The 273,507-nt window shown below is 43.0% G+C and overlaps 42 protein-coding genes, 1 long non-coding RNA gene and 2 pseudogenes across 61 annotated transcripts in view; 16 read left to right on the top strand and 29 right to left on the bottom strand.

Annotated features, from left to right (window-relative positions):
* Window positions 1-5,771: 5,771 nt before the first annotated feature.
* On the bottom strand, window positions 5,772-6,609 carry LOC4334518 (non-specific lipid-transfer protein 1). The gene is made up of 2 exons (XM_015774513.3): window positions 6,104-6,609; window positions 5,772-6,009 (listed from the first exon to the last, which is right to left on the bottom strand). Exons 1-2 carry the CDS (start codon window positions 6,466-6,468, stop codon window positions 6,000-6,002), a joined length of 375 nt encoding a protein of 124 aa, XP_015629999.1. The 5' UTR covers window positions 6,469-6,609; the 3' UTR covers window positions 5,772-5,999.
* Window positions 6,610-7,475: 866 nt separating this feature from the next.
* Window positions 7,476-8,890, top strand: LOC107276907 (uncharacterized). The gene is made up of 3 exons (XM_015774615.3): window positions 7,476-7,849; window positions 7,934-8,414; window positions 8,506-8,890. Exons 1-3 carry the CDS (start codon window positions 7,608-7,610, stop codon window positions 8,683-8,685), a joined length of 903 nt encoding a protein of 300 aa, XP_015630101.1. The 5' UTR covers window positions 7,476-7,607; the 3' UTR covers window positions 8,686-8,890.
* A 3,848-nt stretch (window positions 8,891-12,738) lies between these two features.
* On the top strand, window positions 12,739-14,496 carry LOC4334517 (remorin 4.1-like). Its single transcript, XM_015776778.2, has 2 exons — window positions 12,739-13,505; window positions 13,998-14,496. Exons 1-2 carry the CDS (start codon window positions 12,843-12,845, stop codon window positions 14,187-14,189), a joined length of 855 nt encoding a protein of 284 aa, XP_015632264.1. The 5' UTR covers window positions 12,739-12,842; the 3' UTR covers window positions 14,190-14,496.
* A 1,414-nt stretch (window positions 14,497-15,910) lies between these two features.
* LOC4334516 (probable UDP-glucosyl transferase 73B6) lies at window positions 15,911-17,992 on the bottom strand. The gene has a single exon (XM_015775061.3). It carries the CDS (start codon window positions 17,564-17,566, stop codon window positions 16,085-16,087), a length of 1,482 nt encoding a protein of 493 aa, XP_015630547.1. The 5' UTR covers window positions 17,567-17,992; the 3' UTR covers window positions 15,911-16,084.
* Window positions 17,993-19,007: 1,015 nt separating this feature from the next.
* On the top strand, window positions 19,008-25,460 carry LOC4334515 (probable cellulose synthase A catalytic subunit 2 [UDP-forming]). The gene is given in 14 exon segments (NM_001418850.1): window positions 19,008-19,499; window positions 19,633-19,819; window positions 20,152-20,402; window positions 20,505-20,604; window positions 20,683-20,869; window positions 21,165-21,431; window positions 21,525-21,870; window positions 21,959-22,096; window positions 22,179-22,304; window positions 22,390-22,602; window positions 22,762-23,017; window positions 23,213-23,415; window positions 23,659-24,009; window positions 24,092-25,460. Coding segments are annotated over 14 exon segments (3,222 nt in total). The 5' UTR covers window positions 19,008-19,487; the 3' UTR covers window positions 24,677-25,460.
* Window positions 24,928-28,172, bottom strand: LOC4334514 (polygalacturonase ADPG2). The gene is made up of 7 exons (XM_015775062.3): window positions 27,576-28,172; window positions 27,249-27,419; window positions 26,916-26,936; window positions 26,594-26,801; window positions 25,715-25,905; window positions 25,477-25,596; window positions 24,928-25,358 (listed from the first exon to the last, which is right to left on the bottom strand). Exons 1-7 carry the CDS (start codon window positions 28,002-28,004, stop codon window positions 25,125-25,127), a joined length of 1,374 nt encoding a protein of 457 aa, XP_015630548.1. The 5' UTR covers window positions 28,005-28,172; the 3' UTR covers window positions 24,928-25,124.
* A 3,707-nt stretch (window positions 28,173-31,879) lies between these two features.
* LOC4334513 (chaperonin-like RbcX protein 2, chloroplastic) lies at window positions 31,880-34,002 on the bottom strand. The gene is made up of 5 exons (XM_015775065.3): window positions 33,221-34,002; window positions 32,799-32,890; window positions 32,655-32,712; window positions 32,481-32,546; window positions 31,880-32,395 (listed from the first exon to the last, which is right to left on the bottom strand). Exons 1-5 carry the CDS (start codon window positions 33,467-33,469, stop codon window positions 32,273-32,275), a joined length of 588 nt encoding a protein of 195 aa, XP_015630551.1. The 5' UTR covers window positions 33,470-34,002; the 3' UTR covers window positions 31,880-32,272.
* Window positions 34,003-34,573: 571 nt separating this feature from the next.
* On the bottom strand, window positions 34,574-36,457 carry LOC4334512 (small ribosomal subunit protein uS5x). Its single transcript, XM_015775064.3, has 2 exons — window positions 35,717-36,457; window positions 34,574-34,923 (listed from the first exon to the last, which is right to left on the bottom strand). The coding sequence occupies exons 1-2, from the start codon at window positions 36,377-36,379 to the stop codon at window positions 34,762-34,764; spliced, it is 825 nt and encodes a 274-aa protein (XP_015630550.1). The 5' UTR covers window positions 36,380-36,457; the 3' UTR covers window positions 34,574-34,761.
* A 1,304-nt stretch (window positions 36,458-37,761) lies between these two features.
* On the bottom strand, window positions 37,762-39,734 carry LOC4334511 (protein TEEBE). Its single transcript, XM_015775063.3, has 3 exons — window positions 39,523-39,734; window positions 38,502-39,002; window positions 37,762-38,428 (listed from the first exon to the last, which is right to left on the bottom strand). Exons 1-3 carry the CDS (start codon window positions 39,677-39,679, stop codon window positions 37,905-37,907), a joined length of 1,182 nt encoding a protein of 393 aa, XP_015630549.1. The 5' UTR covers window positions 39,680-39,734; the 3' UTR covers window positions 37,762-37,904.
* Window positions 39,735-45,400: 5,666 nt separating this feature from the next.
* On the top strand, window positions 45,401-49,439 carry LOC9269350 (cycloartenol-C-24-methyltransferase 1-like). Of its 2 annotated transcripts, none has more exons than XM_015773531.3 (13): window positions 45,401-45,484; window positions 45,979-46,099; window positions 46,547-46,613; window positions 46,747-46,820; window positions 46,926-47,010; window positions 47,128-47,183; window positions 47,267-47,321; window positions 47,483-47,530; window positions 47,603-47,686; window positions 48,018-48,218; window positions 48,622-48,747; window positions 48,919-49,016; window positions 49,168-49,439. In XM_015773531.3, exons 2-13 carry the CDS (start codon window positions 46,017-46,019, stop codon window positions 49,235-49,237), a joined length of 1,047 nt encoding a protein of 348 aa, XP_015629017.1. In that variant the 5' UTR covers window positions 45,401-45,484; window positions 45,979-46,016; the 3' UTR covers window positions 49,238-49,439. The 2 variants fall into 2 exon arrangements, with proteins under 2 accessions (XP_015629017.1, XP_015629020.1); XM_015773534.3 differs by having other exon boundaries at window positions 45,440-45,484; window positions 46,001-46,099.
* A 54-nt stretch (window positions 49,440-49,493) lies between these two features.
* LOC9266866 (blue copper protein) lies at window positions 49,494-52,827 on the bottom strand. Its single transcript, XM_015773536.2, has 2 exons — window positions 52,523-52,827; window positions 49,494-50,291 (listed from the first exon to the last, which is right to left on the bottom strand). The coding sequence occupies exons 1-2, from the start codon at window positions 52,692-52,694 to the stop codon at window positions 49,834-49,836; spliced, it is 630 nt and encodes a 209-aa protein (XP_015629022.1). The 5' UTR covers window positions 52,695-52,827; the 3' UTR covers window positions 49,494-49,833.
* Window positions 52,828-55,131: 2,304 nt separating this feature from the next.
* Window positions 55,132-61,703, top strand: LOC4334509 (calreticulin-2). Of its 8 annotated transcripts, none has more exons than XM_015776868.2 (8): window positions 56,284-57,835; window positions 57,936-58,119; window positions 59,243-59,792; window positions 60,045-60,152; window positions 60,241-60,433; window positions 60,522-60,624; window positions 60,832-61,032; window positions 61,226-61,703. In XM_015776868.2, the coding sequence occupies exons 3-8, from the start codon at window positions 59,597-59,599 to the stop codon at window positions 61,247-61,249; spliced, it is 825 nt and encodes a 274-aa protein (XP_015632354.1). In that variant the 5' UTR covers window positions 56,284-57,835; window positions 57,936-58,119; window positions 59,243-59,596; the 3' UTR covers window positions 61,250-61,703. The 8 variants fall into 8 exon arrangements, 4 of the variants coding, with proteins under 4 accessions (XP_015632354.1, XP_066165021.1, XP_066165019.1 ...); XM_066308924.1 differs by having other exon boundaries at window positions 56,698-57,835; window positions 57,936-58,114; XM_066308922.1 differs by having other exon boundaries at window positions 57,169-57,835; window positions 61,134-61,703.
* A 4,405-nt stretch (window positions 61,704-66,108) lies between these two features.
* On the top strand, window positions 66,109-68,152 carry LOC4334508 (uncharacterized). Of its 2 annotated transcripts, none has more exons than XM_015772646.3 (5): window positions 66,109-66,256; window positions 66,561-66,807; window positions 66,899-67,172; window positions 67,282-67,359; window positions 67,449-68,152. In XM_015772646.3, exons 2-5 carry the CDS (start codon window positions 66,575-66,577, stop codon window positions 67,494-67,496), a joined length of 633 nt encoding a protein of 210 aa, XP_015628132.1. In that variant the 5' UTR covers window positions 66,109-66,256; window positions 66,561-66,574; the 3' UTR covers window positions 67,497-68,152. The 2 variants fall into 2 exon arrangements, with proteins under 2 accessions (XP_015628132.1, XP_066165018.1); XM_066308921.1 differs by having other exon boundaries at window positions 66,546-66,807.
* Window positions 68,153-70,630: 2,478 nt separating this feature from the next.
* Window positions 70,631-74,206, bottom strand: LOC4334507 (protein neprosin). Its single transcript, XM_015772832.3, has 7 exons — window positions 73,728-74,206; window positions 73,128-73,214; window positions 72,792-73,037; window positions 72,469-72,633; window positions 72,219-72,272; window positions 71,967-72,113; window positions 70,631-71,276 (listed from the first exon to the last, which is right to left on the bottom strand). The coding sequence occupies exons 1-7, from the start codon at window positions 73,881-73,883 to the stop codon at window positions 70,899-70,901; spliced, it is 1,233 nt and encodes a 410-aa protein (XP_015628318.1). The 5' UTR covers window positions 73,884-74,206; the 3' UTR covers window positions 70,631-70,898.
* Window positions 74,207-80,753: 6,547 nt separating this feature from the next.
* Window positions 80,754-83,599, bottom strand: LOC9270425 (uncharacterized). Its single transcript, XM_015773091.3, has 2 exons — window positions 83,025-83,599; window positions 80,754-81,035 (listed from the first exon to the last, which is right to left on the bottom strand). The coding sequence occupies exon 1, from the start codon at window positions 83,395-83,397 to the stop codon at window positions 83,026-83,028; it is 372 nt and encodes a 123-aa protein (XP_015628577.1). The 5' UTR covers window positions 83,398-83,599; the 3' UTR covers window positions 80,754-81,035; window position 83,025.
* Window positions 83,600-85,011: 1,412 nt separating this feature from the next.
* On the bottom strand, window positions 85,012-87,001 carry LOC4334506 (cytochrome b-c1 complex subunit 7). The gene is made up of 4 exons (XM_015772568.2): window positions 86,845-87,001; window positions 86,561-86,718; window positions 86,018-86,065; window positions 85,012-85,341 (listed from the first exon to the last, which is right to left on the bottom strand). The coding sequence occupies exons 1-4, from the start codon at window positions 86,948-86,950 to the stop codon at window positions 85,273-85,275; spliced, it is 381 nt and encodes a 126-aa protein (XP_015628054.1). The 5' UTR covers window positions 86,951-87,001; the 3' UTR covers window positions 85,012-85,272.
* Window positions 87,002-87,879: 878 nt separating this feature from the next.
* LOC4334505 (uncharacterized) lies at window positions 87,880-88,694 on the bottom strand. Its single transcript, XM_026024027.2, has 2 exons — window positions 88,488-88,694; window positions 87,880-88,317 (listed from the first exon to the last, which is right to left on the bottom strand). Exons 1-2 carry the CDS (start codon window positions 88,558-88,560, stop codon window positions 88,196-88,198), a joined length of 195 nt encoding a protein of 64 aa, XP_025879812.1. The 5' UTR covers window positions 88,561-88,694; the 3' UTR covers window positions 87,880-88,195.
* A 3,506-nt stretch (window positions 88,695-92,200) lies between these two features.
* Window positions 92,201-93,983, bottom strand: LOC4334504 (uncharacterized). Its single transcript, XM_015777824.3, has one exon. It carries the CDS (start codon window positions 93,243-93,245, stop codon window positions 92,370-92,372), a length of 876 nt encoding a protein of 291 aa, XP_015633310.1. The 5' UTR covers window positions 93,246-93,983; the 3' UTR covers window positions 92,201-92,369.
* Window positions 93,984-101,308: 7,325 nt separating this feature from the next.
* Window positions 101,309-103,505, bottom strand: LOC112938273 (uncharacterized). Its single transcript, XM_026024026.2, has 2 exons — window positions 101,958-103,505; window positions 101,309-101,637 (listed from the first exon to the last, which is right to left on the bottom strand). The coding sequence occupies exons 1-2, from the start codon at window positions 103,117-103,119 to the stop codon at window positions 101,594-101,596; spliced, it is 1,206 nt and encodes a 401-aa protein (XP_025879811.1). The 5' UTR covers window positions 103,120-103,505; the 3' UTR covers window positions 101,309-101,593.
* A 3,613-nt stretch (window positions 103,506-107,118) lies between these two features.
* LOC4334503 (uncharacterized) lies at window positions 107,119-108,665 on the bottom strand. 2 transcript variants are annotated; one of them, XM_015777188.3, is made up of 4 exons: window positions 108,528-108,665; window positions 108,297-108,406; window positions 107,743-108,197; window positions 107,153-107,461 (listed from the first exon to the last, which is right to left on the bottom strand). In XM_015777188.3, the coding sequence occupies exons 2-4, from the start codon at window positions 108,391-108,393 to the stop codon at window positions 107,345-107,347; spliced, it is 669 nt and encodes a 222-aa protein (XP_015632674.1). In that variant the 5' UTR covers window positions 108,394-108,406; window positions 108,528-108,665; the 3' UTR covers window positions 107,153-107,344. The 2 variants fall into 2 exon arrangements, with proteins under 2 accessions (NP_001405778.1, XP_015632674.1); NM_001418849.1 differs by having other exon boundaries at window positions 107,119-107,461; window positions 108,297-108,535.
* A 702-nt stretch (window positions 108,666-109,367) lies between these two features.
* LOC4334502 (5'-adenylylsulfate reductase-like 5) lies at window positions 109,368-112,487 on the bottom strand. The gene is made up of 4 exons (NM_001418848.1): window positions 112,226-112,487; window positions 110,948-111,129; window positions 110,715-110,839; window positions 109,368-110,326 (listed from the first exon to the last, which is right to left on the bottom strand). Exons 1-4 carry the CDS (start codon window positions 112,406-112,408, stop codon window positions 109,911-109,913), a joined length of 906 nt encoding a protein of 301 aa, NP_001405777.1. The 5' UTR covers window positions 112,409-112,487; the 3' UTR covers window positions 109,368-109,910.
* Window positions 112,488-113,296: 809 nt separating this feature from the next.
* On the top strand, window positions 113,297-117,586 carry LOC4334501 (uncharacterized). 2 transcript variants are annotated; one of them, XM_015773275.3, is made up of 11 exons: window positions 113,297-113,553; window positions 114,128-114,158; window positions 114,248-114,261; window positions 114,381-114,431; window positions 114,654-114,723; window positions 115,029-115,095; window positions 115,211-115,278; window positions 115,763-115,886; window positions 116,676-116,715; window positions 117,084-117,151; window positions 117,318-117,586. In XM_015773275.3, the coding sequence occupies exons 1-11, from the start codon at window positions 113,350-113,352 to the stop codon at window positions 117,322-117,324; spliced, it is 744 nt and encodes a 247-aa protein (XP_015628761.1). In that variant the 5' UTR covers window positions 113,297-113,349; the 3' UTR covers window positions 117,325-117,586. The 2 variants fall into 2 exon arrangements, with proteins under 2 accessions (XP_015628761.1, XP_015628762.1); XM_015773276.3 differs by lacking the exon at window positions 117,318-117,586 and having other exon boundaries at window positions 117,084-117,155.
* A 55-nt stretch (window positions 117,587-117,641) lies between these two features.
* LOC107275693 (protochlorophyllide-dependent translocon component 52, chloroplastic) lies at window positions 117,642-124,720 on the bottom strand. Its single transcript, XM_066308920.1, is given in 9 exon segments — window positions 117,642-118,220; window positions 118,223-118,371; window positions 118,478-118,674; window positions 118,819-119,022; window positions 119,668-119,824; window positions 121,005-121,103; window positions 122,971-123,164; window positions 123,267-123,523; window positions 124,486-124,720. Coding segments are annotated over 9 exon segments (1,572 nt in total). The 3' UTR covers window positions 117,642-118,140.
* Window positions 123,398-128,067, top strand: LOC136355813 (uncharacterized). The gene is made up of 2 exons (XR_010740272.1): window positions 123,398-124,217; window positions 127,802-128,067. It is a non-coding gene; the product is annotated as an uncharacterized lncRNA (long non-coding RNA).
* Window positions 128,068-143,539: 15,472 nt separating this feature from the next.
* LOC4334500 (protochlorophyllide-dependent translocon component 52, chloroplastic) lies at window positions 143,540-146,069 on the bottom strand. 3 transcript variants are annotated; one of them, XM_026023812.2, is made up of 7 exons: window positions 145,519-146,066; window positions 145,253-145,440; window positions 144,958-145,056; window positions 144,683-144,839; window positions 144,379-144,597; window positions 144,071-144,258; window positions 143,540-143,902 (listed from the first exon to the last, which is right to left on the bottom strand). In XM_026023812.2, exons 1-7 carry the CDS (start codon window positions 146,029-146,031, stop codon window positions 143,644-143,646), a joined length of 1,623 nt encoding a protein of 540 aa, XP_025879597.1. In that variant the 5' UTR covers window positions 146,032-146,066; the 3' UTR covers window positions 143,540-143,643. The 3 variants fall into 3 exon arrangements, with proteins under 3 accessions (XP_025879597.1, XP_025879598.1, XP_025879599.1); XM_026023813.2 differs by having other exon boundaries at window positions 144,379-144,591; window positions 145,519-146,065; XM_026023814.2 differs by having other exon boundaries at window positions 143,705-143,880; window positions 145,519-146,069.
* A 5,665-nt stretch (window positions 146,070-151,734) lies between these two features.
* On the bottom strand, window positions 151,735-156,287 carry LOC9272323 (protochlorophyllide-dependent translocon component 52, chloroplastic-like). Of its 2 annotated transcripts, XM_026023761.2 has the most exons (7): window positions 155,712-156,287; window positions 155,443-155,630; window positions 154,943-155,038; window positions 154,639-154,798; window positions 152,998-153,207; window positions 152,225-152,412; window positions 151,735-152,101 (listed from the first exon to the last, which is right to left on the bottom strand). In XM_026023761.2, the coding sequence occupies exons 1-7, from the start codon at window positions 156,246-156,248 to the stop codon at window positions 151,843-151,845; spliced, it is 1,638 nt and encodes a 545-aa protein (XP_025879546.1). In that variant the 5' UTR covers window positions 156,249-156,287; the 3' UTR covers window positions 151,735-151,842. The 2 variants fall into 2 exon arrangements, with proteins under 2 accessions (XP_025879546.1, XP_025879547.1); XM_026023762.2 differs by lacking the exon at window positions 152,998-153,207.
* Window positions 153,220-154,325, bottom strand: LOC107280259 (uncharacterized; annotated as a pseudogene).
* Window positions 156,288-157,768: 1,481 nt separating the features above from the next.
* Window positions 157,769-160,570, bottom strand: LOC4334498 (protochlorophyllide-dependent translocon component 52, chloroplastic). The gene is made up of 7 exons (XM_015774647.3): window positions 159,967-160,570; window positions 159,476-159,663; window positions 159,289-159,387; window positions 159,005-159,161; window positions 158,729-158,920; window positions 158,452-158,639; window positions 157,769-158,340 (listed from the first exon to the last, which is right to left on the bottom strand). The coding sequence occupies exons 1-7, from the start codon at window positions 160,486-160,488 to the stop codon at window positions 158,079-158,081; spliced, it is 1,608 nt and encodes a 535-aa protein (XP_015630133.1). The 5' UTR covers window positions 160,489-160,570; the 3' UTR covers window positions 157,769-158,078.
* Window positions 160,571-164,468: 3,898 nt separating this feature from the next.
* Window positions 164,469-167,035, bottom strand: LOC4334497 (protochlorophyllide-dependent translocon component 52, chloroplastic). Its single transcript, XM_015772979.3, has 7 exons — window positions 166,406-167,035; window positions 166,133-166,320; window positions 165,937-166,032; window positions 165,648-165,798; window positions 165,362-165,568; window positions 165,089-165,276; window positions 164,469-164,950 (listed from the first exon to the last, which is right to left on the bottom strand). The coding sequence occupies exons 1-7, from the start codon at window positions 166,931-166,933 to the stop codon at window positions 164,692-164,694; spliced, it is 1,617 nt and encodes a 538-aa protein (XP_015628465.1). The 5' UTR covers window positions 166,934-167,035; the 3' UTR covers window positions 164,469-164,691.
* A 1,756-nt stretch (window positions 167,036-168,791) lies between these two features.
* LOC4334496 (probable CoA ligase CCL12) lies at window positions 168,792-173,668 on the top strand. 3 transcript variants are annotated; one of them, XM_015772354.3, is made up of 14 exons: window positions 168,792-169,147; window positions 169,386-169,515; window positions 169,680-169,939; window positions 170,050-170,251; window positions 170,330-170,370; window positions 170,700-170,822; window positions 170,962-171,035; window positions 171,124-171,344; window positions 171,912-172,006; window positions 172,088-172,304; window positions 172,379-172,504; window positions 172,654-172,752; window positions 172,843-173,052; window positions 173,153-173,668. In XM_015772354.3, exons 1-14 carry the CDS (start codon window positions 168,867-168,869, stop codon window positions 173,264-173,266), a joined length of 2,193 nt encoding a protein of 730 aa, XP_015627840.1. In that variant the 5' UTR covers window positions 168,792-168,866; the 3' UTR covers window positions 173,267-173,668. The 3 variants fall into 3 exon arrangements, with proteins under 3 accessions (XP_015627840.1, XP_015627839.1, XP_015627841.1); XM_015772353.3 differs by having other exon boundaries at window positions 172,654-173,052; XM_015772355.2 differs by lacking the exon at window positions 168,792-169,147 and having other exon boundaries at window positions 169,665-169,939.
* A 1,579-nt stretch (window positions 173,669-175,247) lies between these two features.
* Window positions 175,248-178,180, top strand: LOC4334495 (lipid phosphate phosphatase delta). The gene is made up of 8 exons (XM_015776031.3): window positions 175,248-175,780; window positions 176,035-176,130; window positions 176,330-176,404; window positions 176,492-176,622; window positions 176,740-176,840; window positions 176,949-177,077; window positions 177,161-177,276; window positions 177,503-178,180. The coding sequence occupies exons 1-8, from the start codon at window positions 175,592-175,594 to the stop codon at window positions 177,911-177,913; spliced, it is 1,248 nt and encodes a 415-aa protein (XP_015631517.1). The 5' UTR covers window positions 175,248-175,591; the 3' UTR covers window positions 177,914-178,180.
* An 863-nt stretch (window positions 178,181-179,043) lies between these two features.
* On the bottom strand, window positions 179,044-183,688 carry LOC4334494 (serine/threonine-protein phosphatase PP2A-2 catalytic subunit-like). 2 transcript variants are annotated; one of them, NM_001402307.1, is made up of 12 exons: window positions 183,439-183,688; window positions 182,786-182,842; window positions 181,703-181,786; window positions 181,538-181,609; window positions 181,345-181,416; window positions 181,133-181,173; window positions 180,601-180,667; window positions 180,320-180,511; window positions 180,148-180,237; window positions 179,966-180,073; window positions 179,561-179,671; window positions 179,044-179,430 (listed from the first exon to the last, which is right to left on the bottom strand). In NM_001402307.1, exons 1-11 carry the CDS (start codon window positions 183,511-183,513, stop codon window positions 179,606-179,608), a joined length of 924 nt encoding a protein of 307 aa, NP_001389236.1. In that variant the 5' UTR covers window positions 183,514-183,688; the 3' UTR covers window positions 179,044-179,430; window positions 179,561-179,605. The 2 variants fall into 2 exon arrangements, with proteins under 2 accessions (NP_001389236.1, NP_001389235.1); NM_001402306.1 differs by having other exon boundaries at window positions 179,044-179,671.
* Window positions 183,689-187,816: 4,128 nt separating this feature from the next.
* Window positions 187,817-193,132, top strand: LOC4334493 (DEAD-box ATP-dependent RNA helicase 37-like). Its single transcript, NM_001418846.1, has 7 exons — window positions 187,817-187,987; window positions 189,012-189,861; window positions 189,953-190,036; window positions 190,637-190,879; window positions 191,255-191,422; window positions 191,601-191,714; window positions 192,259-193,132. Exons 2-7 carry the CDS (start codon window positions 189,061-189,063, stop codon window positions 192,760-192,762), a joined length of 1,914 nt encoding a protein of 637 aa, NP_001405775.1. The 5' UTR covers window positions 187,817-187,987; window positions 189,012-189,060; the 3' UTR covers window positions 192,763-193,132.
* A 41-nt stretch (window positions 193,133-193,173) lies between these two features.
* On the bottom strand, window positions 193,174-200,296 carry LOC4334492 (squalene synthase). Its single transcript, NM_001418847.1, is given in 14 exon segments — window positions 193,174-193,498; window positions 193,603-193,709; window positions 193,794-193,833; window positions 193,915-194,006; window positions 194,370-194,458; window positions 195,115-195,190; window positions 196,542-196,688; window positions 197,126-197,230; window positions 197,317-197,460; window positions 198,444-198,513; window positions 199,190-199,265; window positions 199,370-199,459; window positions 199,654-199,696; window positions 199,821-200,296. Coding segments are annotated over 13 exon segments (1,212 nt in total). The 5' UTR covers window positions 200,004-200,296; the 3' UTR covers window positions 193,174-193,498; window positions 193,603-193,652.
* A 4,357-nt stretch (window positions 200,297-204,653) lies between these two features.
* LOC4334491 (putative UDP-rhamnose:rhamnosyltransferase 1) lies at window positions 204,654-206,730 on the top strand. Its single transcript, XM_015775057.3, has 3 exons — window positions 204,654-205,226; window positions 205,315-205,818; window positions 206,038-206,730. The coding sequence occupies exons 1-3, from the start codon at window positions 204,669-204,671 to the stop codon at window positions 206,596-206,598; spliced, it is 1,623 nt and encodes a 540-aa protein (XP_015630543.2). The 5' UTR covers window positions 204,654-204,668; the 3' UTR covers window positions 206,599-206,730.
* Window positions 206,731-207,651: 921 nt separating this feature from the next.
* Window positions 207,652-212,903, bottom strand: LOC4334490 (T-complex protein 1 subunit theta). The gene is made up of 13 exons (XM_015775056.3): window positions 212,615-212,903; window positions 211,816-212,078; window positions 211,569-211,715; window positions 211,325-211,486; window positions 210,481-210,558; window positions 209,777-209,910; window positions 209,465-209,537; window positions 209,310-209,387; window positions 209,115-209,237; window positions 208,922-209,016; window positions 208,307-208,516; window positions 208,067-208,124; window positions 207,652-207,971 (listed from the first exon to the last, which is right to left on the bottom strand). Exons 1-13 carry the CDS (start codon window positions 212,766-212,768, stop codon window positions 207,906-207,908), a joined length of 1,641 nt encoding a protein of 546 aa, XP_015630542.1. The 5' UTR covers window positions 212,769-212,903; the 3' UTR covers window positions 207,652-207,905.
* Window positions 212,904-213,575: 672 nt separating this feature from the next.
* On the bottom strand, window positions 213,576-214,518 carry LOC4334489 (germin-like protein 3-8). The gene has a single exon (XM_015774654.3). It carries the CDS (start codon window positions 214,474-214,476, stop codon window positions 213,781-213,783), a length of 696 nt encoding a protein of 231 aa, XP_015630140.1. The 5' UTR covers window positions 214,477-214,518; the 3' UTR covers window positions 213,576-213,780.
* A 319-nt stretch (window positions 214,519-214,837) lies between these two features.
* LOC107278169 (germin-like protein 3-8) lies at window positions 214,838-216,936 on the top strand (annotated as a pseudogene).
* A 1,395-nt stretch (window positions 216,937-218,331) lies between these two features.
* Window positions 218,332-219,188, bottom strand: LOC4334487 (germin-like protein 3-7). Its single transcript, NM_001418845.1, has one exon. The coding sequence runs from the start codon at window positions 219,177-219,179 to the stop codon at window positions 218,478-218,480; it is 702 nt and encodes a 233-aa protein (NP_001405774.1). The 5' UTR covers window positions 219,180-219,188; the 3' UTR covers window positions 218,332-218,477.
* A 1,276-nt stretch (window positions 219,189-220,464) lies between these two features.
* LOC4334486 (exocyst complex component EXO84B) lies at window positions 220,465-226,160 on the bottom strand. Of its 2 annotated transcripts, none has more exons than NM_001418844.1 (7): window positions 225,792-226,160; window positions 224,771-224,868; window positions 223,294-224,329; window positions 222,685-223,197; window positions 221,595-221,783; window positions 221,391-221,524; window positions 220,465-221,043 (listed from the first exon to the last, which is right to left on the bottom strand). In NM_001418844.1, exons 1-7 carry the CDS (start codon window positions 225,972-225,974, stop codon window positions 220,881-220,883), a joined length of 2,316 nt encoding a protein of 771 aa, NP_001405773.1. In that variant the 5' UTR covers window positions 225,975-226,160; the 3' UTR covers window positions 220,465-220,880. The 2 variants fall into 2 exon arrangements, 1 of the variants encoding a protein (NP_001405773.1); XR_003241391.2 differs by having other exon boundaries at window positions 220,467-221,043; window positions 221,595-221,740; window positions 225,792-226,069.
* Window positions 226,161-229,539: 3,379 nt separating this feature from the next.
* Window positions 229,540-235,041, top strand: LOC4334485 (probable protein S-acyltransferase 14). The gene is made up of 7 exons (XM_015776960.3): window positions 229,540-229,935; window positions 230,994-231,237; window positions 231,341-231,432; window positions 232,660-232,783; window positions 232,869-232,954; window positions 233,068-233,133; window positions 234,562-235,041. The coding sequence occupies exons 1-7, from the start codon at window positions 229,723-229,725 to the stop codon at window positions 234,685-234,687; spliced, it is 951 nt and encodes a 316-aa protein (XP_015632446.1). The 5' UTR covers window positions 229,540-229,722; the 3' UTR covers window positions 234,688-235,041.
* A 3,956-nt stretch (window positions 235,042-238,997) lies between these two features.
* Window positions 238,998-241,953, bottom strand: LOC4334484 (non-specific lipid transfer protein GPI-anchored 14). Its single transcript, XM_015776961.3, has 3 exons — window positions 241,536-241,953; window positions 240,444-240,560; window positions 238,998-239,580 (listed from the first exon to the last, which is right to left on the bottom strand). Exons 1-3 carry the CDS (start codon window positions 241,876-241,878, stop codon window positions 239,453-239,455), a joined length of 588 nt encoding a protein of 195 aa, XP_015632447.1. The 5' UTR covers window positions 241,879-241,953; the 3' UTR covers window positions 238,998-239,452.
* Window positions 241,954-249,358: 7,405 nt separating this feature from the next.
* On the bottom strand, window positions 249,359-252,098 carry LOC4334483 (uncharacterized). Its single transcript, XM_015777460.3, has 5 exons — window positions 251,929-252,098; window positions 251,702-251,843; window positions 251,472-251,594; window positions 251,292-251,376; window positions 249,359-249,673 (listed from the first exon to the last, which is right to left on the bottom strand). Exons 1-5 carry the CDS (start codon window positions 252,030-252,032, stop codon window positions 249,504-249,506), a joined length of 624 nt encoding a protein of 207 aa, XP_015632946.1. The 5' UTR covers window positions 252,033-252,098; the 3' UTR covers window positions 249,359-249,503.
* A 2,499-nt stretch (window positions 252,099-254,597) lies between these two features.
* Window positions 254,598-259,094, top strand: LOC4334481 (hydroxyproline O-galactosyltransferase GALT6). Its single transcript, XM_015777459.3, has 7 exons — window positions 254,598-255,643; window positions 255,761-255,993; window positions 256,105-256,392; window positions 256,485-256,613; window positions 256,693-256,866; window positions 258,037-258,144; window positions 258,410-259,094. The coding sequence occupies exons 1-7, from the start codon at window positions 254,815-254,817 to the stop codon at window positions 258,614-258,616; spliced, it is 1,968 nt and encodes a 655-aa protein (XP_015632945.1). The 5' UTR covers window positions 254,598-254,814; the 3' UTR covers window positions 258,617-259,094.
* A 1,888-nt stretch (window positions 259,095-260,982) lies between these two features.
* The window catches only part of LOC4334479 (protein NO VEIN), a 14,611-nt gene continuing 2,086 nt past the window's right edge, over window positions 260,983-273,507 (top strand). The window contains exons 1-12 of the mRNA XM_015775364.3: window positions 260,983-261,856; window positions 262,772-263,106; window positions 263,265-263,901; window positions 264,197-264,301; window positions 266,442-266,640; window positions 266,839-268,544; window positions 268,655-268,867; window positions 269,063-271,330; window positions 271,466-271,578; window positions 271,766-272,159; window positions 272,358-272,675; window positions 273,438-273,507. The exon at window positions 273,438-273,507 is cut by the window's right edge and continues 188 nt beyond it. Of these exons, the coding sequence (XP_015630850.1) occupies window positions 261,137-261,856; window positions 262,772-263,106; window positions 263,265-263,901; window positions 264,197-264,301; window positions 266,442-266,640; window positions 266,839-268,544; window positions 268,655-268,867; window positions 269,063-271,330; window positions 271,466-271,578; window positions 271,766-272,159; window positions 272,358-272,675; window positions 273,438-273,507 (7,078 nt within the window). The 5' untranslated portion in view covers window positions 260,983-261,136. The remainder of the gene's footprint in view (window positions 261,857-262,771; window positions 263,107-263,264; window positions 263,902-264,196; window positions 264,302-266,441; window positions 266,641-266,838; window positions 268,545-268,654; window positions 268,868-269,062; window positions 271,331-271,465; window positions 271,579-271,765; window positions 272,160-272,357; window positions 272,676-273,437) is intronic.

The raw sequence follows: 273,507 nt of genomic DNA, 5'->3' as shown, positions 1-273,507 counted from the left end.
GGGCTGAACAGGGTTTTAGAAGTAAAGAATTAAAGGTTTTCTTTCCCCGAAAAAGATAAAGGGGTTTTAAAATTCGGTTCTTGATTGAGTTTAGATTTCTTGGAATATAAAAGATATATGCAGGACAATGTGAAGAGGACTTTGACGTTTGAAACCTCGCACGGACGACTTGTGGAGCTCAAATGCGACGGCGACAAGCGGCAAAGAAAAAAAAAACACACCAGCTTGGAAAGTTGGTTTGGTAAGCAGGACAATGACACCCCAGTAAATTACAAATGGAGAGAAAAAAATTACAGTTTAGGCCGAGTTTAGTTCCAAATTTTTTCTTCAAACTTTCAACTTTTTCATTACATCAAAACTTTCCTACACATAAACTTCTAATCTTTTCATCACATCGTTCCAATTTCAACCAAACTTCCAATTTTAACGTCAACTAAACACACCCTAAGCGTCCTGTATTGAGAATTTGGAATTCAGTAGAGAATTGATTGGTACAGTACTGGAACCTAGTCATCGATTATTCTAATCCCTGGCCATTGATTGACTAGCTCGTGGCGTTGCTTGACAGGATCAGCAACCTGGGGAAGAAGAGGATGATAGAAACTGAAGCTTCGGTTCAGACTTGACCTGTCAGGATCAACTAACTAGAAGGAAATTGCATGTTCAGTTCAGACTTCAGGGTTTACTCTTTCAATGAGAAGACTTGAGAACTGAAGAGTTTATTACTGTATTTTCTTTTTTTTTCGTTTCTGTGGGGTTTAAGCCTTCATAGTTCAGACCAGTCCAGAACTTCAAATTTCATCAGGTTCAGTAGCAAATCCGCAGAGAAAAAAAGAGGAGAGAATGTATTCATCTTATGTTTGTACGAGTAGTAGTATAGATCAAGGATGAGTTTATTCATAATATTTTTTGTGTTTTGGAATCTACCATAAATCGTAAGCACGTGCATGGAATCCATGGAATGTTTCTTTTTTATTTTCTATCAGCAGCACTGGAACCTCTTTTCTTTTCTTTTTTGTTGGCGCTATTGCTATTCTATTTTTCTGACAGGAAACTGAAACCAATTGCGTATCCCTCTTCCAGAAGAGAGGTGCAGGCTCAGGCCTATCAACACATGCTGCTTTCAATCCTCTACACCACAACCACAAGACGTCAAGATTGAAGAACGAAGGCGATCAAATAGTTCAGGGTTTACTCTTACAATGAGAAGACTTGAAAACTCTAAGAGTTCACTGTGGGGTTTAAGGCTTTAAGCCTTCAGAATTCAGACCAAAACTTCAATTTTCAGATTCAGTAGCAAGTCCTCATCAAGAAAAAAGAAAGAATTTATCCAGCTTTAAAATGTTTATAGGGTAAAATTAGTATCTACTAGTAGGATTTGGATCAGCTGCAGTAGTAGTACTGACTGCAACTTATGCAGTCATAGCAGCTACCGTTTGATCTGAATCAGATGGCACTGATTAGGTAGAGCACTGTAGCAAAAGTACTGTAGAATAAAATATTACTATGATTATGTAGTTTGATAACTGTAGCGGCAAAACTGGACCGTTGATCATCAAAATGAACGGCTGAAGATACGTGCAGTCCTAAGTTGCAGTCGTAGTTACCACTGCAGCAGGTTATCCAGTAGGATGATTCTCGATGCAAGAGATTGCACTATTTAGGTACTTCACTAGCAGGAACTATTCTTTTGCAAAGAGCTTATTGAACTCCAAACATGATCTCAATCCCTACTAGTAGTAGTGTACTTCCTACTCTCCCAAAAAAACTCAATTTAGGATTGGGATAGGACATAATACGATGAATCTGGACATGCTTCTGACTAGATTCGTTATATTAGACTATGGTTGCGATTCTCTCGGTTGGGAACTCATTCCCTTAGCACAAAAAAGGTCCATTAGCGCGTGATTAATTAAGTATTAGCTTTTTTTCTAAAAATAGATCAATATAATTTTTAAGCAACTTTCGTATAAAAACTTTTTTAAAAAACGTACCATTTAGCAATTTGAAAAGCGTGCACGCAGAAAAAGAGGGAAGTGAGTTGGGAACCATGAGTACCGAACTCAGCCTATGTATCATCCTAATCCTAGGTTAGGTTTTTTTAGACGAAGAGAGTACTACTCAAGGATCAATTTATTCATCTAATTCTGTGTTTTTGGGTTCTACCATAAATCAAAAGCACGTGCATAAAATCCATGGAATGTTTCTTTTTCTTTTCTATCACCACTGAAATTTCCACTTTTCTTTTCTTTGTCTTGGCGCTATTGCTACTTCCTCCATTTCACAATGTAAGTTATTCTAGTATTTCCCACATTCATATTGATGTTAATGAATCTAATGTGAGAAATGCTAGAATGACTTACATTGTGAAACGGAGAGAGTATTATATTTTATGACTGGAAACTGAAACCAATTGCGTATCCCTCTTCCAGAAGAAAAGAGTAGGCGCAGGTATAAAGCATGCGACTTTCAGTTATTCTAGACCACAAAGACGTCAAGATTGAAGAACAAATTAAGGCGATCAAATAATATATGTTCTTTTTCAAGCTGCTGAAGATGCATGTACCCAATGGGTTCATGGAATTGTTTGCCTTCTTGGCTCTTGCCCTGTTCTTTCCATCTTGCGGATTATGTTGTAAGCTTCTAAACGTTTGCAAAACCCTTTCTATGTGTATATAAGATTCTTAGAACACTTTCTAAAAACAACTAATAAAATTTGTAACAATGAACTCGTTCTTTTGCACCGTCCGATATTATCACAACAACAACAACAACAACAACAACAACAACAACAACAACAACAACAATAATAATAATTCATAAATATGTTCTGATATTCAGTTGAAAAGAAGGGGACTTCGTTTTCCTTTAATTAATTAGTATTTGCTTGACAACAACTAAAGAAGTAAAGAGGGTCAAGAACAATTAAATGTGGCCGGCCGGCGAGCGGGCATGAGCATGTAGACGATCTCAACCTTACGAGGCGGATCTAGAGGTGGTATTGGGACCACCCAAAAAAGCATTAGCCCAATACAGATATACATATGTGAAAAGATTTTTTTTGGAAAAAATAACTCCCTTATTAGTATATTAAGATGTAAATTTGAACAATTTATACTTATATTTAGAATATTTAAAAAAACATATAAGTTGGATCACCCATTTTGAAAATTCTAGATATGCCACTTACGTTTTTTTTTTCGAACGGTCAGGCCGTTGCCGATGTTTTATATTAAGAAGAAGATATCCTATTTTAAAGAGAAAACGAGATCAAACCTCACAGTGCTCAGTTAATTAGGGACAACTGAGCGAAAACCACAACTACAACATCACACCAACAACTAACCTATCCTAAGCTACCACGACGGAGCCCGACACAAGGCATCGGCCAAGCTTGCCATTTGAGACAACACAACAGCCTACATATGTTATCGTTATCAAGCTTGCCACCCAAGTGACACAGCAGCTTCGACGCCACTTACGTCCTAAACCTTGTGGAGAATAAGATAACCATGCAGATTGAGCAGAAAGCGAGCAAAAACGAAATCAAAGGGGTTAATTTCCGACCCCTTCTGCATCTGACAACGGCTCGGCTGCTCTCTGTCTTCGCCTTCAGAAAAACGATGTTTGCCTCGCAAGCATTGCATGTTTTTTTACGCTTCGTCGGCAGAAAAATGTTGACATTTCAGGGAATCAAGGACTGCATTTTTCTTCTTAAGGTCCTGAAGCTCAACTGTTGATCGATCGAGTAGTTCACCGTGTGTGCATCAAAGCATGCACGACAAAGGAGAAGAGACAGAGAGAGGTGTGTGGGTGTGGCTGAGCGAGAGACATGCACCGAAATTTAACTCTCCGAACCCCTCTCTGAAGTTTACTTTTTCTTTTTTGTATGCTGGGTTCTACTGCCATAAAGGAATAAATAAATCATAAGAATGTTATATAAAATTCATACAAATGTTCCTTTTATCCTTTCTACTAGCACTTAAAAGTCTGAAACTATTGTTTTTCCTTTTGTTGGCGGTGTCATTGTTATGTTTTCTGTCGGCAAACTGAAAACTGATTCATATATTCCTCTTTCAGAAGAAAAGCAGTAAAGCACAGGCGCAGGCATTACCAACATGCTGCATTTTAAGCTTCTAGATCACAGGAGCGTGAGAAAGAAAGAGGTCGAAGGGGATCGGAGTTCAAAACTCCGACCCCCTTTGGATATGACCAGAGCTCTGCTCTCCGGCTTCGGCTTCAGAAATGAATGTTTGCACGCATGCATGGTAATCCTAATTATGCTTGATTGGAAAGAAAATGTTGAGATCTCCGAGAATGAACAAGGAAAAAGGACTGAACTTTTGTTTCTAAGGTGGTTATCGATCAAATTATCCCCCCAAAAGAAGAGGTGCCGATCGGAAAGAGAAGTACCTAGCAGCTAAAACTGGAACTTCCATTTTATATTTTTCTTGGAGGTGTCACCGTTCTATCTTTTGACGGCAAAACTGAAACCGGCATACCAGCATGCTGCATTTCAATCTTCTAAACCGAAAAATGGTGGTGCTGCATGTACCAAATGGCTCATAAACTGTTTGCACTTCGTTAGCAGAAACATGTTGAGATTTCAGAGAATGAACATGGAAAATGAAAAGGACTGTTCTGAACAATCAATCGATTAGTTCAGCATGTGTGCCCATGTTAGGTTCGTTGTGAATGCATGAGAATGAGAAGAGAGATGTGTGGATGTGGCTGAGAGAGAAACATGCACTGAAGTAGTGAAGGAAAAAAACAGGTGAAGGGGGTCGGAATTTTAATCTCCTAATCCCTCCTTTTATTTTTTTTTAAAAAAAATTGGGTTCTACCATAAATCATAAGACACATCGCATAAAATTCATAAGAATCTTTTTTTCCCTCTTTTCTACTACGAGCAAGTTTAATAGTACAGCCCACTACTAGCTCCAATTCATCTATAGCCGATCTAATAGCCAATTCATACAATAGTTGCTTACTATACTATTAATATATGGTCCCACCTGTTATACACACATTGCGTCTTAGAGTCCGTGTTGCAGCCCGCTGCTCTTCTCTCTCATCTTTTATCTCATTAAAATATATTTATAGTTGGCTAATAGTCTGCTATTGTACCAGCTCTACTAGCACTGAAACCAGTTTTTCTTTCTTTTCTTTTTTTTTGTTGTTGGCGGTGTCACCATTATATTCTCTGACGGCAAACTGAAACCGGCGTGCAGGTTGCATATTCTTCTCCCAGGAGAAAATTGAAGGGCGCAGGAATACAAACATGTTAGCTGCATTTTCAATCTTCTAGACCACAGGATGGTGAAACTATACAAATTAAGATGCTGATGCATGCATGCATCCATTGGTTCATGAACTGTTCACTCTAGAAGAAGACGATATACTAGCTCAGAGCCACAGGAGTCTCAGGTGAGGTCAGATCTCTGACCTCTGAAGAGAACAAACCAAGAAATTTCCACTGCTGATGCGCCTCCTTGGCTTTGGCTTTGTCTTGTCCTGAATTCCTGATGATGACCTATATATATGGTGGTTGCTATCGATTCTCATTCGCTGTTCTAGATGAAATATCTGAACCAGTTTATCTCCAAGATGTGCAAAATGATCAGATAAATTGCTATCTGGGCCGCGCATTGATGATCCAACCGTGAAATGTTCGAGCGGCCCATGAAGGCCCAAGTTTGCGATCCAAACTTGCATCAGCTCTGCTCAGTGGATGTTATGTATGTAGGAGTAACTCTGTAACAGTTAAACAGTGGCTAAGAAAATCTCAAATCTGAGATCTCATCTGAGTGATATTTAGCTCATGAGTTATTACAAGCATGTCTAGTACTTATTCATGCACGGATTAGATCAGATCAGATTACACCATGCGCAAAAGCCAAATCACTCTTCTCCCGCGTCAACACCATGCATGTTCGATCATGCACCGATCGCGACGAACTCACGCCATGTAGCGGCGTCGTCGTCGCCGCCGCTGCCACTTAGGATATCCTGCAATGGATCGAACCGAGATGAACAAACAATTCAGTAAATGCAAACTAATGCGCCATGAGACCAATCTAATCAACTTTTTTTTAATTATTACTTGCTGCAGTCGGTGGCGGCGCCGACGGGGATGGCGAGTCCGAGCTTGCAGAGCGCCGGGAGGCGCCGCGCGCGGTCGGGGAGCACGCCGAACGACGGCCCGGACTGCTCCAGGCACCTGCACAGCGCGCGCCGCGCCTCCGCCGTGCCCGCCATCCCGCGCAGCGCCCTCGCGCCGCCGCAGCACCGATCGCCCGGCCGCGCCGCGCCGCCCAGCAGGAACGGCCCGCACGGCGCCAGCGCGCTCACCGCGTCGCCGCACGACACCGCCGCCGCGCCCCCGGCGCCCGCCGCCACCACCACGACAGCCACAAACACCGCGATCCCCACCGCCGCCACGCCGCGGCTGCGACGAGCGCTCGCCATCGTGCGCTCGCGGTGACGGCCGATCGATTGAACAAACGCGTTGCGTGTGAGTGTGTGTGTGAGTGCTGAGCTCGAGGTTGGCAATGGCGGCCATTTTTGTAGGTGGGGGAGGTCAAGGAGGTTGGTGATGCGCCTGAATGCTTTCCCGCGACTTTACCATGCTCGTCGCCATTTCCGGCAAGCTGAACAACTCTGCAGGCGCGTATTGAATCGACCGGATGGCGAGCGGCTAAACGCCATGCGTCGCCTGCGAGGTCCATGTGATTGTGCATTCAGTTCACTTGATCTTTATGTTGCATTCAATCCGTATATCCAAAAGGGAATATCAAACCATAATGCCCCTTGCCACAATTTTTTGTCATCTGCATTTTTTTTCCAACAACTATACTAGTCCGCATGCCCTTTTTGAATGATCTCCAACTATTTTAAACATTATAAATTCCTGCCCATAGTTTGTGAATCTATAGTTGTACAACCTAGAGAATAATTTGAGAGTCAAAAGCTCAAAAACACAACTTTATCATATGAGAAAATCCAGAAAATACCACCGATAAACATCCAAATTCAAGAAATGCCATCGATGAACATATATTCCTAAAAATGTCATTGTACAATCGTCTTTGTTCCATAAATATCATCGTCATTAGATTTTCATTAACAGCACTCCGTTCAGTGCTATAAAAAGATCATTTTAACCCTACGAATTGTTGAAAGCTGATTAAAACTTTTGTTCTTTTCCATTGGGTTGCACAGGCCATCCCTGGGCCAGGCCAGGTTCTGACATTGCCCACAAGCAGCCCATTAGCTGTCTCGGCCCAGATCTTCCAACGCCTGAACTGCATGGACAGTTGGGTACACAGGTCAGCGCTCCGAAGAAGAAAATACTTTCCTTCACGTTGGCGCCCAAAGGTCGTCATCATCATCGATCCAAACCGCTTTATTCCCTCTCGTAGCCATCGTGCATGCATGCCATTGCCATGCCAGCCAATCCCTTCTTCTTCGCGCTAGATCTCCATTATTTTTCTCATCTCAACCTAACAACTTCTTCCTCTTCCTCGCTATCTTTTCTCGCACGGGAATCCGGATGAGACCTGTCGCCTGAGCTGAGGGTGAGCTCGGTGTGTACGTTGTCGGGGACGATGAGGATCATGGTGCGCACGCTGCGCGGGGACCGGGTGGCGCTCGACGTGGACGGCGCCACGACGACGGTGGCGCAGGTCAAGGGCATGGTCATGGCCCGGGAGCGCATCGCGGTGGCCATGCAGCGGCTGTTCTTCGCCGGCCGGTGCCTCGACGACGACCACCGCACGCTCGCGGACTACGGCGTGCGTCACGACTCCGTCGTCTTCCTCAGCCTCCGCCTCGCCACCGACGCCTATCAGTACGTGCAAATTTCACAACGACGACGGCGAGCATTCTTACGATTTTGTTTTGACGAACCGATCGATCGATCGATCTATGGCAGGACGGAGATGCATAATGTGCGGTTGATGCAGCCGGAGACGGCGACGGCGAAGCAAGAAATGCATCAGCAGCAGCAGCAGCAGTTGCATGTCCATGTCGCCGCCGACGACGAGGAGAAGGCGATCAAGAGGAAGCCGGTGTCGCGGCGCGCGCTCCGCAAGATCCTGTCGCGGCTGCAGGTGGACGCGTGGACGAGCCAGCACGACGCCAAGTTCCTCGACCTGCTGCTGCGCCACACGGGCGGCGGCGGCGGCGCGAGGAACGTGGGCGAGCTCACCGGCGAGGACTGGTCATCCATCCGCGCCGAGCTGAACGCCGCCACCGGGTCCGGCTTCCCCGTGGAGGAGCTCCAGCGGCGGCTGGGCGAGTTCCGGCGGGAGTTCGAGGCGGCGAGCCGGATCAAGAACCACCCCCGGTTCAGCTACGACCCTCGCCGCCGCGTGGTCGTCGCCAAGCAGGCCGACTGGAAGAACTACATACTGGTGCGCCGCCATTGCTGCATCCTTCCGAATCGCGAATGTCTTCTTCTCGGTGAGCTGTTCTTACCTCGATCGTTTGTTTTGGCGGTTTCAGGAGAATCCGGAGGCGGCGGCGTACGAGGGGAGGAGCCCGCGGCATCTGGGCCGGCTCCGAGCAATCTTCTCCGGCGACGGCGGCGGCGGCGGCGGAGGAGGAGCCAAGTGCCGCGAGACGAAGGCGAGGAGTTGCCTGAGGAAGCTGCTGCGGAATTTTAGGCTGCGATTCAAGCTGTAGATAGTTTAAATTTCTGCAATATTTGTCTCAATTTGATCGAGGCGCACGAAATTGTTGGTTAGTTTTAGAGCATTCAATTGAGATCTTACAGTAGTTGGAGACACGACTCTCTGAGCTGAAGCAACGCATCTTCAGTCGCTTGTAAAGGGTGCTCTGCTGTTTTTGAATTGGCTAAATGCTACTAATCGGACTGACATTAGTAGAAGCTTGTGTGTGATTGAAGGCCCGAATAAATTCCAAATCCATATGGCATCAGCCCTAGTTCTCCTGGGCCATCTTTGCATTTGCCCATTCTGGCTATGCGAAAATCTGCAGCCTTGAAAAATTTCCAAATCCTCTCTATCGATCTATTGACACGAATCTCTGCAGCCCTGAAAATTTCAGAATCCTTGATTTTTTTTTTCGTTAAAACTTTACAAGTTTGTGGAATGATTTAATTTATCACATAGGAGTATTAATCTATCTTGTTAAAAAAAATTACTACCTCCGTTTTTTAATAGATGACGCCGTTGATTTTTTCTCACATGTTTGACCATTCGTCTTATTAAAAAATTTTATGTAAATGTATAAGATATAAATCACACTTAAAGTAATATGAGTGATAAAACAACTCATAACAAAATAAATTATAATTACGTAAATTTTTTGAATAAGACGAATGGTCAAACATGTGAGAAAAAGTCAATAGCGTTATCTATTAAAAAAGGAGGTAGTATAAATCATTTAGTTGATATGTAAATAACTAGTGAATGTTCATGAAAGTTAGAATAGTTTCCCTGAATATCGAAGCAAAACAATCAAACTAATAAGCCTAATGCTGAGCTGCCTCCGATCTCAGATAACCTACACTGAATTATTTGAGAACGGAGGAATTAACAGAGGAATTTTGCCTATAAAGGGGCTCACCGGTTGGCTCGTTTGCTTCAACGTACGGCGATTTGTCCGACCGACGGAGGCAGCGATCCGCAATCGGAGGGGACACGGACACCTCATGTATATGGTTAAAACTGGTACTATATCATCTTGGGAGAAATGGAAAAGATAACACTACTGTACACATGAGAGTTCTGGTGCTAGTTAATTAATTATATTAGCTCCAGTTGTTCCAATCACGCGTGTCTCTGTAGGACCAAATTAACAAAACAATTTTGTCAAGTTCGGTATGACATGGACGAAAATGAGTAAAATAACAATACTTGGTCCAGCCAGAGAGATGGAGACATAAAGCTAAAGAAAGTGTATTATGACAAAGAAGAAAAGAAAAAAAAGAAAAGAGAAAGCGAAGCACATCGTGATAGCGAGGATTCTGCAAATCCACTCATACCATCCCAGCGATTAATTGAGTTGAGCAAGCACACACACAGTGCTTAACTAACCTTCTTTATTTTTCTAGTAGGTGGCCAGAGTTGATTATCTTGCTAAAATCCGGGAAAGCTACAAAGTGAAGTGATATAGTAGCTGCCTAGCACTAACCGGCTGTCTGATTTGCCATGCATGGTTGCACTTCCAATGGCCATGCATCTTCATCCCCATCAATCTTGTTTATTTTTTAATTTAGTTTTCTTTCTCCTAATTAGTGGCGCTCCCTAGTCAGCCACTATATATATAGATCACAAACCACACACAAAAAAAAGAGTATTGATAAAGTTAATTGATGGGTACTAGTACTAATGACCCCAAGTTTCTAGAATGAATTAATTAGCTAATTGAGTAGTACAATAGTTGGGAGTCGGGTTAGTTGTAAACATGCTACCTCATCAGTAGCTCCAAGACGACGTGCATGATTAGGACCTACAAGTGAGCTGGTATGACTTGCTAGAGAGGAAAATGAAGGTGGCTGTGTATGTAACATCGGTTTCTCAGACCCATGCTGGTTAGCTGACTGTGAGGTATAAACTTATATAACGTGGACTCTGATCCTCTGCACTAGCCACTCATACATATTACTAACATGCATGTACGAGAAGGGATAAGATTTTATTTCCTCCACACAACATAAATAGGATTTGAGTTTGATTTTGACAAACCCATCAAGCGTGATTACAAAGCCTACCAAAAGATATACTACTATATAATCTCTTGCTTCCAAGTTACAAGGAGTAGTAAATTTCTTTGGAACAGGCTGGTTGAAACCAACCTTTAACGTAAACAATTCTATCGATCGATCGATGGCGAAAGGAGGGGTCACTTTCTTGGAGCGCAACACATCGGACGGACGGAGAGCGTATACGTACGAGGGTGGTGTCTAGGAACCGGTAAAAATAAAACTTTAGCTATAGCCTTTTATTTTCACTACGTGTGTTAGTGTGTATCTCTCCGTATAAATTTAAACACTTACATAAAATTTAAACTCGATCCAAAATATAATAAATTAAGTAAATAGAACCCTTCTATTTCATTCTAAAGTAGCTAATTCTTCTGTTTCATATTGTAAGACTTATCTAGATTTGGAAGTTGTATTGTAATAACATAGATTGAATCACGTTCCGCTGGCGATACTCTTCACCTCAACGCGCTACGCATAACGCATTCCACGGCCCATCTCCTCGCGTGCCTTTTAGTATTCTTGTTCACCATCCAGTCATCCACCCGTGCCGCAAATTTGCCCCGCTGCGCCCCCGTCGCCGCCTGCGCCTGCGGGTAGGAAAAAGAAAAAAGATCGTACTCCAGAAGCCGTGAATCCGACGCCGCGCACACGTGCCGCGCAGATAACGGTGCGCAAAGCCACGCAACGAAAGGCACGTCACGTCGCCGCGCGACTCGGCCTCGCGCCCTGTATTGTGTCTGTGTATGCGCCGCGCTGCCCGTCCGCGCGCGCGAGGGGAATGAGACGATATGAAATATGGAGGGGGGGAAGAGAAGACGTGGGCGAAAGCGGCAGGCGGGGACAGGTGCGCGGCGCGGGTTGGGTTTGGGCGCGGATTGCATGTACTCCTCTTTTCTTTTGCTGATGTGTGCTAGCTTGATCAGCTTGAGGCGGAGGAAGCGGACAGGCTCTTATCCGGGTGAAAGCGACGCGTCGCCACCACCACCCACTCTTAGCTGTCCATCCCCAACCCGGGACTTCCACGTCCTGCACGATGAACACGTCGACGATGAGCAGAGCATACTTGCTCGCGAATTAAACCGATGACCAGCCAATAGTAACATCGCCAGTTCAGATGACGAACTACTGTACAGGTAGTAATTCGTCGTGTCGACTTCTGGCAATTGTCCTGTACTGCACTGGATGACCCGTTCGACCGTAAAGAGACCGGTAGAGGTTAAGACGTGAGGATATTGGATTTGAGATTATTGAGGGCGCAATCGATCGCAACCTGTGGTCATTGGTAGTTTGGTTCACAAACCCTTGCCTTCGTACGTGTTTGGAGTCTTCGGATTGGACGTATACTGGGATTTTGTGTTGTCCAGTAGTAGTAGTATCTTTTGCGTATGGAAGCACTCATCTGAACATGTACTAAACTGCCTTTGCAAAGCTTGCTAGCTCTCCGCGTAACGTGATAAGATGATTTGCACTGGCGTAATGCATGTGAAATGCTACGAAAAAACTTTTTATAAGGGATAACAACTAGACCTTCAGGCTCGAGCTGATCAAGCACAGATCAAAACCATCTTTTTGCTGAGCTACACGAGTAGTACTACATAAGTTACTAACTGCTGCTTTTTTTTCTGAAGACTACACACACTAATAAAACACTAATACAACGTACTCCATTTACGAGGCCACGCTGTGCCATTTGCCAATCAATTAATCAACCAAAAGAAACATTCCCCAACCCATCCTGTTGGATTAAACAAGCGCCCCAACTTGCAAATTCGCCGATCTCCAGGTGCACCAAAACACTCGCTCTCGCCTTGACCAAAGCCCACATCGCGCAGGCGCAGTGCATGCACCAGCTTTAACCTGGCGCCAATGGCGAACGCACCGCACCGCGAGACAAGTACGTGTCACCCCCTTGGCGCCAATGGACAAAACCACACCCGGCCCCATCGCTTCCCCCCCTCCATGCCCATCTCCCGCCATATAATACGCGCGCACATACTCCATGACACGACGCACCACCTCAGCTCGCCAGCAGCAACCACGGCGGCGCTTCGGATGCACGGCGGCGGAGCCTCCACGACGACCACCGCCATCGCCGCCGCGCGGGTAGCACATGTTGCATGAGCAGCACGCGCCGCCGCCGCAGCCGGAGCCGGAGGTTTCGCTACAGCTGTCGGCGCCCGCCACCGCCGCCGACGATGTCGCTGCAGGCGACGACGAGGAGGTCACCGTCGTCACCACGTACCGCGACATCCACCCTCTGACGCCGCCGTCGCCGACGACGACGACGACGCCACCCACGCGGCTCGGGTCCGCCGCGTACTCGTGGGACACGGCCAGCAGCCACCGGTCCGTGTCGTCCGAGGAGCAGTTCATGACGATGAGCCGGGAGTTCACGGCCATGGTCGCCGCCGGGACGACCATGCAGACTGGCCCCAACGACGGCAACAACGGCGGTGACCAGCTCACCAGCATCGGCGAGGACGAGCTGGAGGAGACCAACCCGCTGGCAATTGTGCCGGACAGCCACCCGATCGCCACGCCGGCCAGGAGCAGGGCGTCCCAGCTGGAGGTTGTCCCCGCGGCAGGGCCATCGCCGGCGCCGCCGGTGGAGGCGAGGCAGGTGAAGAAGGAGGAGGTGGAGACGAAGGTGTCGGCGTGGCAGACGGCGGAGGTGGCCAAGATCAACAACCGGTTCAAGAGGGAGGAGGTTGTCATCAACGGGTGGGAGACCGAGCAGGTCGAGAAAGCATCCGCATGGCTCAAGAAGATCGAGGTAACTCAATAACTGATTATGAATTTATTTATGACTCTCAAGTTTGCAGATTTTTCATCTAATTCTTGTTGTCCGTTTAGGCTTTGCAAAAATCTGAAATTATAGCTGATAGATTTTGATTCCGAGCAAAGGGAATCCAACTTTGTTCTTGGTGATTAACTCAAAGCAGAGTAGCAGGGTATCTGTTCTTGCAAGAAAATGTTCAGAGTAGCACTAGTACTATCTATCCTTTTTGGATGTAGGCATGCGACATCAGATGAGTTAACCACTACTCAATCATGCAACGTTAGGAGAGCGGTCTTTGTCAGAATCCAGCTTTTAAAAGCCTTTTTTTCTCTCTCCATTACATGCTCTGCAAATCATGCTTTTGCATAGTGCAGTTTTATCTTTTAGAAAGCATATCTGATTACTGAATAGTGCTTAGCAGCAACTGCTATGTACTCCAAAATGTTACTCACGTAGGTGTTCTTGATGACTGAACAACTAACGCAGAGAAAGCTGGACGAGCAGCGCGCCAAGGCGCTGGAGAGGACGCAGAACGACATCGCGAAGGCGCGGCGCAAGGCGGAGGAGAAGAGGGCGTCGGCGGAGGCGAAGAGAGGCCTCAAGCTCGCCAAGGTGCTCGAGCTCGCCAACTTCATGAAGGCTGTTGGGAGGGTGCCTACCAAGCGATCCTTCTTCTAGCTTCCTGCAGCCAGCCTCTGCAAACCTTCGATCTTGATCGATCTGCTGCTGCTCTGTTTCTTTCAGTGCCTTTTGTGTGCTGGATTAATCTAGCTGCCGTTCTTCGTGTGATGTTTGCTTAGCTGTGCGCATCCGAGAACCTAATTGTAAAAAAGATTTTAAAACAAGTTGTATATTTGCTGTTGCTGCTGTTGCCCTCTGCTGCTTGTGATCACAGAGTGGCCCTTGTTTTTCCCCTGGCTTGTATTATCCATACGGCATAAATGGTTTGTTTGCTCAAATCTTGCAAACATTCAGTTCGACACTAGTACTAGCACTTCATTTTTCTTCAGCTCTCCATGGATCAATCTAGCTCAATTTCTCAAAGCAATGGTACCAAATCAATTCGATTACTGTGAGTACTACGTGTGGACATTGGATGTCAATCTCAATCATCACGATGACTGATGGACGTTGGACGGCAACCTCGAGAGAGAGACGGAGAAAGGGAGCACTCGCCCTGAGCTACACGTCAGTAGGTTTCGCCCTTTTCCTCATGATAACGCCATTGAATTTTTTTTAAAGATGAATTCGATACAGGGAATGAGGAGGAGGCATGAAAGAGATTGGTGGGATTTGACCGGGGATAATTAACGGAACCGGGGGAGATTAGCGTCGGCAAGAGTAGACGAGGGAATATGGCATCTTCTTCTTCTTCCTCGCGAGCCGCGGCCGTCAGCATCAACAATGGCGGGGGTGCCACGCGGCGGGGTCGGTCTCGCTGGCATATCCGCCGGAGTCCAGACCGATTTGATGGCGACGGCCACTTTTAGGGGCTAGTTTGACACGGCTTCAGCTTTAGCTCCATTTATTTTGATTTCTGAAGCTACTAATCAAACAGTTTTAGCTTCACTTAAAATAGAACGGAAACTGGCTGAAGCGCTCTCACAAAATTAAATAGAGAAGTTGAGTTGAGTTTAGACTGTTTTATAATTTACTTCATATCCAACTCCTATAGTTAAATTTAGGGTCTGTTTATATTACTACCAAAATCAGATTTTTAGGGTCTGTTTATATTACTACCAAAATCAGATTTTCTAAAATTTGGCATTGCCAAATTTTTGGTAAGTTGGCAGTATCGCCAAAATTTTGGTAGAACGGAATAAATATGTTGTGCCAAAATTTTCTATGTATTACCAATATTTGATAACAAACTAAATACAGTGATAAATTTATCAATTTTAACAAGCAATTGTATAGTTTAAAATGACACCAATCTAAACTGACCATTCGAAGTTGAAATTTTACCAAACGGGCCATTTCTTGATGTCCTTATCCAGATTCTTGAGGAACGGGCCGTGGGCTAGGCCTCGTTGTCCGACAGAGAATTTCTTGGCCCGATAAAAATGAGAATATTTTCATGGGCCGGTGAGGTGGCCCAAAATAGATTAGCCAACCGGACCCGGCAAAAGTTGTCACACTTGTGTTACTTGGTTTGAAATGTCTAATCTCGAATGTCCCCGATATGTATTTCTAATCTCGCATTTAGATGACCACACTTGTTCACATTTCTTCACATTCATTTTATCGTGTTATTTTTTAATAATCATGACGTGTAAGAAATAAGGGAATATCTTTTGAGGAATTAAAAGAGTTTCTTATATATACACACACTAATCCTTTGTTCTAAAATAGAAATTTTCTAGGTAATTTAGCATATATTAGAACTAAATGAGAAAATATTTTGATGTAACGATAAGTTTAAGATAGTTGAGTGATGGGACAAACAAATGTTGATGATACAGAACGGAAGAAGCATACAAAGGTCATCATAGCTTTTCACTCGATTTTTTTCTACAAAATTTTTCAAAAAGTGATTGCGACGATAATGAAATGAGCCGGAATGGAAGTCATGGTCAAGGCTGAGATGCAGTCGCGTCCGTCAGATCCTGGATCAGGCGGCGGATATCTCTCCACGACGACCCGTTCTCGCCGACCGCCACGCGCGCGCTCTCCGCCAGCGCCGTCGCCATGGCCGCCGCCCTCTCCCTCCGCCCGCCGCCGCCCGCCATGAATCCGGCCACCGCCCGCGCGATCACGCCGGCGGGCACGGTCTCCGCCTCGCGCGCCCTCACGCCGCGCTTCCCGCCGCCGTCCTCCCAGACGCGCGCGCCGAACGCGGCCACCTCGGTGACCAGCCGCTCGTTGATGAATTGCTCGAACACCAGCGGCCATGTCAGCGCCGGCACGCCGGCCGCCGCCGCCTCCAGCACCGAGTTCCACCCGCAGTGGGTCACGAACGCGCCCACCGACGGGTGGGCCAGCACCGCCAGCTGCGGGGCCCACCCGCGGACCACCATGCCGCGCCCCTCCATGCGCCGCTCCCATCCCTCCGGCTCCCACCGCTCGCCGCCGCCGTCGCCGGAGTCGGAGCGGATCACCCACAGGAATGGCTGGTTCGAGGCCTCGAGCCCCAGCGCGAGTTCGCGAGTTTGTGTCACTGAGAAATGGGCCCAGCTCCCGAAGCAGACGTACACCACGGACTGGCTCGGCTTGGTGGACAGCCACCTAAGGCAGTCCACGTCGCCGTCGCCGCCGCGGCGCACGGCGGCGGCGGCGGCGCGCGATGGCTGGCTGACGGGGCCGACGAAGTAGGCGCGGCGCGCGTCGACGCGGCTGAACTCGTCGCAGTAGGGCGCCTCGAGCGCGGCGAAGGTGTTGACCACGACGCCGAAGCCGGCGAGCTGGGACGCCTTGATGCGGTCCCACGACATGGAGAGGTGGTCGTCCTGGACCAGGAAGTCCGGGAGCTCGGACACCGGGATGGTGATCTCCCTGCCACCGGGCATCCCCGGCACGGTCACCGGCGGGCCGTCGGCGCCTCCCCGGACGATGTCGGGGCGGACGGCGACGAGGTTGTTCATGGCGAGCTGCGGGAACACGCCGACGGGGTTGAACGTGAGGCGCGGGACGCCGAGCTCGGCGGCGACGCCGGTGGCCCACCAGAACGGCACGTCGGCGACGATGGCGTCGGGGCGGTGGTGCCGGAGCAGCGACTCATGGGCGGGCCGCGACAGGTCGACGGCGCGGTACACCCTCCAGGTGTCGTGCGCGGCGGCGGCGCCGAGGCACTCGACCCCGCGGGCCAGGCCGACGTCGGGGAACGGGTAGCAGACGACGCGCACGGCGGCGTTCCCGGCGACCGTGGCGGCGATGGCGGCGGCGTTGGCCGGCGTCACCGCCATCGTCGCCTCCACCTCCACGGCATCAGTGCTCGCCGCCGCCATGAGGCACGCGAGGTCGGTCATGGGGATGAGGTGGCCACGCGCGAAGAATGGGAGGAAGAACACCCTCAGCCGCCGCCTCCCGCCATGTCCGTCCGCCGTGGCGGCGGCCATGGATACAATTGGCAAGAGCTAGTGAATCCTCGGGGGCTCAGGACACCAGATCGATCAGGGCGTTTTTCCGCTCGACGTCCAGTGCATCAACCGCGCGCGCCCCCCGTGCATGCGTGGTCGCGTGGATGGCGGGAACGTTGCGTCGAGGACTCGTGGACGCATGCGTGGGACACTATCCTAAACTGTCGAGGAGACAACTATCGTTGTTTGCGTACCATATGTATGTGGTGTATGATCATGAGATTGTCATTTCAGCACTACTTTGTTGATGCTCCTGTTACAGATTTGCAGTCTATCGCTGAGTGTAAACTGATTAGGATTACCGTGGTGGAATCAGTTTATCTGATTTAAACTTATAGATTTGACACATGCATTTACATTTATGGCTAATTATTCTTTAAGAGGTAGATAATATATTTATCGATTTTAAAATATGCGGGGCCCCATCTTTTAAATGTGTTCATATGGATAGGGTGTGCGCGGATCCGTTTATAAGTACGAGTGTTTATATGTGTTCATATGGATGTGATTACGAGATACTTTCTTGGTTGAGTTCATATCACTAGCGTAACGATTGCTCGCACCTAGGCTTCTCAGATTGCCACAGTATTTTTTTCCTTCCATCATAAATATCTTATGTTTTGGATAAAATTAGTCAAGCTTTTGATATTTTGATCACAAATACTCCATCCGTTTCAGGTTACAAGACGTTTTGACTTTGATCAAAGTCAAACTGTTTTAAGTTTGACCAAGTTTGTAGAAAAAAATAGTAACATTTTCAACCCAAAACAAATTTATTATGATAATATATTCAATTATTGATTTGATAGAACTAATTTAGTATTATAAATATTACTATATTTGTCATGAACTTAGTCAAACTTAAAACAGTTTGACTTTGACCAAAGTCAAAAATATCTTATAACCTAAAACGGAGGGAGTAGTTTCATATAAAATACTTATAGTTTAAAGGAAAGAAAAATGGTGTGCCGTAAATTTTATTTCAAAAATACGATCATAGCATTATAAACTCCTTATATTTTACAAACCATTTGTTTTAATGCAAAACTAACGGTCAAAGTTTTAAACATTTAACACAATTTTGCTTTTAAAACACAAATACATATACTTCACCCGTCAAAAAACCCAATTCTATATTGTATTCAGGTTCAAACGTTTTTTTAGAAGGGATTACTATGCGCGAGGAGTGCTCTGTTTTTTCCTTTTTAAGAACAGAGTACTGCGATACAGGCTGCGTGCAGTTGGCATTTGTGTCTATCACAACCTCACAAGCTGTCCACCCTTTCTCACTGACAGTAGGCCCCACGGTCCCCACACGCCCATCCCGGTCACACTTTCTGTCTGCATGCGACCACGGTCCAGCCGACGCGCACTCCGCCCGTCACTGCCAGGTGGGCCCCACCCCCAGCTCACCTCATCCGTCACTTCACTTCACTCCTCTCCCCGAACCCCGTGGAGTAATCAAAACCCCAGCAACAACCCAACCATCTCATCTCAAATGCACGCCAAAAATCTCGAAATTTTACGGGGGTTTTAATTACCAATCAACCGCTAAACCCCGGAGTAGAGTAGAGTGATACGCGAGCGGATTCGATTCACTTCACGCTCACGCTTGCGGTTTCCTCATCCTCGCTGGTGCCACGTCCTTTTCTTGTCCCGTTTGATTCTTGCAAGCCTCCTCATCCAGCTTGTGCTGCTAGCTACGAGGTCGGCTTTGGCGGTGGCGGGGGGCGCCTTGAATCCGAGGCGATTTGGTGTCTGACTGATTGATTTGCCTCACTTGGGGTGGGGGGGAGTTGGGGTTTCTTGGTTTCATCGGGGCGGCCGCGGAATGCGGTGAATTGGCGGGAGTCCGTTCGTGGAGACACTTTCTTGGCCGTGAGTTCTTGGTTCGTGCGCCATGGACGGTGCGGTGAGTCGCATTTTCGGGGGGAAAGATTCAAAGATTGGTTAATTTGTTGCGTGGATGTTTGGGTTGGTCTGAGCTCTGAAGCTTTTGCCTTTGTTTGTTTGTTTCGTTTGGTGTTGTTGTATGCGCGGCGAAGAAATCGGGGAAGCAATGCCATGTCTGCCAGATCTGCGGCGACGGCGTGGGCACGGCGGCGGACGGCGAGCTCTTCACCGCCTGCGACGTCTGCGGGTTCCCGGTGTGCCGGCCATGCTACGAGTACGAGCGCAAGGACGGCAGCCAGGCGTGCCCGCAGTGCAAGACCAAGTACAAGCGCCACAAGGGTATAAGTTGCACATTATCCATTCATCCTTCTCTTGGATTTCACCTAAATACTTCATCTTTGGTTAAGAACAGCTACATTGGACTGAACATCTCGTGAACCCAATCAGGTTGTTGCATATTGCATTTAGACAATAATAGTAGAGAAGATATATATATGCTTAGTGAATATGCTGAGTTAATAGCACAGAGTCCTGTTCTTTAGTGAGCTGTATTCGAAGTTGGTAGTGACCAGTGACAACATAATTTCTTTCCTGTATGGGTTATTTCCATTGAGAGAAGCAAATGTGAGTGAATTTGTTGAGCTTAACAAGATATTTAATCTTTGCTTCAGGGAGCCCGCCGATACTTGGGGATGAAAGCGATGATGTTGATGCGGATGATGCTAGTGATGTGAACTATCCAACATCCGGCAACCAGGACCATAAGCACAAGATTGCCGAGAGGATGCTCACCTGGCGCATGAACTCTGGGAGGAATGATGATATTGTCCATTCTAAGTATGATAGTGGTGAGATTGGTCATCCCAAGTATGACAGTGGTGAAATCCCTCGCATATATATCCCATCGCTCACTCACAGCCAGGTTTGTTAGAATTTTTGTTGATAGCGTGAAGTCGTTAACCCTTCAGGGTATGTGCAAAGATTGAACTAATATTTAGTTTCTTCCTCTCGATTAATTCTATAGATCTCAGGTGAAATTCCTGGAGCGTCCCCTGATCATATGATGTCTCCCGTTGGGAACATTGGCAGACGTGGGCATCCATTTCCCTATGTGAACCATTCACGTAAGTTTATCTATCATCAAGATCTCATGTTTCGTTGCATCGACTGGGAAAATTTAATTATTCTTTGTTGCTCAACAGCAAACCCATCAAGGGAGTTTTCTGGTAGCCTTGGCAATGTTGCATGGAAAGAGAGAGTAGATGGCTGGAAAATGAAGGATAAAGGTGCAATTCCCATGGCTAATGGTACTAGCATTGCTCCTTCAGAAGGTCGTGGGGTTGGTGACATTGATGCATCTACTGACTATAACATGGAGGACGCCTTACTGTGAGTTCTGATATGCTTTTGTCCACCGTTAGTCATCTATGAATTCTACCAGTAATTAATATTCCTTGTATCTGGTGTACTAACTTGCACTAGTTTGTACTTGGAAGAACATAGGAAAAATTCTTGCATAATTCGAAATATAATTATTTTGTGTTTACAAGTATACCTTGCTATTAAGCAAGGCAATATGCACATTTAATGGATCAGATTCTAAATGGTTGTACATCTCTGAACCTTATAATGCGGACTTATCATATAGCTTGCCACTATAAATGTTGTGCTATCTGTATTACAGGAATGATGAAACACGCCAACCTCTATCGAGAAAAGTGCCAATTTCGTCATCCAGAATAAATCCGTACAGGATGGTTATTGTGCTCCGATTGATTGTCCTATGTATATTCTTGCACTACCGTATCACAAATCCTGTGCGTAATGCATACCCGCTATGGTTGCTCTCTGTCATATGTGAGATTTGGTTTGCTCTATCCTGGATTCTGGATCAGTTCCCCAAGTGGTCCCCAATCAACCGTGAAACTTACCTGGATAGGCTGGCTTTAAGGTGATGTACAATATTTACCTCTGATACACCATTCCTGCGTTAGCACTGTAGTACTGATTACTGACAATAACAAAATATCACTTGCACTCTCAGGTATGACCGGGAAGGTGAACCATCTCAATTGGCTCCTGTTGACATTTTTGTCAGTACTGTGGATCCTATGAAAGAACCTCCTCTTGTCACTGCCAATACTGTGCTCTCCATCCTTGCTGTGGATTACCCTGTTGATAAGGTATCTTGCTATGTGTCTGATGATGGAGCTGCAATGTTAACATTTGATGCGCTTGCTGAGACTTCAGAATTTGCTAGAAAATGGGTACCGTTCTGTAAAAAGTACAGCATAGAACCCAGAGCTCCAGAGTGGTACTTTGCACAGAAAATTGATTACTTGAAAGACAAAGTTCAGGCTTCTTTTGTTAAAGATCGTCGTGCCATGAAGGTAAATTTGGTTTATATGTGTGTACTTTTTTGTTGTTTTTTTTTTGGTGTAATCTCGCATTAATGTCTGTTGCAAAACCAAAATCCAGAGGGAATATGAAGAATTTAAAGTTCGTGTTAATGCTCTCGTCGCCAAGGCACAGAAAGTTCCTGAGGAAGGATGGATTATGCAAGATGGCACACCTTGGCCTGGTAACAATACCAGAGACCATCCTGGAATGATTCAGGTAAATATCACTTAGATATTGCCATTGTGGTGTGGTTATTGATCCAGCAATTTTCTTACTCTTGACGTCTGGTCATGCTCAGGTTTTCCTTGGTCATAGTGGAGGCCTTGATACCGAAGGCAATGAGCTTCCTCGTTTAGTCTATGTGTCTCGTGAGAAACGTCCTGGATTCCAACACCATAAAAAGGCTGGTGCTATGAATGCACTTGTGAGTAGCAGCTAGAGTGGTGTTGCTTAAGTGAGAAGTATCTTGTTTAATTCATTTACTTGATATGTGGAATTTGAAACTGCAGGTTCGTGTATCAGCTGTCCTTACTAATGGACAATACTTGTTGAATCTTGACTGTGATCACTACATCAACAATAGCAAAGCTCTCCGAGAGGCTATGTGCTTCCTTATGGATCCAAACCTAGGAAGGCGTGTCTGTTATGTCCAATTCCCTCAGAGGTTTGACGGTATCGATAGAAATGATCGATATGCAAACAGGAACACCGTGTTTTTCGATGTAAGCTTGGTTCCCTTTAAGATTCTTGGATGCTTCACTTCACGCTTTAGCAAACATCAATAACTGTTGATGGATCAGCAATATTTATGTTTCTATGTGATGGATTTGAACATTTCTGGAGTTTGTCAAGTAACTTATCTGCATTTCTGCTTGCTGCAGATTAATTTGAGAGGTCTCGATGGTCTCCAAGGACCAGTTTATGTGGGAACCGGTTGTGTGTTCAACAGAACAGCTCTTTATGGTTATGAACCCCCCATTAAGCAGAAGAGGCCAGGTTACTTCTCTTCGCTTTGTGGGGGACGAAAGAAGACAAAAAAGTCGAAGGAGAAGAGCACGGAAAAGAAAAAGTCACACAAACATGTGCACAGTTCTGTGCCAGTTTTTAATCTTGAAGATATAGAGGAAGGGATTGAAGGTACCATCGAGTCTGGTTTTTGTTCAATTACATGTTTTTGCTCTTAGATTTTTAGTGATATTTGGCCACCACCATTGCATTGCACCCCACAACTTTTTTCGCAGTATTTCTGTATATGCTTAGGAAGGGAGGGACACTAGGCTTAACTTTTCTCTTACACTATATATTTGACCTGGCACATCATTTTTGTGGCAGGTTCTGGATTTGATGATGAGAAATCACTACTGATGTCTCAAATGAGCTTAGAGAAAAGATTTGGTCAATCTAGTGTTTTTGTAGCCTCCACTCTGATGGAATATGGTGGTGTTCCTCAATCCGCAACTCCAGAATCTCTTCTGAAAGAGGCCATACATGTTATCAGCTGTGGCTATGAAGACAAAAGTGACTGGGGAACTGAGGTAATAAAGCTATGGCATTCATGCTCTGCATTACATGCTACTAGCCTACCAGTACAAATTATACAATGTAACAGAAAATGTCGAGATATCAAGTGGTCTTTCTTGTACAAAATTAAGGACGCAATTTGATTTCTGTTCTGATTCGCACAAGTACTTCTGAGTTCATGCGAAGAAACTTGACTAAATTGGCATCTCCTCTCAGTTGCCATTATAACTTTGTTTATGATGCTATGTGACTTGCAGATTGGATGGATCTATGGTTCTGTTACAGAAGATATTCTCACTGGATTCAAGATGCATGCACGTGGCTGGCGGTCAATCTACTGCATGCCTAAGCGACCAGCATTCAAGGGGTCTGCCCCAATTAATCTTTCGGATCGTCTGAACCAGGTGCTTCGGTGGGCTCTTGGTTCTGTGGAAATTCTTTTTAGCAGGCATTGTCCCATATGGTATGGGTACGGAGGACGGCTTAAGTTCCTGGAGAGATTTGCTTACATCAACACCACTATTTATCCACTCACATCGATTCCACTCCTCTTGTACTGCATATTGCCAGCTATCTGTCTTCTCACTGGGAAGTTCATCATACCAGAGGTAAATATGTAGAATTGTTTTTCCTCTTCTGCAGACGAAATCGCAGAACAGCATGCGCTGACTGACTTATTTTGGACTGCAGATTAGCAACTTTGCGAGTATTTGGTTTATCTCTCTCTTTCTGTCAATCTTTGCTACTGGTATCCTTGAGATGAGGTGGAGTGGTGTTGGCATCGATGAATGGTGGAGGAATGAGCAGTTTTGGGTTATTGGAGGTATTTCCGCTCATCTATTTGCGGTCTTCCAGGGTCTGCTGAAGGTGCTTGCTGGAATTGATACCAGCTTCACTGTCACCTCAAAGGCCTCTGATGAAGAAGGCGATTTCGCTGAGCTCTACATGTTCAAGTGGACAACCCTTCTGATCCCACCGACCACTATTTTGATCATCAACCTGGTCGGTGTTGTTGCTGGTATCTCCTACGCTATCAACAGTGGCTACCAGTCATGGGGTCCGCTCTTTGGGAAGCTCTTCTTTGCCTTCTGGGTGATTGTCCACCTGTACCCCTTCCTTAAGGGTCTCATGGGTCGGCAGAACCGTACACCGACCATTGTTGTTGTTTGGGCCATCCTCCTTGCATCGATCTTCTCCTTGCTGTGGGTTCGTATCGATCCATTCACCACCCGTGTCACAGGCCCTGATACCCAAAAATGTGGTATCAACTGCTAGGAGTGAGCAAGATAGTAGGCAAAGAATCGCCAGTTTGCTATCCATTCTGTTGTGTAAGTTATTAGTGGATGACTCTATATAGTCTACTGTAAGATCTTAGCTGCCGGAATGCTTGTTATGTATTAAGGAGTAGTAAGTGGTACCTTGCTGTTCATCTGTTGATAATTAAGTTAGTAGAACTACTTTGCTGAAAAATGCCTGACAACATTCTGCTGCACTTAATGGGAATATGAAATCAATGTTGCTCTGTATGAAAGAATTTACATGTATATAACTTGAATCAATTTAACAAATACACTCTGTAGCCTTGTAGGCACACTGCATTGCAGGTTCCTGGTAGAAACCCCAATGAGTGTATGCACAATGTATGCATAAATATGACTGATTCCTTCTGAATTTTTTTATACACACTTTATACAGTAATGAACTTTATCAGGCCCAGTTCCTCCTAATTTGTGCTGGTGCATGGTTGTGGAACAACTGTTCCAGATTTCCTCCATTTTGCATTCTGGCAAGTACTTCCTGTGGCACCATTGTCATCCACCATTTCCAGGTTGATGTCCTGTAAGGAAATGTCATAGCATGGGTAGTTCTTGCTGCAGTTCAGAGTGATGGCACTCTTGGAAATTGTTGTCCCTGCGATGTTCTTGAAGACCACATTGCTAATCTCCACTGCTGATCCCTGAGATCCATGTTCATGGCAAATTTGCAATAATTGTGTGATTTGGATGATTTTTGTTGAGCATTACTCACTGGTGTTAAATAAAGGATTGGTTTTTGAGAGTTGATGTTTTTGTTACCTCCTGTGTCTCGCATTTCTTAGCTGAGTCGCAGTAGTTTTGGTCAATGATTATTGGGTTCTTGACACTGTTCATGACCATGTTCTGGAATACGATATCCTTGGCGTATCCACTCCCTCCCTGCATTTGACAAAATCCACATCTATCTCTCTCAGATTCACTTGAAATACAAAAGGTTTGATGAAAATTTCGTAGTAAGTTCACACAAATCTCTGCAGGATGAGAGGAGGATATTTACCTGCCATGTCTTGATCCGAGCTCCATTGGTGGTGCCATAGAGGTGCACGGTGTCGATGAAGATGTCAGACACCTCAGCTCTGGAGTTGTCATCTCCTAAGCTCCCAATGCTAATCCCATGCCCGGGCCCACACACCAGTCTCGTGACGTGTAAACCGTGGGTCCCATCCTCGATCGACACACAGTCATCCCCTGCAGAGATCAACAACAAAAACCTAATCAGAGTCATATCCTTTTGAAGATTAAAAAAAAACATACCCTTTTGGGCTTATTCAAGCTTATGGGCAGGGAATTATTGGGCCTTCCAAACAAGGCCTGATCATGTTTCTGTGCTTAATTTGGCAATTGATTACTCGCTCAGTTTAATATTATAAATAGTTTTTACTTATTTTTTCTAGTTAATTTTTTTTAAATTTAATCAAATTTATTTTAAAAAATAGTAATATTTTCAACATAAAATAAATACTCCCTCCCTCCATAAAAGTTACACATATTCCACATTTGAGCTTTTCCAAATAAGTTGCACCTATTTGTAATCTTTATGCATTCAAGACTTAAATAAATAAATAAATAAAATGTTTGATTAGAATCCAAGGAGACTTCTAAATACTCATTGGTTGCATGCTTGCATTACTTCTTGATTTTGTAACATCCAAGACAAATTAATTTCTTATTAGTCTTAGTGATAAAAATAATAGGTATAACTTTTGTGGATGGAGGGAGTATATTACAAAATTATGTTAAATGCTATATTTAATGAAACTAATTTTGATGGTTTAGATGCTATATTTGGCAATTGAGTACTAATTTTTTTATAAACTAGTTTGACTAAAAAAATAAAACGATTTATAATATAAAATAGAGGGAGTAGTTGCATTACCTGTCTTAATGGTGCAGTCGCTGACTTGGACGTTCTTGCTGTGGGTGATGTGGATGCCATCTGTGTTGGGGCTCGTGCCGGGCGCAGAGATTGACAGGTGGGCCAGCTCCACCCCGGTGCAATCCTCCACTGACATGTGGATCTGCTGGCTGTTCACCATCTTCAGACCATTCACGCTCAGGTTGTCGCACGTGTGGAAACTCAGCGCCTGTATTAATTACAAACAAAATGAATCAAATTAAAAGGTACTACAAAAATTGAGTAAATGAAATTTGGAAAAAGAAGAGAAAAAAAATATTGCATTTCGCATGCATGCACGTACCGTTGGAGCTCCCTTGCATGGCTGAAAAGTACAGAGGAAAAATGAACTAGGTTAGAGAGATCCGTGGCCATCACAATTGACTAAATTATAAATTGAATTGAATATATATTTGAATACGAAATGCACGAGTAGAAAGTCAAGGACCATGCGACGTGCAAACGAAAATTTGAAGCAGCCGCCATGCATAAGTAAACCATCACATCAAGAAAAACGGCGCCTACTAGAACTAGTTATAATTTATTAATTAACCACCTATCTACGTGCTAGAAAAGCCAATTCATAGCGATTTGAACTTGAATTTAATTTCTTGATCAGTACTGTAAGTACACTTACGAGTGCCCTGTTGATCTTGCAGGAGTTCTCCCACCACCCCTCGCCGTTGCCGTCGATGGTGCCGCCGCCGCCGACGGCGAGCCCGTCGACGCCGCGGACGACGATCCAGTACCTCCTGTTGCTCTCGTTCCAGTTCGACATGTCCGGCGACGCCACCAGCGTCCCCTTCACCTGCATATTATCCAAAAATCACGTCAGAATTACACTAATTTCAGAAAGATTAATATTAATGGCCGTGTTAATCACTTAATCAGCTTCAGTTCCAAGCTGAATTGCAGCTGGATATGGAAGATTAATCAACTAATATTCTGTTTGAATTTTTTTTACCATGAGCTTGATGGTGGATTCGCAGGGGCCGGAGAGGGTGACTTGCCGGAGCAGGTAGCTCCTGCTCTCCGGGACGAGCACGACGGCCGGCGCCGCCGAGGCGCAGGCGGCGCTCCACGCCCTCGCCAGCGCCGCCGTGTCGTCGCGCTCGCCGTCGCCGTGCGCGCCGTAGCTGTCGAGGCTGAAAACCGCGCTCTGCGTCGTCGCCGCCGCCGCCGCCGCCGCCTGCAGCAGCGACCTGCCGCCTCTACCGATCACTGCAGCTCCCTCTCCACCACCACCGCCATAGATGCTCGGCGAGCCGCCATTTCTGACCATGGCGGCCGCCGCCGTGGCTGCGCCGCCGGACAGGAGAAAGGTCAGCGCGAGCAGGGCGCGTACGGACGCCATGAACGACGACCTCACGAGCTTTCTCGCACCGGACGCCATGAATTAATTCCACGCAAAAGCTCGAATTAATCGCTCTCGATCACTTACGCTCTGCTACTGTATATTATCGATCACGAGCTAGCTAGTTAATTAGCCAGAACTTGATCACTACAGATCGAGCTGTATGGTTTTCAGGCTTTGAATTAAGCTATTGGATTATGGTGGATCGATCGATCGATGGAGACGAAGGTGCAGCCATGGCGAGGTATTTATAGATTCGGGGTTTGCATGGGCGATTGGGCGGGAAGGATCGAGTTAGCATGCATGCAATGCAAGCACACGTAGTACGTGCATGTTGCGTTTGCTTCCCCGGAAGAAGAAAGAAGCAGCAGCTAATTAAGAGGGAGATGCATGGCTGAGTTAGTTAATTAGCTCGAGCCCTAATTAAGTTTGGTACGTAGCTAGATATGCCTTCAAGCGTGTGTGGCTGCACACGCATCGTAGGTACGTATCATCGGTCGCCATGCATGCACGCACACACAGGACCCCTGGTAGAACACAAAGATTCTTCGTGCACATGTCACAAATTTTGCCTGCAATTATGAAGTGATCGTATAGCTAGGTTTAATTTTCCGTGGTGAAACCTGTCTATCCGGTTTGTGTATCTATAGCTATTTTTATTCATACAATGGTACAAGGGGAGCAGAGGTGGATCCAGCGTGGGTGCTGGGGGGACTCGAGTCCCCCTACCCCGCTGGATCACTAATGATAGAAAGGGAGATGAAAGGAGAACAATATAGAGAAAATAAAGAGTAGGGAGACTGAAGAAGAAAGAAGGAGATGAGTCCCACCTTAAATATTGTTCTGGATTCATCCCTGAAGGGGGAGCCTCCGCCGTCCGGGTTAACTAGCAGAAACTCCATTTAATTTTAATATTTTTAATTGAATTGATAATGAAATTTCTATATTAAATAATGGTTATAAACTTATAATGAAGTTTACCCGGGCTTAATATTTTTCTAACTCCGCCATCGAAAAATACCGAATGACAGTAAGATCTGTTGTGGTGATTTCACCAATCACAAGATATATATATATATATATATATATATAATACTATGAGTGTATTAATCTGTACTCTATCCTACAAACAAAAAATGTGCCTGAAATTATAATCCACATTAGCGGCCGGTGTCGTACGTCTTGGTTGTATGCATGCAGTGTAGTACGCACTTACCTGCATGTGATCACTGATCAGGTCAACTACTCGATCCATCTCTCTTCCTGACCGCGAAAATAAAAAGAAACAAGAAACAAGAAAGCATTTCATGCGTGTGTATTACTTTCTCGGAAGAGAAAATTAATTAACGTCGACGTACGTTCATGCGTGCCTACGTACGTATCATGCATGTGCGTTCCATCCATGGATGGCGGCTCAAGCTAGCTAAGCGTACACAAACCACGTGGTTAACACCGACCTAATTAAGCTAATCTAATAATTAATGATCTAGCTAATCTCTTCCTGCTGCTTGCGTCGATTAATCACTCGCTTTTTCCAACACACGGAAAAAGTGAAATTAATTAGTAGTCGGAAGATGATTGATCGATCGATCGATATGACCTAGCTAGCGGCTGGCTGGTGAATGGTGATGACCTGAGATAGAGAGGACCGAGAGAGGCTGACATGTGGGCCCGGAATCCCTTTTTTAAGGACAAAAGGGGACATTCCCTGCTTTGGTTCGAAGCAAAAACATCATAGATTGGTCACTTTGTCCCTCAACTAATCATAGATCGCGATGTCAAAACGAAACCATCAAACTGATCGAGACACGTGGCACACGTCAACTGTCAATTGACGCAATGCACTGTTAATGATTGGTGATTATAATTTAGTTGGTTAGTTAGTTAAATTAATTAATTCGTGGACGACTTCTTTGGGTTATCTCGAGTACTATACGTACGTACGTCTCGATCGTTTTGGGTTTGTAAATTTGTCACAGGGAATTTGACGAGAAATATATTTCATAAAGGACTTTAATTAATTAATTAGTTACTGCAACCACTGAATTGATTATATATGTATATGTTTCGCCTAACTAGCAATTAATCACACACGAGAAATTCCACGTAGCAATCATTAGTTTTTGTTGCGAACGGACGAAATCATTAACTTTGTGATCGCCAAACAAGCAACTCAAGTAAACGCCCCCCGGATGCATAAATATATGTATTTCCTTCGAATTTCAAATCAAAACGTGCGCCGAAATATATACATACGAATCCATGTATCGTAATTACGTGTTCGCTCTTGATCCACAGGTACAATGATACAACAGTACAAAAGAGAGATTTAGGGGCTTTATAGCTAGATTTGTCAGGATTCATGAATGTCGTCTACTTTCTTTTTTAATTAATACAAAAAACAGCGTGCACGATAAGATTTGTTTGATTTTTGCGTAGTTAGATTAGGGTCACACACACGCAATCAATTAATTAATTAAGCACGAATCTTAGGGCGGAAACGTGTGGACAGATCGATCGATTAGGCATGATCTGCTCAGCTCAGGCGTGATCGGTGATCTGACTGCATGTGCGTACCATGCTGCCGCTGACGTCATGGCTCTCACGTTTTCACCTTTTCGCGTGCGATTTTGCTATATCTCACTCGAAAGATTTTATGTGGCAAGCGAACTGGGCCGGAACGTCAATGCGACAGACGCGCTGGGCCCACATTTTATGGGCCGGAACAGGACTGTGAGCAGCGTGTGGCCCTTATCAAGCGGAATAAGTTCACTTCATGACCCTCAACTGTGATCGAAATCTAATCCATGACCCTAAACCACAAAACCAGATATCTCGACCCCCAAACTCCTAAAGCCGGTGCAATTTGTCTCCCTGCGCGGTTTTGGGTGGCGCCACGTCAGCAAAACCGCCTCCCAAAACCGCCCAGGGAGTCAAATTGCATCGGTTTTAGGAGTTTGGGGGTCGAGATATTTTGTTTTGTGATTTAGGGTCATGGATTAGATTTCGATCACAGTTAAGGGTCACGAAGTGAACTTATTCCTTATCAAGCTGCATGCGGCCTATACTGGTTGGGCCTCTGGGCCGGATCGGTACATCGAGCTCCCTGAGATCAGTTACTAACTCTGTTTTTAAATATACGATACCGTTTGTTTTTTTATAAACATTTGAACATTTTCTTAAAAAAACATTTGAATATTTATTTTATTCAAACTTTTTATATATATAAAAATAAATTCATTTTTAAAAACAATTGAATATAAATCAAATCACAATAAAATGAGTGATAATTATAATTTTTTTTCAATAAGACTAATCATACATATCTTGCACAACGTTGTATATTAAAAAACGGAGGGAATAATATTTTACGTAGAAACGGGAATGTGAGCACCGTCATGTATGACTAAGAAACAATCAAATTTTACACGCCATGAATGTGTCATATTCCAACATATCAAGGGGATCCTTTCGAACAAACGAAAAAAGAGAGGAATTTATACAATTGAAATCCTATGCAAAATTTTTCCAGGTGTTCCTTTGAAATAATGGAATGCGCACTTGAGATTGCTACAAAATTTCTAACATGAGGTTGTACCTCATGGGAAGCTTTCGTCGGGTCTATCTCTCACCCAAAATCCTATACTTTCTCTATGAAGCATCCAAACAAAAAAATCACATAGTTCCTACATTTTAAAATTCCTAAGCATCAACTTAGATATGCCACCTCGATTAATTCCTACGTTTTTTTAATGTTTGTGTTTTTTATTCCTGCGTTTGAAAAGAGCTCTGCTTTTCTTCAGTGTAGTTTATTATGAAATTTGTGTCGCGCGATCAACAGATAAAATGAGAAAATAACAACAGACATGCCAGCAGATGACGTGCTTGTGTTGTAAACTTTACCAGATCCTCTCTAGAACCAACAGCAAGAGTTGTAACTCATGAAATAAACTGTGTCGACGAACTTGACCCAAATTACAAGTATTAGTTGCTACGTTGTACTTGTACACTGTCGATGAAATGGACCAAACAGTTTGCAGCTTCTTCACTTCACTCACCAAATGACCAAACTAAACCACACGCTATCAGCTAGATCTTAATCTATACTTAACCCTGAATGCATCTTGAATTTGTACCCATTACACTGGCTTGGTACATTAATTGTACACTTAATATACATACATATACATCGGACTCGATCGAGCAGGAATAATTTAGAATGCTCTACCTAACGAGCTAAAGTTTAATTAAGTTGAGCAACTCAAAAAGAAGTGTATGCGTCAGGCAGACAGATCAGGCATTATTTTTCAGCCAATCTTCTCAGTGTTGGTGTCGTCTGTTGGCCAGATGACCGTCTCCATGAGCCGCTCTCGCATCAACGCCAGGTTCTCGTCAGATATCCTCTCGTACATCATCGCATGGTCACATTTCTGAAAGATCAAAACCAGAATCTCATTTGGTTACAAACTTCAGAGCTTTGTGATGGATTATCTAAGAGTACCAAAAAGGAATCACCTTGATCCATTTGCTGTACAAGTGAAGCCTAGTTATCATCACTCGCTCTGCAAGCTCCTGCTTCTCCTATAAACCAAAATGAACATTCATGCGTGTGCAATTTTTCTTTAGTTTTCAGTTTACATTTGTATCGTTCGAAAGTTTAAACAACTGTGGAGTAGTTTATATATTTACCTTTCCAAGAGCACGAAGGAACACTTTGCCATCGGTAGGCTTGTTTACAGCAACGAAGCTGAAACCAATGAGAAGCAAGAACACAAATTCAGTAATCTGACAGGGATTTTGCTGATTGATTTGTGGAATAAATGGGTGGCTTACTTGTATAACCATCGGTAGCTTGGTGGGTTCATTTCGTAGAGCTGCGTGAGCACGGTCTTGACGGCTTTGTAGGTGAACACATTAATCAGTTGCTGCGCAAACAAGAATGAACAAAAAACCAAATCAATCGATCTCCTCTACTCATCCCAACCATGAAAATCTCATCAAAATCACAGCATTTTATATATCAGCAGTAGAACTTCAACTCTTTACGTTAGGATCTGCTAACATGGATTAATTAATTAGATTCGGCATGTGGGGAATGATTATAAGCCGCAACGCTTAATAGCGAAAGGAATAATTTTTCGATAAAACTTTGTTATATACACATATATTCTTTACGACTTAAAAAAAAATTCAAAATCAACTTTAAGATTAAAACTAAAATTTTAAATTTTAGCTACGTCTGATAAGTTAATTACCACGTGGATGTCCTCGAAACCTTCATCGTAGGTGCCACCGAGGTTGCAGACGACGGCGAGGCCCTGCTGCTGCTGCTGCTGCCTCCTGCCCCTGACCCTGGCCGTGCACGCCGCCCGGCGAGGCCGCCGCCTCCAGTCTCCGGCGAACAAGCTGCTCACGCCGCGGCCCCTCCTCTGCCCCGCCGCCCTGCAGCTCCCTTCCGCCGTCGCCACCGCCCCCACCGCCGGCATCACCTGCACCCCGGCCATCCTCACCCTGCCACTCTCTTCTTCTCCAACGCAGCAGCAGCAGCAGCAGCTAAGATAGTTTCGTGATCGAGCTTGGTGTATATAGCAACCAAGTGGCAGAAGAAGAAGAAGAAGCAGCAAGAAGAAGAAGAGGAAGAGGTGTTGAATTGTAGTTTGGCCTCGGCTTCTCGCCGCTTCGTCGTCGTGGCTGGCCAGTGGCCGGGATGCAACTCTGACCAACCAAATTTTGTGAGGCTCAGGAGGCAGCTACAGCCTACACAGCTCGTCGTCGTCGCGGTATTTTCAGCGGAATGCTGGACACGCGGCGGCGAGCGATTGGGCGCGGGGAAGATTCCAAAGGGCGATTCGGCACTGCCGGGCCCCACGTGTCATGGACGGAGAGAAACCGGTCGCGTTTCCGGCAGGTTCGGTGAACCTGAAGCACAAAGTTGGAACGGCGACGTTCGCCACGGCAAGCAAAAAGCAAGAGGATGAGCGTTTTCTTGCAGGAACAGGAACCGATTTCTGGCAACTTCTTGTGTGGTGCGATCGCTGCACACGACTACGAGCACGAGCACGAGCAATGAATGATCATATATACTTACAGCTATACAGGACAATTAGCACATTGTCTAAACACGTTGCGTCCTCGTCATCAACAGCATAAGCAAATGAAAACTCTGATTTTCGAATTTTGGGGGTAAGAGAAAACGATATCCCAGTATTCCGTTCATACTGGTCGCAGCAGCACGAGCCAGAGCGATGAACCGATGAAAGTGAAACCACCACAAATTCAGAAACGGCAGCAGCAAATTCAGAGACGGCAGCACAGCAAATTCAGAGACGGCAGCATGATTACCAACTTCAGGTCGGAGCAAAAGTTAAAATGATGCAACAGGAAGAAAAACATCACCGCACTGAACTTAAGTGGTGGTGGTAGTAGTATATGGCTGTATATCAAAACAGCCAGATCATGATCAGAAAATTGAAAACAAAATGGAAAATTAAGGATGCTCTAAAACAAAATGATCAAGGCTATAAAGCCATATACTGACCATGATCTATAACCGAACACAACGACCCTGCACCCAGTCATCTTCAGATACTTTCAGGACAAAATGGATCGATAACATAATAATTATGCAGCATTCATTGATAAAAGCAGTATCACAGTACCATGATCCAAAACTTGACAGGAAATAGAAACATCCAGACGCAGCACAATCCAAGGATGACAACCGGTTCTTAACTATTGTAAAACAAAGTGCATCAGACAAGTCCGAGCTAGCAAAGACTCTCTTTACTCCGCCATCCTAAGCCTCTACGTTCTCGACAGGTGCATCAATCATAAGAGCCTTAGTCGGCTTGGCCAAGAGGTCGGTGTACTCCTGGAATGGAGACTTGACGAACTTGGTGTCCCTCCAGAAGTCAGGAGTAAGGAATCCATAAGTCTTCATCAGGCAGTCAAAGGTGGCCTGCACAAAACAGATCATTTGGTTTTAATAGAGGATAAACTTACCACTAAGAATACATCAATCAAGCAAGGCAAACTAATAAGAAGGCCTCAAGCCATCACAGAGTATATATAACACAATCAAACCAAAGTAAAAACGACTGGGTGTAGAAGACATGAAAACATATTACATATTAGATATTAACACTCCCTGTTTGAGTAGGACTTGATGGCATCAATGTGCAAACAGGGCATACGAAATGTTTAAAGAAAAGTTTCTATTAGATGATACAATGTGCTGTGTGTATAGGCACGATATCAAGCAGACAGGATACACTAATAAGCACTGTGGCATAAGGTAATGACCAATGCACAAAAAGATTAAAGATCAAACAATTACAGCAGCAGCGTAAGTGTCAATAATCAAATAGACCCATGAAATGGTTCATTGACAGCAGACAATAGTAAATCCATACTGATGGGCAGTAAGCCTGTAACAAAGTAAAATATTTTGAACCCAACCAGTTTAACTGTATCGAATTAGATGAGTAGAATACTATGAATCACCTTCAAAGATGCATGTGTATGTACACTAAGAACAGTAGTCTCATTGAACAATTGATGCTAATATACAAACTGTGATATAGTGAGAAACTATAGCATAATGCAGTTATATTCCACCCAATTCACATCAGAAATCAACAATACTATGCCTACTTGCCAAGCACACATAAATCTATCATTCAGTACCAAACACTAAATACTCATAGTCAGAGAATAGTATATAAAATAACAAAAGGAGGGATGTGTTATACCTTGACGAAGTTGCCAAGGGTCTTGGTGGATCCACGGGACGAGGTGAAGACATCCTCAATGCCGGCGAACTGCAGCACCTTCTTGGGCACGCGGGCGGCGACAATACCCGAACCCCTCGGGGCGGGCACCATGCGCACGGTGACAGAGCCACACTTTCCGGTGACCTTGCACGGCACGGTGTGCGGCTGCCCGATCTTGTTACCCCAGTAACCCCTCCTGACGGGCACCACGGACAGCTTGGCCAGGATGATGGCGCCGCGGATGGCGGTGGCCACCTCCTTGGCGCACTTGACCCCCAGCCCGACGTGGCCGTTGTTGTCGCCGACGACGACGAACGCCTTGAACCGGGTGCGCTGCCCGGCGCGCGTCTGCTTCTGCACGGGTGTGATCTTCATCACCTCGTCCTTGAGCCCCGGCACGAGGGTCTCCACGATCTGGTGCTCCTTGACGGGGAGGGAGTGGAGGTAGATCTCCTCGATCTTGGAGAACCTGCCTTCCTTCACGAGGCGGCCGAGCTTGGTGACGGGCACCCACTTCTCCTCCTCCTGGCGCGGGCCGCGGCGCCCGCCACGGCGCCCTCCGCGGTCGCCGCGACCGCCGCGCCCGAAGCCGCGGCCGAACCCGCCGCGCTCGCCGCCACGCTCGCCGCCGCGCTCCGCCATGGCTGGCTTGAGAGGGTGTGGATTAGGGTTCTCTGGGGGTGGGGGAGTGGAGGCGGCTGCTGCGGCGGCGCGAAGAGTGGGAGAACGAGATTGGAGAAGGGTATTTATACGGGAGGGTTAGCGCAGCTAGGGTTTTGAGGTGAGGATGCGGCGGGCCAAGTGGGCTGGGCCTCTTCGGCCCAATATGTAGCTATTTGAGTTGTTTCAGGCCCATCAAGTGCATGGGCCATGGAATTGGGGACGAATGGCCTTTACCTAGCCTGTAAGCCCATTCCGAATTGCCTTCGCCTAGCGGCTTCCTCCACCGCGGGATCATTGGGCCTGTTCGGTAGTTTGTTTTTGCAGCTGTTATGGCTGCACTGGATAGTCCAGTTGTTCAGCTGTCTATCAAGAATGCATCTCAGCCAGCTCTTCCGAACAGGCCCATTACCATTTGCTGAGCTTGACAAGTAGCAGCAGCGTGGCTCCGCTTCCACTCGTGCGGATCCCCACTCCCTAGGGGGTCGGCAGCTCTACTTGCCTTCCCCGGCCTGGCCGAGCCATCCTCCTCCTCCTTGTTGTCGTCAATGTGCACCGCTCATCTCTCCGTCGGACACCGTCCTTCTCGCCACCAGCTCCTCTCCTATCGGCCACCGCCCTTCTCCTCGTCATCCGCTGTGCCGTCATTCCTGTCGGCCATTACCCTACAGGGGATTGGAAAGACAAGGGAGGGAGGAGAGAGAAAATGTTAGCCACTTATATGGAGGGGTAGTATGGGTCCCACGTTGATTCAGCTTGTCCTGTCAACTAAAATAGGATTTCGAATAATCCAAATTTGTAAAATGAGGAAGCCCGTTATATATAGTATTTCAATTTAGGGATGAATTTCAAACTCGACCATGCTAGTGATCCATCTTTGGTGGGCCAAATGGAGGCCCAAACCTGATCGGTTGGGCTTTACCTTAGGCTGCCGATGGAAGCCTTGCTTCTAGCGTTGGGCTTGCTAATAATACAGCGTCCGGCGTTCAATGCCAACGAGCCCTGATCCCGTTCCTCACCTCACCGGCGGCGGCGAAACGCCTCCGACTCCGAGCAATTCCACTTCGTCGGCCGGCGGCCGGCCGATTACCCACGCCCGTTTCAGCAGCGCAGCGACCAGACCATGTGCAGCATCAGCAACGACGCCAACAGCTTCGACCTCATCGATGGTTTCCTATAATAACCTTTTTTGCCGACGCTTGTGTCCGCAGAATCATGGCTTCTCTGTTCGAGCGTCGCCGAGATCTCGGAGGAGCCCATGTTCCACACGCCGGAAAACACCAGTGAAACCAACTGTAATGGTGGCCAATCCGGTTGATAACATCATCAACGATCGATAGCGACATTACAGGCAACAATAACCATGACACAATGTTTAGCTAGATCACACGAAAGTTCAATGTCCAAAACCCAAATCACCAATGCAGAGTTTTACAGACACGACGTCTAAGTAGAGCAATTAGCAAACCATGATCCGAAAGGAGAGCTCTGAATCGTAGGGGGATCATCACGCCTTCAATGGCTGGACCTTGACCTGATCCAGCACGGGGCCGCACAGCGAGACGCCGTCGCTCACCTTGGTGTGGTAGTACGAGCTGTAGAAGGTCACCCTGGTGCGCACGCCGGCGGCGACGAACCGGAAGCTCGCCGGCTTGAACCCGCCGTTTCCGACGGACTCGAACGGCACCTTCTGCGTCACGTTCCCGGCGAACGCCTCCACCAGCATCGACCCGTGGCAGCCGTTCTTGGCGTCGCCGACGACGAACGATAGGTTGTAGGCGCGGTTCGCCACCGTGCGGATCACCTGCGCGATGGCGCTCTCCCTGCCGGCGACGAGCTCCACGGCGTACTGCCCCGCCGGGACGGAGAAGTGCGCCGCGTCGATGAAGCGGACGGCCTTGAGCGACTCGATGATCCAGCCCGGGAGCGGCGACGTCGCGTCCTTCTGCTTCGGCGGAAGGAGGACGCCCACCGTCGAGTTCTTGAACACCTGCGGCCCGATCTCGAATCCCTCGTTCTTGATCAGGTTGTCTGCAGCCATTTGTTCGTCAGATTAATTACCAGCAGCAATCCATCGTTCAGACAATGATGCGGTCTCTCTTACCTTTGGTTGGGTATGGCGTTGGGAGCTCCTTGATGGCGACGGCGTCGAGCAGGGGGCCGCACGACGCGTCCTCCTGGACGCCGGGGTTGGAGAAGGTGACCTGCGCGGCGGCGGAGGAGGCGCGGAAGCCCCACGCCCAGGTGTCGGCGGTGTCGGCGCTGTAGAGCGTGCGGACGGCGACGTCGGCGGGCGGCGAGAGCGACGGCGCGACGGCGACGCGGAGCGCCTCGTCCTGGGCGCACGTGCGCGTGGCGGCGAAGGTGAGCGCGTAGAGCGCGCCGGGGCGCACGGACACGTTCTGGGACGCCGACGCGCGGCCGCCCAGGCGGAGAGCGTGCACGCCGTGCGGCACCGCGAAGAACATGCCGCCGGGCTGCGGCCCGCCGGAGACGTACTCGACGTGCCCCCGCAGCGTCCACCCCGGCAGCGAGTGGCGGCCGACGATGAGTGTCTTGTTCACCTTCCTCGGCGCCGTCTCGAAGTTGCCATTGATGAGGAGGCCTGGGTCACCATTAAAAAAATATATCAAAATTCACTTGTTTGCTTCAAATGTCTACATGATTGTTGCTTTCTTTAGGATTCAACAGCTAAATATAGCGCTGAAGACTCTTAACCAAAATCTTGCAAAATGCAAATGCATTACAGATTTACAGTACCACACCATTCTGGGGAAATGGATTGAGCAACAACAAAAAGTCACAAAACCGATGGATAAAAGTGAGATGAATATAAGTGATGCACAAGACACGAAAATGCAGTGTGCCAGACACATTCTTGGGCTCTTGCCAAGAACATTTCCACAGGTCGAGGTAGTAATGTGCTTGCATGAATGTGATACTGAACTTGAAACAAAAATGCAGAAATGAAACTGTAATAACTGAATCTTTCTTTGCTTAAAAGAAAACTGAATCTTTCTTCTTAGAACATTTACATCTGCAAGAAAATGGGATCCAAGAAAAAACCAAGAAGATGTGACAGAGAAGAGAACACAGTGAGCTGAGACCTGAGAGAAGAACCATACCTTCAGCATCTTTAGGTTGAGGAGGTGCATGGGCAGGGGCAGGAGCTGGAACTGGAACTGGAACTGGAGCTTTGACGGCGAGTGTGGCACCGGCGGAGGAGGCGGCGGCGGCGACGGCGAGCAGCACCAGCAGCAGGGCACCCCGAGGAAGCTCCATTGGTAAGCTCACTCTCCAGCCTCCACTGAGTTCAGCTCTCTTTCGCTTTCACTTTGGCTGCTTCTCGCTGACGCTGAGAGTTACAAGGAAGCAAGCAGCCTTCTATTTTTTTTCCTCCTTTATTACCAAAAGGAGTGGGAAATTGCATACAGAACCTCCCACGCTGTCGGAATTACACATCAGAGACTCATTGGATAGATATAATTAATCTCTAAATAAATCGTGAATCAATATTTAGTTGGGACTTTTTGCAGGCTTGATGACTGCACTGTGAGAAACAAAAACAAAACTAAGAAGGATTACTAATAGTGAAAACCGTTCACTCTAGGGCTAGTGTGTGAATCTCACATTTACAAGAAGGGTTAAGATTGTTGCATTATTATATCTGACTGTCCCTTCTGATGCGAATGAATGTATGGGGGGGGGGGGGGTGCCCACGGTCATGGTTCCCGCGTTTTGTGGTGTAGTTCCCGCGCAATGTTACTGACGCGCTCTGCAAACTAGTACAGACTTGCATAGGACATGTACTGATTTACTCCTATGTGAGTACTGAGTACTATATACTACTACTGCTAGAGTGTTAGATCCACCCTAATGAATGACTGAAACTGTGAAATTAACATGCTACCGCAAGCACTACTCCATCATGCATTAGCACTGTTACTACTCTACTCTACTGTGTTACATTTACAGAAGGCAACAGAGGCTACCAGCAGATGTATAGTACTAGCAGTAACAAAATATCACCTAGTACGATTTTTCATCTAGCAGATGTATTTCAGTCTCTGTTTTCTCACTGGGTCGAGGAGAAATTTGCTTGATGCAGCCCTTTGTACACTTGCACGAAGAGGAGCTTCTGGAGAAGGCACAGACATATCACATGGCCACATTTGTTAATTAGTAGTACTACACTGTACCCAGGCAAAGATACGTGCAGTATACTAGCATCATCTACGTATAGTACGTGTACACCAAGGGAAGGGAGACGAGAGCATCCAAAGCTAGAGGAGCCGGACGACACAGATGTTCTTTTCTACCAAAAAAATTGAATGGTATTAGTATATAATTAATTAAGTTTTAATCATTATAAATATAAAAGTAGATTTGTTTCATATAACTTATATACAGAAAGTTTCGCAGAAGATGGACCGTTTAACATTAAAATATGTGCTAGCACAAATCAACATATATATATATATATATATATATATATATATATATATATATATATATATATATATATATATATATATATATATATATATATATATATATATATATATATATATATATATATATATATATATATATATATATATATATATATATATATATATATATATATATATAAAACCTATATATATATAACCTATACTTTTTTCGTCACAATAAAAAAACAAACATAGTATTATCTCTTTTCCAAAATTTAGTGTTCCTTCCGATTTATGTTATAAGTGGTTTTTACCCTTTTAAAGTCAAACTTCTAAAAAGTTTGAGGGAATTTATGAAAAATATAGTAATATTTATAGCACCAAATCAGTTTCATTACATCAAACATTGAATATATTTTAGTATCTTTTTTGTTTTGTGTTAAAAATATTATTATATATTTTTATAAATTTGATCAAAACTAAAATGTTTGACTTAGAAAAAAATAAAAATAACTTATAATATGAAACGGATGAATAAATAATTTAGGATTGGATTAAACACATCACTGCCAATCTAGATAGACAGAGTATCTATCCAGAGTAATTACTATAAAACGTTAGATTGCTGTATTCCGGTGACGGAAGGAGCAGCCGGAGGGAGAGGGGCGACAGTGGCGGCCACTGCAGCACTGGGCCCGGATGATAAAAGCCGGTTCGGCGCATGTCATCGGCTGGGATGGGGAAGAAGGCCGCGGGAACAGTGGCCGCGGCCGGTGGTCTCCTCGTCGTCGTCGTCCTCGCCATTGAGCCCCGCACCCTGCACGCCCTGCTGCTGCCTGCTGCCGACGCACGCGGCCCGGCGCATGCATGGCCCCCGTCATGGCGACCACGCAGCTGTGCCATGTGGGCCCCTCCCCCTGCACATTAAGGGTCTGTTTGGTTCAATGCTTCAACTTGCCACACCACACTTTAGGCTGCCACATCTCCACACTTGTCTAACATTGTCTAAAGTGAGTTATGACAATGTTAGTTAAGAACCAAACAGCCTCTAACTTTGCTCTACCCAACTCAACGCGCCATTGCATTTTGCACCGCAGCGAATCAGCGATTGCCGTTGTCCCGGGGATGGATGGATGGACGGACGGACGGACGGCCAGGATGTGCTTTGCACTTGCAACAGAGGAGCCGCGCTGCTGCTGCATGCTGATAGTTTAAAATTTAAAATAAACTCGGTCCAAATTTATTTCCAAATCTAATCTTTTTGTTCAAGCAAGTCCAGATTAGCGGGCCTGCTGCGCGCAGAGCCGGCCCATTGCGAAATTCAGGGCTTATGTTAGCCCAAGTGCTCAACACTCTCCCAGTTGTTCAGTTTACAGCTCGCGGTACGTGTATTTATCATGGAAAGCGTATGGCCGCAGTCCAAAACGCACTGGTTCGTGTACGTGCATCCGATATGTGTTAATTGTACGTACGTATGCCTCCGTCTAGGTACGTACTGTAGATGAACAATATGCATTGATTAATACGTATGTGCTGACTAAGATATATGCATGTCAACAATGACCATACTGATCCATTTTGTAAACTGAACAACCACTTCTGTTTAATTAGACCGGATGGTTACGTGATCGTTTATGGCTAGATCAGAAGATCAAGTATTAATCCCGTGATGTTGTGTTTGAACTGAAGATTATAGGGGTTTTGGTTTACTCCCTCACTTTGACAAACGTTGCCACACTTTCTAGGATTTTTACTTGTTTCACTTTCAAAGTTGCGGCATTGACAAAGTTTTTCTATTCAAAGACCCACATGTCATACACCTATCTTTTATGTCATACAATCATCTTTTAGCCAAATCTTGTCTAAGATGTGCCATCAATTTATAAGCCACACATTTGGTTAGGTTTGGCGATATTTGGAAGTGAATCAAACAACCCATTTTTTCCACTATGGTTTGAAGGTTATATCGATGTCGTTCTAGGTGGTGTCGAGACGGGGTGTGGCAACACGTCATCACCATTGCAGGACCAGACATGCCATGCCATGAGCCGACTCATCGTGTGGGTTGTACCGGCACAGCCCGGCCCGGTCCATTTGTCCAGTTTCCTCTCCCAAACTCCCCTATTTTTTCCATTGTTTTTCTTTTTTTTTTCTTATTTTCCTTTTTTAAGCAATAGAAGGAGATAATTAAGCAATGTATTGATTATTTTCGTCACGACGACACATGGCGACAGTCATCATGCTAATCCATTTATTAATTGAACCAAATTTATTTGGACAGGAATATTTTAGATACTCTAGCCACGCATGAGTTAAGAGTGTTGAATTTTACTGAAACACGGCACCGTGCATTTAAATATGCCTTTAAAACAATATTCTTAAGTTAACGTTATGTATATACTACTCCCTCGTATATACTATTCCCTCTGTCCTAAGATATAAGAAACTTTAGTTGGATAAGACACATATCCAACCTGTCTAGATTTCTCGTATTAAAATATGTCATATCCAACTAAACTTTTTATATTTTATAGGACGGATGGAGTATTGGTTAGGAAACTCTAGATGCTGTTAAGATAACATTAAACTGAATTTTTATATTTCTATCTTATTTTATGTTTCCACGTGCTTTGCTCTCCTACTAATATACTCCAATACTCCATACTACTCAAACGAAGAGCTCAGATCGGTTGACCTTGCTGTTATTAATGATTTTTCATTTTTTGCTGTTCAATTTCATAAGCACGCGCACTTTGCGTGTCATAGGCTCATAGCTGATTACTTCATGGACTATGTCGGTGCTTAAGCTAAAGTTGATTTTGAAATTTTAAATTTTAAATTTAGATTATTTTAATTTAGGAGGTTTTCCATTATTTTATTTTCAGAAATATGTCACGAGTTATTTTATATTAAGATTTGAAGAGAGATTTACCGTGCAAGCTACAAAACGACGAAGGCATGTTCGGCTGCTGGAGCTACGGGCACGAACAATACCGCACTCATTATACGCAGTCGCAGCCGAAGCCATTGTAGCCGGCCTGCCTAATAGGCCCATAGTTTAGCAAGGGTTATATATCCATGACATGCCTTGTGGGACCAAATTCGGCCTAAGCTCAGCTGATGGCAAGAGGCTGGTCTCTCGCCATAGTGTCGCCTCCGTTAGGACGGAGCTCCTGACAGGTGGGGTTTATCTTTATAGGTCCACATGTCAGTGACCATATCCCTCTAACTTTACACGAGTGGAGCCTCTTCTCGCCTCATCCGTTGTAGAAGTAGCTATGACTACTTCCCTCTAAATCTGGGTTTGTTGATTAAACAAACGATTGTTGTGCTTCTTTTAGATTGTCAAGCAAATATCGTTTCCATTATTTTATCGACTAGCTTTGTAATGGATAAACCTTCCATTGTATATATCTTTAGAAAATACGCACTGATTGATTTGGATTGAAACGAGAGGCGTATCCTTATGATGACGGTACTTAGATATAAAAATAAATTTTTTAAGATAACGTAACTAAGGATTGCTTGGAAGTTTTCTTTTTATAAAAAATATTTGTGGCTTACAAGCCGAAGACACATGTACAAAGCAATAAAAAAAACTTTAGAATATGACTTTTTATATTTATACTGCATAAATTTCACACAAACCCTAAGTTTTAGGCCATGTGTAACACAAAATCCTAGGTATTATGATTAGCTCAAAAACCCTATATTTTGAGACAGAATATTTCAAGAAACCTTATATTTATTAAAATACTCATTTATATTATTATACATGGTATTTTTTACATTATATATACTCACATATAAGTAGGCTCAAAATGCACATTCATACCACATAGTTTTATCTTCTTCCTCATTCTCACAGAGCAAGATTGCAAAATTGTTACATATAAAAACAAGTATTGATAACTCACACATGTTGACAATGTCACTATTGTATAACTCACGTAAGTTAATCTCTCAGTACTTTCTAAAGAACTATAAAAAGCATATTATAATTTAATAGAAATCTGTCTAGATTTATTATACTAGGTTATGTCTGCTATCATTTTATGTTAGGGTTTTCTCGGACGGCCGGAGTTTATGTCAGGTAGCAACTAGTAATAAATAGTAGTACACACTATCCCGTAAGTGTATGTGTCCATCTCTAGGTATGGTCGATGAGCGGTGCATCATTCATCGGCTGCCGACACATCTATCCATGCAATGCAATGTCAACAACGACCATGAATGCTGATCCATTTTATAAACTGATCGAGTCGCTTCTGTTTTACACGGGTACGCCGTGTAAAACAAATACTCCCTCCTTCCCTAAATGTTTGACACCATTGATTTTTTTAAACATGTTTGACCGTTCGTCTTATTCAAAAACTTTTGTAATATGTGTAAAACTATATGTATACATAAAAATATATTTAACAATAAATCAAATGATAGAAAAAGAATTAACAATTACTTAAATTTTTTGAATAAGACGAACGGTCAAATATTTTTAAAAAAGTCAACGACGTCAAACATTTTGGGATGGAGGTAGTACTATTTTAGATGCTCATGGGAACCACGCATCTATATATACCCGTACATACGCTCCTGAAAATGCTCAAAGGGCAACCATATATAATACCTTCATCTTCAATTCCTCCTGTTCCAGGTATTGTTCTCACCTCTCTTAGTCTTATGTATAACATATATACTACGTGTGATGTTTAGAAACTCTATGCTTTTCTTACATACTAGCAAATTACTCATGCCATGTCATGGGAAACGAATTAAGACCGCTTTGCCGTGTTTTTTTAGGCACCGTTTTGGTTTTGTTTCCTAATTTTTTGTTTTTTTTTCTAATTGGCTAGTTTTTTGAGAAACCGTTCGTTCTTTTCTGGAGGGGACGAGGGTAGGATCTGTTTCTACCACTGAATTTTTTGCAGACATGTGGGAAGAACGGTGCGGAGAGGAGGATGACTCCTCTTTTATTGTAGTAGAGATATTAGAAAAAGGAATCAGTAAATCAGCTTTGATTAAGTTAAGACAACTTGAGTTGATATGTATGCTTAGCTTTGATTAGTGTTTAGCATGCGATATCTTGTGCAGATCAACACACCCACACACATCTCAATTTTCTCTCAGAAGGTGTATATATATTTGCAGCTGTTGTCTAATCGATCTGCAGACTGAACTGAAGTATAATGTCGAAGACGAGTGCCCTGGATCTTGCTTCAGGATTAGGAGGGAAGATCAGAAAGGAGCAAGTCAAATCGGCCGTGGATCAGTACTGCACATACTTTATTTACCCTTCTAATACGTTAATTAATTATGCTTGAATTTTATAGTGATATAGTAACAATTAATAAATTTGAGTTAAGTGCACTTACGGGGCCTACAGGAGATTAGGGGGGGAGAGAAGAAAATATGTTTTTTTTTTAATTTTATTATTTTTATATGAATGACATGTAGGCTCCATTAACACGTATGCGTCAACATGGCATGTCATATCAGTGCACGTAGCAGGTTAGACTGTTAGAACTCGTTTGAATCTGGATACACCTATGATAAATTTAGGAACCTATATAACATATCCATTTAAGTTTAGACAGACCACTGGTGTACTTCACTCTAACAGGTTTTGACCAACTCGCCAGTCGTTTCTCGCTTCGTTTATGCTGCCCCTTTGTTCAACAATCACACACTAAAATGTTCAGGTGTTCCATCGTGTCAGGTATGAGAATTATCATGAAATTTATGGAGGTGAAGTGGAATCAAGGACATCCAACTACGCTGATTTGGTACCTTTTTAGCTGGAGTAGTTGTTTTTCATAATAATTTGCATATAGCTCATGTGAAATCGATCAATTGAATTAGCAACGAGAATTTTGGAGGTTATAACCAAACTAATTAGTGCCAAATTTAATGCATCAGGCAAACAAGTATTATGATCTTGTCACCAGTTTCTACGAATACGGCTGGGGAGAATCATTCCATTTCGGCAGCAGGTCATGCCATAATTTTGCCACGCCATAATTTTGCCACTAATTAAGTTTGTTTGGATGGGCTTTAGGTTATTCTGATTTTGTTTTTCTTCGCTGATTATCTTTCAGATGGCAAGGAGAAACTTTACGCGAAAGCCTTAAGCGTCATGAGCATTTTCTGGCCTTGCAACTCGGCCTCAAGAAGGGCATGAAGGTCAATGTTATACTACTATTAATTACAGTTCAAGAAAAGAGAATAATCTATTAACTATAAATGTGATTGTTTCTAATCTTCATAGTGGAGTCATTTTTCCCTGTGCATATATTGCAGGTCCTAGACGTGGGGTGTGGCATTGGAGGACCCTTGAGAGAGATTGCCAGATTCAGGTGACAATTTCCTGTTGCCAATTTCACAAATTCAGAGATAAAAATCAAGCGAACTATAATTATTCCAATGCTACTAATTATAGCTCAGCATCGGTGACTGGACTGAACAACAATGCGTACCAGATATCAAGGGGCAAGGTAACGAGTTCTGCATTTTATTTAACCATGTGCATTTCTTTTACAGAGTTAGATGTGAATTATTTGAAATATGTTATGCATATATTATCAAGATGAAGACATGGATTTTTCACCATGAGCTAGATCAACACTTAAAAGTTAATTTGATCTTCATTGTGCAGGAACTCAACTTTTCTGTCGGTTTGAGTGAAACCTGCAACTTTGTCAAGGTAGAGACATATATACATGCCCTCCAATCACCAATTCAGTTTTAGGTGACAAAAGCAAGAATTGTCATGCAGGCTGACTTCATGAACATGCCTATCCCTGATGCCACCTTCGACGCAGCCTACGCCATCGAGGCGACATGCCATGCCCCTGATGCTGTATGCTTAGCTCATTTATTTTCCTGTATCATATCACTACTCATTTCGTTCCAAAAAAAAATAAATCTAAAAAGGGATACGATCCCTCATAGTACAAGTAACATGGACAGAATTTTGTTTAAGTTCGTTATACGGATCACATCTCCCGCCTAAGTTTAGTATTTTTTAGGATAGAGAAAGTATATAGGTAAGTACTATTACTTCCGTTCTAAAATATAACTATCTAGATAAGTCTAAAATATACGATATTAGGTTGCTATATTTTGGAACTGAGGTACTAGGTTGGTAACATGAAAACTTATTATCTTGGTGAATTAACTTGTACATGTAGGTTGGTGTCTACAGGGAGATCTGCCGAGTGCTGAAACCAGGGCAGTTGTTCGCGTTGGACGAGTGGTGCATGACCGACAAGTATGATCCAGGCAACTCGAGGCACCGGAGCATCAAGGCCGAGATCGAGCTCGGCAATGGCCTTCCAGACATCAGAACCACCAAACAGTGCATCCAGGCTCTCAAAGACGCGGGCTTTGAGGTGAGCTCTACTCCAAATACTACACATCACAACATTAAAAATAGGAGAAACTCTTTTAATTTCTTGAGGGAAGAGATATCTCCTTGTTTGTTCGAACAACATTCAAATAATCATAAAAAAAATCTAAAAAAATGGACTAACATTTGTACAACATGTAACTGTGATCGTTTAGGGCTAGATCTTAAATGAGACCTGAAAAGAGACGTCCCTCCAAACATTTATCTTAAATGAGATCTGAAGAGAGACGTCCCTCCAAACATTTATTAGTGTGAGCGTATTGAGGATTGAACACGGAACCTTAGGGTTGACACCACACATCCGTTGTCACTGCACTATCAAGTGCATCTCTTTATAGCTAGATCATCAAAGATCAAGATTTATCTTTGTGATGATGTGTTTGAAGGTTGTATCGGTGAAGGATCTGGCAGAGGATTCGCCGTTGCCATGGTACCTGCCTCTTGATTCCAGCCAGTTCTCACTCAATGGCTTCCGTCTCACCCGTGTCGGCCGCTTCATCACTCACATGCTGGTTCGTAACATTTTACTGATATACCATGTACTCCAATCTAGATTTGTAGTATTATTTGTGTCGAATTCAGTTATAAGTTACTACTACATTTTAAGACGGAGCGAGTACGGAAGTAAATGAATTGTTGGTAGAGTGCAATTGACGTCTTAATTTACCTTCAAAAATCTTCAGGTAAAGACGCTCGAGTGCCTCCATGTTGCCCCACAGGGCAGCCTGAGGGTCTCCAGCTTTCTTGAGACCGCGGCCGAAGGGCTTGTGAAGGGCGCCAAGTAAGTTGATCGGCCTCGAGCAAATCTGAAGCAAGAAAATTTTGAATTTGTGCCGAATTTATATCAATCTCCGAAACAGTAATGCTGCTGAATGAATGCTGCATCTTTTTTTAAACAACGCTGCTTAATGAAGTGTGATTTTCATTTCCAGGGAAGGGATCTTCACGCCCATTTTCTTCGTCTTGGCTCGGAAACCTCTGGACAAGCAGCCAGAGATCTGAAGAACAGAGCAAGGTGTGGTAATTATCATCTTCATAAGTGTGCAATAAAAAGAACAACTGTTTGATCAGTGTGTACTTCTCTGAACCCAGCGAGATGTGGTGTTTTATTTGGTCAATTCGTGTCATAAAAAAGTAGTAAGTTTGTTCAGTGTGTACGTAACAGTTTCGTCTGGGTATGAATTCAGTATTTGTTTTTCAGTCTTATCTTTCTTCTCTCCAGATAGTCTGCAAGTTCAACTTCAACAACAGATGGGAGTGTTTGAATCAACACTATTTTACCAAACGATCGAGTAGTAAAATGCTTCAAAGACCACTAGTCTGAGTACAAAATGTGTCCATGGTTACATCGAAGTCAAAAAAACAACAACAACAAAAAAAAAAAAACGGTTATAAACCCGCGGGAAAACAGTAGAGTGTCTGAACACAATCCACATATATCTGAAATCGATCAAGAAATCAAAAATCAACACAAACCACGGTGAAAGAATCGACAGGAGATAGATGCATCGATCATGGCGAGAGAGAGAGAATCATCAACCGGAGATAGATGCATCGATCAATGCATACGAACACTGGATCATATATCGAAATTGATTCTACTGTAGCATCGCCGTGGCGGCGACCAGCGCCAACGCCACGGCAGCGAAGGCCGCCTTAGCGCCGCCGCCGCCGGCGGCGGCGCTGGCGTTGGGCGCCGGAGCGGTGGTCGTGGAGGAGGACGAGCTGTCCGTGGTGGGGGAGGAGGACTCCGGCGGCGACGACGAGACGGCGGGGGACGGCGCGGCGGCGGCGCCGCGCTTGGAGGCGGCGGGCGCCGGGGAAGGGGCGTCAGAGGAGGAGGAGCGCTGTGGCTTGAGGACGCGGATGTTGACCTTCTGGCCGGCGGCGCAGTGGCCGGGGACGCCGCAGATGAAGAAGCGGTGGCCGGCGGCCTTGATGGCGATCTTGTCGTCGCCGGAGGTGTGCGTGGCGATCGGCGACGAGTTGGTGCAGCTGTCGTAGTCCGCCTTCTTCACCTCCACCACGTTGTGAATCCCCTGCGGGTACTTGAACTCTGCCCAAAATAATAAAATTAAATTAAACCATTTTTTAGAAAAAAAAAAGCTCCCATCGGATGGCCTAATAAGCTAAAGAAAAAGCCAAATTTTAAATTTTCAAACTTAATTTTGATATTGATTTTGAGATATTTTCAACATAGTTTCTTTTTTAGCATTGGCTTTTAAGTCACCAAAAACACATATATAAAAATTTTACCTATAAATTTATTTTATTTTCTAATAAACCGTTTTGGCTTATTAGGGGAAAAACTAAATGATGGGGCCTAAAATTTGGCACCATGATCAACTCGATGTAGATTTGCTCGAAAAGTACTTCCATAATGCCGGATCGTTAATGGTTACTCCCTCCGTTTGATATTATAAGTTGTTTGATTTTTTCTTCGTCAAAGTTCTTAAGGTTTGACTAAACTTATCGGAATATATAGTAATATATCGACCACACCAAATTAGTTTAATCCAATTTAACATTAAATATGTTTTGATAATATATTTGTTTTGTATTGAAAATGTTATTATATTTTTCTATAAATTTGGTTAAATCTAAAGAAGTTTAAATGAAAAAAAGTCAAACGAATTATAATATGAAGCGGAGGGAGTAGAATTTTATAGGTTTATAAGAATTTTGTCCTAAACTATAAGCTTTTATAACCGGAGGAAGTACTCAATTTGGTGCCAAATCGATGTAGATTTGCTCGAAATACTGTCACAATATCGAAACCTATTAGATTTTATAAACTCGTTCTAATATAAAATTAGTAGTTGAGATTTTAAAAGTTTGATTGAACCTTGTCCTTAACGTCAAATATATGTAAACCGGAGGAAGTGCTCCATTTGACGCCATGATCATCACAAGTCCACAAGGACAGACGTAGTGCAAATTTTATCTTTTTTCAAACAAGATATATCTTTTGAAATTTTCATCATCTTTTGGTACCAAATTGATCACGCGAAGGCGGCAGGAAGAGAAGTGTGAGGAACGAAACTAAAAACGTGCAACATAAGGTACTGTATCTACCTGTCAAAAGGATTCATACAAAGCACCTCTTTTTACACCAAGAGCAAGTTGTGAACAAAGCATGCATTTGGATGCTTCTATACTACTCATAGGAAAAAAGTGTCAAAAGTGATTAGCTTTACAACTAATCAGTAGTTGACAAATAGCATACTGTCAGATGAATAGTATATTGATAAGTAGATTGAGCTACTGGCCATTTGATACATAAGTATAATTTATCTCCTAGAGTTTTGGATCAAAATTTCTATGGCAACTGAAATAACTACCTCAATAAAACTAAAAAATTTCAGCCGGCATTGTTGGATCATGTACAGGACATCCAGGTACACGCAAGTTCAGGATCTGCAAGATCCTGTAGCCAATGTCCAATGAGCACAATAAATGAAACAGCCACATATGCCATGGCCTAGTAATTGTGCTCACCAACACTACCATTTCTGAGGCTTTCTGAATAGCAGTTCAGATGGTCCATGAGAAAAATTTATGGATCATGCTAGTTCTATGCAAAGGTAGCAGCACACGGCGCAATATTCGTGAAACGCCTTCAAGACTAGAAGTGTGAACTGTGAAGTGCAAGAAAGTTGAGATAAATTGGCCTTCTTTTTTTAACCCAAATTTCGCTGTCAATGGCGTGGTTAAAGTGAGACTCTTCATCTAAACGCAAGACAAAAGAGGTAAGGTGGGTTGTAAAGTACACCGGTGAGGGTGACTGTTCATTAACATTCCATCTCTTTGCAGCAGTAAGCTAGCTTGGGTGAAGGAAAGAATGGACAATTACTGCTTAACATATTAATAGTCCAATTTTATTAATTTTCTCGAACAATGCTGGCTTATTCACACATTTCACCAACGAAAAGAAAATCACTGAAATACAAATGCTAAACTAGCTAGAAACTACTTGTAGTAAGCTGTAGCGAATATATGCAATGAACAAAAGGCCGAAGTTACTAGCACTGGATCTAGCACTGAAAAATTTACACGATCAAAATTAACTAGCCTTGGCACTGAGCAAACATTCTACTTCTACATATACAAAGCAAACAAAGGTTCATTATTCAGATATTTCAATGTGTATAATCCATTAAGAACCACAGATTGCATGTATTTCAAATGTGTATTGACACGCAAGCCTTTTGCATGTTCGCGAAAAAAAAAAAGATAAAAACTGCTTGGGAAGAACTGAAAATTAGAGTGAGAAATGAGAGAGCTTGCCTATGGTGTCCCCAACATGGAAGGTCTTCTTGACAGCCCAGTCAGTGTAATTGACATTGCCGAGGATGGTCCAGCCGGAGGTGTCGCCGACCTTGTAGACCGCCGCCGACGATGTCGCCGCCATTGCGAGCCCGAGCATCAGCACCAGCACACTGTTCATGGCCATTGCCATTGCCGTGCTACCTAGACTGTGTGGATGGAGGAGATGAACAGAGGAGGAGGAAGAGATGCTAAGAGCAGAGAAGACGAAAAGAATTTAGTACTATAACCTTGCTTGATTGCTTCCAACAATGTTATGCCAATGAGGAGGATTTTATAGTGCCATTGCTCACTTTCAGAACTGACCATTTTGCCCCTGTACATTTCCTGTCTGAAACTGGTATAGCTAAAGTAGATGAGCTATGTATTATTTTTCATCTTCTTGGATGATCTATCTATTGGTCCTTGAGTAAAGCAAACTTAAAAGCTGGCCGTGTATCCAAGTCTTGATCATGAGGCTGGCTGTTCGATGAATGGTTAGGTCAGTGCAGTGCTCTTCGCCATGAGTGAGTGGACTCTGCTGGTACGAGATCTCACATAGACTCTCATAGACTCATACTTGTTTGGAGATCTCTTTCTTTTTGTCGAAGCAACCAATTGCCAAACATGTGTGTATGTATGCGTTGTTTGTTAGTCGAGATCGATCTTCCAGTTGGTACCCACTTATCTTTTTCTTTTTCAGCTTTGTTTGAGATGTGATGCACACACACATATAGTTTTCAGAGTAATGGAACTTGGGGTTCAATAAAATTTGAGTTTCTTTATCTTTCTCTTACCCTTTTCTTCTCCTTTAATTTAATCATTACGATGTGCTTGCAGAAGTCTAATCAATAGCAAGCACCTCGCCGAACATGTTCAGAATTTCTGATTGGTTGGGATGCTAATCATCAGAGCTGATCTACTCAAGCTCAGAACTTAGGATATCTAAGTATCTAACACTCATATTGAGATCCATTATCTAAAAAAAACACTCATATTGAGATAATGCTATCAGTAGTTGAACAGAAAACTATTTGTATTTGCATAAAAGGTTGTTTCTATTTCGATAAAAATCAGGCACGTTTGGTAATTAATCAAATGATCCTTGAAATTTAATACTACAAAATTTTATATTAAAAAAAAAACTTTCTTCCATGTACATGTGGATTTTTTGACTTTTTCAAATATGAATATGACAAAAAAATCGCATCGCTTAAATTGGTATGAGCATTTTTTTTCCATTAAACTTTGTTATGTTGTAAGATATCTAACATTCAACTGATTTGTTTATACATATTTAATTAAACGAAATTTAATTGGTGTTTAACACCACTTATATTTTCTTATAATCAGCTGAGATTTTCTTATATGTCTGCCAACTACCTCGGCCATCAACCTCGGCCATCCGACTGAAATCAAATGGTCATCACATTTTCAGCGTATGCGAAACGAGACAAGTCATTAGTGTATGACTAGGTGAGTATTAATTATTACTAACTTGGAAAAATGATTTATTTGATATTTTAAAATAACTTTTACGTAGAAAGTTTTCGCACGAAACACGTCGGATAGTAGTTTGAGAAAAGTGCTAGCAAAACCAAAGAAAAAAATCTACATCTCAATCAGAAAAAAAAAACAAGGCTGAGCCTTTGGATGAACCACAATCTTATCTCATCAAACTGTCCCGACAAACAACAATGTCATGTCGTGCATTTTGTCATGGCTTCCCAAGCTAAGGTGGCAGGATTATGTCACTGGTTTAGGGTGAGGGTGGTCAAGTTAGTTGGTGCAGCGGGTACGAAGGTATGTTGTAGAGGATGCATATCCTCTACATTGCTACACGCTCACTGACACACCAGTGAGTAGTACTGCATATTGTAGAGGATCTCGACGCATGTTATAGGCAATGGTGAGAGCAATCCAGTGAGGTGGAGGTAGCGCCACTGTAACCATTATTCATGAAGAAGGCCAGTGGTGGGTGGATAGTATCAATGTTAGGGTCAATCGGGACAGGTTACAAGGCGGCGAGAAACAATAGTCGATCCAATAGCGTAAGCCACAAAAAACGGAGAGGTGAGGAAGCTTATTGGCTTGAGCGCTCTTAAATAGAGAGAAAAAAAAAAGAAGAAAGTTTGTCTTAGAGCATGAAGAAGTTTTTATGCACCATCAAGTTGCAAACAAAACCGACCGACAAAAGTGAAAATGCATCCACTATGGTTCAAATCCTAGTGGTTAACAGGCCATGAATATCACGTACACGTGCACACACTTTCCATAAAGATTTAGTGGACTCGGCCAAGAATATGTCGTTAGCCCCCGTCTTTTCAAACGTGTGTTAGGGGTACACTCATATTGTTATAGTGTGATGTCCGTGCCCGACGGTGTGGGTACATGTGCGTTTCCCGTGTAATAAAAAAATAAAACCTACCAAGAAAAGCTAAAATTCCTATAACCATATGGCGATTTTTATTACAGAGCATATAGGGGAAAAAAAATCCGGATGGGCGACGCGTGGACGTGCCGTGGATCCAACCGCTCGCTGGCGTCGGCTCCAAGCGGAAGAAAAACCGAGAGGATAATGCAGAAAGCCCAACCCTCCCAAGAATCGAAGCTCCCTCTCCTCCCATGGAGCTCCTCCTCCTCCATCCTCCTCCCTTCCCCTCCCTCCTCCTCCTCCACAAACCCTACCACTTCCCCTCCAAGCTCCGCCATGGCCGCCTGCAAGAACCCCGCGTCATGGCGTCCCCGCAGGCGCCTCCCCTCCCGCTTTCGTCGCTCCAAGAATCGAGAAGCGCTCGTATCCGTATCCCCCGCGACGAGCCGAGGCCGACGCCGCCCGCGCGCAGCAGCAGCAGGGAGGAGCCCCGGTTCGTCGCGGAGACCAAACTCATCACCGTGCATTCCTGCGCGGGGCGGCTCGGGGACGCACGGGAGGTGTTCGACGGAATGGGCCGCAGGGACCTGCTCGCCTGGTCGGCCATGATCGGCGCGTACGCCATCAGGGGAATGTACAGTGACGTCCTCGCGCTCGCGGTGACCATGGTCGAGGAAGGGGTGCTCCCGGACAGGTTCCTGATCACGCGGATTTTACAGGCGTGCGCATATGCCGAGGACCTTGAGCTTGGTAGGGCGCTCCATTCCATGGCTATCAGGAGAGGGTTCATGGGGAGGGTAAAGGATGTGCCGGTTGGGAACTCGGTGCTTGTGATGTATGCCAAATGTGGAGATTTGGGGTGGGCGCGCAAGGTGTTTGACAAGATGGTGTGCAGGGACTTGGGCACATGGAATTCGATGATTTTTGGTTATTGCCGGTCTGCTGAGTGGGAGGAGGCACGGCATCTGCTCGACTCCATGAGGCAGGAAGGTACGCAGCCAGGGGTTGTTACGTGGAATACATTGATTTCGAGCTATGCCAGGTTCGGGGATCTTGATGTGGCAATGGAATTGCTTGGGCAGATGGAGGAGTCTGGAGTTGCACCGGATGTCGTCACATGGACTAGCCTTGTCTCTGGCTTTGTTCATATGGATAGGAGTGATGAGGCACTTCGATGTTTCATTCGGATGCGTCTTGCTGGAGTTGAACCTAACGGCATGTCAATTGCATGTGCTATCTCAGCTTGTGCCAGTTTGAAGTTACTAAACCAGGCAAAGGAGCTCCATAGCCATGCTATTAAGGTTGGCAGTGTTAACAACGTGCTCTCAGGGAACTCCTTGGTTGACATGTATGCAAAATGTGGAGAAATAGTTGCAGCTTGGAGAATATTTAGTGGGATACCTGACAAGGATATATTCTCCTGGAATTCAATGATTTCAGGGTATGCACAAGCAGGTTATTGTGGCAAAGCATACGAGCTCTTCTGTAAGATGGAAAACTATGGTGTTCGGCGCAATGTGATAACCTGGAATACAATGATCTCAGGGTACATACGGAATGGGGATGATGAGAGAGCTTTTGAGCTATTCCAGATGATGGAAAGTCATGGAGTAAAAAGGGATACAGCAACCTGGAACATACTCATTGCTGGATCAGTGCATAATGGTTATTATGATAGAGCCATAAGAATATTCCGGCAGATGCAGGCACTTCTGAGGAGGCCTGACTACATTACCATCCTTAGCATTATTCCAGCATTCACAAATCTAGTTGCGTCCTGGAAAGTACGGGAGATCCATGCCTGTATTTTTCACCACAATTTAGAACTGGATGGCAAAATTGCAAATGCACTTATCAATGCATATTCAAAATCTGGTAATCTTGCTAGTGCGTGTGCTGTGTTTGATATGCATTCATCAAGGAACATTATTTCTTGGAACTGTATCATTCTCGCTCATGTGCTGCATGGTTCTCCAAATGAAGCCTTGGATCTTTTCTGTCAAATGAAGCAAGAAGGTGTTGTGCCAGATCATACAACTTTGGTCACTGTTATCAAGGCCTATGGTCTCACGGGAAAGGTATCTGAAGGGTCTCAGACATTTTTCAACATGGCCAATGATTACAATATAACTCCAGAATTAGACCATTATGCAGCAATGGTGGATCTTCTTGGTCGGTCAGGGAGACTAAAAGAAGCATATGAGCTTATTGACGAGATGCCTTTGATACCCAATTCAACAGTCTGGGACACATTTCTTACTGCAGCTGTAATGCATGGAAATGTAAGACTGGCTCACCTGGCAGCTAGAGAACTGTCTGCGATTGATCCTGGAGATCCCAGAGTCCAAAGGTTAGGTTCTAGTCTGCAAGATCTAACTGGAAAAACTGTTGATGTGCCAGAGGAGATGACACCCAACAAAGGAAGAAATTTAGATGAGGTCGAGAGCTGTTCAATAGAAATCAGGAATAAGGTGTATGTGTTCTCAAATGGTGATAATGTTGGCTTGGAGGATACAGTAGCAGAATTAAAGTCGATGATGTTTAAGATGGGACATTCTATGCTTGACATTGGCATTGGAACTCTAGATGTTGAAGAAGAAAAGGAAGAAGTTGTTGGAGTCCATTGTGAGAAGCTAGCTATTGCATTTGGGCTTTCTAATTCCCCACAGTTCAAAAACATAAGGATAATCAAAACTGCAAGGATGTGTAACCATTGCCACACCTTTGCCAAACTAGTTTCAGAGAAATATGGACGCCATATACTGATCAAGGATCCAAAGTGTTTGCATAAGTTTGAGGATGGAAAATGCTCTTGTGAAGATTATTGGTGAATGATGAATACAACTAGTTTATGTCTACTGGGTAAAATATCTTGCCAAGTGTCCTTTTGCAGGATTACACGCTGCTAACCTCTTGAACAGGTAATATCCATTTTGTCAGATTCACTCCAGGAGTTTCCTTGGGGTTGAATTTTGTCTGTCACATACATAGTCTTGTTGACAGGATTACTTATCCTTGTAGAATTCAAACACTTGGAGGATAGCCTATCCATCAATTCAACCCCCAGACAAAAATATCCAGTACTATGTGGTATCAGAAAAGGAGACTGTTCTGATGCTATTCCAGCTTCAGTTTAGGTTTATTTTGAACGGCTTGGGAGACAGTACTGGTGGTTACTCCATTCCATCATTCAAGAAACAGTTTGGTACCAATCACACATCTTTTACCTTTTGTTAATTGTTCCAAATAGTTAGCAACTTAGTATCTCACAAATTTATGCTTACAATTTGATCATTTCTATTGACTATAAAAAGAATTTCACTTGCCATTAAACTGATTCATCAAGTTGATCTGCGTGTTGGTTCACATCGGGAATATTACCACATTGAGGATGGCCAGACAACCTTGTCAAAAGGGACAGAGGTATTAGAAGGTGGATACGAAAATTGACTGGGATGGAAGAACTAGAGGGATAATTATAGACTAGGATGGAAAAACTAGAGGCATTGAGAGGCAGTGTTAAAGGATTGAATATTTCTTCTTGATTGATCTCGTCTGATGCTGATGCTCTGTATTTTCTCTAGATTTGTCCCTAACATAGTATATCATTATACATAGACTCTTGATTTCTAACCAAAAAAAAAGCTGACATTACTTGTACAATTTAGACTCTAATAATTAAAAACTATATTTACACTCAAAAAAATATTCAAGACTATATTCTAAACTTGCAGACTCAATTTCTAATTTAATAGGACCTTAATGTGGCAGCCACTGCTTCTTGCAGCTGAAATGCTCCTGAGTTTTCACAAATACTCCCTCCGTCCCAAAAATAAGTGCAGTTTTGCACTATTCACGTTCAACGTTTAACCGTTCGTCTTATTTGAATTTTTTTTTATGATTAGCATTTTTATTGCTATTAGATGATAAAATATGAATAGTCCTTTATGTGTGATTAAATATTTTCAATTTTTTCACAAATTTTTCAAATAAGATAGACGGTCAAACGTTGGGCACGGATATCCACGACTGCACTTATTTTGGGACGGAGGTAGTATCACTTAGATTTATTCCATGTGTTATGATGGTTTAATTTTTTCCTTCATCACATGCATACATGTTTTCTTTAAAATATTACATAATGCTACATAGAAACAATCTTTTAATAATATAGTTTCAGCATTTTAACAGTGTCACACAGCAGCATGTACTTATTGAAATGGGATGGCAGCTATTGTAGTTTCTTAAATTTTGCCGGCATAGTTTGTGTCTCTATCTGTTTTGTTTTCCTTTTCAGGGTGAAATACTAATACCAATTTCTTTTGCAGGTTCAGAAGCATGAACATGGCAATGTAACTTTGAGAGTTATAGACTTGAATGGAAAAAATGAAATTCTTCAAGTGGTTCCTATTTATACACTGCTGGAGCAAATAAGAATTATCTTAGTAGATTTTAATAGCACCATAAACATTAGGGATAGTGAGGCTAGAAAATCTATTGTCCACATTCATTAGGTCCAATCTAATACGGAACCATCATATTACATTACGCTTCATTTGCCTCCCGTTCGATGACACAATTTGTTGGATTTGTTTGCCCCTCTGACCAAAGGAAACCACGTGGAAAGCGTGGTTATCAGCTAATCATGTGGAAGGAGGGGATGAACAGAGGAGAACGAAGAGATGCTAAGATCAGAGAAGACAGAGGACGAAAAGAATTTAATAGTACCACTCACTTTGCTCGATTGCTTCCAACAATGTTATGCCGATGAGGAGGATTATAGTGACTTGCTCACTTTGAGAATTGACCATTTTGCCCCTGTACATTTCCTGTCTGGAACTGGTATAGCTATAGTTGAGATAAAGTGTTTAGCTAAAGGTACGAGAACTCTGGTACTTGTTTGGAGATCTCTTTCTTTTTGTGGAAGCAAGCAATTGCAAATTTGTGTGTATGTGCGTTCTTTGTTAATCGAATCCGATCCTCTTTTTTTTTTTTTTTTGAGAACTTCGATCCTGTTGTTGGTACCGGCATTCCTTTTCAGCTTTGTCTGAAATGTGATGTACACATATATGGTTTTCAGAGAAACTAGAATTGGTTGGTTTCTGAATTCTGAATTGTGTGTGAAAACAGATGGATGGGAGGATCGGTGGGTCAAATCTGAGTGGAAGAAGGAGGACAACACAGTCGGCGAGTGGAACCACACGGCCGGCAAGTGGAACGGCGACACCAACAACAAGGGTGAGGATCGATGCACACACCACGCTGCTGATTTCGTTTTTTCTTTTCTGTTCCGGCATGTGCGAAGTTACTCTGCTTCTCTGTGCAGGTATCCAGACATCAGAGGACTACAGATTCTACGCCATTTCGGCCGAGTACCCTGAGTTCAGCAACAAGGACAAGACCCTCGTGCTGCAGTTCTCGGTGAAGCACGAGCAGAAGCTCGACTGCGGCGGCGGCTACGTGAAATTGCTTGGCGGCGATGTTGACCAGAAGAAGTTTGGTGGCGAGACACCGTACAGGTGATGGTTTGATCACCTTGCATTCCCTTCTGTGTGCTCATTTCAGAGCGCAACATCTTTGATTGATCGGTTTCTTTTGAAATTGCAGCATCATGTTTGGACCAGATATCTGCGGGTATGCCACCAAGAAGGTTCACGCTATCCTTACTAAGGGTGTGTTTGAGGAGAAGGAGATAGAGAAGATTGGGAAGGTACGCAAAACGAGGTAAGTCATTAGCGCATGATTAATTGAGTATTAACTATTTTAAACTTTAAAAATGGATTAATATGATTTTTTAAAGCAACTTTCCTATAGAATTTTTTTTTTTTTGCAAAAAACACACCATTTAGTAGTTTGGGAAGCGTGCGCGCGGAAAACAGAAACAAACTCACTCCCTTTGTTCTCCAAACGAACGCAGCCTAAGAACGGCAATAACCATCTGATCAAGAAGGACGTGCCATGCGAGACCGATCAACTGACACACGTCTACACCTTGATCATCCGTCCTGACGCCAAATACAGCATTCTGATTGATAACACTGAGAAGCGAACTGGAAGCATCTATGGTGATTGTGATAATCTTCCTCCAAAGAAGAAGAAGGATCCTGAAGCCAAGAAGGTAATTTAGAGATAATTCACTGGCTGTTCTGAATAGGCAGTCTGTGCTGTTCTATTTTTACAGAGGTCATAACTAATACGGTAAAATGTTACTGTTTGCAGCCAGAAGACGGGCTGTGTTTAGTTCAGCACAAAGTTTGTATTTTGGTTGAAATTGGAGATAATGTGACTGAAAAGTTGTGTGTGTATAACAGGTTGATGTGATGGGAAAGGACTGAAGTTTAGATCCAAACTTTGGATCTAAACACAGCCTGGGACGACAAGGAATCATTCCTGATCCTGAGTACGAGAAGCCTGAGGTTGCTTTCCTTTGTTTGCGCAACTTTAGATGATATTTCTGTCTGAAGATTAATTGAGTTTTTACTAATACCACTCTACTGAGTTTCTAAATGAAAATGGGTGGCAGTTTTGTACTGTATGTTGTGAGCTTGCTGCTCCTCAGATAGCAATAGAGTACATTGTGTTACAAAAGCATCATGAGGCCATATTTGATCTCATCAAAGGCTCATCAAAGAGCAACAATGGCATCAATCAAGTGACTTGTAACAGCCATATTATGGAGTATTTGTATCACAATAACAGTGAATCCTAGGCTTGTACACATACAAATCCTCAATATAAAAGAGGACATATTGAGATCAATAAAATGGGATTCACTGTTTTCACTGTTTATCTATCGTTTTCTAACACGTTATCAGCAGCTCTACCAAGAGAGAATAGTGAAAACACTTACCGACACTTACCGGCACGTGCATCATGTTTTCCTCTGTCACTGCTTTGTGGTGCTTTCGAAGCCCCTCATCTCCCTCGTGAGAGCTAGATGGAGTGATGGACAATTATTTATTTTGCATGTCAATCATGTTTTCCTCTGTCACCGCTTCGTGGTGCTTTCGAAGCCTGTCATCTCCCTCGTGAGTGAGATGTCAATGGTACTGTTAACCCATGGATGCAAAGTGGTACGATCTTCCTCTCTCATTTCCCTAATGAGAGCTAGATGGAGTGATTGACAATTATTTATTTTGCATGTCAATCATGTTTTCCTCTGTCACCGCTTCATGGTGCTTTCGAAGCCTGTCATCTCCCTCGTGAGAGCTAGATGGAGTGAGATGTCAATGGTACTGCTGTGATTGACAATTATTTATTTTGCATGTCAATCATGTTTTCCTCTGTCACCGCTTCATGGTGCTTTCGAAGCCTGTCATCTCCCTCGTGAGAGCTAGATGGAGTGAGATGTCAATGGTACTGCTAACCCATGGATGAAGTGGTACGATCTTCCTTTTCTGGTTGATCGTCCATGTTTTTTGCTTTTTTCTTCTATGTTTTCCTCTGTCACCGCTTCATGGTGCTTTCGAAGCCTGTCATCTCCCTCGTGAGAGCTAGATGGAGTGAGATGTCAATGGTACTGCTAACCCATGGATGAAGTGGTACGATCTTCCTCTTCTGGTTGATCGTCCATGTTTTTTGCTTTTTTCTTCTATAGAGGAATAGGTGGTAGTGAGGACTAAGGCGAGAACTATACGTTCGAATTTAAAGAAATATAGCGAGTCCGGTATTTTCGCGGATACGCTATTTTGACTGTGGTTATCTTAGCTGTGCAGAGTCTAGGAGTACTCTCGGTGTAATTGGATCACCTCGATTTATAATTATTTGGACTGATAACTATGAAAGAAGCTTAATTCTTTTATGGTCAGAAATGACAAATTCATCAAAGGTAAATGATAAATTCATCAAGGTAACTGATTAAATAGTATTTTTCAATCATTAAATGATCATTGCGTATTAGTCGTTAATCATAATAATTTACAGAGTTAAACAATGCAATGTGGCATAAATAATGTTGAAATTGTGTTACACTCGGATAAGAATTCTAAACAAGCCAAAAAAATATATATCTTCTAAGGAAGTTTGAATTGATAAGCTCAATACAGACATCAAATATTCTGAGGAAGTTTGAATTGATAAGCTCAATACAGACATCAAATATGCATTTGTTGAATTCAGACGACACACTACAAAATGGAATGAGTGACCATGCTGCCCCAATTAAATTCAATATATATATTTATGTATGATATTTATATTTCATATGATTTGAAAAGTTTCAATCATTTGAATTAAATGGCTACATTGAAAAATTTTCTATAGGATTGAAATCCTATAAAATCCTACATAGATCTTTGGATTTAAAGTAGCGCTTATTTACTTAAGTATTTATTTTTTATATTACATGTATTTAAACTAATGTATTTATAAAACAATAAATTATCTAAAGAAATGTAAAAAATTCAATACATTATAAAAATAGACTAAAGATAAACTAAATCTCATTTTTATATGTAGATCTCATTATAATGCATAGGCATGTAACTAGTAAATAGTGAATATCACAACTCACTTGAATAATATATATCACATTATGATCATTGGATTCATAACAAGTGTTGATCACTACTTCATCCAAAAAAAATTATATGACTATATCGTTTAATATTATTAAACTTTATAGCATTCTAGATTATATTTAGCAAAAATATCTTTCTACTAAAAAACTAGTCAGATACCTTTTATAAATACAATATCATTTACAAAGATAATAGTTATTATTTTCTCATATAAAAAACATAGATAATATATATTACAGAGCACACACACACATAAGCTAGCTGCTACTGCCTCCGTCTCTAAATATAAGGGATTATGTCTAGATTTATTGTACTAGAATGTGTCACATCTAACCAAAATCGCTTATATTTAGGGACGGAGGGAGTAGTATTCATGTGCAAGTAATAGTGTTGAGTGCTGACTGTAGCAATATTATTATCAAAAATAAATAAGAATGAGAAAACAAGAAGAAGATGGAACAACAAAAGAATATAAGGTTAAAGTTGTTAGTTTCACACCATTCACTACAAAGAACAATTTTAATAATATTAATATATTATCTATTAATGTGAGTATATACCATACCATGGATGTGAGCAACCACCCTCATGTGTTTGGGCTAGTGACTAACCTCCTCTTTTTCTTACTTCTTTTGAAGTTCTCTGAACGTATTTAGGTAAAAGATGTTTTGTTTTGAATAAAAAAGAAACAATTTAACTAGATTATTTTTTAGAGAGAATCCATCGTGTGCCGCTAACTTTGTCACTGTTCTATAATATGCCACTGAGTTTGTTAAGTTCTACAATATGTCATTGTATTTTGCTTAAATTCTATAATATACCATCGCCGTCCATTTAGATTCTGTTAGTACTTTATAATTTTGTCCTAATGATTGAAATATCCCTAGGACAAAATTTTCTAAAATTTGGCTGAAAATTCCAAAATATCATATTATAAAATAGGCAGAGAAGTTGCCCATCTCAAACTTTGTAAGTTTTACAATCTGTATGATAAAATTGTACAATGCTAACGGAGGCTAACTAGACGATGATGGTATATTATAGAAGTTAAGCAAAATGCGGTGCCATATTAGAACTTGACAACCCAATGACATATTGTAGACCGGGGACAAAATCAGTGACACACAATGGATTGTCTCTATTTTTTATGGTTGTTCGGTTAACTACCTATCTACTATGATGCGGCTTTTTTAGAAAAAAAAGTTAAATCTTACACTATAAGTCCATATCTTACACATTAAATTACATACACTTATAATATAATTTTCAAATTTTAAAATGCCCTATTCTCATTTTATAGGAGAATTATGGAAAAATGATTTATTGTCTATTTAATTATGAGAAAAATATTAGTCCAAATTAACATATATGTAGAAAATAAAAAACAATATGAAAGAACTACGGAAATACCTACTAATGTAGTAATCATATATCATGCAATGAAAAAAGAAGACCATAGTCGAATACTTTATTATTGAGCAAAAATGATGGTATTATTTTTATCATCTTTTAGCGGAATCTATCTAACCATAATTAATCATCCCGTGTTTTTTGTGGGACAAAAGGGAGTAAATTATAGCACATACTATGGATTCTTAAAAATTCTTAAAAGTTTTCATATAATATTATCCTTTAACCATTCTTTTCATTTACACAATAGCCAACTTTACATTTCAATTTGGACCACCTTATTCTATCCAAGTCCGGTGATTCAGCAATGACTCTGCACATTAACTCTCTCTCTCTCTCTCCATTTTCTTTTTCCCTCCAACAGTTGGATAACCAATAGATCTAGCAAGAAGGAGCCCAAATATAGCGCCTTCGCGCTTCGTCAGGTCAGCTCCTGCCTCCCAAAGTCCCTGCAAGCCTGACTTCCCCGACCTGAACGACAACCATAACAATAGTGTGCATCACGATAGGGGAGGGTAAAAAGACATGTCGGTTACTAGAGGGTAAGGCTGCGCATGTAAAGGCAAGAGGAGGAATGATGATGGCTCATGGAGAAAGAGTGGTGGTGGTGGTGCGTAGAGTGACAGTTAGTGTTTGTTGGTGGTATGAGGAATTTGTTGTTGACACAATCGCTTAATTTTCCTTTAAGTATTGATGATACGTGGATCACCAGTTATATAAATAAATAGTAACTACTTTTAATAAAATAGTAAAAATATTGAGATAAGGGCTATAGATGGCCATTTGGCCCTCCTGGTATGGCCCGGCCCAGGCACGAGCAAGGCACGGCCAAAGAAGAATCAGGCCGGCATGACACGGTCGGCTCTTTGTGCCGGGCCGTGCCGGCCCACGTGCTACACCTCAGGCCTAGGCACGACCCACTAGCAGTCGGGCCGGGTCTTTGGGATGTGACATATATATAACTAAAATAAATATATTTTATGTCCATATTCTTTTGGCCGTGCCATATAATACGTCTATTTTTGCTCCTACTGTGTCTTACATATGGTTGAAAATTAGTCCGTTATGTATCCTGAACTTCGTACCAGGCTTGGCTGTGCCATCCCGGCCCAGCGTGCCGGTGGGGAAGCCCAAGCATGGCCCGGCGGTCGGGCCGGGCCGGCACGGGCACAACCCCCAGTCGGGCCGTGCCGTGTTTGGGCCGGGCCGTCAGGCTTGGACCTTGTGGGCATCTATAATAAGGGCGGAGTAGTCGAGTATCGCGTAGAAGAAAAAGAAATCTGCCGTCTCGCTCTCGTTGTCTCCTCCGCTCCTTGCGCCGCCGCCAAGACGAGTCGCGGCTGAACAGGGGAGCGCCGGGCGGCGAGCTCCATCTGGCGAGCAGAGCAGAGCAGCGGAGGGGAGGGGATCCTGGTGAGCATCCGCGTCCTCTCTCTTTCTGATTCATCTCTCTCTTCCACCCCACCGGGACTGGAATTTGCTTGCGTTCGTGAACCCCTACTAGCTTCTCTTCTAGATCTGGAAGAAGCTCTTCTCCTCCTCCTTAATTTGATAGCCTTAAACCTCTCTTAATTCAGTTTATTTGTTCACCCAAAAGTTTGGTGGTTCAGTCCCAAGTTGGATCCGCCCCTGTAGTTAAATATCCATTTTTTGGGCTATCTACTGATTTCCCGTCAATGATTTTGTTGCTGAAAATTTCCAGCCTTTTCTGCTTCAGGAATCAGGACATAGATGGATCCAGAGGTGAAGGACTCAAGGCCATCGAGGTCTCCCGGCGAACCAAATCTTTTCCTGCAATGGGGCAGCCGGAAACGACTCCGCTGTGTCAAGACGAGGGACGACGGCTCGCCATCACCTGCGCGGACCGATGTTCTTAGGCGCACCATACCACGAGTGAATCGCCCGCTTGGCGGTGATGTTGCCCCGTTTCGTTCGCCGCGGCGCCCGAGCACGCTGAACCGAAGGTAGCTTCAGTATGCCATAGAACACACTCGCATCGACTGGAAATATCGAGCAATTCTTCCTAATATAAGGTAACTGATTGTCTGAGAGCAGGAAAACCGAGCCATTTGTGAGCGATAACAGGCACTCCATGTCACTCTCGCCAGAGAAGGATCGATATTACTCCACTAGGGGTTCTCCATTCCCATTCGAGGGAAATGGGTTTGATTTTGGTGGTGGAATGGAAGAAAAGGGAACCACAGCACTGCCAAGGTTCTTCATTTCATTATCCAACAAGGAGAAAGAAGAGGACTTCATGGCAATGAAGGGATGCAAGCTCCCACAGAGGCCGAAGAAGAGGCCAAAGTTGATGCAGAAGTGCTTGCTTGTAATCCCTTCTTTCACAAAGATTACTGCAAAATTTTGTTCTTTTATGTGATCATGCTCACTTTTTTTTAACCCTTCCATATTCTGTTTCATTGTTGGGCTTGTTGTAGATGGTAAGTCCAGGAGCATGGCTGTCTGATTTGTCTCATGAGAGGTATGAAGTTAGAGAGAAGAAGTGCGCTAGAAAGGTAAACCTAGCTTTGTTGTTATTTTCCTTTTAGCTCCTTGTCCAAATTTTAGTTTGATGGTTGCTAATTCAAGGAAAAACTTTTTGCAGAGGGCTAGAGGATTGAAGGCTCTTTGCAATGAGAGTGATTCAGAATAGAAATACAGAGCGGGATCAATTTTTTTTGACTTTTGCTGGAGACAGTTAGGTACAATGCTGGTTCATTCATTAACTAGACAGATCTGAGCGGCTAATTTAGAGAGGGAGGATCACCGGCTCTCCTACTATCCTTATTTCACCACCCCTGTATCTCCATCCTTTTTTTGTTCATTCGTTGTTCCAAACAAATCGTCATCTAGAACTAAGCCTATCGACCGAAATAGTTGTATATTAGATCATTCCTGATCTAGCAAGTTTGTAGCTCAGACCTTAAAGGCACCGCGGAGTTTGGTCACCACTGAAGTGAAAGTAAATGAAAACGAAGAGAGAGAGCTTAAGATGGAAGGCAGCAATGCATGGTCTATGAGTCTATCATGATTTGGGATTGAGAAAGAAGATGGGAGGTTGTTGGGTATGGTGCATGGTGCATTTTGGTGCCTCAATTGTTGTAACAGTAACACCAAGTTGGGAGGAAGATTTGAGGCCAGCTGGCCATTCAAATAGGTTACTACTGAATCCCAAATATTGTAATCCTAGTTGATGTTGAAGAGAACGCCGTGTGCAGGCCATGCCTGGGCATGATCCTGGATTCATGGTTAGACTGTTTCTCCTGAAATATATATCAAATTCGCAGAGTTGTTTGACCTTCTCCATAAGTCTTGTGTTACAGTTTAAGTTCTGTTGGAGTGATGGATTGTGCTGTGTCACTCACTCCTGTTAATAATTCTGCTTGGTATGTTACGACCGTTGTTATCTTTGGTTCGTTTCAGACTCAGTAATCTGTCTAGGCGCCTCGTCAGGCTGCTGAAATTGAGCATTTTGTGGGGAGGGCCGAGATGGTGGTCGTGGGCCGTAATTGGGAGCCCATGAAGAGAAACCCGGCCTGCCACGGGCTGCCTCGATCAATGCCGCCGCAGGAATTTGGGCCTCCATTTGGCCTACCAGTAAATGGACCGCTGCTGCCCGTGGGCTGTACGAGGGAGCCCAAGCGAAGAAACGCGGCCCACCTCACAAATTTGGGTTCGTTTTGGCCCACCAAGAAATCCGTATTGGGCCTAGAGTGGAGTAGGAGAGCAATTTCACGCGCCGAGAAATGGTGGCTGTCGGACTATTTTGGGCCTCCAAATGGCCTGCTTAGAAAGTGGGTCGTCGTGGGCCGTTTTTAGCGTGACAGGCCGAGTTGGAGCCCAACTGTTCAGCCATCCTCGGCCATCGGGAAGTCCGTCGATCCATGGCAACCGCTCGCCGGAAAGTCCGTCGTCTCCGGCACCGGCAAGTGTACGCCACTCCGTCATCATTTTGCTTGCTACACGTCCAAGACAGGAACTGCTTGGCATGTGAGCACCACCAAGGCTCCTGCAGTGTCCGGGTCTGCGAGTGCATCATCTCACTTCTGACTAATTTAGGCTGTGTTTAGGTTACGGGTGTAAAGTTTTGGCGTGTCACGTCGGATATACGGATATATATTTGAAGTATTAAACGCAGTAACAAATTACAGAATCCGCCTGTAAACCGTGAGACGAATTTATTAACCTAATTAATCCGTCATTAGCAAATATTTACTGTAACACCACATTGTCAAATCATAGCGTAATTAGGCTTAAAAGATTCGTCTCGCAATTTACACGCAATCTGTGTAATTAGTTATTTTTCGACTATATTTAATACTACATGCATATGTCCAAACATTTGATGTAATATGGTGTAAAATTTTGCCAGGGATCTAAACAGGGTCTAATAACTGACTGGAACTGGACAGTGACACATCTCTACTTCCAGTGTTTCTTTTTCTTCAGAGAACAGACAACTGAGGGGGCCCCTCTCTCCCAAACACCCCCTCAGTGACCTCACCTATGATCAGGAGTACACCATCCTTCTGTTCAGGGAGGTTCAGAGCTTTCAAAATTCAACACAGATTCATCAGAGAAATATAGTACTACTGTACAATGCAAATGTTGATGATCCACATTTGTGTAGTTCTCTTCGAACCAAGTCAAAAGAAAACACATCAAAGAAGCAAAGGGACAACTACCATTGCCTACAGGATTTGAGCATTCATCACCAGTAGCCAACACCGAGTGCCTCATTAGTTATCCAAAAGCTTATTATAAGCCATAACAGCTTATTGAGATAAAAAAAAATGTATATACATATATGTTTTTAATGACTTAACTAATACTGAAAAAAAAAACTATGTTGAAAATATGTTAAAATCAACTTCAAAGTTAAGTTTAAAATTTGAATTTTAGCTTTGATTTTGTTTTTTTAGGCGCACCGATGAGGCTAAGCCCTTGTTTAGTTCCTAACTTTTTCTTCAAACTTCTAACTTTTCCATCACACCGAAACTTTTCTACTCACATAAACTTCCAACTTTTCCATCACATCGTTCTAATTTTAACCAAACTTCCAATTTTAACGTGAAAAAAAACACACCCTAAGATTCAGAAACAATTAAGGAGAAGAAGTTGGCCTGAGGAGTTATGGCACTGGCAAACATGGACCTAGTTTCAGAATGGCCCAAAATTTCAAGCATCTTCACATGACACATATACAAACTCCTGCATATACAAACATGCACATTTGAGTTGAGGCTGCTCTGCCCCCAAACTGTCTCTGAATCTGGTCCTGGCCTGTCAAACAGCATGGGTTCTCTTCCAACCCACCAAACTGGAGCATATACTATGAAACAAGGGCAAACAAACCAGACCTCTAGAAACACTCCTCAACCAATTTTGTTCATCTGCACATGACTGTTGATGGCATTAAGATGGTCAATGCAATGTACAGTACCTCTTACAAATCCTTCTTCATCTGCAATTGACAAAAATATACCTGACATTTATGCTCCCCATGAATACTAGTACTCACAATATTCAACATACTACTATTTAGGTCTGATGCTTTCATGGTTGGCAGAAGAGATAAATGGCACAACATTTTAGTTATTTTTTGTGCTTTTTATAGCCTACTACCAGATACTCCTCCATGGGAATGGCATACAAGTTGCTGAGTAACTGAATCCTACCAATTCCTCTTTCCTATACACCACTGACATTCAAAGGAGGTAAAGGTGACATGAGAAAAATAAAGCATGGCCCTCTGACCCTTTAGTTAAGCCCAAGAGAGAAGCTCCATAACCAGAAAGACAAGTGAATCTACCATATAGGAAAAAGGAGGTAGGCCATCACCACAACCACCACCAGATGCCATTGCTTCTCTTCAGAAGACTTGGCATTACAAAAAAGGAAGAAAGAAAGCTCAAGGCAGAGAGAGATTAGAAAGCAACACCGGGGACCCATTCACATGACACACACTATCTAGGGCTAAAAAACTGGAGCAGATGGTGTATTACACTTGAATGGTTAAACACTTGCTCAGGGTGTTCAGTTCAGTTTTCAGTTGTCATGGGCAGTTTGAGCTCCTTCCAGGGCCTCCATAGTAGAAGTATGTGCCCCAGTCGGCATTGTTACCGTTTTGCACGTCGTAGCAGTTCGATTGCTCAGTGAATGTGCCCACCCCCTTGGGGGCTTTCAGGTTGTTGGTGCTGTCCACCACCTGTATGTTCTTGAAGTAGCTTGACTTGCTGAACCCTTCCTCCGGGAAGTGACCGCTGCCCATCTGCGTCGACGTGTGCACGCCATCGAGCTGCGAGTTTACCACCTCCCCGCCCCACTCGATCATCGACGCGCTGTCGCCAAGGTAGGAGAATAGGAAGGATGGCCAATAGCCAAGAACATAATCCTTGCCAAACTGCATCCACCAGTTCCCCTCCTTTGGATCCTGCTCATATATATGTCCAGCAAATTTCATTAGAGCAATGCATTAGTGCATTACTAAAAAATCCAATGTACCAATATACAGATGTATTTAGACATTAAAACCAATATATCAATATACAGATGTATTTAGACATTAAAACCAATATATCAATATACAGATGTCTTCAATTATCAATATACAGATGTATTTAAGACATTTGCACCGACATATCTGGACTTCAGTACACAGGCATTGTGCCCATTTAGTACTACAATAGGATGCCTCGCATTCATGTTGTACTAAGCAAACTATGTTTGCACTCATTACTCGTGCTCAATGGAAATGAAAAACAGCTTGCTTTCTATCTTGCACTTTGCTCGGCACTTGCTTGCTTGCTGAGGTGAAAAGTAGCAATGGTTCTTTCTTTTGGAAAACAATGAAACTAGAGTAATCATTAAGGATAAGAAAGGCTGTTGAGGAAGAAAAAAAAAGTATTATGACCACACTACCACAGGGGCACAGGGTGAGGAGGAAACTATTTTCAAAGCCCAAAGGGTATCAGCCAAGGAGCACGAGTAAGAGCACAGCAGCAAGTGGGCAGAGAGATTCTCTGGCCTGCATGTTTTGTGACAACTCTGAACTTACTACTACTACTACTAAGCGGGGGCATGTGGTGAGTAACTGAATTTCTAGTTTAATTTTCTAGCTCACCTTCCAAATCATTATACTGATATCGTATTGGGAGCCAGAGTAGCTTGAGATGGGGAAGATGCTGGCTCCCATGGCGATCTCACTGTTTATCTGCACGAATCCTGCACACAATACGTTGTAGCACCCTGTTGCCTGGTATGCATCGCTCTGCAGAAACCCAGGTTTAAACACAACGAATTAGACATCAATACAAGCACATTTCACCAATTCTTCAGGCTTTAATTCATTCTGGAATGAACAAACAAAACTTACAGTCCAGTAAGTGAACAGCCTCGTGTTGTTGTCGCCGTAGAGGTCGGGGCTAACCTGAAGAAAATCAAAGGAAAACACAAAAGCAGATTCAGAGCTCGTGAGTGACACAGCACGCGGGGCATCGCGGCAGAAAGGGGGTATTGCAACCGCAAGAACGGTGCCGCATTTACTCGCCAATGCAAAAGCTCACGCATGAGATGAGATGAAATCATGAACATGAACATGAGATTAGTTTCTTTCGGATTGCTACCTGCCATCCAGCCTCGATGCTGTTGAGGTCCTCGCCGAAGGAGCCACCCAAGATCCAGAGCTGGGACAAGCTGAACTCGTTGGGCTGCTCGATCTTGGGCGCCCAGACATTGATGGTTGCCTTGGCGCCGTAGTACTTGTCGCCCTGGACGTACGCGATGGCATGCTGCAAAACAAAGAAAGATAAATTTTCACCCAGGCAAATCAGTAAATGAGCCATTGCTGGTACCCGCAGTGCAACAACAAACATTGCAAGCATGGAGGTCATAGCGCATCAATGGCGACCCCCTCTCATTCCTGGGTGAATATGTGATTGTGACGTACCTGGTGGCCGCCCTCGTTGAGCAGGTTGGGGTCGACGGACATGGGGTTGGGCGCCGGGTGCCGCTTCTTGCCGTAGCGGCGCATGGAGCTCGCCCGGAGCAGGTCGTCCCGCTTCGTACGCCGGATTGGGACGGTGTCCTCCGGGCACCTGCCGCCCTGGTGCCAGAGCTGGACCATGGGCTTCTCGCCGCCGCCGCCGCTCTTGGATTCGTCGTACAGGCCATCGGGATGGTAGTTCGGCCTCATCTGCGGAGAGCATGATGATGGTCACCGCCATTGTTGCGGAATCCAACGAATTGAGGTTTGTAGATGCCATTGTTGCAGCTGAAGGTTTACCTGGATGGTGTGGTTCTTGAGGAAGGGATGATCGAAAGCTGGCTGGTGTGAGATGTGCACGCAATCTATGATGTCCCCATCTGGGCTCTATTTGATTCCACAGTTCGAAAATGACACAAATCAGATGTGTTTGGTGGGGTAAGAATTGCCAGAGATAGCTGCTTGGGTATCCCTATGAAAACTTGCTAAATTTTGCACAAAGTTAAGCAAGATAGAAGAACTTGAGAAAAGAACAAGCACAAAGTGACAGCCAAAAGGAAAGTCACAAAATCTTTGCTGGTACAATTTTTTGCATATTTTTCACCCAATGTAGCCAAAAGGAAGGTAAAGGTTTTGAACGAATGGTAAAGAGAGAAAGTGAATTCCCCCAAGATCAACCACAAAGAGCCACAGAAAAGACATCTTCTCTTTTGAATCAGAATACCACCTTGCACTTTGAACGATTAGCCCAAGAGCAAACCTACCACCTTGCTCGTGCTTCCTCCCAAATCCTCTCCCCCCAAATGAAGCTACACACGCTTAACTTTGACCAGGACGACGAACCCATGATAGATACCAATTAAAAAAAAAGCAAATTCAAAATCTTCACACATGACGCACCTCGATGCTCTTCACCGCCGGCTTGTTGAGCCGCTTCAGGTGCCGGTGCGCCCTCCCCGCCGGAGACCTCGCCGCCGCCGCCGCGCACGACAGGCAGACCACCGCCACCACCACCACCAGCCACCCCACGCCGCCACCGCCGCGCGCGGTGGCCATGTGCGGCTCTCGCCTCCTCACGCCGCCACCGCTCCCTCCTCAAATCGCACTTCACTTCACACCCCCCCCCCCCCCTTCCTCTTCACCGACGAACTCACCTCGCCGCCGGTGACCGCGCCGCCGCAGCCCGAGGGCCGATTTGAGAAATTCGAAACAATGCGGGGGGTGCAGCAGCAGGAGCAGCAGCAGCAGTGGATGGGTGGGTGCTGGATTCTTGGGCGGCTCGTCGTCTTCCGCTACAGCAGCAGCAGCCACGAGGATCCAAGTGGGCAGTGAAGCGAAGACACACACACACACACACTCTCTCTATCTCTCTCTCTCTCAGCTTCATCAGCTTTCGCAGATTACGAGCTTTATTTTTGGGGCTTCTGGACTGGACCAAAATGCCCTCCATGATTCGCAAATTATTACGGGTACCGGGCATTCCACGCCAGGACCACGGGTAACGCCCACTGATTTGTGGGGTCCGAGGAAAGCCTTTCTCAAGAAATGGAGTAATAGCCGCTGTGTTAGTGAAAAAAAAAAAGAGTGAATTGTACTTTGGGCTATGTTTTATTGCGATAGTTTCACTTTGAACTACCCTGTATACAATCTTTTCACGTTGGACTAAATAATTTTACCTTTGTTGCATAATGGACCACCATAAATCTTTTCGCTAGTGATGTCTAGCGTCTCTTTCGACAAATGTATGGCATGCATATTGGTATGAAAGTTTACTGGCATGTCGTTAACAATTTGCTCGAAGTCATCGAAGAACTGAAGATATGTTTTGGGGTGGTTCATTGTGCAACAAAGGTAAAGTTACCTAGTCCAACGTGAAAAGATTGGACAAATGGTAGTCCAAAGTGAAAATTTTGGCAATAAAATATGGCCCAAAGTGAAATTAACTCAAAAAATAATGTACTCCGTTCCAATGCTAAATTATACTACAGCTATTTCTAACTTAGTATACCTTGTTTTAAAATAAAATTATTTCTTTATCTGTTCTCTTTTTTTTAATCAATCACAATCATTTTCTCATTCATTTATTTACCTACTTTCTCTTCGATCATTTTTTATATACTTTTTAATAGCCGTGTCCAACTAAAAATATACTTAAATTCTGTTGTGATTCTCTAATCATTTTTATCTACTTTATTAATACATGTGTCTACCTAGAAAATACTTACATTCTCAAACCGAGGAAATATGTTGTTTTGCGATATAAAATCCAACACTATCTATATTAGTGAGTGATACTTTAAAGATTATACTATCTATATCTTTAGTGACCACCAAATTTTTACAAAATATATTGGGGCTCAAGAAAACCACTTCCCACGATAAGGTATAAATATTAGTTTGTTTTTTGAACTTACCAATTAATCGAGTGGTTTCATGTATCAGACAACATCGAGTGGTGGCCGTCAATATTTGAAACCTTCATATTCGTTTCGCAATCCGGCTTAAATTTGAATAAATGGAAATGTTGTTGTGAAGAAAATAGGTAGTTAGACATAATTTTTGTAATAAATATAAATGTTGTTGTGAAGAAAATGGGCAGTTGACTGTAATGTCGCACAATGATAATAAGAGTTAAACATTAGAAAAGTCCACACCATCAACATGACAACATGCATTAAATGTATTAATTATACTAAGATTATCCATAATATGCACTGGCATAAGATTAATTAATCTAAGTCAATGAGACTTTTTTTTCCTTCGGACTTCATGCCAGACGATCTATAGCTAGCATGATCTAGCTTTGACTATTACAGTTCGTCGTAGTGCTTCCTAGATTTTCTGTCATAGCTGACTCTCACCATCTCAAATCCGTAATACGTTTGTCTTTCACAGTTTGTTCCTAGATGTTTATGCACGCATTGCACGGTGGTTCAAACGGCTAAACCCGACTTCTTCCTCCTCTTGGGGGGCAAAACCCTGGGTATGGTTGGTAATTTTCTTTATTCGGGCCACTCACGTGGGCCCCCACCAACCTGCCCACTGTGCCGCGGCCGGGCCCCCGTTCCGTTTCCCCCAACACGGCCCCACCCCCCACCCGCGGCCCGGCACGTGGGAGCAGCCGGCACTCGTGCCACCGCCCCACCCGCTGACCAGTGGGTCCCATCTTACGTGGTGGGACCGGACGCGTGAGCTTTTCGCTTCTCTCTCTCTCTCGCACGCGCGACGCGAGCGGCGGTCGCAGCATTGGATCCCGGCGGGGGGCGCACGCGTGCCTCCGTGCACCGGCTAACGAAAGTTTTAAGGAAAGTGATTAGGCAGTGCTTAAGGTACGGTGAGCTTTGGAAAAGGGGACCCTGCAAAGTGCACACCATGCTTACAGTACTGATATATTACAGTTAAGTCATTTTGTTTAACGGTAGTACTACGAGTAGTAGGTAAGTACAGTACTGATATTGCAGTTAAGTCGTTTTTATCATTACCCGCATGCGAAGACATGCTAATACGTATTAATGGTGTCGAGCTAGTATACTAGTATACTCTAGTTTTTAATGACATTCGTCAGGTCTACGCAAGAGAAGTAACTCAACTGTCCCGTCTTCAGATACTCCTTCCGTCCAAAAAAAAAAGACAATTTCATGCCTAACGTTTGACCGTCCGTCTTTCAAATTATAAAAAAAAATAAAAAGACAAATCACGCATAAAATATTAATCATGTTTTATCATCTAACAATAATGAAAATACGAATTATAAAAAAATTTCATATAAGACGGGCCGTTAAAGTTGGACACGAAAATCCAGGGTTTGTCTTTTTTTTATGACGGAGGAGGTATGTTCAAATAGACCCCACACAAATACACTATACGGTATACCTGGATAAGATAGTAGTAGGAGTACATTATAAAAGGAACATTGTAAAATGGCTGGTGAAATGAAGACCGAAATGTTAACCTATCCTATAAAAAAAAAGTAACGATCACCGGTATGACACGTTTAGCAGCAAAAAGCAGGTACAGTTCTACGTATAAAACTAACCGCGACCGTGCACTCATCACTCCGTTTTTTAACCCGGCCTTTGCTCCAGAATGTTTTTCACGCTAGTAACACTAATCAGAGGAGGGTGAGGACTAAACGTGGAGGGTTAAAAAGATAAACATCGTCTGGTAACAACCTGACAACAGTAATAATAGTGCTTGCACAGTCGCCCTGCCTGCCACGATGGCTGGTTGTCGAAGCAGTAACAACAGCACATCACATGCATTGGTCAATCCAGACCCTGCTAATGCTACGACCGTTGACCGGTCTCGTCTTGACCGGATCTTACAGCATCGGACCTCTTGGTAAACGGGTAAAAAACCTAGAAATACAGCAGCAGTAACATGCTAAACAGATGGATACAAAATTTATTTAGTATCGGAGTAGTATTACGTGCGGTCCATACTGGCCCCACCTGTCAGTAGGCCCTTTGCATTAGGACAGGCTTTGGATGTTTTCAGTTTGGTCCGTAGTAGTTGAAATTTTTTTCACCGGCTCAGAAGACAGTCATAATAATTCGAGGCACACCTATACAAATAATGAGCTCAAATAGACACTAATAGATTTTACTTCATCCACAAGCTGAATCGCCCGCGAATATAAAAGCATATAACCACGTCAGAGAAGGAGGAATCCATCTCTCTTCTACTGGCTTTTCTTGCACAAGCACTTGAAGTTGAAGGGCACCTTTATGTACAATTTCCAAACTACAAAGAATTGAAGCAAGGCTACCAAAAGCCAGTGATTCTATACAAATGGTCACTTCCCAACAAGCGGTGCAAGAATCGAATCATTATCCAACATAGCTAGCTCAACAACGCACTGAGGATGTGCAAAAATGCAGCTTGTGTACTAGCAACACACACGCACCAAGATGGATACGAACAATTATACGTGGATACATGCATGGGGGCTGATCGGTTAGCATCAGGGCATGGGGGACAAAGTACAAAGCAGGCTACAAGTTGGGGATAAGGAAACCCATTACACGTCAGCTTTAGCCTTGGACACAGGAATGCATACCAGGTAAGAACAGTAGAGGAGTCATGGGCACAATCACAATTCAAAGCCGTTATATCACATGGTTCGCTGTTTCTCTCAGTGAGCCACCCTGGCAGGTTTGTCCAGTTATGATAAAGAGGCTAAACAGATAAACACACAGGGCATCATTTTCAGTCTCCGTATGAACAATTGTTTAATGTCATAAACTCCTGAAGCAGATTTTTAATATAGGGTCGCAACTCACAAGTGACATGCTTGATCGGTTGATCCTAGGAGCTAGGACTCCATAAAGGTACTATATATATTTTGAGATGTTGAGCAAATAGTCACATTGTAACAGCTGCTATTTAAGTGCTACTGCTAACCAGCTAAAATTAGCCTGTATTGACAGAGATGGATTACGTACTAATAACTCTAAAGTTCCAATCAGTGTCATTACATACATTTATTCAGGGATTGCCCCCATCCTAATCACTCTCCATCAGCTATCATTCTTGAAAAAACAAATCACCTACCAAGATACTCCCTCCGTTTTTTAATAGATGACGCCATTGACTTTTTCTCACATGTTTGACCATTCGTCTTATTTAAAAAATTTACGTAATTATAATTTATTTTGTTATAGGTTGTTTTATCACTCATAGTACTTTAAGTGTGATTTATATCTTATACATTTGCATAAAATTTTTAAATAAGACGAATGGTCAAACATGTGAGAAAAAGTCAACAACGTCATCTATTAAAAAACGGAGGTAGTAACATGCATGGGTCTGCGACTCTAAATTCAATCTACGCAAGCTTAAAAGGACATTACTCAACAGCAACATTCAAGGGGTCATTTTCTTAGACAAAAGGGTAATTTACATCCAACGGGACTGCGTGCATGGTCTTTGGGCTGTAAGCTCATTTATTTGAGTGCTTTCCTGCTGTGTGTGGTTGAGCTGCCAAATCAGTTGCCTCACCAAACGATAGCATGTGCCTTTACCAGGCATCAGGCATATGAACGGTGATTCGTGCTGGACATGGCCCTCTCTAGTTTGTACCGCAATTCCATGAATGGTTCTTAAACTTTACTTGCTTAACTAAGGCATGATTTTCCTGTACCACAAAACTACAACACAACGTGGTACAGTGTGTTCCAACTTCCAAGCCCGATACTTAAATCTGACTGTGAATAGGTTTCAAGTAATTGGGTTTCAGTTCTAGAAAGATCTCATGCTGCAATATGCCACCAGACGAGTTCAATGAAAGCTTAATTAAGCAACTAATGCCAGGCAATCTACCTATTTGTAACAGAAGATTCCCAGACCCTAGTTCCACTTAGCAGTACTTTTCAGCCTTCAAACAGAGAGCAGAAAGAGACTTTCAGTGCATCATAAATCGTAACAGTATAAAAGACCCAAGGCCAGAACGGCATAGTTTCTATTGGGCAGGCATATCGCTTGCCCGTGAAGCAATTAGTTGCCTAGGAGACTACCAACCAAGCTTATTTATCAGTACTCCTCTAGGTTCCAAAGTTGAGATTAATGGCTATCGTCCAGTGTCTACAGGACAGAAAGAGCAGAGACACGCAATAATAGAGCCATGGCTAAAAAAGCTTGTGTTACTATGGTAGCACCATTTGCCTTTCCATGATAAGCAGAGGGCCAGAGGACCCTACGTGTTCACGGTTCATGAGGCCACTGACATGTGCGAGGTTGGTCACACTTCAACACTTGCAATGAGGGCCTGTTTCTTCTCCCAGTCTATTTAATCAGCTAACGAGGTATTTGAACGCTACATTTCAACTCTAGCAAACAATTTATTAGAATTAAATGATTACGGACATGCTCAATTCTATGAAAAATTTGATATAATCAACCTAAATCATGGATATCGTATAAGATAACGGATAAGTGGAAAGGCAATCTTTGGTCACATAGGAAATGGATGCTTTCTAGTTAGGCAGTGAGCAATTTACACAAATAGTGAGTAGATTGAAACAGAACGATATAAACAAGCTACCTCATACACTTCATTATAGAGTTGGAAACAAACATACCTTCATGGAATATAGCATTTTATATCTCTTGCCTCTTCAAAGCTTGAACCGAGAGAAAAAGAGGATATCCAGAGGCAGTAAAGCTGGAAAAGGGAGGTGACATAAGATCTTCAGTTACCTTGATAGGTGATCACAATAAACAGGATGAACCATTTTCACTGTAACATAACAGAAGCACAAATCACATGCAATGAATCAGAGATGTGCTCACATGCGATGAATCAGATATGTGCTCTCACTCCCTCCCTCTCTCTGCTGCACCACCTTGCCCAAAGCCCTTATAATATTTCTTGACTTGGGAAATGCAATTCCACAAACTAAATAAGTCGCTAAGCAGACACAAAAAAATTGATGACTACACATATAGTTGCCAAAATGCAATGCTGAATCATTACAGAATTAGTGCTTCTGACTAAAATCCACTTCACAGACAGAAGCACAAACAAAAGTTTTCTGTAATCAAAGATTCTCCTTGTCTTCACAACAATGTTCAATTCCTGAACAAAAAAAATATGACCTATTTTCTTTCTTTAAGACTATATTAATCGTTTTATTACCAACATTTATGGCAACCTATTTTAGTATAGGAAGAATGGAACATTACCTTTACTCAAAAACCGACATGGTACAGAGCACAGCTGTAATCCGTCAGACAGCAAAAGTAATCCATCAGACAGCAAAAGATGACAAGATGATAGATCCATTTCCTTGTTCTGTCCTGTCCTTATAGAGAGAAAGATGTGCTAAATACCAGTGTACTCACAACGAAGATGGGCGCTTCACAATGCTGTGTCATCATTCATCAAGTATAATACATAACATATTTTCAACAAAGAAAACAGCCATCTTCAATCAATATCTGGAATTGCATTTCAACTTTTAAATACAGTGTGTGGCGTTCATCAGCACTACCCAGTGATGAGTTCCACAATAAAACAATGCAATCATAAAAATAGAGCTTCTAACCTATGGAACTATTATCAATGAACAACCTCAGAACGTGTTAGGTTCTGAGTGCTAGATGCAAGGGCGAATGATTTTGCATCAGGTACAGAATGCAAGTATGCATTCAATCTTTGCACCTGAAAGCCCAAAAGTTGCCTCCCACAGAGCCTTATTCCTAAGCAACCTGAAATAGACGAAAATTAGAGATGATGGGGGATCAACAAAACAACTCAAGTTTTAAATCCAGAAGAGGTCCTAAGAAATGAACCACAATTCTTAAGCCTCAAACATGCACGCCTGCTTTGTGAGGGTGACGGAAAACATATTAAAAGATCAATGTGCACTGAAATATGGAAGTTGTAAGTTGTAAATCTCTTCACTTGGTTACTTTATTTCCCATGCAAAAAAGAATGGTTTTAGCACATTACTTTCACTAAAAAATGATGCATTCTAGTTGAGCTACAGCTTGACTTTAACTGCGCACAAAATAGTCCCAAAATATATAGTTCTATACCATCTTTTAGAAGCTAGAAAACTGTCAAGGTTGAGTAGAAAAATCTACTCAAGAAATATACCCAAATGGCCAAATGAAGCAAGCACAATATATATTCTAAAAGTTCAAAACAAATTATGAATACAGTCAAACTGCACGAACTAATGTTGCATTTTTCTTCAGGAGTGGCCAGAGATCCATCTAGCTTGTTTTGCATGACTGAATGAGCGCATTCAACAAAAGGATTTTATTCCAGAAGCATACTTCCTCCCTGAGCATGGAATTAGGCCCATCAACCAATTTAAGAAAACGGCACATCTAATGTTTCCAGCAGATTGACCATACAAGGCACCACCCATCATCACAATGAAGGTGGAAACAGCAAGCAATTATGCAGATGCAGACAGAAGTTTGAGAACTATGTCCTTCTCATCATCATCTTATAGCTATCAAACTGCTGTCAGCCAGAATGTTGAACACTATCAGGTTAACCTTTCAAGTCTGTCAGGGCCAACTGTCATTGATTGCACAGGAATGAGGCATACGCAAATAACTGTATCCACTACTTTCTAGTTTCTATAGATGCCAACATAGATTGAATAATACCACAACAATAGGCTAAAGTAAAACACGGTATGCAATCTTATGCAAGTTCACGGAACAGACAGTCTAACAACCTTATATCAGATTTCTAATAAGTCAACATGGTACAAATCAATTGAGTGTGCATAGTGTTATAGAATCACTCTCTCCACTTAAAGTAGTGAGGTTGGATGGAAAATTATTTTAAAAAAGAAAATATTAACTCAAAAAAGGTAATTAAATTCTAGGTTCATTCTGATGTTATCAATGGTTCGGGTCTCATTTAACTATATTAGCTGACTAATTTGACTAAACTACACCTAACTGCATCTGTAGAAGATGGTAAATACCGATCGAACAATGAAAATGCACACTAATCCAACCAAATATCAGCAGAATTTCAGCACATGATGACCTACTGACCTACGTGAGATATCTCCTCCAGACATATTGAGGATTAGCATCATATAAATAAATTTCAGCGGCTTACAAGTTATACTGTCTAGTAAGCAGGTCCCCATAACTGAGTCATCACATCACATGTTTGAACTTTAAATTTTACTGTGGTTTGTTCAAGTGGGCGACCTAACGAATGCCCAATGAGTTCGGGTAGTTAGACTACTGATCCTGAATTTGCAAAAAATTTCACAATTTGACCCTTTTGCAAAAACTATTTTACAAATGAACCGTCAGCAAAACTTATTTCAAAAATAACCCTTGGCGCTGAACTTAGACACCTCAGCGCCAAATAGCGTGACGCTAAATATGCATTGGCATGCTGACTTAGTCTCCCATCCGCGGTGGCACGGCATTCAGCGCCAGTTGACATGGCGCTGAAGTGTCTAAGTTCAGCGCCAGGTGATTTGGTGCTGACCAAAAGAGTCATTTTTGAAATAAGTTTTGGCAGCGGTTCATTTGTAAAAAAAGTTTTTGCAAAGGGACAAATTGTGAAAATTTCAGCTGAATTTGTGTCATTTGTCACTAGAGCTACATATTATCCAGAGTTCCACAATTCACAATTCCTTTCCACACGCTAGGATTGCTAGACTATGAACAAATGGATACGAAATCAAAGGCGGTAAGTGACCAGCCGCGAACCTCAATCGAAGTGAAGATGAACAATCTCCCCGTCCTCGATGTCGCTGTCGTCATCGTCATCCGACGAGGACGAGGAGGAGGAAGGGAAAGGGGAGTACATAGGTTCGACTTCGACGAACTCCTGAGGCGGGAGGAGGAGGAGGCGGCGCGGGTGGCCTTGCAGGCGAGGGGAGAGGAGGCGGGGCATGGCTTGGACGGGGACGAAGGGGATGCAGAGGAACGCGGCGAGGCGGGCGAGGAGGTGGAGCGGCGCGCAGCAGAGCAGCCCGAGGACCTGGTCGGCGGGGAGCGTCTCCGGGTTGCACGCCACGCGCTGCCACGCCGCCGCCGACGCCCGCGCCACCGCCACCGCCCACCCCGGCCGCACCGCCATTAACACGATGCCCCAAAATCCAAAATCCGAATTCCCCTCCTCCTAGGATGAACCTAGGGGTGTCGTGACGAGGAAGGCACGAGCGCGCGAGCGCGCGTGGGGCCTCGCCGGCCGCCGGGCCGCCGCGAGGATCTCGCCGGCGGGGCTCGGATTCGGCCGCGGCGGCGGTTTTCCGTCGTTGGATCGATCGATCACGGTGGCTGGGTTGGCGTGGCGAGGTAGCCAACTTTATCTACTCGGATGCGCACGTGGACTAGGGGGGAGGTTGACTCGACGGCCGACGGCGACGGGTGGACCCCACATGTCGGTGGGATATTCCTTCTTCCGGGCGGAACGCTCGGATCTCCGCGATGGCTCTGCGGAGAAAATATCTTTCATTCCATTTTTTACGGGAATTTTGTGAAAATTAAACTATTTCCTGCAAAATATCTGTAAAATCCTTGCGTTAGTAAAGGAGTCCTAAAGCATTCTAGCTGAGATTACTGCATAATGAACCCTAGCTAATATTAGGGAGTAATTGGTAATTGAAATTGGTTTAAACCATGTGCTACTTGTCACTGCGCTATTAAGTACATCTCAAGAGCACCTATATATCCATATTCAAATCTTGAAGTTGTTTTTTTCCTTTTAATAGGAGTAGAAGGGCATGTTTGGATTGCTATCATACCAAATTGTTGGTAGTGTCAAATTTTAGACAAGTTTTGACATTACCAATATTTTGGCAAAGATTTCTATTGATTTGGCAAGTTTTGGCATCAATCCAAACATCACACAAGTACTATTTAGGCTACCAAAAAATTTGGTAGGGCAAGATTTGGCACTAAACCAAAACAGCCCGAAGTTATTTTAGCTCTTATGGATTTCAACAGGCCAAGAGCTCTATTACGCTCTCATTACTATTCTAGATCGTGCCGGAGTATATTTGACAACCAAAAGCTGATACTTTCATGGACTTGAACAAGCTGAGAGCTCTAATGCTATTTTAGGGGTTTACAAAACCGCGCGGTAACCTTTTCAGTTTTTGAAACCACGGTATGTCTCGTGGTTACCGTGGTAACCGACTTACCGCGGGGGTGCGGTAACCGCGCCAAAAATAATAAGAGGAACCCTAACTCGTTAGGAAGAACAAGCCGGAAGCTCTATTACTATACTAGCTCGTGCTCGTCAATTGTCATAACCAGTAGCTGCTCAAATGAAAGGCTGCAAAATCATCCATGACATATGCAAAATAATACTCTCTCCATTTTTATCTCATTTTACATTATAAGGCATATTAACTTTTTTATTTAAGTCAAAATTGTTTAAGTTTGGCTAAGTTTATAAAAGTATAGCAGTACCTTTGACACCAAACAAATATATTATCAAAATATTTTTCATGTTAGATTTAATGAAACTAATTTGGTGTTGTAAGAGATTATACATTTTTTTTATATTAGAAAAAAAGTCAAAGCGTATTATAATATGAAACAGTGGGTGTAGTTGTAAACATAAAGCAATTCTTTGCTCAGGTGAAGCACAATATACATGAATAATCGCTCAAATGCGACTCTGCACAAACAACCATGACCAAGAACCATGGCATAATCAAAACAATAGGTGGTAAAACAAAAGCCATTCTGAGCAAACAACAGACATTCTTCTCATGTGAAGCACAATACATGAAGAATTTACGACAATGATGTAAAAGAAAAATTGTTGCTGTTAAATTAACATATTTGAAAAGGATGCGAAGTAATCAGTGACGACCAATGCATCACACACGAATATATATGAAAATGGAACTTCAAAATGAGAGACAGTATCATGAGTCATCCACTGCATTTTATTTGATGCATTGTGGTGGGAAAAAACAGCAGGGCCTATCAAGATAAGACTTCAGGGAAGGGTCCTCTGGTGAAGGGGAAGGGCTCCCAGTTCTTCACGCTCTAATCTCTCCTTCTTCACCTGCAACAAGGGGGGGAAAGGGCATTTAGACTAGCACAAGCTTCAAATGAAAATTAGCTGCACGTCATAAATGGCTAATGGGTAATGGCAAACCATAAAATTAAGGCCTAGGAATTTCTTAGGTAGTTATTTCAGTTGTTTTTTCTATGTACAACTAATTGAATGCAGTGGGTATTGCATGGTTAGATTGCATACAACCCCTGAGGAGTTAGAAGGATACTAGAAAATAATAGTCACAACCCATGACTGCAAATTTTATAGGGATCACGCTTCTTGTAACCCAGTAATACTAAAAGCGACCATGCCCAGCAAGATAATAAACAAGAAAAAAAAGGTGATCGATATTCATGCCGACATGCACCCTCGAGGATACTCAAGAACAAAAGCAAATTTATAAACACACAATATCTTCAGCTTAGAGTGGCGTCAAGAGGAAAACCCTTTTTACATGAATTTAATAGACTGCCATTTCAAACTAATCTGAATACATTTTACCCAGCACAAGAGAAAATTACAAGGCTATAGATTACATTATGGCATGCTAATGTATAACCAAATGCAACAAGACCTCATACTAAGAATTATAAGGGTAATGCTTAATGTAACTTGGCATTCAATTAGAGCGTTTGTGCAATGAACAAGTGCAATGACAAAGAGCATCTTCAGATACACTTACCAGATCCATCATGTCACTCAAATAGCCTCTGAATGGTGTCTGTTGCGCCTGTGCAAATAGAGAGAATGTTTCAGAAGCACATCAGTTTACCGGGTTAGTACAGATAATGACAAATGTAATGGTAATCACTGGCTCACTGCTAAAGATGAAAGATGGCCTAATTGTGTATTCAGGTTCTTAGGTAAGAAATTTTACAAGAATACATGTGTAACAAGCTGTAACTCCGAAATCAAGAATTCGTAGGACGAATATACACCCTCTTCACAAACAAGGAACAAGTTTTGTAACATATGTTAACCCGAATCATGCATCCACAACCTTCCGGCCTAAAAGAATCATCAACATCATACTATACCCAAAATGAGTGCATCGATCCCCTTTGCTCTACACTCATTTCACTTTACAGGCAATAATCGGGATAACCTATAATTTACGTATTTGTTGCGTGGGCTCTCAAAAAACACAAACCTAGAAACCCGGCCACCCTAATCTGCACACCATCGCCGCAAAAACTAGATCAGGGCAGGAGGGAAATGAACGGACCTGGTCGTTTTCGGAGAGGTACTGGTGCTTCATGGAGAGGTCCATGGCGCGCTTGAGGCGCTGGTGGCGGGCGTCGACCACCTCCCTGGGAAGCCTCTCGAGCGCCTCCTTGATGTCCAGATCATGCTTCGGGTCGTACAGATCGTCGTACCTCAGGCCTAACAACGGATCAATCACACATACAGAATAACAAGAACAAAATCCCATCAAATTTCCAGATCAAGAAAGCCCCCCACCCCCCCCGAATCGAGACACCCAGATCCAGGCGAGACAGCAAACCCTACCGTATTTCCGGAGGCGCGAGGAGATCGCCTGCATGTGGAGGCGGGCGAGCGGGTTGCGGCGCGGGTTCACGAACCACTGCGAGAACGCGGACAGCATCGACGACATCGTGGCGGCGGCGGGCGGCGATCCGGCGATCTCTCCCTCTCTTCCTTCTCTGCGGCGGCGGCGGCCTCCTTCGCGTCCTCGCTTTTGTGGGGGAAAGAGAGAGGAGACCAGTCTCGGGCCCAAGTCGTAGGGAGGATTCGGAAAAATGAGCCAGATTTGTGAATTGTAATAGGCCAAATGGGCCGACGAAGGAGGAGGGCCCATATAGTTAAATTTTCTCTTTCTATATTGTACAAGTAGGGTTTTGTTATTTGAGCGACACCTTTTCTTTTTCTTTTTTGACATGATGAACATCAGTTTTAGATCTATGGCTTTAATAAGCCATAAAATATGCATAAAGAAAGGAAAAATAATTTATGGGTAAAAACTTTTGTATTTATATTAGTAATGGTTTAAAAGCTAATACTGGAAAATAGACAACCATGAACAAACCTCAAAATCAACTCTAAAGATTATGTTCCAAGATTTTAATTTTGGTGTGGAGGATAGGCTAACAAGAGCACGCTAGGGAACTTTTAAGATGCAATTTTGAGTTAGGGTAGCACCTGCAGAATGATTTAGGATTTAGGCAGGAATTAATTTTGTTTATTCTATGTTCTTCCTTTTGAAGTCCTCAAATTCTTAGTAGCTAGATTTTTTCAATTGTAGACCAAACTGTTGGTGTTAGGATTATTTCATATAGAATACTTGCCAATAAGCACTGCATTGGTTCAAGAATAGTACTAGTTTTGACATTGATGTGCAGTATTATATGGTACAGAACCTTTATAATTTTGCCTTTATATAAACATATCCTTCCAAGTTATTTTCTTATGGGCACTATGAACACGTGTGGGAGTGGGAAGGAATTGGCCAGACACAATACATCCAAAAACACAATTGAACCTATAAAAAATAAATCAGCAAAAAAACAGGGAGAGAAAAATACGTGCTACCAAACTTCATACCATTAGGTAAGGCATCAGAGCATCTGTATATACAAATACATTAAACTCAACCTCACTCGCATTCACATCAACCAAAGGTGACATTTCAACCTCACTCACAAAGCCACAAGACAGAAACATCAATACACACAAGAAAGGCATATAAACATCTGCCTATTTTGTCCTTCTATTTTTTTTGCCCCTTCAATCTTGATGCCATTGAAATCATGCTGTTCTATACAGAGGTAATGGCCGAGTAAACGGCAAAATCACAGAAAATTCATAGCTGCCATCATCCTTGCTCTGTTCTTCAAGAACCCTAGAGCTTCAGCTTCATCAGAGCTGGGTGACGGTGCGAATCCACCAATATGGACCATAGAACATGCACATCCTCATCCTGGCAAGACTTGACATCCTTGTACAGAATGTGCATTCCCCTCCCTGCCAAGAAAGCATCAAGCACAGCAATGTCAGGGCCATAACAACGTTAGAAGGAAGAAACAAGTCGATTTCACCGCGTAAAATGATCAATGAAAATGGCTTTGCAATCGCGGAAATCACCAAGAGGAGTTGATGCATGTTGAAAGAATGAGTTCTCAGAAACAACTTACGGTTTCGACGTGCGGAATGCGCACGAACCCAGAGCTTCCTCAGAGGGGAGAAGAGGGAGTGGAGCCACCCCATGAGGAAGCCCTGCTGAGACCTCCGGCTATGGCCTCATAGAGAGGAGGTGAAAGGAGGAATGGAGCAAGCTATGCAAAAGAAAAGAAATAAAAGGATGGGTAGTTAGAGAGGAAGTAACCATCAGGTTTGCTTTTGGCACGAGGTGAAGTTTAGTGCACTGTACCCTTCTTCTGCCACATTGTGCTTCCTTGCAACCCAATCATAGTGCTTTCAGAAATTTTATTCCGGTATCTTGTCCCTTTCCACTTCTTACTCTTCCTACCTCTTTTCTCCATTTAAAAGAGGGCATTTTTACACCCCCCCCCCCAAAAACAAACCTACAGAATAATTCAAGGTACATGACAACCATAGCATCCATAGCATTTCTTGTTTGTATCTTCTGAGTGCTGCCAAGCTTAAGATTTTCACACCAAATTTGAGGGACATTTTTTTTAATTCAACCTGCATCCGCTCGCGTGTTTTGTGCATTACTAAGGTGCTTTCCCTTTTTTAAACAAAATGGGCTTCACAACGGCCTTTGGGTCCAGTTGGATATATAATGCAGGAAAAGACATTTTCAGACAGAGAGAGAGAGAGAGAGAGAGAGAGAGAGAGAGAGAGAGAGAGAGAGAGAGAGAGAGAGGAAATGCATTTGGTCTTAATGATATCATGAAAACATAGCATGAAAATACATTTTTCACAGATTTTAACTGCAAACTCACATGTATCACATGAACTAATTATGCTAAACTTATAGTAGATTTTGCTTGGACATTTGGGTATAGCACTAACTCAATGTTCTTAGCTTTTCGTACAGGAAAGCTGTTGCTGATTTGGATGGTTTTTAAGACTATAGGTAGTCAAAACAAACATTATCTTGCCTGCTTTTTGGATGGTTTTTAAGACTATAGGTAGTCAGCACAAACATTATCTTGCCTGCTTTTACGAACACCATTACAAATTTGTAGTGTTATATTTACATTTATACCATAAGATTCAAGTAACTGGCCATCATAACAAAGCATATGTGTGTTAACACGAATCCAGCTTCAAAGTAAACATGTAACTTTTGAATATATTATGCTCTGCGACAAGAACCATACCTTTTCTGCTACTGTCTGACCTGCTGTTGATATGTCGTATGCCGCCCTTGTCAATAAGGATAGACATCTTTGACTCGGCTTCTTCCACCAGCAAAATGAGAAGGTTGTATTCAACTATGACATGCAACAATTCGTTGAGTAGAAGATTGGAGAAAACATGTGAAAATCAGGAAGCACGAGCAGTCGAGCACCAACCAGGTAAATTTTTCATCAACTAAAACAATAGAAATAAAATAGGCATCCCTACCTGTTGATGCCTATTCAGGCTCTATGCTGCCACAAGGCAAATGCCAATCCTGGCCCAGCCCATGTTGCACTCACAAATGCTTAAAATTTTGATGTTCGTACTCTCCTAACATGGACTCACTAACTTGATAAACCTGTCAATTATCTGAATTGCTCCTTCTTAGAGGATACAGTAATATGAAAGGTGGAAGTTATGGATATCGTTTGTAATATGTATATAACCAAAGAAATAAAGAATCTGCATGGCCTACAAATCCAATATTTGGAGTTTATCTACAATAATCTACATAGACTTCTTCTAAAAATAAGGCAGCAAGATGATGGAGACGATGACAATAAATGGTACATCTACTGCATACTGTTACTGATTATGCAATGTCTTCCATTTAGATAGATCAACATCCTTTTTCTTTCCTTTCCATTTCTTCTTCTAGTTGGAACAGGATATCATCTATTTTTGGTTGGAAGAGAATTTATACTCCTAAATAAGATTACTGTACCAAACAGGCAAACACCACATGGTCACTTTCCATTGTATTCATATGCTATTAAGCCACAGTAAGATTACTGCCGTACTAAAGTCATCCCTCCATATTACTGTACCTGACTAAGAAAAGTTGGAACAGTTCCTTGTTAAACTAGCACCGCAATCCGGTAGGTAGTAGTCAGTACTTATAGTGACAGAAAATTCCATTCATATGATGTAGCTATCAATGGACAATCACTAGAATCAGTTGTGAGGTTCTTCTCAAATGTCACTGTTAAAGGACTATGTTTGCATTGACCAGAAATGCAATCTTGTGTATTGCTCCAAACAGTAGCTACAAGAAATTACTGAATGAATGGACAGGAACTAACAGACAGAATGCTGTCTGTCTGTGTGAAACTAGTGAAAACCAACTGTCAGAGAGCTGAATATTACTCCCAAAATATCATATATGAAATGCTTCCAATAATGTAGGAAGGCTAATTAAATTTACCAACAATGAATCAATGAAGACTACAAGATTGATTTAAGGAAGCAAAGTAAGCCGGCTTTGCAACCCAATTTACGTTGAGCAAAACAAGTTCTACTGAAGTATATCTTGGATGGCCTGTATATTTGGGGGTCTAGCAAGGCCGTAAGACCCTAAGGAGTACTTTGGATCTTAACTCAGCTCAAGGCAAGAAATTTCCAGTTCCATTTGGTAATTTTGGTTGCAAACCAAGAGCTTTTCTGATTTTAACGATAGTTCAGTCTGTTCCTTTGTACTACTCACAAAATAAGTTGATGGATAAAAATGCCAACTTACAGCATGGTTAAAGAAAGGACTTGTTCAGTTAACCACTTAACCAATGATACCATGATTAAAATAATATAATATTAGCCCATTTCATAGATTCATGATTTGATCAGAGTTTAGACATTGTTGTGTACTGTTAATGATGAATTTCCACGATCTTCTGTTCAAAGGGAAGCATCAATGGAATTAGATACACTCACTAGAGTTAAAAGATTATATAAGCAATACAAATGGTGTACCTTTCAGGAAAAAAAAAGAGATTTAAATTCATCATAGATGACAAGATAATGTCCTATTTAATGTTTAAAACGTCAAAGCTGATGTGGTCCAACAGTTCGGAAAGCTACAGGCTGTTTAATTTGATTGTTCATCATTGCTAATGTCAATGCGATCTCCTAAATAAAGCACACTAGAGCTAAGCCAACCAGCTTCCTGGTTAGCCAATGGCCATTGAGGCACCTCACTTCAGTTTGTTTTTTTTTCTTTTTGAAACCCACCTCACTTCAGGTGATAAGAACAGCAACAATAACGGTAGATCATCACTTTAGTAGATGTATAGAACGAAATTACACAGAATTTGAAGTCTCTTCACTGAGTTGCAGCATTTGAACTTCAGGATCCTCATTGGTGTGATATGTTTCCTGAAAAAGACAGACACAATCAGATGTCTGTAGATAAGCATAAAAAGGACCGCCATTAGGGTAAATAGACCTTGATGCGCGCGTATTCCATGAGTCTTGATTCCTCAAAATCCACACTTTTCCACAGGGATCAAAGTTATATCATGATGAACTTTACAAGTTTGTTGATCTCCAAGTAACAATTGTGACTGATCACAAGATAATACAGGGAAGAACAAGTAGTAGAAATCGTCTGACGATGTTGCTATTAACAAATAATCTATATCCGAACTTTGAAGTACTTTACATCATGACAACATTCTTTCTTGGAGCATTGCCACAGTAAACTATTGAGAGCATTAGGAGCAAAAGGAAGGGAATTTGAGAATCACAGGATTGTCACAGAATCTTGCCAAACTATTCAAACAGTGTTTATAAAAGATGGCAAAACCAAGAAAAATTGAAAGAACATATATTGGAGAGCCTCCATAACATTTCCAAGAATTGACACTCAATAAACATCCCGTTAGCACTAAAACGGAGGCAATTGCAGAAGCAAATTATGATTCTGCAAGAACCTATTCAAGCTTCCATGCATATAGGATCAGCGAGAAACCAAGACCCTGCAACTGAGACTCCCTAAAAACCTGCGAGTATGACCAAGGCATCGACTTCTCAGGTGCTTGGCATGTCTGAAACATGAACACCGCATTGCTTGTCGTCAATCCAAACAGCCAACTGTGGACATCCCAGAACACCTCCACGGGCAAACCATCCACAAGAATTGTCTGGTTTCCCCTAAATTTCCAAGCCAGACGCTTCACCTGCATGACGGGCTTCTTGTCGACCCGTATCTCAAGACATGGATCCTTGAGGCTGACGGTGTCACACTCTATCACAACATCATGGAATTGACCATTTTCACAGAATTGTGCCTTGGCAGTGTAAATCTTCTTCCCATATATGTGCTCCCTCCTAGCCACAAATGCAGCATTCAGCATCGGCCGGTTTGCGCCGGTCTTCCGGTATGCATCCTTCTTCATGTCGCCGAGCAGGAGTATCAGCTCAAGGTCAAACACCACGGCGACATAGAACCCTTCCATTGGCTCTGGCCCAGCACCAAACTTGGCACCGGACAGGTCCCAGAAGATCTCAATCTTGCCGTCCTCGACGTCAAGCCTCTTGGAGCCCTTCTTCTTGGAGAAGAGCCATGGCTTGATGTCTGCCTTGCACAGGCACTGGTTGGACAGATCGTCCACGCCAATGCTGAGCCCTTGCCCCATGAGGCTCTTGCTCCAGGTCACCGAGATCACGCATGGCCGGCCCGAGAACTGCGCCTGGTAGAGGCAGGTCACCAGATTCTGCGCCGCGCCCTTTCCGGCGCTCGACGACGACGACGACGCGTCCGCGATCTGGACGCCGCTCTCCCCGAAGCAGGAAGGGAAGTCCCTCATGCTCGCTTGCTCGCGCCTTTCACCGAACACCTGGCGGCCGCCGCAGCAGCAGCACAGCGAGAAGCTCCGCTCCGCCGCCTCACCGCATCAACAAGCGACCCGGCGGCGAGCTCGCCTCCCCCGCAATGCCGGCAACGAGGAGAAGCCGCGGGGAGATCGCTCGCTACCTCGAGTGGCCGCGAGATCCCCCAACCTTTCACCCCAATAAAGCAGCACCAAGAACCGCCCAAAAAGCAAGCAAGCGAGCGGAGGCGATTGATCCCGCAAGCAAGATTCCTTCACGAAGCCGACCTCTTCCAACGCAATCAATCAAGATTTGCCGCGAAACCAGCAGCAAAGCAGCAATCTTTCCCCCGGAGATTTCTTCAGAAGTTTCCCCAAGACCACCACCATTAAAGCAAAAATGATGGAAGCTTCAGGTGCTTCTTCACCCAAGATAAGCCTTTGAAGACTTTGAAGAAGAAGAAGAAGAAGAAGAAGAAGAAGAAGAAGTTCCAAGATGTGGAGGAGGATTCAACACTACACTACACCACTCTACTCTCCCTAAAAGCATCAAGCAACAAGAGAGGCAATGAGAGAAGCTAGCAAACAAGCAAAGAACTGAAGTAGAGTGGGGGAGAGAGAGGAGGGGAAAAGGAGACAAGAGGTTTGGGGCTACAGCCTACTACAGGCCACAGCCATACAAGAGATACTCCTCCTCTCCTACCACTACACCACACACACTACTGTCACTCACTCACCCAACTCAAGGAGGGCAGGGCAGTAGTGGCAGCAGCAAGCAGAGGAGGGGGAGCAGTTGCTGTGGCTAACTGCTGCCATTACTACTGTTACCATACCACTAGCTGTTCTTTCTTCATTCATGCAATGAATGGAGTGGTTTCTACCATTTCTTCTTTGCAAGCTTTTAAAAAAAAGAGTGAGGGCGTGTTTAGTTCATGCTAAAATTAAAAGTTTTGTTAAAATTAGAACGATATGATGGAAAAGTTGGAAGTTTATGTGTATAGAAAAGTTTTGATGTGATAAAAAAGTTAGAAGTTTAAAGAAAAAGTTTGGAACTAAACAAGGCCTGAACTAAGATTCAGTTATAAAATCACCCTCTTGGGTTCAAATTCTCATTCAATAAAATCACCTTCTTGTAGTAGTAGAGGTTGCACAAAATCTTTGGCTCCAGGTGGTACTTGCTCTCTTTGGTCATAGGCCACTGCCTAGCTCTACTACGGCTCTACTTTCTCTGTGTCACTGACATGAGAATACCAGCTCTCAATAGTTTTATTTTTCTCTCTCTCTTGTATGTATTCTGGACCAGTTCACATGCGTTACAGTGGAAAATGACTGGATTGTATTTGATCCCCCTTGCTACAAGCACTCCAGTGCCTACTCCATGGAAGCCCCATCCTTTTTTGTTGTCTCGTGTAAAAGAGCATATACTATGCTTGCTTTTCTATATAAAAATGTCGAAAAGATAACCCAATCACCTGAATGTAACTAGTTTAAAACAGGGCATTTAACTATTTATCACTTTTAGATTTTAATTGCTACATCTAAAAGTGGTAAATGGTTAAATATCTCGTTTAAAACAGGTTCATGATATCTTCAGTGGTTCTTAACAAGACATCACAAGATTCAGAACCATCAATCCTTTACAAGTCTTGATATGAAATTGTATTCATTGATTTATTCCCAGCCTCACTAAAAAAAATTCAGACATGCGTATGTATATACGCTACTACCATTTTAATGGTTTTCTTGCTTGGTTTACTAAAAGATAGAGCCAAATTGAGTGCCTTTAGCTTACTAGTTCGTAGTATTTTTTTGCCATGCTTGACTTTGTTGCAAATATTCAAGTGGAATACATGCTTTCTCAATCATGTCTTTCTCAATCATTCTCAATCTTGCATGATTGAGAATGAAAAAAAAAACTTGCTTATTTTCCTTAAAACTAGTAATATACCCATGCATTACAATAGAGGTTGTATGAGCCCATATGACTAGGAATAGGTTAAACATGTGAATTGAAATCCAATCACTTTCCTCCGGTGGGGTGGGAGAAGGGGTCGAAAGGAGAATTGAGATCCAACCGCTTATAGACGGTAGGAGAAGAGGAAGGAGGGACAATTTGGCTTTCAAGTAGTAGAGAAAATTGTTCTAAATAAATACTGAATATAGTTGATCCTCTCCAAATATTCCTGGCCAGTAGGAAGATTAAAAACAAAAAAAAGATGCAGCAAAGTAGGGCAAGTAGCACAGTACCACTAGGGGTTTCTCTGCCGTATGCTACCAACATGTGGAAGTAAAGAATGTAGGGATCCAAAATGCTGGAGTAGCTACAGCATGGCAAGTGGTGAAGGCAACTGAAATCAATGAGAAGGACAACGGTTTCCTTTGGATCAGGGACCCCATCTCATATCTCTCGTCTGTTTAACTGCACGCCCACGAGGCCGCATTTATTCACCTCCTGGAGATCCATCCACACCTCCTCTTCCATTCTGCTTCGTCTCCAAGCAAAGGTACCCCAAAACTTTGGTAAAAAATATTTCAGTTAAAGATGAACTACAGCACAGTTCTGGAGTATCTCTTTCAGAAATTTGAGAAATGGTATGCTAGTTCTTTATGTTACTCCCTTCACTCGATATTTTTTTTTCCTTTTCAACAATAAAACTTATTGGTTGTACACTTGTCGGCAGAGACCAAAGATGTAAACAATTTTTTTAAAAGGCTTTTATGTTATTATATAGAATTGCAGTCAAGTGTTTTGCTTTTCTTTTCTTTTTTAGCATCACTCATATGTTTTAGAGAATTTAATATTTCCAGTTGCTGATGCTTGTGTATATTTAGCTGAATAATGAACTTTACTCGACTAGTTCATTGGCCTACTGGACTTAAAGAATCAATCTTGGCGAGCTTAATTAATTCAGGTCCACAGGAACAAGCTCAAATTTTCAGTGGAACAAGCTTAAATTTTCAAAGTGACATGGTATATGCACACTTTGTCTTTTAATAAAACTTCTTTATATTGCACCCACTTCACTTGAACTAAAGTGATATCACTACTAATGTGGAGTAGCATACCATATCTCATTGAGGGTACAAATTTGGTTGTTCATGGAGAAAAATACTGTTTTTAGGGCCCCAGCCCAATTACTCTCCAAGAACCAACCAACATAATGGTAGGTATTGGTGGTGTTCAGTGGCCAATTCTTTTTTCTCTGACAGGGTGTTAATGTGATCTACCGTAGTCTCAAAGCTGAAAACACCAATAGTAAATTATTTGGAGTCAAAGGTGAATGTACTTGGAAATTATTTAGTAATAGTAGCATATAGTAGATGGAATTTGACCTAACCTTTGCTACTCCTATACTGTCAAATACCAATAGGTTAGTTCCAGAGATGCAGGAGTGGAGAATTCTTAAGCTCACTGTCTCTGAAAAAAAATGTAAACAAAGAGGGATTCAGTTCAAGTCCTCAACTATATTTTTTTCTTGCCTGAAATTCGAAACTGTAAAATAGGATTTCTCTCCCCCTCTTTCTCGGATTCAAGCTCCACCTGAAGGAAGATCTCTAGTGGTATTCACAGCATTGTAGCTTGTGCTGTGCTGTTACGAGGTTGTTTTCTTGCTCGAGAGCATTAGAAAAATGGAAAGCTTCAGATCATGACACATCATGTGTTGATCTTAGAATTTGCCGTTTCCAAGTAGAATAATGTTCATTATGGTTGTCACTTTGCTTTCTGACCTGCTGGCAATTTTGGCACATTATCATGTCCATGCCAAGCTTTGGATGAACAGCCCAGAAAATCTGTGTGCCGCTGAGCCATTTCAGATACTGGTATCTAGGAAAAGGTAAGGGAAGAGGAATTGTTTGGTGATGGCAAGAAGTTATCTGATTATGTATGCCATTTTAATCTTGATATTTGATCCTCTGAAATAATAGGGAGAATGATTGATTTGTGACAATTGATCATCACTGTCTTACAAGCCTTTTTTTTCCCAGAAAAAGAATGGACAAGAACTATCTGAATACTAGTACTATGTAGTACCTATTTAACTTCTTTTCAAGAGGATCCTCTTTGTTATTAAGAAAGGATTATTAGGTTTTGCTGAGTACTGAAGTTATTATAAATATGCAAGCTTTTCTTTATATTTCAGCCAACCAAAAGATATAGGATATATTATTTTCCAAGTTAATTTATTTCTGATTCGGTTGCAATGATCACAAGAAAAGGGCAAAGGTAGTAGAATACTTTACACCTTAGTTACAGGTAAAAAGCCTACCAGCTAGGGATAAAAAAGTAACAGTCGCAACTAATAAGGGCTTAGTTATGATAAGGATGGTGTATTCATGGTACTTAGCTGCAAGGAGCACCAGGTGTTGTAAATTATAATAATGTGGTTACTTAAGGGGAAAAAAAGTTAGGAAATACAACAGATAATGTCTTCTTTTTTTTTAAAAAAAATATGTTAGCTCATTTTGTCTTCTATCCCCCATGAAAAAAGAAATGTTTATTTTTTTTCATGAAATGGAAGGAGCTATGCCTTAATGCATCAGAGTAAAGATAGCAAAAAAATTATCTCAAAATCATACATATTCCTTATGCGCATCAGAACATCTCCACTAGTGTTTGAAACTTCATGGAGGACAGTGGGCCTTGTTAGCTCCATAAAAGAGCATTGTAAATGTGGTTGTAAATTGTAATGCGGGAGAGCACCTGCAGCGGCCGTGGCATATTGTAAATTCTTTCTAAAACTTTTAATATACTTCGACCGGCTATGGCTATCGCTGGCCCGGCGAAAAAAAAAAGTTTTTGAAACTTCTTGGAATTTTGCAAGAGACATTACAATTTACAAACCATCCAACATGATACAAAATTCCCAAGTTTGAAACCAGGCCTGAACTAAAGTGCTACAAGTCTACCACGGTACCACCTACTCACCGACTCACCACACGAGAGAGAGAAACAACACATATGACAACCTTCTATCCCGACCCACATTCAGTGACTCAGATGACCCCCACATGTAACTGAGAGAGAAAATCGCATTCGGAAAGTAATATCAAATCATCAAAATATGCCCCCCAAAAAACACTATTGTTCAATTTGGGGAATTTTTCTAGGGTTAGCCTACTCAGCTCACCCCTTCCTCATCTATTCTATTAGCATAACACTTTACAGATAGGTCCTTGGTACAATACATATTTACACCAACACTCCCCCTCAAGATGGGCAAAAAATATCAATCATACCCATCTTGTTACATATTGATTGAATCTCACTAGGACCTAACCCCTTTGTTAGACAATCAGCTAGTTGTTCACATGACTTAATATACTCCAACCTAAGCACCCCGCTATCAATCTTCTCCTTAATGAAGAACCTATCAATCTCCACATGTTTAGTGCGATCATGCTGAACAGGGTTGTTTGCAATGCTGATGGCTGATTTATTGTCACAATGAAGCATCACAGTGTCACTTCTTAGCACTCGCAATTCAGTCAACAAGCTCCTCATCCACAACATCTCACTCAAGCTCAAAGCCATAGCTCTGTATTCTGCTTCTGCGGTAGACCGAGCCACCACTGCCTGCTTTTTGCTTCGCCAAGAAACAAGATTACCACCAACAAACACACAATAACCTGATGTAGATCTTCTATCATCCATACTACTCGCCCAATCAGCATCACAATATCCTTCCACATTTAGATGCCCATTCTTCCTAAACCACAATCCCTTTCCAGGAGTCCCTTTCAGATATCTGAGAATCTTATGAACAACATCCAAGTGACCAGTTCGAGGATCATGCATATACCTACTCACAACACTAACCGCATAGGAAATATCAGGTCTTGTATGGCAAAGATAGATCAAGCGTCCCACCAGTCTTTGGTATGCTTCCTTATCAACAGGATCACCTGATTGAGCACACAATTGGTGATTCCTATCAATAGGCGTAGTACTTGCACGGCACCCAAGCATTCCTGTATCTGTCAACAGATCCAAAACATACTTCCTCTGAGATAGAACAATCCCCTTTGATGAACGAGCAATTTCAATTCCAAGGAAGTAGCGAAGAGGACCAAGATCCTTCACCTCAAATGCCTTTCCCAGCCTTTCCTTTAGACACCTGATTTCTTCTACATCATCACCAGTGATCACTATATCATCAACATACACAGCCAAGATGGTGATGTGTGTCCCCCTATGTTTGTAAAAGACAGTGTGATCTCCATTACACTGAGAATACCCCATATCACACACTGCATGCCTGAACCTATCAAACCATGCACGTGGAGACTGCTTCAACCCATACAAGGATTTCTTGAGTTTACATACTTTTCCAACTGTCTGGCTATTCCCAAATCCTGGAGGGATCTCCATGTAGACCTCCTCATGTAAATCACCATGGAGAAATGCATTTTTCACATCAAGCTGATGAAGGGGCCACCCAAAGTTCACCGCACAAGATACCAAAGCTCTCACTGTACCCATTTTTGCCACCGGTGCAAATGTCTCATCATAGTCAATTCCATATGTTTGACTATAGCCTTTTGCGACTAACCTTGCTTTATACCTATCCACCTTCCCTTCAGGGGTTTGCTTCACTGTAAAGACCCACTTACATCCCACTGCCCTTTTTTCTGGTGGAAGTTTTACAAGCTCCCAAGTCTTATTCTTCACAAGGGCATTCAACTCTTCTTTCATTGCATCTTTCCACTTTGGATCCTGCTTTGCACACTTCCAATCCTTTGGTATAGGCATTGTCTGTAATGATGCAATAAATGTTTTGTATGCTGGTGAAACATGAGAATATGTGATATAGTTTGCAATGTCATGCATAAAACTAAGATGCTCAAAACCAAGACGTATAGGAGGTCTACCAGCATTGGATCTAGTCTCTCTACGTTGTACAAGAGGTAATTCTACATGTTCAAGAGTTGGAGAAGTATTACCAATTGTCTCAAGAGAAGCCAAGGAGGCTGGAGGAGAGAGACTCTGGGAGGATTCAGGGACTGGACATTTTGGGTGTGGTAACTCTTCAATTTGACTTTGCACTAACCCTTTTCTTTTCTCCCCCTGACTATCAAACCGCCTCCTTTGGTAAACCAGCACATCCTTTTGTTTCACCCTTTCGGCTCCCTCCATAGGACATGGAATTGTCCCAACAACTACTTCTCCTTCTTCTCCATCCTCTTCATGAGGGACCATTTCTCTATCCTCATCTTGTGTATCTTCAATGACTTCCACTACTTTACTCGCATCATCAATAGAGCATGGTATTGATCCAATCACTACTGCCTCTCCATTCTTGTCACCAACATTTTTTTCATGTATGTCACCTCTCTCTCTCTCCCCCTCTCGACTATCAACCTCCATGACAGTCGAGAATTCCTCAAGAAATTGATCAAGATCTCCTTTACTTTTATAATAGGGCTCAAACTCACGAAATGTCACATCCATACTCACAAACAGTCTTCTCCCAATGGGATCCCAACATTTATACCCCTTCTGACTCGAAGCATAGCCAACAAACACACACTTTACTGCATGAGGATCTAACTTGCCAACAGAAGGTCGGTGATCTCGCACAAAACAAACACAGCCAAACACCTTTGGAGGAACCTTGAACTCTCGCTTACCCAATAACAGTTCGGCAGGAGACTTCATACCAAGTATTCTGGAAGGCATGCGATTGATAAGATATGCTGCTGTCATCACAGCCTCACTCCATAGATACTTTGGTACATTCATCTGGAACATCAGAGATCTTGCCACTTCTAGCAAATGCCGATTCTTTCTCTCAGCTACACCATTTTGAGGAGGGGTGCCAGGACAAGTAGTCTGGTGAATAATCCCCTCATCTGAGACATATGACACAAATTCATTATTGATATATTCTGTTCCATTATCAGTCCGAATAATCTTAACTTTTGCATCAAATTGAGTTTTCACTAATTTATGAAAGTCTTGGAAGCAACGAAGGACCTCACTTTTGTGTTTAAGCATATAAATCCAAGTCATACGAGTGTGACAATCAATAAAGGTGACAAACCACTTGAAACCACTCACAGAAGTAACTGGGCATGGTCCCCAAACATCAGAATGTATTAATATGAAGGGCTCACAGTTACGAAGACCAATTCCAACATATGTAGAGCGAGTATGTTTGCCAAGCTCACAAGCATCACACACCAATCTATGCTTATCCACTCTACTAAAGAGGTCTGGATACAACTTACTCAAAATCTCAAAAGATGGATGTCCTAACTAACAGTGAAGCAAACTGATCTCCTTCTCAACATCTCCAACCACCGCAGCTAGTCCCAGTTCCTCATGATTGATGTACCACAACCCATCACGCCTGACTCCAGTCCCAATCCTCCTCCCAGTCCCCTTCTCCTGGAACAGACAAGAATTCTCATCAAATACAACAATGCACTTGAGTTGATCAATAGCCGAGCTAATTGAGAGAAGGTTAACTGGAAAGGAAGGAACATGCAGAACAGAAGACAAGTTCATTGATGATGTGCACTCTACCGACCCTATACCATGAATAGGCTTGGATGTACCATCAGCGATTTGGATAGTTTCAGAGTGGATATAAGGGGTGTATGATGTGAAAGTATTATGCAATCCTGTGACATGCTTTGATGCTCCTGAGTCTATGATCCAATCTATAGGATGTCTATATGTAGATGCAAGTGCCTGTGCCTGAGTACCTTCGCCCACTTGGGCGTAGTTGGCGAAGTTACCAAAGTGAGTGGTGGTGTTAGAGCTCTCATTGGTCTTGTTCTTCTGCCATTCCTCCCATTGTGTCACTTGTTCACCTATTAGGGTAACAGCTTTCCCATCCTCCTTAACTGCATTGGCCTGAGGAACACCTCTGCCCCTACCACGACCTCCAACACGACCTCCACGATCACCTCCTCTACCACCACGATTTCCCCCAAAAACACCACGGTCTCCTCTAAATCCACCACGAGTTCCACCATGCCCTCCTCGAATCGATCCCCTACCACCAATGTTCCGGGAAGTGGGACAATTGTAGCTCACATGACCCACTTGCCCACAATTGTAGCATTCCCTATTATCAGCTGCAATGTATGCTGATCTTATAGGATTTGTACCTCTCATCAACCTCAATCTCATCTCTTCTTGCACCATTGCTGAAATGGCCTCTTCCATAGTGGGCAATGTAGCTTGGTGGAACATAGCTGCTCTCCTATCCTCAAACTCCTTGTTCAACCCCTTCAAGAAATGAATGACTCTTCGCCTCTGCAGCCATTTATTTCCAATCACAATGTCATCCTCATGTTTCAATTGTAGGGGATCATAGTGATCAAGATCTGCCCATAACTGTTGCAGCTCGCTAGCGTACTCTTGGACTGTTCTCCCCTCTTGCTTCAAATTCTCCACTTTGTTCTGAGCCTCAACCATCATCATTACATTTCCCTCTCCTGAATACATGTTGCTCAGCGTCTTCCATACAACTGCAGCATTCTGGATAGCTTCTATCATCCTGCCAATAGAAGGAGCCACCGAGGTCATCAGCCAAGATACCACAGTGGAATTTGTAGTATTCCACGTCCTCCATGCTTGGCTCTCCTTATCAGAAGGTTCTTCACAACTCTCTAGTAAAAAATGATCCACCCCTTTTGCTCTCAACATCAGTTGGGCTCTCCTACACCAACTCAAATAATTTTTGCTCCCCTCCAACCTCAACTCATTTGGCATCAATTCTAGTTTCACTTCGAATCCCCCTGCTACACTCTTCGGACCTATCATGCCCATCTTCAACAAATTCTCTAGCAAATCTTTCATATCACCCTTAGTAACCACCGAGGAGGCATCTACAACCTCCTTTCCAACCCCTGAAGACATTTCCCCTCCCCCTTTCTAAGCTTCCTTAGTCCTCACCTGCTACTGCTCTCTGCTCCTGTAATTTTTCAGCACACAAGACACTACCAACAGCAAGCAACAGCGGCCAGCCGGCTCACCTGGTCGCAGCTCCGCCACCACTCCTGCGCCGTCGCCCCCACGCCACGGTCGCGCGACCGGCCGACCACCCCGGCACGCCGCTCAGCAGCTGTCGCCGTAGGTCGCGCCGCCACCTCGCGAGTCCCAGCGGTCGCCTCCACACCGTCTTCCACTTCGTCCTGCTCCGGCACGAGCGCCGCCGCCGGCTAGGGTTTTGCCGCCGCTGGTCGCCAGGAGCTCGGCTCTGATACCATATTGTTCAATTTGGGGAATTTTTCTAGGGTTAGCCTACTCAGCTCACCCCTTCCTCATGTATTCTATTAGCATAACACTTTACAGATAGGTCCTTGGTACAATACATATTTACACCAACAAACACCAATTTAGCTAACGGGCCCACACTGTTAGTTAGTCTCTGTTTGTCACTGAGATGCAATTGATAGTACAGTGGCAAGGTCTGTGTGATTTTAACTCTGAAATCCAATGTTCAGTCCTCAACACGTTCATAATTTTTACTTAAAAACAATATTTGGCCGACGTTTCCCCTTCAAATCTCTTTTTTTTTTCTTTAGTCTGTCTGTCACTGGCACAGGCACTCACACGCACACGGCGTGAACAGCTTTCACCTCATCATGCAAACTCATGCAATGCAGGAGGAGCAGGACGAAGACGACCAGAGCTTTGCTTGATCTGCACTTATCCTCCAATGCCCTTTTTCTCTCATCAGTACTAGGCTGAAGATTATGCTCCAGCTGCATGCCTGCCTGCATCTGCATGGCATCATAAAGCAGAGCTACTAGCTGTAGCAACACTGAGTATCCAGCCCAGGGGACAAAATGCTTGGCACTGTCATGCTCTGTCAGAATCCCAATGTGAGACACTTGCTTGTGCTGGACTTAACCTCGTAGTGATGCTTGTTTTGGCCTGGCTTTAGCTTGTGGAATATTATATGCAGAGCAAAAGTTGAATGACACCTAATCAACAGCTTGTTTCAGGTTCTTTCAGGAGATCAAAACCAGTTAGTTTGCAGTTCAAGGGGGTTCTCACTTCTGAACTTGCAATGTCTTCTTTTCACTTCTTATTTTTCTTCATTTCATTTCATATCTAGTGTTAAGTGTTAACGATGGTTGGTTCTATTCTACAACTCAATTACATCAAAAAAAAAAAAGTTCACACTACTGTAAGGACAATTTCATTATCTCTGTGGCCAAAAGTTACAAGATACGCGCCCGAATCAAAATTTCCATCGCAACACACGGACACAATGCTTGCAATCAAGAAAATACGTCGATTTGACGTGAGAAAAAGGTGTCTTCAGAAATGATGCGGCCTTGCAACACTATCATAGAGCATGAGAAGATGAAATTTTCACTTTTCAAGCATCTAGTAAAGGAGCTCTTTCGGCTCAGTTGCTTGGTCTCTCCTTTACCTGGCTTCTCTACTCACTCCTATCATCCTATCAGCATATATAGCGCATACCTTACTGCACAGGTCTTTTCTGCTATGGATGGCTCACTTGCATTCAATCTCAAGTGCCAATACCTACTCCAATCCGGGTGCATATCACATAGCCCTTTTTTTTTATCACCCTTGGGCTCGTGCAATTGTGCGGTCTTTCAGGAAGTACCACATACTAGAGATTATTTCAGGAAGCCAAACTTAGTCACTTCCCTTGTTTAAAAAAACTGTATATATCCGGTTGGATGTAAAGGCTGAGTAAAAATACCCTTCTCTAAAAAAAAAAGGAGATACTATCGGGAGGTATCAAAATTTATAATACTCCCTTTGTTTCAAATTACTTGTTATTATAGATTTGTCCTAAGTCAAACACATTTATCTCTAACCATCAATTTTTTGAAATATTGTCTTATAACGTCAAGTGAATTATTGTAAAAGTATTTCTTATGGTGAATCTAAAAGCATAAATTTTATTATGACAAACTATATAAATTTCTAGAAGTTGATCATTATGTTAACATTTCATACAAGTCAAGTCCATGGATCACCAACCTACCCACCTCTCTGCATTTCATGTCATTGCGTTGTGCATGTGCATTCAAAGGATCCAGATACGATTAGGTGATAACATCTTGGACAGCTTCTGTGTACCAAATTCAATTCCACTCCCCATGAATGAACCCATGATGATCAAGACAAGAGCAATGCAGCTAGTGCTTTCTAGGTAAGCTGTACTGCAGGTGACAACCCTGCTGATGGTTACTTAACCAAAAACATGCAGCACATCAATTATCTGATGTCCTAAATTAACAAATTTCGTTAGATGGAGCTTTCTCCTTCGATCGGATCGACCAAACCGAAAGGAATAATCAATCACCCGTGCGTGGACAGGCACACGTGGATGGTGGCTTCAATCAGATGATTTCTTTTTGCACGCTTTGGATTTTGATTTGTCTCTCTCATATGGAAGCAAACGATGCATGGTGGATTCCTTGTTCGTACGTAGTGGTCTTCTTGTGCATCATGAAAGGGGAGGACTAGCTAACTGATGCATAAATTTGGTGAAAATAATTCAATTTTTTTTCTCCATTTGTCCTTTCTTTTGGAAAAACAAATCGTTTCAGCACTGGTGAAGTATAAGTGAATTGTCCGTCTTTTCTCATTAGTTTAAGCTTCTGGGTTAAATTGATTAGTAGTTTAAGCTTTTTGGCAACTCAATAGACGCAACATTTGAAATACAATTTTGATAATTAATTCTCTTGATATGAGAATATGTATACCATGATATGATATCATGTTCAGTACGGTGCATTGAAAACCAGTGCTAAGTCCTGTCTCTGTCAGCAAAATTATTTTTCTGCTCTAACTGAATTTCAGAGAATTCAGGTCGACATTCATTGCTGGAGCGAAGATGTGAGTAACTCCTGATCTCCGATTCGATCGGGCGAACGCCATTGCAGTCTTGCATTGAAGGAGAAGTCCTTTCAGTCTGTTGAGCCGCCATGACAACTTGACGAGCGATCTTAAGTATGCACTGGACGCGAGCTGTTCCTCCCCCTTTGTTCAGGTTTGCCAAAAAAAATGTAACAGACTTGCCAACGTTACTTAGTTACTTTTTTTTAACTTAGCTACAGATTTGCTATTTTGAAGAACAGAACACCCCCCCCCCCTCCTCTCTCTCTCTCTCAAGCAACCTGTTGATTGCTTTTTTTTAAACAAGTACAAAAGAAATTGAAAGAAGGATTGCTGATTTTTAGCCAGGACAGATGAGCTTGGTTTGCACTTTGTAGTTTTCATTGTAATTCTCCCATTTGCATGTTCTGTTTTTTCTGAACAACAATTGTATCTTGTGTTAGTTTTGTGTTGAACTGAAATCTTCAGTTTGCGACCTGAATCAATTAGAAAAATTATGGAAGTGAAGTCGAAAATGCCTATATGGACCATCCCATACAAGCCCAAGGCCATCTAGCAGAACATCAGAGTGCCACATTGTGAAAATCTGCTAAAATATTTGGCCCATTTGGAAGAAAGGAAATTTCACCTGAAACTATTCATGTAAAAAAAAACGAGAAAAAAAATCTCTGAACTTTCAAAATCCTTTTAGCCTTCTCCTCCTTCCACTCCAGTGTGTCAGCGTCAGTAAAAAGCATAGTGAAAGTCATCTTCCTGGATTGATCCCCGGCCATTGCTGTCATAGAACACTGGTTACAGATGGTCTCTTCTGACAATCTGATATGGTTGTACTGTAAGATTTGTTCTCTTTTTTTCTTCTTCACTCGGCTATTAATTTGTCATTTTATTTGGAATTTGGATCAAGGAAAGGAGGAGGAAGAAATCACTGTCGGTTTCAAGGTGCTGTGTCGTGTACTAATCGACAAATGAACAGTCGCAAATGCTGGCCAGATTCAGTCAGGCACAGCCAAGCGATGGAATCCTAAAACAAAATTCTGCATCTAGTAGTATCTATTCATTTCTGCAATTTGATCAACCAAAATATGCACATCTAGTAGATCTGAAAATATACAGGAGGTTGGTTGAATGATATTGTACATGAAGAACACTTGGACCAAACCAATATAAAGAATATGAGAATATAGATGGCTATCATAGAGAACACCTGGATCTAATACTTGACTATGAAAAGAAATATTCTATCAAGGTTTCTAACACATTAAAATCCATCGTAGTAGCCACCAAATGATATGCTTGCCCTTGTGGATGCACCTCCCATTACTGTTGACACAGCTTGATTCAGTCTCGAGGCTTGCTGCACAACCTGCTGAATTCTCTGCAGTTCAGACAGGCAAAATCGTCAGGAGCAGTTGGAATTTTCCCCTACCGACTGGTGATTTAGCCTACACATTATCATCATTCCACTTGATCTAATCCAATCAAAATATTGTGAAATTTTATAATTTTTAATTGGCAGAGTGATGCAATTTCGCCGAACTATTTCAACTACTAACTTGCAGACACAAGGACAGCGGCCAGCTCAAGTCTTACTCTAAAACATGCTCTTGAGACAGTGCATGGATTAAGAAATTTGAGCAAAAGGAAATAGCCACCAACCTCATTATCAGCATACATCTGGAACGGGGTCTTCTGATTCTGCGTCTTGTGCAGCTGCTGCTGCCTGCCACCAAGCAGAAAGATGCACAAGGTGGCAGCCGCAACCCCAAATGAGCAGAGTGCCCCAACACCATTCACTCTCAGCTTCCCCACACTGAAACCATTGTGTTCCTTGTCTTTCTGGGCACCTTCTTCCTCTTCAACACATTGATCAGGTGCAACCATAGCCATCACCTCATCATCATCGTCGACATCAACTTCCTCTGCACTGACGGGACTCTTGATCATCTCTGCCTCCTCTTCTGCATCAAATATCTCAGTCACCTTAGGCACGAACTCTTCTCGGTACGATTCAATCTTCACGACATCGATGTCCTTGAACTTGATGACAGGATCACCCACATAGACCTCTTCTGATAGATGGATAGGCAGAAATATATTCTTGGTCTCATCATCTAGGATACAATCATAGGGAGAAGGGTGAGATGCAGGGGTGAAATGGTCCATGTTGATCATGATCAAACTGGCACCAAACAAGAACTGATCATCCTTACCAACAACAGTGCCATGGTCACTGGTGAACTCCTCCATGAAGTAGGAACTCTTGTTGTCAGGCAGGAGCTCCCACTCATCTAGGCTGATTGCATCCATGGAAGCAGTACCTCTGCTCATGTCAAACTAGTTCAGAAGCGAGCTTGGATCACAGAGAGATATATAGCTGCCCAAATGCTTTTAATTTTGATACTCCCTTGATACTGTGGAAGTGGTCAAGAATGGATGCTCACCAAGAATCAATACCAGCAGTGCTGAGGAAGGATACTTTCTTTTTTTCTGGAGGAGAATAAATGGAACAAGAGGGTACACTTCTTGCACCAGGGGAGATGGGTGGCAATCCAACTTGAGGGGTTTGTGTGTGTGTATTGGCTTAGTCTTTCTGCTAAGTGACAAAGGTGAAAATGTTACCTGGGGCCTACCAGTGATGACTCCTCCTTTCCTAGTTTCCTTCCTTTCTACTCAATTCTTTCTAGGTTTGTGCAAGAATCAAGATTAGCAGACGGCAAACAATTAATTATTCAGCAAACATGATTAGAGATTGATTTCTATAAAGATAGGATATAGTGTCGGTGCAGAACTGTGAACTAGTCTGAAGTCAGCTGGAGCCTCACATTCAGACATCTCGTGTGTAAAGAGCATTCAGATTAATTAATTCCTCTAATGAACATCTGATGATAATAACTCAAAATATTCCTACGAACCAGCAGTATGTTACTCAGTAATCTTACCTGGACGGCAGACAAACCTTCATTAAATATCTTGACAGTAGCTGTCGAAGGATTAGGGTGCCACCTAATCTGAAAAGGCTTGGAATGTCAATCCTTTTCAGTCGACTTACGAAAAATGTTTCCAAAATACAGGTCCAATATACAAGTCAATTTGACACAGCACTGGTTAGTAGACTGGTAACACTGTGTAGATGATAAGAAAAGGACTTGATAAACGAAATAAACAGGAACTGATGAAGGATAGTGACACACACCACTTAAACACGGCAGGCATAGGATAATCAGACACATGTTCAGAAACTTCTACAGAAATTTTACTCTGGAAAGCTCAGATGAGACCATAGATAGAACCCACAATTTTATAGAAGCAGATTTATGAACAGGGCACGCACTCACAAATCTCCAGTAAACAATAGATTCACATACAAAAGGAGCATCTTCCAGAAACATTTTGTTAGCTTCTTATAAACGGTGATGTACATATAACAATCACAGTAAATAAGGCATGAGTCGGCGGCCCCAGCTTCAGGCTGGTGCAGACAACGACCAAGTTAAGAGTTCTTCAAAGGTTAACACTGTAATGATTCATACAGCAGCAGGAGCAACAAAAATTCATCTAAAGGCTACTCAAACTGGCACCACACATCTCAAATTTACAGTAGTTATCTTGACAACAAGATTAGGCATTGCATCCGCAACGCAAAAGGTATTCCTAGTATACAACAAGGTGAGGCCCTCAGAATTTACATGACCATGAGGTTCCCACATGCCTGAATGGCGCAACAAAGCAACTATCATATATAGCTGGATGCGGAAGCAAGATTAAATAACTTTGGATCACATGTGCAGCTACACTAAACAAACAGCCCCGAAAAGGTTAAGCACTTAAGCTTGCCGTGAGGATGATGATTCACCCAGTGAAACAGAAGTAAACGAGGAAGCCCAAGCTCGAGCATTGCTTGCGCCTTTCCTAAGGTCCCTTGTCTTATTGCTCAGTCTAAGCTTGCTACAAAGCCTCTTCACATCAAGTACATTCAGCGCTCGTTCCAACAGTTGGCTTGATCCCCTACGGATCCCTAAGTTCAAGTTCTGAACACGCACGACCAAGAACGTTTTCAGATGGGAGACGACGATGGGGACGAAATGCGCTGCAACCTTCAGGATGATAAAAAGCACCGCAAGCAACACAAATGGCTCATCTTTTGCAATTTTACGCAGAGATCGGTCCCCTGGTGTGACTGGTCTGAAATCTCCAGTACTGTCTTGATGATCGACATCAAAATATGCAATTGGATCGAAGCCTGCAATATAAATAATTTACTTCAAGAAATGCTCTGAAGCAACAAAGGCAACCCAAAAAAATCTAATCATCAATAGCATATCCCTGTTTAGTTGATTGGACAATGGAATCGATTCTATACAATTAATGGTTGTCTGCATTCACAAGCATCAATATTTCATACTAAAAAGGTTCGAAAGATTAAAACATTATAGTAAGATGGAGATCCTGGTGTGTAATATCGAGAAAGCATCATGGCAATCCTAACAGGTGCAGCTAATTACCAGCGAGGGAACTGTATAGTTTCCAAACTAAATAGCACCCAAAGGCTATGTTCTCATTTCTGGGTTTAATATATTTGAAAGTTGTTACGATTCTTGTATGCAGGAAAAGAAGAGCAATGCTTGTACCTGTAGTTTCTTTATAGAAGTCCACCAGAGAGCTGAGATCTTTTGGGCCCCAGTATCGTACCATTGTAGTCTCATTTACAAGAAGAATGGCCGGGAATCCACGGACACCATATCTTGAAAACAAACTACAATAAGCAGAAACAGCATAATAAGCAGACGAGTCGACTTAAAAGGGGGCATGATGCCTCACTTAAAGAGACATATAGACAACATAGGAGTCAACATTTACATACCTAGGCATTGCAGATGATTCTTCAACAGTAAAGTGATATATCTGAGGGAACATAGTGCTGAGAGCTTCAAATATTGGCCGGAACTTGCTTGAAAATGGACACCAAGCAGCATAGAAGAGAACGGAGTACGTAACACCTCTGTGGCGAAGGTTCAACTCTTTAGCAATAGCCTCTCCTCTCACCTTCAGTAAGAAAAATGCATAAGTTATTTACAGATAAACAATAACTACAATCCAGAGGTTTGCAAACTTTGCAATACGGACTATCGAGCATTATTTACAGTGCCAGCCTGGAAGGGTATTTAATTACCATTGCTAGATAATCAAATGGGGACAAACTCTTCAGTTAAGAAAAAAAAATATCAATAGTGACTGACATTAAAGTTGGTTTAGAGATATCCTGAGGAACATTAATATGGTCAACACACATTGCACAATTCATCAATTTTAAAGACTACCCATAAGAAATTTGGAAATGCAGGATAATGCCAAATTTGCCCTAGACTGCATATTGAAAAGCAACAAATCTACAAGATATCCTTCAAACACGTTGAGGAAGCGCCTTCACAAGAAATACAGCACATAGCAACACTCCAACAAGATATTTAACATTTTCTAAGCTTTGGGGCATCCAGTCAGCCTAATGTTATTCACCCGGAACATGAAATGACACCACATAACTTGGCCCGGGATCGTCGTCTCCGTCCCAGGAACAATTGTTAAAACCTTTCAAAGTAGCATACAATATTCCTTGATCTCATTCCTCAACCCATCGATCTGGGAACTTTAGTGAATTTATATTTCGTAACTATGTTAACATCATCATCTCAATAGCTACTTCCTCCTATGTCTGCCTTTCCAATCTTACATAAGACACTGAAAATCCCTCCTGAGTCCTGCCCGCCCGTTTCACCTATGATGTAGTCCCTCCCTACCGCTAGCACCTGGGCGCCTTGAATGTCGTTTGCGCTGCCAATCATTGTTTTGTTACCTTCCCTCAATCAATTCCCCCGTTAATCAGCTAATTGTTGGCAACAAACAAACGCACATATGCACAAATTAATGGTGCAATATATTTCTAACCACAAATCGCACATCTATCCGGTGGTTTGATAACGGATACACACAATACGCCACTGTCGTTTGCCCGCATTTTGACAAGTAGATATTCCACACGAAGAGGAACACGCGCAGATACTCGCTGCTTCTAGAACAACATGGGATAATTGAATTGACAAGCTATCTGCCGGAGAGGAGGTGGGGATTGGGGAACACCTACCTCTACAGGCGGGGATGGCTCGATCCGGATGCAGGGGCAGCGCGACGCGAGCGCGTCGACGAAACCCGGGCCCCTCCGCGCGCAGGTCGACGGGGCCTCCTCCTCCTCCCCACCCCCCGCCGCCGCCGCGCCGGCGACGAGGAGCACGGCCGCGACGGCGGCGACGACGGCGCAGCGCGTCATAGCCTCTCTCTCTCTCCTCGGGAAGGGTGGGTGGTGGTGGATTTGGATTTGGATTTGCTCGTTTTTCTTTTTTCCCTTTTTTTCTCCTTTTTTTTGCGAGATGAGCTAATTTTGGGAGGCCGTGCGGGTCTATAGTGGTTAGTGGTTGTGGTGGGCCACGTGTGGCGCGACGGTTCGCCTGGCTGGCATCGTCGCGTGCCGACCGGGGGGTGGCGGGGCCCGCATGTCAGTGGCTGTAGGTCGGTTTGTTACGGTGGATATGGACGACCGACGGGCGTTCTAATCTTGGTTTGTGATCTGTTGTAATCATCCTACGTGGCTGTATTTGGAAAAAATCTGATACCGTGGGCTGATTTTTCGCTTGTTTCGGTTCTTGTTTCTGCATGGGCCTGTTGTTATCATTGTACTGTTTTTTTTTTCAGTTCTTTTCATTGTGTTTTTTTTTATTGGATGGGATTTAGGAGAGAGCTTAACAAATGGGATAGATATTCAAAATTTCAAAAGAAAAGGGAGAGATATTCAAAGTGTAAAATGAGATAACACACAATAGTGTTAATAACGATATATTGAGCGTAGCACAATATGTTAAATTTATAGTGATACAGCCTGTTCACGGATTAGTTTTAAACTTGACACGCGTGTGCTCGTATTTACTGCTAATTATTCTTTCAGTAATAAACGATGTATCTATCAATAGCAAAAATCCTTCTGATAAATTCGTGAATTTTGAAAAGAAAAAAAAAGGTAATCACATGTGCCTCAACGTGGGCCTAAAGTAAGTCCACACAGAATACATGGGCCTAAATTAAGCCCATATTCTAGGAGCGGCCCAGTCCACGCCCACAGCCCAACCTGCACATGCAGCTCACCATTCTCCTCCGCCTCCTCGCCGCCAGCCCGCCACCTGCGAACTCCCCCACTCCCGGCTGCCCGCCGCCGCGATGCAGATCCTCCGGCGGAAACTTCTGGAAGCTTCCCGCCGCCTCCCCTTCTACTTCCCCTCCGCGCCCACCGCCCACTACCGCGGCCACGCCCATGCCGTCGCCACCCTCGCCGCCGTCCTGCGGGACCAGACCGCCGGCTCCCTCGCCGCCGCCCCGTGGGCCGCCATCCAGCGCCGCGGCGCGAAGATGCTCGGCTCCGAAGTAATTCCCTATCTCCTTGGATCTGTTTACGTATACCTGTCTCCAGGGTTTATTTAGGGTTCTAAGCTAGTTGCAAATATCTGCTCTGGTTGCCCCGTTACGGTTAGCTCGTTTCAAATTTGTGGGAGGAACTGGTTTGGTAACGTAGTAGTTCATTGTTGATGTGTTTTTGGATAATCAACTCAGTTGAGGCCACTAGAAACTCTTTTTTAACGATTATGCAGGATGTAATTTGGTCTAGCATCTGTTGGTTTCCTCTAAACTTCTTGTTAGGCTTTTTAAATGTGTTAATGGTATGTGCTTTTAACAAATTCGTCGACGCAGTCATGCATTCACTATGTTTACACTAAGTGGTACTGTTGCAGTGTTGCTGAGTATGTGCTTTTAACAAATTCGTCGACGCAGTCATGCATTCACTATGTTTACACTAAGTGGTACTGTTGCAGTGTTGCTGCCGTTGGTGCAGGACTTGGACATAATTATGCATAATTCATGAATTATCTCTCTCTCTCTCTCCCTCTCTCACGCATAATGATGCTTACATTAATTAATTCAGGGCTTTCTTCATTTGTAGGTGAAGCTTGGAAACGTAATACAGAGAAGAGGTGTGTGTGTTTACATGTAGTTATGTTTTATTTTTGCCTTCAAGTATTGTGGATTACTACTTATCCCATCCCTTTGGTCAACCTTCAAGGTCGCATTTATCAGGTATGCCCATTTGCTATTTGGGTTCTGCATGAGTTTTGTGGTTTATACTTTATGCTCATGTATCTTATAAGAACAAGCAATCTATTATTTCTTTTCTTAACTTGCTTGTGCTTTGGCAGGTGATAAAAGCACAACATTCACATCAAGGTAGAGGAGGAGCCACTATACAGGTTTTCATCTCGTTTTGTTCTTTTAGTTTTTTGCAGCACACAACACCGTATAGTTCAGCATCAAAATAATAAGTAACAAGTAACAAGTAACAGCCAAAATAGTTAATTTTAGAGCACCCCTTTTTTTAATAACAGAATATTGCAAAGCTAATCAAATAACAAAATATGGATATCTTATTATACTCCCGATCATATTTTTTCTTCAATTCTTTGATGCTGCAGGTGGAATTGAGGGATGTTGACACTGGCAACAAAATAACTGAAAGATTTCGTACCGATGAGGCTCTTGAGAGTATGAACATCTTTAAAACCAAGACATATATGCCTTCTATTTTTCAGACTAATTTTCCTTTTACGATCATATCATATATTACCTGTTCTTGAGATATTCTAGCGTGATTTTAAACGTTAATCTCTTTATATTTCTATCTACAGATCTAACTATCAAAGCAATACATTCTTCTGAAGTGTTATTACATTACATTCATGTGTCAAGCTAATTTTAGGCAGTCACAGCTCATTTAGAGTGTTAAACATATAAATTGTAATCATGCTTTTTTTGATAGGCATTACATATTTTTTCTCCAAAACATTCAGGAGTTTTTGTTGAGGAGAAGTCATTCACATATCTTTATCAGGAAGGAGACAATGTGACTCTTATGGAGTACGTTTATTTCCTGTTATCCTATCATTAAACAGTTGACATGCTATACAGTGATTATCTGAGTATTTACTTTACTTCATTTAACCATGATTTCACCTGAAACCTTTGTTGTCAGGCCTGAAACGTTTGAGCAACTTGAGGTCTCAAAGGAACTGTTTGGCAAAACTGCAGCATATCTGAAAGGTAAAGATTAACAATATTAATCTACGACAAGCAGGAACACTGGTTGTCACAAGTCTAAATGCTAAAATATGCTTATGGTTTCGCTTCTGTATGGCGAGGTTGTATTTTTCACTTTTATCGAAGGCATCACCTAGGGGATGCCTTGGTGCAGCAAGGTCATGATGACCATATTACCTTGTTTTATGAGGCAGACCTAGTGTGAGAAAGCGGCAGTTTCGTGACAAGTAGTCCTTGTTTGTTGTGACTGTCGTTGCTCCTCGCCGCACTGCTTTTGGCATTTACTGTTGTCATAAACTCATAATCAACCAGACTGGGCATGAGGGAGCGATGGAAAGAGGTAGAGATGGAAGGGTTGAGACTTGAGAGGAGGGAGGGGGTTAGCTGCCTTGTATCACAAGGTTTCGTAATTTATCTTTGTCAGTGGTGGTTCACGATGCGTTTTGTCATGTCATGACATCATACCCAATTTCCTCACTTACAACAGATGAAATGAAGGTGACTCTGCAGTACTTTGATGGCCGACCTATGTCTGCATCAGTGCCTCCACGCGTGACTTGCACGGTTGTTGAAGCACAACCTCATTCAAAAGGGATAACTGCACAGCCTCAGTGAGTCTCACATGATCATTTTCGTTTCTATTTTTACTGTAATGTTTGTTTCTAATGTTCTTATGACTTTTGGGTTAACTGTTGCTCTTACTACCTTTTACGACTTTGATACTAGATTGTTTTGATATGCTGATGCTGGTCACTGTTCACAGTTTGTGGATCAAAATAGCCATTTTGCGAAATTCAGAGATAAGGCTAGTATTATATACTAAAAGGTTTTTCTTTGCTATTCACAGTTTATGCCTGATGGATTAGGTCATTAGGGTGTTAAGACTTAATTTGGCATGGCTTGAGGCCTATTGTTTATGAGCTGCGCAATGAATACTGATATCATGGGGTAGGCCTTTGGCATTTTAGTAGGCCTTTTTATATAACCGACGAGCTATTTGCTGTTACATGTATATGTATAGCTTTGTAGTTACCTTCTAGCATTGATCCATTAGATTGCAAGGTCCATTTGTCCAATACTTGTGAGCTGTCTCATTAAGGGACGGGCTTAGGTCCATTTGTCCAATACTTGTGAGCTGTCTCATTAAGGGACGGGCTTTGAAGGAGGCTTGGCTTAGCTCAGCTCATTTAACAACTGAGCCAAGCTGGTTCACAGCTTGTAAGGCTCAGGCTTGTTTCCCCAGCACTATCTGTGACATGCGAGGCTGCGGAACTGTATCTGTCATTCTATGCACTACACACAAAGACTTTTTTTTTTTGCTATTATGAGCTTCATAATCTTTCGTCACCAGATGTTTGAGGCTATGTTATGCGGGTAACTAAGCTCATTTTGCACTGCAGATATAAAAGGGTATTGCTGGATAATGGTCTTACAGTGCTTGTAAGTTGATGCGCCATTTCCTAGATTTTATTGACCTATCCTTTTATATAAATGTTGAAGTACATCTAAGAATGGTTGCTGTATGTGCTATCACTTTGATATCCTTTTATTTGTGGCAATGTGTGGAAAATGGCATTTGCAGCATACATATGTCTCTGATTGAGTTACTGAAAATCAACTCTGTTTTGTTCTACATCTGACTTACTCAAAAGTTGGGATACACGTGCCACTACTGAAATCAACCTTGCTTTTGCCGTGAAATAATTTACTGGTTACATATAGATTAGTACTGAAAATTAGAAAACATTGATGAGTCTGCTGCTTTGAAATAGTTCTTACTTCCTGTTGCCCTTCTGCGATTATCTTAGGTACCACCCTTTGTAGAAGCCGGTGAGAAAATTGTTGTTAGTACTGCAGATGATTCATATATGACGAGGTAAGTTCTGAGAGCATCATTTGCATATTTTGGCATTTCAGTTACATAAACTATATACTTCGGTATTTGTTTTTTTTTATGAATCTTGCATTGATGACTTTGATGGCCATGTGCATACTGGTAGTTAAATTCTTGACAACTTTATTGAAACAATTTTGCATTTCAGGGCCTGAGGGCAATACCTGGTAGATGGTGTTATTACTCCAAATTTGGTTCTCAGCTTGCATTTTCTTGGGTAAATTTTCAACCGCCTTGTTGTAGAAAGACATCACCTAGCTTCATTAATAATTCAGTATTCAACAAGTTCTGTTCTCATAGATTCTTCTTTTCAATTAGTCATTTTGAGTTTTGTTTCCCACCATAAACGCAATCCCACCATGGTACCCCATGAAATTTTTGTGGGAACTCTGATATATATGCTATTGGTATTGAGTACTTGGTTGTGTCGTGCTGTCTATACATTTCTAAGCTGCTAAACTTAAGCTAGGAATTCTGTCACGAACCCACTTGATTCTCAATCATACAGCAACCAGCGTAAGAGAGAAATCCAACTCCAATGCAAAATACAAGAGTATTTGGGGATACAAATTGAGATAATAGAAGTATAGACTTGAAGAAGCACTTTTTTTAGATAATGAGACTTGAAGAAGCATGGGTTTGGGGGCTAGAGAATTAGAGTTTTCAGTGGGAGGTAGAATGGATGATGGGATTAGGCTGATGCAGTCTCTTCATGGATGCCTTTGGCTGTTGCTTGACTTCTTTTATTTTTAGACAAGGAAAATGATTGTATCCCCGGCCTGGCCTCTGCATGTATAACGCACACACATGGCCATAAAGTTTCGAGTTTTGGCTGCTGATTTATAGCTGCATCCCTGAACCAACTAGGCCAAGAGACAGCCAAACGGTGCAGTCTAAAGCCCCTCCTGAGCCCAGGTTCATGACAAATTCCTAGCAACAGCAACACATCACAGATTTCCTGGATGGACGCATCATTTGTCAGCATGGACATAATCCTGGAAATAGAAGGTCTTCTCGATGAAGTTGGCGAGCCAGCGGGAGGCGGCGAAGCTCTCTGGACACCCGACATCACCGCCGTCTCCTTGCCGGCGGCGAGGAACCCGACGACGGCGACCGCCGCCACCTGCAAGGTGATCTCCAGAGCCCTCATCCCCTTCAGTGCAGCTCTACAACTGGTGCACTGCATGACATGCGACCAATACCTGTTGTTTGTGGTATCCAAACAAGTATTCATGTTAGATGATCACTGAGAGTTCTCTCCAAGAGCTGAAGATTGATTGCGTGAAGATCAGTAGACAGCTTGTTTACCTCTCCAAGAGCTGATCTCTGGTAGGAGTTTGTGGCAGCTGCTGTTTAACTGTTGGATTTGGGTTTGCCCAGCCAATCTGATGGTTGCAGTACTTTCTAAACCAGTTTCTGTAGGCGATGACCAAGTTGTCAGATGATGTTGGCACATAGCAAGCTTTGTGCCAGTTATCAAGCCCAACTGTTGTGATATTGCGGTCCTGGGAAAATGATTAATTAATTATTCGTGTTAAGAATGACAAAAGGAGAGAATGGGCTAATTAATTAATTGCACCTGTTAAATCAGCCTACAGATAGCCTGAAAAAAATCATTTGGTTTGAGCAGAAGAGACCAAATATTTCACCTCAACATGGAGGTACGTATCCGAATCCAAGATGGTATTCGACGTCATATGGTAGAACCAACGTGGTAGGATCTTGTCGAGCCATCCTCCGACTTTATACCTGGATGCCCAGATGAACCTGCTCCTTCCCGGAGCCACCGGGACGGTGAACAACACCACCCTCACCTCGGGCTTCTTCTTCTTCTTCTTCTTCACCTCGTCAGCCTGCATCATCAGAGTATAAACCTCTTAACAAGTTCAGGAATATAACGCACATCTAAGTTAGCTTTCAATACTCCCTCTATCCCAAAATATAATAGATTTTAGAGAAATGCGACGCATCATAATACTATGAATCTATGAATCTGGACAGTCTACTATGATGCCTCACATTTCTGAGCATGTCCAAATTTATGGTACTAGAATGCGTCACATACTCACATCCCTCCAAAATCACTTGTATTATAGGACGGAAAGAGTATAGAACAATTTAGTGCGATCATAGATGTGCCGTTGATTTCTATTTATTTGAGCTAGCGTGTGCTAAGGAATGTATTCGCCGGTGCCTTGAGTGTATTATAAGCCTATGTTCTTTGTCCTGGGTTCCCAACCTCTCTCCCTCATTTTCCGCGCGCACGCTTTTTAAACTGCTAAACGGTGCGTATTTTGTAAAAAGTTTCTATACGAAAGTTGTTTAAAACAATCAAATTAATCTATTTTTTTTAAAAATTAGCTAATACTTAATTAATCACGTGCTAATGGATGGTTCCGTTTTCCGTGTGGAGGAAATAGGTTCCCAACCCCCATTAGCGAACACGCCTAACCAAAAATCTGCAATGGCAAAGTGAAGAGAGGCTGATCGATATATACCTCTAGGTCGGTCCGGAACGGCGTGCCGTAGAGCGTGCACGGCGCCACGAACTTGAAGTAGCCCCAATCACCGTCCAGGTTCGAATGGAACCCATCGATGCTGGCCTCTTCTATCCTCATCTTCATCGGGCTGCCGTGTTCCAGATCAAACTCAACTGTGGAGATTTTTTTTTATAGATAAGGGAAGTTTTTATTAAACTCAGTCAATTACATCAAGGTGATACAATTATCCTGAGAACACTTCCGGTCTATACATAACTAAGATATACACAGCCGAACAAACAAAACCACACTCGAAAGAAAAAAAGAATGACATGGAGTATTGAGGACCATCAATCTAACGACTAAATTGCCACTCATGAACAACTCCTTGGCCATTTCCTCCAAAAGCACAGAGTTTTAAGGACCACCAATTCTAAGACTAGATCGCCACCCATATCCCTGGGTAAAAAACTCCTTGACCACCTTCTCCAAATGTTGACATGCCGCAACTACCATATCCCGCGAATCAGGCTTCTGTAGGATAGCCCATATACAAAGCCAATGGATAAGAGAATATATAACCTGCAAAGGTGAAGATATGACTTTTTTTTATCAAAAACCACATTATTCCTGCATAGCCAAAGCGACCAACAAGTAGCAGCTGCTCCTAACAGAACATGTGATTTCACATTATTATGAATTCCATCAAGCCAGCTCCCAAACATATGCGCTACACAATGTGGTGGAGGAAGTCCAGATGTTGCTTGGATGATGGACCAAACAGAAAGGGCAAAACGGCATTCGAAGAAAAGATGTCTAATTGTCTCGTCATTGCAACAAAAACAACAGTTCTTATTGCCTTGCCATTTTCTTTTTATCAAATTGTCCTTCGTTAACACCACTCCACGGCGCAAGTACCAAAGAAAAATCTTAACTTTTAGGGGTATCTTTAATTTCCAAAGACGGTTATTAATGTTGGGAACATTGCTGTGAATTAGAGCTAGATAATGAGACTTCACCGAGAACTCCCCATTTGAGGTTAAGTTCCAATGAATCTCATCTTGCTCCTGAGTTAAATGAAAACCAGTGATGCGCGGTGATAAATTATTCCACGCCGCTAGTTTTGATCCTATAAGGTCTCTTCGCCATGAAAAAGATGAAGGATTGTTTTCGAAGACTTGTGCAACTGTAGCGTGCTTATGTCTAACTATGTTGTAAAGGCAAGGATACTGTTCTCAACTGTGGAGATAGAAGCTAAGATGAATGTCTGAACCAGTAAAACGCAGTTGATCATTGCAAGATGAAAGTTTGGGGAGAAAACTGAACATATATATCACGACAGATGAGGAACATATCTGGCTGGATCTTCTCTCTTTGGGAGCTCACCAAAAAGCCCCTTGTGTGCGTAGGGGACGTGAGCAGGGTCCATGAGGTTCTCCACCAACAACTCATACCTGCAAACCCATGGTAGTACTATTGATCGTCAAATTTAGAACAACAGTAGTTAGGCATGAATATGGGATGAGTCTACGTTCCGATGATGCGGGGGAAAAATGGGACGCTGATGTCAGCATCCGCGTCTAATTTACGTGCAAAATTATTTTAAACTGATTTTTCTCTTAAATTACCTATCCAAATCATGATCCGATTGCACCATTAAATTCATTACAATTAAATCTTCAAAACAAGACCACACATTGATATATTCCGACGAAAAAAATTATTATTGAATTATTTTTAAATGTTGCACGATGTTCCACTAGGTATATCGGAATTGTTTCACTAAGTAGATCGAAAATGTTTCACTCGTTTAAATCGGGTGTTGTTTCACCTTATATAAAAACAATGTTTCAGCAAATAGCGAAAAAAATGTTTCAGTTCACTGTAACATTTGATCTATACATAGTGAAACATTATAAGTACAATAGGTGAAATATTTTTCGGTGGAACAAAAAATAAAACGAATTCCCTTAATAGGGGGTTTCCAAAATATGTGGGTTTTTTGTGGCAATGGAATATTTCAGTTCACTGCAACATTAGATCTATACATAGTGAAACATTGTGAGTATACTAGGTGAAACATTTTTTTGGAACAAAAAATAAACCAAATTCACTTAATAGAGGGTTTCCAAAATATGTGGATGATTTGTTGCAATGGTAGATGAGAACAGAGAACGCGGTGGGGCCTATGGCCTACATGTATGCACGTGGGGGGAGGGGCGTGCGGGGGAGCGCCCGATCCGGCTCCCCCGCGCCGGTCGCCCGGATTGAATCATTCTCGATGAATATGTGCTTGATAACCAGTTAGCCGTCAGATTAGTTTTTTTTACCATTAATTAATCTGGTTATTAGGAGCTGATTGGGATAGGGTGAGTGGCTAATGTGGTGCTTCAGCTTTTAATTTAGTCCCTAACATTTTAAACAAGCTGGCTTAATATAGATTTTAGACTAGCCAAAAATGCCTACCATTTCCCTATATTTTTATTTTCAAAAAACAAACCATTTAACAATTTGGAAAACATAAACGTGAAAAATAAGTGGGGTGAAGTTAGGAATAACACAACCTAATTCAGTCGTGTACATCCATCAACGAATTTGAGGATTCTTTGTTGTTTTGCTCAGAAGAAAAAATTCTCGCGTGTCGGAACGAAATTGAGATAGTTATCGATTCACCGGCCAGGTTCTTGGCAACTAGGACGTACGCGTTGATGTGCGCTTGTGCGTTGTACTCTCTTCATCCATAAAAGTATTTTTGACACCAAGACTAAAAAGAAATTAAATCATCTTAAATATTAAAAAATCAAGAAGTGAATACAAGCATGCAATCAATAAGTATTTAGATGACTCCTTAGATTTTAATAAAACATTTAATTTATCTCTTCATTTAAATCTTGAGTGTATAAAAACTACAAATAGTAACAACTTATTTGAAAAAAACTCAAATGTGAAATAGGTGTAACTTTTGTGGATGGATGGAGTAATATATTTTCATGGAGCAACAAGCAGTCAAGCACATCTCAATGGCGCGACAAGAAATACTCCCTCCGTTTCTAAATGTTTGACACCATTGACTTTTTAGCACATATTTAACCGTTCGTCTTATTTAAAAAATTTTGTGAAATATGTAAAACTATATGTATACATGAAAGTATATTTAACAATGAATCAAATAATAGGAAAAAAAATTAATAGTTACTTATTTTTTTTAATAAGACGAATGGTCAAACATATTTAAAAAAATCAACGGCGTCAAATATTTGGGAACGGATGGAGTATTTCAGAGAAGAGAATAATGGATTTGTTTTTTTCTCTTCTTTTTACCCGTATAAGAGGTCCCTGACACCGTAGACCATAAAATGGGACGGGTCATCGTCGTCGATCTCCGGAACGTAGGGTGGCCGCTTCCTCTTCAGCACGTCGCAGTACTCCGGCTCCGACCTCGGGTAGAACCACAAGATGTTGTTCTGCACCACGCTCGGGTACGACGCCACGCACGCCTTGCTATTCTTGTGCACCTGCCATAAATTGATCCAAGAACTCAATTAATCCTAAGAAAATCTTGATATATTTTTTGTTTCACTTTGCTGATTGATCGAGGAGAGGAAGAAAAAAAGTACAGGAGGGCCGAGGGCGGGAGCCTGGGGGATGAACTGGCAGGAGCCGTGGCCGTCGAAGCACCAGCCATGGTAGGCGCACTGGAGGCGGCCCTTGCCGTCGACGCGTCCCTCCGACAGCGGCGCGAGGCGATGCGGGCACGCGTCGTCCACCACGCGCCACTCGCCGCCGCCGTCGAGCCACGCCACGACGCTGAGGCCCATCACCATCTTCCCGTGCGGCCTGCGCGGGTCGAGGTCGCACACCGGAGCCACGGGATGTTAGAATAATTGGGCTAGGCCCAACTTATAATATTAAATCTCAAAGGCCCATAATAAATGTTGAGGATAATAATACCACCTCTGGATTTAAGCGAGAAATATCTCAACCTAAATAGGGAGTTATTAGAGGCTCCCTGTTGACCAGTTGAGGTGGGGGTCGGAATGCCACACGCGCGCGCGCGCCGGGCCGTGGCTGGCAGCGTGCGTCACGTCGCTATCCTTTTGCAGCCACTAACCCACGTTCCCACGATTCCCTCCGCAACAGCGCGTCCACGTTCTTTCTCCTGATAGATAAGGAGGCCGCGAGTCCGATCCGAGTTCCTCGCTTCTTTCCAGGTCTTCTTTCCAGGTGTTAGTTTCTCCTTCTCCGCTTCCCCGCTTCTGATCTCTTGCGCGCACGAGAGATTGGAAGAAGCAGTGCCTCCGAAACCACACCTTCGCCTGAGATCTGCACCGGGTAGGCGGGTGATCAGGTTTTTGGGGAGTGCCTCCTGCACGACTGCTCATCGCCATGTCTGGAGTTGCTGCCGCCGCTATTGGCGGAGGTGGTACGCCGCCGCCGACAGGAGCTGCGCCGCCGCCGACGCCGACAGGAGCTGGATCCGGAGCTGGTGCGCCAGGAGGAGGTGCCGTGAACGACTACAACAACGGAGGCAATTCTGCCTCACCATCCAGCGGAGGGCCATTCTCGGGGTATAATCTTCTCCTTCTACTGCTGTTAGCGCTACTCCTGTTCCCATTGTTAGCGCTATACTGTGTGCGCTATGTTCTTGTTCCTGTTCTACATGATGCCTCTAGCATGTTATCGCATTACTGGTATGTTCCTGTTTCTGACATTCATGATGCGCATAGTATGCTACTGGTTATGTTAAGATCACCCTACACTGCTTATGCCATGATCATAGTTTCAATTTCTTGGATTAAAATATGCCGAATAATGACTATATTTCCAACACGGGATACCACTGGTCCAGCCACTCGAACCGCTCCTCCGCCCCTACCACCGGCGGCGCCGCCACCGTCTCGGTCTCGGCCGACGGCGCCGGCATTGACGACAGCCATCCCGTGCTGGTGCATCTCGGCTGCCGGAGCCGCCGCCGTGGCGCTAGACTGGCTGCGCGTGGCCTAGGGACGCCATGGCGGAGAGGAAGCGAAGTGCGCGCCCGGAAGAGCAGGTGGAGGGAGAAGGGAGCCATGGCTTCCGGGTGCGAAGCTCAAGCGTGGCAACCAACTTATTATATCTGCAGTGGGCCGAAGATGGAGCCTATACAGACACTGTCCGTATTGCTGACAGCATCAAAACATGCCGTAGTGTGTAATCCACAAGAGGAATCATTTTATTGCTAGTACTATTTTCATCTACTGGAAGCTTAATAGAAACCACTCTCCGTCCAAATATAAAGGAGTAACAACTTCTAGCCTTTAAAAATTAACGTAAAATATAATAATTTCTTCACCAACATTCTCTTTCCAACCAATTACAATCATCTTCCATTCAATTCAGTATTCAACAAGAAGTTCTAGAATTATTTTCAGAGCTGTTGCTAGGTGTGAAGTGATTTCGGACATCTTGTTCTGGGATACCTTTGGAATGGGTCTATTGGAAGCCAAACACATCCAGAATTATGTGCTCACTCTTTAGACAGAAGCATCTCTGTAACCAAGTTATGCTATAACGGCCCCATCGTTTGGCTTATTTATGAAATAAACCAAACGATATATTTGCAAATAAAAAGTATTTTGTGAATAAAAAATTTATATACGCATTCTTAGCGATCTATAAGCAAAGGCTAAAACTAAACTTTGATGAAACAAAAAATCTCAAAATCAACTTCAAATTTAAGGTTAAAATTCGAATTTTAGCAGATAAGCATGAGCTTAAGTGAAAACATGAGGCCATAAGCCTGTAGAGGATTGCTTCAGGCTACCTCTTAATGAGAAAACATATGTCCAGTTTCAGGCTCTTCAGATAGAGGTTAATGATTTACAATTACTGGATGTAAACGAGGATAAATGGAGCTATATTTGGAACTCTCCGAATTATACTTCACAGAAATTTTACAAAATGAACTTTCTAGGAACTACCCCTCCCAGGCTATACATTTGGTTGTGGAAAACAAATGTCATGAAAACCAAAAGTTTTTATACGGCTTATGTTTACTGATAGGTAAACACCAAAGACATGTTTGATAGACGATATTGTGCAGTGGGGATTGTCTGCAGTACTGCAGCTGCAGTAGCAGTGGCTGATAGGCTGCAGTACTGCAGAGGATCCATGTCCGATATTGTGTCCTAAAAGATGTTGGTCTATCATGTTTACTCTGTCCTTTGGGGATCAGAGAGACATTAATCCATCTCTTTTTTCAATGCCCTTTTAGTGTAATGTGTTGGGAGAGAATTGGGATCAAATGGAACACAAATATGAACTTTGTAAAAATCCCCCTGGCGCATGGGTTTCATGTTCTTTCCCTGTGTTAACGCCAAAATTTGGTAAGCCCGAAGTTATCATCGGCCTAGAGTCAGTATCGGCTTCAGAGTCTTAGAATCAGCTGATGGGAGTCGTCAAATCGCCAACAGTTGTATTTTTGGTAGAGTTGGATCAATTAAAGGAAATTTATCCAGAAGAGTCCGAGTTCAAGAAGGATATGGCATGGCGGTTTATCTATTAATTAGGAAGTATTTGCTAGTTTCCTTTTATCTTTAGGAAAGTGTGTTTAGTGTCCGATAAGGACTTTATGTTTTCCTTTTATCTTTAGGAAAGTTTCTTTCTTGTCCTACAAGGACTAGTATCTCTCCATGGGTATAAATATGTACACCCGGGGTCATTGTAAAATATCTCTCGATCAATACAATTACTCTCGGCGCATCGCCACCCTCTTTCCTGAGGTTTTACTTATCATCCGGCGGAATTTGGCACCTGACGCGGGGCTGCATCGGCTTTCGATCTCCGGTGAAGGGGTAAGTCCTACGTTCCGCTGGCCCTGGTGAATCTGTCGGCTACGTTGGTGTTGTTCAAGACTGCATCGTTTCGATCTCTTGGATCGCTCTGGTTTGGTTGATATATTTGCCTACCTGATATCTCAATTCTATCTCTAATTACATTGTGTTTAGAGACACATCGGTTTAGTTGGGACTGTCTCGGTTAGGTCCGATTATCTGTCTTAGCTGATATATCTCTAAAATCACAATGTTGTTCTAAATAGATTTGTTATATCCATCACATTAGATAGATCTATCAGCTCATCAAGTATTAGATTATCATATACAATCTCGTGCTGCATCGGTTAGGTTCGACCTACTAGATTGTTGTTGATAATATAAGTCTTGCTAAGCCGATAGGTTCATGCTAGTGTTTTATCGGGGTGCTAGCCGATAAGTTATCTAGACGTTGCATCGGCTTATAAGGATTGCATATACATATAAGTTGGATTTAGCCGATGACAACAAAGACTTCACTGTTTAATCTAATCTTGTGGATTTTATGACATGGGACCTCCAGCCGATGTATGCTTTAACCGTCGGATCAGTGCTTGTTCTATTATATCATATTGCTATCCAATTGGTTTATACTGGATTATATTGTTATTTTATTACATCATCATCAGCCGATTGACTTTATATCATTATCTACATTGGACATACAACCGATTGCTTAAACCCTATCGCTATCGGCTGGTATCGACATCGGCTATTATCAGATATCGGCTGGAATTACTCCATCGACTTGTCAGCCGATCGGCTGTTTGATCTACTGTTTGTAGGATCAAACTGACTGGTACACCCGCATCTCATCAATCTTTGGACCTGCACTGGAGCTAAGCAGATCTCCCAGGCCAGTGTGTGTTTTTCGCATCCACACCCCCTGTAATCACCCGGTCCACCACAAATCTTCGTCTCTCCCACAAAGACGGTAACGCAAAGCTGCTCAACGATGGCGATGATGTCACCACACCCACAAGAAAGCTGATACGAAACAGCGATCGACTTAGGCCATAGAAACAATGAATCAAGTGCTAAATAGGTATCCACTTTATCATTCCTAAAATTCTTCTTTCTCCTATTCGTTCTTTCCAAAACCTAAATCTTTAATTCCACTTTGTTATATGGGAATCATGTGCTAGGTAAGTGCTGAGTGCACCTGATACGTTGCCCATTTGCATATTTTGACATTCTAGTTACATAAACTATATACTTTGTTATTTTTTGGATGAATCTTGCATTGTGTGTACAGGCAATTAGATTCTCGACAAGTTTACTGAAACAATTTTGCATTTCAGGGCCTGAGGGCAGTACCTGGTACATGGCGTTATTACTTCAAATTTGGCTCTCAGCTTGCATTTGCTTGGGTAAATTTTCAGCCGTCCTGTTGCAGAAAGACATCCCCTAGCTTCACTAATAGTTCGGTCAACAAGTTCTGTTCTAATAGGTGCTTTTCAATTTGTTGTTTTGAGTTTTTTTTTCATAAACGCAATCCCAACATGGTACCCCATGGTATTTTTGTGGGAAAACTCTGATATAGCTATTGGCATTGAGTACTTGGTTGTGTTGTGTTGTCTATGTACATTTCTAAGCGGCTAAATTTAAGCTAGGAATTCTATCACGAAGCCACTTGATTCTCAATCATACAATGACCAGCGTAAGAGATAATCAACCTCCAATACAAAATACAAGAGTTCGCCCAGCTAATCTGAATATCTGATGGTCACAGTACCTTCTAAACCTGTTTCTATAGCCATATAGCTATCTAGATTCATAATACTATGTTGCGTCTTGTAATACTAAGTTGCTATATTTTGGATGAAAATTGATGGACCGACAAAACGTTCTGTAGCATGTAACTATATACTGTTCTGTAGGATTAATAGGAGGAAACATATGCTTCTATCTTCACCGAAAAAGTTGTCACATGAGGAACCGTATGCTTCTAAGTGATATGGCCCTGGGAGTACGCACGGTAGAGGGAAATAAACTTCCCATCTAGCCACGTGGCCGTGCGGCCTGCCTTTTCTCCACCCCCTCGGGAGGAGGTTAGGTAGTTATTAGGTGGTCAGGGGGGCCTCGGGGTGCCACGTCACACCCCTCGGGCCCGTGAGGCATGCTGCCCCGAGGCCCTTACCCGGCCACCACGTGGCGGGGTGAGTGGGCGGAGCAGGAGGCGCTGTTCAGCGTCATAAATGAGCGGCACCCCAACCGTCCCTCACTGCATTTAATGCGGTGTGGGCGGACGTGCGGCGCCGCCTGATTGACGCATGTCAATCGACCTTGACCAGTCTGCGACCGGTCGTAGGCGGATAGGACAGGTGGTCGTGCCCCCACGTCCCGCCCTGTGTCAGGCGGAGTGGGGGCAGGTATGCCCCATCCCATCGGCACACTGCCAAGTGCACCCCCTGTACATGGTGAATCCACCAAAGTCTCCATACATTTAAGAGGGAATGACAGGGATGTCCCCCGTGTCAGGTGGAGGACGGCGCTGGCCCCACCTAGGGGCGGACAACCACTTTGCTTCCGGTTGAAGGCACGGATAGTGATCTGACTCAGGCTATGTGGGCCCCCCTCCCATGGAGGGGTACGTATGAACGGTGCATGTGGTATCTCCTTGAACTATAAAAGGAGGACTTTACCCACAAAAAAAAACAGGGACGACTCTTGATAGCTGTCACGCCCCGAACTAGTACCGACCGGAACTAGCCCGTGACGCTCCAAATTAACCTGTTAACCGATACCAGTCCCAGGAAATAGTGCTGGTATCACAGGAAGACAGAATATCACAGCAACAGAGGTCTCTTTATTATAGAGTAGAGGTACAGTCATGTTGGGCTGCGGACAGATCCCGAGCTCACAACTGCATTACAAAAGGGAAACGGAAGCCAGGGCTCGGACCAAACATCACAGGCGCGACTTGGGAACTAGGCCGAAACCCTAAAACTCAACGTAGCCGGCTTGCTCCTGGAAGAACTCCTCATCAGCCGGATCCGCTTCATCTTCTTTAGCAACTGGGGGGGAATTATTTATATAGAGCAAGGGTGAGTACGGGAGTACTCAGCAAGCCAAGGGAATTAAGTGTTTAATGCAGGCTTCAAGGGAAGGCTGTTGTTTTTGCAATTGATTTTATTTGAACTCTTTTCTGAAAACAACTAAGTGAGTGCTTCTCAAACGACTCGGATGAGACAGAGCGTCTCGTCCGGTCGGAGTATGTATCAGTCTTTAGAATTGAAACAAGGTTGGCACCCGGCCAACAGCTTTTCAAACGGCCACCCGGGCCAACAACTTTTCAAACGGCCACCCGGGCCTAGCTGATCCCATCAGCTGCTGAATCTTTCAAACATCGAACCCCTTTCCACAACAGCAATTTCACAAGCAGTAGTCAAACAAAACTACGCTAGGAATCACCTCACATCCGCCCATGACCGTGGGCACGGCTGTTCGAACAGTTTGTTAACCTCTGCAGAGGGGGTACACTTTACCCACACGACATTACTAACCCGGATCACCCAGCCCGTGGGGATCAGCCACGTCGGGAGACCTCCAAGCTTTCATGACAAGGCATTTCCAAAGCCGACACAGGTTTACCATATGCCGACGAGAGGGGTCCCAGACCAACAATAGGTTAGGTCCCAGACCATACTGTGCCAGGAAGCCCAGGGGTCCTCCCCGACACCACCCCGACGAATCCACATGTCTCTCGGCATCAAGGCTCCCCTGATAAGCTAGTTACTCAGCCAGGGGTGTCCCATTCCACCCATGTGGTCGTACTTGTCTTATGTTTGGATGAAATTCCAAGGAAACGGTCCTTAAGTGCAAGAGCGGGAAACCGTACACCCGGTACGTTCCCCGGTCCGCGGTTTTGGAAATTCATTTAGTTCGCAAGCACCGACCCAGGTGTCGGGTTTTCCAAGTCTCTTGTAAAACCCAAGTTTTACCCAAGTTGTTTTTCAGATTTTAAGTTTGAAGGCGTCCGTCGATACTCGCACTGGGTGCACGAATATCGAGACGCAACTGGATGGTTACAAGGGGACATGGTATAACAATTAACAATTGAGGGATCAGATGCAACAAGTTAGGTAGGTCCGCCAAACTGTCATGCGGACGGAACAAGCAGATTGAGTGCGATCCTATCAATGCATAATATTTTTCAAGCAACATAATTAAATTCAAATATAGGCTCAAGATGTTCAAAGGTGGCTTGCCTTGCTCGAGATCTGGAGCTTGATCCTCGAAATCCTCGCACTGCGGGTCTTCGGGCTCCGGAACTACACGCGAAACGGGACAACTCAACAAACAGCGAAAATAAAGCCCTATTAATGACCTCTAAGCGTGCCATTAGATAGATCTCGAGATTTGAGGAATTTTGGAAGTTGAACGGAGTCAAACGGACTTACGGTTGGGAAGATATTGAATTTCTAAGATTATTGGATTTTTGGTCTAAAGGAAAAAGGATTTAATTAAATCCTTTTTGGAAAAGAAAAAGAAAAGAAAAGGAAAGAGGGAGGGAAAATAGACTTTTCTCGGGCGGCTAGGGCGCGGCCCGAGAGGAAGAGCGGCTCGGCCAAGCTTAACGGGCCGGCCGGCCCAAGAAGGCGGCCCAAGTGCGCGCGCGCGGGAGGGAAGGAGAGAGAGAGGGCCGGTGGACCGGGCTCACCGTGCGCGGTCCCGGGTGGGACCCGCTTATCAGCGGCTCGGCTCACCGTGTGGAGGGAGCACGCGGCGCGGCGCTAGGGTGGGGAAGGGACGCGGTGCACGCGCGCGGTTCGCGGTGGACGCGGATGCGGCGGGCCCACGCGCAGCCTCACGGCTCGCGGTGGAACGCGCGCACGGGGAGGGACTGACCGGGGTCGGCTCGACCCGGTCTAGGCTGAGCTGGCGCCGACGTGGCGCCTACGTGGCTGCCACGCGGGCCGGCGGGAGGTAGACGACGACGCCGGCCGGAACGGTGGTCGACAGCCGCGAGCGACGGAGCAAACCACGGCGATACAGGCAAAAGCGAGCACACCGGGTGGTTGCACGTGACGAGGGGAGACGAGGCAACGGCTCGGATTTGCCGGGGGTTGCTCGACGGCGGCTGATTGCGGCGGCGGCAACCGGCGGCGGGAGAAGGGGAAAACAGCGACGAGGTCATGGGGGGCTAATTCCTGGCGGCGAGAGCATCTATGCGGCTACGGGAATCCGATGCTAGCGTCGGATTGGGCGGAGCTACGCCGTGCGAGGCCGGCGACGAGCGGGTGCTACGGAGCACGGGCGGCGACGGCGGCGAGCACACGGCGAGCGACGGCAACGGTCGGGGCGGCACCGGCTAACTACGGGGAGGCTACTCGAGCTACTACCGAAAGCTAAGGGGGGGAGATGGAGCGAGGAGGAAGAACGGAGGGAGGCACTACCGTGCGGGACGGGGCGCAGTGACGAGAGGCCGACGGCGCGGGAGTAATCTCTCCGGCCTCGGGCCGGGGAAGAGGAAGGAGAGGGCGCGCCCGGAGTCCCCTTCCGCGTCCTCGAACGCACCGGCTCTCCGACACGCGCAACGACGAACGGCGACGGCGAACAGAGCTCGGGGGCGGCGGCAATGGCGCGGAGGCGATGGGAGGAGAAGAGAGGGAGGGCGCCCGGGGCTTTTAAGGGCGGCAACGTCGGTTTGGGAACCGACTTTGGGCGGTCAAGGCGCGAGCTGGCGCTCGGCGCTCGCGTCCAAATCGGCGGCAGGGCGGAGGGAGGAGGATGACGCCGGCGGTGACGGAAAAAGGGGAAAAGAGGGAGAGAAAAGGGGGCTTGCCTCCTTGCCGCTTTTGGAAAAGGAGGAGGGGAGCGGGGGCGTCGCGGCAGAGGGAGGAGGGAGGCTCTGCCTCCGTCCCTTGGAGGCTAGCGCGGGAGTGGCGGGGCCGAAGCGGTGACGACGGCGATGACGGCGGGGCGGTGTGGAGCGGAGCGGCGACACGGGCGACAGGCGCGGGCAGGCGCGGCAGAGGGTGACGGCGGCGGCGACCAGGCAGTCGGCCACCACGGCACGCGCACGCGGGTTGCAACGGGAGGCGCGGCGGTTTGAGTGGCGCGGCTCGGGCACGCGCGCTGGCTGCGGGGCCGAGCGGCTGCGCGGCTGCAGGCGCGGCAGGGCAGCGGGGCCGGGCGGCGCAGACGGCGCAGGCGCGACACGGGCGACGACCACGCGGGCGCGCGCGCGAACAACGACGCGCGGGGCCGATTCCGCGGGCGGGGAGCTCGCCAGGGATGGAGGCGGGGAGAAGGAGAGCGAGGGGAAGGGAGGGCACTCGGCGCGGGCGGCTCACGCGCACGCGCGCGGGCAGAGCGGAGGTAGAGAGGGAGAGAGCGGGGGCGCATCGGGGAAGAGCGAGAGAGAGAGGGAGCCGGGAGGGAGGGGGAGATGGGCCGAGAGGGATTCGGCCCATCGAACCCGGGGGAGGCAAACTAGACTTTTGCGGAGGGATTTGATTTGGAAGGATTTGGATTCGGAAATGAACTTGACGATAGATCGGGGATTGAGATCTTGAGATGGCACGAACACTAGACAACAAGCAAAGAAACAAATTTCGCAATTAGGGTTTTTAGGAGATAATTTTCCCGCTAGGCGCCACGACGGAACGGGCGCTACAGACCAACCCCCCTAACAAGAATCTCGACCCCGAGATTCAGCACCTAAGGGAGCAGCTCCGGGAACTCGGCGCGGAGAAGATCTTCTCGCTCCCAGGTTGCCTCATCTTCAGAATGATTGCTCTATTGGACTTTGTAGAACTTGATGGTCTTCTTTCGAGTCTGACGTTCTGCCTCTTCAAGAACCTTGGTCGGTCTTTCCTTGTAAGTCAGATTCTTTTCCAGCTCGATATTACCCAGAGGGACTTGCTCTTCTGGAACTCGAAGACATTTCTTCAACTGAGACACGTGAAACACGTTGTGCACATCTGCGAGACCTTCAGGTAACTCAAGCTGATAAGCCACTTCGCCACGTCTGGCGGTTATGAGGTAGGGGCCGATGTAGCGGGGTGCTAACTTGCCGGACATCCCAAACCTCCTCATACCACGGAGGGGTGATACCCGCAGGTATACATGATCTCCTTTTTCGAACTCAAGGTCACGCCTCCGATTGTCAGCGTAATTCTTCTGACGGTTTTGCGCTGTCTTTAAACGTTCTCGGATTAGCTTAACTTGTTCTTCTGCTGCCTTGAGTATGTCAAGACCGAATACCAGCGCTTCGCCCACCTCATTCCAGCACAAGGGAGTACGGCACTTTCTTCCGAACATTGCCTCGTTCGGCGACATCTGTATGCTAGCCTGATAACTGTTGTTGTATGAGAACTCCGCATACGGCAAACAACGATCCCAGGTGCCTTCGAAATCCAAGGCACACGCACGTAGCATGTCTTCTAGGATTTGGTTTACCCTTTCTGTCTGACCATCAGTCTGCGGATGGTAGCCCGTACTTAAATTTAGATCGGTTCCGAGGGCTTCATGCAACTGCTTCCAGAACCTTGAGGTGAACTGAGTGCCTCGATCTGACACGATCTTCTTGGGACAGCCAAATCTACATACGACATGGGTCATGTAGAGTTCTGCTAGTTTCTTTCCATCAAAGGTGGTTTTCACTGGCACGAAATGAGCTGATTTCGTGAGTCGGTCCACGATTACCCAAATGGAGTCGTACCCGCTAGGGGTTCTTGGCAAACCGGTGATGAAATCCATCCCGATCTCTTCCCATTTCCACTCGGGAATCGGTAGGGGCTGTAGCAGACCAGCTGGCCTCTGGTGCTCTGCCTTGACTCTTTGGCAAATGTCACACAGGGCTACGTATTCTGCGACATCTCGCTTCATTCTAGCCCACCAGAAATATGCCTTGATATCTTGGTACATCTTCGTACTTCTTGGATGAATGGAGTAGGCGGACTCATGAGCTTCCTTTAGGATGAGATCTCTTAACTCCTTCTTGGCTGGTACACAGATGTGTGGACCGCACCAAACTGTGCCTTGGTCGTCTATGGAGAAATTGGTGTCTTTCTTTTCCTGTATTCTTTTTATTAACTCTTTTATCCCTTCGTCATCTTTCTGAGCCTCCCGGATTTGCGATTCTAGGGTAGGCTGTACTGTCAAGCTGGCAGGGACACCTGACTGTACCACGGTCAGCCTTAACTTCTCCAATTCTCTGCACAGGCGATCTTGGTCAGGCCGTATTTGAGCTACATTGCAATAGGCCTTGCGACTTAGCGCATCAGCGACCACGTTAGCTTTACCGGGATGATAATGAATTCCCAGATCGTAATCCTTGATTAGTTCCAACCATCTTCTCTGCCTCATGTTTAACTCGGTCTGAGTGAAGATGTATTTAAGACTTTTGTGATCGGTGTATACTTCACATCTCTTTCCGATTAAATAGTGCCTCCAGATTTTAAGAGCATGAATCACGGCTGCCAACTCGAGATCATGGGTGGGGTAATTGACTTCATGAGGCCTGAGCTGTCTGGACGCATAGGCCACCACCTTTCGTTCTTGCATTAGGACACATCCTAAGCCTTGTCTTGATGCATCACAGAAGATCTCAAAATCTTTTTGGATATCTGGCAAGGTGAGAACTGGGGCAGTGGTCAACCTTTTCTTCATTTCTTGAAAACTGTCTTCACAGGCTGCAGACCATTGAAATTTCCTTTCCTTCTTTAATAGCTCGGTCATAGGTCTGGCTAGCTTAGAGAATCCTTCAATGAATCTTCGATAATATCCAGCTAAGCCAAGGAAGCTGCGAATCTCTGACACATTCTTGGGCGGGTTCCAAGCAAGTACAGCTTCAACCTTGCTGGGATCTACTTCGACACCGTTGGAGGAGATCACGTGTCCAAGAAATGCTACTCGGTCTAACCAGAATTCGCATTTCGAGAATTTAGCGAATAGTTGATGATCTCTGAGCTTTTCCATTATCAGCCTCAGGTGTTCAGCATGTTCTTCCTCATTCTTGGAGTATATCAGGATGTCATCGATGAACACCACGACAAACTGGTCCAGCTATTCCATAAAGATTTTGTTCATTAAGTTCATGAAGAACGCTGGAGCATTAGTGAGTCCGAAGGACATTACTGTGAACTCGTATAGACCATAACGCGTTGAGAAAGCGGTCTTCGGAATATCTTCAAATCTGATTTTCAATTGGTGGTAACCTGATCTTAAGTCAATTTTTTAGAAAACTCTTGCTCCTTTAAGTTGATCAAATAAATCGTCAATCCGTGGCAACGGGTACTTGTTCTTTATAGTTACTTCATTCAGGGCTCTATAGTCGATTACCATTCTCTCAGAGCCATCCTTTTTCTTAACCAGAAGCACTGGGGCTCCCCAAGGGGATGAGCTAGGTCGCACATAACCTTTACCCTCCAATTCTTCGATTTGTCTTTTAACTTCTGCTAACTCATTAGCTGCCATTCGGTAGGGTCTTTTTGCAATTGGTGCAGTGCCTGGCGCCAGTTCTATGGCGAACACAATCTCTCGGTCTGGTGGCATACTTGTTAATTCTTCTGGGAATACGTCGGGATATTCACAGACTATGGGCACCGACTCCAAGGAGGTGACTTGTAAACAGGTTAGGATAGACCGACTTGCGGTAGGGGTGTTAGAGGTAAAGCGGACTTGCTTTCCTCCAGGTCCTTGCAAGGTGATGGACTTTTCAGCACAATCTATCTGTCCTTTGTGCTTAGCCAACCAATCCATCCCTAGAATGATGTCCAAGCTTTGCGAGTCTAGGACTATCGGTTTGGCTAGGAAGTCAACTTCCTCAATTCTAAGGTTAACTCCCGGGCATACTTGAGTTGCCCTTATATTCCTCCCAGGGGAATGTACTATCATTGGTACACGTAAATTTTGGGTTTTCCAACCATTTCTTTTCACAAAAGCTTGTGATATGAAAGAATGGGAAGCTCCTGAATCAAACAGAACTATTGCGGGTACGGAGTTGACAGGGAACATACCTATCACAACGTCTGGAGCATCCTAAGCGGTCTCAGCTTGAATGTGGTTCACCCGGCCTCGACCAAAGTTGTTGGACGCACGAGAACCTTGTCCACTTGCCTGAGAGCTAGGACGAGACTGAGCTGCCGCTGGAGTAGGAGTTCTGGCAGTGCTGCCATTAGCATGCCCTAAGCTGGTGTTGGTAGGATTCTGAGGGCACTGTCTGGCATAGTGACCCATCTGGTTGCACCGGAAACACTGAACTGCTGACGGTCCCTGTGGTGACTTGAAAGAGGTAACACTGTTTGGCGCAGTATTGCCACTAGGGGCACGCTGCTGTGGCTGAGGTGCCGGACGGTTCATTTGAGGACGAGGGGCGTAGCCTGGCTGGTGGTTAGCCTGAGTGACCGACTGGTGGTATTGCATGGGTTGACCGTAGCGAGGGCGAGGTACGCCTCGGGAAGAATTTCCCTGATGGTTAGACTTGCGTTTCTTGTATTCTTCGGTAGCCTCTTTTCTGGCATCCTCAAGTAGAAGCGCCTTGTTGATCATATGTTGAAAAGTGGGGAAATCATGAGCAAGCAACTGGAGTCTCATTCCAACTGCGATTCCTTTCAAGAATTTCCTGATCTTCTTCTTGTCTGTGTCCACTTCCTCAGGGGCGTACCGAGCCAACTTGTTGAACATACTTAGGTACTCATTGACACTGCTGTTGCCTTGCTTAAGTCTGTTGAATTCTTCTTTCTTCATGTCAATAGTGCTTTCAGGCACATGAGCTGCACGGAAAGCCGTAGCAAACTCATCCCAAGCAATGTTAGTGGGTTCAGGGTGTGCATTGCAGTAATTCTCCCACCAATCTGCAGCAGGTCCTCTTAGCTGGTGAGAGGCGTAGAGCGTCTTCTCGACCGGAGTACACTGCACTAAGTTGAGTTTTCTATCAACATCTTTCAGCCAATCGTCAGCCTCAACGGGCTCGATGGTCTGAGAGAACTCTGGCGGACGTGACCTCAGAAAATCTGTCAGCTTGGATCTATTGTTGCTCATGTGAGGGTGGCCATTTCCATGCGCATTATGCTGAAAACCGGCTACGGCTGCGGCTAATCCTTGCAAGATTTGTGTCTGAACTGCCATTAAGTGTTGCATGTTGTTTTCCACATGAGGTGGGAAAGGGAGGCGTTCTTCTCCAGAATTGTGACTGGCAGTGCGGTGAGAGCGGTGAGACTGTTCCATCTCTGCATTACGGGAAACTGTGCGATGCGAGCGGCTGCTGCGGCGGGGTTGCTCAACTTCTGCGTTGCGGGAAGCAGTACGGTGCGAACGGTTGCTGTGGTGAGACTGCTCATTAGCTGACTCATGATTTTCTTCTGGCTCAACTCTACCATCTTCAAAACCAAAGCGGGCTGGTGCACGAGCTGCACGGCGGGGGCGGCTAGCCATCTAAACTCCCAGAAGAGGGCGGGGTAATAGTCAGATAGCACTTAGGAGGGCAAGGAGCAAAGTAAATAGCAACTCAGATAGCACACACTAGGCATAAACTGGATTTTTCAAATCATAGAAACACCTAATACAACGGGTGTGGACAAGTCACAGAGCTACGCCGAGCTTGACTGCGCGCGCACCACCTAGGAGAACCAGACTACCAAACAACACCCACAACAAACACACGCACGCACTACCTCGCCACGACTCCAAAAGAGTTGGCGGCGGAACAAAAGGGCCTAACACACGGACGGCTGCTGAAGACTGCCTCCTCTACTCCTCGTCGGCCTGGCTGCCTCCTGTGGTCGGCTCCTCAGTCGAAGAAACGTCGATCGGCTGACGCGAAGGGACCGGCGGAACCTGTCGAGGGCTGGCAGCAGCACGGGCCGCTGGCGGTGGGGGAGCTGGGTAGTGGAAACGGAACACAGTGGAAGAACCAACAACACGCTTCCGCGCAGTGCGGATAAAGCGTGGGCCACGGCGGGTGGAAGCAACTGGGGTGTGTCCGGGGGTGTAGGAAGGGCTAACTGGGTGTGGGTAGGGGGAGTACACTGGTGAGTACGGCGCACGCGAGCTGGGGGAGCGCGGGCCACTGGAAGGCGTGGAAGCTGCCGAAAGGCGGAGCCCCCAAGACGGTGGCTGTAGTCATGGGCCAGGCGACGAAGCGCAGTCCAGGAGAGGTCCTGGTACTCGATCTGGAGAGTGGGCCTGGCCACGGTGAAGTGGTGTGGACGAGGGCCAGCTCCGTGTATACCTCCACGGGGGTAAAGGTACACAGAGAGCTCACAGTGAGGGGGAACACGGTCCACGGAGTACCCCGTGTACTCGGGACACGAGAAGCCAAGGAAACGGGCGAGGTCACGAAGCTAAGCGACGTGGTGACCCTCACCAAAACCGTGGGAGCTGAAGCTGGCGCTCACTGCCATCTACAATTTTGAAAAAGGGAGAAAGGATCAGTAACCATTTTTAGAAACAAACTATTGAAAATAAAGAAAACAAAAGAAACCTTAGCTTTTCGCAAGTAGTTTGGAACTTAGTATCCTTAGGGTCGTCCTAGGCGTCGGGTTTCGTCCTAGGGCCAAGCTTGTGCTCTGATACCATCTCTTGTCACGCCCCGAACTAGTACCGATCGGAACTAGCCCGTGACGCTCCAAATTAACCTGTTAACCGATACCAGTCCCAGGAAATAGTGCTGGTATCACAGGAAGACAGAATATCACAGCAACAGAGGTCTCTTTATTATAGAGTAGAGGTACAGTCATGTTGGGCTGCGGACAGATCCCGAGCTCACAACTGCATTACAAAAGGGAAACGGAAGCCAGGGCTTAGACCAAACATCACAGGCGCGACTTGGGAACTAGGCCGAAACCCTAAAACTCAACGTAGCCGGCTTGCTCCTGGAAGAACTCCTCATCAGCCGGATCCGCTTCATCTTCTTCAGCAACTGGGGGGGAATTATTTATATAGAGCAAGGGTGAGTACGGGAGTACTCAGCAAGCCAAGGGAATTAAGTGTTTAATGCAGGCTTCAAGGGAAGGCTGTTGTTTTTGCAATTGATTTTATTTGAACTCTTTTCTGAAAACAACTAAGTGAGTGCTTCTCAAACGACTCGGATGAGACAGAGCGTCTCGTCCGGTCGGAGTATGTATCAGTCTTTAGAATTGAAACAAGGTTGGCACCCGGCCAACAGCTTTTCAAACGGCCACCCAAGAAGGCGGCCCAAGTGCGCGCGCGCGGGAGGAAAGGAGAGAGAGGGCCGGTGGACCGGGCTCACCGTGCGCGGTCCCGGGTGGGACCCGCTTGTCAGCGGCTCGGCTCACCGTGCGGAGGGAGCACGCGGTGCGGCGCTAGGGTGGGGAAGGGACGCGGTGCATGCGCGCGGTTCGCGGTGGACGCGGATGCGGCGGGCCCACGCGCAGCCTCACGGCTCGCGGTGGAACGCGCGCACGGGGAGGGACTGACCGGGGTCGGCTCGACCCGGTCTAGGCTGAGCTGGCGCCGACGTGGCGCCTACGTGGCTGCCACGCGGGCCGGCGGGAGGTAGACGACGACGCCGGCCGGAACGGACGGCGGTCGACAGCGGCGAGCGACGGAGCAAACCATGGCGATACAGGCAAAAGCGAGTACACCGGGTGGTTGCACGTGACGAGGGGAGACGAGCCAACGGCTCGGATTTGCCGGGGGTTGCTCGACGGCGGCGGATTGCGGCGGCGGTAACCGGCGGCGGGAGAAGGGGAAAACGGCGACGAGGTCACGGGGGGCTAATTCCTGGCGGCGAGAGCATCTACGCGGCTACGGGAATCCGATGCTAGCGTCGGATTGGGCGGAGCTACGCCGTGCGAGGCCGACGACGAGCGGGTGCTACGGAGCACGGGCGGCAACGGCGGCGAGCACACGGCGAGCGACGGCAACGGTCGGGACGGCGCCGGCTAACTACGGGGAGGCTACTCGAGCTACTACCGAAAGCTAAGGGGGGGAGATGGAGCGAGGAGGAAGAACGGAGGGAGGCACTACCGTGCGGGACGGGGCGCAGTGACGAGAGGCCGACGGCGCGGGAGTAATCTCTCCGGCCTCAGGCCGGGGAAGAGGAAGGAGAGGGCGCGCCCGGAGTCCCCTTCCGCGTCCTCGAACGCACCGGCTCTCCGACACGCGCAACGACGAACGGCGACGGCGAACAGAGCTCGGGGGCGGCGGCAATGGCGCGGAGGCGATGGGAGGAGAAGAGAGGGAGGGCGCCCGGGGCTTTTAAGGGCGGCAACGTCGGTTTGGGAACCGACTTTGGGCGGTCAAGGCGCGAGCTGGCGCTCGGCGCTCGCGTCCAAATCGGCGGCAGGGCGGAGGGAGGAGGATGACGCTGGCGGTGACGGAAAAAGGGGAAAAGAGGGAGAGAAAAGGGGGCTTGCCTCCTTGCCGCTTTTGGAAAAGGAGGAGGGGAGCGGGGGCGTCGCGGCAGAGGGAGGAGGGAGGCTCTGCCTCCGTCCCTTGGAGACTAGCGCGGGAGTGGCGGGGCCGAGGCGGTGACGACGGCGATGACGGCGGGGCGGTGTGGAGCGGAGTGGCGACACGGGCGACAGGCGCGGGCAGGCGTGGCAGAGGGTGACGGCGGCGGCGACCAGGCGGTCGGCCACCACGGCACGCGCGCGCGGGTTGCAACGGGAGGCGCGGCGGTTTGAGTGGCGCGGCTCGGGCACGCGCGCTGGCTGCGGGGCCGAGCGGCTGCGCGCCTGCAGGCGCGGCAGGGCAACGGGGCCGGGCGGCGCAGACGGCGCAGGCGCGACGCGGGCGACGACCACGCGGGCGCGCGCGCGAACAACGACGCGCGGGGCCGATTCCGCGGGCGGGGAGCTCGCCAGGGATGGAGGCGGGGAGAAGGAGATCGAGGGAAAGGGAGGGCACTCGGCGCGGGCGGCTCACGCGCACGCGCGCGGGCAGAGCGGAGGTAGAGAGGGAGAGAGCGGGGGCGCGTCGGGGAAGAGCGAGAGAGTGAGGGAGCCGGGAGGGAGGGGGAGATGGGCCGAGAGGGATTCGGCCCATCGAACCCGGGGGAGGCAAACTAGACTTTTGCGGAGGGATTTGATTTGGAAGGATTTGGATTCGGAAATGAACTTGACGATAGATCGGGGATTGAGATATTGAGATGGCACGGACACTAGACAACAAGCAAAGAAACAAATTTCGCAATTAGGGTTTTTAGGAGATAATTTTCCCGCTAGGCGCCACGACGGAACAGGCGCTACAATAGCTTGAGCTCTAGAGGAAGCACAGCTAGGGTTTCCCAGGAGCTCAAGATCTCTTGTAAGAACTCCACTATAATTCCTCGCACAGGAGTAGGTTGTTACGCTTCCCAGCGGCCCGAACCTGTATAATCCCTCATCTTCCACACATATTCGCAAGCGATCTAGTAGCCAGACCCTAAGCGAAGATACGCTCTTGATCATCGCGCCTTATCCCCCGGCCGAACTCACAAAGGGGGGGTCTCACGACCTCCCGCTAGAGAGGATCACTCCTCGACACCCTTGTTTCATATTATAAGTCGTTTAATTTTTTTACTAGTCAAACTTTGTTAGATTTGACCAAATTTATAAACAAAATTTAGTAACACTTAAAATATTAAATTAGTTTCATTAAATCTAACATTGAATATATTTTGATAATATGTATGATTTGTGTTGAAAATACTGCTATATTTTTCTATAAATTTGGTCAAAGTTAAAGAAGTTTGACTTGAAAAAGTCAAATGATTTATAATATGAAATCGAGGTAGTAATATGTTTAACTACACATGTGTTGCATGCAATGATTTCCATAATATGTACAAACTTGAAAAGGACTATTTGGAGTGGGAAGGATTGGGCCAGTTGTTAGTCGGGATCAGGGTTTCCCAAACCGCCGGGGACGGGGTTACCGCGCCCCGGCGGTAAGCACGGTTACCGCGCAGTTACCGCGGTAACCGTGAAAAACCGTTCAAAATTTATCAAAAATTCAAATTATTTTTTAAATTTATTTAAATTTAAGGAGGTTACCGCGGTATTTATATTACTGTATCCCGCGGTAAGCCTGGTAACCGTGGTAACCACGCGGTTACCGGCTGTAAGGTGAACCCTGGCTGGGATATCCTTATCTCATGAGGAGGATATGATCCTATGGCCCCTGGAAAAAAACAGAAGCTATTCTACAAAATCTTTGTATGATATGCTCTCTTTTCATTGTGTTAGGGACCTTAGAGGGATGAAAAAAAAAACACAAATATTAGGAAAATACCTAATATTAAATAAATAGAAAGGGTGAGACTTCGAACACTGGCCGGCTAGCCCACCATCTTGTGGAGCTAGCTAAAAGATCCCTTGGCGTTTCTCTAACCTTAGAGGGATGGACATATGGAAATCGCCAATTTCACTGAAAGTGAATCACTTTGTGTGTCTTGCTTGCTTAGATAGAATTCAAACTAAAAAGAACTAGGAAGGCTCTGAGAGATGTGTTGTATGTAATGAGGTGGAAACTGTTGATCACATAATCTTTGCTTATCCTATTAATCTCAATTTCAAATTATTGTCCTAGTTTACCGACCGTTTATGATAATCGAATTTTACAAACGAACATATTATTCACTTGTCAGCATGGACATAGTCCTCGAATAGGTGTTTTCGACTAAGTTGGCGAGCCAGCGGGAGGCAGTGAAGCACAGATAAAGCAAACATATATAAGTGCTCTCTTATACAGCCATGTCATCCTACCCTGAATCATTTTTCTCAAAAATTTTGTTATCTCAGCTTTGTATCTCCTTTAATAGACAAATTCTCAATTGGTCAGTAGGGGAACGAAAGAATGCACGGCTAGCTTCTTTGATAATTCAGTATTCAACAAGAAATTCTAGAATCATATATATTCTTTTTTTTTCAATTCGTGTTTATCGAGATTTATATCATAGCGCAATGTCACCAGGGTAAACCATGAGATTTAATTTCTTGAACACATCGATCATTTATTAGCAACTATGGTTGGAAATTTACAAATAGACTTCAATAATTGTGATCTCCTTACGTTAGGCTGCTTTTTTTGTTTTTCTAGTGTTCTATTCTTTTAGATTTACACTACGTTCATGAAAACTACTATATAATAATTGGCTGTAACTCTTTTGAGTAAAGACCGAGATATTATATTCCATTATCTTAAAAAAAAATTAGCAACTACGAGAAGAGACACACACCAATATATATCACTTGTCAGCGAGGACATAGTCCTCGAAATAGAAGGTCTTCTCGATGAAGCCGGCGAGCCAGCGGGAGGCGGCGAAGCACAGCACCGCCGCAGCCACGACGGCGGCTCTCTGAACACCCGACGTGACCACCGTCCCCTTGCCGGCGGCGAGGAACCCGACGACGGCGACCGAAGCCACCTGCAGGGCGACCTCCAGAGCTCTCATCCACTTCAGTGCAGCGCTGCAGCTCGTGCACTGCATGACATGCGACCAGTACCTGTTCATATCTATTTTAGATTCAAGAAATTTTACGGTCCTTAAAAAGTATCTCCAGGTACAAGTACAACCCTTTAGATTAACACTGAATTCTCCTATGGAAATTCTATATGTTTTAGGTCGATCAGTGTGACTGTGTGAAGATCAGCAGACTAGCTTGTTAATTTACCTCTCGTAGACCTCAACTCTGGTAGAAGCTGGTGGCAGCTGATTAACCATTGGGGTTAACCAGCCAACCTGATTGTTACAGTACTTCTTGAACCAGTTTCTGAAGGCGATGATCAAGTTGTCAGATGATGTGGGCACGTAGCATGCTTTATGCCAGTTATCAAGGCCAAACGCGGCGTAATTACGCTCCTGCAGAAGCATATATATTGTTCAGGTCAAGTAAGATCTGAGATAATCGATTGCATCCATGCAACCACATACATAGCTCGAATCATTCAGTTTGAGCTGAAAAGAGAATTAACCGGTCACCTCAATATGAAGGACAGACGAGTCTGAATCCAGGACTTGGTTCGTCTTAATATGCAACCACCAACGTGGTATCATCTTGTCGAACCAGCCATCAAGATTATACCCGTTCGCCCAGATGACCCTGCATCTTCCCGGAGACACCGGGATGCAGAAGAACACTGTCGTGACCTCAGGCTGCTTCTTGTTGTTGGTGTTGTTGTTGTCCTGATCAACCTGCAGCTAGCACAAAGTGTAATCTTTTCAACATGATTCTTTGAGCTTGTAACAGTGGCTGCAATATGGCGAAGTGATCAGAGGCAGATACCACTGGCTTAGCACGAAATGGCGAGCCTATGAGAGTAACCGGCGCGATGAACTTGAAGTAGCCCCAGTTCTCCTCTGGGTTGGAATGGAACCCTGCGATGTTGAGCTCCTCTATATTCATCTTGATCGGGAGGCCACCTTCCTGGTCAAATTCAACTGTGGAGAGGAGATCAAATGTTTCAGAATCAGTAACGCAGCTTAGCATTGAGAAATTGAGATTAACACGGCATTGGCTCAATTAACAGATCGTGTCAACGCAGATGATGAGGAACATATCTGCCTATATCTTCCTCCCTGGGGACATGAGGGAATTGGCCCCTGTGCGCGTAGGGAACGTGAGCAGGGTCCATGAAATTCTCCACCAACAACTCGTATCTGCATTGGTTCGATTCGGATTTCAGAATCCATGGCACATACATACATACATACATACATACATACATACATACATACATACATACATACATACATACATACATATACACACACACACACACACACACACACACATACACACACATACATCGAGGCATCGAGCTGCTTGTGAATAGCTTGTAAATAATTTCTGTACCCGTATAAGAGGTCTCTGACGCCGGAGTTGATGACGGACGACGGGTCGTCGAGCTCCCGGATGTACGGCGGCCGCTTCCTCTGCAGGATCTCCTTGTACTCCGGCTCCGATCTCGGGTAGAACCACAGGATGTTGTTCTGCACCACGCTCGGGTACGACGCCACGCACGCCTTGCTATTCTTGTGCACCTGCCATTAGTTGATCCAAGAACTCGGTTAATTAATCTTGAGAAAATGTTGATGTTTTTTTAAAAAAATTTGTTTTACAGGAGGGCCTAGGGCGGGGGCCTGGGGGATGAACTGGCAGGAGCCGTGGCCATCGAAGCACCAGCCATGGTAGGCGCACTGGAGGCAGCCCTTGCCGTCGACGCGTCCCTCGGAGAGCGGCGCGAGGCGGTGCGGGCACGCGTCGTCCACCACGCGCCACTCGCCGCCGCCGCCGTCGAACCACACGACGACGCTGATGCCCATCACCATCTTCCCGTGCGGCTTGCGCTTGTCGAGGTCGCGCACCGGAGCCACCGGGTACCACTGGTCCAGCCAGTCGAACCGCTCCTCCCCTGCCGCCGGCGTCTCCTTCTCATCCACGGCTCGTGGGAGCGGCGCCTCGGCCGCCACTGCCGACACCGGCATTGACAGCCGCCGCCGCCGCGCGTCGGTGGGGCTGATCCACTGCCGGCGCCATGGTGGTATTCTTGGTGTGCTCGGGTTGGTTACAGTGTCGCGGAAGGGAAGCGAAAGGCGGGTGAGCGAGAGCAGGTGGAGGGAGACAGGAGCCATGGATGATTCGGAGTGTGGAGTGTTTAGTTAATACACGTGAGTAGGAAAACAGATCCCTGACTCTGTGTCTGTGCAGTGTGCAGTCGTGCCACTGACATGTAGGCCCCATCTAAGATCCATATATCAGTGATACAACTATACACTGTATAATTTCAGGGGAGTCTCATCCACGGAGTAGTGACTAAGCAAGACATAGACCGGAAACATAAACGAATGCACTGTATATTTTTTCGGGAAACGGAAATGGGGACCTACAGCCCATATTGCTCTACACCTGCTACAATGGTTAACACTGGCGTAGGGTCTATATATTTTTTTTATAATACTATTTCTGAAGTAGACAAACAACTTTTGAAAGCGTGCTAAACATCCCACCGTAGCAAATTTTTTAAAAGTTGTGATAGCAAAAAGCTTTTCTTACTAAATTCTTACTAACGCTGATAAGTCATGTTATGAATGCATCTATATTTTTTATAATTTCTATATATCTAAATCAAACGGTTGAGATAATTGTTAGTACAAATTTAGTAAGAAAAAATTATAACAGTGCTCTTTAAGATACTAGCGTACTACTCCTTTTCAAAATAGTTATCTTTTTATTCAAAATTTATTCTAAAATATTTGTTACTACTTAATCCATTTATCACCTCTCATTCAAATTTCCCTCTATTTTACCCTTAACTGCCACTCTAATCCCAATCATGTATCATTTAATGAAGGATAGTATGTCTTTTATTTAAATAAAAAAATTACCAAGAATAACAAGTATTTCAGATGGAGGGCTAGTTAGTTCTCTTAAAATAATTGTAGATTTTAAGCCGTGTTTGATGTCTAACTCGGAATCTGGCTGAGGCAGGAGCTGTTGCCTCAACCACAATGTTATTGTACCTTACGTAACGTGCTTTTCTTTCGTTTTTAGTAAAAACCGGCCAGTGTTTCTTCCGCTAACCCAAGAAAAAAAGTTAATTTAATTATAATTTTCATGTCATTGAGTGCATTAAATTTACGTATTTTTTTACTCATATAATGGCTATGTGCATACGTGTCCTTAAATTTCAAGACTATTACCCTATAAGGCAGTAGTAAGGAAAACAAAAACAAAACACTACCACCACACACACTCACAACAACTACACACGACCAAGAAAAGAGCTAACACCACATCGGTCACAGCTAGACCCAACAAAGGAGCTATAGCTAAATCGCCCAAAATCAATCCCTAAAAAATGAGTACCAAGCCAGCAAGGTGACAACGGACGAAAAGGTAGTAGAGGGAGATAGCGAGAGAGAAGAAATATCCCTTTCCCTCGCTCGAACCCGTCGACTCGTTGCCACTTACCAGATTCGCACAAACTGTCTGAGCACGGTTTTGGCAAAAGAGAGTCTCCTAGACGACATCTCCATGGAGAAAAGCGATGAAGAGCACCACCGCTATCCATCGAGGTCTCTAGGAGATCCAAGGCAAGGTTCTCACCCGGCAACCCCACTAAGGAGGGAGAGGGATGTCTCAACAATGCCCCAAAGAGGATAAACGACGCCCAAAGCGTCGTAGTTGTCAGCCTCGTAAAACTGGGCTAGGCTTACACCTGTTGCCTATCCCTGTTGACCTGCAATTGTAGTTCCATTGCTCCACCACCAACCACCCAACATTGTTTTCAATTATGATCTATCTATCCTGCCAAGTTCTACGCGAGAACAACAATAGCAGCCTATCCTCTATCTTAAAATGTTGCAATCTAGAATGAGATTTGACACATCCTAAAACAACGAATCTGGACAAAATTCTATCCAGATTCGTTGTCCTAGGATGGATTAAATAAAATCTCATTCTAAATTACAATATTTGGGATGGAGGTATTAATATCCAACATGTTTGTACGATTATATTGACACGTACTATATGCACACATTTTATTGGATTTCAATGACACGATATATAATCCAAATTTACATATAATTATGAATTGACCCATGTGACATTTCTCTAGGATTATTGAGATTGTGTCCTCACCTTACTTGACGTGTAACATTGGATCTATTTCGTTTTATTTCCATATCTCAAACTCTTTTATTGCCAAGTATTCTAACTCTACAAATTCATAATTTTGAAGCTGTGATTGCATCCATTTATAACATAATGTTTCAACTAATTGTTTCGTTCTAATATTTGAGGAAATATAAAATTTTAAGAACATTATAATCTAAGTTTTAAATCCAGGACCTTAGGAGCTAAAAGTGGGGGCATTCAATGTTATGACATCCTTAACCGTGAATAACATACAATTTACCATTCTAACCCATATTCAATAATTTAAATGGTCCCACTCGGTGACGGAGCCAAAATGGTTTTTAAGCTCAGACAAACTTTAATATAAATTGTATTTGCTATAAAAGTTTTATCATTAATTTACTCATTAATATTAAAATTTAATGGAGTTTTGGTCGGTGAGTCCTGGCAGCCGTCCGAGCTAACCGGACGATGTCTCCGCCACTAGTCCCACTGTCCCACAAAACTAATCAGATCGCTGCCACGCGTCGGTGCTGATCTACCACCGACTCCATGGCCCATGGCACTAGTCTGATTGAATGTGCTCGATCGGCGTGGTGTCATTGTGCAATTTGTGCCCTATTTTTTGTGCATGGTGGAGTAACAGTCACCGCCAGAAACCTTCAAAAGCGTGTACAGAAGCACCCTGGGTACTGTACCCACCCCACCACATCGTGAGCTTTTCAAAAGTTGTGATAGCCGACTTATCCTTGCGAACTTCCAAAACAGATACATAGTTGGTAAATTTTAATTGTATTTTTTATGCCATTTAGTTCATTGTTTATATAATTTTGCGTTGATGACTTATTTTGATGACCATCCGAATATGAGCAATTTTACCATTCAACATTTAGTACTTCGAGGTACCAAATTTTACATTAGATAGTACTTTGAGAACTAAAAAATTGTGGTACCTCGAGGTACCAAATGTTGAATGATAAAATTGCTCATCGGAATATATATAATTTAATGAACTGACACTTGGATATCATAATATATCATTTTTATACGTCACTAGCAAAAATGTTTATGTGTTAAAACAGGTGAAGATAATTTTCACGATTGATAAATTTTTTTGTCAAACAATAGCAAAACAAATTTAGAAATCATATATAACATTGAATCCGGTTCCGCTCCCTTCATGCATCATCACACGAAGAATAGCTTATATACACATTTCCAATAGCCTCACAAATTGATCGGATGGTTATTCCATAAGTTGACACATGTGGATTTTATTATACCTCATGGTCCAAAGATTAAAATTTTGAGTATTCAATTAGTAAAAGTTTTTTCCCGTAAAATTTTTTTACTGTAGATGGAAGGCATTTGCAAAGTACCAAACTTAATGCATACACCTTAACAATGATAAATTCAATAGGAAAATAATTGTGAGGAGAGAAATTTGGAAGAGAAAAAAGAGAAAAGAAGGAGATGGAGAGAATCATGATTATTGAGGGAAAAGAAAAGGAGAAAAAGAAAATGAAAAAAGAGAGAAAAAAAAAAGAAGCCAATCGAGGAAGGGTGTACGCAGCGCCGTCTAGTGGAGGCGTGCGGGATGGTGTGGGCCATTTGGGTTGGGCTAGGAGGGAGAGAGAATGAACTGGGATATGGGTGCATAATAATTATTCTAGACTCACGTCAAATTGGATACGTGTGACATATAACTAACTCATCAAACACAGACGACGTATCAAAGCGCCGAAGAAAATATTTTCAATTTTTGTAATATTAAAGATAGACATAGAGATAAATATTGTACTCTTTGACCGTGTCATATGGAGCCTTTTTCATATTAACTAGCTGGGTGGCCCGCGCAATTGCGCGGCTAGCACCGATATAAAATTATCTATTTTTTAATATAGTTTTACTTAGAATTTTGTTAAATAGATATCTCGTTGTCTTAAGACTTTGAAAAACCAAACCTTATCATCCTTGTGTTTCTAATTTTATATTTTTTAAAAGTTATGTCAGTTGCTACTCCTAAATATTTTGTCACCCCTCGTTTATTTGCTTCCTCGATCTACCACTACTTCTATTTGTTCTCACTAAAACCTCTAAAAATTAGACCTTATAGTTTTTAGAGTTTATTGTCTCGTTTGGGTTTTGTTTTTATAATTTTCAGAAGTCTCGTCAAATGTTGCCACCATACTACTCTACGGTCAATCCACTGCCTCTTCTCTTTATTTTTATTGGGATTTTAAAAATCAAACGTAATTATCATTTAGGTTCTTTTTTTACTTTCTAGAAGTTCCACCAAACTGTCAGCGACTTTACCACTGTACTCATGTACAGCTCACCCGCTGCCCCCTCTTTATTGTCTTTGAGATTTTAAAATTCGAACATGATTATCATTAGGGTTTTTTTTTTTTACTTTTTAGAAGTCCCGCCAACCGTTGTGACCATGCTGCTTAATGACCCGTCCATCGTCCCTCCTTTTAATCATCATTGGGATTCTATTTGGGGGTTTTGTTTATAGTTTTTAGATATTCCATCAACCGCCACCACTCTAATCCTTTACATTCATGTTGCTTCTCCTATATTTGTTGTCATTTGTCATCTTTTTATAATTTTTAGAAGTCATGTCAAACCCTATCACCATACTTCTCTTCGGCCTGTCCACTACCTCTTCTTTTTATTGTCATTAGGATTTTAAAAATCGAACATAATTATTATTTTGGTTCATATTTTACTTTCTATAAGTCCTGCCAACCGCCATGACCGGGCTGCTTAACGGCCCATCCGTCGTCCCTCCTTTTAATCGTCATTGGGATTCTATTTAAGGTTTTGTTAATAGTTTTTAGATGTCCTATCAACCGTCACCATTCTACTTCTTTATAAACCTGTTGCTTCTCCCCCTCTTTATTATTATTTGTCATCATTTGTGTTCTAGATGGAGTTTTTTTTAGAAGTCCATATTTTTCATTCTGATATTTTTATTTATAAATTATATTTCTACTTGAACTCTTATAATTATTTTTATATTTACAGAATTTATTTTTTTGTTATTTCAAATTTTAGTTAATCTCGTCATATGTTCTAAATGGTCTCTTATTTCAATAGTTTTTACTTTTTATGACGAATTTAAGTTATTTATAAATTGTATTCCTAGTTGAACTATTATTTTTATTTTTCTATTTTTGGAATTTATTTTAATTTTTATTTAGAATTTTAGTTAATATCGTATTATGTCTTATATGAATTATTTTTTTATGTTTTTTAATTTTCAATTTTATAGTTGTTTCATCCTACTCAAACTATCTTTTTTATTTATCTAATTTCAGATTTTATTTTATTTTTATTTTAAATTTTAGTTAATATCGTATTGAATTCTTATATGGACTCTTCTTTTAATATTTCTTATTTTTAATTCTGTATTCCTACATGGACTCTTCTTTTTAAGATTTTATTTTATTTTTATTCTGAATTTTAATTAATCTCGTATTGGATTCTTATACGGACTTTTCTTTCAATATTGCTTATTTGTAATTCCGAATTTCAGCTATTTTTAAATTGTATTTCTACTTGGACTCTTCTTTTCTTTTTCTCCGATTAATGTGGGAATTTCTAGCCCCCGCAGCAAACGTGGTGCCTTCTTTTCGAGCTGTTTTAATAATATAATATAATAGATAGATAGATAGATAGATAGATAGATAGATAGATAGATAGATAGATAGATAGATAGATAGATAGATACTTGTTTTTCTTTTGTAAGCTAGCATATATAGGGATCGAACTCCACTCCCAGATTTTCTTAGACACTGTCACTTGTAAGCATGGACGTAGTCCTGGAAGTAGAAGCTCTTCTCAATGAAGCTCGCGAGCCAGCGGGAGGCGGCGAAGCACAGCACGGCGGTAGACACGGCGGCGGCTCGCCGGACAACCGACGGTGCTAGACTCCCCTTGGCGACGGCGAGGAATCCGACGATGGCGACCGACGCCACCTGCAGGGCGACCTCCAGCGCCTTCATCTTCTTCAGTGCAGCGCTGCAGCTCGTGCACTGCATGACATGCGACCTGTACCTGTTGATGGCACCAGAGAATTAATTGATCAGCATCACAGCAGCCCACAAATTCTGAATGAAAATTTTCGATGAAGCTGATCTTGTAACGTGTTTCGGGTCAGTGTGAAGATCAACTTATCACCTCTCCAAGACCTGATCTTTGGTAGGAGTTGGTGGCAGCTGATTAGCCATTGGGGTTGCCCAGCCGATCTGATGCTTACAGTACTTTCTGAACCAGTTTCTGAAGGTGATGACCATGTTGTCAGATGATGTGGGCACATAACAAGCTTTGTGCCAGTTATCAAGGCCAACCGTGGCGAAGTTGCGCTCCTAGAGAATGAAAATCTTCAGGTCAAAACATATATATGGGCATAGTAAGTCAGCAGGCATAATAGCTCACATCGCCTTCTGTGTGTCTTAGAATAGAAACCGGATATGTAATCCATTTCCGTTATCTAAAAATGTACTCTTTTAAAAAAAGAGAAATTTTATAGTTCTTAAGAAGATATCATGAGGTACCACTTTTTCTATTATAAATTTGGTACCTCATAGTAACTAGGTACCAAGAGATACCAAATTTTATACTAAATTTTTTTACATCATGGTACCTTCTTATGAACCGTAAAATTGCTCTTAAAAAAATCTTGTGATGAATTGTGAATCTGCCACCACCCTCACCATTAACTTCCTGATTTTTGAAGTTCAAAAAAAAAAGAGTGTGGGACCAAATGGTCTACCTATTAGCTGAAAGATACATGAATAGAAAAATAGATAAGATATGCAGAATGAGATGGAAAAACGGATTGATGATAATGTTATTTTTTTTTAAAAAAAAGTAAAAAATCTGTCACAATGCATGGACAATATGCTAGTTTTATCATGAATCATTCAGCTTGAGCTAAACAAATAGGTCACCTCAATATGGAGGAGGTAGGAATCTGAATCCAAGACGATGTTCGTCACAATGTGGTACAACCACCGTGGTATTATATTGTCGAGCCACGCATCAACATTCCGCGGGAACGCCCATATCAACCTGCTTCTTCCCGGAGCCACCGGGACGCACAAGAACACCGTCATCGCCTCAGGTTGCTTCTTCTTCTTTTTCTCCTTGCCCTGATCAATCTACACAAAATCTAACCATTTAATACGATTATTTGATCTTCAAGCCTTGAACTAGGGACAGATGTGCCATGGGGGTGGTGAGGGCTCAAGCCCCCACTACCCGTATTGATACTTTAGGAGCCTCCACTAAATCCCCTTAATTTTACATCCTGATACTTTTTCAATGATGATAAAATTACGAACATCTTTCCCATCCTTGAGGAGGTACCATGAGGTACCAATATAATCTAACCGTTGATTTAGAAGGGGTATGATGGGGCTAAATAAATTTAGGGTGGCGCTAATCCCTCACCCTCTTGATGGCGTTTTGCTTGCTTGCTCGTGGTGGCTCAAAGGGACCCAACCATGTCCGCCGCTGGCGGCGGCAAGAGCTGCATGGGAGGAGGCGAGGAGGCGATTGCCGGGCTCCTCGACAGCGGCAGCGGCGTCTGGCGAGTACACGCTCGTGACGACGAGGGCGACAAGATACTCGTCGGCGACGTGCCATGAATGAATGAATCTCTCGTCTTCTCCAAATCTTTGCCACATCTCCGTGCCGGCGTCGCATCGAGTCCGCTGCTGCCGCCGTCGCGTCGCATCGAGTCCGCCGCGGCCGCCGTCACGTCGCATCGAGTCCGCCGCGGCCGCCGTCACGTCGCATCGAGTCCGCCACTGCCGCCGCCACGTCGCATCGAGTCCGCCATCGAGTCCGCCGTGGCCGCCGTCGCGTCGCGTCGCATCGAGTCCGCAGCGGCAGCCATCGCGTCGAGCTTCCGACGAATCGCCGCCGTAACCATCGTCGAGCTCCCGATGAATGGCCGCTGCAACCATCGCCGGCCTTACCCTCTTCCCCTCTCTTCCCTTTGCCGCATCTCCGTGCCGACGTCGCATCAAGTTCGCCGCGGCCACCGTCACATCGAGCTTCCGACGAATCACCGCCGCAACCATCGCCGTGGCCGCCGTCGCCGATGAATCGTCGCCGCAACCATCATCAAGCTCCCGACGTTGCAGCTATCCTGGTCCTCCCGCCACCCATCGCCGATCTGGGCCGCCGCCGGGTTTCCGATCTAGGGTTCGGGACCTATATGCCCCTGCTCCCGCCGCCATCTCTCGCCGCCGGTTAGTTCAACGCTGCTCCTGCCCTGTGAGATGCAGAGACGGAGGAGGAAGAGATGCCGCGTGCGTGCGTGACGCGGAATAAAGACGAAAGTACAAAACTGCCCTCCCACCCACGGTACCGTTTCAATGGGTAGGTGCGGTACCTCATGGTACCGACGATTTTTGACCGTAGGATGTTGCCAGATCAACGGTCACGATTTGGTACTGCACAACCTTAAAGACAGTAAAAAATCTCTAAAATTACCCAAAACTTCATCTAGTTTATTTAGCCTCCTCTAGTATTTCTTCTTTGCTCCGTAATGGCAAAGTAAGAGGGTGCTAGGGGGCAGATACCTGTGGTTCTTTGGTGCGAAAGGGCTTGCCATAGAGCGTGCAGGGCGCATCAAACTTCATGTAGCATACGTCATCCTCCTGTACCGACAGGAAGCCGTCGATCTTTGCCTGCTCCGTCCTAATCTTGACCGGGTAGCCTCCTTCCTGATCGGACTCAACTGTGGAGAGGAGATGAACAGTTGAACACTATCAGTGGTAGGTGCAGCCGGAACATTACAAAATGGCACTAGCTCAGTAGCATGTTCATGCGTGCAGTAGACTGAAGAATTAAAACTGATCATGTCATGATAGATGATGAACATATCTGCCTGGATCTTCTTTGTTCTGTATGGGCATCAGCCCCTTGTGCGCGTATGGGACATGAGCAGGGTCCATAAGATTCTCCACCAACACGTCGTACCTACATTACAATGGAGCTAGCTAAGCAAGGTAAAATATGTGGTGGAAATGCAGTGGAAACCTGAAAGTAATAGTTGGTTCGAAAAATAAACGTATGAGATTTGTCCACGTCATCACGGATAAAAATTTTACTCGCAGATTCACTCATGAGTTAAAATTTAACTCCTAGTAAAATTTTAAGATTTTAACTCATGTAGCACGTTTTAACTTAGACGTCGAATTTTAACTCATGGTGACATAGATGAATTCCAGATGTCCATTTTTCGGTCCAACGGTAGTTTTCAAATTTTCACTATATATAGGCTTTGCAACTACATATTTTCCCCTAAGCGAATGATCGAGCTGCCATGCTAATGGGGGAGCAAGAAATTAAGATTTAGGAGAAATGCTTGGAGATTTCTGTACCCGTAGAAGAGGTCCCTGACGCCGAAGACTGTGTTGAAGGACGGGTCATCGAGGTCTGGGAAGTACGGCGGCCGCTTCCTCTGCAGGATCTCCTTGTACTCCGGCTCCGACCTCGGGTAGAACCACAGGATGTTGTTCTGCACCACGCTCGGGTACGACGCCACGCACGCCTTGCTGTTCTTGTGCACCTGCCATTAATTGATCCAAGAACTCGGTTAATCTTCAGAAAATGTTGCTGTTTTTTTAAATTTTGTTTTGATTTGTTTTACAGGAGGGCCGAGGGCGGGGGCCTGGGGGATGAACTGGCAGGAGCCGTGGCCATCGAAGCACCAGCCATGGTAGGCGCACTGGAGGCGGCCCTTGCCGTCGACGCGCCCCTCCGACAGCGGCGCGAGGCGGTGCGGGCACGCGTCGTCCACCACGCGCCACTCGCCGCCGCCGCCGCCGTCGAACCACGCGACGACGCGGAGGCCCATCACCATCTTCCCGTGCGGCTTGCGCGGGTCGAGGTCGCACACCGGAGCCACGGGATACCACTGGTCCAGCCACTCGAACCGCCCCTCCTCGCCGCCGCCCACGGCCGGGGCGGCCTCCTCCTCCTCCTCGGCGCGCGCGTGTGGCGGCGGCGTCTCGGCCGCCACGGCCGACGCCGGCATTGATAGCCGTCGCCGCCGCTCGCCGCTGGTGTGTTTCCACTGTTGGCGCCATGGAGGAGGTAGCCTGACCGTGCTCAGCTTGACGCCGGCGTCGCGGAGCAGGAGAGGAGGGCGAGCGCGGGAGAGCAGGGGAAGGGAGACCGGAGCCATGGCGCTTCCGAGGGGGAGCTTAAGCGCGGGACATCTTTTTTAAAGTGGTTACGCAGACCATGGCCGAATGAAACGTGCTACAGTGGGTAATATTGTTTCGTAGGGTCCATAAGAGGAATCATGCTATCTTTTATTTCTGTATGTATACCTATTTTTTAGCTATCCATGTGTTGCGTGCAAATGATTTCTATAATAACTAGATTACAAACTTAAAATAGTACAATTCTTTTTGGAAAACGCAAACATATTTTAGATTGTGTTGGCAAACTGAGTTGGGAACTAATAGATACCTTCCGCATGCAAAACATAGTGACTCATTAGCGTATGATTAATAAAATATTAGCTATTTTTCTAGGACAACTTGTCAACGAACAAAACGATCTCTTTGGACCTGCACTAGAGTAAAGCAAAACGATCTCTTTGGACCTTCATTATTTATATATCATCCAAATGGTTATGAACAACTAGATAGATTAATATGGAATAAATCATTTTTCACAACACATGCAGGTTCAAATTTAACTTCTACAAGTTGCAACGAAAAATACAAATTTAAACGTAGACATAGTTTAATTTGTCTGTTTTTGCAACTCGTAGAGTTGATTTTTAACTTGCATATGCGTCCAGTGATATATCATATATTAATCTATCTTGTTATTTTTCTTTATTTTTTCCATAACCAATTAGATGACATAGACTAGCTAAAAAAAATGTCGAGTGTTTTTTGAGGGGAAAACTTTCAAATCTAACTATAGTATATAATTTCACTAGAACTATACTATAATAATAATAACTTATATATATGTATTAAAATAATATATATAACTTTATATCTAATTTATATAGAGATAACAATGTAGTTATAATGTAGTTACACTGTAGTTACAATGTAATTATAATGTAATTATAGTGTAACTACGATGTAACTAGCATGTAATTGGAATATAACTTAGATGTAACTTGAACAAATCTACCATAAACATGCGATGATGGGACTAGCTTGTAAAAAAAGGGTTTAGATCCAATAGTAAAATATCTCAGCACAAATCTTAGAGCGGAATTGACGGCCAAAATTTTTTTTTGACAGTCATCTAGCAGTTCCGTATAAATAACGGGGAGAGACTTTTCGAAAACGAGACTACGCTCAGTCGTTTTCATTCTAGGCCTCCCCTAAGCCCACTCAACATCCAGCGTCTTCGTTTCTCCGACACGTGTGCTGCCGAAGACACAAAGGCGATTTAGATTTTTTTTTATAAGAAAACATACATCAGCAATGAAAAGGAAGAGTGCATAATAACAAACTGGTCAGACTAAATTAGAGTTCAATCAAAAGAAGATCGAATAAAATCAAACGTCAGACTAAATTAGAGTTCAATCAAGAGAAGATCGAATAAAACCAAACGTTTGCAGGTAAGTTCTCTCAATCAAAAGCATCACCCATTTCACATATCTATGTTAAATCATGAAAGAAACCAAAGCATCGGGTCAACAAAAACGGTTCTAAATTTTTAGTTCAGTGGTTATCTGCAACTTTCATGTCTTATTTTACTTCCAATAATGCATCGAAATGTGAAAAGAAAAAACAATTTTAGTGGGAACACTGATACAGACGCTCCATTCCCCATGCAAACAAATATAGAGTTTTACATTTTTTTTTAGATAATGGGCAGCGTCCGGCCTCTACATCATAAGATCATAAGGTGAATACACACGGCCAGATTTAGAGTTTTACATATGTGGTTTTTTTTTTCTTTTTCGTTGGACGCCGATCGATCGACCAAATTTATTTTCCACAGCATTAAAACTCACAGAGTTTACTGGGCACATCGATCACTTGTAAGCATGGACATAGTCCTGGAAGTAGAAGCTTTTCTCGATGAAGTTGGCGAGCCAGCGGGAGGCAGCGAAGCACAGCGCGGCCGCAGCCACGACGGCGGCTCTCTGAACCGCCGACGTGACCACCGTCGTCCCCTTGCCGGCGGCGAGGAACCCGACGACGGCGACCGACGCCACCTGCAGTGCGACCTCCATCGCCCTCATCCACTTCAGTGCAGCGCTGCAGCTGGTGCACTGCATGACATGTGACCAGTACCTGTTGATGGCATCGCAAGAATCCAATTTTGATGGTCACTGAATTCTCTTGTGTTAATTTTGTGTTTCAGATCAGTGTAAAGATCACTAGATCAGCAGATTTCTATACTACCTCTCCATGAGCTGATCTTTGGTAGGAGTTGTTGGCAGCTGATTAACCATTGGAGTTGCCCAGCCAACCTGATGCTTGCAGTACTTTCTGAACCAGTTTCTGAAGGTGATGATCATGTTGTCAGATAAAGTGGGAACATAGCAAGCTTTCTGCCATTTATCAACGCCAACCGCCGCGAAATTGCGCTCCTGGAGAAGGATTAATTCGTCAGGTCAAGACTGAACATATCACATATGGGCATATAATCAAGGCAGTTTGATCTGAAGAAATGGGTCACCTCGATATGGAGGAGGTACAAATCCGAATCCAAAACGGTGTTCGTCACCATGTGGTGAAGCCACCGTGGTATGAACTTGTCAGGCCAGGCGCTGACGCTCTGTGGAAACACCCATATCACCCTGCTCCTTCCAGGAGCCACAGGGATGCACAAGAACACCAGCATCCCCTGAGGCTGCTGCTGCTGCTTCTCCTGATCAAAATCTGAACTTTTTAGACGGTTTTTTTAGCCTGAATAATGCAACGGATCGAGAGGGTGGCTGATGCTGATACGTGCCAGTGTCTCGAGGGGCAACTCTGACCGGTTGATCGTGCACGGCGCGATGAACCTGAAGTGGCCCCAATTCTCCCCCTGGATTGACAGGAACCCGTCGATGTTGGCCTCCTCTATCTTCATCTTGACCGGGCCGCCGCGTTCCTGATCAAACTCAACTGTGGAGAGGAGATGAATGTTCTGAATCAGTGACGACGCATATGAGCATTGGAGAATGGCACTAGATGACTAAACTGAAGAAAATTTGGGTAGAAAATTGATTGATCATGTGATGAGATAGAACATATCTGCCTGGATCTTCCTTGTCTTGGAACTGAGGGAAGAGCCCCTTGTGTGCGTAGGGGACGTGAGCAGGGTCCATGAGGTTCTCCACCAACATGTCGTACCTGCATTGCAATGGAGCCACGGCATAGTATATCAAGCTGCATGCCTATGTGTCCGTTTCGGAGAAGAATGGCTTGAGCATTTCTGTACCCGTAGGGGAAGTCCCTGACGCCGAAGACGGTGTTGAAGGACGGATCATCGAGATCTGGGAAGTATGGCGGCCGCTTCCTCTGCAGCACGTCGCGGTACTCTGGCTCCGTTCTCGGGTAGAACCACAGGATGTTGTTCTGTACCACGCTCGGGTACGACGCCACGCACGCCTTGCTGTTCTTGTGCACCTGCCATTCATCCAACAACTCGATAATCCTGAGAAATTTTGCTTTGAGATCGACGCGGGAATGTAGATTAGATCGACGAGAGTAGTGGGGCTCTGCCTTCACCCTCCCAATATAGGAGCAGTGTTTAGCATCCGTTATCTATTTTTTTTCTCTCTTTTTTTTCCCTTTCCCTTAGCAATGGGTCTTTCGGGGCGGTTGCGTGTAACTAAAACTCTGCTTCTTCTAATATATTGACATGTAATTCTTTTTATGTGTTCGTGAAAACAAAGTTTATCGTTAAGAGAATGTAGCAAAGGAGAGTACGGGAGGGCCAAGGGCAGGAGCTTGGGGGATGAACTGGCAGGAGCCATGTCCATCGAAGCACCAGCCATGGTAGGCGCACTGGAGGCGGCCCTTGCCGTCGACGCGTCCCTCCGACAGCGGCGCGAGGCGGTGCGGGCACGCGTCGTCCACCACGCGCCACTCGCCGCCGCCGTCGAACCACGCGACGACGCGGAGGCCCAGCACCATCTTCCCGTGCGGCTTGCGCGGGTCGAGGTCGCACACCGGAGCCACGGGATACCACTGGTCCAGCCAGTCAAACCGCTCCTCCCCTGCCGCCGGCGCCCGCACCTCCTCGGCCACCGGCGGCGTCTCGGTCTCGGTCTCGGCCGCCGATACGGCCGAGACCGACGTCGGCAGCCGCAGCGCCACGCCACGGCCGATCCACGGCCGACGCGGTGGCGCCGCTAGGCTAGCTATTCTCTGACTGGCGGCGCCATCGACACGGAGGGGAAGCGAAGCAGGCCGCGCGCCGGAGCGGAGGAGGAGGGAGAGGGGAGCCATGGCTTTCTTTCACGTTGGCAACACAGTGTGCGCGTGTGTGCCAGTGTGCATGGCTGTTTGGACTTTGGATGTGGCGCGCGATGTTAAATATTTGAAGCTCCAGGTGGTTCTTGTAGCTGTAGCCTGTAGGTTGAGGTGGATCTCGCAACAAATTGTACAGTCTACAGTACCATGTATAGTAAGAATCTGCCTGCCCATCCACATCATCATCCAACTATCCTATCCGTCGGATGTCGGGTTGTATGTGGCATTTTTTTTTCTTGGACCATATGATGCTTTTCTTCACGTGCTAGCTAGTAGGAGTGAAAATGTAGGAACAGGGTTTACACTTTCCTAAATAACCGAAAATTAGTGAATTTCGGTACTTTCGAAACTTTTTGTATGAAATTATTTAAAAATCTAACAATTTTTTTACTGAATTTGAATTAATTTTGCAAGTTAAAAAAGGTAAAATTCAAAAAAATTGGCTAGGATAGTTGCTTGCCGGAGGGGGTCCGAAATTTTAATCCCTTAATTTGTATAGGAAAACAATCTCACCGTGACCATACTTTTTTCTCACAAGGGTAAAATAAAAGGCAAAGGTGATATCGAAACTATAGTGAACGAAACTATTCGAGGGGGAAGCACATCGATATTGATCAGAAACTGACACTTCATGAGCAAAGAGATAATAAGGGCCCTTTCTCCTTATTACTTTCATGTATTAATAAGAAGAGAAGAGGTATAACAATCAAGGAAGATCGTTGTGTTGTATGTTGTCAAACTTTGGAAGATGGCAGGCATCTTTCTTTGAAGGGTAGAGGAATAATAGTGTGCTACTGTGTTGGGAATTTGCAAATGGAGGATATTGGATCAAATCACCTCTGACCTCTGTTAACAATAAAATAATAGATATTCTAGAAGCTGACAAACAAACAACAGTTAATTACTCCCTCCAATCTTTAGTGTAAAATGATATTGATTTTAGGATATTACGTATGACTATCCATCTTATTTAAAATTTTAGTGTAAATATGAAAAAGTCCCTTCTAAAAAAATATGAAAAAGTATAAATCATGTTAAAGTATTTCAGATGATAAAACAAGTTACAACAAATAATATTTTTAATTAGATAAATGATCAAACGGCTTGTTTAAAAGTTAATGACATCATACCATGAGACACGGTATTGTATTTATGGTTGTAATGTGATAAGAGGAACAGGATATGTGAGTTCAGAGAGAGAAAGAAAGACGGCTACATTGTCCCAATGCTATGTACAAACTATTTTAAACTCTCGAGGGGACGTCCCCTCGTTGTTTACATGTCACTAAAATGGTTATGAAAAAAACTAAAAAAAGTTCTACAACATAGATTAATATGCGATACATCAATCCACAAATATGTAAGGTAAAATTTAACTTTTACACTGATTGTGAACATGTGTTAACTAGTTGTAGTTTGTTTTTTTTTTTTTGCAAAGTGTAGAAGTTCAATTTAAACTTGTATGTTTGTGAAATGATATGCCATATGATAATACATGTTTTCAATTTTTTATTTTTTCTATAACCATTTAAATTACATGCAAACAACGAGTGTACGTCCTCTCGAAAGTTTAAAATCCACTCCTACACTTAAAAAGGCAGTCCTAGCCAACAGTCAAAATGGTCGCTGCAGGAGGGCACCAGCACCAACCTGAAGGCAAATGTCATCATAGGATAGGAAGGATATCTAGTTACCTCTAACCTCTGGTTGTTGGAGAGTCATATAACTCGAAATGGAGCTGGTGAACCGACGAATATTTGGTAGTGTAGCACTGTAGCAAGTCAATGTTCACTGCCAAATTAGGACGGGTTATTTTACTGTCTCCGGTTTTTTTCCCGATTCCGCAAGAACTCCCTTGTCCCCCTATCTTGCTATGGAACCTTTGAGAGGTGATCATGTATCTTTTATATCCTTCTTAATGAAATTGGCAGAGCTCCTATCCTTCCCCCTCAAAAAAAAATATACGTATATGTGATATGGAATAGAGCTCCTGTCCTTCCCCCTCAAAAAAAATATACGCATACGTGATATGGAATTCTCAGGGCCCTTTCTAAATTGATTAGCCGAACGTTAAAAAAAAGTAATTATCATGTGATTAATCGGATATCTATCTATCTATCTATTATATACTAAAAGTTCATTAAACATCTTATAAACACTCCTAAGCCGCCAAGTGGCGCTCTAATAAATTAGATAAATTCTTAGAAATTCTAAGAAAAAAGCAAAACATCTAGCCCTTGGATTTCACTTAAACCGGTGGACCCATTATTTTACACCGTAAGATTAGATTTGTGAGAAAAAAAAGTTAATTCATCTGTGATCCTCCTTGCCTGCTATTCGCTTTGGATCTATAAAAACGTAACACACTCCACGATTCTTACACGTGATGGGGCATCAGTTAATCACAAACCAACGCACTCCTCCAGGTAGCAGGGTTCTGCACGCACCATGAAACGTTGACTAGGTACGTCAATCTCTTTCACCGGCGATCGGCCTGCCCAGCTGCCCTAGATGATCGGCTACAAGGGCAGCCATAACCATGAGTCCGTTGATGTCGACCAGACTCTCGCGTCCCCCAACCTCTACCACTCCGGCAATATTTTATCAATTAATATTTGATCCAAACTGAAATTTGCAAACTATTGTTGCTGTTTTTTTAAAAGAAAATTTCCGTTCCAACTTCCAAGTTTTTTCATGTTTCTGATATGAAACGACATCATGAACTTCCAAATTGTTTCTTTCCATGTTAATGATATGAAACGATCGACATCGTGGTCATTCAGTAACCTAACAAATTTGCACTACTGTATATAAGTAATAAATTGTGACACTTTCTTATTATTACTAATTTTGAAGTTTGCATCTATTTAAGTGGCACCAAATCATAATAACTTACTAATGGTTAATTTTAAAATAAGTTCTCAAGTTGATAAAATATTACTGTTGAGAGTTACAGATGAGCACAATTTTATTTTTATATGTTGTACTTCCCAAACGATAAAATCATGAAAAATTAAAGTTGTAACTCCAAGTAGAGCACATACCTTTTATGAATTATTTTATCATTAGAAAAAAAATCTAAAAATTATAACTCCATGCAAAGATGACTCTAGATGCATTAACTGTTCAAGTCATAACTCTACATGTATAACTTGATATTTACTACTCCCACCATCCTTCCTCCATGCCAGTTTGATCTCATCCAAGTTTTTTATATCTCCCTAAAATAATTAACATATAACAAATGACTTTTCGTTTATTTGTGTAAAGAGTAAATAAATGGGCATCGTTGAATAAGCTCATGCATGCAACTAACCAAAATTACTTTCTATTGGTGTAACCCTAAAAAAAATTCTCTTGGTGTAAACTCCACGAAATATTTACAGCGTGATGCAATCAACACCTTGATTGATGAAAATAATTTTAGAACCATGGAGGTTTTGTTGTTTTTGGTCTCAGCATCCTTTGCTTAGGTGATGATCAAATTGGAATAGAGGGAGTAATTTCTAAGTCAGAAATATTCTGTCTTATTTGTAAGTGACAAATTGCATCAATGTAAACTGGGCTAGCTTGATGCCAAATAAAACACATGTGTTAGTAGAAAATAAACAAATTTAATAAAAAAAATAGTTAGCTCCTAAACATTTTTTTAAAAAAAAACCTTATTTTTAATTCACATTTAGTTTATTAGATATGTTTTCTAAATAGACTAAGTCAACACTATCTTAGATGATGAAGAAAACTATAGGGATGAATTAAATATTATACGGTATAAATCTATCAAATAGATTAAACAATTATTGAATGCGCGGGCTAGCTTCCTTGTTAATTATTAAAAACTTAAAAAATAGATTTATTTGATTTTTTTAAGCAACATGTATATAGAAAAGTTTTTGCATGAAACATATAAAAACATGCTAACAAAAATCAAATAATTAGCCAAGCTGAAATTAACGTAGTTTAGAACGCGCCCGAAATTTGTTTTCTCCATCCATTTGTTTAGCTGCATCCTATGAAATCGTCAGCTAACTCTTAAGATGATCAGTTGTTTATATACAGATGCTATCGATATCAAGCATACTTGGTTGTGTTTTCTATATACATTTTTAAGCTGCTAAATTAGAAGCTAAGGAATTCCCAGCAACAAAGAACTCTCTGATTTCCTGGACGCATCGACGATCACTTGTAAGCATGGACGTAGTCCTGGAAATAGAAGTTCTTCTCGATGAAGTTGGCGAGCCAGCGGGAGGCGGCGAAGCACAGCACGGCCGCAGCCACGACGGCGGATCTCTGCACAACCGACGTGACCACCGTCCCCTTGGCGACGGCGAGGAACCCGACGACGGCGACCGACGCCACCTGCAGGGCGACCTCCAGCGCCTTCATCTTCTTCAGTGCACCGCTGCAGCTCGTGCACTGCATGACGTGCGACCAATACCTGCAGACGGCATCACAAGAATCATTTGAATTCAAAATTCAAAAGAAGAATAATTGAATTCTCTTGTGTTAAGTTTTGTGTTTCAAGTCAGTGTGCAAGAGCAGCAGACTGATGCAGGTAGATTGTTTAGCTGTTTACCTGTCCAAGAGCTGATCTTTGCTAGGAGTTGGTGGCAGCTGATTAGTTATTGGGGTTGCCCAGCCAATCTGATGCTTGCAGTACTTTCTGAACCAGTTTCTGAAGGTGATGATCATGTTGTCAGATGATGTGGGCACATAGCAAGCTTTCTGCCAGTTATCAAGACCAACCGTAGCGAAATTGCGCTCCTGGAGAAGGAATAATAATGCTTCAGGTCTAGAATGGCATAACACTTGGCCTGAATCATTCAGTTTCAGCTGAAGAAATAGTCACCTCAATGTGGAGCAGGTAGATGTCTGAATCCAAGATGGCATTCTGCCCAATGTGGTAGTACCACCGTGGTATGATCTTGTCCATCCAGACGCCGACGTTCCGCGGGAATGCCCAGACCAACCTGCTCCTCCCCGGAGACACCGGGATGCACAAGAACACCAGCATCACTGTGGGTTGCTTCTTCTTCTTCTCCTTGCCCTGATCATCCTGTACAGAATCCAGCAGCACCAACAAGGTAATTGACAATACTGATCTTGTAAGATGGTTCTATGAGCTTGAACAATGCCTGAGATGGAGTCTGAAGTGGCGAGCCGTAGAACGTGCACGGCGCGACGAACTTGAAGAAGCCCCTGTCTAGCATTGACAGGAACCCCTCGACGTTGGTTTCCTCTATCTCCATCTTGAGCGGCCCGCCGCCTTCCTTGTCGAACTCAACTGTGTAGAGGAGATGAATGTTCTGAATCAGTGACGCAGCTAAGCATTGCAATTTGCACTAGACTGAAAGAACAGATTAAATTGGGGAGCAAATTGGAAAAGAAAATTTGATCATGACTAATGACAGATGAGGAACATATCTTCCTGGATCTTCCTTCTTGCGGGTGCGCATCAACCCCTTGTGCGCGTAGGGGACATGAGCAGGGTCCATGAGATTCTCCACCAACACATCGTACCTGCATTGCAAAATTTGCAATGGAGCTAGCCATGATCAACAGCTGCCTGACAATGGTGCAGAAAGAAAGATTTCAGAGAATGGATTTGGGATTTCTGTACCCATAGGGGAGATCCCTGACGCCATAGACGGTGACGAAGGACGGGTCGTCGATCTGCGGGATGTATGGCGGCCGCTTCCTCTGCAGGATCTCCTTGTACTCCGGCTCCGATCTCGGGTAGAACCACAGGATGTTGTTCTGCACCACGCATGGGTATGATGCCACGCACGCCTTGCTGTTCTTGTGCACCTGCCATTGATGCGAAAGCTCGATTAATCTTGATTGATTTGAGATGGAGGAGAGGGGATGAAGAAGAAGAGGAGGAGGAGAGTACCGCGGGGCCGAGGGCGGGGGCCTGGGGGATGAACTGGCAGGCGCCGCGGCCGTCGAAGCACCAGCCATGGTAGACGCACTGGAGGCGGCCCTTGTCGTCGACGCGGCCCTCGGACAGCGGCGCGAGGCGGTGCGGGCACGAGTCGTCGAACACCCGCCACTCGCCGCCGCCGCCGTCGGCGGCGGCGGTGGTGCGGTCGAACCAGGCGACGATGCGGAGGCCCAGCACCGTCTTCCCGTGCGGCGCGCCCGGGTCGAGGTCGCAGACGGGCGCCACCGGGTACCACTGGTCCAGCCAGTCGAACCGCTCCTCCTTACCCGACGCCGACGGCGCGTCCTCCGCCCGCGGCGTCTCGGCCGCCACGGCCGCAACCGACGTCGACAACAGCCGCCTCGCCACGGCGCGGCTCCACGGCAGCCGAGGCGGCGGGACGCGGGCGGCGGCGGCGGCGGCGGCGGCGTCGCGGAGGTGGAGCGCGGGGCGCGCGGGGCGCGCGGCGGGGAGGAGGAGGAGGGAGAGGGCATCCATGGCTACTCGCGTGGTGGGGGAGGGGGGCGCGAGCGGCCCGCAACGAACTTGTGGCGCGCGCGCGCGCGGTTACGTTGGGTGGGGCCCGGCACAAACTTATCGGCGCCGCAGGTGATTAGCTGGACGCTCGCCACTTGGCCAAATTGGAGACGGGAGAGGCCGATGCCGATGCACCGGTTTTACAGGGTACATTTAATTATTTGCCATTTTTAAAATATGCCAATTAATAATTTGCTACTTTTATAACATGTGGTTCCTTATGTGCCTATAACATATGGATTCAGAGCCAAATTCTTTTGAACCACTCGTAAAAGTGGCAAAAAGTTAATTATTTCGTTTTCTAGTATCACTTGTCGAGTCGTCGCCAACGAGCCGCCAGAAACTGTCCGTGCAACTTGTGCCGATTTTTTTATTGAAAGTACAAACAGCAAGGTAGAACCATCACTCTTTGGATGATAAGACAGTTGGTTGGTTTTATCGGCTAAATGCCGGTTAACTAAAGAAGGGATAAATCCCCTTTATCTGTTTCTAATAAAATTGAATATGTGATAGAGTTAATTTTGTGATCGGTAAAACTAATCTCTAAAACTGTATTCGAGATAAACCCTAGAGCCCCTCCAGCGTCTATAAAATAGAAGTTGAACACAAAGGAGAAGGGACGCCAAATTCTCTATCTAAACTTCAAAACCCTAAATTGCCCGACCAACTAGAAAAGGTTTGTGAGGCGATCTCGGTGAAATTTTACATTGGCGCATAAGAAGAAAAGAAACAGAAGAATAAGAGAAGGAAGAAACTAAAGGAGAATAATTAACATCGATGGCATATTATGTGGGTATTGAAGCATAGGTGATTATGTATAAGCTAAATCATTGAGATCGTAAATTTATATTCCAACACAGACATGCTAGATTTTTCATTAACGAATCGGTTCGCGCCAATTCCATTAAGTAGAGCAGGAAAAAAATGTTAGAAAAAAATATCGAAAGGTATATAGGAATGAATGGAAGCTGCCAGTTTCTAGGCACCCGAAAGGTTCAAGTTTTGGCATGATAAAATACTAATAAGGGTGTGTTAGATCCAATTTTACACCCCATCACATCGAACGTTTGAACACATGTATGAAGTATTAAATATATGCTAAAAAAATAACTAATTGCACATATTGCTACTACTTTGCAAGATGACTTTTAAACATAATTGCTCCATGATTTGACAATATGGTGCTACATTAAACATCTGCTAATGACGGATTAATTAGGCTTAAGTCTCGCGGTTTAGTGATGGATACTATAATTAGTTTTTTCGTTAGTGCAGAATACCCTATACGACACCTATATAATACCTGATGTGACACATAAAAACTTTACACCCTGATCTAAATAACCCGTAAGAATGTACTACCTCCGTTTTGTTTTTTAATAGATAACGCCGTTGACTTTTTTTCACATGTTTGACCATTCATCTTATTCAAAAAATTTACGTAATTATAATTTATTTTGTTATGAGTTGTTTTATTACTCATAGTATTTTAAGTATGATTTATATCTTATACATTTGTATAAAATTTTTAAAAAAGACGAATGGTCAAACATGTGAGAAAAAGTTAACGGCGTCGTGTATTAAAAAACGGAGAGAGTATTTTGCTATAGCCGTTTTTACTTATGGAAGAGTGACGACATCTGAGACAGATCGAAGAGCATCGCCATTGTCACGATGGCGACCCAATCACAAACATGGCAGAATTGCAGAGAGTCTAGTAAGGCAGAAGCTGAGGCTGAGCTTACCAAACACAAGCACACGCACACGCACACCACACAGTCTACCTATACCTACTACTACCTGTCATCTTCTCCTTCTTAATCCCAACTAAATGCGCACATAAACGAAGAAGATTTGCACTGATACCCGCGCTGATACAAGCAAGCATCCGGCGATGGCGGCGGCGGCGGCGGCAAGGGGGAGCGTGTGGGAGATCCAGCAGCGGGACGTGGAGGCCGCGGGGCTGGCCGACGCCGACGCGGGCGCCTTCGTCGCGGCGCTTCGCTCCGCCGCCGCCGTTGCGACGGGTGGGCCTGACGCCGCGTGGGAGGCCGTGGCGGCGGGGGTGCTGCGGCCGGAGCACCCGCACGCGCTCCACCAGCTCGTCTACTACTCCGTCTACGCCGGCTGGGATCGCGCCGCCCGGGGCCCGCCGCCGTACTGGTTCCCGTCACAGTAAGTCACCTCGCCGGAGACGACCAGACTGGCAAACTGACAGTGGCTGGTTTCAGTGTATGCAAAGTTCAAGCTTATGTTGATAGCGTCCTAGTACTACTTAATTTCTAGTGTGATATCATCAGTGATAAGATTTCCTTGTGTTAATTTCCACTTGTCATGTCAAGTAACCTATTTGAAGTACAATGATCAGTGCATGATTTCTCTACGTAGTGATTTAGTGTTTGAAATGTGACAGGATTGACACTAAACAAACAAATCTTGGTAGACTGATGGAAGCACATGGTCCTAGGTTGTTAGGATCATCATATAAGGACCCAGTTTCAAGTTTTCACCTCTTCCACAAGTTCTCCGTAGAGCATCAAGAGGTCAGTCGGTTGCTCTAAACTAGTCAGCTCCAGCTAAGCAACCAAACAAGTTTGAAGTCATTTCTTTACAACCATTGGAGTGGCTATATGAATGTTATTTCTTGAATGGACAGTTTAAGTTTCCACAGGCATTTTGATCCTACTCCCAGTCTATCCTTTGTTAGGTCTACTGGTCAATGGTGCTGAAGGAGATCTCAATCAAGTTCCAACAAGAACCAAAGTCAATTCTAGATACATCAGATAAATCAAGGAAAGGGGGAACATGGCTCCAAGGTGCTGTGCTTAATATTGCTGAATGTTGTCTGTTACCTTGGCCTTCCCAAAACAGGACAGATGACAGCACAGCTATTGTTTGGAGGGATGAGGGTCTTGACAATCACCCAGTGAACCGTATGTCACTGAAGGAGCTTCACAATCAAGTGATGTATGTATATGTTATCAGACTAACAGTAAGAATCATGCTAAAGCGTATTAAGCTTTGCCATAACTTATTCTGAATCATCACCATTGTTTTGCTGCTTTTGGTGTTTTCAGTACAGTTGCTACTGCGCTTGATACCATGTTCCAAAAGGGGGATCGAATTGCAATAGACATGCCTATGACATGCAATGCAGTCATCATATATTTGGCTATTGTCCTTGGTGGTTTTGTTGTTGTGTCGATAGCAGACAGTTTTGCACCTCAGGAGATTGGTACACGCATGAGTGTGTCAAAGGCGAAAGCTATTTTTACTCAGGTAGGAAATTAGTGAATCTTTCATGACATAGTCATTAACACTAAAGTAGGGCTTCATCTAAATTTCACGAGATTTCAGGATTTCATAATTAGAGGAGGGAAGAAGGTTCCACTATACAGGTACGAACGGATGATTGATCAGTTCATTTCAGTTTGTCTATTCTGATAGTATAATGCACTTAGCATTTTGTTTTTTTAAAAAAATGCATTTTCTTCATATATTTTTCTAATTTATGACATTTGCTTAGTTTGAAGTTAAGTAGGAGTGTAGGACGTTATCATGTGAACACTGAAAACATTCTCTTTCATTGATTTTAGAATTCAGCTTAGATTTTTCCTGTGAATCTAAAAAATAGGAGTACTTAAGTACCAGATAGTTCATAGTACATTTCAATCAGAAAGACAATTTGCAGAACAGATAAATATTTCATAATAATTCCATTCTTCAGCCGTGTTGTGCAAGGGACTTCATCTAAAGCTGTTGTAATTCCTGCAACTGGAGGCTTTCTTGGGGTTTCACTAAGGAATGGTGATATGTCCTGGAAAGATTTCCTTTCTTGTGCTGCTGGAAGGTATATTATACAGAAATAAATCTTAGATGGCTTTGGATAAGTGTATTGTCTTTCCATTGAAGAAAAAAGGAACATGCAATTGTTTTTTTTTTCTTTACTAATTTCATGATATGAGTGACAATATATGTTGGATTTGCAGGTCGTCCATTTATCCCACAGTTTATCAACCTTCAGACGCTCTAACTAATATACTATTTTCTTCAGGGACAACTGGTATATTAACACTATTTCATTGCTTCCCCTGATTTTAGTATTTCTTTTGTCCACCCCTGATTTTTGTCTGTTTTATTTACTTGTGCAGGAGAACCAAAAGCTATCCCATGGTCACAACTTTCTCCAATAAGATGCACATGTGATACATGGGCGCATTTGGATATCCAGCCACAGGACATATTTTGTTGGCCTACTAATCTTGGATGGGTTATGGGGCCTATACTCTTGTACTCATGCTTTTTAAGTGGTGCAACGTTGGCTTTGTATCATGGGTCACCACTTGGTCGTGGTTTTTGCAAGTTTGTACAGGTACATCTGATGTACTTTGCACCGTCACTTGCTTTGGAATGTTAAAGAAGATTTATATTTTATCATTGCTTCTTGTGTGCACTGTAAACTGTACTAATTATGTAGGATTTGAGACCCTGCTTGGTTGAGCTTCAGGTTATAATCTAAAGCTGATTTTGAATTTTAGAATTTGATTTTAGGATTAATCTTAGGGGTTTCCTTTGTTACTTTTGTCATCTAGCTCTCTTCTCACAATTACTATAACAAGACAAGTAAAAATCCTAACTAAATTATTCTTAAAAATTAAACCTCAAAGTTCCAAATTGCTTTTGATTTTTCTTAAAAATTAAAAATCTGATTATTCTTTGTTTATTCATTCTGATTTCATATTTGGTTATGGCACATCTCTACTGGGTAGTGAGTACTAACAACGTGTTTCACCTCAAAAACTGTTTTTGCTCTCAGATCCTGTTTCTTTGAGCCCCCTTTCCCCCCACAAATCAGGAAGAGTTTTGCCAAATGCTTATGTTTGAAGATAAATATGAACTGAACTTACTTAATCATCATGCTCTGTGAAATATTTTGCAGGATGCTGGTGTCACTATATTAGGAAGTGTACCTAGCTTAGTGAAGTCATGGAAAGCTGGGAATTTTACTGAAGGGCTTCACTGGACCAAAATCAGGTGAGTCATCCTTCCACTATCAGAAGGCTCACAGCTTCATCACAATCAGAAAGGAAGTTAAAAGTAGTATTATAATTGCAGGGTACTCTCCACGACAGGAGAGGCTTCTGATATTGATGATGATCTATGGCTATCTTCGCGTGCCTCTTACAAGCCCATTATTGAATGTTGTGGGGGTACTGAGCTGGCATCGTCATACATTCAAGGCAGTCTTCTGCGTTCGCAAGCTTTTGGAGCTTTTAGTGGTGCATCCATGTCCACTGGGTTTGTCATACTTGATGAACAAGGAACTCCATATGTAAGCATCTCCCCTGAAAGTTATGTATTCTGGCATTATGTTTGAAGCATAACCATTTCAGTTGACTATGATAGCCTGATGATGTACCTTGTGCTGGAGAAGTGGGCCTCTTCCCTTTATATTTTGGCGCTACAGATCGACTTCTCAATGCTGACAACAATAAGGTTTATTTTGATGGAATGCCCATTTACAATGGAAGGGTATGGAGTTATGTACTTCCTTGTCTCCTTTTCTCCAATAAGATTGCTATATAAACAGTCCATTATTCTTTGATGAACCAAATGGATCCATTTGCATACTAAGTTCTAGCCAGAATGACATGAACTCATATGTTGTATTGGTACTGCAGCAACTTCGACGGCATGGAGATATAATCCAAAGGACAGTAGGTGGTTACTATATTGTGCAGGGAAGAGCAGATGACACTATGAATCTTGGAGGAATTAAGGTTGACCCTCCTATTTCAAATGTTTTCAATAGCTTGTTGTCACCCTTGAATTTTATGAAACTAAATAAATACTGCTCGTCTTATAAACAGACAAGTTCCGTGGAAATAGAGCGGATATGTAATAGAGCCGATGAGGCTCTACTAGAAACAGCAGCGGTTAGCATCAAACCTGCTGGTGGGGGACCAGAACAGCTGGCTATCTTGGCTGTGCTAAAAGATAGATCACCACCATGTGATGCAAATGTTCTCAAGAGCAAATTTCAGAGAGCCATCCAAAAGAACTTAAATCCTCTTTTCAAGGTAAGAGTTACTACTTACTCGTTTCTGATGTTAAGGTCAGATAGTGAGATGTGCACACGTGTACCGAGGTCATTGGAATCACTCTTTGTCATCTTGACAGGTGAGCTATGTCAAAATAGTTCCTGAGTTCCCAAGAACAGCTTCAAACAAGCTGCTAAGAAGAGTACTGAGGGATCAGCTGAGCAAAGAACTCTCGAATCGCAGCAAGCTATGACCGACGTGACATATTCAACAAGGACCACAACAACAACAACAATAGTAGACTTTAGTCCAAAGCAAGGTAGAGATGAAGAGCCATACGAACAGTGAGGGTAATTCAAAATCGCTTCAAAAATGCCCTCTTGCTTGTCAAATGGTAATATTGAATTATGAGTGTGTCAAAAAAAAAACAGCCACTTGAATAAAGAGTCATGATTCATTGGGGGCGTATAGAGAACTTCAGGAAACTATTTTTTTCCATGTTAATAAATGTTGTTGAATTGTGAGCATGTTCAATAGGCAACGGCTTGAAAAAGTGACATTTCCCGATGGGAATTTGTAGAGAACTTCAGAATACTCATCGCTGTACTGTATTATGTTCAGCTCATGATAAAGTGGTGGCATGGTGTTTGGATTATTTTGGCACAATTCATCCCCTTTGAAGCTTTCTGTTCCTTTTTTAAAATGTTTCTTTGAGGGGTTTTATGTGCCATTGCTAGGTCAAATGGTTCATCATATCCAGACATCCAGTTAATCGTGTTCCTGAAGTGTAAAGAATGCATCATCTTGAAAATTAAGTCGTAACAATATTTCGGTGGAAGGAGCCGTGCTCACCTAGTCACGTTACAGAACTGCATCCATATTCTGACTTTATGCACACCCTACATAGATTAATTTCTGGTGTTAGACGGCTAAATTGACTAGCGTGAAGCTTAGTTGACAGAATGCAGAGATATGGCCAATATTTCCTGCGTGACAAATATGAAGAAGTCAAGCTAGACATGCAGAACAATTAATTGTATTCCCATTTTTTTTCCATATCATGTGTGCTGAAACAGAACTAAAAACTCCTCCAAAAAAAAAAGAACCGAAAACACCTCCAAGACTCCAAGTCAGCCGGCACATCTATGGGATCACAACCCCCGTTCTTCCTGATCACTAGAATCCAAATACCACCAGAGCAGGTGGAAATTTTGTTGTACAATGTTGAATTTTTTTTCTTTGTTTGATTGGACCATTTTATAATTGATTTTACCAAAATTATAGTTCAGTATTGTATGCTACAGGTTGTCTGGAATGAGAATTAAGCAATATTACATCAGAAAATTAGACATGCTGAGTCCTTCCCTGCAAAAGAAAAAAAAAGTGAGTCAATTTACCGAAATACATTAAGCCTGTCCAGTAGGAGAAAATCCAACTAGGTAGGCAATGACATCAGGTTGTATAACCTTTCTAATCGCCAGCTAATAACCATTATCCTATGCCATTATGCTCCCAAAAGGTCATTAGCATAACAGCAATGTAGTATGTATTAAAAGCGAGAGAAAGATAATTCTCCCAGTAACAGTCATCCATGTCCGGTTTTTTCCACGCAGATATGAGGAGGAAATGAGAATATGGTACTCAAGTCTGAACAGCTAATTGCCCATTAGCGTGTCTTTAGCATGTAATGATATCGAAGTAATTTTAGTGATAAATATAACAAAATTATAACTAAATGAAAGTTCAAATTTATGCGAGCTAAACCTTCGGTGTTTAGGTTTCTTGAGGTGAAAACTATCTTTCCAGGCTAAGTATTAAATTTAATATGAGTGCTTATATTTATGGTTAATTATTTTTTTAAATTGATAAGTGATATACAGTACCTCTTAACAGCGAGGCCATTAATGATTAATCTCAATGTATGCCAAGTCAATTCTACTTTTAAGATTCAACTATATTATACGCGCTTCAATTTGTTTTACTTTTGAAATCAATTTCAAAGTATGCCGAGAAACCCGGGCTAGGCTAGGGGAGGTTAGCCTGCGTTCGTACCATGTTTTCAAAAAAAAAACAAAATTTACTAAAGTCTTTTAAAAAATTGATTTTTATTAGCTATAAACAGAAGTTCTTTGAAAAATAAAAAGGAGTACTCCAGTATGCACAGAGCAGAAGTTTGGAAGCTTCCAAAGTCAAAATCAGGTCATAGAAAATTTTAGAAACCCACGGATCACAACATCACGTGAAAAAAAAAAGAAGAGGAAAAACTAGAAGTTGCCGAGAGCCGCGTGGTGTTCGTCCGGTCTCCGGTCCAGAGCGGGAGGCGGCCGGCAATCCGCGACCTCCACCTCCTCCTCCTCCTCCTCTCGTCACCACCACCACGGCGACCCCGTCCTCCTCGCCCCTCTAAAAGCCTCTCCCTTCCTTTCTCTCTCCCCTTCTCGTGGGATCTTGTATTCTTGCGTCGTCTTGGGACTCTTGTGGTGGTCAAGAACGAGGACGAGAGAGGTCGGAGAGCGAGGCGGCGGCTGTGCCGTTGCGCGTGCGGTGCGGGTGAGGTAGCTAGCGAGCGAGAGGGGAGATGGAGGCGGTGGCGGTTGCGGGCGGTGGCGCGGGGCTGACAAGGTGGCAGGCGGCGGCGCTGTCGGCGGTGGCGGGGTGGGTGTGGGCGGCCTCCTCCTTCGACCTCACGCGGCGGTCGCGCGCGCTGGTGCAGCCGTGGGTCACCCGCCGCGTGCTCGCCGAGACGCCGTCCATCGTCAGATTCCAGGTCCGTTTTTTCTATTTTTTGTTTGCATCGCGCGTCTCCTGATCTCCTCAAGATTGGAGGGAAATTCACTGCATTTGCTGGGATTGTTATATTTTTTGTAGAGATAATCAGGATGTTGAGACGATTTCTTGAGTGAATAGGGAATGGATTTTGATAGCTTTGTGTTATGGAATAGTAATTGCTTCGATTTTTACATATGTTTTTGTCCTTGTAGATTTCTGAATTATTTTTTTTTGGATGTTGAATTATTGCAGAAGGTGCATCACAAGTTGCTGGACAGTTTCTTCTCTGTGCTGTCATGCGTTGTCTCTGTCCCTTTCTACACCGGATTCCTCCCTCTCCTCTTCTGGGTATGCCTTCTTGTCTTACACACATAAAAAATGCATGTTTCTTTTCCTCTGTAATTCTAGCTGGATTAGCTATGAATTGCTCTTACTCTTATGTTTATGTAATTCTAGCTGTATTAGCTGTGAATTGCTCTTGCTCTTCTGTTTATGTAATTCTAGTGGGATTAGCCGTGAATCATTCTTGTTCTTGTGATTATTGTAGAGCGGACACTCCAAGCTGGCTAGGCAGATGACGCTGCTCATGGCATTCTGCGATTACCTTGGCAATTCTGTGAAGGTCACTATCGATTTATCATACAATAGATGAGAGTTGCTGATATTCGATTCGTTTAGCTGTTGACACTCTGGAAGTCTGTGGATACAGGACGCGGTGTCAGCCCCTCGGCCAAGCTCTCCTCCGGTGAGAAGAGTGACAGCTACTGAAGACGAGAAGGAAAATGCCATGGAATATGGATTGCCTTCATCGCACGCTCTTAATACCGTTTGTTTGATGGGGTATGCTCGTGTACCTATTCTTTTACTAAGAATTGTATTCTGATGTATTATTCCGTTTGTTTCGATGTGGGAAGCTCTGAAGAGTTCCTTTGCTAATGGCCCTTCTGGTTGATGTAGATATCTGCTGCATTATGTCCTAACATATGGATCACACGACAATGTTATGGTTGTCACGGGCTTATCTCTAGCTTTCTTGCTTGTTATGTTAGTTGGCATTGGTGAGTCTCCAAATTTCTCTATGCAACACTCTTAGAGTTACGTCGTTCAAAAAACACTCTTAGAGTTACTAGTAGATATTGATGATGTGGTTTATTTGAAATTGATAGGACGGATATATTTGGGCATGCACAGCTTGATTGATGTTATTGCTGGCATCTGTTTTGGCGTTGTAATCCTGGCATTCTGGTTGGCTGTCCATAATCATGTCGATGCTTTTGTTGTCTCCGGTCAAAATGGTATATCTATACGCCTCTGAGTTTTGTCTGATAGGTGAAATGTAATTTTGGAAGGCTTATTCTCGTTATCTTTTCCCTTGCAGTTACAACCTTCTGGGCGAGCCTTTCTCTGTTGCTGTGCTTCGCATATCCAAAACCAGAATTCCCAACTCCTAGCTTTGAATACCACACAGCATTCAATGGGGTGGCTTTTGGAATTGTAAGTTCTTGTTGACTAATGCCTGGGTAATCCAAAATTTTTAGTAGCTCCAAACTTGCTTGCATCATAGTGGATTCTGGTCACATTTAATATATTATCTACAATAAAGAACAAGACTTTTTAGGAAAGGCCTGCCCTTGAAACAGGATAAAACAGCACACTGTTTACCGCGTGAATTTCATTATCTAGAGAAGCAGCTCTGACACTGTTTCTTAACACTTTTCAGGTCTATGGAATCCAACAAACCTACTTCCATTTCCACAATCCTGATGTCCCCCTCATTTTCAGCCCACAATTACCGCTTATTGTATTTGTCGGGAGGGTTCTCGTGGGGATCCCAACCATCCTAGTTGTGAAATTCTGCAGTAAAGCTCTCTCGAAATGGCTTCTACCGGTGATGTGCAACACCCTGGGCATTCCTATTGTATCAACCTGCTATGTTCCAGCGCTGAAGGCTTCCGAAAAGTGCAAGGTCAAGTCCGACGCGAAGCAGGGCGGTTATCTCCAGAAGGTGTTCTCCCTCTTTCCACAGAAGGCGTACGATGTGGACACCGGCATAAGGTTCGTTCAGTACGCCAGCCTTGCATGGTCAGTGGTCGACCTGGTGCCGGCCATATTCACTCATTTAAGTTTGTAGTGAACACTGCAAGATGCATTCTACTTGGAGACTTGCAAAATCCCAAATGGGCTATTCCTACTCATGAGAGAGAGATAATCTTATGGGACTGTAAATCCGATGATCTCCACTTTATTTTTATTTTTGCGTGGTGTGTGTAGAGGTGTTTTGTCCATAGTAGCAACCAGGAAGTATTAACATGCTGTGAAATTTTGTTTCATGATGAAGACAGCGACCACCACGAACTCTGAAACTTAACTGCAAAGAAATGCCATTCCTTTTCTTGCATTGTATTGATGCAGGTTCTTTGTATCCATTTCACTTTCATGCCCATGTCATTATCTGCCAAACTAAGAGTCTAAGATCAACATCATCTTATGAAGAGACTGACTGATGTGTCCCTCTTTTTCTTCAAAGAAAAAATTAAAGAAAAATACAGAAACCAGTTAAGATCAGCAAGATGATGAAGAAATTGCAGTGTTTTGTCCCCCTCCCAAGTCTAAAGCCTGACGGTGAATAAACGACCAGTTTGTATGCTGCTGTTTTGTGCGATATCATCGCTGTGTGCTTGCGTTGTGCAGAATTGACAAAGCGAGTTGCTGGGCCGCCGGCGAGGCGAGAACGACGTGCACACTTCGCCTCCGGTTTTCTAGAACTCGAATTTCCCGCGGCGCTGGCGTTGGCGAGCGCACCAACCGCGCTGATGGCGACGAGAGAAACAACCTGCCACAGGAATCGAAGGCACAGAGGCTCTTTTTTTAAGCCTACATCAACCATCCATTGAGATATACAGTACACCTGAACATGCCTAAAAGAAATTCCTGAATGTTTGGGGGGAAAAGGCAAACACAATTTGCTACTAAACGCAAACATAAGTTACATAAAAAGGTGAAATCTCTTCTCTCTTTTTTATGGCCGGTTTGCTTGGTAAATTCATGAGTGTGTGACCGTGTGAAACATATTTGATAGTAGCGGCATCGTAGAGACCCCAAGGGAAGCGATATGTAAAACAAGATTAAAGAGTCAATCAGCAGTACAGTTTATTGCCTCGGTTGAATCGGGAACGCAATAGAACCTATCCCACACGACACAAATAATCCATCCACTGGCAATAATCCATGGCCTTCCTTATCAGCTGATAAGAGGTACTATTAACTTCATCCAACGGTTTCTTGGGGGGCAAAAATCATCACATCTTCAAGGAAAGAAAAATCGGAGCTCAAGTGTTGGTCACAAAGAATTCTAATACTTGTTTTTCAAGCAATTATGTACGGCAAATCAAGATGTACTCAGAAAGACCTACCGGCTCAACAGGGAGCCATACAACTACATTGTTCATCTCTACAAGGATCATGAAAAAAGAAAAAAGAAAATTAGGTGAAATTTGTGGGGAAGAAAGGCGAACAAAATGAATACAAAGAGAATAGTTTTCCTTTCATAATACAAATTTGCTACTTGATGCTTCGAGTCACCACTGCAGCCCCCAAGCCAAGCATCAGCCAATTAGAGATAAGTGAGAACACGATGAATCCTCCCAGCTGTAGGTATACACTTGAATCATGATGCAGCAAAGCAGCTCGCGATAGCCAAGCGCCACGGGCAAAGGTAGTAAGAATAACACACAGGAGATTCGAGGGGAAAAAAATATCTGCAACCAGGGAACTTCACCTAGCTATCAAACATTTGCTGCAGAGACAGTCCACCACTTTTACATCACAGGAAATAGTCAGGTGTTCTACGAGTTACATCTGGCTCTCCCCTTCTTGGGGCTGGCTCAAACTGCAGAATGAAACAACATATAGCTCATAAGGTGCAACAGAAAATAACCGTGGAGCCAGATCACAAAGGCATAAGCAAAATGGGAACCCAACACATAGAATGAGAGTTGCAAAAGCAGAACATGTACCAATCATGCATTCATGTTTCATTAGTCAAATACCTGTCACTGGGGACCATGAAGGGGCATGTTTCTTAATAGTCTTAGTTTGTTTCTATAAACCATGAAGGGGCATGTTTCTTAATAGTCTTAGTTTGTTTCTATAAACTAAAAGTCAATGAATGTTCAACCATTACCTGGATGAATGTATGCTCCCTGCAATCATCAACTTCCAAGATTGATGCCATGTTCCCACAGCGATAGCAATAATTAGGTGCACTAAATATGGTAACAACTTTTTGCTCCTGTTCAGTGTTTGCAAAATGTTAGTGAACCGGTATGGAAACCAAAAATACTGAGTTCAAGTAGAGATAATTACATGAGCCCAATTGAATCCCTCCATGACCAACTGGTGAGCTCTAGCAATAAGTCTTAAATTATTGGTATGGTTGAACTGCTCTGATATATCCTGAAATGATAGAATTGATAAGTCGATGAACATGAGGTGCACAGCTAAATATAGAGATTCTTTTTCTTATATAAAATGTTACCTGCCCGAAGGTGTATCCAGCACCTCGAGGAGAAATACCCCAACCACATCGATCGTCTGGATCAGACCACAGAAGATCACACATGGGCCCTTCATGGGGAACTTCTTGGACACGATCGAAGTTACGTATGTTATCAAGTGTCTCAATGGATGGCGATAATCCACCATGCAGGCAAAATATTTCTGACTCAACCTACAGAACAAATGAACAGCTTCTGTCAGATTCACTAGATAATGTGGGAAGGATGTTGGCATATACATATGAAAATGCTGAATACACACCAATGCTGTCAAGGGGAAGTAATCGAAGAGATCTGTAAAAGTTTTCCACACATTTGCATTCCCGTACCTGCAAGAAATACAGAAAAAAAAACGGTTCTTGTAAGCTTAATTCACCAAGAAAAGGGAGAATAAATTTCAGTCTCAAATTAAAAAGGTAATTGATATAATACAAGCAGCAGTGAAGTTTATTGTATGAAACAAATTGTTGAAAAATAGCCTAAATACCTTTTTACACATGATTCATCACTATATTTTTATCAGCACAAAATGGCCTTTTAGAACATTGCAGTAGGTTCATCTTATGTCTTAGTAACAATAGTTGCAAGTTGCAAACAACTATACACATGAATGATACAAATATCCTTAATGGTCAATGGACCAAGCTGACCCATCATAAAATTATATAGAAGTAAATTAGTTACTAATGGATCATATTATTTTACCACCGCTGTCATTTATCAGAACAAGACTAGATAAAAGCTTGCCTAGAACAAATTTACTTTAGTTACAACACATAACAAAAGGCACTTACTTCCTTAAGCACTCGTCATAGAATCCATAAACTTGAGTGATCTGCAAAATGATTCAAAAAGCATCATTCAGTTCATCAGTTGTGACTTGTGAGCATGTACAGTTGTACACAGAAAGGATAACAAAGAATGAAGAGATGCAACAAAAGCTTTAACTTTCATATAATGACAGTAAGCAAACATCAAGAATCTGCATTTTAAAAAAAGTACATACCTGTCGACTTTCGTGGTTTCCTCTGAGAATAGTAATTCGCTGAGGATAACGAACCTTTAAAGCCACCAAAAGCTGTTTTTGTAAAGGAATACATTAAAATCAAGAACTATTAATTTTAGAAGTATTTGTAAGTTAAATGTGCCCACCAAAACAAAATGATAATCAGCCATGTTGATGCTTAAACTACTCTTACCGTGACAGTTTCAACAGAATAATAACCACGATCCACGTAATCTCCCATAAACAAGTAGTTTGTATCTGGGCACTGGTAAAGTGAAGAGAAAGCATAAATATATTTGAAGTTTGATGGACTCAAGATATGCAAAGGGGACAACGAACAGGAAAATACAACTGATACCTTTCCACCGATTCGGAACAGTTCTGCAAGGTCATGAAACTGCCCATGAATATCACCACATATTGTAACAGGACTCTTTACAGGCTGCAGAAGCATGGCAAAGAAAATGTTAAATTATCAACAAAAGAATTCATAATTTATTATATGGGAGGCACATAACCATCTCAAGGAATCACTGTAAGTTAAAAGTATACAAAATAAAGCTGCTTTAACTTTCGTTTGCACGGCAGTTTCAAAACAAAACAAAACCTGTAAGGCTATACCATGCAACACATAATACAGAACAAAACCAAATATAAGTACTTCTGTCAATATTATGGATTTACATAAATTCAGAACAAGAAACTAGAATAAAATTTTCCGAGGAGACATGCATATACATGATCTGAAGACTAAATCCTTGTGTGGTTCAACCTGGGTTTCGTCTCAAGACTACCCCAACTTCCTCTAGATTACCCGCAACTTATTTTGCTATTGTTGTTCTATTCTTTAATTATTATATTTTGTAACCAAGTTTGATGTACAATTTAATTTTTTTTTCGTTTCTGGTTGACTTACAAAAGAATTTGATCCTAGATGAATATTTCTAGTGATCTGAGCAAAGATCCATGACAAATTTAAGAGATTAATGAAGTGTGATTGTTGCACTGCCAACATGAAATATTCATCCTTGTCAAAGACAAACCATGCTCATAGGTTCCCATTACTTCAAAGACTATAGAAGCTAATTCGTCAGTCAAATAGTACCATCATTTCATGCAAGTGATCCAAGAAAACAAGCTGGAGTATTGCACATTTAGACAAACTAAATTTTGGAAGTTTTCCATGCAAGGTATTGTAACAGATGACACCATCACAGCATAGAAGACTAGTCTGGTAGAGATGACCTTAGTCTCAAAAGCCATAAGAATATAAGATATTGTTGGCTTTTTCATTGAGTTTTCATGAGAAATAGATCTGATGTTTTCCCTTAACTATTACCACCTAAATTATACTGCGATGAACAAAAGCAGGCCCAAAAATGAGATCCTGGCTAATCCTAGCGAATCAAGAAAGACATCATAGAGCTGTAAAATATCATACTTGAACGTTGCTCTCCTCCATCAATATCTCTTTTGCCTTCTCGCAAAGTGCTCTGACCTGTACGAAAAATACTCAAGAATGAGAGCAAATCTATGGTGGCTCACTAATTAACCAGAAAGAATTTAATCGAGAGAGGTGTGAATTTGGCAAAAGGCATAAATCTATCGGTTTGGAAGACCAATAACACCCTAAACATTTTCCTGCCAAGACTCATTTTTTCTTTCACAATTCAACCAGCTGCCAAAATTCTGCCATTGACGACGAGCATCCAGAGAACATTGGCACTTCATGCAAAAGCCAGGGGCCTCAGACAGAAAATAATTTCGTCATCTCACCGCATCTAATCCTGTGAGATGCAAACCTCGTCGCTTTGCAACCCGGAGAGTAAACACACAGCGTTCGCTCCACCAAATCACAACAACCGAAAATCCGAGCAAACTTTTTTTCTTCAACAAAAAAAAAACGAAATGGAGCCGAGCGCAACCCGAGGCCCGATCTCCCCCGAAAGGCCCGCAAATCCGCCAGATCTGGCCACACCCGCCACGCCCGAACCGAAAGAACAGACAGCAACAGCGCGAGGTCGAGCGGCGGCGGAGGAGGAGGAAGAACGAACAGCCAGCAGAGGGAGAGCAGGCCGTGTGGGTGGTGGGTACCTCGGGCTCGGGGAGGGGCTTGCACTGCATGAGGCGCTCGATCTGGTCGTCGAGGCCGCCATGGGGGCTGCTCATCCTCCTCGCCGCGGGGGGGGGGCGTCGCGCGCGCCCAACCCTAGATCTCGGCGCGGCGTCGGGGGACGCGCTCGTGTGTGGAGGAGGCGGAGGAGAGGAGGGGGGCAAAAGGTCTGGTAAGGAGCAAGGGACGGCGGATATATAACTGAGATTTGGAGGCTTGTGGCCATCGGAAGAGGAGGTGAGGGAGGGAGGGAACGGAGGAGAAGGCTTCTGCCAAGGTGGGGCCACGGTTGTTTTGGTGATTCAAACCTCCTCCTTTTTTTTTCTTTTTTTTTGGTTGAGAAATTGGTGATTCAAACCTTTGCTTAAATTTACCATTTGGTGATTTCTGGTTAAATTTATCTAAGTATTTGCATGTGTTTGCTTAAATTTAGGTGTTGAATTTGTAATTGGCTACAACACCAGCCGCCTTTAGGATGAGTTTAGTTCCAAACGTTTTCTTCAAACTTTCAACTTTTCCATCACATTAAAACTTTTCTACACACACAAACTTTTAACTTTTCCGTCACATCGTTCCAATTTCAACCAAACTTTCAATTTTGACGTGAAACACACCCTTATATATGACATTGGAAAAAGAGCCATTTACAGGGTGTGTTCGGCACCTAAGTTTCTCAACCAATCTTCCTCGTTTTCCGCGCGCACACTTTTCAAACTGTTAAACGGTGTGTGTTTTGCAAAAAGTTTCTATACAAAAGTTGCTTAAAAACTCAAATTAATCCATTTTTGAAAAAAAATAGCTAATACTTAATTAATCACGCACTAATTGATCGCTCCGTTTTCCGTGCGGGAGGGATTAGTTCCCATCCAAGGAATCTGAACAGAGCCAATAGATAATACAACATTTAACTTCTCTAAGGTGTTCACGTTGGGCCGATCGTTAAGATGTCCACGACGGATGTTAGCAATTTTAATGTGATTGTTCGTCTCTTTTTGCCTCTGCGAGCTAGTGAGATCATAAGGATGCTTGCTTGTTTTCTTTTTTCGTACTTCGTGCCCAACCATGTGTTGCGTGAGTGGACCAATTTTTCAGGCGCGCGCGAGTAGTGTGCCCACATGTCTCTCATATGTGGGCTCCAGCTAGGAGAGACACACCAATCAACGTTGGCCTCACGTATCGGTTGGAACGTGGGACATTTACTTGTTTTTGTTGTCGCGCTTGTTGCGTGTAGGACTCCGCCCCAGAGTCTGCCTCAAGGCAGCCAAGCTAAATGAGGCGTAAGATGACGGTTCACATACCAGCGCTGGTGACTAAAGGACGCAAGCAAGTGCAAGGGGATTTAGACGATGGTTTTCACCTGCAGTAAATACTAGTAACATGAGAGGATGAAAATGATTTTTTTCTAATTTATTTTTTTTGCTTACCAAGGTGATATGTAACCTAAAATCCAAACTAGAATAGAGCTGAAGAATAACATAACTTGTTTTGAAAGTTATACTACGTGGTATTTTCCAATTAAAAGTAACCATACTTGTATTGCTAACATGCCTATCTACGTAGATGAACACGGTAGAATACAGTGTTGATGACAATCTGGAAGAAAATAATGATATCTGAAAGAAGAATTATGGCTGCATGAAACAATTCCACCTACAGGTCAGGCTTTCTGAGATGATAAGACAATAAATGCAATTAGCTTTTTTTTCAAAAAAAAAAACCTAAACCAGTTGTTGCTGGTTTTATATTAAGCGAGTGAAGAGCTGTACATAGTAACAAGAACGGTGAGGAACAGAGAAAGAACGAAAACAAAAAAGAAGCAGAAAAAGAGAACAGACAGGGAGATCAGAGGAGCTACATAGAAGCAAGGAAGGTTACAACAAGGTGCTATTTGGCGCTAATCTCGCTAAGTCTTTTGGCCCACATCCTATCCATGTGTTGATTTCATCCACAATTCTCGTCACCATATGCAACATTGTGAGTTCCTTGTTCCCGAAAGCTCGCCGGTTCCATTCACACCAAATCTCCCAGCTGAGAAGCGTATGTATGGAGTGTGTTCCTTTTGTTTTGCTCTTGTCGCTGTGGCTCGTTCTTCTTTCCCACCAGTCAAGCAAGACGTCGTTGGCATTTGCGTGGCATGAAAGCGTGATCGCAATTCAATCTTGAAGAGACCCTAGCCCCAACTTCCTTTGTGAATGTGATCTCCTTTAATAGATGATGCGCTGTCTCCAAGTTTCTGTAGCAAAGCTGATAAAAAATAGTTGTTGGGCTATTGCCAGAGTTGCAACCGATCAATCGTCCAAATATTTTTTGCAGCAGCAACCATGCGAGGTTCTTGCATTTGGATGGCGCCTAAGTTTTCCAGATCATACTAATGGCTATTGATCTGGTTATACCGTTGATTTGAGCCAAATATGCTGATTTTGATGAATACTTGCAACTAGTTGCATTTTATGTTAATCTAGTTTGCATGGTTTGATTCGAAAATTTCGCACTGACAGACTAACAGGTGTACATTCAAAGTTGCAGAACCACTGCTACAGAAGCCGAGCCACAAACTGAAATTTCACGTCTCATTTTATTTTAACCCTGAAACAAAGTCAACACCATGTCATCATGGAAGCATGGACACTTCAAGCAAAGATGACTCTTGTTCATTACCAGGAATTAAATTGAAGTAATTAATTACTCTGTTGACGCAGCAGATGCACTAATAACACCGATCAAAATAAAGAGAGAAACGAACAATAACAAGGTACAACAACCAGATGGAACTGCAACATGTAGCTTCCCTCCAGTAATTCACAAGTAACAGCGGTTACTTTTCTGTCCAATTATCGCAAAAAAAAAATACTTTTCTGTCCAATTTCTTTTTTCCTCGAGCAGTGCTAACAAAAAAACTCATCCAAATCAATCACTTGACAATTTCCTCTTGATTGCAGTTGACGAGCACTCCTCCAAATCACCACGGTTGTTAGACACTTTTTAGGTACGTTTTAGTATGTTTTTTAATACAAGTTTTAAGTTTTTTGTTCATGCATATGCAAAGTGTCCTGTAGGTGCAGGGCATTGGATTCAGCACCATGAAACTGATTTGTGCTGGTGGAACCTTGCCCTAACAAAACGATACTCAAAATTATTTACCGGTATCTCCAAATATGCCTGCAAGGTCATCTGTGACGTGAAACATGTTCTCCTTTTATTTTTTTAAAAAAAGAAAGATAGAAATCTAGCATCTATATCCGCAAAGGATATAGACAGCCAATAAACATATTCTTCTCACAGTAGTAGAACAACAATGTCATATGTGCACGCTAACTTATTGTGTATAAGGTCAATGGCTATGTGAAACAACAAATACAAATTATGCACGTTAGAGCTACAATACTCCCTCCATTCATAAATAGATACAGTACAAATTATGCAATTAAAACCTTTAAATCATCAATATGTAAAATATTATATCTTATATAAAAAAATATATTAATAGTTTTTTCATGTACATGTATTTTCAATAATTTTCATAAATACATGTTTATAAAAATCATTCATGAAATATATTCATTAGAGACTAAGGCCAAGTTATTTTATTTTATTTTTCTAATTTCTGCGATGGACTATTTACTCCACGCTTATTAAAAATATGATTTCTTGAACTTATTTTACTGCAATTGTTTGCATCACTTATTCTAAGTTATGTATAAAGTTTTTCTGTTAAAATGTTAATTAATCGTGTCAATCGAGTAAACAACCGGTCTCAACAATCCACGTAAAAAAATGTTCCAATCAAGCCTTAACGTGTGTTTTATAGTCCTTCTTTCCAACTTCTATTACTTCGTTTTCCGTACGTACGTTTCCCGAATTGCTAAACGATACAATTTTTTTAGAAAAAAAACTAAGGAAAGTTGCTTAAAAATCATATTAACCTATTTTTTATGTATTTTTAGTTAATATTTAATTAATCATACTCTAATCCATAGCTCTTTTACTTGCTAGGGAAGGTTTCCAACCGAACACAACCTTATTCATTTCTCTAAGTGTAAAAAAAGTGACAATAAAAAAAAAGAAACGTCTTAATGTCACTGTATGGCCAATGCAGGCCACCTCACGCCACACGCTGTATCGCGCCCATAGTTTAGCGTGGTTTAGGTGGTGGCCCATAGTATACAACGTCATACAAAAAGCTTCCGTACCCGGGCCGCTTCCGGATCCGGCCCATACCGGGCCCATCAACGGGGCCACCGTCATAGAGCGCGCAAGAGGCGTGACGTGTCCCGTCGCGTCGCGGGCCAAGTCAGATATTTCCGGTGCGCGGTGCGCCCACCTCGCTCGTATAAAGCCCTCCCCTAGTTGCCCCTCTTCGAACTTTCGGCATCCGCTGCTGTTTTCTCTTCCGCTTTTTCCTCTCTCTCTCGCCTCGCCTCTGCTTCCTCCTCCCGTTCGTCTCCCCTACCTACCTAGGGTTTCTCGCCGCCTCGCATCCCCTCCTCCTCCTCGGCTGGTTCGCCTCCTACTCTACGCTTGCTGCTGCAGGTGAGCATCCCCCCGATCCCGTCTATTCGTCTTCGCGCGCGCGCTTCCGCTGCCGATTTGCTCGATCCAGTTCGTTTTGACGGGCGATTGCTCTTGTTTTTGGGAGGAATTCCGGTTGTTTTTTTGTTTCGAGGGCGTTTGCTTGGAGTTGGCGGTGTCGGCGGTGCTGCTTGCTTGTTGAATCTATTGGTGAGGTGTTTTGAGATTTGGAGCTGCTTCCGCTAGGTTGCATGCGGGCTATGTAGATTTGGTCGATTCGTAGGGTTTCCGCGGGGGGATTGGCCGCGGATTGGAAAGGAATTCACGGTTTAGGGTAGGGTTCTCCCGCTTAATCGTGTGGGAGACGGTACCTCGTTTCGTGGCTTCGATTCACGAGTTTATATGGGGTTTCCCCGCTTGCATGCTGCTCTTATCGTCGTATCTGAGATGATTGCGTTAGTTTGGTGTGATTGCTGCCCGTTGGTACTGTTTTTGTGTTGAATACGTTTTCTAACCGATGAGATCTACTGGTTAATGTTAATGCAAGTGTAGTCAATTTACTTTGTGCTGTAAGTAGATTATGATTCCCTGTCCACATTACTAGTTGGAGATTGGTTTTGGTGCTGTTTACTGAGTAATTTGCTTAGCATAGTTGTAGCTACCAGAGCTCTTAGCAAAAATCTGCCAATGCTACGAAATATGATAATTCCCACTCGGCTCTTTGCCTCTGTTAGCTTTAGTGCTTCTTTATTGTGGATTTTAAGCTTCATTTTAATTTCTGGATGATGTTTATAGAGACATAATTTGGATTGTTTCATATATGTTTTCATACAATCTCCAGTAATTTGACTGCAGTTACATGTTGTGTTAGCCTTATTTGTTTGCCACTTACCAAAGGCTTACCAAAGGATTGACAAGAAAAAAAATTGATAGTTGTTCATTTAGTTGATATTCTGTATTGTTGCCGCTGAAGCACCTTTCTTTTTTGTTCCCAGATGTCACATTATGTTTGTATTGACTTGCTTTATGTATCTGTTATCTCCAGGTACAAGCGATAAGCAGTAGCTTCTTCATCAAAGGTTTTGTGCAAAATTATGCGATCTTCATGGGCTGATTCAGTTGCGAACGCCGAGGAATCGGCGCCCGCGACTGGTGCTGCTCCCACCCCTGTTGCTAATCACCAGAACTCACGCCCCACTCGCAGCGCATACGTGCCTCCTCACCTCCGTGGCCAGGCACCAACCACAACTGCAGCTCCAGCTCCAGCTCCAGGACCAGCTGCTGTCCAGCCCTCAGCTTCTGTACAGCCTTCTGGTTACGCAGCTATTGTTGGTGGCTCTCGCTGGGCTGGCCCTGCCAGTGGTGATGGTACTGGCGCTGTAGGTGGCCCACGCCAGAGCGTTGGTGGTCGTGGTGGGGGTGGGGGTGGGGGTGGGGGTTGGAACTCCCGCCCTGGGTGGGACCGGAGAGACCGTGAACCTAACCCTTTTGCCAATAGCGAGGCAGAGGAAGCCACAGAGGTTGATTTTGATACGGCAAACACTGGCATCAACTTTGATGCCTATGAGGACATTCCTGTGGAAACAAGTGGCCATGATGTGCCACCGCCAGTCAATACTTTCGCAGAGATTGATTTGGGTGATGCGCTGAATGAGAACATACGGAGGTGCAAATATGTGAAACCTACGCCAGTGCAGCGGTATGCCATTCCAATCTCCATTGCAGGGCGGGATCTCATGGCTTGTGCTCAGACAGGGTCTGGAAAGACAGCCGCCTTTTGTTTCCCTATCATTAGTGGGATTATGAGCTCTAGGCCACCACAGAGGCCAAGGGGATCGAGGACTGCATACCCTCTTGCATTGATTTTATCCCCCACTCGCGAATTATCAGTCCAAGTACGTTTTCCACTCCTTTTTTGGTTTGGGGTGGGGCATGGGGCTGTCCTTATTGTTGCATTGTTTCTTACTATATACTTTTCTGTTTCAGATTCATGAAGAAGCAAGGAAATTCGCATACCAGACTGGTGTTAGGGTGGTTGTTGCGTATGGTGGAGCACCAATACATCAACAGGTTTTTCTCGCAGCCTTATTTATTTCCGCATAATGATGGATCAATCAACCTTGGAGCTTTGCTGTTTGGTCTGCTGATTTCCTTTGTACCTTAAAAGAGATCATTATATTGTGTTGTGCATATGAGCCCCCCTTCCATTCATGTGCACTCTAGCCCCAAATTGTAACCTTGCTCAATAATGTATAACGAAAGCTCGCAGGTCTCTAGGCATTCTAGAAAGGTTATGATAGCCATCCTATTTTGTTTGTGGGTGCTATAAATCTAACAAGTGATCTTTGCTGCTGGCTGCATACATGCTGTAATGTGGAAGAGACATTATTAATTATATGAATGTCTTTCCAAATCATTGGACTTGTGACCATACCGTGCTAAAAATTGACTGGAGCTCTCATAACATAGATATGCGAGCTATCTTAACTATGTATATGGTGATAGATGATTGAAGTATGTAGGCCCAGAAAAATAGTCATGCATCTGTTTAGGCAATCATATCATGACCAAATATTATTAGCTTTGGTAAGCTAGCCTAGAAAGTAAACAGCCATCCTTTGCATAGTGACGTGCATAGCTATTGAACACACGCTTTATCTGTTATTGCAGTTGAGGGAATTGGAAAGGGGCGTTGAAATCCTTGTGGCAACTCCTGGTCGGTTGATGGATCTGCTGGAGAGGGCTAGAGTATCACTGCAAATGGTGAAGTACTTAGCTCTTGATGAAGCTGATCGAATGCTTGACATGGGGTTCGAGCCGCAAATTCGTAAAATTGTTGAGCAGATGGACATGCCCCCTCGCGGTGTGAGGCAGACAATGTTGTTTAGTGCTACTTTTCCAAAAGAAATACAGGTATGTTTTCTACTTTAAACTTCCTGCTTTGATAATATCCATCAGCATATGATGTATTTAACGATTTTATTGGCAGTCCTGCAATTTAGTCAATTTATACCTGTCCAATAGTTGGTTGTGTGTTTTTATCAAACGTGTATTCCAAAGTAAAAAAATCAGATCTATTACTATAGTGGTCTATCTACCTACATTTAAGAAAGATCACATGCAACATGTTTCAGGGGTATTGTTTTCCAAATATTGTGTGGTAGAATTTGATCGGAAAAATTGTAGGCACAAATGCCTACAGTAAAATACTGCGATAATCTATATGCAGTCATCTGGTTAGATAATCTTATATTTTTCTTGATGCAAATCTCCTTTGCCCCCTTGCAGCGCATGGCTTCAGATTTCCTTGCGGACTACATCTTCCTTGCTGTAGGAAGAGTTGGTTCAAGTACTGACTTGATTGCTCAAAGGGTAGAGTTTGTCCTTGAAGCGGATAAAAGAAGTTACCTCATGGATCTCCTCCATGCCCAAAAAGCGAATGGTACTCATGGGAAGGTATTGATGCATCAATAGTTCTTGATGTAATTTACTTTATGATATCATGAACATTTATTCACTAGACTAATGAAAGCTACTCTTAAGGAAGATAGGTTCAGCTCAAACTGTGATCAATTATGAATCTTTATGAATAGGAGTATTGTTCCACCAGCTCATGTTTTCATCTTGTTTGCAGCAAGCGCTTACTCTGGTCTTTGTGGAGACAAAGAGGGGAGCTGATGCTTTGGAGAACTGGCTTTACACAAACGGGTTCCCTGCAACAAGTATTCATGGCGACCGAACACAACAGGTACGCCAATCTGTGGATGACCTTGCACTATATGACATGGGCATTTCAATTATTTTCTGATTTATCTGTGCATATCATAATTGGATTTTAGGGAAATAAAAAGAACTTCAATGCTCCAACAAGGCAAAAACAAATGCATGTTACTACCATACTTGATATGTATAATTTTACAAATGGAAGTGATAGCTCATCACTCGTCTAAAACAATGCAGTGATAAAGCTATCTTATATAGAGAAAATTGGAACCATGCCATTATAATTTGTAGAAAAAAGTTATAACATATTCAACCTAAAATAAATTTATTATGAAAACATATTCAATTATTGATTTAATTGCTTCCAGTTTAATCAAGTTTGTAGAAAAAAGTTATAACATATTCAACATAAATGGTTGGCATTCTTTATGTTTTGTTTCAATAATTCAGACTGAGCAGCATGATGCTTGTTTCTGATGTCACATAGGCACATGTATGGCACCTTGTTGATGCCTTAGGTCTGCTGAAATGTAACATCTTTGTTATCTCTGTATGCTTGGTATTCCCAGGAAAGAGAGTACGCGCTTAGATCATTCAAGAGTGGAGCAACACCCATCCTTGTTGCGACTGATGTAGCTGCCCGTGGACTTGACATACCTCATGTTGCCCATGTCATCAATTTTGACCTCCCAAATGACATAGATGACTATGTTCATCGTATCGGACGAACAGGACGAGCAGGGAAGTCTGGCTTGGCAACTGCATTTTTCAACGAGGGCAATCTATCCCTGGCGAGGCCGTTATGTGAGCTAATGCAGGAAGCAAACCAGGAGGTTCCTCAATGGCTTGAACGATACTCGGCCCGTTCTTCGTTCGGAGGTGGTGGTGGCAGAAACCGCCGATCAGGCGGTGCCCGTTTTGGTGGCCGTGACTTCCGCCGCGACAATAGGGGTGGAGGCGGCGGCGGTTATGGTGGTGGCGGTGGTGGCTATGGAGGCGGCGGTTATGGAGGGGGCGGTGGATATGGCGGTGGCTATGGTGGTGGTCAAGGCTCAACTAGTTCGTGGGACTGATACTGATTCCCGGCTGTCGCGAGCAACGATCATATTCTATTGATTTCCCTGAAAACATCTGATGTGTTGGGATTTGTAATCAGCCTGGTTGGCATGGTGCTGGAAAATGCGCCCGTTTACCTTCAATTTATGGATGGTTGTTACTGCACTGGCTTTCTCGTTTACTGGCAATAGTCTTGGTTGGCTGATTCACCTGTCCTTTTCAGTTGATTGTTTCGCGTAGTTTACTAGTTTCGGACGAGGCATTACTGGCCAGATGTTTTTTTTCTTTTGTTTATTAATGTTCTTTCATTTTTGACCGGAATACTTCTATACTAGTTTTGGCACATTTGCATTGTTACGCAGAAGTGATTAACATTCGACGGTGTTACATATGGTATGGATAAACATACATGTTTTTCATCAGGCAGGTGAGAGCCAAGATAAATGGATACTGCATATAATGAATAAACAAAAGAATGTCGCCGGGAAAATAAACACTCGCATGATCTTAAATTACATCAATATAACACAAGCTAACAAAACCACAGCTATCTTCATTATCGAACAAATTCTTTTTTGCACCATTCTACCCAAAATTTTGCAAGAAACAACCCGCATTCTTATAAACCATGAAAAGGTTTAGGGTGAACAGATAGGTGAAGAGATCCAACTTCATAGAAGTACAGTCTATTCTTGCAGTCAGTCAGTACTTATAATTGCTGCATGTGCTTTGGAGTTGGCGCTGATAAGAAATCTGGATATCAAATTCACTTCATGATCAAATTCAGCAGGCCCTTCCCTGTTTCAAATTTTAAAACGAAATAGAACAGGTAAAATTGTTGAAACCATTTGACATACCTGATGCGCATAGATTGTCTAGTTGAGGGCAATGGACCACCTAGGACGAATCACTTGGCATATATCATGCCCAAAACAATAGCCACCAACAGAAGTACAACCATTATCTGAGCAAGTCACAGAAACAGTTTGAGAAAGATAAATAGAAACAGAATCACTAAAAGGATTTAAGGTTTATATATTATTCTCACCAGCATGGAGTTGTACTTTGACTTCTCCAAATCGTATCCCCTGCATAATTAAGATGATCGGTAGGGATGAGAAATGCCAACAGAAATAAATGGAACACTAAATCAGAATCAACCAACAAACCTTCTCTTTAGTGAGCAAGATGACTTGCAGGTTCTCTTTATCGCATCAACACGTTTCCGCGTTAGGGAAGCATTTGGATCATTATTATCAATCTGGACATGTGGGTAAAACATCATACACTCTTGAGCAGGACAACTAAGGTAGCCTTTGAAGGCCAGAAATAACAGTGCACATCCTATATTTGCTGTTTAGAACATTCTGCTGAAGACTAAAATAATTTCATGATCCTTAAATCAACACAACATTTAATGCAAAAGTGGCTCAAAGAACAAGTTCAAAAGAAATGTTTACATATTAACAAAAAATAATTATACTGAGTGAAGATTTTTGTGCAATACAATTGATGGATAGCAATCTATTGTAAAAAATGAAATATTTGAGTGTCTTATTATCTATATGGAAGAAATGAGCGACAGCCACCCTACATTCATGGTAGCAAAGATCATGGTCCTTACCTTCGATTCTATCAGCGAAGAGAACTCATAGAAAGCAGTATAGACATCTGACATTGTGTTTGTCTCATCAATTACTCGTGCAGTGAGCCCTGAGAGAACATGTTAATTTCCTGAGGTGAGAGAACATAAAGGTAACTAGAGACTGGAGCAGATGTACTTAGTTTATAATAGATAAAGGTGACAAAACAAAATAAAGTTGCTTAAGGAAATTATTACTACTATGCAAATTCAGTGATAAATATATATAAATTATAGTTGCACCTTCTGCTAACTAAATTATAGCTGTTCTACTGAGATATGGAGCCATGTGCCCAAAAAACAAAGCATACAATAATTCTAAAGATACTCATCTAGTCATCTTACTCAACAAATCACCATTCTTTGTCTAAACCAAAAGGGACAAAGAAATGCCAGCAATGAAGTGGTGAAATCTTATGATACACTAATCAACAAAACTGACACAAGTTACAATGATGCCAACTTGTGACAATGAACACAGGAGCACTCCATTGTGTAACCAATAGGATTATTGTTGCACATTGATCAATTTCTGACAACTGAGTAAATAAATACAATTACTCTTAAATTAACCATACAAAAGAAGAGAACCGGATAGCCTATCCATATTGAATTCCATTAAGCAAACTCTGACAAGGTGGTCATGGAGATAAAATAACTATTCTCCTCAAAGTAAAGAGAGGTTACTGCAATTTGAATTTACTTAGTATGTCTTATGTAATCTTACCACGCCTCATCTTAACAACTCCTCTAAAGACATTCACATTATTGTAGCAAATAGCACATGTCCCAATTGCCATTATCTGAAAAGATGGAATGATGTATTAGTATCCTAAAGTTTGTTCCAAAATAATACATACCAAACATATTACAAGAATAGAAGTGTATAATACTCAAACACAAAATGTTAGGTCAATTAACAGCTTCAACCAACGAGGAATGCTACCCAACTGCCAACAAATATCAACTATCATTGGCCCAAGATTTAGCATGTCAACAGTGATCAAACATGAACTAATAAACAAACCAATTCAAATAGCTGGCTCCTCTTTACCACAGATATGGTACAAAGATTTGCTATAGCAGTAAATTACTGTGAGTCTGTGACGCCCCAGAATAATTAGGAAAAAAATAGAGATGAAGGGGAAAAGATAGAGAAGAAGAGCAAGTAAGCAGGCAGCAATGAGCAAGCTAGTTAGCGTAGGCGCAAGTGAGCAGCAAGCAGAACAGCCATCTGGCCTTGGGCCACATGTGAGCACAGCAGCAATAGCGCTAGCTAGTAAACACGACAGCAAATGCAGGAGCAGGAGCAGGAGCAGCAGCAGCAGCAAGCAAGCCTGTAGCTAGTTTTTTAGATTGCCTCATTATTGCCGCGACAACAGCCTAGTTCTTCACATTCACCGAGCAATGCATGCAGTCATTGAATTACAGAAAAATAAAGGTATGCATTTCTGTGTATTAGCTAAAGCGTTGTGGGCAGAGGGCTCCGCTACTTCATTCAGGGGGGCTAGCCTCATGACTTCACTGGACGAGGGGTACTACTTGGAATATAGATAGGCCCCATTCTGATTCGTGCGTAATTAATGTGATGATTCCATGAATCTCAGAAAAGGTAGGGGTCAAGGACCTAGCCTAACTATTTCTAATGGTACAACCCTACTTCGAGAAAGCCTGTCTTACTGCATCTCGATCTATATGAAAGAGCACTGGTATTTTCTTTCGGTTTCATCGATAGCAGAAGAGTACGCTAGCTAGCATAGCCTGAAAACGCTTGCTCAGTACCACCTCGGCTAGCTGGCTCCATGTGCACCAGCTTATAAGTAGTAGTCTGGTAGAATAAATTCCCGGTTAACCGTCACTCAGATGTGTGGTTCAAGTAGATGAGTTGGGCTTAGATCCATACCTGGACCCTAGGCATTACAATCAGCATTACATACAGATATTTTAAAAAAAAGAGTAAAATTTCCTAGACGTGTACACTAGCAATAGGTGTACACTAGCAATAGCTTAACTAAACTTCATGGCCAATATAAAAGTTATCATTATATACTGCAAGCAAGCACAAGAGAATATCATAAACTGTTAATATTTGACACAGACTGGCACAATTTGCATTGGTTCAAAAATTTGGTACTATAAAAGATTAACATATACCTGAGGTATTGCACAAAAACGGAAAATGGCATGATCCTTCAATGCTGACATGTATTGGAGGCAGTCTTCAGCATGAGACAGAGCGTTAGTCACCATATCATTCAAACACTGAACTGCCTTTTCTGAATTTTCCTCGTATTTCAAATCCTGATTTTATAAAAAAATGTGTATTATTACACACAGAAAATAGATAAAACTGTAGTGGACTTTCCAGCATAATAAATGAATTTATATTATTTGGTTATTGACAGTTGGATTTAACACTTCAAATGGCATCTCTTGTCAATTGTGGTGACAATTTAATCATTTCGAATAAATTTAAAGCTACTTCCTCCGTCCCACAATACTTGTCCCAAAATAGTTGTCACTTTAAAATACTACTTGTCATATCAACCACTTCCAATTCAAATTTCTCCCCATTATACCCCCAACCATCATTCCACATCCAACTATGCATTATTAATTAAGGGGTATTATAGTCTTTGTCTTCAAACCTTAGTACATGCTAAATAACCTAGAACGACAAGTATTTTGGGACGGAGGTAGTACTCAGTAAGAAAAAAGAAGATACATGGACAGTATACCTCGAGTTTATTGACATATTTACTCCATATTTCTCGAGGCCAGAACATACGTGACTTTGGTATCTCGTTTATGTCCTCCAAATAATCCCTAATTATATTGATTTTCTGCAGTGTAAGTCCAGATATTGGTTACTAACAACAATTAGAAACTGTAAGTGCACATAACTGATTCAACAAAATCAACAAAAAACCTGCAGAAACAAGCCCATTGAATTTGAAAGTGAATCTGAAGCCAGATCTTCCGTCCCACCAGCATGAAAGAGCCTGGAAAGCCCATACCCCACTAGCCCTGCTACATAGTGACAGTACTCATTGTAGTCATCAACAGTTTCAACCTATGTAAACAAAGTTGTTTCATGTTAGTTAAAAACAGTATTAAATCAGCATTTCATCAATACATATGCTACAAACTCCTTTTTGTTCTTGAAAACTAATGACAAACTATATTGCAATTAATCGTTTACTCCCTAATTTTACTAGATGCAACTAAAACATGTCTAAGCATATCCCATGGAAATATGAGGGAATCTAATAAAGTTCAGATCCACGTAATAATGTAGCCAATTGAGGGTGGACACTAGATACCATCGAAAAGATTTATCACAATTTTGAAGAGAATATTGTGTCTTTGTTATTGTTTCAGATCAGGCATTTCATAGTATATTCTGTGAGACTACAAATGGCCACAAGGTAGATAACATCTTTCATATGGAGGAAACCAAAAGTACAACCACTTACTGATAGGACAGCCAAAAACTGGACATGGAACTGAAAAGAAGGCATAAAAGCATGTCAAGGTTGCATGAAGCATATGACCATCTGTTATAGCCTTTGGTCATCACTTGAATACCAGTAAAAACATTTGTTCTTTTAAGCACGATATATAGTGGCCACTGGCTATTCACTAGATACCTTAGGACTTAGGAATAGCGTGGAAAAGTATATGGACACAAGCACACAGGCTTTTGTCATTCTCTTTGGTCAAAATTCACAGTAACACTCCTACCAAGCATGAAGTTACCGAAACACACCATGGACTGTACCCTATTTTTTGAGCCAGAAAAGAATATGCACGGATAGTACCATATACAGGGCAGACATTTCTAATAAGTGATGAGACATAGGCCTTACCATCTACTGCTGATATGGAAACCAGAAAAAAAAAAAGAGTACAAGGTCATCGCCTCACACTAAAATTAAATACTGGTTTTTGAATAAAATGACCTTGTGATCTCCTTATGTTAAGAACATTGCACCAAAACATTTATTTCAAAATTATGTTTGCTTAGATGTTTTGATGGCTATATTAACAACATACCTCCTTGCAGATAAATTTTGCCATTCCTGCTCCCATTAGCCTAGTGATTTCTTCAATTGCCTCTTGATAACTAAGAAAGAAAAGAGTATATCAGAATATTGAGTGATGCAAGTATCCGGGGATATGGGCAACCAAAGTAAAATGCAATTTTACATTCAGAAACGGCTGAACACATGCTCTCCGTTATTCCAACAAAATTTGGTCTGCTCCTCGTCGAAATAATATAAATATGACCAAATATAATCGAGTGTGAAGAATACTTAACATTAACAGGATTGAAGAAGTTCTAACAAAAACAATCAAAAGAACACGGTTCATAGGGTTCACGAATATAACTGCCGTTCAAGTTTGTGTAGTCCCCTGTTTTTCTGTAGGATGCTTGTTTGCTAATTCATAGCAATTATCATCGTACAAATCATCTTACTGTGTAAATATCATGATCAGCTTTTTATTTCACCATTTGAGTCTGACCATGCAGGATGGTTTCTCAGCTAGCTACTACTACCAAGTGAACGCCACATTATGTAGAAAAGTCTTGAAGTAGTTTCATGGATATGAATATCTGGACTGACGCGTCCAAAGAATTTGAGACTACGCCAATATACAATTTGAGAAATGGCATGCGTCCAAAGAATTTGAGAAAACGCCAATATATGAGAAGCCTCAAAGATGTCAAGTCGCGAAGTACTAGGAACCAAGAAAAGTCAGACAAGGAAAACATTCAGAAGACTCGGAACTGAATTTACCCTTGACCAAGCTCCAAGAAAGCCGTGGAGACAAGGCGAAACTTATCCATCAGTAATTTGTAGTCTTTTGTTCCACCTGCAAGGTCACATCAAACCAATCAAACTCCGATTAACAAAACACAAAAAAGCCGCCATCCTGCTCAGCCTGAGAACAGCATATTTAGTGGAGCGATACCGTACATGAATAATGCCAGTCGCGGTTGTAGATATGCCGATGGAATTCCTTAAGGATCGGCACCTTCACCGCGGCAGGAATGCTAGTGTCGTCCTCTGCACGCACCCATGAAAAAAAAAAACATAGTATGTAAGTCGATAAAGGAAAACACAAAAACCATGGGTAATTCAATAATTCAAAAGGCGCCACAAACCACTTTGTTTGAAAAGAAAAATTCACCAAATCACCAAATCGTGGTAAAGTCAAAAAGCAATTGAAAAGTACAAAGTAGTTCAGAGAAATTGCTGACCAACAGTGTCGAGGGCTCGGAGCACGAGATAGAAGATGCACACCTGCGGAATCAGCACAACGGCCATCAGAATCTCCTCGAGCACGGGAGACCGTAAAAACACATGAGAATTCGGGAACAGCAGATGGGAGGAGGGGGAGGAGGAGGAACAGGTGGTGGATACTGACGGCATTGCGGAGGTCGGGGCCGAGCTGCTGGATGACGAGCGCGAAGCTCCGGGAGACCCTCTGCAGCATGGTGTAGGCGAAGGCCCAGTGCTCCTCCGGCGGGATCTGCCGCTTGATCCGCCCCGCCGCCACCCGCAGCTTCACCAGCGGCAACACCTCCTCCGGCCTCGACAGCACCCCCATCTCCTCCTCCCCCTGATCCCCACGATCCAAATCCAAATCCCAACCCCCCCCCCCCCCCCTCCTCACAAATCGCGATCACCCTCCTCCGATCCACCACTCGCACGATACGATCTACTCACGCCGATGCCGATGCCCGCGCGCCGGCGAGCCCCCCCCCCCCCCCCCACTACTTCTAGCCGCGGCCAACGGCGGCGGGGGAGATGGGTGGCGTCGCCGCCGGATTCCGGTCTCGCCGATCGCCGCGTCGTCTCCTCCTCCTCCTCTCTCTCTCTCTCTCTCTCTCCGCGTGTTCGTTTCGTATCGTGCTCTCTCGCGCTCGAACTCGAACTCTTCTCGCCTCGCATCGGTCGTATCTATCGCACGCGACGGGGGCGGGCCATCACACTGACGGGTGGGGCCAGGTGCGTGGGCCCCAGACGTCAGTGGGAGGGGGTGGGGTACGTAGTGGATCTTGACCCGGAGTGGGGGTCCACGTGTAGCGTGGGTGTCATCAAGTGGATGTGATGCGCGGGGGAGGATGAACCAGCTGGACTCCACGTGGAGCGGAGATGGGGGTGTGGGCGGTGGGGCCACGGCCGACAGTCGCGTCAGGGTTTCGTCGTTTTGTTTCCAGAGGGATCGGGTGTCTTTCAGTGTTTGGGTTTTCACTTTTTCTTCTTACAGAAAAAGAAAATGTTTGTACACTATTTATGCCGTTGGTTTTATAAAGTCAAAGAATATCACATTGCTGGTCTATCACGGTATAGGGCTTGCACGCTTGTAGTGCTGGCTGCTGGGCGTGGCTGCATTTTAGCGATAGTACTAACAAGTCTAGCATAAATTTTTATGTTGTACAATCTGGCTCATCCTCAACATATTTACAAACGAAAAAATAATACTCCCTCCGTTTTAGATTGTAAAACTTTCTAGTATTGCTCATATTTATTTAGAAGTTAATGATTATATATATATATATGAGAAAAGTGTACAGGCGGTCCTTAAACTTGTAAGTGTATGTCATCTAGGTCCCTAAACTATCAAAATGCATATCCAAGTCCCAGAACTTGTTATAGTGTGTTATCTAGGTCCCAAATCGACACAACCCCTTCAGGATCCTACGTGGCATTGATGTAGCATGCTACACGGACATGACATGGTATTATTTTGACTGATAAATGGGACCCATTTAAGTTTTTTCCTTTTTCTTTTTCTTCTCTTTTTTCCCCTTTCTTCTCCTTTCTTTGTGACCCATGCAGAAAAAAAAGGAAAAAAAGAAGTATGAGAAGAAACCGAAAAAGAAAAGAAGAAGAAGAAAAAAAAAGGACACGTCACGTCCATGTGGCATTGCCACGTCAGCGCCACGTAGGATTCTAGAGGGGATGTGTCAATTTGTCACTTTGACAAGTTCTGGATCTGGATATGTATTTTGAGAGTTTAGGGACCTATATGACACAACCCTACAAGTTTAAGGACCGCCAATACACTTTACTATATATATATATATATATATATATATATATATATATATATATATATATATATATATATATATATATATATATATATATATATATATATATATATATATAAAGTCTTACATTGTGAAACAGAGGAAGTATGTGAATAAAACTTTTCTATACATGTGAAAAATAAACTTTGATTAAAAAAATCCCAAATTTACCTTTAATTTTAAGGTTGAAAATTTATTTTTTTTATAAGCATAAGTATAAACAAAAAGATAAGACCTTTCGAAGCTAAGGTTAATATTTTAATTAGAGGATGTAGTTACTATAATAGTAGTGGTCCAGCAAATTAAGTATACATATAATAAATTGAGTGTGATCCAACTATAAACTATCGAATAAATTGCCATGACCAAACTCTTGTTTTTAGTCATGTAGCCTTAAATTCGACCCGCATCATGCAGATCCAGCTGACTGGAACCTAAGGCCATGTACAACGCATGACCCTAGCCTGTGGTCTCGCAGGTCCACGTCGGAGCTGAGCCGAGCTGTCATGAGTTTGGGTGGTCTCGCAGGCTGTCAGTGAGCTTGTAGAGAAACTGGTGCAAGCGTCGCGCTTGGGCTCGGGAGCTGCAAAGCCACAGGCCGAAGCTTCGTGTTGGAGGAGTCGGAGCCCCGCACGTTGCCTCATCCGGTCCCCCCGTGCCGTGGTCGTCGTCGCCTCACAAGATCTGCCGCAGCCGCCGTGGTTGTCGTCGCTGCTCCCCGCCGCCGCCAGATCCGCCGTCGCCGCTTCGCCGTCTTCGCTGCTCCCTGCCGACGGATCCGCCACCGCCGCCGCCGCTTCCCTGCCGTCGGTTCCGGCGAGCCCGCGCCTGGATCCGGCAAGCTCGCCGTCGCCAAGCTTGTGTCCACGCCATCGTGGGTGGAGGAGGACGGCAACGTCGAGGAATCACCGCCGCGTTGTGGCCACCGCCGCTAGATCCGGTGAGCCCACGCCCGGATCCGGCGAGCGCGCCGTCGTGGGGGGAGGAAGACGGTGGCGTCAAGCCAGCCGCCCTCACCGCTGCTCCCCGCCGCTGCCACCGCTGCTCCCCGCTGCCGCCGCCACCGCTGCTCCTCGCTGCCGCTAGATCCGCCGCCGCCAAAGCTCGAGCGACGCCGATCTGCCGCCGGAGTGGTGGGTGGCGAGGGGAGGAGGGGAGAGGAAAGAGCGTCGGTGGAGAAGAAGTCGAAGAGAGAGAGAGAGAGTGGAATAAAAAAGAGAGGGGGATGGGAAGAGGCTGACAGTGGGTCCCAAGTTGTTTAGGGGTATACATATACTTCTTTTGGTTACTATAGGGTTCAAAATATAAAGTTTCAATAGGTTTGATAATACAAGGGCTGACATATAAATAGATAGGGGCTGACATGCAAAAACGTTTTGGAGTGGCTTTCACTGTGGGTAGTGTGACCTTTGTGTGGTTCTATCCTACGTGGCGTCTTGAGACCATAGTTACTTGTGGCTACCATTGTACATGCCCTAAGGGAAGAGATCCTTCGAGTGAAACAGCTAAAGTGATTGACAGTTGGCCGCGAAAACAACAAGGGAGAAAATGGTTTAAACTAAAAATTAGAAATAGTTCGCATGGCTTAAATGCGTGGGCCGAGGCCTTATCTCATCTCGAAGCCATCAGCCCACTCCGTCGTCTTCACATGGGCCTCCGTTTTGCTTTGTGCTCACGTCGTCTTCAAACGGGCTGGGCGGGCCGCTTGTATCTTGAGTTGCTGAACAAAAGAGAATAGGGACATTTACAATTTTACCACTATTTTTTTCACTTTTACAAGTATGTCACTCGAATAACAGTTCTGGTGATATTTTTTAATACTTCGGTGGTAGCCTTACAATAATTATTCAAACTTCTAATAGCGTCCCATAAATAGAGATTACACTTATACTCTCTCTGTCAAAAAAAGAATCCAATCTTCGAGATGAATCTGGACACAATATATGCTCATATTTATTCTTAGAATTGGATTTTTATGAGATAGAGAGGAGTATATTTGAGTGGTGAGAAATTGTAATAGCAGCCCATAAACTGACAAACAGAGATAGGGGACTGCTAATGCGCGGGTGATCGCTGGGAACGATCACCCGCACCCGCTCCCCCTATACGTACGTCCCTCTTCTCCCCCTCTCTTCCCTACTACAGTAAACCACAATTTTTTTTAAAAAAAAATAAAAGTTAGAAAAATTTATGTAAAGAAATACTATATATAAAAAATTTGAATTCAAATTCAAATTTGAATCGGGTATATAAACTTTTGACTTACAAACTTTGGGTCTATAAACTTTAGGTGTATAAACTTTAGATGCATAGAAATACTATATATAGAAAATATTTGAATTCAAATTCAAATTTGAATCGGATATAATTCAAATTCAAATTTGAAACTGGTATATAAACTTTTGACTTATAAACTTTAGGTCTATAAACTTTAGGTGTATAAACTTTAGAGTATAGAAATACTATATATAAAAAAATATTTGAATTCAAATTTAAATTTGAATCGGATATATAAACTTTTGACTTATAAACTTTTGGTCTCTAAACTTTATATATGTAAACTTGAGGTATATAAACTTTAGGTGTATAAATTTACTAAAATAGGAAAGTAATGCGGTACCAAAAAAAGGAAACCAGGTGGAGGGAGGGAGGGGGGAGGTGATCGCCACCCCATCCCCAGGGCGATCGATCGCCCAACAGCATTTCCGACAGAGATAACATTTCCATCTATGATTGACGAGAGTATGAATAATCATTGTTTCTGCGCAGTGACTTGTAAGTTAGACTGCTTCCTCCAGTTTTAACTACCTGTCAATGTTGATCAATATAATTTCAGCTTGGATCATCAACAAATTTTGATTGGTCAGATCATAACGTGATAAGTATTTCAACCCAAAAATTGGTAGTCCTACATGTTATTGAGATATCGATGGTATATCTCAAACTTTGCAAAATTATAATAGCATGGTTCCAATTTAAAAAAAAAAAAGCTACAGTACACTTATTTGCCGTGAGACTACATCACGAGACAAATTTATAGCTACAATTATCATTGTACTCAAAAGTTGTTGCGACTTGATCACATCCCAGATGATGTTTACTTGGGAGCCAACAAGGATTTCTAGAATTTTAAAATCCGCGCACGAGGAGCGCGAGCTGCAACGTTGCACCTTAGAATGACGCGCGACAAAGCTGAAAGCTCCTTAAAATTATGGACGCCCACGACACACACGGACACGCGTTGCTACCTCGCCATTGGAGAACCAGTTTGCTCTAGCTGCTCCGGCCGCGACGCCGCCGTTGCACCGGCCGGCACGATGGGAGACGGCGGCGGCGGCGGGCTCGACGTGGTGGTGTTCCCGTGGCTGGCGTTCGGGCACATGATCCCCTACCTCGAGCTGTCCAAGAGGCTGGCGGCGAGGGGCCACGACGTCACGTTCGTCTCCACGCCGCGGAACGTGTCCAGGCTCCCGCCGGTGCCGGCGGGCTTGTCTGCGCGTCTCCGGTTCGTGTCGCTGCCGATGCCGCCGGTGGACGGGCTGCCGGAGGGAGCCGAGTCGACGGCCGACGTGCCGCCGGGGAACGACGAGCTCATCAAGAAGGCGTGCGACGGCCTCGCCGCCCCGTTCGCCGCGTTCATGGCGGATCTCGTCGCCGCCGGTGGGAGGAAGCCGGATTGGATCATAATCGACTTCGCCTACCACTGGCTCCCGCCCATCGCCGCCGAGCACAATGTACGCACGCGCGCTCGCACGTTTCAGTATTTTTGTCTTGAGTATTTGATCGAACACCTGGCGCGCGCGCGCATGGCGGTGCATGCAGGTGCCGTGCGCCGTGTTCCTGATCGTGCAGGCCGCGGCGATCGCGTTTCTGGGGCCGAGGTGGGCGAACGCCGCGCACCCGCGCGCGCCGCTGGACTTCACCGCGCCGCCGAGGTGGTTCCCTCCACCTTCCGCCATGGCGTACCGCCGCAACGAGGCGAGGTGGGTCGTCGGCGCCTTCCGGCCCAACGCCTCCGGCGTGTCCGACATTGAGCGCATGTGGCGCACCATCGAGAGCTGCCGCTTCACCATCTACCGGAGCTGCGACGAGGTCGAGCCTGGGGTGCTAGCCCTCCTCATCGACCTCTTCCGTCGGCCCGCCGTCCCAGCCGGGATCCTTCTGACGCCGCCGCCCGACCTCGCCGCCGCCGACGACGACGACGTCGACGGCGGAAGCTCAGCTGACCGTGCCGAGACGCTCCGGTGGCTCGACGAGCAGCCGACCAAGTCGGTCATCTACGTGGCGCTGGGGAGCGAGGCGCCGGTGACGGCAAAGAACCTGCAGGTAGGGGTGCAAGTAGGCTTGTCAACGAACCCGTTTAAAGACAAAATTAGTGTATAGCCTATGGGTTTGACTTGCGGATGATCTATTAATTTTATATATCAACCCACTTATATATCTTAGATGTGACAAGATAAGCCACTACATGAAAACCTATAAATTATTATTTATTTGACCTATAATTGAATTCGCTGGTCAACCTGCTTGCATTGCTACCTGCAGGAGCTCGCACTGGGGCTGGAGCTCGCTGGCGTGCGCTTCCTGTGGGCGCTCCGGAAACCGGCGGCGGGAACGCTGAGCCACGCCTCCGCCGCCGACGCCGACGAGCTCCTCCCCGACGGGTTCGAGGAGCGGACGCGCGGGCGCGGCGTGGTGTGGACGGGGTGGGTGCCGCAGGTGGAGGTGCTCGCGCACGCCGCGGTGGGCGCGTTCCTGACGCACTGCGGCTGGGGCTCCACCATCGAGAGCCTCGTGTTCGGCCACCCGCTGGTGATGCTGCCGTTCGTCGTCGACCAGGGCCTCGTCGCGCGGGCGATGGCGGAGAGGGGCGTCGGCGTGGAGGTCGCCAGGGAGGACGACGACGAGGGCTCGTTCGGCCGGCACGACGTCGCCGCGGCGGTGCGGCGCGTCATGGTGGAGGATGAACGCAAGGTGTTCGGCGAAAACGCCAGGAAAATGAAGGAAGCGGTTGGGGATCAGCGACGGCAGGAGCAGTACTTCGACGAGCTGGTGGAGCGCCTCCACACCGGAGGAGGGGAGATCAATGACGAAAAATACTGTTAAAATGCGTGTTAATTCTGTGGTGAATAATAAGAGCCTGATAACATTGTCAAGCCTAATATGAGATGTTTATATTACACTGTGGACGTACACGCATGTACACCATACATTGGCAATAATAAGATTGTCAAAGCAGCAAGGTTTGCATGGGATGTTTTTTTTTTTTGAATTGCATGGAAGATGCACAAGTGCACACACTATATATGCAACATCACACCAAAATATCACCAAAGATGTTTCCTAACACACACTCAAAGAGACATAAACCGCTAAAATCTTGTTGACATCATACTAGCGTGTACGTAATATCTGTGGTTACCAGGATTTAAATCCTGGTGATTAAAGTCAACCACCCACCATTTCACCATTATATTAATGGTGTTTCCCCTAGCATGAGATATTTTCCCTCTTATTTTCTCTTTTGTGCAGATGTTGCCACATTTAATTTTATAAAAGTAATCAAATTTTAAATATCTGACTTAACAAATGTAAAACGCCTTATGATATAAAATAAATGAAGTATAAAGAATTATTTTATTGTATTTGAAAAAAAAATCCTCCCAAGATATGAGGGCCTGCTCTGCTGGCCCATGGTATGTGAAAATGGAATGGAGAAGCATTCTATTTCACTACCGTGTTTTATGTAGTGTCATTTCTTGTTTTCAAAAAATATGGATTGGGAAGGTGTAACAGAGATGCATCCATGGTTTGAAGGTGCCATAAAATGTTGGAGATTAAAAGCCAAACAGAGGCAGAATAGGCAATGCATACACCCTTCGTTCTAAAAATAACTTCTGATGATAAATCTAGATAAAGTGTCCCTATAAGTAGATCTTTTTTTTTTACGGAGAAGACTTATATTAAACGACCCATGAGCAAAGATCTGATTATTAGACATTGAATCGGTTATGAAGTGTAATGTTCAAGAAATGACAAACTGCAGATGCGTCATCGTAGCACATAGTACCTCTGTCGCAAAAATACAAGCGTAAGTGATTCATCATACCGTAGAACAAAAAAGAGTTCAGCGCAACAAAGAAAAAAGATACTTCGGCATACAAATCTGAAAGAACAAATCCTTTTTAGAGCTAACCATTTTGATACATTGGCATGATAATAATACACCGAGACAAACTCACAAACACATACCCCGCAGAAAATCAGCTCAACCATGCAGCCCCCACCCAAACGTGCTGTCCAGGCACCAAAATCTTCCTACTGAACCAAACTTATAAATAAGATAAAAAAGAGGTCTACTTCGGAGAAACCTCAGAACACGGTAAACATGGAAAATATAGCACGGTAGCAAACTAATCTTCGTCCATTCCAGGCTGAGCATCTCTCCTTGGCCCTCCTGCTGGCTTTGCCATGATGATCTGCATAATTCATGTGCACAAGCATTAGCATATGGGAATGATGAAACGATTTCACTTCATTTTTAACACAGCCAACAGTACAAGATTGCTCTTACCTGGTCAACCCGCAGTACAGTACATGCAGCATCCGCAGAGTATTTTAGAGCGAATAACCTGATGAGAGAAAAGAACACACATGATATGAGGTTGGCCAACTTGCTTAAGTCTCGCCAGTAAACATGCAAATAATAAAAAAAATGAATACATGGGTATCACGAAAAGTAAAAAACAGCGTGCTTCCCATACAGTACGTGCACCTATTATGCCATACTGGAAGGTTATGGCATATGACTTACTTTGTAACATAAAGGTCCCATATTTTCATGATTGAGACATCCTTGCAACCACCTTCTTCCAAGTCAATACCAACTTTCGTATTCCCACCAGCATGTTCAGCATAAAGGGAAGATATTATCTCCATAGCACTAAGCCCAGCATTTTCAGCCAGGGTTCTTGGAACCATTTCAAAACTTTCAGCAAATTTTGCAATGGCATACTGGTCCAACCTGCATAATTGTTAACTATCAATATAGGAAGCAAAAAGCAACAATGTATATACTAAGGACAATGAACATCATAAACCAAGGTACATAAACAGATGCTCATGAATCAAATGTATCAGGCATACTGACGTATAAAACTCTAGAAAACTACAAGCGAATTCATTTTTTTTAAAAAAAATCCAGATGGGTTAGGCAGTATGGACACCTCAATATATAAGTAAGCTGCACCTGGACTTCAGATAGTTTAATTCAAATATTACAGGAGAACATTAGCAATAGGGCTTATTATATTTATTGACAGTCGACTGGAAACAACAAAAGTTTGTCAGACCAAAAGTAGTAAAAAATGGAACATATTTTTATCATCATGTTCCACACATGAAAATTTTGTCTAACAAATATACTTACCCTGTTTCCTTCAGAGAAAATTCCTTCAATCTCCTTGCCAATTCTATTTCTGTTGCAGCAGCTCCAGGAATAATCCGACTATCCCTGCACATTGACTGTATAAACACCAACAGTCAGGTAACCTGTTAGCTAATTAAATAAGAGTAGCATGTATGTTCCAAAACAATGACAGGAAGTTGATTTACAGTCATACCTTGTAAGTATTCACACCATCATCAACAGCTCTTTCAAGATCATCCAATATACTATCGGTGCTGCCTCTTAAGACAACCGTAGCCACTGAGTTTCCACCTTCTTCATTCTTGACAACAGTTACCTATAAAGAATTAAACGTGGTAAGAAGAATGAAGTCATGTCTATTGGAAAGGAACAGAGGCATGAAACATACTCGGGCACCACCGATCTCTTCCACCGAAACAGAGTCTGCATATCCTAATTCATCCGCATTTGGTCGGCTGAGTTTCAACTGTTTTTGAAAGAGCACATGCATCAGCATATACATACTACTGTGCAATTGAACAAAAGCTTGAGATCAGAACTTACAAGTGCAATGGACCCTGTAGTACGGCAAAATCTTCTCAGTTCAAATTTTGAACTGATTCTAAGAACCATTAGCCTGCAAATAAATAGAATGGTAAGTACTACTGTAAAACAGAACCTAATCATAATCATTACAGTGACCCAACTTTGAGACACCTTTCAACATCAACATTAGAACTTCCATCTGAGGATTTCAGTTGAGTAGAGTATTTATAATATTTTCAGTTTTGAGATGTAAATAAGAAGTTGCAAAAAAGAAGAAGAGAGAATTATATAACATATCAAGCCCATTCACATAAGATGCAAAGAACTGACTTGTAACGCTCACAGAAATGCAGTGCCATGTCGCCAACTGCTGCTCCACTGACAATAACCTTTGCACCCGAGTCAGCAACAGCTTTGATAAGCTCCTCCACCTTAGCTTCCTCAGTCTTAGCATAGTTTTCTAGCTGCACAACAGTACAAGTATGAGTGCCTACTCTGCAGAAGATATTTGTGGAAGACAGTGCTTTTGATAAACTACAGAAGCAAGAACCCTGTGCTGGTCAGAACATACTAGGATATTGAGTTATAATTGCAACTAGGGCTCATTGGTATTTTACAACCTACAAAATAGATTATAAGTGGAAACTAGCTTAATGCCCATGCTTTGCTACGGATAAAATAAAATAAAATATTTTTTTCATGAAATGTGTTAACACCTTTCTGCTATTGGGAATATTCACTTATATGTGGCTATCCATTTAGATTTGATGTTTTATCAATATTAAGAAGTTCAAGGGGTAATTTGTATTTTTTTAAAGGTGTAAAGGCACACACACGGAAAGAAGTTCAAAAAATAAACAAAAGAAAGCAAAATAATAATTAGAAGATAACACTGTAATGGATTAGTCTATAAATGAGAATGGGTAATATAATAGAACACATAACTTGAAAGTTGAAACTCGAACTATACTAACTGCAGTAAAACGTTCGTGATAATTAGGCCAAAAAACGATGTTTCTTTATTAAGAACATACCTGCTCAGCAGAATGTATCAAAACAGTTCCCTTGGTTTCAGTTGCAGAAGTATCAACACCGCCAGCAAATACTGCAATCTGATTGATTTAGAAATTAGAGCAGATATTGACCGGCATTGTATAGAGAAGATCATGTAACTTGGATTGGCTAAGACTACAATGTGCATACAGTGCATGAATACATGAATAGGTCTACAAGGTTGCAGTTTATTGTAATGTAGGTGTACAGCTTCTAATTGACCATGTACCATATGTAAGATTATTGAGCACATCAACAAAAAAACTGTAAAAATGCCACAGGTATTCTAAAGAAGGTTTGCTACTACTATGCCATATACAAGGAAAGAAGAATGTTATCATGCAATTCCTAATTAAGCCATATGATCATAACTAGGTGGAGACCAATTGAAGACTGACTACCAAATTTTAGAACCCTGCTACCTTCAAAGCTTGTTAGCAAGATATATTCCATTAAATGTAACCACCAAGCAAGCCTTGAGAAAATCCTTTACATCATCAGTGTGAAATGACAAAGAAAAATAAGTATCATATCTCAAATCAAAATTTCAAAAAGATGAATTATTTAGTTATTACTATCGATTTTATGGTGGGAAGCTACAAAGAATAGAATAACAAATATTTGATCCCAAGTGATGATATGCTTCATCCATGAAAGGGATGAGAAAGGAAAATATATGTTAACACCACCTAATGTATGATAGTATACAGTGTGGAAACAGCCCTCACTATAAAAGCATGACAGTATCATCAATCGAAAATAGATAATGTATCAACAGACTGCCAAAAGACACACCACCAATTAAGTGTAACATTTAGTTGTCACCTTTGCCTTCTCCACCCTTTTGATGCTCCCAACAGCGTCATTTTTCAGAACCATCCCCCGGACTACAGAAGAGTTGTGCAAACCACCTCCAAGTAGTTTCGCAACTCTAACATTGTCAACGTTGAAGTTAGCAGGATTTTTCGGGCAGACTTGCATACAGGCCTGAAAATCCATGGTAAAAAACCAGCTATTAGTTGTTAAGAAATGAGCTCCCTCTCACATAAGATGGTAAGAATTGTCTTACATCAGCCACAAGAGGGCACAATATATCCTCCTGACCGAATTGCTTGCTCGCAACTGCAGATCTCATCAGCAACACAACCTCCTCCTTGTTCCTCACATCCATGTTCTCTGAACCTTTCTCCACAAGATCTTCCAAGATCTCAACAGTCTGCGCATTGCAGATGCAAATGCATGAATAACTAGCCTGCCATCAGGCAACAGGTTTTTTTAATCAATATAAGGCCAGCTCAATCGGGAGGGTAAGTAACCTTATTAATGGCCTTGGTGTAGCCAATGATGATCTCACTTGGATGCAACCCCATCCTGATAAGCTCCTCGGCCTTCTCAAGCAGTTCACCAGCAAAAGATATGGTGAGGTTAGCTCCATCACCGATTTCCTCCTGCTGAGCCCTGCCAGCTAGTACCAGGATCTTAGCAGCAGGGTGCTGGACCTCGAGCTCATTCACAATTGTTGCAGCATCGTTCGTGACAAAGAGCTTGTCGAGATGGTTAATGACCATCTTATTCATTCCTACCAAAACAAAACAGCGATGCTGTTAAGAAACTAGCTTCTGATACTAACATGAATCTGTCAGATATTATACATCACAGAAAAATGTAGCGCAGGAGCATGTTTACTGCTGGCCTCTAACAATAAATCGCTGAAAAATTAACTGAACTCAACCTAAAACCGCAAGACAGGCACCACAATTTTTTAGTGTCCAAAAGATCCACAACTTTTCTCTGCACCATTAAATTAGCTAAATGTGAAACACTACTAACGACTTCATCACAATACTGTCTTCAACCTCATTACCTAAGGGTTGAACAAACAAAAGCTCATCTTTTCTGCAGCTAAATAATTAACACACTGTGGATGCAGCAACAAGGGCCATAGCCTAACCATTTCTACCGTACCACCACATCACGCGCGCGACACTCCCCAGATTTGATATATCGATCGAGTCCGCCGTGGCACATCGCTAGATCCCAAACTTCTCGGATCAAAACGCGGGCAACGAAGACGCCGGAGCACAGAGCGGGGAAGGAGAGGGAAGGGGGCCTCACCGTTGGGGCCGAGGGAGGTGCGGGTGATGGCGGAGAGCTCGCGGCAGGCGTCGATGTTCTTGAGGACGGCCTCATCGAGGCCGGAGAGGTGCTTGTGCCCCTCCTTGAGCATGGACTGGATCCCGTACCCCGGCATCGCGCCCAGCCCCACCATCGTCGGCGGCGGATGAGATCGGTGACGGCCGCGGAGGAGGAGGAGAAGGAGGCGGCGGCGGCGGCGGCGGCGAAGCGGATCAAAAACCCTAGTGTGGGCGGGCGATGCGCGAGTGTTGGGGAGAAGGGAAAAGGGAGGAGGGAGAAGGGAGAGGCCGGCGAGTTCTAGAACCAGCAGGTTACCTGTGGGCCTGCATTTTGGGCCAAGCCTACTAGGCCCAAATATCCTCGAACTGTAGGCCCGAAAGCTAAATGGACTGAAATGGAAGTGATAGAGCTGAAAGTTAGGTAAAAATAGGCTTAAAACAGGGAAGACAGATTCTAATCACCCAAGTGGATGTCTATCTGTTTATTGCATGATAAATAAATAGTTATAAAAAGTTAAAAATAACATAATAGATCAATATGTAATATATCACTCTATAAATTACAACTTGTAGAAGTTGAATTTTAACTTGGATGTTTATGGAGTTACATATTACATATTGATCGTCATTTTTTTCAAATTTCTTAATAACTATTTAGATTACGTATTAAACGAGTGGACATCCACTTGGGTGATTAAAAGAGTTTCCCTTGAACAGGCCCAAAAGTGAATAATGTAGGCTTGGAGCAAAGCTGGTTTTTGAAACCAGTGGGCTAAAACTAGTTTTTTAAACTAGGTACATGGCCTGTTTAGAAGAGCTCTAGCTCCAAACTTCACTTTAGAGGTGGAGCTAGGGGCTTTAGGTTGTTCCACAATTTTACTTTAGGTTCAGGTTTTGTTCGAGCGATCTTTTGTTCGACATTTGCTACATGTGTATGAGAATTCATCAAATTCGAAATGATCAAATGCACTTTTATTTATTCACGTGCCAAATATATACAGGCAAATATCGTATCAGAATATCAACCGAGAAGCAACGGTATTTACGGGAATAAACATATATTCCACGTAGGAGTACTATATCTTTGTTATCTAGGACAGCTGGGCAAATAGAAGTTTCATCAGCCATGGCGGATGATCAAGACTTCTAGAACTTGGACTTGAGGAGCTTGATGATCTTGGCGTCCACCTGGAAGCTCTTGGCGAGGACGGCGTCGGGTATCTCCGGGTCGGAGCCGAACAGCGTCGACCCGGCGGCCACGACGCCGGGCATCTGGCTGTTGAACGCCGTGATGACCTGGGCGGCGACGCCGCCGACGTTGTACTGGAAGTGGATCATCCCGCGCGGCACGACGAACGTCTCCCCCTCGCCGAGCACCTTGGAGTAGAACTCCCCCGCCGTGCTCACGAACCCGGCGAGCACCCTCCCAGCGACGACGTGGATCAGCTCGGTGGCGCGCGGGTGGCTGTGCAGCGGGTTGACGCCGCCGGGGGCAAGGTCGACGCGGCCGATGGAGACGCCGAGCGTGTTCAGCCCCGGGAACGTCTCCGCGTTCGCCGCCGTCACGTTGAACCCGAACCGGTTGTCCGTGTCGCTGGCGACGGCGAGGCCGGCGAAGAAGAAGTCGTCGGAGACGACCGTGGACGCCGGCTTGCACGGGAAGCCCGGGTAGGCCGGGCACGCCGCCGCCGCGGCGTCGCCGGCGCGGGGGACGACGGCCACGCAGAAGTCCTGCACCGGCTCAGGGTCGGCGATGCAGGTGGAGGCTAGCACGGCGAGCGCCGCCGACAGGACGAGCAGTGGCGCCGACGATGTCCTCGACATGGCTCCGGTGTGCTCCATTGGTGGCGAGTGGTGTGGTGCAAATGCAATGTTATATAGGACGTGAGGAAGGATAAATATTTGGAGGACTTTGAACTGTCTGAATCTTTGAAGGGTAAAGGGTTTAAACTTTAAAAGTCCTCTCTGTTAGTGCAGTACTACTGATTACAGATGATGAGATGAGTACTCTGACTTACCGTGCAAAAAATGACTACTCAGCTTGAGAGATTGACAAATCTTTGGGTGGTAATTCCGTCTATAATTAACCATCATTTCGCTGCATTAGTTGCTATCTTTTAGAGAGCTGTGTTAAGAACTAACTCTTCAAATTGTGGTTGGTGAAATATGAGAGGAACTATATTGAGAGGCAAAGTTTTCAACTATGGTGATTTGCTCATCGAGTGAGTTCCACAAGCTGATCCATGTACTGCTCCTGAGCCCACAACTTGCCCTTCTTCCTCCACCATAACGCGCTGCACGGCTGCACCACTGCGGCGACGTCAGTTTCGGTCGAGAATGAGCTGTTGTCATAGACCTCTACGCCGACGCCTCTCTCCGGCATTGGCGCATTGCTCAACGAGGCCCTGGTTACTTTACCTATCTTCACTCATCATGGAGCCGCGCGTAGTCTAAAAATGTTATTTGTCGTACATACGTTCTAGTGCACACTTTCATATGAAAGTTTTTTATAGAACTTCTTCAATTAAAGTATTTCTATGAAATATATAGATAAATGTTTTTCCGGGTGAAACTTTTGCGGACAAAAAATTTTTGGATGAAAGTTTTTAGGGGGAAAAAAGGGATTTGTTGGGAACGCAAGTGCGTTAAATAGTAGTCCCCATACAATCACCAAATCACCAAGACCATAAATTGACACATCGCATGCCACCAGGGCATAATAAGATTATAAGTCATCGCAACAATATTCAATAATCTCTACGATATACTATATTTTAAAATTTTAGACTCCCGCTATATGTTTCGTGCCAAGACCTTCAATTTCTAACTACGACCTTATGAATCATAATCCGATTACTAGGATCATCCAACGCGTACTGCCACTTTCCAGATCGGTGAAATGGCCATAGTTGAGAACTTTGCCTCTTACAAAATAGTTTCTCACACGTTTCACCAATCACGATTTGGAGAGTTAGAGTTCTCAACAACTATCTAAAAGATAAGTAATTGATGCAACGGGATAATGATTATACACGGAATTACCACCGAAAGGGCCTGTCAATCTCTCACTCTGCGTAGTCGTTTTTTTACGGTAACCATGAGTAGTCACTAGTGATTAATACTGCGTTAACAGTGAGTCAGAGACTTTTTTTTTTTAACCCTTCAAATATTTTTCTTTCATTCTCGAAAAAAAAAATCCTTTCATCACCTCTTGTATAGCATGAAAACTCTACTCATCCCTTAAGGGGATATCCTATTCTTTTTTCATGTCACTTAAAAAATCATAAAAAATAAAAAAATAGTGATATATCACTTCACAAACATACATATTTAAATTTAACTTATAAAAGTAGAAACAAAAATAATAAATTTGACTATAAATAGAACGTGTAATACACGATCAAAATTGTTATCTTTATTTTGAATTATATAAGTCAGATTTTAACTTGTATGTTTGCGAAAAGATATATCATATATTGATCTATCTTGATAAATTTTTTAACTTTTTTATAACTTTTTGAACGTCATGCACACAACTAGAGTATGTCCCATCGGAGGGACAAAAATCCACTTCCTATATAGCATTGCACCCGAATATCAACCTCGTCACCAATGGAGTGCACTGAAGCCATGTCGAGGACATCATCGTCGGCGCCATTGCTCGTCCTGACGCCTGACGGCGGTGCTCGCCGTGCTAGTCTCCACCTGCGTCGCTGACCCTGAGCCGGTGCAGGATTTCTGCGTGGCCGTCGTCCCCTGCGCCGGCGACGCCGCAGCGGGCTCCGGCCTACCCGGGCTTCCCGTGAAAGCCAGAGTCCACGGCGGTCATCTCCGACGACTTCTTCTTCGCCGGCAACACGGAGAACCGGTTCGGGTTCAACGCGACGCTGGGCAACGTGCAGGCGTTCCCGGGGCTGAACACGCTCGGCGTGTCCATCAACCGCGGCGACTTCGCCCCCGGCGGCCTCAACGCGCTGCACAGCCACCCACGCGCCGCCGAGCTGGTGCACGTATCGTCGCCGGTAGTATACTCGTCGGGTTCGTGAGCACGGCGGGGAAGTTCTCTCCAGGGTGCTCGGCGAGGGGGAAACCTTCGTCATCCCGCGCGGGATGATCCACTTCCAGTACAACGTCGGCGACGTCGCCGCCCAGGTCATCACGGCGTTCAACAGCCAGCTGCCCGGCGTCGTGGCCGCCGCGCCGTCGCTGTTCGGCTCCGACCCGGAGATACCCGACGCCGTCCTCGCCGAGAACTACCAGGTGGACGTCAAGATCATCAGGCTCCTCAAGTCCAAGTTCTAGAAGTCTTGATCATCTGCCATAGCTGAAGCTTTGACGCGCAAAAGAATTGCACGTCAATTTCTCCGTTTTATATTATAAGACTTTATAGCATTGTCCACATTCATATATATGCATAAAATTATTAGCATCTATATGAATGTTGACACTATAAAGTCTTGTAATATGAAACGGAGGGGTAGAAGGAAATGGCTGAAGCTTTATGTACATAGCTATCCTATATTATGTGCTCTTTGCACTGATAGCTGTCCTAGATTACATGTACGTACATAGTGCGGACCTATTTGGCATAGCTTCTGCTCCACCCCTTATAGAGCTGGAGCTCAGACAAACAGTTTCAGCTACATAAAAAATGGGAGTGGAGCTAGGTGGAGCTCTCTCACAAAATGAACTTTAGTTGTGGAGCTGGGTTTAGGTAGCTCCATAACTCCACTCCAGACCTAACTCCTAGAGCTAAATTTAGGAGTTGGAGCTGTACCAAACAGACCCTATATGGATACATGTTTATTCCAGTAAATAGCCTTGCTTCTCGCTTGATATTATACTCTGATACGATATTTGCCCATGTATATTTGGCACATGAATGAATAAATAATAAAGTGCATTTGATTATTTCAATTTTGAATACATATTTTATGAATTCAGAAATATAACTTGAGAATAAGACATCATGTTAGAATGTGAGGATAGAAAATACCATATTAATTGAATATAAAGAGAAAAATAGCTATGGCAATACATGCTACTATTGGTATATATCAAATCTCATTCGGTTTGAGGTAGCAGTTCAGATAGGAACTGTAGACTTTTTTCCATTGGTATATGATTCAGACTTCCAAATGGGCGCAGGCTATATTCTGACTTGCACACCAATTTCGGAATTTTCGTTGCGGCCCATTTAGGGGAACAGCGTACTATTGAACTTTCTGGCAAAAGTAGGCCCAGCCCGATTTGTTACTGTCATATGCTTCTCCTTCCGCCGGCGTCGATGGCTGCTTCGCCGCGCGCTGATGGGCGGCCTCCTCATCCCCGCCGGGATACGCCTCCGTTTCCTCCTCCTCGAATCTCTCCGCCGTGCAAGTTTGCGACTCTAAGGCAGTTTATGATTCCTCGCCGCCTCCTCGAATCTCTCCGCCGTGCAAGTTTGCGACTCTAAGGCAGTTTATGATTCTCGCCGCCGCCCGCGGCAGGGGAAGGATTCCGATCACCGGCGGAGAACCAAGCATGGCGCCGCCGCGGCCGCGTCATGGTGGAGGAAGATGGGAAGATGCGTGAAGGGTTGGGTGCAAAATTAGCCGTGGCTGCCGTGCTGTCGTCAAATTCATTTGGTAAATTCTTCTCTAAATTGTTGAGAATTTGATGTCTTTAAGTGATTTTTTCCGATATTTGCTGCATGTATAGGACAATTCAAATTTACTTTATTGATGTGCCAAATGGGCAAATATCGGACCAAAATATCAAACGTGAAACAACTCTATTTACTGTATCTAGGACAGCTAAAGCAAAACAGATATGCTGTAGCCATGGCGGATGAGACGTCAGTGTCACTTCTTGAACTTGGACTTGAGCAGTTTGATGATCTCGGCGTCCACCTGGAAGCTCTTGGCGAGGACGGCGTCGGGGATCTCCGGGTCGGCGCCGAACAGCGCCGTCGCGGCGGGCACGACGCCGGGGAGCTGGCTGTTGAACACCGTCATGGCGCGGGCGGAGGCGTTCCCAGGGTTGTACTGGAAGTGCATCAGCCCGCGCGGGATGGCGAACGTCTCCCCCTCGCCGACCACCTTGGAGTAGTACTTCCCCGCCGTGCTCACGAACCCGACGAGCATCCGGCCGGTGATGACGTGCACCAGCTCGGCGGCGCGCGGGTGGCTGTGCAGCGGGTTGACGCCGCCGGGGGCGAGGTCGACGCGGTTGATGGCGACGCCGAGCGTGTTCAGCGCCGGGAACGCCTCCACGTTGCCCGGCTTCAGGCTGGCCCCGAACGGGTTGTCCGTGCTGCCGGCGGCGGCGAGCCCGGCGAAGAAGAAGTCGTCGGAGACGACCGCGGACGCCGGCTTGCACGGGAAGCCCGGGTATGCCGGCGACGCCTCGCCGCCGGCACGGGGCACGGCCACGCAGAAGTCTTGTATCGGCTCTGGGTCGGCGGCGCAGGTGGAGGCTAGCACGGCGAGCACCGCCACCGTCAAGACGAGCAATGGCGCCGCCGACATGTTTCCGGTGCACTCCATTGATGATGATGAGGACATGAGGTCGATAGTTTTGGTGCCAATGCAATGCTATATAAGTGCATATAGGAGGACGTGTGGAAAGGACAACTTTGTGAAAGCTTTGAAGGGATCAAACATTAAATCACTAAATACATAAAAGGCTCTGTTAGTATTGTGATCATCAATAAGTACTCTTTCCGTCCTAAAATAGAAACACTATTAAGTCAAACATTTTTAATTTTTACTATTAATAACAAGAAAAGTAGAAAGATCAATCGTATAAAATTGATGTTACTAAATTTATCATTAAACAAACTATCGTAACATGTAGTTACTTTTTATTTAAAATTTTTATAGATATTATTAATCAAAGTAGCATATCAAAGATTATCCAAGAAAAAATGCTAACTATAGCGAGAGTGAGAAATTGACAGGCCCTCGGGCGATTTCCATGCATAATCATCATCAAGCTTTGATCATTACTTTATTGGAGAGTTGTTAAGTATTTAAGTTGTGGTTGGTAAAATGTGATCAAAACTAGATTGTGAGAGAAGCTTTTTCAACCATGTCCGATTTGTCAAGGGGCAGCGCGTCGGATGATCCTGGCCGTCGGATCGCGATTAGACGGCTGCATGATAAGTGGAGATTGGTAAATCGTCCTCATCGTTGACGGACTAACGAGTGACGTGGACAGGATGTGGTCTGGTAGAATAGACCTGGTCACGGAGTGCGAGATGAGCATATTGTTTTACTTATTCTTATGTTAATTCGAATCACTTATTACTCCCTCCGTTTCATATACAAATCATTTTGTTTTTTTACTAGTCAAACTTCTTTTTAAATCTATAGAAAAATGTAGTAGTATATTAAACACAAAACAAATATATTATTAAAATATATTTAATAAAACTAATTTGATATTTTAGATGCTGATATTTTTTATATAAAACGGAGAGAGTACTAAATAAAAGATCATTTGTGACTAAAACTTTTATATGCATATCATTAGCAAACTCAAAATAAACTATGATGAAAAATAAAAAATAATCAAATTCAAAATTAAGTTTTAAAAACAATGAAGACCAAATTCTCCAATGGTAAGCGAAGTCCTCAATTCCGTGCACTTGGGCGAACCCACCACTAAAAAAAATAAAGGCGAAAGCGACCACACTGTAGGAAGAAAGGTAAGCACAAGTCAAATTGGTTGGCAGGTAGCAAGCGCGTGTTCAGTGCATGTTGGCTTGTTGCTAGGCTACTATGGTACAGATGAATCTTCAGTTTTTCAGAGTTCATCATCAGCCTTTGGAAGACAATACTCTTTTCAGATGAACAATCAGCACAAAGTCAGTCTACGCGTATCAAGATGGTACAGTATGTTTCCAAGAAGACAAACTACACTGGGTCATACATTTCTCACCAAATTTACAAAGACACATCTCTGAACAACCGATTCAATTCAAATATTTTCCTAAGGCCGCCTTTGGAATATGCAGAATCCCATTCCATCCATGAGTTTGGGCCAGGATTTTAGTTCAGAATCCTGGCCTATACACATGGATGGACTGGGATTGAGGCCCATCCAAACGAGGTCTATATACTGGCATGTACACCAGATGGGGAACAAAGCTAGGAGATACTCACTCCTATACAAGACCTAAGGAGAGAATACAACAGGGAAATGGAGAAACTATTTCACACTCACTCCTATACAAGACCTGGTTACTAAGGCTACTATGTACACTAGGAGCTGCCATGGGATCTGACCGACGATATAGATTGCGCTGAAACGGAGGCTGTCGGGCTGTTCACCTCCCTATCCCCATTGGCAGTTCGAGGGTTGCCACTGATCCTACTGATAGTGTCATTAGCAACGTCGATGAACCAATCGTCGCTTGGAAGGACACTGCAGAGAATAAACGGGTATATCATCTTCAGTTACCAACCTTTATGAATAAACCAGGAATTGCATAATCACTAGCCTATTCCAGCTATGAATAAACCAGGAATTATTATCTAAAAAATGAATAAACCAGGAATTGCATAATCACTAGCCTATTCCAGCCAGTTTCTGGTATGTGAGGAATCTATTACAATTGTAACATGGAGCAAAATACATGCATGCATCCGATTGCCATTACAGCATAACATGCATAGATATTAATATTAGCACCTCCTACTAAATACAGTCGGACTGAAATAGATTTATTAACCGCAAAAGGATAGATGCAAGTCAGATAGATAGTAACATACCTATCAGGGTTCATCCCTGTAGCAGAAAATGCTGCCATTGCTCTATCAATGATTTTCAGTATCACTTGATGTACGTGCCGAGATAAGAAACGGCCTCGCCCGGAAAGGATGACAAATTGCATATCCAGGTAGAACTGAAAAGGAAGGTGAAAATAAGAATAATAGTTGGTGTCATAAGATCAAAACAAGAAAAAAAGAACTCACCTGCTGAAGTCCAAGGGGACCCAGAGCCCTTGGCCCCTCTTCAATCTCTTCCCAAAAGCTCTGGTCCTCTGATAGCCACAGTATGACTGTTTCTGTAAGCCGCATCAGTAGGAATGTAGCAAACCTTTCCCTACCAACAAACAAATCTGCAGCAATGCTCGCCATCCTGTTTAACTTTGCATATAATTCCTGCAACAATATATGAGATGCTGCAACAAAAGGCTAAAGTTTCTTGGGTAGATTTGCAAGCAGCATGACTGCCCAAGTTTCATGAGTTGTCATCTAAGCTTTACATTAACAAAATTTCTGCCTGACAAAATACTGAAGTCTATTATCTAATTCAAAATTGTACCTTTGTTATATTTCTCAAAGTGCAAAATTTTCTGGTTTCAATTTCTAAATAAAGCATTTCTTCGAACAAAATTGCAAGCCAGCCAGCTGCCAAAATCTATTTTTGGTGACAACTCATCAGGAACCAAACAGAGTTCTGTACTGTTGGTTCTACAATTTGGTTGATCTTGTTAATGTTGGGCTAGACATACCAGTATAATAGCACAAGCAATAACTAGGAAATTATTTGCAAGCTGAATGCAACTTCTTTACCATATGAGTGAATTGCATTGGTGGTACATGAACTTGTTTGGTGGGTGCAATCTAGTGGATGAACTTGGCAAACACTCGTTTTAGTGCAAAGACTTGTCTAGTGTGTGCGAACCAAGGCCAAAAGGACACGACAAGGCCAATTTTACCAAGTTTATGCTGATTAAGACGTAATGTGTACATGTCAAGTGGGCATGCATGAAACATGCTATATTTACTTTATCCTTCTATGTATCTAACCCTTGCATCATTCCTCGGTTTTTCATGTCTTCTATGTATATAAACAAGAAAGGAAGTGCTATAGAGCATAGATTCAGAAAAACAATTTGGTTTACTTATTTTACAACAATTCATCTAAAAATCAATATATTTTATAGATCATAGAAGAACTACCTCAATGATGAATGTCATAATGAACCTCATTCTTCAAACAAATATAAGCAGTAATGTTTATCCAGATAGTTGTTAAGGGCAAAAAATTTATACGGACCTGAAAAATTAGAGATGGAACCCATTCTGGCTCTTCAACAGTATTATCCATATTGATGTACATTTCTGCACTCAGACGGGTGTCATCATCTTCCGTGAATATAAGATCAAGGGCGTGCTGTCTGCAGAAACTATCTTTAAGTTTATCCACAATACGTTGCAGCTTCTTTTTCCATTCTCGCTGCTCTGCTACACGGTTTTGCCTGTCTACACTTTTTTTACGAATATCATTCACACCAGTATGGTTTACAGACGACAACTTCATAGCTGCTCTAGGTAGCAACTCTTCAGCTAGTAAGGATGCATTAGCGAACAATGCTAGCTGCTGCTCCTCAGTCTCTGCCACTCGAACAATCTTATTTCCTAAACCTTCCAAATTCGCTTCATCATCCAGTGAGTGTGGCAGAGCACTTATGAGCAGATTGACATATGAATTGAATATTTTCAGAAGCCCGTCCATTGCAGAACCACCTAACTGCAAGCTATGCAGTGGGCCAACATCCTCAAAGAAATCCTGCAAAATAATACAGTAAAACATTAAAAGAATAACTTTATGTATAAATCCTCAATTACAAAGGCTAGAAACATTTGTCAAGCAATAGAACATTACCTGAACCATTGAACTGAAGCGATGGCCACTGTTTGAGAGCTTAGGTTGGAGCAACAAACTACTAGCAGATGATCTAGCAAACGTCCGTATACCAGATGGAGGATAGGTGAGTACCCAGTCATCAGCTGCAGCTAAAGCAGCAGTACTCTCTTCAATTCTCCTCAAACTGGACTCCAGTGCTTGCTCAACAGAGGGTTTGAATTGCTTCATCAGAACAGACGAAAGTGACAAACCACGAGTTTCCAGCAAGGAAGAATGACCAAGTGAGATCTGAATACATTCGGCAGCAGCTCTCAAGCCCCCAGCAGCCACACAAGCGGCTAAAGCATGCCTCTTTACAAGTAGTGCAAATAACATTGCTTGTTCTGTAGCCCATGTAATCAGTTCAGACAAATAAGACGGTTCATCACCAAACAGTTCTAAAGAGTCACTGAGAGCCTGGGCTATAACAGAAAAAACTTGCCGTGCAAGAGATGCAGTGTATGCCCCACTGTGTGATGTGCTAGACGGATGTATAGTTTGCATGCTGCATTGAAGCCTCTGGTTGTGTGCACTAAGCAACAAACTATGAGCACGGGGTCCATCACCGAGTCTCTTGAGAGCAGAAGCTGAAGCACGAAGTTCAACGCCACGAGTAGAAGACTGGCAAGCAGCTTCTGCTAGCTGATTTGCCAATTTCAGACGATTATCAGAGATAGCCCTCTTCACGGCCAGAATGTCAGCTGTGGTGAGTGTCTGTTTCTGTTTTTCATCAGCAACGACACGTTCTGCTTCATCCAAAGCATCCAATGCTTCATCCACTCTTCTCTCAGCTAGCAAAACATCAAGCATCTCAGGGAAATCTGTGCACCAGTTTTGTATTTCTGAGGGCTCCTGGTCTTCATCTGTCCCCTCTTCTGCAGAGCCTTCAGACCCTGTAGTCAAGGAATCAATATGAACCCCTTCAGATAGACCACGAATTAGAGCTGACTGTGTACTTAGCAGATTTCTGACAGATAGCAGCTCCCTTTCAAGGTCTGATATCTCCTTTGATGTTCTGAAAACCAGGAGATTGAGTTATCAACATTTTATCCGAAAGTTATGAACTGGATAAAACAGAGAACAATCCCAGGAAGTAACTAAGAAAAACAGAGAAATACCAGATGTGAAAAAAAAATACAATTATGATTTTGCATCCCACAAGTTTTATGACATCTGCATATAATTTTGCAGAAACGACAAATCCGCTGCCTACCTTTCTTTTTTCAATAATTCTTTGGATTGTGATTCTTACAAAATACTAATTCAAAATTTTATGAACTTGTATGGAGTGCGCAGCGGTTGAGATGCCAAAGATTAGCAATAAACAAAGCTAGCAGGCATACTCATTTTAGAGAAACAAAAAGAATAAAAATTGGAGAATAATCAGACACGATACTCTGAGTCCAGGGATATACTCCCTTGGGTTAGATTAAAATTTCAACAATTGTGTTCACACCTTATGAATGCAGCATAATTCGCATAAACACTTCTACGCATCTCTTCAGAAGAAGCCTTCTTTAGGTCTTGCAGATAAGAACAGAGGTGTCTTATTTCCTGTCACAGTTTTTGAGCATCAATCCTGTTAGATTTTCCAAGCATGATGTGCCTTTTACTAAAGTAATAGTTCAAGCTCTAAAACACACACAGGGAGCATGCAAAGGAAACTCAACATTTGAAGCCTCAGAAAATGCACACATGCATGATACGGCACAACTGCAAAATAGGTCTTAAGTGAGCATAACTCATGCAGAAAAGGTAGAAGTGTAGGATCATCCATTCGTTGCTACCCAAATCCTTTGACAACCATGAGCACAAGTGGTCTCCCGCACAAAACAATAGGTAAAAGCAATTTAAAGGCAACCATTTATCTCATATACAATAAACGCCAACTTTCTAAAACAAAAAAAGAACCCTTACAAAATTTGCGTACGATTCATTTCATCACCAGAGCCGCCATAATATAGTACAAACTCCGGTTCTTTGCAAATATGTGTAAATCTACATGTGGTCACTTCTCTAGAAGATAACATAAAACTAACAAACTAACAGCACTCTACTTCAGTGCTCCCTCCAAGCTCCAGACAAATGCAAATTCAAGGTTATTGACAAACTTAATTCGACCTCAATTCAACTACGCAAGCATGCAGCGCAACCAGAAATTTGTCAGTACTGGCCAGAATCAGTATTTCTCCGCATCAGAGTAAAAAAAACCTGTTTCATAACTAGTATCTGAACATGAAAAAAATCAAACACAATAAACATATCTAGTTCCATGCAACCACCGTTTTCCCTCTAAGGGAAACAATCCTAATAACGCTCAATTCACACTTTCGCTAGTTCAAATGCACTGGGAAACTCCCGACACCGTATCCCTCACACCTCTCGAACACAGAACAGCAAAAGCGCGTGTGAACTTCCGACCAAAATTCTACCACTCCAGTTTCCTCCCCGTTTCACGAGTGGACCAATCCCTTTACCTTCTCGTTCATGGCGTGGCACTTGGACTGCACGTACGCGTCGGGGTCGAAGTTGTCGGTCTTGAAGATCTTCATCTTGTCGGCGAGAGGCACCCCGCCGTCGCCGCCTCCGGCCGTAGCGTTCACCGGCAGCACGCCGGAGTGCCCGGCTGGGCGCGACCTCGTCGACTTGGCGGACGACATCGCCGCGCGCAGGCGAACCCCACCGCCGCCGCCGCCGCCGGCTTCCCCTCTCCTTCCTCCCGCGTGATTAAGAAGCTTCTAGAAGTGGAACCGCTGCTCGATTGAGAGCTCCGCTCGCCTTTGCAGCTGCGCGGATTTTTTTTTTTTTTGGGTGGGGGATGTTTTTCTTTGGGTACGTGGAATAATGAGGAGTTGAGTTGGACGGTTGCGAAAGGAAGAAAGACATATGGTTGTTCTTGGAATGTCTCTGGAGACTGGGAGTAGACCGGTACTACTCCCTCCGTCCATATATCCCTTTAAAATCTTTTATATTATATGATTATATTATATCTCTTTAAAATCTTTTATATTATACTAACTTCGTTTTTTAATAGATGACGCCGTTGACTTTTTCTTACATGTTTGACCATTCGTCTTATTCAAAAATTTTATGCAAATGTATAAGATATAAATCACACTTAAAGTACTATGAGTGATAAAACAACTCATAACAAAATAAATTATAATTACGTAAATTTTTTAAATAAGACGAATGGTCAAACATGTGAGAAAAAATCAACGGCGTCATGTATTAAAAAACGGAGGGAGTAGAACATAACGATCATAAAATAGAATTTTTAGTGATGAGATTTATTTTTTAAAAATATACTTTTAACGAAAGAAGTGAGTAGGTAGTTTATGTTTATTTTTAATTTTTTTAACACGTGGAGGGTCAAAGATTATCTAAAAACTTTTCGTAGAATATTTGAAAACTAAATTTCTTTGTTTTTTCAGAAACTAGCTGGGTGGCCCGCGCAATTGCGCGGCTAGCACCCAAACAAAATCATATTATTTTTTAAGTATGATTTTACTTAAATTTATTGAATAGATATCTCGTTGTCTTAAGACTTTGAAAGACCAAACCTTATCATCCTCGTGTTTCTAATTATATAGTTTTTAAAAGTCACACCGGTTGCTACCTCTTATGTCATCTCCTTCTTTATTTGCTTGCTCGATCTACCACTATTTTCTATTTATTCTTCTTGAAAGCTTTAAAAATCGGATTTTACAGTTTTTAGAGTTTATTGTCACGTTGGGTTTCATTTTTATAACTTCTAGAGTCCCGTCAAATGTTGTCATTATACTCCTCTGCGGCCCGTCCACTGTCTCTTCTCTTTATTGTCATTGAGAATTTAAAAATCGAACATAATTATCGTTTGGGTTCATTTTTAGTTTCTAGAAGTCCCGCCAAACCATTAGCGGCTTTGCCATTGTACTCCTCTACGGCTCGCCCTTTGCCTCCTTTCTTTATTGTCATTGAGATTTTAAAATCGAACATGATTATCATAGGTTTTTTTTTACTTTTAGAAGTTCCGAACCTTTAAAAATTGGACTTGTAGTTTCATTCTTTTATAATTTTTAGAAGTCCCATCAAACGATGCCACTATGCCCCTCTACAACCCGTATGCCGCCTACTCTTTATTATCATTGTGATTCTAAAAATTAAACATAACTATCGTTGGAATTCATTTTTTATTTTCTATAGTTACAGGCTCTGCAACTATACTCTTATACACTCAGCCTGCTGCTTCTCCTTTTTATTGTCATTAAGATTTTAAAATCGAATATGATTATCAATGGGGTTTTTTTTTTTAACTTTCTAGAAGTCTTGGCAACTGCTTTACTCGTTTGCTTCACGGCCTGCCTGACGTTTCTCCTTTTAATCGTCATTAGGATTCTATTTGGTGTTTTATTAACAATTTTTATATGTCGTATCAACCGCCACCACTCTACTCCTTTATAGGCATGTTACTTAATTTATCTCGTCATGTGTTTTAGATGGTCTTTTCTTTCAATAATATTTATTTTTATCACAAATTTTAGTTATTTATAAATTGTATTCCTAATTGAAATCTTATTTTTCTTTTTCTAATTTCATCTTTTTTAAAAAATAGTTAATACCGTATTGTGTTCTTTTAATGTTTTTTATTTTTTATTTTCAATTTCAGTTGTTTCAAAATTGTATTCCTTGAACTCTCTTTTATTTTTTCTAATTTTGGATATTATTTTATTTTTTATTCTAAATTTTAATTAATCTCGTATTGGGTTCTTATATGGATTCTTCTTTCAATATTTCTTATTTTTAATTCCGAATTTCAGCCAAATTTAAATTGTATTCCTACTTGAACTCTTCTTTTATTTTCTTTTGCTAATTTTGGATTTATTTATTTTTATTCCGAATTTTAATTAATCTCGTATTAGGTTCTGACATGGACTCTTATTTTAATATTTCTTATTTTTAATTCTGAATTTCAGCTATTTTTAAATTGTATTCCTACTTGGACTCTCATTTTCTTTTCTAATATTAGATTTTATTTTATTTTTATTTCGAATTTTGATTAATCTAGTATTGGATTCTTATATGGAAACTTCTTTCAATATTGCTTATTTTTAATTCCGAATTTCAGCTATTTTTAAATTGTATTTCTACTTGGATTCTCCTTTCCTTTTCTAATTTTGGATTTTATTTTATTTTATTTTTATTTCTAATTTTAATTAATCTCGTATTGAGTTCTTATATGGAAACTTCTTTCAATATTGCTTATTTTTAATTCCGAATTTCAGCTATTTTTAGATTGTATTTTTACTTGGACTCTCCTTTTTTTTTCTTTTTCTCCGATTAATGTGGGAATTTATAGCCCACACAGCGAACGTGGTACCTCATTTTAAGGCTTTTTAATAATATAATAGATATATAGGATTTTTTTTTGCATAAAATGTATCTTGGGAAACGTGCAAATAAAAAAAATCCTTTTTAATTCTAGTGTGAATGATGGATTAATACTAACCACAAGATAGTTGGACAATATCACCTAGCTAAAAGAAAAACACAATTACACAAGAACAGTTCTACAACTCAAAGTATGGTTGGACTGTTGGAGTAGGAGCCGGTAGTCTGTAAGGAGTAACTATTGACCGAACTTTTTACATTTTCAACAAGGTATTGTTAACCAGAGTTACTATAAAGAATCATCGAGGGATACAAATGGGACTTTTTCCACCAACGGACCTGTTGACCCATGTCACCACCCTAGCCACCCAATCGACCTTCCCCATCCTCTCAACCTCGACTCCCGTCTCCTCGCTCGCTGCGCGCATCAATCTCCATCCTACCACCAGCAATGATGCGGGTATATTATTCCGCTTCCATCACACTTTTGTCTCGAATTTGAATTCACCATCTGCACCGATCTCCATCCTACGAGCGCCGGCGGCACCGGCATAGCCAAACGGTTTCCATAAAATACCCACTCATATAGTCATATGTCTTTTTTTTAAAAAAAAAGTTTGGTACTGAAACCTCACCGAATCATAATCAGATAATCCTAAGTTCTAACCGATTCCGATTTGAACAAATTTGACTATTTTCAGTTAACCCTTACCCAACAATTTTAATTTAGTTTCAATTTTCTTTTATGGTTCATCTAGAAATCCCTCTAAACGATCTTTTTTGTGCGATTTCTTTTTCAAAGTAAAAACGCGGAGCTGAGAGAAGACGACCTGACCGCCCGCGTACTCCACCTCTAACCTTTGCCATTCCCCTGTCTTCTTCCATCTCCAAATCCTTCTTCCCTAATCCCCCTCGCCGGCGAAGCGCGGCGGCGGCGGCGGCGCCTTCTTCCCTAATCCCCTCGCCAGCGGGGAGCCGCAGGGCGGCGGAGGCGTGCGTCGGCTGCTGCTGCTGCGCGGGCGGGGGAGGTGGGGAGAGATGCACAGATCCGCGGGCGCCACGATGGCGTGGAACGTGTTCAGGTTCTGCACTGCGCTGAGGGGGCTGGGCTCCATCATGATCCTGCTCGTCCTCTCCATCGTCGGGGTCACCTACTACGCGGTCGTGGTGTACAACTACGGCCCCGCGCTCTTCGCCGGCGGCGCCAGCACCCTCCTCGCGCTCGTCGTCCTGCTCCTCTTCCACTTCCTGGTAACTATTGGCTCGAACTCTTAAGGGGGGGGGGGGGGGGTTTGGGTGTCAAAAACGGTGAAAACGATTAGCTGGTTGGGTCGAATCTCGCAAGTAGACGAGAGATTGAGTGTTTTTGGAGCAATGTTAGGATACAGGTCGAAAATTTTGTTATCTGTGTTGGTTGTTTTTTTTTGGGGTACTTGGTTGGAGTGGCTATATGCAGGCTGGATACTGATTTGGATAAATTGATCTATAGCGACCGTGATCTAGTAATTGTTTGCCTAATATATGCTTCTGTACAAAATACTGGATTTGCCGATAAATTGATCTGTTGTTGCCATGGTATAAGTAATTATTTTCCTAATATATGTTTCTGGACAAAATACATGATTTGCCTATGATGTATGCTTGCTACATTGTTGAAATGGATATGGGTTGCAGTGATAGATTTAAGGATAAAAAAGCGGCAGAATGAGTTGATAAAATGCAATGTTGATGCTATATTGATTAGAGAACCGCAATGTTAACTGAAGTTTCCTTGCCCGAAATAGTTGATTATAAATACTAGCCCCCGTTATATTGGACATATTCGCACTGTTTTGATTTTGTTTTTTTCCACCTTTATTTTGATACCAATTAGTACTAAGTAGCCCTGATACCAATCAGTACTAAGTAGCCCTCGTTGTATTTCCTCAGATTTTTTGTACTAAGTAGGAGTGGCTACGAGTGAGCTGGATACATGTTCGGACAATTGAGCTGTTATGTCCATGGTCTAGTATTTATTTTCCTATCATGCTTCTTGACAACATATTAGATGTTTCCTGATATACACTACCCACATTGTTGAAATGCGGATGGATTGTACTGAGAAGTTAAGAAAGGAAAGTGCAAAATGAGGTGAACAAAATGCAATATTGATGCTATAATGATTAAGAATCACAATATTAACTCAAAAATTGGATGCGAAGAATAGTTGACTATAAACATTAGCCCTGTAATATTAAACATTTTCGCACCGTTTCAATTTTTTCCCGCATATTTGCTTTTGACACTAATTAGTTTATTTCTCATTGTAGCTTGTTATGCTTTTATGGAGCTACTTTTCTGTTGTATTCACCGACCCTGGTTCTGTTCCACCAAATTGGAATCTCGACTTTGATGAGGAGAGGGGAGAAACTGCCCCCCTTTCTGGCTTAGATTTCAATAGCCAGGTAAACTCGCAACAATCTATCGCTCACAATGACACAGGACATCCAAGGGCTAGGTATTGTAGGAAGTGCAACCAGATGAAGCCACCTCGATGCCATCATTGCTCTGTTTGTAAGTTGTTGATTTATTCTTCAGGATCAATTTTTTGTTGTTCTAGTTATTATGAATTGTATAGTCAACAATATTGTGTATTTATCACTAATCATGGTTTCAGGTGGAAGATGTGTTCTTAAGATGGATCATCATTGTGTATGGGTTGTTAATTGTGTTGGGGCACTAAACTACAAATACTTTCTTCTCTTCCTGGTATGATATTACTGTAATTGATATATTTCTTAGGATGTGTTTAGAAGGGAGATAGGCTTTGGAGTTTTGTTATTTTTAACATATTCACAGGCTGTTATTTATTGTCATGCTAGTGAAATATGCAGATTTTTTTTTTGTTATTGCTTTAACCCTATCTTTTGCAATGAGACTGGTTTCATTTTGCCCAGTCTATTTTTATGCACTGTGTTGACAAATCAAGATCTTATACAGCAAACTATGTCCATCCACCCCAAACCACACACACGCACGTGAAATGTATAATCAATTTAAGCCACCATGAATACTTAAAATGCTTCTTCTATTCGATGTTATTAGCTAGAGGGGTGGATCTATGATGCAAGGACATAGATGCGTCAACACGACACAATACCGATCTGCGGATTCACCATTTTCAGAAAAATACCGATACGGCGACACGTCTACATATTTTAATAAAAATACTTTCAAATTCTCAATTATTTACAACTAAAATAATCAATAATGTATTGCAAGCAAGTACAATGTACCTCAAGGACAATCCTTAGCTCCTAAAAGGATGGCGCTTTGGTGGGGGTGTGTAGGGGGATGTGATTTATCATGTGGCTATGTGGGCCGGGCCATATCGCATATGTCATATGTGCCGGAGATGAATCGACCATGTATCAGAACATAAAACTAATTATTTTTTTCTATTTAATTTTACAATACTTGGTCGATACGTATCGGAGGCGTATTGAAGATGTATTGATATCGGACATGTCATTGGTCACTGGTGCATAACGTTTCCATATTATTATGTTTACAAGCTAATAAACAAGCTAACCAAATATTAAGTACTAAACTAATGGAGACGCAATCCAACAAACAGTTGGTAGCTCCTCTGTCATGCTGCTGACCCACTGCATATGCATCTTCTGTGGCTTTTGTGGCTTTGATGCATCAGAGTAATTAGTGTGTTATTGTTGAATATTAATTATTGCTTTTCTCATCTACTTGGGGATTCCACTTATATAGCAGTGAAGAAAATAATGCAAAAAAATATAAATCAGAGTAATTAGTGTGTTCACTTCTCTGATAATAACATATTAATATTGGCAGTATAAATGCTGCTGCCTTGGTGGTGCTTTCGTTTGACTTATTTTGGACTACTATCCTTTTTTCTTCCACACAGCTATTCGATCCTTTGATTTCTGAAGCTGAGTTCATGTTTTTAATGATTCCATGCAGTTTTACACCTTCCTTGAGACAACACTGGTTACCCTTTCTCTATTGCCTCACTTCATAGCCTTCTTTAGTGATATTGATATCCCAGGAAGTCCTGCAGCACTTGCAACCACTTTCCTCACCTTTGGTAATTGCATTACTTTCATTCATGAGAAATTATTCTTGGGCACGTTTGACTGAGGATTGGCTTATAATATTCTTTTTCTCTGCAGTGTTGAACCTGGCCTTTTCCTTGAGTGTTCTGGGTTTTATGATTATGCATGTTTCACTTGTTTCTGCTAATACAACAACAATTGAGGCAAGTATCTAGAATGTATAATTAAATACTCAAGTATTTATCAATGTCTATTAAATACTTACTTTTGATATCTCCAAGGTGAGATTAATTTGTTACATTATTTTTTTATTTAGGCATATGAAAAGAAAACTACGCCACGCTGGATGTATGATATTGGCCGGAAGAGGAATTTCATTCAGGTTAGGCTTTCAGAACATGTTAAATAATCTGTTACTTCTTGTAATGGTGCAAGCGCACGCGAAATTATCTTTGTTTAAAGGCTTGATACACCTTGATGAGGTGGGATTATAGGACATGCACAAATGCAGATATTTTAGAGGGAAGCCATACTTTTGGCCCCTCTACTATCCCTTTTGTTTACTCCACCTGTTCCAAAATAAACAAACGTAGTATAGGGTGTGACACATCCCGTACTAGGTTTGTTTATTTTGGGACAGAGGGAGGTCATATTCTGAATGCCAATGCTAATTAGAAAACGTCCCCAGTTATCAAAATCATGTATATGATGGTTAGAGAGTGGTCTTGGATGATATGACATCATATATATGATGCATAGAGTCATAGGCTGATGTGGCAAATAATTTACGGAAGGAAATTAATGCTCCTTTTTTTCCAGATGAGGTAATAAATGACATACTGTATTAAAAAAATGATGATGTGGCAACCACAAAACCCAAAACCAGTCAAGAAAGCTGCTTTGGATGCATTTTGCACCAATTCCAACAGTTGTGTGATGTAAATTAAATGGTATTAAAGTACAGGTTGTAAACCAGAGTAGTTCAGAAATCAAAAGTGGACCTTTTACCCCCTAATTTAGACTTCTGTGGTAGATCCACCCATTTTCACTCCTCATTTTATTATCCCATTTCCCATACAAGTGCCAAATTTTCCTTATCCAAATAGCGGTTCTGCAAGGACAGATAAGGGATGTGATCAACCTCCAGGGCAAATTAAGAATTTACTTGAACTTCTATTTCTAATTTGTGAAAATTGTATATATTGTTCCAAACTTCTAATATTTTAAGCTGCCCGTCATTTAGAGTTCCATACATTTCGAGTGTGGCATTTTACAGGTGCTCAAGGGCCATGATATTTATTTAACTTATGGTTACTTTGGCCAGTATTACTAAAATATAACCCAGCAAAGCCGCTAGCCTGGTAGTACACTAGTACTAATTCAAGTTAGTACTATGTGTTATCTTCAACATCTGAAATATGCCTTCTTTTTCATTTTTATTTCTTTTTTTGCTAAGCATTCTACTGCAAGGTTGCAATTCTTATCTGTTAAAGCCCTGTTTGGTAGTGAGTTTAGGGGGTGGCAACTTCCGGGTTTTCCATTAGCACTTTCTCAAACTGCTAAAGGGTGTGCTTTTTGCAAAAAAACAACTTTTTATATAAAAGTTTCTTTAAAAAAAAAATCAAATAACCTATTTTTCAAGTTTGTAATAATTAATACTCAATTAAACGTGCGCTAATGACTTGTCTTGTTTTGCGTGCCATGAAAAACCCCATTCCGACATCACTACTGAACTCAGTCAGCCACATGTGAATAAGTGAACATAACTTTAACAAAAGGCAAAGCTAACTAAACAGTGTTCTGTTACCAGGTTTTTGGAAATGACAAGAGGTATTGGTTCATCCCTGCGTACTCAGAAGAGGATTTGAGAAGAATGCCAGTTCTACAGGGCCTTGATTACCCTGTCAGGACAGATTTGGATGGGCAAGAATTGTGATGGGACAATTTCGCCTGTGCCCTCACTTCCCATATGCACCAAATATGTTCCATGTAAATTTTACGGTTTCCTTCCGATATCGTAGAGTTAAATATTTTTAAAGGTACACCTTAGTACTGACAGCATTGCTGGTTGGGTACTACATGGCCTCCGAAGAGAGTGTTCCCAGAATTACTTTTCAAACCCTGTGTAATTCACTTGTGCTGTCTGATTGGGCAAAGAACGTAGAGGTCTTGCTATTGTGGCTAAAAGAGGCATGTGATGTAAATTCTTTTTAGTGTGTTTCAGATGGGTTTCCAGATGTATGATGTACAATGATTTGAGCTGTGCAATAGACGTACAGTTATTAGAGCATGACATGTTGATAAGATAACCTGTGTTAATTAGAGAACTGGATGTTTAAGTGTTATTTTATTAGTTTGTCATTTTAAAATAGTGCACCCGTTTTCAAAAGGAATATATGATGTATTTTGTTTCGTTACGACAAGGCTTTGGCTAACAATTGCTCTATTAGGGTATAATCTTTATGACGTAAAATTGAATTTATTAGATTTATATTTAAAAGTACTTATTTAAGATTATAATTTTGGATCACATAAATGTTGTTTTAATAGAGCCAAGCCAGTGTAGGTTAAAGTCTAGTACTATAACGCAACAAAATAAAACAGATGGAGTTCATCGGAGTAGAAGATGAACTTGATCGGTACTTGTTTCACTCTAGAATAGAAATATTTACAATTGATCTGTGACTAATGTCCCATCCGACTAACATGTTTTTTTTTCCTTGCTCTTCTAATGTGAAAATCTCTTCCAGTTATGATCATTCCGTGATTGTTTTTCTTCTTTGATTGATGGTGTTGCTCTCACCACGCAAGTCACCAATTTCTTCTGTATGTAAAAAATGCTCCAAATTTCGTCTCATACTGTGCTCATAAACTTCTATGGCTTGTAAATTTTTGTGGAGTTTTCTGCTTATGTGTGAAATAATTTGTCCAATCATGCCACCAACTTGGCTGTTTCCTCTTTGAAAAAGTCCACTTTGACTTTCTTACTTGTGCGCCGAATCTAATTCATATCCCTCAACCAGAAAACCGGATATGACGACTCCCAAAACTATTGAAACCAGTGTAATTTGACTCCCTCAGTGGTTTTAGAGGGTGATTTTGCTGATGTGTCGCTGACGTGGCGGTATTGACCCGGTCTTCGTCCCACGTGATGCTTACGTGACATTAGAATTTAAAAAATATATGTGAGACACATCTATCATTCACATACAAAAATATATTGTGGAACCCACTGACATGTGGGGCCCACCTCCCTCTCCAACCCTTCTTCCTCCTCCTTCTCCCTCCCTTCTCTCTCTTCCTTCGAGCCGCAGGTCATGCAGCGACGCGTCTCCGCGCGACCGGATCTCCTATCTCTCTTTCTCTCCCCTTTCTCTCCCCCTTCGCCGTCTGCGGGGAGAGCTGGAGCGACGGCGGCGGCGGGCGAGGGCCAGAACTGCGGCGGTGCGTCCCATGGCTGGTGGCGGCCGCCGCGGCCGAGGAGGCCGGAGACGAGAGCGGCGGCAGCGGGCGGGCGAGGGCCGGTTGCAACGCCGCCACCCCCGCCGGCTTCCGCGACCTCCACTGCCTGTCCACCCCTATCAATCTCGACTCAGCAGGAGAAAGAGCGCCTCCTAGATCTCTCCTCTAGGCCGACCCTGTCCCCGTCCGCCGGTCTGGGCTACCGCGGACCAGCTCCTCTTCGTGCCGCCGGGCCACCCCTCCGTCTCCGTCACTCGAGAGGGAGGAGTCGGCCTCTCCATCTCGGGATGTCGGCGCTGCCTCCCCCGACGACAGAGACGGACTCAGGTCAGCGACGCACGCACGCGCGCTTTCTTGCCATAAAAGGAGCAAGCAAGACGTCATCTCCTCGGACATCACGATTCACGAAGCCAAACCCTTCTTTATCCGATCATCGAGCATGCCAACCAGAGTCCAAGACTGTCAATTCTCGGCACCAGCGGTCGAGCTTTCTGATCCATCGACGTCGACGGTGGTGGCCTCGGCGAGCATGGAGATGGAGCAGCTCACAGCCCGCTTCAACGATGCCGTCGCTGTGCACGGCAACAACTAGCTGCTGCTGGACGCTGCCGCCACGGCGCCACACGCGGCGGTGGGCATGGAGATGGCGGCGCCGGGGCGCGGTGATGATTTGGAGGAGCTCATCACCCGGCTCGTCGACGTCACCGTTGTTGCGCTGATGATTTGGCGGCGCTGTTCCACTACTGCGGCTCGGCGGTCGCCGCGTGCGGCATGGCGGGGGCAGGCGTTCCGGCTGGTGCGGTTCGCCAGCTGGTGCAGTATCACCCAGTTTTTTTTAATGACAAATAGGTTCCACAGATTTTTTTTTAATTCTAATGCCACATAGACGCCACGTGGGACGAAGATCGGGTCAACACCGTCACGTCAGCACCACATTAGCAAAACCGCCGAGGGAGTCAAATTGCACTGGTTTCAATAGTTCATAGAGTCGTCCTATCCGGTTTTCTGGTTGAGGCCTGAGGGGTACGACTTAAGATTCGGCGTATAATTAAGGGAGTCCAAATGGACTTTTTCCTTTCCTCTTTCCTGTGGCGCGAGGCAGAGCGTGAGGCATACTTGGACGTGGTGGGCCGGGCGACTAGGCCCGTGTCCTAGTTTGTGCATAAGGCCTTGGTCCATTGCATTAAGAGAAAACAAAATATAGAAATACACGTGTAAAACAAATGTTGATTAATTAATAAATAATAAAACTTTGGGGGCTGCCTACGGCTCGGGCGCCCGATGATTTGGAGAAAAATCGGGCACTGACGTCATGCTGACGTCAGCGCCCGATTTACGTGTAAAAACTAATTTAAACTGATTTTTCTCTTAAATTACTTATCCAAATTATGATCCGATTGCACCATTAAATTCGTTGCAATTAAATCTTCAAAACAAGACCACACGTGGATATATTCCGACGACAATTTTTTTAAGCTTATTATTGAATTATTTTTAAATGTTGCACGATGTTCCACCAAGTATATCGGAATTGTTTCACTAAGTAGATCGAAAATGTTTCACTCATTTAAATTGGGTATTGTTTCACCTTATATAAAAACAATGTTTCAGCAAATAGCGAAAGATTGTTTCAGTTCACTGCAACATTTGATCCATACACAGTGAAACATTATAAGTGCACTAGGTGAAACATTTTTGGGTGGAACAAAAAATAAAACGAATTCCCTTAATAGGGGGTTTCCAAAATATGTGGATTTTTTGTTGCAATGGAATATTTCAGTTCACTGCAACATTAGATATATACATAGTGAAACCTTGTAAGTACACTAGGTGAAATATTTTTTATGGAACAAAAAATAAACCAAAATTCCTTAATAGAGGGTTTTCAAAATATGTGGTTGATTTGTTACAGGTGGGGACAGGTATTGTGGTGGGGCCAGCGACATCAGCGTGCGCAGGGGCGGGGGAGGGGGGAGCGACCGATTTTTCCTCCCGCCGCCCAGTCACCCGACGGCCATCATTATCCAAAACTTTGGCCTGACTTCGGCTGTGTTCTTCTCAATGAGTTGGGAACTCATCTCCCAAACACGTAAAACAAAACGACTCATTAGCATATAGTTAATTAAGTATTAATAGAAAAATGGATTATTGTGATATTTTAAAATAACTTTTCTATAGATTTTTTTTAAAAAATATATCATTTAACAGTTTGGAAAACGTAAACACGAAAAACGTTTGAGGAAAAAACGACTGTTCTTCGCTCCATGCTCGCCTGAGCACACCAACTCATGGTTTCTCAGTTTCTCACATATGCTGAAGAGTTTATCCCTCCAGCATCTATTTTTTTTCTCTCTTTTTAATCGTATTGTTGATGTGAATTATTTGCTCCACACGCCTCTGAAAATGTGGCTTCTTTAACAAAAACATTTCTTTCATTGAATTACTTAGGCTCATTTGTTTAAAGGTAGTATTTGTTAAGTTTGTTTCTAAAATGTTTAATTCATTTATATAATTAAGTAGTCAATCTATGATAATAATTTAGCGCTTGTTCACTTTGCTATCATTTTCAACCTTACCAAGTTTTGGCATTGTCAAATTTTGGTAAGGTTATCAAAATTTGGTAAGATTATCAAATTTTAGCAAGATTTCATATGTACTTACTAAAATTTAGCAACAAACTAAATGTAGCAATTTTTTTAACTTTACAAAAAAAATGATAAGATTGAAAATGGTAACAAAGTGAACAAGCCCTTAACGAATGGTCTGCTTCAAACGCTACTAGAATTTCTTCAAACGCTTAACATGTTACCATCAAAGAGAAGTTCTCAAAAAGGACACACGATCAACTTCTATTACACACCCTTCCAATCTCTTGAACATAACCCACGACAAACTGACAAAAGTTCTTTTAAAAAAATGAAACTGACAGTACAAACTCGACGGTCGACGCCAAGCTAAGCTTCCAGCATCGATTAAATATAAGATGAGACAGGCAACTAAACAAACAATCAATAATAATCTCTGCTTGGTCACATTTAAAGAGCCCCCAGCCTGGAAAGGAAAGCCCTCCAACACCTGGGTCGTCCTGGCCTTGCCGGCGGTTGTGGTGCACGGTCGTCACTCGTCAGCACGGATCTCAAAGCAAGACGTACGGTCGGATCGGTCTATCCCCCCCCCCCCCCCCCCCCCCCCCTCCTCCGTCTCTTGCTGATCCGTCAAATCTTCCCCCGGGGGTTGGGTCAGGCGACGGTGAGGCCGAATACGGCGGCGAGCACCGCCGCGGCCACGGCACGCGCGGCGAGCGAGCTGCGTTGCCGCCGCCCCACGCCGGCGTCGCCGGTCGCCGCCGTCGCCTTGCCAGCGCTACCTGCAACAAACATCGCACAAACACGTAAGAGGATCAGCGAATGCAATTACCAGTCTTTCAGATTAGTAAAACGAAATGGAGGAATTCATCTTAAGAAACTTTTAGGAGGAAATGAACAGTTCCTGTGAAATTCATATGTTCCTAAGAAGTCCTAAGCTGTCCAATATAAGATTGAAAAGATATATAAAATGAAATGAACAATTAACGTATGATTGATTGGATATTAATTATTTTAAACTTAAAAAATAATTAATATAATTTTTTAAAACATTTTATATATTGTTATTAGAAAAAACACACCGTTTAGTAGTATGTTAAATGTGCGCGTGAAAAACTAGGGATCTTCTCCACGTTTTTAGTCATGAAGCCAAACATGCCGCAGCTGCATGGTCCGGTATTCTGGACTTCTGGTCTACTGCTGCTGCAAGTTTTGGGTACAGTCTCCAGCGTACAGTACAGTACAGGCAGCAGTTTCGGTTGGATGGACGGGTTGGCCATGCGTGGCGGTTACTACGGAGGAGTGTGGCATTGATTTCTCATGGCACTACGCTTTCTACATCGAAGCTTCAATGCAGCAGCTAGTGTAGCGTTTGCTGTAGCTTTCTCGACATAACTCTTGCTATCATGCACGGCATGGCACTTCACCGTGCTACATGTCGTTAGCTCGCACATGCAAGCAGAAAGCTCAGAATTCTCTCTCTCTCTCTCGATTTAGCATCATTATTATTTATAGTACTACTGATTAATTAACTCAAGATTTAGACAGATGCATTATCTGTCATCTGATTACTATTATTTCTTCTTGGTAGTGTAATTAAGAGGATTATTGTTTGATCGATCAGAGATTGATTAATGATTATTACCGGTGGCAGCAGCAGCGGCAGCAGGAGCAGGCTTGGTGGCGTTGTTGGACTCGTGCTCCCTCGCGTACTGCTTGAAGATCTCTGCCTCCTTGGAGTCAGGCGACATGTTCAGCATCTCTGCATATATACATGGCCATCGATCCAAATTAGTAACAAGCAGTTAGTTCAGTCATGCTAATTACCGACGAATTAATCACGAACAGATCAACAGAAGCAAAAAAAGGCATGGCAATGATGATATCAAATGAAGAAAGTATTGATTCCTGAAGCAGAGGTGGTCTGATTTCTGTAGCAAATTGCTCTAGAAAGTACTTAATTATTTGGTCGATCGACCGGACCCTGCTTGCACCGTGCAATTAACGTACGTGTTACTGTACGGTGTGCAAGCACGACAAAAAGCTAATCATAGTAGTGTACAGTTCTAACAAGCAAGCATGGTCCAGCACCACTCCAGGTTAGTGTTTCATTCAATTCGCCAGATCGAGATCGATGTAGTTGTACTCCTACTGTACAGGAACAACATCCAAAACTAAATTATACCATCCATACCCATTTTGGTTGTATATGTTCGCTTGTGGATATAGAAACCGGATATCTATCCATTGTTTTAAAAAAAATTAAACCGATTAATTTGCAGCATGCACGAAGCAAACTTGATTGAGCACGTCCATGCAATGCAAAGCTATGAAGTTGAACTACAGCCGACGATCATAGTAAAAAAATAGACAGAGCAATCACAATATTTTATAAGTAAAAGAAATTTCTAAATAGTGAAGTGGTAAGAGATAGTGATTTTAATCCGATATCTTATGTTTAATTCTTAACACGCCCATAATTTTCTCTTAAAAAAATATTTGGAGGGATATCCTTCCCTTCAAATATCTGCATCGTTAGCCGTTTCAAAGGCAAGGCTAGAAAATAGAATACGATTAAAAACCATTTAAATTTTGTCTAAGACGGATAGTAAGCAAACAAAGCGGCCGGCATGGCATCAACCAAACTAGCTAACAAACTAATTAAGGCGGTGTTAGTTAACTAATTAATAAATCAATCAATTGATGATGATTAAATAAAGTGTAAAATGTGATGTACTTGGGCAGTCGGAGAAGGTGGCGGCGATGGAGCAGCCGGAGGGGAGGTCCATGGCGCGGGTGACGTTGATGCGGAAGCCCAGCGCCGGCTCGTCGCGGTCCTTGACGAGCACGCACAGGCACTTCTTGCTGCCGGCGACCACCTGCCCAAGCCCGGCGCAGCAATCCCTCGTCGGCGCCCTCGCCGTCGCCTTCTCCTCCACGTACGTCAGGCACGTCGCCAGCGCCATCAGCTTGTCCGCGCACTCCGCCTTGTCCGCCGCGAAGTCCCCCTTCGCCGCCCCCGCCATCGCCGCCACCGCCACCACCACCGCCGCCACCCACCATCTCGCCGCCGCCGCCATTGCTATCGCTAGGTAGCTTGCGTGTGTACTGTGTGTGTTTGCGACGTGATCGATCGATGGAATATCGGAATGGATGCTTCTTGCGTGTGGTTATATGCGTCTATATATAGATACTAGCTAGGCTAGGAGAGTGGGTGTGAGCACTGGCGATTGGTCAGCTTAATTAGTGAAGAAACATAATTACTCCATTCGTCTCATTCTAAGTATAATAATGTGTTTTTATGTTCAATTTTAATCATTTATTTTATTTAAAAAATTTAAAACATAAGTTACGTATAAAGTATTATTTATATTTTATCATCTAATAATAATAAAAATACTAACCATAAAAAGTTTAAAATAAGATATACGATCAAAATTCGACACGGAAACTCGTAAATTTAAAATAAGATAGTAAAAAGTTACTCGCTTAGAATTGGATGGATTGAGTAACATTTTTGTCGAGGAAAATTAATTAATGATGAAGGGTGATTAATGGTGGTACAATCTTTGGAGGGATCAGTCGACGGGTGATCAGTTAATGGGGTTAGTTGGGGAGATCGCTAGATTGCGTGCGTGTGTGTTGCTGGTCGTGCAGTTTGTGGTGTTTTTGGGGTGCGTGGGTTTTTTTTTTGGGGGGGGGGGGGGGGGGGGGGGCAATTTAGTATTTGCCACTGTATCAAAATACCATTGCTCAAATGCCACTTTTCTAAATTCTTATTTCTAAATACCACCGGACCTATAGAGTACCAAATAGTAAGGGTCTATTTAGATTGTAGTCAAAATAAACCTTACCAAGTTTTAGCAAGATGGTAATATATTGCTAAAATTTTGGTAGGATTTATTATTGTATTGATTAAATTTGGCAACAAACTAAACGTATATATTTTCTTGATAACTTTAAGGAAAATAGTATGGTTGAAAATGTCATAAAAGTGATCAGGTCCTAAATTCTCAGGCAGTTTGATAGAGTGGCAAATATTAAATTCTCACGCAGTTTGTGGGGGGCATTTCACACTGGGCGCCGTACTCGTACTCATCATGGAAGAAAGAAGGTTCAAGGAGAGCGGAGAAGAGAGGAGATCGATCGAGCGAGACGACGTGGAGGTCTGGAGGCCAGTGGATGAAGCGGCACGTAATCCATGTGCCAATGTACGGTCGTGGCAGGCTAGGTAGCCGTGCTCGTGTGACGCGTGCGTGCAACGAGAAGCAACGGAAAATACGGAATGGCAGAAGATAGTTAATTTCTTCACCGGACAATCGTTAGGAGCTCCGCGCGCGCGTGTGGCTGTGGTATTGCCGTATTGGCTTACCTGGGCAATAGTCTCTCAACATGGTGATCAATGGATGGATTGTACTCCAGCTTACTACTTAATTTAATTATGGAGTGGTTTTAATTGGTTGTTCGGGCCTGTTTCTGTCTTTCTCTTCATCTTCTACTCCTAGCTAGCAGGATCAGGATCTATCCTGTGAGTATGGTATGGAAATGTCGGAAATGATAATTACGAAAACGGTTCTTGATTGGTTAGAACTTTTTTATATTTGGTAATTCAATTATATGAAATTGATCGAAATTAGAAACATTAAATTTTATATACAACTAAATCAGAATCATTACCATCCTCATGGAAACAATACTCTGTCAAAAATTTCTTACACCATAGTAAAAAACCCACAAGAATCATTTATTTATAGAAAAGAATATATATAGCGGCGGAGATAGCTCCCGGGTAGATTAGGTGGCCGCCTGAGCTCTGCCGCTATCGTTTCCATTACCATTAGCTGTCGATGCGTATAAAAATTAGTCGGCCACCAGAAAATGTTACTAGTCACCCGAGTTTTACGACGGTGCTGGCTCTGCAGTACTGCATACATACACATCGCATTAACAAATATATTTCAAGCCATGGGATCCTTCCTCTGTATCTTGTTCTAACTAGACCCCTTTGAGAATTGAATCCGTGTTCGGTTGTTGAAACTATAGCTGAACAGTTGATCTGATGCTGATCAGGTTTGTCGCGTTTGCAGTACATAAATGGCCGGTGCACTAGCAACCGAACATATAAGGCCGGTTACTATATCCGCACTGCTGGATTTGACCTAAACCATACTCCAACACGCGTGCATTGCATTGCATATATTGCATATATCTACTGGTGATTTGATTTGGATACTGTCGACGCCAACGGAGAGATGCATGAGCTTACTTTCATTTTGGGTTGATGGCTTGATGCATGAACCCTGCCATCAAGAACATTACTGTACACAGCAACTCGTGTCCAACTGAAGCAGAAACCGGAACAGGACATCACCGAAGCATAAGTATTATTCATCTTCTTCTACCCTTTTGTACTACTTGCCATTGCCAAATCTAGTACTAGTTTCTAATCTCCATAAGTACTCCATTGGTCTCATAAAAAAAGAACGAATTGGATATAACACATTCTAGCACAAATAAATCTAGACATATATATCTTTATATTCGTAATAGTAGGATGTGTCATATTTAGTACTATGTTGGTTTTTAGGGAACGGAGAAAATAGTTATTACACCATATGCCTATATACTTTCTCTGGTTGGAAAACAATGTTGTATAGGTTTTGTTTTTGAAGTTAATAATGTTGTGTTATTTCCCATGGGTTCCCAACCCATCTCCCTCGTTTTGCATGTGCACACTTTTCAAACTGCTAAACGGTACACATTTTACAAAAAGTTTATATAGGAAAGTTGCTTTAAGAAATCATATTAATCCATTTTAAATTTTTTTATAGCTAATATTTAATTAATCACGTGTTAATCTATCGCTCCGTTTTCTGTGTGGAGGGGAGGGGTTCCCAATCCCTCCGTTTTTAAGACATGATATCGACCACCCAATTTTTTTACACAAATAAAAAGGATAAAATAAAAATGTTATGAACATTTTCGTCTGAAGCTTGCTATTAACACTATGCCAGCTACTCCCTCCATCTAGAAATATATGGCTTATTTTGACCGCCAAAATCAAGCTTTGACTGTTAGTTTACTTTACATCATTTCGCTTAATGCTATGTATTGATTCAGTAAATTAAGATTATTTTAGTATAGCTCTATATTCAAGATTTCTTATAATTGAACATTCATAACTACAAAAATTCATGGATCTAAATTTGTGATTAGATTGATAGTATTTTAATAATGATCATTTTATTCATACTTTATAGAAAGTATAAAATTTCAAACCGTTATAAATTAATTTACAATATAATCTAGCAAAGAATATAAGATTTGGAGCTATGTCAAACAGGATATTAAGCGTATATTGTATAATATTAGGGATATTAAAACGTGATTGCAAATTTTTAGTCGTTAATGGCACTGCTCCTCCCACCCGTTCGTCCGGCTAAGCTTTTAATTAGCAGATGGTCTTATGTTTCAGACTCGCACGAATGTGTGCATCGTGCAACTCGTGATGTATCCTATCTTACTATAAAATTATCCCCCACTAACTCCTTAAGCTTAACATGCAAAGATGCTACATCATCATCCACTAACAAAATGCCACATCATCATCCACCAATCCACTAATTAACAAGATGCCACATCATCATCCACTAACAATCGTCACCATTTAAACATCATGCAAACATGCTATATCTTTATAGTTTTTATAATGTAAGAGCTTTTCAAATACAAACATGTTAAATTATCATCTAATATAATTCACATAATGTTTCAATGTATATTTTTATTATGTTTTATGATATCCTATATACCTATGTAGTTCATCCTTACTTAGTGCTTAAATGATTAATCTATGGTCCAAATTATATTTCTCCTTTTTCCCTCTAATTAAGTCATATTACATCAATTGTTTTTAGCCTTTAGATGATTAATCTATGGTCCAAACCATTTCCCTACTTTTCTTTTTCTATAAAGTCATACCACCTTACTTTTTACGTTTGAATCACTATTCTACATACTGTTTAAATTTAAATTATCATAAACTACATTAATTTACTTAATTTGATGTTAACTAGCTATCTTACACGTTATTTTTTTATTGTTATCATACCAAATTCCCGCAGCAATGCGCGGGGTTTCACCTAATATTATATATATGCAGCAGCAAAACGGGCAAAGCCAGCTAGCTATGTTCAAATTAGCCTCAAAACAATGGATCCCTGCCTTTCACCGATCAATCCACTGGCTTCAATTCGATCGTGATGGGCTGCAAACTAGTAATTAATAATCTGGTCTATCTAATTTCTGGTTGAACTTTGGTGCAATACTGCAACTTGAGAGTTTATTGCTAGAACCATTGATTAATTCTCCCAACATGAAAGTTAATTTATAGTTTGTTGCTTGGAGAAGGATGCTCTAACCTCTGTCCTATCACTGTACTAACGGTGCTTCAAAAGCTGATCTTGACGCATCATGGTTATGTCCATGGTCGGTCTTACATTTGATTTTGACACCATGCCACACACCATGGGACATTGCAGCTGTGGCGTTAATACGAGATGTATTTACTATCCCTCCATCACAAAATACATGTATTATAAAGCTTTTCGCAGGGAGCATAGAGAAGAACAGGATTATATTTGAATGATTGTGATTACTTCAAATGAGGTAGCATGTAAAGAGAGTAAATGAGAATTATCGTGATTGGTTGAGGTAAGAAAATACAGTGAGAAAATACTATGTTCTAGAACAAAATTTAGACGATAGAAATTGTAATAGTGGGCATGTTCAGCTGTCGGGCGCGCGCACTCACTGTTCGCAGCCGCAGCCTCACCTGTTTGCAGCCGGTATGCTGAACAGGCCCATTTTGAGTTGAAGGGAGTACTAGTTTATAAGAGCAGGTACAATAGCACACTATTAGCCAGCTATAAACATATTTTAATGAGATAGAAGATGAGAGAGAAGAGCAGCAAGCTACAGATCTGTAACCAGCTGTAGCACGGACTCCAAGACACAGTGTGTGTATGACAGATGGGACCATATATGAATAGTATAGTAAGCAACTATTGTATGAATTGGCTATTAGATTGGCTATAGCTGAATTGGAGCTAGCAGTGGGATATACTATTGAACTTGCTATAAGGTATATCTGTAGTTTCAAGCCAACATTTTAAACTGGATAGTATAAGGCGCTACTGCCTACTAGGGCTTGTGGACGCTAATTAACATTAATAAGGGTAAAAAAAATAACATTTCTTTTTTTGGAATAAATTAAAACAGGACTTGAATGCAAGAGATCAGAAACAATTGATTCAGTGCTATCCTGGAACAAGCAAGCTAGTGGTTACAGGCTGTTTTCATAACACACACACATCAACAATATTCAGCATGGAGGATTGGATGGTTTTTCTTGACGTTGATAAATGGATTTCCAGCGATGAACGCTACTATCCAGAGGTGTGATATTGACCAACCCAATACACCATCACGTGGACATGTATAGTGATGTACTCCCTTCGTCCCAATTATAAAGTATTTTGGGTGAATATGACACGTTTACTACAAATCTAGATAGAGAGTATGATCAAATTCGTAGTAATAGGATGTGTCGTATCCATCCAAAATACATTATAATATGGAACGGAGGGAGTATGTGCACATGTGCCTCGGGAACAAGGCTGGAACATTTGCAAGAGAAAATAAACTCCATCAATATTATCTTGGATATATATATATATATATATATATATATATATATATATATATATATATATATCAGTTATTAACTTCAAAAGCTAGGATCTTTTTAGCTACTCCCTCCTTTTAAAATTACTTATCATTTTAAATTTATTCTAAATCCAAAATTTTAATCTTTGACTATCAGTTCTTGTAAGCTCATAAAACTCAACAATCACAAGAATTATATTTTTAGACTCACCACAATAAATACTTTCAAACTTACATTTTATTAAACCATACGAAATTTTAAAAATTAATGGTTAAATGTATTTATAACTTTGTAATATTTACGGAGACAGTATGTATAGTTATTACTAGTAACTGTTAACCGAATATACGGAGGTGATGTGTTGGTTACACGTAGATATCAATCAAATCCGTCGAACATTCCAAACACAGGGTTTCCAACTGTCCATCTATTTTTCGGAAACAGAAAGATGTGTACGCATATGCAGCTTTAATTGTGGAAGTGGTAGCATAGTACTGTAGTACTCAAAACACATGCTGATTAAAATATATAAATATAAATAAACTCAGACCAAGGTGTGGTTACACGGCTCGATCAGACGTTAATGACGACATGACAGAGAGCCCTGGCTGGCCGTAACTGTGTGTATCAATGGCAAACTGCACCGAAAGCGACGGAGAATTGAGCAGGCGAGTCGCCAGGAAGATGCTTGCTTGGCTGATGGTCATCTCCAACATAGTAGTAGATGTTTAATGATGTGCTTATCAAAAGTATTTTTCTTAATGTGTTTCTCACAATATTTAATAATCTTGCCATCTACTAGGAGAAGAGGATGCTTACCGATGTTTAGTAGAAGAGGATCTTTAACAAATGTTTATGCATAAATCTTAATCTAAACGCCAAGAAGGAGATGAGGACTGTACACATACTTAGCTTGAACGCTTCTCTACATATTCACCTTTTCATTTAACATCCTTTGAAATTAGTCTCTTTATGGCTTGTTATCATTTAAGACTATTTTTTGTCAATGAACTAACTAGCCGAGCTAATCCGAGTCGAGCAAGTGCAACTTACTTTCTTTCAAAGTTATATATTTTTTACTTCCTCTATTTTAAACTATAACAACCAAATACTAGATAGAACACAACCTCACGGTTACACGCGGGGACACACCACGTCATTGTAAGGGTGGTTTGCAGTTGGCGGATGCCGTGCCGGAATGAAAACTTTGATGTGGTTCAAGTTCCAGTCTCATATATTTTAGTGCTTCGCGTCAGGAGCTCACGGAGAACGGGAGATAGATCCTCCAATGTTTTTCGTGGCCTTCCCTCTCACCTCTGAGAGTCTCAGGTCAGACGATGTTCCTTTTCTCGTTTTAGTGCTACACTGTAGCTTGTAAGTGTGCTGGCAATAATTCAGTTGTCTCTTCTTTGATGTCGTTGTAAGAAACGTTGGCATCAATGCTTTAAAAGGAGTCTTCCAATCTGTCCTTGTTTTGATCACCTGAAAACTCAGTATCTCTTGTGGGTATCATATCAGTATGCTGATATAAATTCGCTACTGTTTGTTCCACAGAATATGTTTTTATTGTCCGGTCAACAAGCACATTCGAGAAAACGGCATAAAACTGTCCTTTTAGCAGTTCATTCAGTTGGAGAAAACAAGTAATCATCTCAACCATTTGATTTAGATAGGTGAAAGTTATAAAAAATAAATAAATCTAAATACACTCGTAACATGACACATCGGCGCTACTAAGAATTTAGAGAGAAAAAGTTAGTATGTATAGCCTTTTCCGGGAAAAAACAAAGTAAACTAGAGCCCATCACGGAACCAATCTTACAAGATCGAAATGAATGAATCTACCATTGTATTGCAAGGTACAGTAAATACTTGTACACAGCTGCATCTGATGGAAAGGAAAAAAGAGCTAGGTGCCTGTACAATAGCCTACTCTGCAAAATGAAACATTTCTATCATTCAGCACACTTCCATCTATCATGAGAGCTTAGCCGCAAAGTCATCACTCAGTTCTGTGGCTTCGTAGTTAAGTAGCTTGTGCAGAGGGAGAAAATAGGGAGCCACAGATGCCAGCGCAATACAGAACAGAGATCCAATTCCAACCCACCAGGCAAAATGTGGGATCCCAAGCATAAGTTCGTCGCAAACTGCACAAAAGAAATAATTACAAACAAAACACCGCTCTGATCAAAGGTGTTATTTCAATGCTTGAACCGGATGAAAGGTTAAGGAGCATAGGCGATAATATCCAGAAGCAAGGAAGGGCAGCAAAACTACCTAATCAGACATATTTCTTAGAGCATACAGTTTCCAAAGTAAATTATACATAAAATGTGAAGTAAATAATTTATCAACAGAAATCAATGGTCATGCAGTTAACTGGCCAACCAGAGACTAAAGTTTTACAGATTGATATTAATCTCATGACCTTGGATGGGCGAGAATAACATTTTCAGTTTCGGCATTAGACACTGAAAGTTCAGTAGAAACCTACAACCAAGGTCTTGGTGTACGACCAGAAGATGTTCTAGATATTTCTGATTGACTAGGTGCTTTGTCAAAGCATAAACACAAATCCTTGAAGCAGAATCAAATCAAAGTAATATTTAAAAGCTTTAGGTCAGTCAGATAGAAATAACACAAAATGACTGTAAAACAAAAGTAGATGCAATCCAAATACTAAAGGACAAGTAACTAAAAAAGCATCAATGATAAATAAGTATTTTATCTTAGATCAAGCTTTCTCAAGGTTCCTTCTCAACCGTAGTTATGGATTTCAAATCCACAAAAAAAATGCTCTACAGTAGACAAAATACCATTCTCCAACTGAAGTTCAGGCATCTTTGTCACAAGATGAAAAAAAAGGGGTACAAATGCTTATCAATGAGGCAGAAATTTGGATAACTACATATGCAATTAGGACGTGACAAGAGTTATAGATTAGGTAATATGTCTAAACTCCAAACCATAATCACAACATTGGACTCTAGTCCCAACTCCAAGGAATGACTCTAACGAATTTCTTATAATTGCTGAACATAAGAACAAGTTGGTTCTTACTTCCCCCTTTCTTAAATGACAGTAGCTATTAGCAGAAAAGCAACAAACTAACTAGAAAAGCCAAAATTCCACACACCAATTTCATTAAAAAAGTGTACACTAGCATCAAATAAGTCTATGCAAACAGCATAAGGACACAGAGGTTTCATGTCAAAATTCAAAAGGTGAAAACTAAAAACAAAACTAAGGAGCTGAAGGCAACTGCTAGGTTAGTGAATGAAGCCTTGCCTTTGGTTAGCCATGGCTACTACAAGTGCCTTAATTTCTTTCATTTATATATCCTGGCTGCATATCATCTACTTTCTCCACACCAATGAGATATTTGGCTATTGTGAAGTTTGCAAAATTATTGTAAAAAGAAGGTGAAATTACAACTGTTGCATCAAGCCTATTAGAATTGATCATTTGATCTTCACACCCTCAGGCTATCCTCTACTTCCTAGACGAACAGGGAAGTGACAAAAATTGAGCACTACATCAAAGGTTGAAATGCATGAGGTTGCTTAAGCCTCTATTCAAAATTCATCCTATGGGATCACGATATTCACAGGACTAACCAACTCTGAGAATATACACCTAATGCTACCATAACCCAACAACAAAAGTACTTCATTAGAGTTTCTAAAATTTCTGTCTTGCTTCGATCGATCTGATTTCATTATCATTGAAGGAAAAAACATAACATAAAGAACCATACTATCGTACCAATGTTGAACATCGCAAGCTCTCTCTCCGGCACATTTGGCTTTGCAACTACCCCTTCAGGCTCCACCGTGACAAGAACATAAACCTAAAATCAATATCACACAGCCACTATAAATTATGTATGCCAGTCCAATTCTGCGGGCAAGCAACAAATATAGCTGAAGAATTATGAACACATACTGGCCTGCTGCTCTGAGCCTTGAAAATTATCTTCTCCGTGTTGAGCAACCTCCTGTTCATGCTCCCCAAATCCTCCACAGAGTGAGGATCGTCCACAAGCCGGATCGAGAAGCTCGACGGTATCTAAAAGCACAAAAATGCCTTCAAGAACAAGAAGAAGCATCAATGGTGAAACAAGGAGGCCTCATTTCCCTAGTTTTCTGAACCAATGGGGGTCAGTCAGTTCGTACGGAGGCCGGGTAGGAGATCTTGACTTCGTACCACGCGGACGGCCGCGTCCCGTCGAGCCTGTACAGCCGGCTTCCGTGGCGCAGCGGCATCGTCTCACCCATCAGCTCCTCGCCGACGGTGAGGACCCTCCCCTCCTCCAAGCTGCAGGGCAAAACACACACACACGGGGAGGTTGAGAAACAGCACGGTGAGGCAGCGTGGATCGTGGCAGAGGAAGGGGACCGACCTGCTTGCTGAAGAGAGCAGCAGCCTGGAGAGCAGGAGGAGCAGGAGGCAGCGGCGTCGGCGGCATGGTGAGGGGAGGGGATGCGGCGGCGGCGGCGGCGGCATGGCCGCGGGATCTCCTGGTCGCCGGCGTCGTCGATGCGTCGAGGCGGCCGGGAGGCGAAGGGCTCTACTGCCTTTGGATAGTTCGTGGGCTATTCGTGGGCTGGTACGGACAGATTATTTTACTTGGGCCTTATTTGGATAGGCTGAGATCATGGCCCATAGCATATGGATGGGCTGGGTTATGGCGCCTTTCGTGGATCTGCAATTCGGCCTTTTCTGGGCTTAGGGTGCTAACGTCAACTTTTTTTTCTCTCTTTTCATTTTGTCCCATCTCATCTGGACACTCCATTTTCACCCACGGACTTTACTTGTAAATTAGTTTTTCGTTGATGAAAATTCTTTTATCAGGCAAGTTTTGATGTGGCTGCATTTTTTATGGTTCTTTGTCGAATTGAATGCTATAAGACGACAAACAATTCTGAGCCTTTTTCCCCTTAGACCGGACCCCCTGTGCAAATATAAGACTAGCTTATTTAGAAAAATATGTGTTGTAAACCACATGTAATGAAAACCTAAAAACTATCATTTGATTAAAATATATGGATGTATAAGATTTGTCCACGGTATAAAAGTAAAAATTTTACTTTCATATTGCAGTAATATTTTTACTCTTGGTGACGTGGGGAAATCTCAAACGTTTATTTTTATCTAACAGTAGTTTTCAATTTTTTATTACAGACGTGGTTTATAGTACGTAATTTTCCATGCCTATTATTCTTCGTCGCGTTACAGTATCATGTTACGAACTTTATTCCACGCTCTCTCTTGTGTGTCATGGTGAGCAGCAGCGCTAGTTTTGGCGGCAGTTTGCTGTCTTTAGAAGGCTAAAGTTGCCACTAATTATTCAGACATGAACCGAACGAAGCTCGGCACACAAGAAGTGGAGTGGAGAAGATTTGGCAGGGAGATGGGCTTCACGCGCGGCGAAAAAGAGATCGAGATCGCCTTTACTGCGGTTGCAATAGGGTGCAGCTGGTGCTCTCCCCGTTGGCCACCATATGCCACTCGCTTTCAGCGTATCGAATGCCCATCACCGTCACCATCTCGCTCCCCACAAAATTGAGAGACCGACCATGGCCAGATGAGAGAAGACCAATGCTGTCTACGAACGAGTCAAGATGACAAGAAAACAAGAAACGTACTAGTAGCACACAGTTGTCCCGTTCGATTCTCCAACGAGGAGGAATATCAAGTGCGCACCAAAAGGAGACAAATAATTAGCACATAATTAATTAAATTTTAATTATCAAAAAAAATTTAAAATAAATTTATTTAATTTCTATAGCAATTTTTATTGTAAAAAATTTTTGCATGAAAATCGTGCTAACCAAATGCAAGGAAAAATCTGTATCACTGGCGTTTTTTACGGAGCTCAAAGGCGAACTTGCAGGAGACAAATGCTGTCTACTACGAACCAGTCAAGATGACAAGGAACAAGTGGCGCAAACTGTCATTGTTTCACAACCATGGGAAAAAGGGATAATCTGGGTTGCTACTCTGTATTAGTATTACTGGCATTTTGACAGTAGTACTAGCTCAAAAGGTGAATTTGCAGATGGATCTTGCGGTTTGGAAACAGAATCGCTGTAGCTTTTGCTTCTATTCTTTGGCATCGTCTGGGAGCCTGAACTCGATGGACCCCCCCCCCCCCCCCCAAAAAAAAAAGAAATCGTGATGAACTCCACGGAACCGAAACCAAGCTGTTCCGGGCCGATCTGCCCGTCGGCACATTACGAGCTCTGGACCAGTTGAAGTCCACTGGACCACTGCCAGCGTCCTCTCTGCTCCTCTGGCAGGCCATTTTAAGATTTGTCAGTAGTAAACAACTGTGCTAAGGCTGTTTTTAGGGAAACTCCAGTTCGCTGTACCAAAGACGGAATGCGTGATTAATTAAGTTTATTCTTTTTTAAAAAATAGATCAATATAATTTTTTAAAGCAACTTGTATATAAAAGTTATAAAAAATATACTATTTAATAGCTTGAAAAGTGTGTACGTGATGAGTTGGAAGCTCTAACACACGAAAACAACCGAAGTTCCCTCAATTCTTTTTTCTTGACTTGATTTTTCTTACTCCAGTTGGGAGCAAGCACAAACTCGAACAAAACAATGCAAAATACGGTCAGCCACCCAGGTCAGTGAACATTCCTTCCTCTTCACATGCATCTTGGATTAGTGATAATTTAGTGATAGTTTTTTAATTAGTTTTATTCTAAACCGCAGCATCAGGTGTTGCTAGGTCAACAGAGCGCCCCCACCCGCACGGAATCCCGCCCACATCGAAATAGCGGTCACGGCCGCCACGCGCCACTTTTCTCCACGTGTGCTCCCGTCCACACGTCATCCTTCGTGCACGCGGTCCATGCACCAGCCACCATTCCCTTCGCCTCGAAGGAAGCGTAGCGCATACACCGCGTCCACGCGACCCTACCCACGTCGCCCCCCACAATTCCTCCACTAAATATTTTATTATACTCTTTTCGAATCGCAATTAAACTAACCGAAAATTTGAGTGAATTTTTAACGAAACCGTCATTAATAAACTAACACGTCCTTCCCCTTCGCTGTGTGTTGGGTTCGGTTCGCTTGGCCGCCTCCGCCTCCGCCTCCGCCGCCGCCTCGCCCCCTCCTCGCGCGCGGCGGAAGCCGGCGGCCATCCACCACACGGCTCCGGCTGCGGCTGCGCCCGACCATCCTCCTCCTCGTACTCTAGGGTTAGGGTTTCCAGCGCCGGGCCGGAGGGGACCGTCCGTCGAGGTTTGCCGAGGCGGGCGCGCGTCGAAATGCGGAGGCCACCGGCTGCCGGCGCGACGTGCCGGCGTTTCGCGATCCGGGGGTTCGTGGCGGTGTTCCTCGTGTACGTGCTCGCGGCGCTCGCGCTCGAGTCGCCGCTGCTGGTGGTGCCCACGCCCGTGCCGGGAGCCGGGGCGGCCACCGCGGCGTCGCGGCCGCTTCACCTCGATGGCTCGGGCGAGCGCGGGCGCGGCAGCGCGCCGGCCCGGCCGTTGAAGCGTCCCCACCGGGAGACGCTCTCGGCGGCGGGGAGGTCGTCGAGGCGGCTGCCCGGGATCGTCTCCGGGCTCGACCTCCGCCGCCTCAACGCGACCCGCTCCGGCTCGCTCCGCAAGGTCGCCGCGGAGGCCGCTGCGGCCGGGGCTCGCGTCTTCTCCGAGCTGCAAACCCTCGCGGGCACCGTGACTGAGCTGGATGCGACCGGGGAGGAGGAGAGGAGCAGGTGCCCTCACTCGATCGTCCTCACCGGCGACGAGTTCCGGGTGAAGGGGCGGACCGTGGAGCTGCCGTGCGGGCTGACGCTCGGGTCGTACATCACGGTGGCCGCCACGCCGCGCGCGGCGCATGCCGACCGAGATCCTAAAATCACGCTGGTGCGGGAGGGGGACGAGCCGATCATGGTGTCGCAGTTCATGATGGAGTTGCAGGGGCTCAAGACGGTGGACGGTGAGGACCCGCCAAGAATCCTCCACTTCAATCCTCGCCTCCGCGGCGACTGGAGTGGCAAGCCTGTGATCGAGCAGAACACATGTTACCGAATGCAGTGGGGAACTTCTCTCCGCTGCGAGGGCTGGAGGTCCCGTGCTGATGAGGAGACCGGTATGCACCACCTTGCCATCAGATGAAACACGATGAACTTATACAATGTTTTGTCCAAACATTAGATTTAGTTTGCAATGCCTGAAGATTAATGATTTTGTTTACAATGTTGTACAGTGGATGGGATGGTGAAGTGTGAGAAATGGATTCGAGATGACGAGGAGAGGTCAGAACAATCAAAGACGTCATGGTGGCTCAACCGCCTCATTGGCCGAACAAAGAAGGTCTCTGTTGATTGGCCATACCCGTTTGTGGAGGACTGCATGTTCGTTCTTACTCTTACCGCCGGGTTGGAGGGTTACCACGTGAACGTTGATGGACGACACGTCACATCATTTCCGTACCGCACTGTAAGTGGATGTTCCACATTCATCAGAGATAAGTGCAATATTGATAGTGTTGTATTGCTGTGTAAGTGGGCAATCATGTTTAGCTTTTGTCTTTGGTTGTTGTGATGGCAGGGATTTGTGCTTGAAGATGCCACTGGCTTATCATTGAATGGGGATCTTGATGTGCAATCGGTGTTTGCAGGGACTTTGCCCACTGCACACCCTAGCTTTTCACCTCAGAAACACCTAGAGATGTTGCCTATTTGGCAGGCCCCTCCCCTTCCAGACGAACCAATTGAGATTTTCATTGGCATCCTGTCAGCAGGCAACCATTTTGCTGAACGTATGGCTGTGAGGAAGACATGGATGTCTGCTGCCCAGAAGTCCTCGAATGTCGTGGCCCGTTTTTTTGTTGCCCTGGTAAAATCTTGAAGATCAAATTTGATGGCCTGTATGTCCAAGTTGCATGCTTATGTTTGTGGACTTGAGCTGATGAATTATCTTTTCTGCAGAACAGCAGAAAAGAAGTCAATGCAGAATTGAAGAAAGAGGCAGAGTTTTTTGGGGACATTGTTATTGTGCCATTCATGGACAGCTATGACTTAGTTGTTCTAAAGACTGTGGCAATATGTGAATATGGGGTATGTCTAAGATTGGTACATATTTTCGAACTTGCTACTTTCAAGCTGCTCTATTAACATCTAATGAACTGTTTGTCAGGTGCGTGTTGTTTCCGCTCGATATATAATGAAGTGTGATGACGATAATTTTGTTAGACTTGAATCAGTGAAGGATGAACTTAAGAAAATACCAAGAGGTAAAAGTCTCTATGTGGGAAACATGAATTATCACCACAAGCCATTGCGCACTGGGAAGTGGGCTGTCACTTATGAGGTAAGCATGTTTTTATTTTACAATGACCTTATATGTCTTATCATTGATTGAAGTGCTGTAGAGAACATTTCAATAAAAGTTATTTGGCCTGCCTGACGCGGTTTTTGCTGATTCATTGAAATCTTAACAGAAGAATATAGTATTCATGGCAATATGGCATGCTAATGTACTTTACTCAATCTTTCACCCTTTTGAGGCATCTAACAAATAATCACTTACTGTAAACCATACAGCGAAACTTAGCATAACAATGGTATAGAACTTATGTTGCTGATACCCATTGCTGACTGTAGTTGCATTAACTTGTAGCCATATGCACAAGCTTATTGATCCTTCTCTGAGAAAACAGCAATGCTGTCAACCGTTCATTCTTTATGCTGCTATTTTCAAATTTTTCTGTCGTTTTGTCTAACTGTTTATGTAGATGCTTAGTATTTTTGGTATAATAATGATTATAACTTTGAATCCTTTTTGATGAATCAATTATCAGGGCCTACAATTTGTGAAGCTGTTTCAATACATTGTTGTAGTTAAAATTAAGAAATATTTTCTACATGTTGACTAAATTTTCCGCCATTTTAACTAGATCTTGTTAACTAGGTGCATGTGTTCCATCTTTGAAAAATATATTTGGAAGTTGGATCTAACATGATATTTTTTGTAACTGGGCATTCAACATATTAGTGGTGCAGTCTTTGGTTATGGTTGGTATTGTTCTGGGCCAGTTAACTTTGTTTCTCTATAGTGTCAATCTACGGAAAAAAATGTACACTTAATCTCACTGTTCTTTTCTAGTGCCAAGGACCACTTATGAATAGTAGCCTTTGTCATATAGCCTTTTTAGTTTAAAATCATCTGAATTTGTTTAAAATTCAAAGCCTAGGAAAGTTCTGTACCAACTTTGTACATGTACAATGTATTTCTAGGTGGTAATCTACATTCCTTGCATCCTTGGGCTTACACAGTTATGTATGAACCTACATAGGAGAATGGAAATAATTGACGTCCTACAAATTGTGAGAATGGAAATAATTGACGTCCTACAAATTCTGTGTCCTTTTGTACTCTATCCAATTTCGTTTTCTCTTTTGCTGCTTCACCTATACCAACATAGGTTTGGGTGCCTAAAGTCTGCCATGAATTCATTGCACTTATCTTTTTAATTTACAGGAGTGGCCAGAAGAGGATTACCCAACATATGCAAATGGTCCTGGCTACGTTATATCTTCTGATATTGCTGCTTCCATTGTGTCAGAATTTACAGCTCATAAATTAAGGGTAAGCTCAGAAGATTTGCTTCTGGTTGTTTTTTGTGGTGCTAAAAGCGACACATAGGGGTAACTTGGATTCAACAATGGGATATTCATCATATAATATTCTATTGAATTCCTTGTACATAACACATAAGCAAACTACTGTGGATTTTGATGTCATGTTTCGGAATAATCTGAGCGTAGGTTGAGAAGAAAACAACCTGGACATACTAATGAAGTAATGATGGCAGATGTCTAATTCACTCAATTCACATTTGCTTGTTTTGCAGCTCTTCAAGATGGAAGATGTGAGCATGGGCATGTGGGTTGAGCGGTTCAATAACACCAGACATGTTCAATATGTTCACAGTATCAAGTTCTGCCAATTTGGATGCATAGATGATTACTACACTGCACATTACCAGTCACCGAGGCAAATGCTATGTTTGTGGGATAAGCTGCAGTCTGGGAAAGCACAATGTTGCAATATGAGATAGCGACAATGAAACTGGCAGCATCGATCCCCTTCGATTGTGTTAGTGGTCATTCTTCTTTGCTACATGATGATCCTGAGCCCAAGATCGAAGGACTGTTTTGCGATGATAAATTAAGTCCTCAGATGACTAACAAATGGCCATAGTTTCTTGCTTTTCATGTAGAGATGACCGTCGAAACTTTCAGCTAGAAACCAACTCAGGGAATGAATACGAAGTTCAGTGGGCACTAATAGAACTGCTCAAGGACTTCATCTGTACATGTGAAGGGTAGAAAGCTTAGTTGAAATTGTTGCTACTCTTGATATGCCTGATTGTGGTTGAAAGTCATGAACAACCCATCAGGTACGTAGAACATCTTGGCGTTTTACTCAATTTGTCGCAGAATTTTTGATTTGACATGGTCATAAGTTATGACATGTATTTAGTTCTGGCTGCAAACATCTTGCATGAGTTCATGGAGTATCAGATTTTTCTTTTCCTTCTTGTTTTTAGATTCAGGTTGTATCGCTGCAGCTCGAGTGTTCATACGTATTAATTTGAAATGTACGTACATATAATATTTTTGTCGAGAAATACAGTATAAATACATGTGCGCCACCCCTATATACGCATACAAGTATCATGTTTCCTTGAATGTTGTGGATAAATATACTCCAGTTGCTAGATTAGTATAGAGTATTGGTGTTGTGTAAAGTTGTAACAACAGATTCAATAATTAATACAACCATTTCAGTTTCAAATTTAAATTAATCCATATTGTTTTATATTTTAACTGAAGATGATCGAATCTTTCAGTTGAAGGTAATTGTTTGTTACCGAATTAACTGACTGAATTTTAATTTGGTTTGAGTTGATGGAAAGTAAAAAAGCTCTAGGAAAACAGACCAAACTATTCTATCTGTCCTATAAATTACGAAGCTAGTACATACTAGTACTAATCAGATTCGTACTATTAAAAACTCACATTCGATACTTGGTTGGTTTTATGGGAGGAAGAGGGTACTAAAACTCACATTCGATACTTGGTTGGTTTTATGGGAGCTTGGTTGGTTTTATGGGAGGGAGAGGGTAGGATCGAGTCAGAAAGACACCTGAACCTGTACAAAGAAGGCCCAACTTAACTAGGAATAAGTTCACTCCATGACCCTCAAATTTGATCGAAATCTAAACCATGACCCTAAACTACAAAACCAGATATCTCGACCTCCAAACTTCAAAAACCGGTGCAATTTGACTCCCTGAGCGGTTTTGGGAGGTGGTTTTGCTGACGTGGCTTCTACGTGGCAATATTGACCGAGTCTTTGTTACACGTGGCATTGACGTGGCACCAACGTGGCGGTAGAAATAAAAAAATATGCATGGGACCCATTAGGCATTCACACAAAAAGAAATGTGGGCCCACTGACATGTGGGGCCCATATGTCAGTCCTTCTTCCTCCTCCCTCACTCCCTTCTCTCTCTTTCTCTTCCCTTCTTCCCCTTCGCCGCCGCTCCCACCGCCACCGCCGCCGCTCCCTACCACCGACGAGCTCCAGCCCCTCCCCCGCGTGCAGACGGCTGGCGAGCCCCTCCCCCGCGAGCGGACGGCCAGTGAACCTCTCCCCCACGCGCTGACGGCCGGCGAGCCCCTCCCCCGCGGGCGGACGGCCAGCGAGCCGGTGAGCCTCCCCCCCGCGAGTTCCTCTACTGGGCCGCCTCCTCGTCGCCGTCGTTGTCGACCCCCCACTCCCTCCGCACCTACTGCCTCCTCGTCCACCTCCTCTCCCGCATCGCCGCCGCCGCGGGATGGCGACGCCGCTCGCTCTCGCTGTCCCCGCACGCTACCGCCCGAAGGGGAAGAAGGGGAGAGAAAGAGAGAGAAGGGAGAGAGGGAGGAGAAAGGAGGTCTGACATGTGGGCCCCACATGTCAGTGGGCCCATATTTATGACTAATGGGTCCCACGCATATTTTTTATTTCTATCGCTACGTTGGTGCCACGTGTAAGAAAGACTCGGTCAATATTGCCACGTAGGTGCCATGTGGCACCACGTCAGCAAAATTGCCTCCCAAAACCGCTCAGGGAGTTAAATTGTACCGGTTTTAGGAGTTTGGGGGTCGAGATATCTGGTTTTGTAGTTTAGGGTTATGGTTTAGATTTCGATCACATTTGAGGGTCATGAAGTGAACTTATTCCACTTAACTACTAGCTCAGCCCAAGATCAAGAACCCAAACACTATCCGGCCCAATTGTAGTACTTCTCGGCCCAATATGAAGAGCCCAAACAGCATCCGACTTTGGCACCTGTACTACGCAAGGAATTCCCCTACGCAACGCAAAGAGGTACTAGTATCCCAATAAAACCCGCGACCGCAAGGCGCCCCCGGTGTCACCGCCACGCGTGTCCGCGAAACCCGCCGCCTCCCGTCGGCGTGCCGCGTGCCTACCCCTCCCCCTCCCCCGCCGCCGCCGCCGCCCCAAGCGAGTTGCTGGCTCCTTCTTCCGCCGCACGCTACCCCTCCTCCCCGACCCCGCCGCCCCGATGAGCGGCCGCGACAACCACCAATGGCCGCCGCCGCACCGAGGCTACGACCCCCGGGACCCCGCCGCCGCGTGGCAGGGCGACGCCTCGACCTCCGCCGCCGCCGCGGCGGCGGCCGCGGGGGTAAACCCCTACATCTACGTCCCCAACCCCCAGTACGCCCCCAACCCTCTCAATCTCGTCCTCAATCATGTGCTCCACAACCCCGCCGCCCTCGCCGCCTACCATCACCAGCAGCAGCAACAGTACCACCACCACCAGCAACTCCTCCATTCATCTGCGTACCACCAAAACCCTACCCATAATCTCCAGCACCGCGCTGCCGTCCCTGCACCAGCAGCACCGGCGGCCGCCCCTAGCATCCAGCACCGCCCTGTCGCCCCCGCGACAGCCGCGGCCGCGCCGGGGCAGCCTCAGCCGAAGAAGAAGAAGAAACAGAAGGAGCCGGCTCCGCAGGCGCATCCCCCGCCACCCCTGCCCCCACCGCAGCAGCAGCAGCAGCAGCAGCCAAAGCCGCAGCAGCAGCCGGGGGCTCTTGAGAGGGCGCAGGCGGCGGCGAGGAAGGTGCGGGACGAGATCATTAAGGCTGGTGAGGGCGTTACAGGGTGGAAGATAGCGCAGGCGGTGCTGGTGGCGCTCAAAGTGGATTCCTGGGGCTCTCTTGGTGTCCAGCTCCATGAAGTACCCCTCCTGCGCGACCTCTTCCTCGTCGAGGGCAAGGTCAGTTTTGCTTGATTAGCTGCAGGGACAACAATAGTTTGCAATTAATTGTTGCTACTATGTATCCCTGCAAAATTTGTATATGTTCTGTTCAGTCTTAATTTGCGTGCAATTGCTAAATTCTAAAGCTGAAGTTTCATGAGAAAATTGTAGCATAGGTATGAAATTCTGCACTGTGCTGGGTGCGTTGCTGTCGACATATGCAAATTTCACGTTTCTCCTTTAGTATTAACTTGCCATCTTTGTTTATTTCTTTACATTGTTTCTTTTGTTATATAATTGTATCACTTGCTGAATTTCCATTTCTTTTATGTTTTTGCTATAATGTTGTCCCTTTACGTTGGAATGGAACGAGACTACAAGTGGTACAAGTTCTATTCTTCTTCTGAAACAGAAGAAAGGAAAACAAATATCAAACGGTTGAAACTTTCTTAGCCTGAAATTACAAATTGTTTCAGCTCTTGGTGAAAGAATTAAGCAGTTAAATAAATTACCAAAGTCAATGTTGCATAGCATGCCTTGGCAGAAGATAGATAATCAGTTACTTATATATAGTACTGCGATTAGGTGACGCCGTGATAGGTATTTGATGCAAAGGACCCAAAAAGGTGGAATGATGTATGATATGGGAGATAACATAATTCTAAAAGTAGCAAACTACTTCTGATATAAAACAAGCTGAATATTAAGAACCTTTCCATGCAAACATCATTATTGTGAAACTGTGATATTGAATTAGTTTGATGTCGCTTATTTACAATATGTATCGAATTTATTTGCTTTTCCTTTGCACTTTTGAGTGAGCATAAAGCTGCTGAACTTTTGTTGTTAATATCAAATCATCAGTATTTGGTTCAATTTTACTTCGTGATGCTGCTTATTTATTTCACATGGGCATGGCCTTTTTTTTGTCAGGTGAATACATTCATCCATTGCTATGTTGCAGCAAGGAAAATTGTTTCAGTTTATGATTTAGAGTCTGAGATATGCAAAAATGAGAGCATTGGACAGTTTGAAGAGTTGGGGTTGGGGCCTTTTCTTCAGCATCCACTTGTTGCACATTATTTTTCAGTACCTGCCGATTTGTCCTTGGTACCTAAGCTTAGTAGTGACGAGATTATAAATTGGCTTCAGAAGTTTATGGACAACTCTAAAAAGAAAATTACAGTGGAAAACTTCTTGGATTATCTTGCGGAGCAAAAGTCAGTCTCTGGAAAGGAAAACCTTGGTGTACGAATACAAAGCTTGAGGTATGAATGTTAGAATTGAGCACGTACTTATTTATTGACTTCCCCCATGCGTCCAACATTTTTAGTGGTGCATACTTCAAGGTTGAAATAGAAATAACTAGTTTCCTTTGGTCTTTCTTCAGAATTTTCTTCTTTTTCTAATTTGGGAGATTTTGTAGGTTGCATATTTCCTTTCTCCGGCAGGCCAGGAGAACTGAAGTGTCTGCTGTTAAAGTTCAAGGCAACACCAGTGGCTCAGGTGATGGTAGTTGTGAGAAGGATTTGGTGAAAAATAGAAAATTTCATTTGAGCAAACAGGCATTGGATGAGAGGTTCAGTGCTATAACTAGTCGTATAAAGAAATTACCAGGTATCAATAAGCACATCCATTTTGATTCAACCGATGATGAAACTGATGGTGATTCTAGTTCTGAGGGTGATGCAGTTGATAACAGTGAGAGTAAAACTGGTTCTGCTGCTATTGATAACAAGGATGTTGATAAGCGTGTTAGTAGCTGTCCATATCCTTCAAAAACAGAAGAAATGGAGCGTCTTGGCTTAAAGTCTGAAACGAGTAAAAAACCACCTTTGGATAGTAGCAAGGTAAAAGAGAGTAGTAAAAAGGGTTATACGAGAGAAAAAAGGAAATCTGAAGAGAATGGGAGCCCCACCTCTTCATGCAAACGGCCCAAGAAGAAGCAAAAGGTTCAAATGCAAAAGCATGAGTTATCACCTAATTGTTTCTTGAGTATAGGTAAGTTGGAGAAATTCATAACGACCTGGAAGGAAGCATGCCGTGAACATCCAGTTCAACAGGTATGCTAATTCATGATCATATTTGTTTTCTTTCTGTAATTGTTAACCTGAATGATGCCAATATTTGTTTGAAACAAACAGGCACCATAATTATGTAGCTCTATGTACTGATATACAAGTTTCTTTCGATTTATTTGTGATATTTGTCATACTTGTTTGATGGTTTGGTCGTACAATGTACTTCATTTCATTACTTATTTGAAAACACATCATTGATTGTTTAGAAAGAGGTAAGTGTGTTTAGTCTAGACATTTCCAATTTCTAAACTAAATTGTCTTGCATTTCACCATGAAGGTTTTAGAGTTGCTAGCAAATTACTATGCGGAAACACCAAAGGAGAAGAAGAAAATAATAAAGTTTTTCTCCGAGTACCCTGGCATTGGCTTCCTAAATGTTGCCGTGAGTTGATTTCTTCTCCTTTACTCATCCCCCTTATTCGTTTTACTTGTATCTATTATCTACTATCCATACTATCCAAATATGTTGCACAAAATGGCTTTAACCTTTTAGTTGCTACCTAATTCATTTTAAGACAGCGGGTTAATGAACTCATAGGATTTATAGATGCGACTTGCAAGTTATATCCTCTGTTGAGTGGGCCATTCTATGTCTGCGTGTGTTCGAGACTGTCATTATTTGTGTTTGACAAGCAGATTTGTTTGTCTTTGATCAATCCTATGTGTGTGCTCATCTGTACTATTTTATCTCCTGTCCTCCCATATTTGTCCATTTCATCCTGGAGAAAATTCAAATTCGGCTTTTGGAATGCAGTATTCCAGTACCTGCCCATTTCAATTTAGCGTTTGGGGTTGTAACTCCGTTTTCAAATAACTAATAACCTAGACTCTTGATTTGAACTTTGACCACTAATTACTCTTAAATGATTGGGCTAAAGTGCAGAAAAAGTTTCATGCTTGTATTGAGGACATAATACACTTTAATAACATGGCAACCTTTTTAATGTTTTTAGATATTTTGCAAAAAAGGACTAGTGGTCAAAGGTTAAAAAAGATTAGTTCCCATTATCAGTTATTTGAAAACGGAGTAATAAATAAAATTTAGGAGTATATATGATACTACCTCCGTCTCATATTACTTGTCGCTTTAAGTTTCTGTTTGTAATGTTTGATCATTCGTCTTATTCAAAAAATTTTGGAATTATTATTTATTTTGTTTGTGACTTGTTTTATTATCAAAAGTACTTTAAGCTTGACTTATTATTTTTTATATTTGCACTAATTTTTAAATAAAACGAATGGTCAAACGTTTCAAGAAAAAAGTCAAAGCGACAAGTAATATGGGACGGAGGCAATACTTATGATAGTTATGTGTTTAATTCTTGTCATTTTAGCTTGATTATTTCATTTGGGCTTGGAATGGAGAAAACATTATTCAGATTTTGGCTGGTATTTGAATGAGTGGAAAGGCTGATTCTGCCCGGAACAGGATGGAATAACCAGCATAGTAGCTGCTAGTACACAGCCTCCTCTGCTGGTTTGGGTGGTGGTACTGCACATTCCAGCCAGTTCCAGATTCCAGAATGGAATTGATAAGATCTCTTCTTTGCCACTTCTGAATAATGGAATAAGAAGAATTCTTCCATTCTTTTTCTCGAGGGAGAAAAACCAAACTAAAACTTTTCGAGTTAGCGGAATTCCTAGTAAAAATAAATCCAGGATTCTTCCACTTAGATGAAATAGCTTAGATGAAATAGTAAGTAATAGTCCCGCTCGTATCCATGGAAATGGGAAAGGAATTATACTTGCAGGGATACGGAAATACGCTAGTCACTCAGTTTCTGAAGACTCAAGCTGTTGATTTCAGCTTTCGTAGGGGTCATTTGGGGATTGTTTAAGCATAGGGATGGGCGAGGTATGGTTCAATTGACAGGTGGTTGTTATGTGAATTGAATTTTCATTTTACAATCAAGTGACTGTTAAAAAAATACAATAAAGTGGCTGAAAATAGGTTGTGGTAGAAACAAGGTACCTGGTGACTATGTCCCTTTTTTTAGCATAGGCCTTAGAGATAGTTTACCACAGCACACAAGAGCATCACTTCATCAGTTCGTGGACCTCTACCAACGATGTCCATAACAAATGAGGTGTTGATTTTTTTTATTTTCTTGTAGTTATCTGTCTAGTATTCATATGGTAGTGCACTAAATAAATAAATTCCAATATATATTGTCCTGAAGCATCCATGACTAGCCAGATTTTGCATGCAGTTACACATGTTTTCTCCCTGGAGATATTTGCTTTACCTTTCTTGGTGGAGGTATTATTTCTATGGAGAGCCAATAAAGGATTGAATTGTGTTTTAACAGCTTGCATTATTTAAGTAAATAGACTTTTTTTTAAAGGACTAACAGTGTCCAACCAGCAAAATCTGGCCCAGCCATAAACTATGGTTGGGACACATTGAACAGGACAAACCGACTTTACTTGCCTAAGAGCATTTCTTCCCTTTCTCCATTTGCTATAATAGTTTGGTACCATTTTGGGGTGTTTGTTTTATGTACTGCAACATGGATATGCAGGTTAGAGCGATGGGATGTGGTCTGCTGGATAGTCTTTATGATGCGATCAATGTCTTTAATGAGAATAAATCATCATCAAATATTCCTGATACCACCACTGAGCTTATGGAAGTGGAGCCACCACCAAGTAAAAGAAAATCAAAATGTGTCGCGAAAGGAGACAATGATACCAATGTTGGCAGCAAGGATCCTGGATGCAGTACTCTCTCTCTCTCTCTCTCTCCCCCTGTGGCACACACACACAACACTATTTGTTTTGTTTGATCTTCACACAGAATTCTGTGCCATGCCATGGAACTGAAAGAAATTGAAATTCCCTTTATGTTGCTTTTCGAAACTTGCAACACCTAAGTCAAAGAAATACCACCTTTTTCACGTTTATCATATATTCCTGCAGGTGTCACAGCTGATGATGTAATCAGGAGAATTACTGAATTTTTTGAGTCCAATCGTGGAGTGTCCAGAACCGATGCTTCGCAAGTGAGAAAATCTACATTCTTGAGAACACTTCTCGATTGTGAAACATGCATAACTGCTAAATTTTCAGCCAACCAATTTAGCGCTCTTGGCCATGGTACTTTCCTCGAGTTCTTGGGGAAACATGAGCAACATTTACCCCCTAAGTTGAGCAGTTTCTTGAAAGTCGGAAAGTTAACACATTCTTCAGTGGAAGTTTCTGTACTGCAGCAACAGATTGAGGTTTTACTCTGCCAAGCTGGGGGTAATTGGCTTGAAGATGGTGAGTTTTCGGAGGATAGTTTCTCTAAGCTTCTCAAAAGGCAATTTCCAACTATTAGCTTTGATATTGTGCAAGATAAATCTGGAGAAGGACTTCTTGATTCTATTGAGAGACAAAGGAAAAACATAGAAATAAATAATATCATGTTTTCTATGTCTTTGTTGGAGAAACGGTGGTCTGGTATTGTTCCAGGTAACCATGATACCGTTGATGGGCTAATGAATGATATTCAACAATCTTGTTCTGTAACAGTCTCCTCACAAGAAGCAATTAAATGTTTGCTTAAGGCTCCAATGCTGTCAGATCTACTTACTTGGTCGCATTGGGATTTGTTGTTTGCTCCCTCTCTGGGTTCCTTCATGCACTGGTTGCTGAATACAGGCCCAGTTCAAGATCTAGCTTGCATCGTGACCACAGATGGTAGGTTTATTAGAGTTGATCCATCTGCTACTGTTGACCAATTTTTAGAAGGCATTATTCAATGTTCACCATTCCAAGTGGCAGTGAAGCTGCTTTCCTTGCTACATGTTTATAATGGTTCTACCAACACTCCAATTTCCTTGTTGAAGTGTTATGCACAACGAGCAATAGGCATCATAATGGACAACGGTAATGATTTGCTGAACACTAAATCTGAAGGCAAATCCTTTAGTGCAAGGAACATTTGGTCTGATATGTCAAAAGACATTGACGACATAGTTCATCTGGTTGCCAAATTTGTACTTGACTGTCTTGGTCATCTACCTTCCGAATTCCGGAGTCTTGCAGCAGATGTTTTATTGGCAGGACTTCGAACTATCACGAAGAATTGCTATTCAGCCATCTTGCTTGAAGCCACTGAAACCGGGCAGCTGTGCATGCTTCATGATATTGGGTTATCACTTGGAGTAGCAGAATGGGCTGAAGATTGTCGCAGATTATGTTTAACTGACGAAATTCATGCAAATATAGAAATGCATGCTTCTTCTAGGCATCCATCAACTGCATCTGGAGTTGCTATATGCGAAAACTCTAACTTGCTTAATGCTACTGATGTTGATATAATGAAGAGGAGCAAGTCATTGCCTGGCAAGGATAATCAAATTGTTGCTGTAAGTAAAAACCAAAATGTATTAAATATCGTCACAGCAAAGCTTGATACTGCAGAATTCATTACTAACAAATCTCCCACCTTGGGAGAAGTGAATCCTGAGGAAGCAACTCTAGTTATTGAGACCATACGCCGTGAAGAATTTGGTTTGGATCAGTCCTTAAGTTGCACTGAAAATAGTTTGTTGAAAAAGCAGCATGCTCGACTTGGCAGAGCACTTCATTGTCTCTCACAAGAACTATACTCCCAGGATTCTCACCTACTTCTTGAGCTGGTAAACTTCTCCCTGCATGTTTTTACTGCCTTGTTTTCTTCGCTTGCTCTGGAGGCGATAGCATGAACATCTGGATTTCTTTTTTGCTGACATTAATGTACTCTAATCAGGTACAGAATGCTGATGATAATACTTATGTTGAGGATGTTGAACCCACATTAGCATTTATTCTTCAAGACAATGGTATTGTTGTTCTCAACAACGAGAGTGGCTTCTCCGCTGAAAATATTCGAGCACTTTGTGATATTGGTAGCTCAACAAAGAAAGGATCCAACCAGGGTTATATTGGAAATAAGGGCATTGGATTCAAATCAGTATTTCGGGTAGGGTAAAATCATGTTCTAACTATATTTACCTTAGTGCTGTGTAAATTCTGTGGTTGCATGCCTTCTTATATGTAGTTACATGATCTTATCGTAACAGTTAATTGCTTCATTGTTTATACTTTTACACCTTGTAGGACCTTTGAGTTATGTAGGAATGGTTCCATTTTCATTTCATTATTATATCTTTTTCAGGTAACTGATGCTCCCGAGATCCATTCAAATGGTTTCCACGTGAAATTTGATATTACAGAAGGCCAAATTGGTTTTGTATTGCCAACTGCAGTTGCACCTTACAATACTGATTCTGTAAGTAGAATGTTATCTGTTGAAGATGTCAAGGACTCTTCTTCCTTCTGGAATACTTGCATTGTGCTTCCATTCAGATCAAAATTCAAGGAGGGTACCGGCATGCACTCCATTGCATCCATGTTTTCAGATCTCCACCCATCTCTGCTCCTGTTCCTTCATCGGCTAAAATGCATCAAGTTTAAGAACATGATGAATGATACGCTATTGGTTATGAGAAGGAAGGCCCTTGGTAACGGCATTGTGAGAATTTCAAATGGGAATGATATGATGAGTTGGTTGGTAGTTAGCAAGAAGTTACAGGGCACAATTGTACGCAATGATGTGTGCTCTACAGAGATAGCTGTGGCATTTACTTTGCAGGAGACTCAGATGGGGGAGTATGAGCCTTACTTGAAGCAACAACCCGTATTTGCTTTTCTACCTCTAAGGAATTATGGTCTTAAATTCATTCTTCAAGGGGATTTTGTCTTACCTTCTTCCAGAGAGGAGGTGGATGCTGATAATGCATGGAACCAGTGGTTGCTGTCTGAATTTCCTTCTTTGTTTGTCAGTGCACAAGAATCCTTTTGTGCTCTTCCTTGCTTCCAGGGTTGCCCTGGAAAGGCTGTTACAACCTTCATGAGTTTTGTTCCTCTAGTGGGAGAAGTTCATGGATTCTTTTGTCAGCTACCTCACTTGATCCTTTCAAAGTTACGTCTCACCCGTTGCATGGTTTTAGAGGGCTCTAGTTCGCGATGGGTCTACCCATGCAACACTCTTCGAGGTTGGGATGAACAGACTAGAATATTAATTTCTGATAGCTTACTTCTGGAGCATCTTGGTCTTGGGTACCTATCAAAAGATATAATCATATCTGATACATTATCAAGGGCCCTAGGTATTCATGAGTATGGACCAAAAGTTTTGATTGACATCATATCATCTATTTGTCGAGTTGATGGTTGTATTGAGTCACTGGGGCTGGAATGGCTATGTGCTTGGTTCATTTCTCTTCATTTATCATTGATGCACCATTCTTCCAAAAATCTTCCATTAACCACAAGCCCTGAAGATCTTTTGTGTGCTCTCAGAAAAATACCATGTATTCCACTTTCAGATGGTTCATTTAGCTCTATAGCAGATGGACCCATATGGTTGCCTTATGATGTTCTCAATTCAAAACCTGATTCCAGAAGTAGTATGCTGAACTTTCCTGTTCTATATAGTAACCTTCGGACAATAAAACCCCGCCTTCTATCTGTGTCTTGTCAAAACAAGTATCTCACAGAAGAAATGCGAGCAAACGACCTGATGGACATTCTGCTGAAGATGGGAGTGCGGAAGTTGTCTGGACATGATATTATAAAAAATCACATCCTGGTGTCTTTGTCTAACAGTACAGAAGCTAATGTGGCCAATACAATGATGATAGAGTATGTGAGCTTTATAATGCTTCATCTTCAGTCTCCTTGTGCAAGCTGTAACTTTGAAAAAGAAGAGATAATGTCAGAACTACGGAGGAGGCCTATCTTACTTACGAACCATGGCTACAAGTGCCCATATGATGAACCAATTCACTTCAGTAAAGAATATGGAAATTCTGTGGACTTATGCAAGTTACTTCTGAATGTAGAAATAAAATGGATTGAACTTGATAGTTGCTATTTGATGAATCGTGGTTCAGATTCATTACCACCATTTGAACTTAAAAAATGGAGGCAATTTTTTGAGGAGATGGGCGTGACTGACTTTGTTCAGGTAGTGAAAGTTGAGAAAAATATTTCCCAGGCTGATTCTTCTCTTGCAGGAAGACTTTCTCAAGGTCATCATTCTGGAACACCCTGCATTGTGTATGACTGGGAGTCGCCAGAATTGGTTAGCATTTTGTCAACATTTTCTTCCAAAAAATGTCGAGAAAATTGTGTGTATCTTCTGGAGGTGCTTGACAAATTCTGGGATGCTCACTATAGTGCAAAAGCTAGAATCCATGCAGATGCGACACATTCTGGTGAAAACATAGCAGTTGAATCGTCCTTTATGAATTCTATTCGTACCTTCAAATGGATAGCATCAGCTATGGATGAGGACCTTCATTATGCAACAGATTTATTTTATAATACTGAAGATGTGCGTTCCATTCTTGGTAGTGTGGCACCATATGCTGTACCTCAGGTTAGTATTTGTATTTGTCAATCTTCATGTCCGAGTACTCATGAAAAATATCATCACCAACTTTCTGCTGCCGTAAGAAAGAAAGAAACTGCTATTCACCTTAGGAACATAAACTCATTCCTATATATGGAACAGGTATGCAGCAGATCACTTGGGAAAGATATTGGATTCAAAATAAAGGTATCACATAGTGATGCTTTGATGATCCTCAAATCCTGGATTGCTTCACAGACTTCTTTTAGTGCAAGGTACTTGATTTCAATGTCTGTATTTTAATCATAGCATTTTGTGATCTGCAATTTTAGAGCGTATCAGTCATGTAAGGAGTACTAATCTAAATATTCCCAGTCCCCATCTATATCATGTATGTACTGCAGTTTAAGAATGGGATATCTTTGTTCTAAACTTGGTAATGCTTTGACCTTCTTTTTTCAGTATGGACCAGATGTGCAAATTCTACACCTTTGTGTCAGAAGGTTTTGCCACTGCAACGATTGACATTAAACGGGAGTTTTTGTCTTGCTCCTCTATATTTACACCATTAAACCGTGCTCGATCTAATGATTTTGTTCCTGGAAAATTCTTGTCCCCAAAAGATCTGTATTGGCATGACCCAACAGGCTGTTCTGAAATAATAACAGAGAAAGTCATTTCAATGAAGAATAAGATTAGTATGTTCCCAAGAAAGATGCTATCTTCAGCCTATCCCAGCCTTTGCGAATTCTTTACTGAGGCATGTGGTGTACCAAAGGTTCCCAAGACATCTGACTATGTTGATATACTTTTAGGGCTGTCGAATGCTGCATTACCTTCAGAAGTAGCCAATCAGGTAAGTTGATTTTGTGCATGAATTACCGAAGATTATATTTTGTAATAGCTCATCAGTATAAAGCTTTTATATATTTGAATGTTGTCTGTAGCTATTTCCAGCTAATTATTGTTTTTACAACAAAACACCATTCTACATGATTTTGTCTTGTAAGGTATCTCCTTTAAATTTCCATCTCTCTTTACACTCTCTATGTAGGTCTTTCATGTGTTTGCGAGGTGGGCTAATGATCTCCATTCTGCAAATGACAATATGAATGATATATTGTTCTTGGAAGGATCTCTTCAAAAGTTGGAGACAACAATACTGCCAACCTTGGGTGATAAATGGGTCTCTCTCCATCCTTCTTTTGGCCTTGTTTGCTGGGTAGATGATAATGAGTTGATGCAACACTTTGAGGACTACAATGGTGTTAACTTCATACAATTTGGAGAACTTTCTTATGAAGACAAGCAACTGCTGTATGGAAGAATTGCTGCATTGCTAAAAAGCCTAGGCATCCCTGCACTTTCTAAGGTAATTAAAATCCTGTTTTGGGAACGGTCATTGACCTTTTTTATCTACTTTTACCTGGAAGACCATTCATTTTTGTCACTGAGAGAAATTTTAATAATTTCAGTGTTCTTTATTTATGAAAAATATTCTCCAAATTAATCTCTATTAAGAGAACAAATTTTATCATTGAGAGAAAATTTAATAACTTCTGAGTGTTCTTTACTTATGGAAAACATGTTCCAAATTAATCTCTATTAATAGAACAAAAAAAGGGCACAAAATAGAATGATTACTGAACTGGCTGTGGCACCAGTGTGTTTTTCATGCACTTCTCAGATACCTATTTTCTACGATCCACCACTGCTCATCCTGAGTGGGTAGTAGCAAATCGGAGAAACTTCAAGGTGGATGAATCTTGATTATTTTATTTTATGTATTTATTTATTTTGCAAAATATGTTTGGATGATGCTGACTTTACACAGCTTTTCTTTTGCGGGGAACTTTAGCCAGCTGTCAAAATTGACTGCCTTTGATGAGACGCTCAGTTCAGTTGATAGCAGCTGAAAATATGCGTTCTGTCTGAATGCTGCACATGCTTTGATATTTAATTCTTACACATCTTTTACTGATTATGTAAATAAATAAATGCATATTTAACAATTGCATATATACATCAAATTGCTCAAGCATACGAGTAGGAACTTACATATTGAATATTCTTAGCAGCAACTATTGTCCATTTTCTGTATGTTTCTCATCCAGGATTGTTGCCCTTCTCATAGGTTATTTATCGTGAAGCAATATTTTACGGTACAGTGGATAACAGAGAAAAGGTTACAGTAATTTCTTGGC

Source organism: Oryza sativa, chromosome 3 (assembly GCF_034140825.1).
Source record: "Oryza sativa Japonica Group chromosome 3, ASM3414082v1".
Lineage (NCBI taxonomy): Eukaryota > Viridiplantae > Streptophyta > Magnoliopsida > Poales > Poaceae > Oryza > Oryza sativa.
This window is presented reverse-complemented; position numbering and strand designations above follow the sequence as displayed.

Coding starts and splice junctions, on each gene's coding strand:
- LOC4334518 (XM_015774513.3), bottom strand. CDS start 6,468: ATGGCGAGCGCTCGTCGCAGCCGCGGCGTGGCGGCGGTGGGGATCGCG.
- LOC107276907 (XM_015774615.3), top strand. CDS start 7,608: ATGAGGATCATGGTGCGCACGCTGCGCGGGGACCGGGTGGCGCTCGAC. Junction 7,850..7,933: donor CTCGCCACCGACGCCTATCA/GTACGTGCAAAT, acceptor GATCTATGGCAG/GACGGAGATGCATAATGTGC. Junction 8,415..8,505: donor ACTGGAAGAACTACATACTG/GTGCGCCGCCAT, acceptor TGGCGGTTTCAG/GAGAATCCGGAGGCGGCGGC.
- LOC4334517 (XM_015776778.2), top strand. CDS start 12,843: ATGTTGCATGAGCAGCACGCGCCGCCGCCGCAGCCGGAGCCGGAGGTT. Junction 13,506..13,997: donor CATGGCTCAAGAAGATCGAG/GTAACTCAATAA, acceptor CAACTAACGCAG/AGAAAGCTGGACGAGCAGCG.
- LOC4334516 (XM_015775061.3), bottom strand. CDS start 17,566: ATGGCCGCCGCCACGGCGGACGGACATGGCGGGAGGCGGCGGCTGAGG.
- LOC4334514 (XM_015775062.3), bottom strand. CDS start 28,004: ATGGCGTCCGGTGCGAGAAAGCTCGTGAGGTCGTCGTTCATGGCGTCC. Junction 25,906..26,593: donor CGACTGCACCATTAAGACAG/GTAATGCAACTA, acceptor TGATCTCTGCAG/GGGATGACTGTGTGTCGATC. Junction 25,597..25,714: donor CTCGGATCAAGACATGGCAG/GTAAATATCCTC, acceptor TGTCAAATGCAG/GGAGGGAGTGGATACGCCAA.
- LOC4334513 (XM_015775065.3), bottom strand. CDS start 33,469: ATGGCCGGGGTGCAGGTGATGCCGGCGGTGGGGGCGGTGGCGACGGCG. Junction 32,547..32,654: donor TCCTTCGTGCTCTTGGAAAG/GTAAATATATAA, acceptor TTTGGTTTATAG/GAGAAGCAGGAGCTTGCAGA. Junction 32,396..32,480: donor TGTACAGCAAATGGATCAAG/GTGATTCCTTTT, acceptor TTGATCTTTCAG/AAATGTGACCATGCGATGAT.
- LOC4334512 (XM_015775064.3), bottom strand. CDS start 36,379: ATGGCGGAGCGCGGCGGCGAGCGTGGCGGCGAGCGCGGCGGGTTCGGC. Junction 34,924..35,716: donor CCCTTGGCAACTTCGTCAAG/GTATAACACATC, acceptor TGTTTTGTGCAG/GCCACCTTTGACTGCCTGAT.
- LOC4334511 (XM_015775063.3), bottom strand. CDS start 39,679: ATGGAGCTTCCTCGGGGTGCCCTGCTGCTGGTGCTGCTCGCCGTCGCC. Junction 39,003..39,522: donor TCAACCTAAAGATGCTGAAG/GTATGGTTCTTC, acceptor ATGGTGACCCAG/GCCTCCTCATCAATGGCAAC. Junction 38,429..38,501: donor AACGCCATACCCAACCAAAG/GTAAGAGAGACC, acceptor AAATGGCTGCAG/ACAACCTGATCAAGAACGAG.
- LOC9269350 (XM_015773531.3), top strand. CDS start 46,017: ATGTCGAAGACGAGTGCCCTGGATCTTGCTTCAGGATTAGGAGGGAAG. Junction 47,184..47,266: donor AGAGAGATTGCCAGATTCAG/GTGACAATTTCC, acceptor TACTAATTATAG/CTCAGCATCGGTGACTGGAC. Junction 47,531..47,602: donor AAACCTGCAACTTTGTCAAG/GTAGAGACATAT, acceptor ATTGTCATGCAG/GCTGACTTCATGAACATGCC.
- LOC9266866 (XM_015773536.2), bottom strand. CDS start 52,694: ATGGCAATGGCCATGAACAGTGTGCTGGTGCTGATGCTCGGGCTCGCA. Junction 50,292..52,522: donor CCATGTTGGGGACACCATAG/GCAAGCTCTCTC, acceptor TATTTTGGGCAG/AGTTCAAGTACCCGCAGGGG.
- LOC4334509 (XM_066308922.1), top strand. CDS start 59,597: ATGCTAAGATCAGAGAAGACAGAGGACGAAAAGAATTTAATAGTACCA. Junction 59,793..60,044: donor GATAAAGTGTTTAGCTAAAG/GTACGAGAACTC, acceptor GTGTGAAAACAG/ATGGATGGGAGGATCGGTGG. Junction 61,033..61,133: donor AGGATCCTGAAGCCAAGAAG/GTAATTTAGAGA, acceptor TACTGTTTGCAG/CCAGAAGACGGGCTGTGTTT.
- LOC4334508 (XM_015772646.3), top strand. CDS start 66,575: ATGGATCCAGAGGTGAAGGACTCAAGGCCATCGAGGTCTCCCGGCGAA. Junction 66,808..66,898: donor CCGAGCACGCTGAACCGAAG/GTAGCTTCAGTA, acceptor GTCTGAGAGCAG/GAAAACCGAGCCATTTGTGA. Junction 67,173..67,281: donor TGATGCAGAAGTGCTTGCTT/GTAATCCCTTCT, acceptor GGCTTGTTGTAG/ATGGTAAGTCCAGGAGCATG.
- LOC4334507 (XM_015772832.3), bottom strand. CDS start 73,883: ATGGCCACCGCGCGCGGCGGTGGCGGCGTGGGGTGGCTGGTGGTGGTG. Junction 73,215..73,727: donor CGGCGGTGAAGAGCATCGAG/GTGCGTCATGTG, acceptor GGAATCAAATAG/AGCCCAGATGGGGACATCAT. Junction 73,038..73,127: donor TCAAGAACCACACCATCCAG/GTAAACCTTCAG, acceptor TGCTCTCCGCAG/ATGAGGCCGAACTACCATCC.
- LOC9270425 (XM_015773091.3), bottom strand. CDS start 83,397: ATGGCGGTGCGGCCGGGGTGGGCGGTGGCGGTGGCGCGGGCGTCGGCG.
- LOC4334506 (XM_015772568.2), bottom strand. CDS start 86,950: ATGTCGTCGATGCTGTCCGCGTTCTCGCAGTGGTTCGTGAACCCGCGC. Junction 86,066..86,560: donor ACCTCTCCGAAAACGACCAG/GTCCGTTCATTT, acceptor CTATTTGCACAG/GCGCAACAGACACCATTCAG. Junction 85,342..86,017: donor TGAGTGACATGATGGATCTG/GTAAGTGTATCT, acceptor CCCTTGTTGCAG/GTGAAGAAGGAGAGATTAGA.
- LOC4334505 (XM_026024027.2), bottom strand. CDS start 88,560: ATGGGGTGGCTCCACTCCCTCTTCTCCCCTCTGAGGAAGCTCTGGGTT. Junction 88,318..88,487: donor GCATTCCGCACGTCGAAACC/GTAAGTTGTTTC, acceptor CTTTCTTGGCAG/GGAGGGGAATGCACATTCTG.
- LOC4334504 (XM_015777824.3), bottom strand. CDS start 93,245: ATGAGGGACTTCCCTTCCTGCTTCGGGGAGAGCGGCGTCCAGATCGCG.
- LOC112938273 (XM_026024026.2), bottom strand. CDS start 103,119: ATGTCTTCAGGGGTTGGAAAGGAGGTTGTAGATGCCTCCTCGGTGGTT. Junction 101,638..101,957: donor CTACGCCCAAGTGGGCGAAG/GTACTCAGGCAC, acceptor TGTCTGTTCCAG/GAGAAGGGGACTGGGAGGAG.
- LOC4334503 (NM_001418849.1), bottom strand. CDS start 108,414: ATGAGCAGAGGTACTGCTTCCATGGATGCAATCAGCCTAGATGAGTGG. Junction 108,198..108,296: donor TGACCATGGCACTGTTGTTG/GTAAGGATGATC, acceptor ATTGTATCCTAG/ATGATGAGACCAAGAATATA. Junction 107,462..107,742: donor AGATGTATGCTGATAATGAG/GTTGGTGGCTAT, acceptor TCTGAACTGCAG/AGAATTCAGCAGGTTGTGCA.
- LOC4334502 (NM_001418848.1), bottom strand. CDS start 112,408: ATGACGCGCTGCGCCGTCGTCGCCGCCGTCGCGGCCGTGCTCCTCGTC. Junction 111,130..112,225: donor AGCCATCCCCGCCTGTAGAG/GTAGGTGTTCCC, acceptor TTCTTACTGAAG/GTGAGAGGAGAGGCTATTGC. Junction 110,840..110,947: donor GAATCATCTGCAATGCCTAG/GTATGTAAATGT, acceptor TGCTTATTGTAG/TTTGTTTTCAAGATATGGTG.
- LOC4334501 (XM_015773275.3), top strand. CDS start 113,350: ATGCAGATCCTCCGGCGGAAACTTCTGGAAGCTTCCCGCCGCCTCCCC. Junction 115,279..115,762: donor AACTGCAGCATATCTGAAAG/GTAAAGATTAAC, acceptor CACTTACAACAG/ATGAAATGAAGGTGACTCTG. Junction 115,887..116,675: donor GGGATAACTGCACAGCCTCA/GTGAGTCTCACA, acceptor TTTGCACTGCAG/ATATAAAAGGGTATTGCTGG.
- LOC4334500 (XM_026023812.2), bottom strand. CDS start 146,031: ATGGCTCCTGTCTCCCTCCACCTGCTCTCGCTCACCCGCCTTTCGCTT. Junction 144,259..144,378: donor CGTCTGTCCTTCATATTGAG/GTGACCGGTTAA, acceptor ATGCTTCTGCAG/GAGCGTAATTACGCCGCGTT. Junction 143,903..144,070: donor AGAGTTGAGGTCTACGAGAG/GTAAATTAACAA, acceptor AGATATGAACAG/GTACTGGTCGCATGTCATGC.
- LOC9272323 (XM_026023761.2), bottom strand. CDS start 156,248: ATGGCTCCGGTCTCCCTTCCCCTGCTCTCCCGCGCTCGCCCTCCTCTC. Junction 155,039..155,442: donor GTCAGGGACCTCTTCTACGG/GTACAGAAATCT, acceptor ATTGTAATGTAG/GTACGACGTGTTGGTGGAGA. Junction 152,102..152,224: donor AAAGATCAGGTCTTGGAGAG/GTGATAAGTTGA, acceptor TGCCATCAACAG/GTACAGGTCGCATGTCATGC.
- LOC4334498 (XM_015774647.3), bottom strand. CDS start 160,488: ATGGCTCCCCTCTCCCTCCTCCTCCGCTCCGGCGCGCGGCCTGCTTCG. Junction 159,388..159,475: donor GTCAGGGACTTCCCCTACGG/GTACAGAAATGC, acceptor ATTGCAATGCAG/GTACGACATGTTGGTGGAGA. Junction 158,640..158,728: donor TGTACCTCCTCCATATCGAG/GTGACCCATTTC, acceptor ATCCTTCTCCAG/GAGCGCAATTTCGCGGCGGT.
- LOC4334497 (XM_015772979.3), bottom strand. CDS start 166,933: ATGGATGCCCTCTCCCTCCTCCTCCTCCCCGCCGCGCGCCCCGCGCGC. Junction 166,321..166,405: donor CCCCCGCCCTCGGCCCCGCG/GTACTCTCCTCC, acceptor CATCAATGGCAG/GTGCACAAGAACAGCAAGGC. Junction 164,951..165,088: donor AAAGATCAGCTCTTGGACAG/GTAAACAGCTAA, acceptor TGCCGTCTGCAG/GTATTGGTCGCACGTCATGC.
- LOC4334496 (XM_015772353.3), top strand. CDS start 168,867: ATGGCGGCGGCGGCGGCGGCAAGGGGGAGCGTGTGGGAGATCCAGCAG. Junction 170,371..170,699: donor AAGAAGGTTCCACTATACAG/GTACGAACGGAT, acceptor TCCATTCTTCAG/CCGTGTTGTGCAAGGGACTT. Junction 172,007..172,087: donor CTTCACTGGACCAAAATCAG/GTGAGTCATCCT, acceptor TTATAATTGCAG/GGTACTCTCCACGACAGGAG.
- LOC4334495 (XM_015776031.3), top strand. CDS start 175,592: ATGGAGGCGGTGGCGGTTGCGGGCGGTGGCGCGGGGCTGACAAGGTGG. Junction 176,131..176,329: donor TCCTCCCTCTCCTCTTCTGG/GTATGCCTTCTT, acceptor TGATTATTGTAG/AGCGGACACTCCAAGCTGGC. Junction 176,405..176,491: donor ACCTTGGCAATTCTGTGAAG/GTCACTATCGAT, acceptor CTGTGGATACAG/GACGCGGTGTCAGCCCCTCG.
- LOC4334494 (NM_001402306.1), bottom strand. CDS start 183,513: ATGAGCAGCCCCCATGGCGGCCTCGACGACCAGATCGAGCGCCTCATG. Junction 180,074..180,147: donor AGGGATTCAATTGGGCTCAT/GTAATTATCTCT, acceptor AACACTGAACAG/GAGCAAAAAGTTGTTACCAT. Junction 179,672..179,965: donor GGGAGCATACATTCATCCAG/GTAATGGTTGAA, acceptor TTCATTCTGCAG/TTTGAGCCAGCCCCAAGAAG.
- LOC4334493 (NM_001418846.1), top strand. CDS start 189,061: ATGCGATCTTCATGGGCTGATTCAGTTGCGAACGCCGAGGAATCGGCG. Junction 189,862..189,952: donor CTCGCGAATTATCAGTCCAA/GTACGTTTTCCA, acceptor TTTCTGTTTCAG/ATTCATGAAGAAGCAAGGAA. Junction 191,423..191,600: donor CGAATGGTACTCATGGGAAG/GTATTGATGCAT, acceptor TCTTGTTTGCAG/CAAGCGCTTACTCTGGTCTT.
- LOC4334491 (XM_015775057.3), top strand. CDS start 204,669: ATGACGCGCGACAAAGCTGAAAGCTCCTTAAAATTATGGACGCCCACG. Junction 205,227..205,314: donor CCATCGCCGCCGAGCACAAT/GTACGCACGCGC, acceptor CGGTGCATGCAG/GTGCCGTGCGCCGTGTTCCT. Junction 205,819..206,037: donor TGACGGCAAAGAACCTGCAG/GTAGGGGTGCAA, acceptor TGCTACCTGCAG/GAGCTCGCACTGGGGCTGGA.
- LOC4334490 (XM_015775056.3), bottom strand. CDS start 212,768: ATGGTGGGGCTGGGCGCGATGCCGGGGTACGGGATCCAGTCCATGCTC. Junction 209,017..209,114: donor ATGGTGTGAATACTTACAAG/GTATGACTGTAA, acceptor GTGTTTATACAG/TCAATGTGCAGGGATAGTCG. Junction 208,517..208,921: donor TTTTCTCTGAAGGAAACAGG/GTAAGTATATTT, acceptor ACAATTATGCAG/GTTGGACCAGTATGCCATTG.
- LOC4334489 (XM_015774654.3), bottom strand. CDS start 214,476: ATGGAGCACACCGGAGCCATGTCGAGGACATCGTCGGCGCCACTGCTC.
- LOC4334487 (NM_001418845.1), bottom strand. CDS start 219,179: ATGTCCTCATCATCATCAATGGAGTGCACCGGAAACATGTCGGCGGCG.
- LOC4334486 (NM_001418844.1), bottom strand. CDS start 225,974: ATGTCGTCCGCCAAGTCGACGAGGTCGCGCCCAGCCGGGCACTCCGGC. Junction 224,330..224,770: donor AATTATGCTGCATTCATAAG/GTGTGAACACAA, acceptor CCTGGTTTTCAG/AACATCAAAGGAGATATCAG. Junction 221,044..221,390: donor ACAGGGATGAACCCTGATAG/GTATGTTACTAT, acceptor TATTCTCTGCAG/TGTCCTTCCAAGCGACGATT.
- LOC4334485 (XM_015776960.3), top strand. CDS start 229,723: ATGCACAGATCCGCGGGCGCCACGATGGCGTGGAACGTGTTCAGGTTC. Junction 229,936..230,993: donor TGCTCCTCTTCCACTTCCTG/GTAACTATTGGC, acceptor TTCTCATTGTAG/CTTGTTATGCTTTTATGGAG. Junction 232,784..232,868: donor AACCACTTTCCTCACCTTTG/GTAATTGCATTA, acceptor TTTTCTCTGCAG/TGTTGAACCTGGCCTTTTCC.
- LOC4334484 (XM_015776961.3), bottom strand. CDS start 241,878: ATGGCGGCGGCGGCGAGATGGTGGGTGGCGGCGGTGGTGGTGGCGGTG. Junction 240,561..241,535: donor CACCTTCTCCGACTGCCCAA/GTACATCACATT, acceptor GTATATATGCAG/AGATGCTGAACATGTCGCCT. Junction 239,581..240,443: donor TGCCGCTGCTGCTGCCACCG/GTAATAATCATT, acceptor TGTTTGTTGCAG/GTAGCGCTGGCAAGGCGACG.
- LOC4334483 (XM_015777460.3), bottom strand. CDS start 252,032: ATGCCGCCGCCGCCGCCGCCGCATCCCCTCCCCTCACCATGCCGCCGA. Junction 251,377..251,471: donor AGGCTCAGAGCAGCAGGCCA/GTATGTGTTCAT, acceptor TATTGATTTTAG/GTTTATGTTCTTGTCACGGT. Junction 249,674..251,291: donor GCTTGCGATGTTCAACATTG/GTACGATAGTAT, acceptor TCTTTTGTGCAG/TTTGCGACGAACTTATGCTT.
- LOC4334481 (XM_015777459.3), top strand. CDS start 254,815: ATGCGGAGGCCACCGGCTGCCGGCGCGACGTGCCGGCGTTTCGCGATC. Junction 256,393..256,484: donor CCCGTTTTTTTGTTGCCCTG/GTAAAATCTTGA, acceptor TCTTTTCTGCAG/AACAGCAGAAAAGAAGTCAA. Junction 258,145..258,409: donor TTACAGCTCATAAATTAAGG/GTAAGCTCAGAA, acceptor CTTGTTTTGCAG/CTCTTCAAGATGGAAGATGT.